This window comes from Diabrotica virgifera, chromosome 6 (assembly GCF_917563875.1).
Source record: "Diabrotica virgifera virgifera chromosome 6, PGI_DIABVI_V3a".
Lineage (NCBI taxonomy): Eukaryota > Metazoa > Arthropoda > Insecta > Coleoptera > Chrysomelidae > Diabrotica > Diabrotica virgifera.
Window position 1 is genome coordinate 70,876,786 of NC_065448.1, and position 260,778 is coordinate 71,137,563.

Below are 260,778 nucleotides of genomic sequence, written 5' to 3' on the forward strand. Positions count from 1 at the left end.
AATTAATGTTTATGCTACATATTTCTGTCTGCTTAATAATCATTTTAAACTATTCCACCTAAAATATTTTTTTTTTAATTACATAATATATTTTAAACCTTCCAATGCTGGCGTTAAATCAGAATGTATCATATTATCGCTTGCCATGTCAAATTCAACGCAATGTGGAAATATTTTAAAAAACAAAGTGATCGGGCCGATTGTTTACTGTGCACGGGAAAAAACAAGTCAATTAGTATGAAAGGATCATCAACTTCCGGTTTAATCAAACATCTCCAAGGACTTAATTAGAAAATCGAAGAGTTTCGGTTAGTGAGTACATCGTCCTCTTAACAACAAATGATGAACCTCCAACAAAAGTAAAAGTGCAACCGTGCATCCTAAGTTTTTTGAAACGATCTTCAAAGGAGGAAATTGTGGCAGAATTATTTGCGGTGGATAGATTTTCAGCACATGCAGTATCCAAAAGTAAATTTATCCGACAAACAATGAGTGATCGCGGCCACAGTTTGCCAAAAGATGCCACAAATACTATGAACCTAATGCATGCATATTTTGATGTGGCAAAAGAAAAAATAGTTATTGAAATCAACAGGGTTAAAGAAAGTAAACTCAGTATTACCCTACATGGATGGAGCAGCCTCAAAAACCGAAGATTTATGAATGTAAACATACACACATCTGAGGGCACTTTTTACAATTTGGGTTTAAAAAGAATACTTGGCATTTACCATTCAGAAAAAATTGAGGAGCTTCTAATCTCAAAATTAAATGAGTTCAAGCTGAGCCTATCAGATATCGTGGGTGTGACAACTGATGGAGCGAGTGTCTTGGTAAAATATGAACGAGAGTTGTCCAAGCTTCATCAACAGTGTTTCAATCACGCTATTCATCTTGGGGTTTTAGATGTCCAGTACACAACACAATTCTTCAAAATTACATCAAATTTGACAAAGGGAAGGAGTTATTTTTTTTTATTAGATTGCAAAACTCGATGAAACAGCACAGATGCTATGATTACACGATGAACAATTAGTTCGAGTGTCAAATAGACGTCAAATTAAAAAGCAAATATTTGGAAGTTCTCTGAAGAAAATATCAATTTTAATGGTTTTTCTTCACGTTTTCTTTATAGTTTAGTTGTCGGTGTTAACATTAATTAAGTGTACATCGAAAGCAATTAGGCAGTGTGAATTATTATTACCAGATTTTAACATTAGCTGGGTCTATTGAACTATTAATTTTGTGGTGTGTATGTAACACAAAATGGAAACAGATGACGATAGGAATATACCACCGGATCGGGGAAGGAAAGAAAGTGAGTATTAAAATATAAAACGGTAATAATAAGGTAAACGAAATATCTATTGAAAAAAATTATTATTCAATCATTATTCGCCAAAGTTGTCATATTTCACCGCTACGGGCGCTGGCATAGTTTCGTGTATCCCCACCATGGTCACGCACGGAGCGAATATGCTGACGTACGTTTCGCTTAATGTTTTGATTTAACTTGTTTGCAAAGCAATTATTATGTTTGTGTAAAGATCCGTTGGAACAACTGTAGCTTCACTTTTATACTTTATTATTCATTGATTTGTTACAAATGTTTTTATACCTTTTTTATCCTATTTTGTTTTATAGAATTTGATGTATAGATATATTATTTATGATATTGCTTTAAAGTTTTTACTATTGTTTAGTACTGACATGCTTAACTTTACTTCATTTTATGAGTATTTGCTCAATTCAAGGTAATAATTATTATAGTATTTGACTGAATGACTCCCGTTTCAAAGAAAGATTAAAGATAAAAGAAAAATAAAGATTAAAAAACTGTGTTTGGCCTAGTGAGCTCTATAGTCCAGGGTAATAAGGTTTTTCCCATGAGACTCGAGCAGCCAGGGTACTGAAGCGTTTTTTCGACAGGTAATACCTATAAGAGCAAATTGTAACTATTTCCTGCGTAGGATCTGGCGGCCATTTTTATTTATAAACAATTAAGTGTCAAAAAATGGCATTTTTCCCTTTTTTTTTCAAATCAGTAGAAAGCAGTAAAACTTATGGTTTTTTCAGTACAAATATCTTTGAGATTATGGAAAAATCTTTAGAATGACGTATTACAAAGTTTGATATACTCATTTATTGTTAATATAATTGCGAAAAAATGTCGGAATTGCAAAAAAAATTCATTTCGCAATATCTATTGTAAAAATTAGTGTACAGCTTTGAAATTTTTGTCACATAAGGATTCTTTAGTGCTTAATATGTGATAAAAATTTCAAAGCGATTCATTTAATTGTTTAAATTTTTTGAGAGCATTTTTTGCAATAACATAAGTCAGAAAAAAAATGACGTTAGAACCATTCCACAGGTGTCAAATGAAAGAGCATGAACTATATTTTCAAATTGGTTTAAAAAAAGTGAATAAAAAATGCATTTATTAGTAATAAATAATTATGCAAAAGTACCGTAAAACTTTCCTTATAAACTTTTTATTTTGTTATATAAGAAATTATATATATTTATTACAATTTTTGATCAATTATGATATAAATAACATTACTTGGTAGTTGTGCACTTAAAACAGGCTAAAAACGTTAATTTTTTTGGAAAAAGTTATCCAAAAAGTTTATAAGGAAAGATTTACGATACTTTTGCATGATTATTTATTACTAATAAATGCATTTTTTATTCAATTTTTTTAAACCAAGTTGAAAACATAGCTCATGATCTTCCCTTTGACACCTCTGGAATGGTTCTAACGTCATTATTTTCTGACTTATATTATTGCAAAAAAAATGCTCTCTGAGATAAACAATTCGAATAAAATTTAAACAATTCAATGAATCGCTTTGAAATTTTTATCACATATTAAGCACCAAAGAACCCTCATTTAACAAAAATTTCAAACCTGTACACTAATTTTTACAACAGTTATTGCGAAAATATTTTTTTTGCAATTCCGACCTTTTTCGCAATTATATTAACAATAAATGAGTATATCAAACTTTGTAATATGTCATTTTAAAGTTTTTTCCATAATCTCAAAGATATTTGTACTAAAAAATCATAAGTTTCACTGTTATCTCATTGATTAAAAAAAAAGGAGAAATGCCATCATTTGACAGTTAATTGTTTATAAATAAAAATGGCCGCCAGATCCTACGCAGGAAATAGTTACAATTTGTTCCTGTAGGTATTACTTGTCGAAAAAACGCTTCAGTGCCCTGGCTTCTCGAGTGTCACGAACAGGGTATATTATTGTCTTATTACGCTGACCTACTAATAATTTCATTCCTTTTATTTTTAAAGCATTGCTCCAGTCGTTTCTGTAATTTAATTTGAGTATTTCCTACCAACATATTTTCAGCATACTGAATAATGCCGAAAACCTCTTTAATATTGTTCTGAAACTGTTTTCTTGTGTCATCTCAGCGGTTATCAAATACGTATCTTGCTGGAAATAAACCACAAATTACAAAATAAATTCTTTATTTGACATTTATTTGAAATAAATTTCGGTCTCTAAGTTGGAAGCTGTTTTCAAATATGACGTTGAAAATAAAACAAGCTCATTAAATCTTTTGATAGTTATGATATAATTTTATCTCCATTTAATTTGTGTTATTATATTGGCAATTAGGATGGGTAATTACACGTTTGACGACTTTAAAATGTTATTGTCAATTTGAGTTTCTAAGCTGCATTTCTGATATAGTCCAGTCAGGTTAGACGAAAAAGAGGCATAAACTTGCATGGAAAGCTGCCCAAAAATTTTATTATTCTAATCTTTAGAGAGGATCAATAGTAGTTTAAATTTAAAATCGCGACTGAATTCCGTCGTTGCGTTAGCCGCCATGTTGAATTTAAAGAAAAACCAAGATGGCGGTTTTTGCTCAATATCTCCGCCATTCTCAACTTTTCGATAAAAATCGTTGGAACTAAAATTGTTGCAAATACGATTTACTACAATTTCTATTATACAATTTTTTTTGGGCTGTCAATATTTTCCGAGTTACGGGGGAAAATAATGGAAGAGGAGGTGAAGCATAATCATTGAATTATTATCTCGTTTATTAATCACTTTACGACATAATGTACAAAACAAAAATGGACAGAATTATATTTTATATAATTTTCATATGTATCAGTTTCGGGAGTGTATGTTCCTCCAATCTTTGAACATGACCATACCAACAAAGTTGTTTTTCTTGGATTTCTTATATTATGATTTTTTTTCATATTATCTCGTACTCGTCCATTCGTTATGTGTGAGATTCTAGACATGCAGGCCGATCTTCGCCAGAAGTCCATTTCCAGTGTGAACAACTTATGTTCTGTTCGCTTATTCAGTGGCCAGGTTTCACATCCTTACAGTACTACCTTTTTAAAGATGCTATTATATAGCTGTGTTTTCATTTCTTTTGATGTGGTTTTTGACCAAAGTAGTGAGTTTAAAGCTCCTATTACTTTCTTTCCTGTCACAATTCTTTCCTCCATTTCGAATTCGGTCCTTCCACTTTGTTGGATTCTCGTTCCAAGGTATTAATCAGAGCTTGGTTCGATAACCATAATATCATCCTCTAGTTGTAAAACATTTCTCGCACCTACTATACACATGGATTTTGTTTTCTCTATATTGCGTATAAGCCCCATTTTTTGTATTCTAGAAACAGCCGGTTTGTCACAAATAATAAATCATCTTTATCCTGGCCAATGACTACCTGATCGTCAGCAAAATGTAATGTGTATATAGACCAGGGCGCATCTGTAAAAATATTAGTACATTTGGACATTGAGAGGTGACTCAAATTTTTTTGCAGAAATTGCTTGAAAATAACTCAAATAATAATATTTGAGTTATCCTTTCTCTCAAAAAGGTCCGGAACATTGTTTAAATAATCAAAATGTCAAGAAATGAAGGAAAAATTCGATTTTTTTCTTGGTTTTTTGATTATAACATTCAAAGTATTCATTTCCGAGAAAAGTTGTACTAATATAAAAGTTGCGTAATTAAATTTCCTACAGTAAAGAATTAGTTAAAAATTTAAAAAATAGTCAAAAACACGTATTGGCATTTTACGTTTTTCAACCATTTATGCTAAACTTAGGACCTTCATATTTTACCCAGAAAAACTTTATGATACAGTAAAATAATACTGTAAATTTCATTAAGATCGGTTTAATAGATTTTGCAATCCAGCTTTCGCAAAAAAAATTCATTTTTTCAAAATGTTAAAGGACTGAAAATAAAGCAGAGAGCAAGTTGAATTTTTTTTGCTTATAGAAGTGTACTGTACCTTTCATTTCCAATTTGCAAAACTAAAATCGATTAAGTACCACGGCGTCAAGAATTTTTTTAAATAAAAATTTGCTCTGATTCCAATGACCTCTGATAATGATTGATACATTTTAATTTTTATTACATTTCGATATAAATAAATAAATTTGTTTATTGCAAAATAAAAACACATATTCTATCCCTTGAAATAACACTTTTTTAGCAAAAACTTTCTTCGATCATATATTTTAACTTAGAGAATAAAAGTTTATTATTTTTAAACATATTCGTTTATTATAAATTAATAAATGAAAATAGTTTCTGTCCTTGTGGGATCGGTACTCACCGGAGGGACCGCAGACGTTCGGATACAATTAGCGTCTCTTTGCAAAGACAATGACGTCGACTTTGCAAAGTAACAAGACACTTACTCAACACACACACACACTACACATTACACCTGAGTTAGTGACAAGTTATACAATTACGTGGCTAAAGGTTCTAGTTCTAAACCAAGGCCAAAATCAGAGAAGAAAAAACATATTCAATTGTTTAAACAATATTTCACAAACAATAATAAAATTAGTTTGATATTTGTGGAATTAAAATATTAAAATACAACAAAATATAGAGTAACAAAATAATATATTGGATAAAGATTGGAAGAAATTTTGGTGGAAATCAACTTGTGTGAATCGAACACCGCTGTCCTGCGCGTAGCACCAAAAATTAAAGTTTATTTAAAAAATTTCCTGACGCCGTGGTAATTAATCGATTTTAATTTTGTATATTTAGGTCTGGATCCCGCGTATGAAAAAAAAGTTTATTAATAGCAAGCTGAAAATTTGTTAATAGCTTAAGGGTGTCTAGTCCAATAAACTTTGATATATGGGAACACTGGAACAAGGGCAGTTTTAATTGTGGAACAGGTTAAAAATTTGGAACGGTCAGACCACGAAAACGGCACATTTATTTTGTCCGACAGAATAGACTTAAACTCTCCGAACAGAGATTAACCTCTCATGCAAAAATCAGACTGCTATTTATCACCTGTCATAATTCCTGTCATTTGACATATTCTACATGTTCCACTCATTAAAACGCCCATTTGGTAAAAAATAGCAGTCTGATTTTTGCATGAGAGTTTAATCTCTGTTCGGAGAGTTTAAGTTTGTTCTGTCGGACAAAATAAATGTGCCGTTTTCGTGGTCTGACCGTTCCAAATTTTTAACCTGTTCCACAACTAAAACTGCCCCTGTTCCAGTGTTCCCATATATCAAAGTTTATCCGACTAGACACCCTTAAGCTATTAACAAATTTTCAGCTTGCTATTAATCAACTTTTTTTTCATACGCGGGATCCAGACCTAATTGCAAATAAAATGTACAGTACACTTCTATAAGCAAAAAAAAATCAACTTACTGTCTGCTTTATTTTCAGTCCTGCAACATTTAAAAAAAAATGAATTTTTTTGCGAAAGCTGGATTGCAAAATTTATTTTTCAAAATCTGTTAAACCGATCTTAATAAGATTTGCAGTGTTGTTTTACTATATCATAAAGTTTTTCTGGGTAAACATGAAGGTCCTACGTGTAGCATAAATGGTTGAAAAACGTAAAATGCGAATACTTGTTTTTGTATGTTTTTTTCGCAATTATTGCTATTTTGCAGCAAGGGTGACTATTTTTTTAATTTTTAGCCAATTCTATATTGTATGAAATTTAATTACGAAACTTTTATCTCAGTCCAACTTTTCTGAGAAATGAATAGTTTTAAAGTTATAATTAAAAAACCAATAAAAAAATCGAATTTTTCCTTCATATTTTGACATTTTGATTATTTAAACAATGTTCCGGACCAATTTGAGGGGGAGGATAACTCAAATATTATTATTTGAGTTATTTTCAAGCAATTTCTGCAAAAAAATTTGAATCACCTCTCAAAGTCCATCTCAAAACAGATGCGCCCTGGACTAATAGTGTTGAGTCGTCGTTTAGCTGTATTCCCATGCCACAACATGATTTCCGCCATTAATTCAAGACCTCATTTATGTATTTATATAGATTTTAAACAGTGTTGACAATAAGCTGCAACCCGTGTCGTAGTCATTCCTCTTCTTTACATATCTTTTATCCCAGATATCGTTCTCATATTTTGTTAACATTTTTTTATATTCGGTTAATTCTTCGCCGTACTGGGTTTTGTCAAAATATGTGTCTTGTGATACCAACCATTTATGATAAGACTACTGTTGTTTTATTTGCTTATGTTGTTCAAGTTCATCGCTCCAGATTATGGTGTTATTTTTCCTTGGTATCTGTTATCTTTTCCATATCTAATGTTTCAATGGCTGCTTCCTTAATCGCATATGTAATTTTGGCGTATATTTCGTTAGTGCTACATGTCAGATCAATTTTATCAAGTTTGAGTCAAGTATATATCGTATAATTCCATGTAATAATAATTTTCTATTATTGTTAGCAACTCCTTATTTATGTGCTCTTCGCATATCTTATCATCTTAAATATATTTCTCTTCTTCCTTCCTTTTTTCCTAAATTTATTAACTCTATAAAAATAATTTAAAGCTTATACATATACAGGGTGATTGATTAGTAGTAATAGTAATAGATAGCAATAAAAGTTAAAAACAAAAATTTTAGCCACCTTTGAGCTTCACATTACAAAATTAGTTAGAATGTTACAGGGTGTTCGATAACACAGTGGCAGACCAAACTTTTGTTTTTTTAAATGGAACACCCTATATTTTATTTTAAATTCGAAATCCTGTTAACTTCTCCATCACAAAAATATAAAGGTTTGTTGTGTTATACAGGGTATTTACAAAGTTATAACCAATTTTATATGAAAATCGTAACAAGTTCAACTCCCTGTATAAATAAAAAATAAGCAAAACAACAATGGTTTATTAATGCCAAGAATGGTCGATATTTCTAATTTTCTTTATATCAAATACAGGGTGAGTCAAAACGCAAGACATTATTTTCTCAGTAATTTTAAATAGAACACCCTGTATTTTATATCACTATTGAAAAGTACCATTACCGTATTTTAATTTTTGGATAACATTTCCTATGTCTAAATTTATTAGTTTTCGAGATATTTTCATTTTTCAATGGACCAGTAGCGTGGCCACCCAAATCAACAGAATTTAATAAACTGGACTGATTTTTTTGGGGTTACGTTAATAATGAAGTTTATAAAATACCTCCAACAACAAGGGATAAGATGAAAAATAGAATACAAAGTGTATTTCGATGTGTTAATTTACAAATGCTCCGTAGAGTAAGTAGCTCATTCAATGATCGTTTTTAGGCGTATATAAATATGTTACAATATGTGTTTGAACACCTTATGTAAATTAATATTAAAAATATTTTATTAAAAGTAGCTTCTAATTTTTTCAAACATGTTTTTTTGCCAAATGTATTACTGATAGATTATGTTTCGTCCTTTATTTGTTACATTGTTACATTTACATACAAAAGTAGTGCTTAATTGTCTTCACAAAATATTGTATTTTGTGTTTGTGTGTTTTTTGTAAAATTTTTTACTAATTTTCTTTGTTTATTTGTTGCATTTACATAAAAAGATAGTTTTTAATTGTTTCAAAAATGTTGCATGTAGTGGTTGTGTTTTTGTTTGTAAAATGTATTACTAATAAATTATTTTTATTTATTTATTTGCTACAGTGTTACATTGATTACCGGATTAATAATAAATTATTTTTATTTATTTATCTGCTACAGTGTTACATTGATTACCGGATTGGTAATCTTCAATTGTCAATTCAGTCATGGCTTACTTAAAATTTAGATAAAATTAAATACCTAAAATAATTTGCTCTTAAAAATGAAAATATCTCGAAAACTAATCAATTTGGGCATAGGGAATGTTATTTAAAAATTAAAGTACGTTAATGTTACTTTTCAACAATGATATAAAATACAAGGTGTTCCATTTAACATTACTGAGAAAATAATGTACTTGCGTTTTGACTCATCCTGTATTTGATATAAAGAAAATTAGCAATGTCAATAATTCTTAAAAATTTTGACAATAAATAAAAAAATATGGGATTTATAAACCATTGCTGTTGTGCTTATTTTTATTTATACAGGGAGTTGAACTTGTTACGATTTTCATACAAAATTGGTGATAACTTTGTAAATACCCTGTATAACACTACAAACCTTTATATTTTTGTGATAGAGAAGTTAACAGGATTTCGAATATAAAATAAAATATAGGATGTTCCATTTAAAAAAAAAAACAAAAGTTAGGTCTGCCACTATGTTATCGAACACCCTGTAACATTCTAACTAATTTTGTAATGTGAAGCTCAAAGGTGGCTAAAATTTGTGTTATTAACTTTTATTGCTATCTATTACTATAGCGGAGCTATTGAGCTTTACCCTACTAATAAATCACCCTGTATACATATAAAAATGCGTTTAAAACATCCTGTAGCTCTCTAATTGAATTAAACATAACTGAGGATAACTTCACTCTTAATTCATTTCTGCAACTTATTTTTATAGCACTTTTAAAAATATACCACCGTAATACTTCAACACAAATCTTTTGAATTAGCCTTCTGCTTGAAGCTACCCCATTCAACTGTCGTAAAAGTGCTTTTTGCATAATGCCCTTCAGAAGACCGAGCTATAACTAAATAACGATTTAAAAAAACTTTTTAAAGCTCCTTCGTTCTTTGGCTTCCATCAGCTGCAGATAATAGTTTTTACCACACTCGATTTTTACCTTCGTCATTTCCTGACATCTCGGGAAGATCTGCTGTCACTGCATATTATTATCAGTTGCTCTAATCCCATTTAGCTGGCAGTGGCTACTTAAACAATGTACGTATAGAAATTAAGGAAAAAATATAATTAAACTAGTTATTTTTCGATTTTTTCGGGCGTTTGTGAGTATAATATTCCATTTTAATTTTATGTTTTACAAATTTAATATTAGGTACTGTTAAAGTAGAAATTGCGTTTTAAATTTTGTATTTGCATAATATTGTTTAATCTTTGACGTTATTTACTAAACATTAGCTTTATCAAAAAGGGTAGATAAAAGGTATATAGTCTTTTTACTACAAAAGTAAGATTAGTCAAAATTTTTGACGTCAGAGCACTGCCAAGACATTAGAATGTGACTTATCATCATGGCCACGTTTATGTCATTACTTGTCAGAGATGTTTTTCTTTGTTTCTATTAACTATAGGTACAAATAATGTCTATAATTATTTATTCTAATTAATGATATCAATTAGTTTTCATTACTTGCCGAAATATATTAATTAACAACAATATTATCATAGTGTAGGTATAATCATTAAAACAAATCATTTAATATTATTTTAAAACTGTACTGTATATAAGAACTGCAAACGCTAAAATTCAAACGGTGCCCAAGCGGGGATTTTTGCAGTTACTCGAGCGGGTCAGATTATCATATGAGGAGAAACCTGGTACCCTGCAGATGTCCCTCTACCATATATTGGCTCTTAACACAAGGGAGTTCGTTAAGGGGGGCCCGAAAAAAAATCTATCCCTAAAATTACTCGAAATTGTCAGAATAAGATAAGGTAAGTTAAGTACATGCAAACGAGTGTATATTTCAAAAATCTGACGAGTTGAGTGGAGCGTAAGGAAATGGGCGAGTCAAAAATTTCACAAAAAAAAGCGAATATTTTGCGAAATGAACGTCAGATCGAAAAACTAAAAACTAGGTTTTCGATATTTTTCAAAAATTTATCGAATAATATCAAACATGACCCCCACGGAGATGGGTGGGGATAAATTAAAAATTTTAATCAGATCGAAAAACTGCAAAATACACTTATTCAGTATTTTTGAAAAATCGATCTAATGATATCAAACACGACCCCCCAAATAGGGGTGGGGGGTTACTTTAAAATCTTAAATAGAAGCCTCAAATTTTTATTGCAGATTTGGATTCTTTACGTAAAAATAAGCAACTTTTATTCGAAACATTTTTTCGAATTATGAACAGATGGCGCTATAATCAGAAAAAATGAATTTAAAAACATTTACTTAACTTTTTTGGTTTTATAACATAGTAATCACAACCCAATAGGTCCCCACAGCGCTAGAGTGACTGCACTTTTAGCATACTTTGCTCCCCCACCATAAGAAAACTTTCTGATTTTTAAGGCTAATAATAAGCTCTAATAAACCTAATCTAAGAAATCTAAATTTTTTAACTTACTTCTCTGCAGTTAATGGTAAAAGGGAACCCCATTATTGCGTTCTTGTTCAAAATAATCTATTAAAGAAGCATTTTGATTTGGAATGTTTCTCAATACAAACACAATCACAATAGGTACACAACAATAATTACAATGGTTTTTAAATTAAGCTATATTTAATATGTAGGCATTTATAAAAACCGTACAGTTTTTTAAAACTATATTTTGAATCAAATTTTGTACGAAATGAAGTATTTAACGGCGTATTATTAATCTATTTCGGCAAGAAATGAAAACTGATTGACATCATTAATTAGGATAAATAATTATAGATATTGCTTGTACAGTAAACAAAACCAGAGAAAATATCTGATAAGTAATGACATAAACGTGGCCATGATGAAAAGTCACATTCTAATGTCTTGGCAGTGCTCTGACGTCAGAAATTTTGACCTACGTAATCTTGCTTTTGTAGTAAAAAGACTATAGTAGAAAATGAACTTATCTGAAAGTATTGGATTTTTTAGCTAAAACGACTCCTTATAATATATTCTAAAAGCGTGCTTAATATAAGTGTATCTTAACATAAGATACAGTTCTGACATGCGGGTGTGTTGCCAGTTCTGACATTGGGAACTGAAACTTGAGCTTTTAAAAACAGCGTAGTCCACAAACGTCAAGTGACCCAGAGAGCTGTGGAACGGAGAATGCTCAACATTAAGCTCAGTGATCGCAAGTACATGAAGAGATAAGAAAACGATCAAAAGTAACAGATGTGACCCAGAAAGTTTCAATGTTAAAATGGGACTGGGCAGGACACGTAGGAAGAATGGAAGACAACCGTTGGACAAATTCTCGAGTCGCGATGACATCAAGCGAATGACTCCACGAATGGATGCAAAAAACAGCAAACATATATATGAATGGACCAGTGATTCGACACTTTTGTGCTACATCCAATATGGCGACGGGCAGGTTTTTATACGTTATATATGGACTGTATTATTAATTAGTTATTAAAATTATTCATTATTTATATATTTATATAATATAATATAATTTTATAATTATATATTTTATATAGAGCAGAACATACTACCAAAGAGTTGTTCCGCCATATTGGATGGAAACTTTTTGCGAGTGAAACCGAGCCCATCTACTTCACCGTATGCCGCACCCCTCCCTCCCACATCACTGGAATGGACACACCTAAGGGAGGCTTACATCCGATGATGAATGGAATAGCTGTTGATGATGATGATGATCTTAACATAAGTATTATAAGCATTATAATTATAAGAAGTATATTAAGTACACTAATCACAAAAATATCGCATAATTTTTGGAACAAAACAAGTTTAAAAATAATTTTTAATTTTTAACGGAATGTTATAATACTCGTCTATCCTCTTCTTTAGGTGTCTACAAACCCATAACATTTTAAATTGAGGCGTGTTTTTGCCGAAAAGAAAAACAGTAAACAAAACTTTGTTAAAACAGAATACAGTAGGTCTCTTTTTATGCGGATTATTTTAATGCGATTTTGAAGTTGTGCGGTTCGTATTTCATCCAAAATTTTCTATTCTTAACAACTATTTCAATTAATATTAACTATTTCCCTCCAGAGGTCAGTAATCTGAGGGTTTGCAATTCGGATATTCCCCTTGTTACATGACGTAGCATGTAGCTATTACATGAATCTGAGTTTTACATTGAAAAGTATAGGTATAACCTGTAATTGTTTTGAAATTAAATTTAAATGTTAAAGTGTTTAAGAGTTTAAATGTCGACATTTGTAAAATAGCGAGTTGTGAAAAAAAATGTCACATTACATCTACAGATGCATATTAAATGTGATATGATGTTCATGGTCGTCGTCCACATGTTTACAATTTTTTTTAAAAACTCATTGTTTCCATAAATTATTAGCGCTAAAAGAAGTTCAGCAATTTCCCTAATCTACTTTGCAAAATACAAGATAGTGTCACAATACTTGCTTATAAATTTGACGCACTGTCCGTCAACCTGTTAAGATTTTATTTGGCCCAATTGAGAAAAAAAAACATCAAAGACAATCAATTTTTGGTGGACAAACGTCCACTATTTTAAGTGATTTTAGAAAACTACGGAACGTATCACTACTTTTTCAATGCAAGTAAAGTCTTTTTTAATGCGATTTTTTTATATGCGCTTTTCTGTAGAACATATCCACCGCATAAAACGAGACCTTACTGTATTTATTTTGGACATTTGTTTTCGAGAATTTAATATGTGCACTGTCTGCAGCTTTACACTTTCAGCTATTCTTCTTTTCTTACTGTTAATGTAAATGAGTCCAAAGTATATAGCACTATTGTTCTTATGGTCATTTTGCAGATTTTCATTGTGCTTCGGCTTATCTTCTTATCTCTAAACATTTTTATCGATGTAGAATGATTTGTTTCCCGCTTGAATTCTTCTTTTCATATCTACACTTTCGTTTCTTCTGTTGACTAATACTCCCAAATATTGAACATTTTAACCTCTTCGAAGCTGTGTGCGTCTATTGTCATTTCTGTCATTTGCGTCTTCTCTTTATTGCTTACATTCATGTATTTTGTTTTATTTTCATTTATGTTCTCTCATTTTGGCTTCGTTTTCTATTTATTGGAGGGTTTTCTTTAATGCCTTTTTATAAGTTGCTACTATGGTTATATCATCCGCATATTTTATTATTTGTACTGCATTCTTATTCATGGTTACTACGTTTGACAGCTTTTTTATTATCTTGTCTACTGATAGAATAAATTATAGTACTGTTGAGAGTGCATCTCCGTTTCTTACTCCATTTTTTATTTTTATTATTTCTCTTCTCTCTCTTCCGGTGTCTATTGTTGCTTGGGAATGTCGCATTGTCATTTCTATCATTCTTATAATTTTATTTGGTATTTTACTCTTGTAAGTCTTAAATCATTTTTTATTCTCTTTGGTTTGCCAAAGGCCTGTTTAAAATCTAGAAAAAGTATATGTGATTCGCTGTCGTACTCGTATGTTTCCTCTATCACTTGTTTTAGTGTATGGATAGCATCTATCGTAGATCTTTCTTTTCTGAAACCGTACTGGTAGTCTGTTATGCTTTGATCTATGTATACTGTTAGTCTGTCTCTAATTATACCAGTCATTAATTTATATGTTGCATTCAGTAAATTAATCGCTCGGTAGTTTTTACAAATTAGATGGTCTCCTTGTTTTGGGATTGTCACTATAATTTCCTCCTTCCATTCTTCGGGCATTGTTTGCTTACTCGATATAGTCTGTATTAGTTCATAGATCTTTCTGTATAGTGCTTCCCCTCCATATTATTATATTATAAGCTCTGTACATATTGCGTCGTCTCCCGCTGTTTTCCCGTTTTTTAGTTTGCATATTTTATCTTCATTTCTATATAGGTCAATTCTTCTTCTTTTTCACCTTGTTCCGGGTTAATCATTGTTTCTCTTTCTTCTTCTATGCCCGTCTCTCTTCCTCTTCTTTACCTGTGCTTAGCCATTTCTTGCATAATATCTTTGAAAATACAGCAAGGGTATATAAATCGGAATATTTAAATTGTAATACATAATTAAGTTCCTAAAATTATTCTTGGAAGACAGGAACAATTGTTATAGTAACAATGTAGCAATACTTTGGAATTTCATAGGTATATTATCAGAATGCTTGTATAAAATTAACTTTATATTAATTGTTGACAAACTTGACAGTTACTAAACAAAGTGTTTGACAAGTTTAATAATAAATACCAACAGTTCGACTGACAAATTTCATAAATTAGAGTTTAAACCCTGAAAATTTAAAGAGGAGCTAAAAATAGCAATAGAGAATGAATATTATGCGACAGGGGAGTTTCAACAAGTTAGTTATTTACTTCAATCCGAATGCGAAATTATACATGGTAATAATATTAATCCAGAAGCTCATGATTGTTACGTACGAGAACTGAAAACAAAATTAGAGTCTCGCAAAATTGAAAACAGATTTAAATTTCAGTTGCTATTATTACAACAAAGAAGATCAAAACTTTGCTCGCATATTCACAAGGGAGGAATTGCTTTTATTGTCTACAAGACTGAACAGAAGTTAGGTGTGCATTATAAGATTCGAATAGTAGTAAACAACAGTTACTACATACCTTATGAATATTTATTTTGTACTTAATGGATTGAAATAAAGGAAATATGAGAAGTAAAACAAACAATAATAAAAATCTACCATATACAGTATGCGGCAAAATAAACAGTACTGAAATGAATATTTAAATGTTTATGATTATTTAAATATCTAGTATACATGATATTGCCTTGCAAACAATATTCACGAAGACGCATGTTCCCGATAAAACAGATGAAATATGCCTTCTGGTCAGTGGTGGATCTACGGGTACGTAAAATGAGGAAATTTTCCCCCCTAACATGGTCCAAAATTAAAGAAAAAAAAATTGTTCAAACATAAAAGTATATTAGCTGACATGCATCCGAAACCACAGAAAGACAAAGTCAACCCAATAAACACGCTAGTTAGGAAACTTAAGGGAACTTAATGCCTATAAGTTATTATTTATGTCTTTTATGTAATCCGAGTTTATTTTTTTATGTCTTTTGGTTGGTTTTTCATTGAAAGTTCCCCCCTAAGGCAAATTTCCCCTCCCAAGGCAAATTTCCCCTCCCAAGGCAAATTTCTAGATCCGTCACTGCCTCTGGCACGAAAAAATCTTTAATTCTAGTCCGCAATTCCGAAATGGGAGACAAAATGAATTTGTCGGACTCCTTCAGCATTCTTCATATTGTACGCATCTGGTGGCGTTAATTCTGGTGAGTGGCAACTCCGAAATGATCGTGCAGTATTTGAAGAGACACCCTGGCACTGTGACAGGTTGTCCAGTCTTGCTGAAACCATTGTTGTTTTTAAGCTTGGACCGTTTTCGTGATCTTTTCCGTATGGCCGAAAATAGTACTCCAACATAATTTTTTTCTGCAAAACTGAGAACCATTCTAAAGCACCTAACATTATCACGACTTTCACATACGTTATAACGACGTTCGGAAACCACTCAGTACGTTTCGGCGTCTGACACATACAAAGAGGCATACGAATTTCATAGTACGTTCTTTAACGGTAAAATTTTGCAAAACCTCTAAATTTTAAAGAACCGCTTGGATTGTCATGAAATTTGGCATACGCATAGCTAATAAGTCAAAGAAAAAAAAAGGATATTGTGCCGATGTGTGCTTTTGCCCTGGGGTGAGTTTCGCCCCTTCTCGGGGGTGAAAAAATATATGTCCAAAATAATTTCGGAATTCGATAAACTGACTAATCGTAAGCAACTTTTATTCTACAAAGCTTTTCCACCAAGTTAATATTTTTCGAGTTGTTTGAGAGTGAATATGTTAATTTTTCAACAAAATAACCATGTTTTAGACGGTTTTTCGCAAATAATTTAAAAAGTAATTACTTTGTCGAAAAAACTGTTCTTAACAAAAATATAGCATATAAAAAGTGAAAAAAATGGTGCATATATGAAGTCCATAGATGCATCAGGAGCAAAGTTGTAGCTAATGAAAAATAGGTTCATATTCGTCAAATTCCAAATCGAATATTTCATCGAGAAATAACCAAAAAACGGAACACTTTTCGAGGAACACTCATTATAACTTTTATTCTACAAAGCTTTTCCACCAAGTTAATATTTTTCGAGTTATTTGAGAGTGAATACAGTAAAACCTCCGTTAACCGAAATAATTGGGGGAGGCCGTTTCGGATAAAAAGAATTTCGGTTAATAAAATTAACATTGTTTTTTGTATTTTTCTTGTATCAAATTACATAGTATTGGAGAGAAATAGCTGCAAAACATCGTTGTCAAAAGAAAACACAAAAGAAAATAGAAGATTTCTTTAAAAAAATACTCTAAACATGTTCATTTCCTTAATTTTATTGTTTTTTTTTAATTTACTTTTTATTAACGAAATTATTGAAACTGTCAGCCATTTCGGTTAAACGATGTTTCGGTTAAAAATGTTTCGGTTAACGGAGATTTTACTGTATGTAAATTTTTCAACAAAATACCCATGTTTCAGACGGTTTTTCGCAAATAATTCAAAAAGTAAGTACTTTGTCGAAAAAACTGTTCTTAACAAAAATATAGCGTATAAAAAGTGAAAAAAATGGTGCATATATGAAGTCTATAGACGCATCATGAGCAATGTTGTAGCTAATGAAAAATAGGTTCATATTCGCCAAATTCCAAATCGAATATTTCATCGAGAAATAGCCAAAAAAACGGAACACTTTTCGGGGAAAACTCATTATAAATTTTTAAAGGGTTTAAAAAAGATTTATTTTTGTTTTTTAAAAAAACTTCTAACATTAAAAGTAACTGAGTTACGCTAAAAATATTGTTGGTCCCTTTTATTTTTTCGTAAAAAGAATCGTGAAAAGCACCCCTAATTAATATCCCAAATAAAATTAATCGTAACCGCATCACAAGTTAGTTTTCTTATTTATTCTTTATACAACCTGTAAGTTTCATCGGTTCAAAGTGCTTATTTTTGAAAAGGCTGTAGTTAAAATGGCTTGAAGGGATCACTAACCCCGAGTGTATGCAAACTTTGAACAGCCGTAGCATAACCAATTTTGTCCAACAGGAAAACAAAAAATCCAAAATACTCAGAAAAGCAAAACGTCTATTTTATTACTCTTTGATATTTTTGGTATTACTAATAATTTTTAAGTTATTTTGAAAAAAAGCAGTTTTTTTAATTAAAAATTTTACTTTAAAGCCATTTTTTTTCAAAAATAAGCACGTTGAATTGATGAAACTTACAGATCATATAAACATAATATAAATAAAGCAACTTGTGAAGCGGTAACGATTAATTTTATTTAATTTGTTAATTAGGCGGTGATTTTCCCGATTTTTTTTTGCCAAATCAAAAGGGACCAATTGTATTTTGAGCGTAACTTGCTTACGATTGATGCTAAAATCTTTTTTACAAAAAAAAAAAGCTTTTTAAAAACCCTTTAAAAAAGTTGTAATGAGTTTTTCGCAAAAAGTGCTGTATTTTTTGGTTATTTGTAAAATACTGGCTAAAATACTTACTTTTTAAATTTTTTGCGAAAAATTGTCTAAAAATGTGTTTGTTTTGTTGAAAAATGAGCATATTCACTCGCAAATAACTCGACCAGTATTGACTTAGTTTTGTTGAAAAACGAACATATTCACTCGCAAATAACTCGAACAGTATTGGCTTAGTAAAAAAACTGTAGAATAAAAGTTGCTTAGAATTGGTCAGTTTATCGAATTACGGACTTATTTTGAACATAGATTTTTCACCCCCGAGAAGGGGTGAAACTCATCCCCAGGGCAAAAGCACACATTGGCACAATATCACTGTTTTCTTTGACATGTTGGCTATGCGTATGCCAATCTCGTGTCAATCCAAACGGTTCTTTAAAAGTTATAGCAAAAACCGTCAAATAATGTACTATCAGTACTATTTATTTTGCCGCATACCGTATAATTAAAAATAACGTTTTCTGTTTAAAGGTATCCCTTCTTCTTCTTTAGGTTACATCTCCTCGTCGGAGTTGAAAATCAGTATGGCAATTATAACCTTATTTCTCATTATCTTCAATCCTCATCCCCAGGAGAGAGTGTAATGGTCATCGTGGTGTCGTGTATTGCCCATCTTCAAAGAAGTGTATTGTCTCTGGTAATTTCTTTTAACTCATGTATAGGCCTTTAGTATATTTCTGTAATTTGGTCGATCCATTTTGTTGGAGATCTTCCTCGTGATCTTCGGCCTCCTATCTTTCCGTGAATAATAAGTGTATCCATTATTTCTGTGTTAGCTCTCATAACAATTCCAAAGTATCTTAGGTAATTGTTGGAGATTAACTTTCGCGGAAAACCGTTTCTTGTCCCTTAACTCTTTTAAAATGGAATTACTTGTCCTCTGGTTGGTCCACCAAACTTGTAACATTCTTCTCCAACAGAGTATTTCAGTAGCGTATATATTTCTTCTTTCCGCTTAGCTTAGGTTTCAATATACACATTCCTATTTTTTTATATAACACCTGTACGATGTTTGTATACTGCTATCTGGTCACAAATGACCAATTATCAGTTATTCTCTGACCTAACTTAATAACGACAAATACTTAAATCTAAGGGCATACCCTATGGCTTACTCTTATTATATCTATCAACTAATGCACTACAATTAACATGCAATAACATCACAGCACTATGCTCTGCTTTTTACACTAAACTGTTACACATTTACACTAACTCAAATGGTTTTGTCCTCATGAGTCTTCTCTTTAGTTCAGTGTTGTCAAGAAGCTGGATTGCCTCGACATTCACATGACTATGCAGCCTCTGCTGGTGACTTGCTGCTGTTCTCTTGATTACTTCGGTCACAGTTTCCATACCCAGGTCCTGGTGGAGGTTGCTGTTACGGATATACCAAGGAGCATCAACAATGTTCCTTAGTACTTTGTTTTGAAATCTCTGGATAATATGTAGGTTACTAGCTTTGGTACAGCCCCAGAGTTGGCACCCATATACCCATACTGGCCTCAGTACTTGTTTGTAAATGGATAATTTATTATGAATGGATAATGTTGAATTTTTTCCAATCATCCAATACGATTTCTTCCTCCATTACCATTTTCCTCCATCATCCAATACCTCATATCTAGCTCCCCTCTTTTCTTTTTGATATGGACTTTCCAGCGCAGCCTCGCGTCTAGGTTGATGTCCAAGTATTTTGCTGATGTTACATAAGGAACTTGGGTACATTTATTCTAACTGGGAAATTTTCTATTTTTTTATTTGTGAAGTTAATGTGTGCCGATTTAGACTCATTTAATTTTATTTGCCATTTTCTGGTCCAGGTATGTTTTGTATTTACTGAGAGTTGCAACTTATCAGTCGCTTCTTCACTAGTGTCTCCTATCGCTAGTATAGCTGTATCATCAGCGAAGGTGGCAATAGTGTTCTGTTCTAGTTCTGTAATGTCACACGTATACAATAGGTACAGGACCGGACCTAATACGCTCCCTTGTGGCACGCCAGCTTTGATCTCCCTTAAATCGGTGTACACTTCTTCTTGTTTAACTCTGAAATATCTATACGCAATGTATGATTCTAGGATTTCCGAATACTGTTTAGGCATGAACGTTCTTAGTTTGTTGTTTAAACCCTCATGCCAGATTTTATCAAATGCCTGTGCTACGTCCAAGAAGATTGTAGAGCAGACTTTCTTTTCTTTTATGTTTTTTCTATTATATTTGTTATTCGGTGAACTTGATCTATAGTGGAATGTTTATTTCTGAAACCAAATTGATGATTTGGTATAAGATTTTTTCTTTCTATTATTGGTTTTAATCGTTTTCAATAGGAGTTTTTCAAATAATTTTGAAATCACCGGAAGGAGTGATATTGGTCGATACGATATCACCTCATTAGGAGGTTTACCTGGTTTAGCGATCATAATGACTTCGGCTACTTTTCAGAGTTTTGGAACATATCTCAATCTAAAAGCAGCATTTATTAGGTTTGTCAGCTTAACCATGGCTTTTCTTGGGAGATTTTTTAATAGTTTTCCTGTTATGAGATCATATCCTGGAGCTTTCTTAGGATTTATATTCTCTTTTATCTCTGTTGATAGTTCTCTAACTGATGTCAACGTTATTCTTTCTTCCGTTTGGAATGGTTCTTCCCATCTCAGTTCTTCACCATCATTGACGTTGGATTTAAACGTGCTTTCTAAATGATCTGCAAATCTTTCTGCTTTCTGTTCGTTACTTCTAGCCCAGTTGCCGTTTTCCAACTTGATAGGAGGAGAATGAATAATTGGTCTCTTCATTCTTTTTGTTGCCTTCTATAACGAATAATCTGTGTTCTGGTCAGCTGTTAAATTACTTAAAAAAGAATCAATTGTTGAATTTTTTATATTCTTTAATTCCCTTTTCAGTTTTTGTGTAGCATTATTTAGACTAGTTTTGTCTCGTGGAGCTCTGTATTGCTGCCATTTTTTTCTTAACTTTCTTTTTTCTAATATCAGTTCTCTGATTTCTTTTGGATAATTGTTCCCTTTTGTTCTAGGAGTTATTGTGGGAGTATTTTCCCAAGCTAAATGTTGGATAGTTTTTATAAAATATTCTAATTCGTCATCAAGTCATCAAGAGGTGTTTCTCAATGGCACAGCAAGATTAATTTTGTGTTCAATGTTTATTTTGAAGCTCTTCCAGTCAGTTTTTTTATTAGTCAATATTGGATTGAACTCTTTTTTGATTACTGTATCACTCATAGTTAAAATAATCGGTGAGTGATCAGAGTTCATGTCGCAGCCATCAATGATATCCAGATAGTTAGCTGAGATATTTTTGTAAATAAAGAAATCTATCAGGTCTGGAATTTTGTTCCTATCGGTAGGCCAGTATGTTGGTCTACCAGTAGATATTACTTCATCCTTTTGTTCTCTAACAGCTGACAATAGTTCTTTTCTTTTAGTTGTAGTTAGCCTAGAGCCCCAGTGGGTATTCTTTGCATTAAAGTCGCCACCGATGATAGTATTATTAATATTAATAGAGAAGGCGAAAACGGTGGGTTCGTTGGAGAAAATATTCCCATGAGATTTTTTTGCGTAGTCACATTCGTGAGACATCCCAGAATAAAGTTCAAGAAGTCGCCCACGTGAAAAGTGGTCCAAATTTTTTTAACAATTTTTTTTTAATCAAATTTCAAAAAACTATATTTTTGGCCAGAGCAAAGTTTTTTGGATATTTTAAACCATTCTGGACAAAAAAGGTCTCTTATAATTTTTCTCCAAAGTTGATCGTTTTCGAGTTATAAGCAATTTAAAACTGAAAAAAACGAAAACTGGCGATTTTCAAGGCTTAATAACTCGATTAAAAGTTATTACTAATAAAGTCAGAAGGGACTAAATTAAAGTTTAAAGTCCCCCTACAAGATCCTGTAGAAATTTTTGTAATTATTTGATTACTAAGCTGTTATTTTTAAGTAATAATAATGAGCGCCATTCACGTATAAGGCGGCCGTCAATGTGAGTGCGAGAGAGATGCCATTCCGGCAGTCAATAGTGCATCTTACTCGCACTTACATTTAGAGCCGCGTCAATACGATTTTACCGCTCATTGTTAGTAATTAAAAATAACAGCTTAGTAATAAATTAATGACACAATTTTTTTAGGATCATGTAAAGTAGGCTGATTTTCATAATAATAATTTTTAACCGAGTAAAGTTTTCAAAATGGCCATATTCGCGTTTTTCAAATTTTAAATTGCGTATAACTCGAAAACGATCAACTTTAGGCAAAAATTACAAGAGGCGTTTTTTGTCCAAAATGGTCCAGAATGGTCCAAAAAACCTAAAAAAAAATTGCACGGACCCAAAATATTTATTTTTAAAATTTGATTAAAAAAATTTTTAAAAATTTGGACCAATTTTCGCGTGGGCGACTTCTTGAACCTTATTCTGGGGTGTCTCACGAATGTGATTATGAAAAAAAATCTCATGGGAATATTTTTTCCAACGAACCCACCGTTTTAGCCTTGTCGATCAATCATCTCAGGTTTGAGTTCGTAATATTTGAGATTCCTTCCATATTTTGCCATCTTTCCTACGGCGACTTTTGCTAAATTACATCTACGGTTTATTCCTTCTTGTAGTTACCCTGTGTTTGTAATAAATGATCTTAGATATGTTGCGATAATCTGCAAGTTATAAACTCATAGGATGCATAAGAGCCGCTTCAGTTCTAAATGTTAATACCGAAATTTGACTCCTGTTTGATGTTGATGTTTAGATGTTTAGATCACGAGCAGCGCGAGTGCTATACATGTCGTAAGTGCGCAAAAAGTACTTTACGCACAGTTTCATACAATATTTTATCTACGATAAACAAATAAAAACACTGCAACCCTTCGTTGCTGGAATACATTTCTATTTTACAATTTTTCGAACTTTTAAATTTAAAAATTCAAACTTCTTTTAAACCACAAAACTGTCAAAACTTTTGTTGTAATTTATTGCTCCCATGTCATCACCATTACGCGAAAGTTAAAGATATTTGATTATATGAAAATGTGCCAAAAAACAGTCCGAAAAAGTAACTCCCATTTAAAATACATTGTTAATTTACGCACACTTTAAACCCTTCACGTACTGATACCTATAATGACAGTTTTCACAAACTAAAAACTTACGCATAATATGAGATAAAGTAGATAAAATGTTTTACGCATTGATTTACATCAGAATATGAAAATTTAAGTCTTTAGGAGGATAATGGTTGTAGTATTAACACTCTAGACTCTGAAGTTAAAATAATTTATAATAAGTATCTAAGCAACAAAATTTTGACAAAATCTACAACATCTACAATATCTACAACACAAAATTTTGACCTGTTCTCTTATTTCTAATAAAGTTAATATGTTTTTAAATTCACTGTATTCTTTGACTGATGTCCACCGTCCCATTAATTTAAATTATTTATTAACATTAGAAAATAATGAGTTGGTATATCGACTATTGTATAAACATATTTTAGATATTAAACTTAAGTTGTAATTGTAAAATATAGTTTAAGTATTTCTTGTAAATTGTTATATATTAAAAGAATAAAGAAAAGAAAAAAATATAAAAAAAAAGAAAAAAATACAAAAGAAATATATAAAAAAAATGTAAAAAAAAATAATAAACAAAAAATGTATAATAAAAAAAATATATAACAAAAAAAATGAATGACGAACTTGGACAGTCCATAGTAAAAAGCCTTCGAATGAAGTAGAGGGCTAAAGAAGAAAAGAAGAATGTTGCAGTTTTTACTGTGGAACTCTGAGAACATCATTTAGAAAAAATAAATAAAAAAAAATATAAAATAAAAATTATTAAAAAAAATACAAAAATAATTATTTATTAGTAGAATTGTTTATTAGAGATTAATATTAGTATTAGTTTTAGGATAAGATACGAAAAAATGACTAATAAAATAAAAAATAGTAAAATTGGCGAATGGATTTAGTGTCCGCAGTGATATAAACCCAAATAAACAACCAACAAGCAACAAATTAATTGATCGGTTTTTTTATGATTGGAACTGAAGATCTTCATTTTAAAGCCTTAATGAATAAAAAATTTATGTTTACAATAAATAATGCAATTGCAAATAACGGCCATTTTTGGCCTTTCGCGAGTTGTTTTGCAATAACGAAATAACTAAATTAATTTTTCATAGCTCAAATTGTAGGTTTTTTAATTTCCTACAACTTTCTATTTGAAAATTTTTCTCTAAAATGAATATCCCAAGTTTCTTTAAGTGCCATCTCCTCGACGAAGGTTGGCAATCATCACGGCTATTCTGACCTTCGAGGCAGCTGCTCTCGACAGTTGTCTTGAGCTGCAACCAAACAATTATCTAAGGTTCTTCAACCAGGAAACGCGTCTCCTTTCTACGCTTCTCTTACCCTCTATTTTTCCTTTAATTATGAGTCTCAAGATGCGGTGGCACACAAAATCTCGACAGTCAAAATCCCGACGGCCAAAATCCCGACATGCAACAATTAAGTACTCGCATAAGTAAAAATTTTTTTTTTTTTTTTTTTGGAAAATAGGCCTGAAAATGAACTTTTCTAAAACTAAATTTATGACTAATCTGATTCCTAGCGGGCAGCTGATTATACGCGAACAAGAAGTAGAACTAGTGGAAAAGTACATTTACTTGGGTCATGAAATTAGAATTGGCAGAGATAACCAAACATGCGAAATAAAAAGAAGATTAACTCTTGCTTGGGCAGCCTACGGAGCTCTGAGAGACATATTTAGGAGCAGTATACCGATCGGTTTAAAAAGACAAGTGTTTGACCAATGTGTGCTACCGGTAATGACATATGGAGCAGAGACACTGACTCTAACCAAGGCAACAGCGTCGAAAATGCGGGTTGCTCAAAGGCGCATGGAAAGATCCATGCTGGGCGTAACTCTACGGGATAAAATAAGAAATGAAGATCTCAGACAAACAACCGGTATCGCAGATGTTGTAGAACGTATCACCAGGCTCAAATGGAACTGGGCAGGACACGTCGCCAGGCTGAAAGATTCAAGATGGGCACGAAAGCTGATGGAGTGGAGACCAAGAGAAGATAAACGAAGTAGAGGAAGGCCGCCTACACGATGGGCAGATGATATCAGGCGGATTAGTAAAAACTGGCAAAAATCAGCACAAAACCGTGAAGTGTGGAAACAATTGAGGGAGACCTATGTCCAGCAGTGGACGTGAATTGGTTGGATGATGATGATGATGATGATGATGATAAGTAAAAATTCCGACCACTACATTTTGAATATTTATTGTTTCCTTTACAAATGCAATACCAAATCATATTATATTATAGAGTATTGAAATTGAAAAATTATTACTTACTAATAGGGCTTTTCATTCACAGTCATTTGTTTCGAGCTTCTGTCATATGTGGTATAATCCGTGTATATTTTTATTATACACGAATTATACGACATTTGACAGAAGCTCGAAACAAATGACAATCGATGAAAAGCCCTATAAGTACGGGTACTAATTATTATTACGTATTTTAAAACAAAAAATTCTTATATAATAATTCTATAATATAAAAGCTATACTAACTGAAATGGAAGGTTGTAAGTGACATGATAATATCTATTATACAGGGTGTCTGCGTAACTTGGAACCATGTGGGAAACTTCTTTAATATCAATTTTACGAAAAAAAGTCATTCTTTATAAAGTGCTCAGCATAGTCTAAAACCTAAGATGCAATCATCAGATATCAAATTTTGTCAACAGTATACGAGGTATGTCAAAAAATATGAATTTCGCTCAAGAGCAAACTACCTTTATATTTCAAAATATCAAAAAATTTTATTATTAAAAGTTATTTGAAATTAAAAACCATATTGAAATATGCAATAACAGCCTTCTACTTGAAAAAAAAATTCAGAAATTTTCCTAAATTACCGATTCCGAACATCATTTTTATTTATTAGACATGTAATAACTCTTTTATTAATAATTTTAGGAAAAAAGTTATCCTTCATAAAAATCTGTGCATGGTCTAAACCTCAAGATGCAACCATCAGTTATCCAAGTTTGTTAATTTTATACGAGGTGTGTCGAATAATATGAATTTAGAAAGCATTTAGAAATTATTTCTAAATTCATATTATTTGACACACCTCGTATAAAATTAACAAACTTGGATAACTGATGGTTGCATCTTGAGGTTTAGACCATGCACAGATTTTTATGAAGAATAACTTTTTTTTCTAAAAAAATGATGTTCGGAATCGGTAATTTAGGAAAATTTCACAAATTTTTTTATTTAAGTAGAAGGCTGTTATTGCATATTTGAATATGGTTTTTAATTACAAATAACTTTTCATAATAAAATTTTTTGATATTTTGAAATATAAAGGTAGTTTGCTCTTGAGCGAAATTCATATTTTTTGACATACCTCGTATACTGTTGACAAAATTTGATATCTGATGATTGCATTTTACGTTTTAGACTATGTAGAGCACTTTATAAAGAATAACTTTTTTTCGTAAAATTGATATTAAAAAAGTTTCCCATATGGTTCCAAGTTACGCAGACACCCTGTATATGAAAGTAAACATGAATTCAGGACATATATTATTGGACTATATACATATTGGCAAAAAAGATAATTTAATTCATATACTCGTTAGAAATTTTATTTAGAAAATTACTTCATATTAAAAACAGATGGCCATAAACAAAAAACAAGAAATAAATGTAATTATATGTTAAAAAGAAACTTATCAAACCTGTCGGGATTCTGGCCTGTCGGGATTTTGGCCTGTCGGGATTCTGGCGTATCGGGATTTAGGCCGTCGGGATTGTGGCTGTCGGGATTTTGGCTGTTGGGATTTTGGGGTAGACCCCTCAAGATGTTATATCTTTCGCCTCTCATTACATATCCGAAATACTGCAATTTCCTTTCTTTTATTCTGTTTTCAATTTCCCTCTCTCTGCCTATTCTCCTTAACACTTCTATATTCGTGACTCTATGTGCCCATGAAATCCTTAACACTCTTCTAAATGTCCATATTGCAAACGCGTTAAGTCGATTGAAAGCTGCAGAATTAAAAATCTTTAAAAATTACAAATTTTGCAAATAAAAACGGTATAAATAAATAGGCGCCCAAAATTAGGTGTTGTATTTTAGTAGAAGCTATTCCTGGCATCGTCCTTTAAAACACCTGATATGTTTCAAAAATTCCTGAATTATATCCTGAAATCGACCTGTTTTTCACCCACAGCTTGGACTATAAGCACTTGTGTTCAAATAAAACTTAATGGTTGTACCACTAAACCAAGTTAATAAATTCCTCTTGTGATTAATCAAAAGAAAACTGCACTAAGCTCAACATTCAAAAAATAAAGATTATAATGAATCGATAAATAAATTTTTTTGAGTCTCTTGAGATAACCGAGACACTGAACTTGATCACGTTAAGGAATCACTTTTTATATACTAAGCTTGTTCAATTGAAACGCATTTTTGACCCAGAAAAAATTATCTGCAAATAATTACCACTATTTTTAAGGCATATAATATGTCATTGTTTCACCAACCGATGCATACCCTGTTTAAAGAGTTCTTGTGGCTGTAAGTTGAAGAATTCTTTTACGGCATTTTGTATTTTGGTCCCTCTAAAAACGATTACTTTTTAACACCATTTTCAGTGGCCCAAAAATGTGAAAATTGTAGAGCAATAAATCGTAACTATAGGATGGATGCTCTAATATACTCTATTTTTTTCGCTGTATATTTTCTTTAACTTATTTGGTGACAAAAGATCGAGCATTGTCGTGCAGAAGAATGACACCACGTGAAAACTTTTCTGGACGTTTTGGTCCTATTGCTTGATAAACCTTATTTAAAGTTTCATTATACAGTATGCAGGTTTTCGTTGCTAAGGACAATTTATATAAAAAATGGTCTAAACAATACAAACATTTCATTTTGACAAAAGGCACAAGATACACATTGCTAGAACCCGATATTCAAAAAATTACTGGTTTAAAAATTACAACTATCCGAGAAGCTCCACAACAACCATAATATCTCGGATAAAGTTTGGACATGCTTGCTATCCGGCACATTTATACAAAATATAAATAATTCATAACGATCTTTTTGATATTTGCAATAAAACGGCAGACTTAGGTCATATATTTTTTAATTCTAAGAAGTACACACATCAGTCGGACATTCTTAGAAAAAATTTAAAAGTTTAAACGTTTACGGTCCTACAATGTTATGTATCTTTTGGAACTGAGTGATAAACGTATTTTTAATTTTATTTTGTTTTTCTTATTTGACTCTAAAATTAAGTTATAAAATGACTAGATTAGGCTTGCAACCTTAAATGTTTTTTATTCCTTTTGATTGCTTTCCTTTTGATTGCCTATGTGCCCGCCTTACCATGTGGATGAGAAAAACCCTTGGATGAGAAAAGTATGACACTTGTCCTTATCTCATAATGTTTATTAAGACTAATTTAACGAAAAATCACCTGAAAAAAAATGTTTATATCTATTCTTAACAAAAACGTCGGTCGGGCTTAGAAAACCTTAACTTAGATAACTAATTAGATAACTTAGATAAGATATATTATGTTTATGTATGTACTGCTTACTTTGTTTCTGGCCGCATGGTCTAATCCTAAAGCCAATAAAAAAAGTTCTCATTGATATGCACTCTAGGTTCTGTAAATATCTCGGATAAAGTTTGGACATGCTTGCTATCCGGCACATTTATACAAAATATAAATAATGCATAACAATCTTTTTGATATTTGCAATAAAACGGCAGACTTAGGTCATATATTTTTTAATTCTAAGAAGTACACACATCAGTCGGACATTCTTAGAAAAAATTTAAAAGTTTAAACGTTTACGGTCCTACAATGTTATGTATCTTTTGGAACTGAGTGATAAACGTATTTTTAATTTTATTTTGTTTTTCTTATTTGACTCTAAAATTAAGTTATAAAATGACTAGATTAGGCTTGCAACCTTAAATGTTTTTTATTCCTTTCGATTGCTTTCCTTTTGATTGCCTATGTGCCCGCCTTACCATGTGGATGAGAAAAACCCTTGGATGAGAGAAGTATGACCCTTGTCCTTATCTCATAATGTTTATTAAGACTAATTTAACGAAAAATCACCTGAAAAAATATTTTTATATCTATTCTTAACAAAAACGTCGGTCGGACTTAGATAACCTTAACTTAGATAACTAATTAGATAACTTAGATAAGATATATTATGTTTATGTAAGTACTGCTTACTTTGTTTCTGGCCGCATGGTCTAATCCTAAAGCCAATAAAAAAAGTTCTCATTGATATGCACTCTAGGTTCTGTAAACTCTATGAGCAAGGCTCCTTCATGGTCGAAAAAAAAAATGTTAACATTACCTTGCCCGTGGAAGGTTGAAATTTTTATGACCGCACACTGATTATCTTTGATCGGATGTTTAACAACAAACGCCATTTTGAAGTCGCAATACTTAAAATCGTTGTCAAATACAAATGATAGGACGTGATCAGTGTTACGTTTACAAACATAACTAACATTTCAGAATGGCAGTTAAGTATTGTTTCCAAGGAACAAAGATGTGTTTCAGTTGAACAAGCTTATGTTTTGACTAGATTATAATCAAAATCAGTTTTTTATATCAAGCTAAAAAAAGTTGTACAAAAAAGGAATAGGCAATAAATACAGTAAACACAAAATGCTTCAACCAAAGTGTCTTCGTTTTATCATGCCACTGCTTTGTAAAATTGGATTAGTGACAATTTAAATCCGTTTATATTTTTCGTATTTCTTAAAAAGTATAAAAGTTACGATTTTTCATGAGGACGCTGTCGTCGTATCTTGTTTATATGCATTATGCAAATAAAAACGCTTTCAGTGCGGGTGAAATATTTTATTTTCGTGTTGAAACATTGTATCTACTATAGAAACAGAGTGGCATAAAGTTAGTTTTTCGTGGAATCTGCAAGTATCAGCGCCAACAGCACACTGGGGAGTATTATTTGGACATTGTTAAAAGCAGAGTAAAAAATGAGTACGCTGCCTTGATTATCTAAAACAAAGAAATATTATATCTTATTATTTATTACATCTTACAGTCTACATCAAGTTAAATTTAGATAGATACCACTCTAAAGTAGAGACTAAAAACTGGTTATTTATTGTTTGTTATGTATGTAAGTGAACTATGATAATTTTTTTAATTAACACACCCGCAGGAACGGTTATTATTACTATATTATGATCACAATACCTGATCAATGTATAGTTTTATTCTACCTTACATTACTACAAGGTGTGTATCAATTAAGAACGTACTAATTAGTGTGCCTTAGGTACTAACGAACTTTTAAATACACTAAGCCGCAAATGTTCTGCTTTTAAAACTGATTGCATCACCAACTGAAAAGACTTTCTCTTCATGAATAATCTTGTCTATACTGCTCTATTCTGGTCACCAGGCTTTGAAGATCATCAATATTTTCGACTAAGATGACTGTGTCATCTGCATATCTAATATTGTTAATGATAACCCCATTTACCTTTATTCCATGTGTTTCACCCTCAAGAGTTTTTTAGGATCTCTTGCAAGTAGCATTAAAAATCATTGGCGACAATACGCATCCCTGTCTCACCCTACATTTAATTTCAATTTTCTCTGTTACATGTCGTTTTGCACGCTGCTTATAGTATACATTCGATATGATCCTGAGATCATTGTAGTCTATCTTCTTTAACTTCAGGATTATTAGGTAATTTTTCATGGCGTACTTTATTGAAAGTTTTATTATAGTCAATATAACACGCATATATACTCGTATCGTGATTGAAGTCCGGGTACCATTGTATTAGTATATTAACCTTTAACTACCCGCGCATCAAGTTGTAACATAAGTACACACGTGGCGTACTTTATACGCCACAAGAGAATACACTTAAAAACAGTGGTTTTGTTTATTTTTTTTTTTCTTGAAAAAATACACTTAGTTGTTTTTTATAAACCTTATTCGACATCAGCGAATGCTTTGAGTTCCTTCTCAGGAAGGGGATGCCAAGTCAATTGGGATTTCTAACTGGCATGTGATCACTCGAAAAATAAATTTACTAATAAAAGATTTTTGAAGTGTGATTTTTTACATGAGAAAAAGTATTATTTATAAAGAAAAATATATTTTGTGCCATAATGACTAAAAAAACAATTGTAAGGTGTACTTACGTTACTGCAATCGTGGCATATTTTGTACGAAACCGGAAACATATTTTCGCATCCTCAGTAATATAGAGGCACAATTCAAAAAAGTAGATTTTTGGGAAATCGCGTTTAAAGATTCTGGTTTCCAAAATTATAGCTATTTTTTCAAATAACATGCTTATTATTTAAGTTATAAATGTGAAATGTGGCAGATTTATTATTTGATAATTGCACTATAAATAGCGATGAGAAAAGAAAACTAATATAAATAAATTCCATTAATTACATGTAATTGAAAAAAAAAAATACTTTTAATTAGTCCCATATAGTACTAAAAAACATAACAGAAATAAGGAACTGTTTAAGTTTGATCCCTTATATTATTAATGCCCTGTCACTGTTTATGCAAAATAACGATCTATTATGAATTAGATCCATTTATTTACTATATTGTGCAGAATATAACGGCTCAACTAAAAACTATTCTATATAATACAGAATGTTAAAACACAAACTAACCAGGATTCTCGTCATAGAAAGACATGTTACTGATTGCTCCCTTGTGTAGCAGTAAAAACCAGAGGTGGCCGGGGAGAGTGTGAGAGAGGCATAAATATATTTACCCAACCATTAATGTTCTTTTTCTCCCTCTGTCAATGCTAACCTGTAGAGAATTTCGTTTTGTGCCCATGTCATTCAAAATCACAATTAACACAAATTTTGGGTTGAGCCCTTTTATTACTGAGGGTGCGTTTTGTACAAATAATAAATTGGTAATTACAATCTTCTCAGAACGCCGATTATAACGAAACTAACACCAATTGTAAAGAACATTCCAATGATAGGATAGATAGATAAACAAGGTCAAAAAATAAATGTCTAAATATATTTGCAGTCGAATTCTTGTATCTGGCGTACAAAATACGCCAGCGCGTGTAGTTAAAGGTTAAGTGAAAAACGATTTTCATGCGTTCATAGGACTTTGCGAAACCAAAATTGCGTATCATAAATGTCTATGTCCAATTTATGATATATTCGATTATGGAAGACTTTCATTAGCAACTTCAGCACATGGGACATCAAGCTAAAATTACAGTAATCGCAGCATATGCCGATATAGCGATAGTCGATTGTAAATAATAGGCCAATATTTTGTAGGTCACGTTTAGGAGGGTAATTCCGATGTAGTTATTACAGATTATCTGATCGTTCTTTTGAATTAATACAATTATACCTACGTTTCAGTCTTCTGGTATTTTTACCTGCTTTCAAACCAGTTTTACTAACCTACTTATACAACAGGGTATTTTTTGTTCCATGTTTTAAAAGCTCAGAAAGAATGCCATCTGCTCCGGGAGCCTTGTTTTCATTTAATTTTTGTATTACTTGTTGCCTTTCTTCTCTCTTTCATCTTCCATGCCTTCGAACTGCAGTTCTGTTTCCTGCGACCTAGTCTCACTTCTTATATTTAGTCTCTCCTCGAAATTTTCTGACCATCTTTCTAGTATCTGGCCCTGAACACCAATGAATTATCTTGTTCTGTTTCTAAATATTGATATTCTAGGTTTGATTTTTTTCTGTTGTGGAATGATGTAGAATATTGGCATTTCCATTTGTGTGGTATACTTTTCTATTTCTGTGAGTTGGTTTTTTTATACTGTCACGGTACCAGACCGGAAGCTTCTAGCGGCGAACTGAGACCCTTTCTGTGGGCGAGAGAAACTTGTTTACAATCGGCGTATCTAGAAGGCCATCGATAAACCTTTTTTTATTTTTCTGTAAATAATATCAACCTTTCGATTTTTCTTTAAATCAGTAGACTAATTGTACATAACTATATAAATAGACATTTTTGGAATTAGAGTTTAGTTGTGAATTTTAATACGTCGGTGTACTTTGATATGTATCGGGCACGGTATATTTTTGAATCTGTAATTATGTAGATAAATTATTAGATTTAGTGTAATAAATAAATTAGATATCGTAGTTTGTAAAATAAAAGATATAAATTCAGTGTTTTTCATTTGTTTAAAAGTAAGTTACTAAAAATTAATAAAGTCAACTAAAACAAAACATTAGTGCCTAAAAGATCGTAGAAAAGACAGTTTTGTAACAATACTCTTCCTTTCTTTTCTGTATTCAAATCCACAAGGAAAAAGATCATCATCAGTTCTGAGCCTAAAATAAGTATAACCTAATAAGTTAAAGCAAAATTTTTAAACGTTAACTAAGGTTAAAAAAAGTTTAGGATATACTCACAGGATACTCACATGCTGTGCCACCAAAATTGAAAATATTTGGGTAAAAGCCCTTTAAAATTATACAGTCATGGAAACATTGACTAAAATTTATATAAGTAACATAAATGTTGTAAATATTACATGATTAGTTCCCGGGCACCACCTGACCCTCACTTGAGTTGAACACGTTCAGAGGTTCCTCATATCTTGAACGGTGGATGGCAACTGATGATAGTAACAGAAATCGTGAAAGGTGTCAGAAATAAACTGTTAGTGCAACCGGAAGTACCAATGTGTACGTATTGGTTATATTTTCAGTATTCGTTTTTCGTTTCGTCTCAACTGCCTATACTCTTATTAGTCCTACTCTCTACTCAGTCCTGTAAGTACTTGAATATCCACATTATTGGTTGGATGTAGCTTCGTATATCTTCTGTTTATTCTAAAAACTTAAGATTTGTCTCTCTTATTAACGTCTTTTACCCAATTAAGAATCTATTGAGATTGTAGGTATAGTCCAGGAACCGAAGCTTTTCACCCCGCAATTTTTACAGAATGGATCGATTTGCTTGAAAATTTGAGAATAAGTAGTGGATGGTCCAAGGATCAAAATCTATATGATGCCGAAAGGCGCTTTTATTATGAGGGGTGGTTGCCACCCCATCTCGGGGGTGGAAATTTTTTATTATATTTTGACAACAAAAGTTGATAAAAACATTCATTCTAAGCAAAAAATGTTGTGTACATTTTTTTGATAAAACTAATAGTTTTCGATTTATTCGCTATCGAAAGTGTTAGTTTTATATGGAAAAAATCAATGTTCTTCTATACTATACTCATTTACTATTCACTCAATTTTTGTTGTAGAAAAAAATTTTTTACACCTGGTTCTTAAGAATTAAATAACCTACAATTTCATATTTAAACATTTTTTCTTATCTTTGATGCTAATCTTTCTATTCTGAAGGAAATGGCATTTTCTACAAAACTTTAAAAATTCTTTATTCGCTTTTAACTTCAATTTTTTAAAAACTAATCATTTTAAGCCAGTTAAACTTCTAGAATCTATTAACAATACACTAATAAAGAAGAATGAATAAGGCCAATGACTAAAAACACCGCTAACTTACATTATTATGCTTACAATTGGATTTCGCCTTTTTTTTTCTCAAAAAAATATATTGATTTTTTAACCGTAACTTTTTTATTTTGTATCTTAGAAAGTTTGGTATAAAAGAATTTTGTATGTTTTTACAAGATCTATAAGCCTATTAATATTAAATCTTATTAAAATCCTTAGTCACAAAAAGAGGTGACTTTGAAAAGGTTGGTAAAGGTGGTTTTTGCATGCTATTGCAAGTTTTAATTGTCAATAACTCACTTAATTTTTGTCACAGAAAAATTTTTTTCATACCAAATTCTTGGGAATTAAATTAGCTATAATTTAATGTTTAAACATTTTTTCACATCTTTAATGCTAATCTTTCTATTCAGAAGAAAAAGCCATTTTTTCCAAACTACAAAAATTCGTTAATCGCTGTTAACTTCATTTTTTTAAAAACGAATCATTCTAAGTCGGTCAAACTTCTCGAACCTATTAATAATACATAAATAAATAAGACCAAATAAGGTCAATGACTGGTTTAAATTGGGGTGGTGATTACGGGGTTGCCTCCGACCACTTTTGAGCTGAAAAAAATAGGGACTGACATTCTTTTCATTATAAGTCACCTAATTTTTCAGCTGGAGACTTCTTTTTATTTCTAGGGATAGATATTTTTAAATTCTTTAAATTAGTTTTAACAAGTTATTTTTGAAAAATGCATATTTTTCCCGTCTTTTGACTTTGAATCTACAATATTTAGCATTTGACAAAGGAGAGCTAACATATAATAAACTATATCTTGATTACTATTGGTCTTAAAGAAAATTAAAAAACATGGTTTTGTTTATTTTTTCAAATAGTACATTTTTGTTAAGTAAGTTTGTTTTGATGAAACGAAAATTTTTGGAGTTATTAGCAGAAAACTGATTAAAAACATTGATTTTTTCGATATAATACTAACACTTTCGATAGCGAATAAATCGAAAACTATTAATTTTATCAAAAAAATGTATAGAACATTTTTTGCTTAGAATGAACGTTTTTACCAACTTTTGCGGTCAAAATATAATAAAAAATTTCCACCCCCAACAAGGGGTGGCAACCACCCCCATGGTAAAAGCGCCTTTCGGCATTATATAGATTTTGATCCTTGGACTATCCACTACTTATTCTCAAATTTTCAAGCAAATCGATCCATTCTGTAAAAATTGCGAGGTTTTGTCCTATTTCAAGCTTCATTACTTGGACTAGTAGGTGTTTTGCAGCACTTTTTGAGAAACATTACAGAGAGAGTATAACGGTTTGGAACACCGCTAAATTATGTTCTGTATAAAAATTTGTTGAAAGCATAAACTGTTGATTTAACTCTCAGACTAAGAAATTTTCATAAATCGATTAGTTTTCCACTGTTAAAACACACATACTGTTAAAACACAAAATAATAAGCCCCCAAACACAAGCATTAATGGAAGAGCGGAGAAAAACGCAAAGTAATAGAAGTAAAGAACACCATGAACTTCGAAAGATAAGTAAAATAATACAAAAATCTATTAGGACGGACAACCGAAAATATAAAAACGAACAATTTCAACAAACTATTGAAGATAATAAGAGCCTCAAAGTTCTAAGAAGACAATTAACAAATGACAAAAAAGAAATAACGAAATTAAAGGATAGAGATGGAAATATTATCATCAACAGAGATGAATTATTAAGGGCAGTAGAAGACTTCTCTACAGAACTTTACAACAGCCAACAAAACCATGATGAGCCACTAGAAGATTCAGGAAAAAGGTTAGTCAACCACGGATTGGATTTGATGCCTGATATATCAACAGAGGAAATCAGGAACGCATTGAGAGAAATGAAAAGAAATAAAGCTCCGGGAGAGGAAAATATCGTTATAGAAGCCGTAAGGATTGGAGGAGACAGACTTTTAAACAACATAAAGGAATTGTTCAACTTATGTCTGCACCAAAGTGAAACACCTACAAGATGCCACAGTGCACTTACTATCTTATTACACGAAAAGGGCGATTTAACAGATCTCGAGAATTACCGGCCGATAAGCATATTAGACCACCTCTACAAGTTATTCACAAGAATAATAACAAATAGACTGGAAACAAAATTAAATTTTTACCAACCTAGGGAACAGGCGGGTTTTAGGAAAAACTTTGGCACTAACGACCACCTACACTGCATAAAAGGAATTATAGAAAAATCTAGCGAATACAACCGACCATTGGTCCTGGCTTTCGTAAACTTTCGCAAAGCATTTGATACGATAGAAATTAACAGCATAGTGAGAGCATTGGAGGAAAGTTGTATAGATTATCGGTACTCCAAACTGATAGCATACATTAGTATGAACAACTGAACATATACAATAATGCAACCATGACCGTCCGACTACACAAAGATACGAAATCTATAAAAACCAAAAGAGGAATTAGACAGGGAGACACGTTATCTCTAAAACTCTTTACGGCAGTACTTGAACATGCTTTCAAACAATTGGAGTGAAAGGCTCTCCCACCTACGATTCGCAGACGACATAGTTCTTATAACAGACAACTTAAAAGAGATTAGAACTATGCTTACTGAGTTAGATGCCGCCTGTAAAAAAGTTGGTTTAAACATAAATTCTGGAAAGACACAATACATGACAAACCTGGTACCAAGCGAAAATCCAAAAGTCGACGTCAACGAAATAGCATAATTGGTCCATAAATATAAATACTTAGGGCATAAAATCCAAATTGCCAGGGACAATCAAACTGCTGAATTACAGAAAAGGATCACCTTAACATGGGCCGCATATCAGACATCTTCAAGAGCAACTTGCCAAATTATTTAAAAAGGAAGACGTTCAACCAATGTGTGCTTCCAGTCATGACTTACGGCGCCGAAACATTATCGTTAACCCAGGCCACAGCAACGAAACTTAGAGTGGCCCAAAGAAGAATGGAACGGTCACTACTTGGACTGACTCTCAGAGACAGGGTCAGAAACGAAGAAATCAAAAGGACAGGAGTCACAGATGTCATACAGCGAGTAGCGTGGCTGAGATGGAATTAGGCGGGTCATGTAGCCAGAATGAAGGACGAGGGGTGGACCCAAAAAATTACAGTATGGAGACCAAGAGAAGACATAAAAAGTAGAGGTAGACCACCTACACGATGGACAGACGACGTCAAAAGGATTGCTGGGAATTGGTTGCAGAAAGCAAAAGATCGACAAAACTGGAAGAAATTAGGGGAGGCCTATGTTCAGCTTTGGATGCAGAAGGCTGGATGATGTTATTTTTTTTTTTTGAAAATCGATCTGGCAGAGCCAATTAGCCAGACTTGTTTGTGATTGATTGCAGATTCATAGTCATAAGTTTCTTATTTCATAACATAAGTACATACTCTGGATGATGATGATGATGAAAATTCACACAGTAGCTTTCATCATATTCATCATCGATCAGTCCTGATTTGTCCATTGTCGGACATAGGCCTTCTCCAAGTAATTCCATCTTCTTCTGTTCTACGCCTTTGCTATCCAACTGGTCCCAATTATTTTAAGATCGTCGGTTCGTCACGTCTGGGTTCTTCCCCGGCTTCGCTTTTCTGTCCATGGTCTCCTTCTGCTTCACGTGCGATGTTAGAATTATCCGTCATTGGCGATTGCCATTGAAAAGGCGTCTCTATCTTCTGCAGTATGGAATGATTGTCCTGCTTTTGATATCTGAGTCCATTTGTATATACCATTTTTTCATTTAGGATGTTTACATCTTTTGTTGTGTTCCTGAGTAAGTTACTGTTGATATATTTTTTAAAATCAAGTTTGTTTGTTGGGCTTATACAAGGTTTAAATTTTTTACTTATTACTTCGATTTTCCTTGATTCATCTTAATTTCTACGGTTGCTCATTTTGCGGATACGGATCATTCTATAATTGCTTCTGTTTAACTATGTGTTTTTTGTCCGTAATGATAAAGTCGTTCTCGTTTTTTGTCTTACCATCGGAGCTCCTCCAAGTCCATCTTTTATAGGATTTTTTTCTCTGAATTATGTTTAGTAGGTATAAAAATTTGTTGAAAGCAGAAATCGTTGATTTAACTTCAGACCAAGAAATTTTCATAAATCGCTTAGTTTTACGGTGTTAAATATACAGTAACATTAAATATGGTTAAATGTATCTAGTTGTATTGTATTGTATCTAGTTCATCCGTTGGCTGGACCTAGTTTAATTAAACAAAACTAAATGGATGCTGAGCGAATCTCTAGGGCAATAAACTATTTTAGCCACGTTTATTGATATGTATAAATATATACAAATACATTATAGATATACAGACAAATCAGAAAGTTTGTACTTGGTTTTCCAATTTTGTACTCTTAACACTCATAAGTCATCTTCCACCTGGTCCTTAAATCGTGCTCTGGGCCTGTCTCTTCTCCTCACTACATCCGGTCTTTGGTTAGTCGAACCCGCTTATTAGAATACTGGTTATAGGAATAACCCGGTTTAAGGAATAGAAATTTTAGGTCCCGAAACGTTTCTACTAGCTAACAATGATCGGTTATTAGAATATCCCGGTTATAGGAATACATTTCGTTGGCACGAAGGCTATTCCAATTAGCGGGTTCGACTGTACATGTGTTTCGATGGCTGCTAAATTGCACAGTCGGTGTCATATTTTATATCTGAGGATATGGAATGGGAAAGAAAGAAGTAAAAATAATCTGCATAGTACATATACGATGATCGGTTATTAGAATATCCCGGTTATAGGAATACATTTCGTTGGCACGAAGGCTATTCCAATAAGCGGGTTCGACTGTACATGTGTTTCGATGGCTGCTAAATTGCACAGTCGGTGTCATATTTTATATCTGAGGATATGGAATGGGAAAGAAAGAAGTAAAAATAATCTGCATAGTACATATACGACGCAATATCGATAGCCGAAGATGAAGATAGTCTTCAAAGATTATTCCACAGAATTAAGATAACAGCAAAAGAATTCAATAATGACAATTTCATCTCAGAAAACTAAAACAATAGTAATCAGTAAAGAACCTATCAGACCTAAAATATAAATTGATGGTATCAGTATTGAACAAGTAATGTAAGTAAAATACCTTGGAATTACATTGTCAAGTTACGGACATCTGGACAAAGAAGTGAGAAATCAAGTAAAAAACAAATAGACTGGCAGAATGTCTTAATAACACTATATGGCGAAACCGACATATTAACACTGAGATGAACTCGAGAATTTATAAAGCCAGTGTAAGACCAATAATGACATATGCATCAGAAACAGGACCCGATACAGCCACAACACAATGACTACTGGAAACGGCAGAGACGAGAGTACTGAGAAGAATTATAGGAAATACGCCGAGAGATCGGAAAAGGAGCGAAGATATTAGAAGACAATGTAACGTACAGTTTATAAACGAATTGACACTAAATAGAAAAAATAAATAATGGAATAACCACATAGCCAGAATGGGGGAGACACGTGTGGTCAAAATAGCAAGAGACAAATCACCAATCGGTAGAAAACGTATCGGCCGACCGCGCAAAAAATGGAGTGACAAGCTTCTATAGAGGTATCAATCAGCCAATGAACAAGAAGAATTGCTTATAAAGAGGAAGAAGAAGAAGAAAAAAACGTTTAGGAGGCTAATTCCTCTGTGGTTATAAAAAATTATTTGAACTCCTTTCTTGTCAATAGATACAATTATACCTACGTTCCAGTCTCTTCTGAGAGTATTACCTGTTTCCAAATCAGTTCTACTAGCCTACTTATAGAACAAAACAGATTTTTGCACAATGTTTTAAAAACTCAGAGGTAATGACATCTGCTTCAGGAGTTAATTATCATTCAAGTTTTTACTGCTTTGGTGACTTCTTCCTATGTTGGGATATTGTCTTTCTGTCTTACAACCTCATCTCATTTTTTATATTTAGTCGCTCCTTGAAAATTATTCTTCCCCAACTTTCAAGTATTTGGTCGTGATTACCAACGATATCTCCTGTTCTGTTTCTAATTATTGATAATCTAGATTTGAATTCCCTTCTTTTAATATTCTTATAGATTTTCGCATTTTCACTTGTGTGTTATAGGTACTTCTATAGTTCTTTCATAGTACGTTCTTTAACGGTAAAATATTGGAAAACCTCTAAATTTTAAAGAACCGCTTGGATTGACATGAAATTTGGCATACACATAGCTAATTCGTCAGATGAAAAAAGTTATATTGTGCCGATGTGTGCTTTTACTCTGGGGGTAAGTTTCACCCCCTCTTGGGGGTGAAAAAATACATGTTTAAAATAAGTCCGGAAATGGATAAAATTACTAATTCTAAGCACTTTTGTTCCATAGAGTTTTTTCGCCAAGGCAATACTTTTCGAGTTATTTGCGAGTGAATATGTTCATTCATTCACGTTTTTAAACGGTTTATCGCAAATATCTCAAAAAGTAAGTATTTTCTGACAAAAACATTCTTAGCAAAAATATAGCCTGTAAAAAATTGAAAAAAATGGTATATATGTTAAGGCTCTATACCTGGCAGAAGCAGAGTTATAGCTAATGAAAATTAGGTTCAAATTTCAATGAGAAATATTTCAATGAGAAATAATCAAAAAATGAAATATTTTTGGGGAAAACTTATTTTAACTTTTTTTTCTTTTTCTCTGATTCTGGCTTTGGTTTAGAACTAGAACCTTTAGCCACGTAATTGTATAACTTATGACTAAGTCAGGGGAGTAATGTGTAGTGTGTGTGTTGAGTAAGTGTCTTGTTACTTTGCAAAGTCGACGTCATTTTAACTTTTTTAAAGTGTTTAAAAAAATCTTTATTTCTGCTTTATAAAAAAATTTCTAGCTTCAAAAGTAAACAAGTTACGCTCAAAATAAAGTTGGTGCCTTTTGTTTTGATAAAAAAATCGGGAAAATCACCCTTAATTAGCATATCTAATGAACTTAATCGTTACCACTTCACAAGTTTTTTTACTCGTATGTATATTGTTTATATGATCTGTAGGTCTCATCGGTTCAAAGTTTTTATTTTTGAAAGAGCTACAGTTAAAAGGATTTGAACGAGTCACTAATCACGAGTGCATGCAAATTTAGAAACACCAAATCTTAACCAGTTTTTGTCTTACAGAAAAACAAGAAAATATAAAATATTCAGAAAAGCATAGTGGAGTTTTTTGGTTCCTTAAGATTTTTGGTATCTCTGACAATTTTTAAGTTATCATGAAACAAAACATGTTTTTCAAAATTAAAATTTTTTTAAATTATAAATTAAAACTAAATTTAAAAAAAAGCACTTTGAATTAATGAAACTTACAGATCATATAAATACAACATAATTAAAGTAAATTGTGAAGCGGTAACGTTTAATTTCATTTAAGTTGCTAATTAGGGGATGATCTTCCCGATTTTTTTTTGGCACAAAAAAAAGGGACAACTTTATTTTGGGCGTAACTTATTTACTTTTGATGCTAGAAATTTTTTTTATAAAATAAAAATAAAGATTTTTTAACACGATAAAAAAGTAGTAACCCTAACATATTTATACACCATTTTTTTCAGTTTTTTACAGGCTATATTTTTGCTTAGTATGTTTTTTTTCTAGAAAATACTTACTTTTTAAGTTGTTTGCGAAAAACCATCTAAAAACGTGGTTGTTTTGTTGAATAATGAACACATTCACTCGCAAATAACTCGAAAAGTATTGACTTAATGAAAAAACTCTATAGAATAAAAGTTGCTTAGAGTTAGTCACTTTATCCATTTCCGGACTTATTTTGGACATATATTTTTCACCACCTGTAGGGGGTGACATTCACCCCGTGGCAAAAGCACACATCGGCAGAATATCACTTTTTTTCTTTGACATGTTAGCTATCCGTATGCCAAATTTAATGTCAATTTACAGCAATGTTCTTTAAAATTTACAGCAAAAACCGTGAAAGAATTTACTATCAGTTGGTTTTCTATATTATACTCCTTCTCCTTTTTTTTCAGCATTCGTTTTTCGTCTCGTGTCGGCTGCCCATAGTTTTATCAATCCTATCCCCTACTCAGGAACAACATAAGATTCGCAGACGACACCGCTATTTTTGCAGGCAGTCTAGATGCACTGCAACTATTAGTAAATAGATTACATCATCAAGTCAGTATGGACTATGGACTACAAATGAACGTTAAGAAAACCAAGTTAATGATTATTTCTAAGCAACATACAGTAGGAAGGTTGGATATCGAGGGAAAACAAGTATAAAGAGTGAATAACAACAAATATCTGGGAACATTGGTAAATGAAAACAATGACCAGGGTAGAGAAATCAGGACACGCATTGAAATTGCAAGACAAGCATTTACAAAAATAAAAAAAAAATTTGTTAATCGAGACCTTCCTCTGGAGCTGAGGATAAGAGCCTTAAGATGCTACGTGTTCTCGACTTTGTTGTATGGAGTGGAAAGCTGGACACTAAAAGTAGAAAATATAAAGAAGTTGGAAGCCTTTGAGATGTGGTGCTATAGAAGGATTTTGAAAATACCATGGATCCAACGAGTTACAAATGCAAAAGTGTTACGAAGGCAGCAAAAGGATTGCGAGGTGATAAGGAACATCAAAACAAGAAAGCTAGAATATTAGGCCACATTACCAGAGGTGCGAAACATGAGATATTAAGACTCATAATGCAAGGTAAAATAAAGGGTAAAAGATCTATAGGTAAAAGAAGAATTTCCTGGCTGAGAAACTTAAGAGAGTTGTATAGTTGTAACTCAGTAGATCTTTTCAGAGCAGCCGCCAATAAGGTACGGATAGCTGTGATGATAGCCAACCTCCGATAGGAGAAAGAACTACAAGAAGAAGAGCCCCCTACTCCTATAGGTACTGGAATATCTATATTATTTATTGGATTTAGCCTCGTCGATCTTCCGTTTATTCTAAAAACTGAAGATCTGACTTTCTCATCAAAGCTTTTTTGGCATTTAAGAAACTATTGGAACTGTAAAATGTTTTTCATCACTTCTTCTTAAGAGATACTTCAGGGAGTATAACGAGTTTGGATCACCGCTGAATTATGTTTATGAAAATTCGTTAAAGGGAGGCATTGTTGATTTAACCTCAGGCCAAGAAATTTTCATAAATCGCTTAGTTTTACGCTGTTAAACACACAGTAACATTAAATATGATTAAATGTGTGTATCTAGTTCATCCACTAGCTGGACCTAGTTTAATTAAACAAAACTAAATGGATGTTGAGCGAATCTCTAGGGCAATAAACTATTTTAGCCATGTTTAATGATATGTATAAATATATACGAATACATTTTAGATATACAGACAAATCAGAAAATTTAGGCTTACCAGTATTAATGTTTATTATCCACAATAAATACATAATGCGTTGCCACTGTAGTATATTGCGTAGACCGTTATCATTGAAGTGAAATATAGATTTAGTACAGTTTATTTAGTAAATGACGTAAATATAATTCTAGTACTAAACTAAAATATGGAAATGCACCCTACAGCAAGTTTATTGGGTTTGTTGGATATATATCTGGATACAAAGCTAAAGAAATAAAACATAAACAGAACTACAAAATACGTGCTATGGGCTGTAACTAATTGGTTAAGTTACAATAACTACGCGGCATTTGTATATTTAACATAATATATCTCTCGGATTTGAAATATTCTATGCAAAAAATGATTGTTAGTGGATTGGCTTTACAATTTTCTCCTTATATCGTCTCTGCTCTTCACGTTTCTCCATGAAATCTTGTTTCCCGTCGAATATGAGTAGTATATCCGTGGTCACTTTAATATGTTACTTTTCTCCTTTTCCCAATCTTCCCACTATAGGTACTCTTTGTACTTAGTCTCAATTTTAGGTAGGGAACTGCTACATATCGACGAAAATCTAATAGAATAAAATTTGACTTACTGCTCTTGCATATTTAAAAAGACCTGGTGCTCTCTTCAAATAATTATGCAAACGGATTTTGCAAAAGACCTAAGAGAAATCAATACAAAAAACATATCTAAAATAATTAAAAAAAAAACTAAAGTTAAAAATTGTTTAGGTGAAATACTAACAACATTGTCAACAAAAATATGTAAAGAATAAGAAACAAAGATGGAAACATTACTACAGATAGAACCGAATCCTAATCCTTTTATCGCGAAATGTATGAGAGCGCCAATGAAAGGCATGACCAGCTGTAACAAAAATAAGGAAACTTCTGTTGGAGTGAAAGTAAAAAGAAAGATATACTCCAACAGAAGTAAGGAAAAAAAAATAAATAACTAATGGGACATAGATGTAGAGAGATGGGCTGTGTAAAGAAAAGGGGTGAAGTGGCTTCTACGTTGAGAAGCCGCAGTAGGAAAACAAAAAAAAATACTACTTTGCAGTAGTACTGAAGAAAGGGGAATTATAAAAGGGATATAAGTAGAAGTATGAAGAGACAGAGGCAAACGGAATAGAGTTGGCTAGCAAGAGATGCAAGAGAACAACTTGACACTCAAGGATGGATACGGCTCGTTTGCATGCCTGTCGAAGAACGGTAGCTCTAAGTAGATAGTAATGATGACTAAAAGGTGAACTAATAAAATAAGAATAATGTACTGAAAATGAATGGAGATGAATAATGACTAAAAACGAACAAAATAAATAAAACTAACTAATCATGGGCGCCATGAAAATGATCTTCGATCATTTTCCCAGGTATCTTATACTGCTGTCAAATATTAAATATATCAAACCTGTAATAACAAACATAAAGGAATAATAAAATTCATGATATACAAAATAAATAAATATTTATTAAAATAACTACTAGATTTTTAACAATCTCTGAGTTAGACAAGCATATATCATGTAACTCTAAAATGACATAAGTTATACAAGAAGCTATATATATTTTAAAGATAACAACAATAATGTTATCTGTTACAAACTTAAATACCTCTTACATATATATAGGGTACAAAATTACATAAGTCTTCTACCAAATGGTTATAGTACGCCTGCTACGTACAACTAAAGGAAACTGACAAAGATGAAAATATTACAAATAAATAGGCCCAAGCCTCACTAAGGGAAAATACAATAATGAATAAATAAAGTTAAATATACAATTGACTAAAGTAGAAATGAAGTTGAGATAAATACCGACGATGACCTAAATTAACCGAACAAATGGAATAAAGCGAATAACAGTAAAATATTTGGGAAACAAGCTAGTAATATTAAAAAATAAATTTACCCGAATTACCTAAACCAATATCAAAGCAATAATAAAGCATTAAAAACCTAATTTTCTCTAGGCTTATTCCTGTGCACAAGAAGTTACCGTAGATACAAAGTTTGGGAACCAAATAATCTAATATACAAATATGTCAAAAAAAAAACCAGAGGTAACCTAAATCTGGAAAAAAAACATAGTGTATTTAACAGATAGTCTGAAATATAAAAAAAACCAATAGTTACTAAAACACCTCACTAAATGTTCCCAAACGAGGTTGCGGTTGCATCCTAGAAAATGATGCACCAGGATGGTGCGACCCCATGACTCCTGTAGGCCCAGGTGCCAAGACGAAAACTGAGCTGGAACGCTCCCATAGCTTGCTCCCAATTAGGCATATTCCCAAGGTGACTTGACTGTGGCTGTAGTGGTTTCCCTAGGTGTTAAAGGGCTATGAGTTCACCATGTGGTTACTCCAAAATGGCGGTGATTTCTATTCCGATTCCAAGAGGGGTTGTTCTACCCACATGCCTCCCTACTGTAGAAAACCATTTGTGGTAACTTTTTCACTTTTCACTGATGTTATAAAATAAAAACCAACCGCCATTCTAATATTCTATGGTAGCAACCAACTTCACCTACAGCCACCAGTCAAGTCATGAACATTCGTCTCTCCTTCCAAGAGTACGACGTCAAACTCACCGAACGCGAAATAATTCTCGATAGGTGGAGTATGTTCCATCACCGAGGTATGACGTCACGTCAGTGGTCCTATACGAGGAATTAGAGAATTTAAATGGGAGAGCGAAGGAAAATAATTATAAAAATAATTAAAGAGTTAAGTTAGTAACGTGATCGTTACAATCCCCTTCTACTCGGGAAAAAAAAATTTATCAAAGAAATTTTTTTTAAACCTCAAAATATTAACAACTAAATTTACAATAGTCTAACAATCCACGTTGATTCGCAAGATTACCAATAAGAATGAACTGATGATCAGGAAAAATAAATAAATTACTCAAATTCATATTAGAAGGTTACTATGTTACTCTCTGCTACCAAATATTAAAATAATATTGCTTAAAAATCAAAACAAAACTAAATATTGTACTAAAGTTCATAATAATGCTAAGTGTCGAATTGGGCACTAAAACCAAAATTGAACTATCCATGGACATCAGATTTATAAAGGGTATATCCAAGGACGGAACAACCAGGAAAAAGATGTGAGCCAATTCGAACCATTTCAAAAGTAAATATACCAAAGTGAATAAAAAAAAATCAGTAACTAAAATAAGTAAAGAATTGAACACTTAATCCAAAATTGAACTGACAATGGACACCAGATTCATAATAGTATATCCAGAGAAGAACAATCAGGAAGATTTATGGAACAACTCTCACTAATGCCAAATAATACCAATAATAAACATACCAAAGGAATCCAAAACTCAATAACCAAAATAGATGTGACATCGGACACTTAATCCAAAGTCGAACTATCAGTGGACACCAGATTCATAAAAGGCATATCCAAAGAAGAACGACCAGGCAAATTTATGGACCAATTCACACCAATACTAAACCACATAAACAGATCAGGTCTACGTACACCCACATCCGGTAATACGGACCTATCCAACCAAATACACAAAATAAATGAAGAATCGGACACTTATCCAGAATCGGACTATCAATGGACACCAGATTTATATAGGAGTATATCCAAAGAAGAACGATCAGGCAAATTTATGGACCAATTCTTACTAATACTAAATAAACTAAATTATTGGATCCAATGGTAACTAATACTGAACAAAATAAATAAATTAGGTCTACATACACCCTCATCCGGTAATATGAACCTATCCAAACTAAGTAATCAAAATAAGTCACAAAAAAAATTACTAACAGACTAAGTAACAGAGAGGTAACCAAACTAAATCAAGGGTAAAATAAATACCTAAAGTGTATTGACTAAAGTATTCTAGAAAATACATAACTTAATTCATGCTGGTATTCGCGAACTATAGCATGTTGCTACAACAGATGTATGAGAATAACCAGACACAGATAAAGTACTAATAACGTAAGAATAAGTAAGAAAGAAAAAGAATACATGATGAACTCGTAAGTTCTATGACACTATGATAAGTGATAGGCAAAAAAAATATGTGATAGGGTATAGGAAAAAAAAATAGGATAAGTGATAAGAAAAAAAAATTGACGAGAACGAGCAACAAGTTTAAATTAAAACTGCAGATTTATGCGCTCTCACATACGTGGAATTATTCAGGAAATATTCCAGAATCTGAATAGCAAAACTAATGCTTAAGGAAAGAAGTGGGAATATACTCAAATGAACAACTCATCTGTCTAAACACTCCAAATACTGACTTAACGAACCTACTATGTATAGGGATGGCCTAAGCATTGATTTATAAACAAGTGCGCAAGATATTTATCCATGTTTACTCATCAACTCAAAGTACAAACATACTATGAAGTAAAAGGCCTAATATGAACTAAATACTTCCCTATTAAATTGTAAAAAAACTGGAATACTTGGACTAATTACAGAAGAATGGTTAGGACATGCGACCGTCATTTCCTAACAAGAAATATTATAATGGTAAAACGTCTGCCTACTCTGCCATGAAAGACATAGATTACGAAGCCAGTCAAACAGCAGTGATCAGTTGCTGAGCAACAACTTCGAACCCACGCATTCACAAATCAGAGTATTGACAGACTAATCATAAGCAGAAATGTGAAAGACTCAAGAATTCATACATACTTACATCAACATTCCAAACTAATTCCAGAATCATAGTGTGTAGGATAGAAGGATATAAATTATTATTAAGTGTTTAAGATATTGGAGACAAATGTTAATAGAGTAACCCAATAACAAATTAAAAACCACATCTTTCCAATATGGCAAATTCAATAACAATATATCAAAAATAATAAAAAAAATTAGTAAGTAATCAAATATTCAACATAATATAACGCATAACCTGAGATATGGTAGTGTAACATAGTTCCATCATAATATCCATATTAAACAAGAGTACTTGTATGAGCTTTCCTATCCAACTATATAAATACATAATAAGTTAACAACCCTACTAACTTAGGGGTTAGGTGTGCAAAACTAGACAAAAATACAAGTGAAGTTCTTATTAATTGTATAATCCTACTGACAGGATCAGCAATTAATAATATTGACTCATAATAATAATTAAAATGCACCATACCTAATACCAAAAAAAAAATAAACTCATACATAAAGTACTACATAATAATTAAATTAATAAGTAATAAATAAAAGTCATCAAAACTAAGCCAAAGATGAAATCAAGCAATGTACGTAGGTACCTGCATTATCAGATGGAAAAAAAAATTAGACTAAAATTTCTAACCATACTAAAGATTGAGCTAAGCTAAAGACAAACAGAAGAAGAGATTAGCTTGAACAACACTGTTAAGGTAATCTTCTTCTGAAGATTGTTCTATAACTTAATAGCAAAATAGAATCAATGTTTCCTAACTAATAAAGAATTTATATTTAAATCTCAACCTAAAGTATCTGATTTCTATGAGCATTATATTATGGTACCCACATTGATATAATATTATTATCAACAATAATAAAACTAGAAACTGAGATGGATAATGGAACTACTTTACTATACAATAATTATAATTGTTATGTTTAACACTACCAATTAAAGAAAAATAATTTGGATGACCATCTGTAATCATCCGAACCATGCGAATTCAACGTATCATGTGTAGAAGCTAATGTTGTGGACTGATTGTGCTTTGTGGTGTGTGCCTGTCTTACCAAACAACCCAAATATCAAAAATAACAAATATAAAATATAATCTAAAGTTTGTAAGACAAAGATACATATGGAGAAAATATTAGCGACACACCAACAAATAAAAAATGCCAGCAAATATATAAAAATAATCAAATCAATAGCGTAAATAAAATACCTAAATACTGAAAATGATTTCTAGTTATGTATAAAATATAACCATACTAGAAAAAAAATGTATGCATATATTCAACGATTAATTGTACGCGCAAACGTACTACCATTGGTAGAAGGAATAAAAATTTAACTAATAGAACATAATGTCAGTTATGTATACTCAATCTAAATACATAAATAAGTTTCCAATAAAAATACAAAATCCAAACTAAGATATGAGCTGTACCACTAAAACTAAAAATGAGGTATCGAAATAAACTAATCGAAAACAAAAGCAGTATAAGTCTACCTGTTTAGTATTAATAAAAATAAAAAGACCAAAAATAAATCAGAAATAACATGTATACAAAGATATCAAAAAGTTAATAAAACAGAAAATTCCAATAAAAGAAAATTGAACTAAAAGAACTACTGTCTTAGAACCATAAAACGGTTGGCACCACGCATTGGGCAGCCAGTGTAACAAAAAGAAGAAAACTTCTGTTGGAGTGAAAGTAAAAAGAAAGATATACTCCAACAGAAGTAAAGAAAAAAAATAATGAAAAGAACTGGTATAAAAATGAAGAGAATGTGTATGTGGGGTGTGTGTAAAGAAAAGGGGTGAAGTGGCTTCTACGTTGAGAAGCCGCAGTAGGAAAACAAAAAAAAATACTACTTTGCATTAGTACTGAAGAAAGGGGAATTATAAAAGGGATATAAGTAGAAGTATGAAGAGACAGAGGCAAACGGAATAGAGTTGGCTAGCAAGAGATGCAAGAGAACAACTTGACACTCAAGGATGGATACGGCTCGTTTGCATGCCTGTCGAAGAACGGTAGCTCTAAGTAGATAGTAATGATGACTAAAAGGTGAACTAATAAAATAAGAATAATGTACTGAAAATGAATGGAGATGAATAATGACTAAAAACGAACAAAATAAATAAAACTAACTAATCATGGGCGCCATGAAAATGATCTTCGATCATTTTCCCAGGTATCTTATACTGCTGTCAAATATTAAATATATCAAACCTGTAATAACAAACATAAAGGAATAATAAAATTCATGATATACAAAATAAATAAATATTTATTAAAATAACTACTAGATTTTTAACAATCTCTGAGTTAGACAAGCATATATCATGTAACTCTAAAATGACATAAGTTATACAAGAAGCTATATATATTTTAAAGATAACAACAATAATGTTATCTGTTACAAACTTAAATACCTCTTACATATATATAGGGTACAAAATTACATAAGTCTTCTACCAAATGGTTATAGTACGCCTGCTACGTACAACTAAAGGAAACTGACAAAGATGAAAATATTACAAATAAATAGGCCCAAGCCTCACTAAGGGAAAATACAATAATGAATAAATAAAGTTAAATATACAATTGACTAAAGTAGAAATGAAGTTGAGATAAATACCGACGATGACCTAAATTAACCGAACAAATGGAATAAAGCGAATAACAGTAAAATATTTGGGAAACAAGCTAGTAATATTAAAAAATAAATTTACCCGAATTACCTAAACCAATATCAAAGCAATAATAAAGCATTAAAAACCTAATTTTCTCTAGGCTTATTCCTGTGCACAAGAAGTTACCGTGGATACAAAGTTTGGGAACCAAATAATCTAATATACAAATATGTCAAAAAAAAACCAGAGGTAACCTAAATCTGGAAAAAAAACATAGTGTATTTAACAGATAGTCTGAAATATAAAAAAAAACCAATAGTTACTAAAACACCTCACTAAATGTTCCCAAACGAGGTTGCGGTTGCATCCTAGAAAATGATGCACCAGGATGGTGCGACCCCATGACTCCTGTAGGCCCAGGTGCCAAGACGAAAACTGAGCTGGAACGCTCCCATAGCTTGCTCCCAATTAGACATATTCCCAAGGTGACTTGACTGTGGCTGTAGTGGTTTCCCTAGGTGTCAAAGGGCTATGAGTTCACCATGTGGTTACTCCAAAATGGCGGTGATTTCTATTCCGATTCCAAGAGGGGTTGTTCTACCCACATGCCTCCCTACTGTAGAAAACCATTTGTGGTAACTTTTTCACTTTTCACTGATGTTATAAAATAAAAACCAACCGCCATTCTAATATTCTATGGTAGCAACCAACTTCACCTACAGCCACCAGTCAAGTCATGAACATTCGTCTCTCCTTCCAAGACTACGACGTCAAACTCACCGAACGCGAAATAATTCTCGATAGGTGGAGTATGTTCCATCACCGAGGTATGACGTCACGTCAGTGGTCCTATACGAGGAATTAGAGAATTTAAATGGGAGAGCGAAGGAAAATAATTATAAAAATAATTAAAGAGTTAAGTTAGTAACGTGACCGTTACACAGCCCCTACCCAAAATCACAAACAGGGATCAGAATTAATGCCAGAACTACCACACCATACGAAGTCAAAACAACGACATTTTTTAAAATTAAAAATAACAGATCCCTTGGTGATAAAGGAGTCGTGATCGAGAAAATTAAAGGTGAAAATAAAATTAGTCAGACTTTTGCCAAACTTTTCACCATTACATCTACCAAGGAAAATTAGCCCGATCAAAGAACAATCTGACACCAAAAAAAAATAAAGGAAGGATGAAAATTTGGAAATAGGTAGTTGAAAATATTCTTGGCAAAAATATAACTTATAAAAAGTTGAAGAAAATGGTGTATGCACAAAGTGTGTAGACCCAGTAGAAGCAGAGTTGTAGCTAATAAAATGTAGGTTCTTCTTCGTCAAATTCCAAATCGAATATTTCCATGTGAAATAACCCAAAAACTGAGCACTTTTCCCGGAAAATTCATTTCAACTTTTTAAAGTGTTTAAAACAAGGTTTATTTTTGTTTTTTTTTTAACTTCTAACATTAAAAGTAAGTGAGTTACGCTCAAAATATTGTTGGTCTCTTTTATTTTTTGGTAAAAAATAATCGCGAAAATCACCCCCTAATTAGCATCACAAATAAATTTTTATCATTACCACTTGACAAGTTACTTTGCTTATGTATTATTTATAATATGATCTGTAAGTTTCATCGGTTCAAAGTGCTTATTTTTGAAAAAGCTGTATAGACAAGGCGAAAACGGCGGGTTCGTTGCGAAAAATATTCCCATGAGATTTTTTTACATAATTACATTCGTGAGACATCCCAGAATAAGGTTCAAGAAGTCGCCCACGTGAAAAGTGGACCAAATTTTTTTAACAATTTCTATTTAACAAATTGCAAAAATCAATATTTTTGACCCGGACACTTTTTTTGTAGGTTTGGATCCAATCTGGATAAAAAAGGGATCTTATAATTTTTCTCTAAAGTTGATCGTTTTCGAGTTATAAGCAATTTAAAATTGAAAAAAAACGAAAAATGGCGATATTCAAGGTTTAACACCTCGGTTAAAAGTTATTATTATGAAGGTCAGAAAGTGACTAAATCAAAGTTTAATGCCCCCCTACAAGATCCCGAAAAAATTTTTGTCATTATTTTATTACTAAGCTCTTATTTTTAAATAACAATATTGAGCGCCATGCACGTGGTAGGCGGCCGTAAATGTGAGTGCAAGTAAGATTCACAATTGGACTGCCGGAGTGGCATCTCTCTCGCACTCAGCATTTACGGCCGGCTACCACGTGCATGGCGCTCAATATTATTACTTAAAAATAACAGCTTAGTAATAAAATAATGACAGAAATTTCTTCGGGATCTTGTAGGGGGGCATTAAACTTTGATTTAGTCACTTTCTGACTTTCATAATAATAACTTTTAACCGAGTTATTAGGCCTTGAAAATCGCCATTTTTCGTTTTTTTTTTTCAATTTTAAATTGCTTATAACTCGAAAACGATTAACTTTAGAGAAAAATTATAAGATAAGAGACCTTTTTTATCCAGAATGGTCCAAAAAACCTACAAAAAAATTGTACGGGCCAAAATATTGATTTTTGAAATTTGATTTAAAAAATTGTTAAAAAAAATTGGCTCACTTTTCACTTGGGAGACTTCTTGAACCTTATTCTGGGATTTCTCACGAATGTAATTATGCAACAAAATCTCGTGGGAATAATTTTCCCAACGAACCCGCCATTTTCGCCTTATCTAATAGTTAAAATGGCTTGAACGAGTAATTAATCACGAGTTTAGGCAGATTTTGAACAGCCATAGCATAACCAATTTTTGTCTAACAAGAAAACAAAAAATCAAAAATATTCAGAAAAGCAAAACGAATATTTTATTACTTTTTAAGATTTTTGGTATTACTAATAGTTTTTAAGTTAATTCCATAAAAAATTCTATTTGTTTCAAAATAAAAAAAAGGTTTTATTTTAAACCCATTTTTTTTCAAAAATGAGCAATTTGAACCAATGAAACTTATAGATAATATTTATAAACAATACATAAGTAAAGTCACTTTTGAAGCGCTAACGATTAATTTTATTTAGGAAGCTAATTAGGGGTGATTTTCGCGATTTTTTTAGCAAAAAATAAAACAGACCAGTAATATTTTCAACGAAACTCGCTTACTTTTAATGTTAGAAGTTTTTTTTTAACAAAAATAAACCTTTTTTTAAACACTTTAAAAAAGTTGTAATGAATTTTCCCCGAAAAGAGCTCGGTTTTTGGGTTATTTCAAATTGAAATATTCGATTTGGAATTTGACGAAGAAGAACCTACTTTTCATTAGCCACAACTCTGCTTCTACTGGGTCAACAGACCTCATGCATACATCATTTTTTTCAGTTTTTTTTAAAAGCTACATTTTTGCTAAGAATATTTTTTTTTTCGCTAAAATACTCACTTCTTGAGTTAACTGCGAAAATCCGTCCAAAAACATGTTTTTTTTATTAAAAATGAACATATTGACTCACAAATAACTCCAAAAGTATTAACTTAGTGAAAAAACTCTCTAGAACAAAAGTTACTTAGAATTAGTAATTTTATACAATTTCGGACTTATTTTGAACGTATATTTTTCACCCCCGAGAAAACATTTTCACCCCGTATTTCCCAATTTTTGTAAAATGGAGGGGATGTAGAATTGTATACTTTTTCTTATACAGGTATAAGATAACCCTGTAAGTTGTATACATATGGAAAACTTTTTTATTATTAATTTTACGAAAAAAAGGTATTCTTTATAAAAAGCTCTGCATGGTCCAAAACCTAAGATTTAACCATCAACTATCAAATTTGTTGAATATTATACGAGCTATGACAAAAAGTTTGAATTTCACTCAAGAGTAAAGTAGCTTTATTTTTCACAATATTGAAAATTGCTATTATGAAAAGTTGTTTGGAATTAAAAACTATATTCTAGTATGCAATTACATCCTTCTAATTGAAAAAATTTTTTTTTTTGAAAAATTATGGATAACTAACATTATTTTCAGTTATTTTAATTCAGTTAACTCTTTTATTATTAGTTTTACGACAAAAAGTGATTCTTAATAAAAAGTTCTGCATGGTCTAAAATCTTAAATACAACCATCTTTTGTCAAATTTTATCAATTTTATACGAGGTGTGTCCAAAAATATGAATTTCGCTCAAGAGTAAAATACGTTTATTTTTCACAATATCGAAAATTGTTATTATGAAAAGCTATTTAGAATTAAAAACTATGTTTCAGTATGTAATTACATCCTTCTAATTGAAATATTTTGAACTATAAAGGTACTTTACTTTTGATCTAAATGTATCTTTTTTGACATACCTCGTATAAAATTGATAAAATTTGATATAAGATGTTTGTATTTTAAGTTTTAGACCATCCAGAACTTTTTACTAAGAATCACTTTTTTTTCGTAAAATTAATAATCAGAAAGAGTTATCAGAATTGAAATAACTGAAAAAATAATGATAGTTATAGAGCTCCATTTTCCCGACCCCTTTTGATTTCCCGGTAATTGGTAATTTGAATTTTCCGGGAATTCCCGGGAATCGGGAAATTTAAAAATAAAAAGAAAAAATTTTTTTGTTCTAATTTTTCAATGCAATTAGTATAAAAAATTTGATTACAAATTAAAAATGTTTAGAAAAATTCAATAATTTAAAAGAAAATTAAAAATTTTAAAGAAAATTTTAAAAATAGAAAAATTATAAATTTGTGTAATCTGAATTTTCGTTGTTTTTATTATTGAAATATGTGAACTATTTTAAATGAGAAATAAGCCACAATTTTACCAAAAAAATGAATTTATTAACGTTTCGACGCCCAAGTCGGGTGTCGTTGTCAAAATACAAAATAATACGACACCCGACTTGGGCGTCGAAACGTTAATAAATTCATTTTTTTGGTAAAATTGTGGCTTATTTCCCATTTAAAATAGTTCATTATAAAAATGCCACAAGGAAATAGCTTCAGAACAACATTGAAATATGTTTTAAAAAAACATAAATTGTTGAGTGTTTGATCTTTCAGGCTGACTCTTTTTTTGTACAGAAATTTGCTGAAGTTAAAAACGCACTTTCTGTTGATGTAGACTGATGCTTTTTAGTGAAGTGCGTAATTTTTTAAACGTCCAGTCAGCTGATTTGCACTAATCTAATAACGTATTAAATTTCCTATGTACTAATTCTTCATAAACATAATTTAAATTCAAAATAAATATTTGTGTTATAATTCTGGATGCTTCAAAATGAATCAGATCGTCGCATAAACAAAAGAATGTTTATGATGATGGATGTGATACATTCTGATTTTACCCCAAAATTGGAAGGTTTAACCCAGGAGCAGTCGCGCCAAAAAATCTAACATTTTATCCTTTTCCGTGATAACTTGAAGAAACATTTTGTAACATAACTTTTCACTCGTAAGTGCCTCGAGTAAGGTTGTAGTAATGCGTGGGAATTTAAAAAAATTAAGTTTTTTTTATTTTTTTGTGTGCAATTTACGGCTTTGGTGAGAACCAATTAGCTTTAAAATTGTTAGAAATAGATATTTTTAACGTAAGTCAATAAAAATATTATAAAATAGAAATTTCTTTTAAATTCGCATTTAAATTCGTATTGTGAGATTTTTTCTCTACGCGCGACTACTTACGTGACAGAAATGAGCGCTACTGTTCCCGGGTTAAAATATAATTGAAAAATTAACATTTTAAGTGGAATGATTTAAAATGATTATTAAGCAGAGATAATAATTGTATCATAATCATTTATTTATTATGAGTTAGTAATATCTCCGTTCATAATTTAAAATAAAATATTTTAAAATCCCGGGAAATCTGTAAAAATTCCCGGGAATCGGGATTTCCATCTTTTACTGATTTCCCGGAAAATGTGTCCCGGAAATTTCCCGGGAATGCAGCTCTAGATAGTTATCCATAATTTCTCAAAAAAAAAAATTTTCAATTAGAAGGATGTAATTGCATATTAGAATATAGTTTTTAATTCCAAACAACTTTTCATAATAGCAATTTCCAATATTACGAAAAATAAAGCTACTTTACTTCTGAGTGAAATTCAAACTTTTTGACATACGTTTTCCATATGGATACAACTTACAGGGACATACTGTATAATAATAGACAATTTCAACTACCTATTCCCAAATTTTCATCTTTCCTTTATTTTTTTGGAGGTTTTCGTAAAATTTTGTGTTCCTTGATCGGGCTAAATTCCCTTCTCAGTGGAATAATGTAGTCATTGTTTTATTACACAAGAAAGGAGACATAACAGATCTAAAAAAAATCCACAAGGAAAGAAAAGTTTTCCTGTAGTTGGCTGTATACCATCAATCACAAAAATTGGAATAAATCCTTTGTAAAAGGTATAAAATTTATTAAAATCCCTAAAGGGCTACATCAGAACAAAACGTTTTCGATTTTATAACAAAATCATCATCAGTGTAAGACCTAAAATTAAGTATAACCTATTTTATTAATGTAAAATTGATATTTAAATTCTGACTAAGGTTTAAAACAAGTGGTTATACTCACAGTCTGGATGCTAGCTGAGCCACCAAAGAAATATAGGGGTAATAACCCTTCAAATATAAAATGTATGCTTTACAGATGCATATTTACTTAAAATGCCTTGTGATGGGCAAAAGGCAACAGGAATAATGCCCTAAGGTAAGGTATTTAAATTCCCAACATGTGGGATGCAAAAAAATTTGAGTTTACATTTCGATGACTTTATGGCAACTGAACGAGAGTTGAGTGATGTTTCTGAAAGGTGTCAAAGATCAAACCGAACAAAGTGACATAATGGTTACCATGTATTACCTCAGCCAACTGATTGTGATATGATATTTTTTAAAAAAATTTTCCAACAGTAATAACTAACATCAACAAAGATGTGGCTATAATAAAGTTTACCCCAATTTTGTAGGTTGTATTAAATGAATTTTATAATGTGGATGGAGCAGTAGCTAGATTGTATGCAACCAACTATACATAATAATAATGAAAATAAATAAATTAGCGGAAATGGATCCATTTATGTATAGGAACATCTGGGACCCAGTAATTAAGTGGGAAAATCTTTTTGCTAAAATGTTTTATTTATGTGTAAAGGTTGATGATTGTGGTTCGAATTTAAAATGGAATCGAGTCCAAATGTGTTGATGAAAGTTGAGTTTACTATGAATGAAAAATGGTTTAAATGTACTAATTGTAAGAGTAAATTGGGTAGTCTATTGTGTGTGGAGGTCTAATATCACAGTAGTGTTGAAATCATGATAAGTAGTATAATTTACAAGATCATTTATAATTTACATATCAGCCTCCTCTTGTAAATTATACTACTTATCATAATTTCAACACTACTGTGATATCAGACCTCCACACATAATAGACTACCCAATTTACTCTTACAATTAGTACATTTAAACCATTTTTCATTCATAGTAAACTCAACTTTCATCAACACATTTGGACTCGATTCCATTTTAAATTCGAACCACAATCATCAACCTTTACACATAAATAAAACATTTTAGCAAAAAGATTTTCCCACTTAATTACTGGGTCCCAGATGTTCCTATACACAAATGGATCCATTACCGCTAATTTGTTTATTTTCATTATTATTATGTATAGTTGGTTGCATACAATCTGGCTACTGCTCTATCCACATTATAAAATTCATTTAATACAACCTACAAAATTGGGGTAAACTTTATTATAGCCACATCTTTGTTGATGTTAGTTATTACTGTTGGAAAAATTTTTTAAAAAATATCATATCACAATCAGTTGGCTGAGGTAATACATGGTAACCATTATGTCACTTTGTTCGGTTTGATCTTTGACACCTTTCAGAAACATCACTCAACTTTCGTTCAGTTGCCATAAAATCATCGAAATGTAAACTCAAATTTTTTTGCATCCCACATGTTGGGAATTTAAATACCTTACCTTAGGGCATTATTCCTGTTGCCTTTCGCCCATCACAAGGCATTTTAAGTAAATATGCATCTGTAAAGCATACATTTTATATTTGAAGGGTTATTACCCCTATATTTCTTTGGTGGCTCAGCTAGCATCCAGACTGTGAGTATAACCATTTGTTTTAAACCTTAGTCAGAATTTAAATATCAATTTTACATTAATAAAATAGGTTATACTTACTTTTAGATCTTACACTGATGATGATTTTGTTATAAAATCGAAAACGTTTTGTTCTGATGTAGCCCTTTAGGGATTTTAATAAATTTTATACCTTTTACAAAGGATTTATTCCAATTTTTGAGATCTAAAAAACTACCATCCTATTAGTTGACTATGACACATACATATTAAACTTTTCACAAAAATTATCAAAAAGGACGAGTCTATGTAAGACTACTCTTAGCCCAGAGAACAAGCCGGAGTTTATTAATAACGAACTTGATAGAGGAGTCTATAGAGTAAAACAAATTATTGGCACTGATATTCGTGGACTATTAGGGCTTACAATACCGGGATTCCGGGATCCCGAATACCGGAAGCCCGTACGATTTTTGTCCGGTATTGAAAACCGGTATTTATCTAAAAATACCGGTATTTTGGTATTACATTAGTTGATAAAAATTGAATTTATGCACAATGTAAATCTAATTTAAAATAATATTAATCAATTAAAATAATTTTTTTTTGAAGATAAACACACAATTTCGTTGTATTAAATCTTTATCAGGCATATTTGAGGCCATGAGAGCCAGAGTGGCCTAACTGATTTTAACATTACTTTACATAATCAATAGGTCTGGATCCCGCGTATGAAAAAAAAGTTGATTAATAGCAAGCTGAAAATTTGTTAATAGTTTAAGAGTGTCTAGTCGGACAAACTTTGATATATGGGAACACTGGAACAGGGGCAGTTTTAATTGTGGAACAGGTTAAAAATTTGGAACGGTCAGACCACGAAAACGGCACATGTATTTTGTCCGACAGAACAGACTTAAACTCTCCGAACAGAGATTAAACTCTCATGCAAAAATCAGACTGCTATTTATCACCAAATGGGCGTTTTAATGAGTGGAACATGTAGAATATGTCAAATGACAGGAATTATGACAGGTGATAAATAGCAGTCTGGCTTTTGAGTGAGAGTTTAATCTCTGTTCGGAGAGTTTAAGTCTGTTCTGTCGGACAAAATAAATGTGCAGTTTTCGTGGTCTGACCGTTCCAAATTTTTAACCTGTTCCACAATTAAAACTGCCCCTATTACAGTGTTCCCATATATCAAAGTTTATCCGACTAGACACCCTTAAGCTATTAACAAATTTCCAGCTTGCTATTAATCAACTTTTTTTTCATACCCGGGATCCAGACCTAAAAGAAAATGATCAGAAGCTATCAATGTCCGATTGTTTTAGTTACTGTATGTTGACCAATAATGATTCTTGGTCAACATAAAACTAATAAAACAATCGGACATTGTTAGCCTCTGATCATTTCCTTTGATTATGTAAAGTAATGTTAAAATCAGTTAGGCCATTTTGGCTCTCATGGCCTTATTTCTTACATATACCGAGCGAAGTATGGCACCATCGAGAAGCGGCGGTGTCGGCATTATAATGCGATTGCTTATGTTGTACGTCTACTACCCAATGCCACATTTTCTTTCGAAATGCCACATTTTGCAAGAAAAATTAACCCGATGGAATTTTGGAAAAAATACAAATCCACTTTCCCTGAGCTTTATTATTTGGCTATAAAATATTATTTGTCAATACCTACCACATCAGTACCTTCCGAAAGAGTATTTTCAAAGTATGAGCAGTTAACAAACCTAAGTATTTTTTAGAAATTAGACTAGACATTAGAATACCGGTTTTAATACCGGTATCCCGATATTTCAAATTTCAAATATCAAATACCGGTATTCAGATTTTAGTTCGGTATTGTAAGCCCTATGGACTATGCCTTGCCAGAATTCCTAATTAGATATCGCTACACTAACATAATCAAATATAGTGAGTGTAGAAATATAGTGCGGTGCGATACCCTACTATGTTCACTGTTATTTAAATGCATTGATTTGTTTCTTCGCTGATGTGCGTGGCGATGTGCCTGGCGAGGTGCGATGCACTTTATTTTTACACTTAGACCCGGTACTTTATGTCTCGATTAACAGCCGGTTAGTTAACCGGGGTTTAATCGGGACCTATTTAGGGTCTCTTACGTTGTAATAATAGTCGAGGAAATGAAGCTGAAAAAATGGCAAAACCTCGCAATTTTTTCGTCCAGCATCGATTTGTACAAAAATTTGGGATTAGGCTCATTACACCCTCTAGTTCATTTTCTATATTCAGCCGTTGTACGCTTTTGGTTTTGTAAGGGTGAAAACTACCCCTAATTGTAAAAAATTATAAAATAACATTTTAAACTTTAATATTGTCAACATTTGGTTCTTATTAGTTTCATAATGATTGTTTTATGCTTTAAGATATACTATCATAATATTTCAACCCTTAAACCACCCGTGTTGGAGCTATATACAGGGTGTCCCGGAAAATAGTGCGTTCCTTAAAGGTGTGGGTAGAATACACCATTTAAAAGAAAACTTTCTTATAAATTTTTTTTCTAAAGTCATCTGTTGCCCCAAAAAATTAAAATAATGTATTTTACTAAAATTTACATTTGGCAACACGGCAGTTTTATTTATTTTGGCACAGCTTAGATAAAAATATACAAATTGTAAACACAAACAGTCATATCATAATCACCTGTAACCCCAGAATAGGTACATCCTATTGTTGTGATATTGTCATGATTTCGATAGCGAGTATCATAATATTATGTTAATTACGTTTAGTGCAAGATTTACAGCAAGGCTATTTACCTCCAAGTAAAATAAGATCTTCAGAGAACCCGAATTTCTGTGTAAAGTGTTATGTGCAGATAAAGTTTATTTTTACGAATGGTGTGTTTAACTTTCGTGGTTGACAAAAGTATGAATCTGTGGGCTGGGAATATTTTTTATAATCATCTAATTGAACCATTCGAACTTCCCAGAAGATTGAATGGAGAAATGCAGGTACTCAAATGTTTGCAACATGTTCTATCGATGCTTCTTGAAGACGTAGCTTTGTTGTAATAAAAAATTTTTATGTAAGTTAAAACACTATACAAACCTTATTTATTAGATATTTAATAAACACAAATATTATGCTGTTTTTCTATTACTGTTATCAGTATTTTATCAATGTATATTATGCCTATGATCGATGATTCATGATAGTTGAGTTACAGTAAAATTATTTTAGCACAGAAGGAACGCAGCGCTGCCGGCTGTATTTGCTTTTCTGTGGACATTAATCAAATGCATTAAAATTAATAAATTATTTTTTTGAAAACGGTTGACTTAACCCTCCGTTACTCGCGCACGGTGTATGAGACCGGCCCTCTATATAACTTCCTATAACTCTGATTGTAGTGGAGATTTTGAATTGCTGCTGCATATACCTCTTCAGTCATCAGTCAACTGTGTGTGAAATCCACGTGCAGTGTAAAAAAGAGTATTGTACTTTTATTATTAGGCAACACCTATTAATTAGTAAGGTAATTCAAAGTAGTAAATTTTAATTAGTAAGGTAATTTAAGATCTGTTTCTTATTTTTAATGTTTATATGTATATTTGTTTATTTGTATTTAGATATGGATTACGAGAAGGAGAAGCAAAGATTATTAAAATTATTGGAAGAAGTATCGACTGACGAGGAAACGTATGAAGATGATGATGAACAAAGTTACTTTTTATTAAAGTAATATAATGTTGAGACAAACGCATATCTACAAAATTATATGATCATATATTCATTAAATAATATAATTGTACACAATTTTGCAAAAAAAAATTTTTATAAATATTGCTGACCCATATTTTTGGACCCGGTCTTCTGCACCGTGCGCGAGTATTCGATCACAAAAAATTGGCACGAGTAACGGAAGGTTAATAAAAAAAATTTATTAGACTTTTTTGCTCTACTTAGCCCATACCTTGAAGGAACGCACTATTTTCCGGGACACCCTGTATAAAAAATTTACTTATCCTAAAAGAATAATTTCGGCTTGCATCGATTTACATAAAAATTTGGGATTAGGATCATCTCACCCTGTACTTCATATTCTATATTATACTTAAGGGCGTTGATTATTTTTAGGGGTATAAACTACCCCTTATTGTCAAAAATTATATAAAAACATTGTAACTTTAATATGGGTAAAATTTGGTTTTGATTGGTTAAATAATGATTGTTTTATACTTTAGGATATTATATCATAATATTTCAACCCTTAAAAACCACCCTGAATAACATTACAGTCTTTACAAGTAGATATTTTAATATATTATACAGAAAAAACGTAGAATTAAAGAATTACAAAAACATTTATTTACACAAAAATACGAATTTATAAATATGTACAAATACAAATACAAATAGTTTTTAAGTCATCTTCCAGTATACGAACCTTTTCTGTGGTATTATACATACACTGAAAATTATCCATAAGCGGACTATCCGAAATTTTTCGAAAAAAAAAATTCGTTTTATAAACATAGCTCCTTTATTTTTGGCGATATAAAGTTTTTTCAAAAATGACTCTGTAGAAGTTTTGAAGAGTTATAAGACTGTGTAAACTAAATTCCGTAAGATCCCTTAGTTTTTAATTAGGGTGGGTTTAAAAGGCTCGAATAAGGGGGTGTTGGCTCGTAAATAGAGGTTTTAAATAGCTATGTCTCGCTAACTGTTCACTGTAATGAAAATCTATGCACAAAAGGATTTTAGCTATTAAAAAAGCTACGATTTAGGAATTCATCATTTTTTTCGTATCTCCAGTATTTTCGGAGATATTTTGAAGAAAAAAGTAAAAAATGGGAAATTCCAAAAACTTAATTTTTCTTTAAACCCCAATTTTCCTAAAATTAGCACTTTTAAATAGGTCAAACTTCTTGGGTGTATTGATAATACAAACATAAAATGAATTACAGAAAAGTGAAGACCAATTTTTAATTTGAAGGGAAGTTAGGTAGTTGTTTTCACTAATTATTTCATAGAGAAAAGCAGCTACCGACCTTTTTTTGACCATAAGTCGCTTAATTTTCAAGCTAGAAACTTTTAATTGTTATTTTTTTAAATAACTAACTGTATGCTTGAAAAAATGTTATTTAAGTTTTCCTCGAAAAATGGAAACTTTTTCCGTTATTTTACTTTGAATATTTCAAATTATTCATTTGACGAAAAAAGCTAACTTTTAACATGCCGTATCTCGGTTTGTATTGGTTTTAAAGATATTACAGAAAAATAATTTAGTTTGTGTTACTAAAAGACACAATTTTGATATCTACGGTTTTTTTGATTAAATGCATATTTTTCGAGGTATTCTCAAAAACTCTCTAAAAAAGTCGATTTTTTCATCGAAAAACTGTTACCTTTAAGCGCGAATAACTCGAAAAATATTAGTTTTACGAAGAAAATGTAAAAAACATTTTTTTCTTGGAATTACTTTTTACATCGATTTACATGGTTAAAAAGTAATAAAAAATTCTCGCCCCCGAGATGGGGTGGCAACCACCCCCCAAAGTTTTAGCGTACAGCGGCATGATATAGAAAATGATCCTTGGACTATTCCCTACCTTCTGTGAAAATTTCAAGTAAATCCATGCTGGACGAAAAAATTGCGAGCCAAAATGCTTCATATCCTCGACTATAAATGCAATTACAAGTATTATTATAATTATAAATAAGTATGATAATAATTATAATTGCTTCAGACAACGACTGCAGACGGCAACTGCAGACGTCAGTTTCAATTGTCGCCGTGACAGACGTCATTACTGTGCACTATTAATTTGTATAATTATTATCAACTGACGTTCTGCCGGACAGCAGTTGCAGTTAGATGTCGGAATCAGTCTCACTTAAATTAATAGTGCAAAGTAGTGACGTCTGTTACGGCGACAACTGCAACTGACGTCTGCAGTTGCCTTCTGCCATTTGCAGTCGTTGGTGAAATTGTACCTTAAGAGATTTAAACTATTCATAAATTAATCTATAAACTTTAAAAATCTGGCTAATGGCACTTATATATCAAGTAAAAAGGAACATTTTTGGCTTTGGTAAATATTTCTATGTTCATTTTTTGCCAAGATATTAAATATTGATTTATGCACTCGGTTTACGAGCGCCCTCATTCACTGCGAGCTGACCGTGTGCCTCAGAGTATGTTATTAAAAGTTCCTTATCTTGGGCGAAAATAAACATAAAAATATATACCCAAGCTGGTAATTTTCGTTTTGAAATATTCTGTAACTTCCACTAAAAAGATTTTCAAAGTCTATAGCTTAATTTTGTTTTTCTACAATCACTTGATAAAGAATATTTTTCGCTTGTCAATGGCAACGAAAAGTTGACGTTTACTGAGTACCGTCACTTTATCGCTCTAGCGCAGCGTTTCTCAACGTTTTACCATTTGCGCCCCAATTTTCCATAATTATTTTCACCGCGCCCCCCTCGTTCAATAACAATATATCTATGAAATAATAATATACCTTGAGCAGCATGAAACCTAATAAACTAAAAAGACATTGGAAAACGCTTCGTAGTGAGTACATTAACAAACCCCGAGAATTCTTCGAGTTAAAATTAAACCGGCGTGAAAAGCAAAAATTAGTTTTAATAAAAACTTTGACTGTGAATGAAATAGCTTTACTTGCCTCTTATAAAATCTGATATTAAATAGCCAGATCTAAAAAGCCTAACACTATTGGTGAAGATCTTATATTACCAACTGCAATCAAAATTGTAGAAACTGTGTTTGGAGATAATTTTGCTAAAAAATTGGAGTTTATACCTCTATCAAATGATACCGTTGCCCGCCGAATTGGTGATATAGCTGAATATGTACAGGATCAGCTAATCAGGAAGTTGCGTGAAAAGCGGTTTTCGATTCAGCCTGATGAGGCAACAGTAGCAATAAATATGCTCATTTTATTGCCTACGTTCGATTTTGTGATGGCAGATCAGTAGCAGAACTACTTTTATGCAAACCAATAGAATTGATAGCAAAGTCGCTTGCATTATTTGCTATGTTAAATGATTATATAAATGAAGCAAATATAAAGCCAGAGAAGCTCTGGCTTGAATATTGTGCTAACTACGGTTGTAACAATAGTTAATTATCTACATAAAAATGAGACCTTTGAAAACTAGAATCTTTTCTTTACTTTGCAAAGTCATGGATGCGGTACATTCAACATTATTATTTTATTGTGAGGCAAGCTGGTTATTACGTGGGAAATTTTTACAACGTGTTTTGAATTAAGACATGGAATCGCCATTTTTCTAGAAGAAGAAAAGAGGCCGCAAGCCAAGATGTTCAACGATGGTTTATTTTTGATGAAATTGAGTTACTTGGTTGATATATTCGAGAAACTAAATATTTTGAACTTACAACTTCAAGGGGCCAATACACATATATTTGATACGAATGATAAAATTAAGGCTTTCTGTAGAAAATTGAAATTGTGGAGCAGAAATTTAAAGCAAAAAACCTAGAAATATTTGAAAATGTGGATGAATGTTTTAAAACTTACCAGGTAGAAGAACAACACGTGAAAGTTGTTTTTGTAACCATTGAAAATCATTTAGCAATGCTGACAAAAAATTTTAAAAGATACTTTTTTGCCGACGACCAATTAATACTTACCTAATAGTTATGAGTGGGTCGGGAATCCGTTTCAAATTACACCCGAAGAGCTCTCTACTGCAGAAGAAGAAAACTTCATAGACTTCACAGCAAATGCCGAAATCAAGAAACAGTTTAACATTATATCCCTCTTTGAATTTTGGGCAGGGGTAAATGATGAGTTTTCTGCACTGAAAACTAGAGCGTTTCGTATACTATTACCGTTTTCACCATCCTAGACCAAATATAGATCGCAGCTAAATATAGAGAAAGAACTGAGAGCGTCTATTTCTAATATTACACCCTGTTTTGATAAGCTTTGCTCTGCAAAACAGACCCAACGAAGTCACTAATTTACATTAAATTAGTTGATTTAATATTCAGTGCTCATAACTATGTATAGCTCCTTGTTCATGGGTATTTTATTTTTTTGATTGTCAGAATTTTGTTTTTCTTTGATTTTAGTAAATTAGTCAATGTTTTAGGTGTTTTTTTTTTGATATTTTCACGCCCCCTTATTGCTAAAAGCGCGCCCCCCTAGGGGGGCGCGCACCACAGGTTGAGAATCACTGCTCTAGCGGGTAAAGTATGATTATACGCTCGTCGTCCGTAGCAACCGTACAACCATACAATACGAACACATTGAACATTCAAACTTAAAGAATTTAAAGTTAATGTTATGACATTATAATGGCAGATATAAAATAGTTACAATAAAGTTAATGCTTTAAAAATAGTTTCATTTCATTAAGTGATTGTAGAAAAACTGTTGTATGTATTACAAGCGCAAAGTGACATTATTACTTTCGAGTAATTACCGCTCTCCGCTGCGCGTCGAGCTGTAACTCTTACTCTCAAGCAATAATGTATCACTTTTCGCTCTTAATACATAAATAACTATTAAATATCTTACAAACAAATTAATTCGCAACTTTTTAGTAAAATTTATAATGTTTAATTGATAACCTTTTTATTATTATTATTAAATATAAAGTAATTTTGCAAACTATTTTTAAAGCTGAAACAATAATCTTTAAAATGAGGGGGTTTTTAATTTTAATCGCCAGTATGAAAGCTGAGTTAAATTTGGATACGCCACATCGAATGGCTATTTTACATTTTTGTTTTTCGAAATTTGTTATATCTCCTGTCCTTACAAAAAAAAAATCAAAGTTTACCAAACGCCATTTTACTCATTTTTTTAAAAAGAACCAATTTCATTTTGGTGAAATGAAACATCTCTAATAATTTAAGAGATACAGTTATTTAAACAATTGAATTATTAATAACAAATTATCTGATAGTTTTCAGCCTGGTACCCTGAAAAAACTCGAATCTACGCACCAAAAGAACCTAAAAAACGTCAAAGTAACGAGGGGACATAAAAGTGCATACTCAAACCCCTCACCTTACTCCTAGACTTCTTCTTCTTTATGTGCTATCTCCTCTAAGAAGGTTGGCAACCATCACAGCAATTCGCACTTTCGATGCCGCTGCTCTAAAAAGATCAGCAGAAGTGCAATTAAACCAAACTCTCAAATTGTTTAACCAGGAGATGCGTCTTCTTCCGCGACTCCTTCTACCCTGTATTCTTCCTTGTATTATTAATTGTAACAAGTTATAACGCTCGCCCCTCATAACATGTCCCAGATATTGCAGTATTCTGACTTTAATTGTATTTAAAACCTCTTTTTCTTTTCCCATTCTTCTCAACACCTCGATATTCGTTACCCTATCCACCCAACTTATTCTTACTATTCTTCTGTAGGCTCATAACTCGAAGGCTTCTAATCTGTCCGAAACATCCTTCTTTAATGTACAAGCCTCCAACAGATATTGCAGTATTCTGACTTTAATTGTATTTAAAACCTTTTTCTTTTCCCATTCTTCTCAACGCCTCGATATTCGTTACTCTATCCACCCAACTTATTCTTACTACTCTTCTGTAGGCTCATAACTCGAAGGCATCTAATCTGTCCGAAACATCCTTCTTTAATGTCCAAGCCTCCAACCCATAGAATAATACGGAGAACACGTAGCATCTCAGAAGTCTTATCTTTAAAGAAATTGTAATGTCGCTGCTACAGAGTACTTTTTCAGTTTGTTGAAAGCATTTCTTTCCTGTCCTATTCTTGCTTTAATCTCTTCTGTGTGCTCATTAGTTTTAATAATTGTTGTACTCAAACATTTATATTTTTCAACCTTTTTAATTTGCTCTCCATGTATTGTTATGCTTTCTTGGCGCTGTTGAGCTTTTGTGATTACCATAAATTGTGCCTTTTTTGTTTTTAGGGACAGTCCGTTTTCTTGGATGACTTCTACCACTCTGTCAACCATTTGTTGTAAATCCTCAAGACATTCGGCTAATAAAATAGTCTCGTCGGCAAACCGTATATTATTGATTGGTCGGCCATTTACTTTTATTCCTGTGGTTAGGTCTTCTAGTGCTTCCTGGATAATTTCCTCTGAATACAAATTAAACAAAATAGGAGACAAGACAAAGCCCTGTCTGACGCCTCTCTCAATCCGTATTTCATTTGAAAAGGCGTTATTCTCTTATACCACAGCGATCTGATTATAATAATAGCACTAATGATCCTGATGTCCCTCATATCTAAGTTTTTCTTTTCAAGTAATTCGATAAGGCGGTTATGTCTGACCTTATCGAAGGCTTTGTTGTAATCCAAGAAACACATATATACTGGCTGATTAACATCCATGCACCTTTGCACAAGTACATTTACAGCGAACAAGGCTTCCCTCGTTCACATTGCATTTCTAAATCCAAATTGCGTGTCGCTTATGTCCTGCTCAAGTTTTTTATGTATTCTCGGGTGTATAATTTTTAAAAATATTTTGAGTGTATGACTCATTAAACTTAATATCCGGTGGTCTTGGCATTATTTTGAATTTGGTTTTCTTGGCAGTGTTATGAACGTTGACAGCAGCCAATCTCTGGGAATGATTCCTGTACTGTATATTGTATTAAATAAGTCGACCAATATTCCAATTTGCTGTTCTTCTATTAACCGTATTATGTCTACAGGTATTTGGTCAGGACCTGTTCCCTTGTTGTTCTTTGTTCGCTTTATCGCCTCTAATACCTCATCTTCTGTTATGTCTGGGCCGTTGTCGAACTTTTCCTGCTCTAGTACTATCTCAGTCCGTTCGTCTTTAAATAGCTCTTGAATATATTCCTGCCATCTTTTAAGCCTTTCACCGAGGTCTATAATTAATTTGCCGTTTTTATCCAGCAGTATGTTTGATTCTTTCTTAATATTAGTGCCTGTTATTTCTCTAATTTTCTTACAAAGGTTTAAGTTATCATGTTTCTCTACCAACTGTTCAATCTCTGCGAATCTGTCACTATACCATATTTCCTTTGTCTCTCTGATATTTGTCCTTATTTCTAGGTGTATAATATTATACATGTTTTTGTCTTTGCTTTTATAAGATCGCCTTGCTTCCATGAGATCTAGAATCTCCTCGGTCATCCGTTCATTTTTATTCTTAATTAGTTTAGGTGTTAGTGTTGTCTCACATGTGCGGATAAGAGCATCTTTTAACATATGCCATTTCGTGTTCGCATCTTCAGTAGGAATAATTTCTATTTTGGTGAGCTCTTCTTTAATTTTTAGTGTGACTTGCTCTTTTGTTGATGGATCTCTCAAACGAGATACTTGTATCGTCTCTACTTTAGATTTAACCACAGGCTTCTTTAGATTAATTCTAAACCTTCCTACAACTGAGTTGTGATCTGATCTCACATCAGCTCCAGGGTATGATTTTACTGATTTTATGGAATTTCGGTATCGTTTGCAGATGAGAAGTTAGTCAATTTGGTTTCTGATGACGTTATGTTGGTTGTCTGCTGGTGATTTCCATGTATAGAGTCTCCTGGTTGGCAGATCATAAAAAGTATTCGTGACTCCTAGACTACAATGAATTAATTATTTATATTTATACAGATATCGGTTATATTATTAACAGATAAACACTTTTGGAGTCACATTTGTTAATTTCTCTGCCAAAATAGCCAATGTCTTTTTGCTTAACCCTTAAACGCCCAAGCTTTTTTAGGTTCCATGTACGCCCAAGGGTGGGTAAAAAATGTCCACCTCTAAAATAGCTAATATATTTATTGAGAGTTGTTGAAAATGGATTAAACTTGAGATTCTTATGATTAATAAACACAGCATCTTCTAAAATAATAATATAAACAATTTACAAACCTTACAACAAAATTACAATGTACATCAAAATCAACATACCAGTAAAAGCCAGTAATTCAGACTTGTCGATTTTCTCCACATTCTTCCTTTCAACCTCCTCATTGGCGGATAATTATCTAGATTATGTAATTATACGTCAATAATTATATGGAGTATCTTCCTACCAACGAGAGATTATATAGAAACCTTTAGTAACAAGTTTTACTAAGGGTGTACTTTTTATGCCCACCCATATGGGTGGGCATATATTATATTAACCCAAGATGCTACTTTTATGTAGGGATGGCGGTTTTTGACAAAACACCGGTTTTCGGTTATACCGGTTTTTTTTGCTTACGGTTTAACCTGGCGGTTATAACCCGCCAAAAAAAAACGGTTTTTCCAAAAACCGGTTTTCGGTTTTTTTAATCCAATAAGTTAGAATGTTACATTTACAATGCACTTTAGTTTGCGATACTCCACTCGACTCGATACTCGATATAAATATGATCAAAATTAGTACTATCGAAAGAACATCAATATCAATATAAATAAAACACAATTTTTAATAAAACCATTTTATTCTACTAATTATTATGTTTATTCAGATTTAGCCATACAGCTCACACTCCCTCTGAGGGGAAAATTGACTCATCCCAGATACCTACGGTATCAAAAGGATTGAGCTCTGGTGGGACTCTTTCCGTGTTATCGAGCCCTAGGTGACTTGGAATGCAAGTGGATCTCCCAAAAATTTTCTTACACTTCTGGCCGTCGCAAGTAGTACAGCTTTCTGCATGGTCTTATAAATATGTTCATTGAGACCCAGCTTTTTTATGCTTTCGAGGAGGGTCTTCGGAATGACTCCAGTAGTAGACATAACAATAGGTATCGTCTGGGTACTTTGCATTCTCCATTGTCTCCGTATTTGAATTTCCAGATCTCTATACTTGGCGATCTTCTCAGTAAATTTACTACGTAGATTATTGTTGTTAGGTATCGCCACATCAATTAGTGTTGTTTGTCTTGTTAATTTATTAACTAGTACGAGATCTGGTCTATTATATGCCACTGTTTGGTCTGTGAGCACAATACGGTCCCAGTATAGCTTGTAGTTGCCATCCTCAAGCATACTCTCCGGAACGTATTGATAATATGGGAGATGGTCCGTTTGGAGAAGTCCCAGCTTGTTATCTATCTCTTGATGAAGGATTTTTCCCACTGCGTCATGCCGTTCCTTGTATTCAGTTGCAGCAAATGCCTGGCAGCCCCCTGTAATATTTTGGATGGTTTCTTGGGCTTGACATCCATATCAGCATCTGTCGTTTTGAACATGAGGGTCTTTGACGATATATTTCAGGTAATTTCTGGTTGGTATAACCTGATCCTGAATGGCCAGTAATGAACCCTCCGTTTCAGGGAACATCTTTCCTGATGTCAACCAATAGTTCGACGCTGTATTGTCGACATAGTCTTGGCTAACCTCATTGGGATGTCGCCCGTGCAGAGGTTTACCCATCCAGGTGCGCAGTTTTTCGTCCTTAGTAAGGTGGTTTATGCGCATTTCTGGTTCCCTCAGTTTGATCGGTGTTGTGTCATCTACTGCGCAAATTGCGCGGTGTAAAGTAGATGTCTCAGCCTGCATCTGAAAATAAGTTCTTAAATTAGCAATCTGTTTATCTAATTGCTCACCTATATCCATAAGTCCTCTTCCTCCTAAATACCGGGGTAATGTCGTTCGTTCTACTGCACTTTTAGGGTGGTGTTTTTGTGCCTTTGTGAGGTGTGGTCGTACTTTTCGCTGAAGATTTTCTATATCCGTTTTTGTCCACTTAACAATACCAAATGAATAGCTAAGCGCGGAACAAGCGTAGGTGTTCAGTGCCTTAAACAAATTTTTACTGTTAAGCTGTGAACGAAGCAGTTGTTTTACCCTTCTTATAAACTCAGTTGTTATCTCAGTTTTCATTTGCTTATGGTCAATTTTCCGCACCTGCTTTACTCCAAGATATTTGTACATATCGTTATCGCCCATGGCCTCGATGTTCTGGCCATTTTGCATATCGAATCCACCGGGCTGTACCTTTCCTCTGACTATATTCAAAACACGGCACTTGTCTAGACCGAACTGCATACTAATATCGTTAGAGAATGTTTCTACAGTTTTTAGGATCTCTTTTAGGTGTTCTCAAGTGGAAGCCATTAATTTCAAATCATCCATATACAACAGATTATTGAGCTTCGCTACTACAGTATTATTGCTTTTAATACTAAAACCTGAGTCAGTGGAGTTTAATAGTTGGGAAAGGGGGTTCAAAGCTAAACAGAACCACAGTGGACTCAACGAGTCTCCTTGAAACAGGCCCCGGTTGATTGCGATATTTTCGGTTTCGATATTGTTTTCACCAAGTATTTGGAGGTGAATTTTAGTCTTCCAATCTCTCATTATATGCCTTAAAAAGGTCACTATGTTATCATCGACTTTGTGTATTTTCAATATATCTATTAGCCATTCATGCGGTACTGAATCAAAGGCCTTCTTATAGTCAATAAAAGCAGTAAAAAGGTTCCTTTTTTTAGTGAATGCCTGGTTAGAAATGACTGAGTCGATGATAAGCTGTTCTTTGCAACCCATGGAACCCTTAGCGCATCCTTTCTGTTGAGGCTCTATGATATTGTTTAGAGCACAGTGTTGGTAGATACGCCGGGTTACACAGGATGTGACCAATTTATACAAAGTTGGAAGACAAGTAATTGGGCGGTACTTGGATGGATCTTGGGTGTTATTTTGATCCTTGGGTATTAAATAAGTAGTTCCCTGAGTTGGAAATGATGGTAATTCCTGCGGATTAGAAATAACATGATTAATCAATGTTGATAAGCACTCATGAATACTCCAAAACTTTTTAAGCCAAAAGTTCTGAACTCCGTCTGGTCCAGGAGATTTCCAGTTATGAAGCTCTTTGATGACATTTGAGACTTCTTCAGTCGTGAATGGTTCGTAGTTAGCAGTGACGTAGTGGTGACAGTTGTGCGTCGTATCTTCTATCCAGCCAGCATTGTTGTTAAGAGCAGCTGGTGTGGAAAGTTGATTTCCCCAAAACTCATGAATTTCTTCTTGGCTTGGGTAAGACTTGTCGACACTTTCTACGGTGGAATTGAGTTTTCGGTAAAACGCCTTCTCAGAGTTCTCAAAAAGTGCATTGTCACATTTTCGGTTGTTACTAACTTTATACCTTCTTAATCGTCCTGAATAGACGGAGAGTTTTTGTTTTAATGTATCCAGACACTGTTGAGCTGTGTTATTTTCTGGATCGTATCTCGAGTGTCTTGCAGTGCTCCGCATTATTTCTTCAGCTCTCTTAATAACTTTTCTACTTGTTACACCTCTTATATATTCTGTGACTTGACCAATATCCCTACGCAGTAATTCAATTTTTCCGAGAAGTCTTTTTTCCCAGGGTGCAATTCTATTACCAGTCCTTCCGTTATTAGTACCCCGTCGTGTTCTGATCTTAACGCCCATTACATTGGCAATTGCTGTTGCTGCACAGTAGATTAGTATATGCAGATATTCCAATGTGTGGGCTTCTACGACATAATTGGGTAGAACTTCAGTATTCACAATTTGTAACAGCGCACCTAGTTTCTTACAAGAGTTTATTCGTGGTGGCGGTGGTCTGCTAAGTGGATTTGTTCCATTAAACTCTTGTACGGCACGAGCCATTTCGCTTTCTAGACTATCGCGCAACTCGTTGTTTTCCTCCTGTGTATTGTCAGGTTGAGTTTCTGGTATGGGAATCTCAGGAATCTGCTCATCAAGGATTTCATTAGGGACTTGATCTAAAACTAGCTCTTGGTTATTAATCTCCCGTTCGACTTCGCTTTTGATCGTATTGCGTCTAGTCTCTGGGATAAGGTTGTTTCTTATGAATACCCGGTATTGATCTGATACTCTTTGCTCCGATACTTGAATATCTGGGTACTCCCTGCAAAATTCGGCATACAGCTGTTGTCTGTAGCCGATCGTTTCTTGACCGAGGTTGGTTACCTTATAATAGAAGCGCAAAATGCTTTCGTTGATGGACACAGTCCATTTCATGCGCTGCCTCGGTCGTCCCGCTTGAGTAAGCGCCGACTGATGTTCCAGCGCAGCACCTTCAGCGAGTGGAGCTCTTGCTGTTGTTTGGCTCGCTTGTGGTTGTTGTTCTTGTTGTTGGGCTGTAGCTGTTTGTGTGACAGGGGCCCGCCTCCTCAACACCCTGCCACCGACGTCCCGCATGCTGTCACGTCCAGCGCCGGCTCCAGACGTGCCCTGGCGATCCCCAGGCAGCGATCCTAAACATAAACCATAATTCTCCATATCAATGGGTGTGCATTTTATACCTACTGCCAGGTGTCAGTTTTTGTTCCACGGCAAGTATCCCTGCTACTCTCTGGGTACTGGCGCTACGAATACCCAGAAAGTATCCCCCATTCGCAGGGGGCCGCGCCTGATAGAAGAACTGACAAAAAACTCCCACAGGTTATGTTTATTTATTATTTTATTATTATTATATATTTATTGATTATTATTAAATATAATTAAAATGTTCTATATGGTCCACATATTGTTCAGTAAAAATTACACCATTTTGAGCGTCCGGTTTGGGGGGGAGATGGGGGAGAAGTCGATAAATTAGTAGTTTTTTTAAGTTTTTCGTCAATAGTTCCAAAACTATGCTTTAGCGTAAACAATGTTCTATACAAAAATGTTCTACATAAAATTCAAAATAAAAAATGTTCTATACATAATTGTTATAAAATCAACGGTTCCAGAGTTACGGAGGGTGAAAGTTGAGATTTTCGATACTTTTTATATTTTTTGTGCAATATTTATAATATAACTATACCAAAAACCCAGACATCCAAAGTGAAAGTTATCCTCCACCACCAAATTGTTCTATATGGTCCACATAATGGTCAAAAAAAAAGTCACACCATTTTGAGCGTCGGGTTTTGGGGAGGAGAGGGGGGAGAAATCGGTAAGTATAAAAAGTATCGAAAACCTCCACTTTTCACCCTCCGTAACTTTGAAACCGTTGATTTTATAACAATTATGTATTGAACATTTTATATTTTAAATTTTATGTAGAATATTTTTGTATAGAACATTGTTTACTCTAAAGCATAGTTTTCGAACAATTGACGAAAAACGTAAAAAAACTACTAATTTATCGACTTCTCCCCCATCACCCCCCCAAACCAGACGCTCAAAATGATGTAACTTTTTACTGAACAATATGTGGACCATATAGAACAATTTGGTGTTGAAGGAAAACTTTTACTTTGGATGTCTGGGTTAGGCCTTTTTTGGACCAATTATACTATACTACCTCCGTAACTTCGGAACCGTTCATTTTAGAAGGGTTATGCATAGGGCTTTTTTTATTTCAAATTTAATGTAGAACAGTTTTGTGTAGAGGGTTGTTCATGCTAAACCGTTTAGTTTTAGAAATATTTACGAAAAACCTAAAAAACTACGAATTTGCAGACTTCTCCCCCCTCTCCGCCCCAAACCCGACGCTCAAAATGGTGTGACTTTTTTGTGAACATTATGTGGACCATATAGAACAATTTGGTGTTTGAGGATAACTTTCACTTTGGATGTCTGGGTTTGGGTCAAACTATACCATACTAAATATAACGTAAGATTATTATATACATATTGCAATAATATACAATTTAACCCAACCATTTCAACTTATAAAAAGTTTCCCAGACTCTTTCAAATGGGATTAAAAAAAAATAATATCAACATAAATATTTTACTAATAAACTGGATAATGCAATTTATGTTTTTATGATTACAAATACCTTTTCAACGAAATATTATAATAAAACTTAATTGTTTCTGGTTGATGTGAGGTTGCTTCTGTATTTTTAAAATAAAATTTGAATTATGGTTTTGTTTGGAATAATTACTTGAGATTAATAATTATGATTGAAATCCAAAATAATACCTAACCTAATCCTAATCACCGTAAAAACCTAATAACCGGTTTTTACTTTAAAAAGAAAAAACCGGTTATAACCGGGACAAAAAAACAACCGGTAAAACCGGTTATTGCGAAGTATAAAAACCGGTTTTAGGTTTAAACCGGTAGATTTTTCCCATCCCTTTTATGTTCAAAAATATCGGTAGAACCAAATTAACATTTGATAAAGGGCTGTCTTTTTAACAATAAATAATTTTTTAAAAAATTTTAAACACGTAATAAATATGTTACAAGGGAATATGCATTAGGTGGACATTTTTACCCACCCTTGGGCGTTTAAGGGTTAAGCCGTTCTATCCTTTTCATGTTTTTTTTTGTCAAACCCCTTATGCCAAAAAATTTATTTTTATGGGTTTGTGTTCGTTTTAGTTACTGGCTTCGGAATAACTGATTTTTTAATGTCTTCACTATTATTCGGTTTATTCTGGTGTGGTACAACTGTGTACAACGAACATTTCACAGTATGCCATTTTTTTTTATTTTAAAACAACGTTCAAAAATACGTATTTTGTTTATAAATTAAATAAAAAATATATACGTTACCGATAGGAACGTCTGTAAAGAAAGTGTACTGATAGAAGCAGCTGTTAATTGCAATGGTCTTTGAGAACGAAGTATCATAAGCAAAACTGACTTCTGCAAGGCTGGAGGGCAGTTATACCATTTAGAATTGTATACTGCATTTCCGATCAATCCGCTCTGGAAAATATACGCTGTTAATAATGTTTATTCAAAGATTAACTATGAAAAAAGTATAATAATAAAGTAATGTTAGGGATAAAAGGATAATAGAAATGAATGTCGACTCGATTCAAGTTCTCTGTTTAACCCAGATATGACAATACCAAAAGGCAGCGCTAGGAAAATATTCCAATTTGCGGTTCAGAGAACCTGTATGAAACGAGTCTTTGTACTCTAATAAGAGTAAGGCATTAGTAAAATAAGAAAATCTACGATTTCGTTTTGATTTAAATCTATCTCCTGCCATCCCCCGATAGTATTATTATTTCTAGGTCTACCTGTTGTCAAGGAGGCTCTGCAGAAGGCAAATTTACACCAACACGTCTGTAGTTCCTCGGTACAAAATAAAACTATTTATACTGTAGTATGGTTAGAACGCCCTCTAACGGGGAATAAGTGAAATGAATGTCGACTCGATTCAAGTTCTCTGTTTATCCCAGGTATGACAATACCAAAAGGCACCGCTAGAAAAATATTCCAATTTGCGGTTTAGAGATGAAACGAGTCTTTGTACTCTAATAAGAGTAAGGCATTAGTAAAATAAGAAAATCTACGGATTCGTTTTGATTTAAATCTGTCTCCTGCCATCCCCGATAGTACTACTTCTAGGTCTATCTGTTGTCAAGGAGGCTCTACAGAAGACAAATTTACACCAACACGTCTGTAGTTTCTCGGTACAAAATAAAACTATTTATACTGTAGTATGGTTAGAACGCCCTCTAACGGGGAATAAGTGAAAAGGATAATAATCAGCATCATCAATCAGCCAATCGCGTCCACTGCTGGACATAGGCCTCCCTCAGTTCGTTCCAGTGTTGAGTACCCTTTTTATGTCTTCGGTGGTCGTCCTCGGCTTCTTTTATAGATTCTGCGCCTCCATTCCATGATTCGTCTTGTCCACCGCTTATCTCAATGTTTTTTTTTGTCTAATGCCCGTATTTATGTCGAGTCTCAAGACCTCGCCGAGTCTCAAGACCGACCTTGAATAAAATTTGTGTGTAGACTAATCCCAAATTTTATTCAAGGTCGGTCTTGAGACTCGACGAGGTCTTGCTACTCAACTATAAATACGGGCATCAGTCTCCACACTTACAAGACCTATATTCGACCCCTCATTGAGTACAAAACAGGTCTCTATAGCCTTTTAAGCAAAGCACAAATAGTTGTGGAGGTGGAACGCAGAATCCTGCGTAGAGCAAACTACGAGCACTGGAGATACCCGTCTAATGATATCCATAACCTTTCTAATATCCCCACAATTATCAGTAGTAATTGCACAAGAGCTCTGAAATTATTGAATTTTTCACGAGTGACACTTTGACAGTTTTAATTTCACGAGCCGAAGGCGAGTGAAATTATGTCAAAGTGTCACGAGAGCAAAAATTCTATATTAATTTCAGAGGTCGAGTGCAATTTGTTGCGATTATTTCATGAATAAAACTGTTCAAAACCAAAATTTTATTGTAATTTATTTATGTAAGTACCATTAAACACACAGTTTTTATAAATATTTGACGATTGAAAGTCATCACTTTTATAATTTTTAAAACATTAATTATCATTAATGTCACTGAGTGTATTTTCGTAGCAACGAAGGGTAATATACTTAACGACGGGAGATTATCAAAAATTATCGATTTAATTCAGATTTCTGCAGCTTTCTATTGGTCAGAATCTCCTATGAATGAAATAATCGAGAGAATAAACTCTCTGAACAGAAACTTCACATCTAAAATAATCAACGGTCCCCTCTCTGATACACAACAATCTCTCAAATGTTCTTGTTCTTCTCTAGGCCAAGTATTTTGCCACCGAAAGCCCAAACGGAAAAAGATTCACCCACCGTCCGCTCTAATGCAAACCTGCATTGACGAACTCCCGGCAAAACACGACGAAATCCTTGAGGCTACTTCACTAGCCTACCGTACCCTCCTCGTCTAACTCCTCTTCCCTACCCCGAACAGAGAGAAGTTGGTTTTTTGCGGTTTCCCAACTTCATTGCACAGTTATACCTGTTCGATCTAAGAAAATAGCCGCAACTATTTTCTACCACTTGAACGCTCACTGTCCACGCTGCGCCCAAAAACCACATCCTGACCGCCGACGAGGGACGCAGGCTTGCCTGTCGTTGTACAATGGTTTCTAGGGAGCTTGGTCAAGGGCAAAGCACGGACAGTACACACACTGGTCTATGGAACCAACATCAATTCCACCAAACCTTCTTTCTTCTCTGATCTCTGATAGTCAGCTGAACCACCACCGTCTGGCAACACTCACTCAGGCCAATACCAACTTGCCACATAGTTTTTTAGGACTGTTTGCTTTTTCTGCCTAACTAACAATATTCAACGCATACCCTGAAGAGGACAAAATCCTAAACAGGGACCACTCAATGAATCCTTCCCAAATAAAGAAATCCCTTATCCCTACTTCCACGTAACCCACATTGAGGCTCACCCCGAGCATTCATCTTTCCATCGATCTTCGCTGTGAGGGAGGGAGGCTGAGGGAGAGTGGATGTGTAAGGCATTGGTGCCAGATTTCTTATAGTACGTAGCACTCTTTCTCAGCGCCATAGGGAACATTTTTTAGTAATTAGGTTCCCCCGTATAATATTTTTATTAAATTTTTTTAAAAAAATCATGCAAATGTATTAATTATGTTTCCAAAACATTTTTTGAAACTAGCAACATTTTTGGTTATTAAACCCTTTAAATATAATCGATTGTTAATTCAATGCCATCTTATCAATATTATTCAATATTATTCATTAAAAATATATATATTCATTACTACTGCTTTTATTTGTATAATTATGATATTTTGTTTTAATTACAGTGTTCGGTAATTTACCGATTTTTTTACGATGATGATAAGCAAAAGAATATATATTTTGTTTTTCAGTAGATACAATAATTGTTTTTTTACATAACATTTGATCATGTCTACATTAACTAGTTTATTAGCCTTTTCGTTTTGTCTTGTGTGCGTTAACTCAGTCGAGTTAGATGAACTTTACACGTTGGTTTCTAGTAAGCTAGAAGAGACTGAACATTACCAGGTACCAACAAATAATGAAAAACTATTTAAGGTCAATGATTCGAAGGTGTACGGTAAGTTTGATTTTTATCTTCTGAAACTTTTTTCTTATTTAGTCTTGTCTGTTGTCGAATACATACCCAATAAATGATTGACCTCAACGTTTATTTGTCTCCCAAAAAAGAAAAATGCTAGAGAATGCACCGACCACCCCAACATAAGCCAGATTTCTTACACACTTAAAATGTTTTTAAAGATCATTCATAAACGCATTTACCAAACACTTGATATGGATATTGAAGAATCCCAATTTGGATTCCGTAGAGGCGTAGGAACCCGTGAAGCTCTCTTTACATTCAAGGTACTAATCCAGAGATGGTTGAATGTGAATCAAGCTATGTACGTCTGTTTTATAGATTACAACAAAGCTTTCGAAAAATTCCGCCACCAAGAGCAAATGGACGTCCTCAAAGTAAAAAAATTACAATACAATGACCTTCGAATTATAACATATCTGTATTATAAACAGCAGGCTCACATACACATTAATGAACACACATGTGTTCATTAATCCGACAGAGGTGTGCATTGTCACCACTACTATTTAATGCATACTCTAAAGAAATTATATATACAGCAACAGCTCTTGAGGAAGAAACAGCAGGAGTAAAGGCCAAGTAATAACATTAGGTATGCGGACGATACTATCCTAATAGTGGATAACCTCTAAGACCTCCAAAAGGTAATGAACAAGACAGTTGTGACAGTTGTGTATGGAGAAGAATATGGATTATCAATAAACATCAATAAAACTAAATTTATGAGGATATCAAAAACCCAAAATAATGATGAAAGCCTGACAATTAACGGTAAAATTTTAGAACAAGTTGAAAACTACAACTATCTTGGTAGAATAATTACTTAATCACACAAACGATTACTACAAAGAAATAAAAGTTTGTATAGAGAAATCACGAACAAAGTTCAATAATATTAGAAAGGTACCTTGTACAAGAGAACAAAAATTCGACTTAAGAGTTAGGCTAGCGATATTTTCTCGACTCTGCTTTACGAGATAGAAGCATGGACACTTAGCGCGTCGACTGCTGAAACGTTGGAAATATTTGAACTGTGAGTGTATAGAAGAATCCTGAAGACACCATGTACCGAGCATGTAACAAACAACGAAGTCCTGAGAAGAGCCAACAAAAGAATGGAAATATTGGAAACCCTCAAGACACGAAAGCTACAATACCTAGGGCATATTATGCGTAATGAGAGATACAACATACTTTAATTAACATAATTAACTCTGCATCAAATTAAAACAAAACTGCCGTTATCTCTTTTTCATCTTTACTCAGCATTGAGTATTATAAACTGTCTTTCGGTCCTTTTCCTTGACGAAGGGAAGGTAAATGCGTGGCCAAAGTGTCCTTTATTTGCTTTCTCCTGGTCTCTTTCTCGATGGTTCGCCTTAAATAGGCAGGGTTGTTAATGTTTGTTTCAGAGTTGTGACTGCATAGCTCCCCCGAGGACGCATGAGATGCAGAAATAGCTATCTGGAGATGGTGGTCCAACTCTGAATCAAATTAAAACAAAACTGCCGTTGTCTCTTTTTCATACTTTAATTAATTTTACAATGGAAATGAGTACCTATATTCGTTTTTATTATTTCCCAGTAGGTACTTATGTATGTCGACTACGTATGATGTATGTTTTTTAAATTTTCACTGTTTGAAAAGTTCTCGTTCCTGGCCTATTCTATGTAGCCCTTCTTCGTTTGAGATATACGATGTCCATAAATTCTTGAGGATTCTCCGATAGGTATACATTTCAAAGGCCTCCAATTTATTTGCTGTTTAAGGGTCCACGTTTTCAACTTCTTAGAGAAAAATCGACCAGACCTACCATTTAGATAAACGTATGTTTATGTACAAACCTACGTTTGTGCTTTTGGTCATGTCTTCATTAACTAGATTATTATTAGCCTTTTCGTTTTGTCTTGCATGCGTTAACTCAGTCGAGTTAGATGAACTTTACGCGTTTGTTTTTAATAAACTAGAAGAGGCTGAAAATTATCAGATACCAACAAATAATGAAGAATTATTTAAGGTCAATGATTCGAAAGTATACGGTAAGTTTGATTTTTATCTTCTGGAACTTTTTTCTTATTTGGTAATGTCTATTAATGGCCGTCATAAAGATAGATTTTTCAAGTAAGAACAAGCCTGAAACTCAACAAGAGATAGCAGATACAAGCAGAAATAAGCAATAAAATAAACACACAAATTCAAATATTAAATTCAAACTTTGCAGAAGATCGAACACCAACATGGAATACGATTACTAGTGCTGTAACAGACATCATGAAAAACAACTTCGGGTACAAACCAAAGAACAAGAAGCAAAAATGGACGACAGAAGAAATACTACTAGTAAGGGTTGAACGACGAAGAGCAAGAATGACCGCGATGGCAGCAATATTTATAAAAACAACAATAGGCAAATAAAAGTAAAAATAAGAATAGCAGAAAATAAATGGCTTAATTAAGCAACAATGTATCGGTCTAGAACATTTAAAACAACAGCACGACGACCGTAATTTACATAAAAAGCTTAAGAAGACTGCTGGAATATACAGAAGTAGAAGACCAACTACCATAGTAAATCGGATAACCAGAAAGTGCTCGGTAAAAAGGAGAAATTGATATATGGGGAAACTACATCCAGGAGCTCTTCCATGACGAAGGACCCATGAGTGAAATTTATACAGACGACCAGCTGACTGGCCCTTCAATCCCTATAGAAGAGATAGAAAATGCAATATTAAATTCAAAAAACAATAAGGCACCTGGACCAGATGAAATCCCTTCAGATATACTCATACTACTGGATAAAAGGGGAATTTCAGCAATACATAAATTATTTAATTTTATTTATGAAACTGGTTGCTATCCTCAACAGTCGTTAGGCTCTACCTTTATTCCCTTACCCAAGAAAGCCAATAAAAAAAGATGTGAGGATCGCAGACCCGTTAGTTCTTAAAATTACTACATCAAAGATTATACAAAAAATGTGAATGGGACATCATTGATTCTCAGTTCGGGTTTCGGCAAGGTTTAGCGATAAGAGAAGCAATAGTAGCAACACAATTGTTACGATCAGAGAATAGACATGTTCTTATGCTTTTTAGTTTACGAAAAAGCGTTTAATCTTGTCCAATACCACAAGTTAATGCAGATCCCCAAGGAACTTAATATATACCAAAAATACATAAGACGCATTAAAACCTGTACTGGTATCAAAGGGAACAATTAAAAATTCATATCCAATTCTATACGCTGTGAGCTCGTACGTAGAGGGGATATTTAAAAATTCGCTAGAGCCAGTAGTGACAAGTCTATAAACGTTTACTGGAAATTTGACATAAATGTCAAAGTGATTAATTTAAAATTAACAATAAAAACATTAATTATAAAAAATATTAGTTTGGATCGGTACTCACCGGAGGGACCGCAGACGTTCGGATACAATTAGCGTCTCTTTGCAAAGACAATGACGTCGCCTTTGCAAAGTAACAAGACACTTACTCAACACACACACTTCACATTACACCTGAGTTAGTCATAAGTTATATAATTACGTGGCTAAAGGTTCTAGTTCTAAACCAAGGCCAGAATCAGAGAAAAAAAAGCAAAAATTATATGTGGGTCAAAGCTGTGGTATATATTTTTACCTATATACTTACGTTTTAAATACTGAATTTAAGTTTTTTTTTAATGTTCCATAATATGTAATTATAAATTAATATATTAATCTTAGCGCCATCTACACGATAATTGCGAAAGTATCCGAAGTAAGAAATTAATATTTCATCAATAGAACGTCAAAATGATTAGCAAAATCTTAAAAAAATCGATTAAAATTTAATTACTTTTTTGCGTTGTAAATATTAAGCGATAACAATTGAATAATAAATTAGAATATCCAAACAGAGAGCAAAGAAAGCAAAAGATTTTAATCAGATTAGATGTATCCGAGATGAAAATAATAAAATACTAGTTCACGAAAGGGATGTCAAAAAGAGATGGAGAAAGTACTTTGACAGCTTATTAAATGAAGAATTTGACAGACAGCCTGTAGAGTCAACAGAGACAGTAGCAGCAATGGTCACCAAAATAACAAACGAGGAAATGGCTCAAGCGCTTCAAAAAATAAAGAAAGGAAAAGCGGTAGGAACAGATGATATTCCTGGGGAAGTATGGAGAGCATTGGGAGAGACAGGAACAAGGTGGCTAGCAGGTCTATTTAATAGAATTATGAAAGTTGGACAATTGCCAGACGAATGGAGAAGCAGTATACTGGTACCTGTTTACAAAAACAAGGGAGATATACAACAATGTACAAACTACAGGGCTATAAAACTGCTTAGCCACACCATGAAAATATGGGAAAGAGTAAGTGATAGACGGATACGTGAAGAGACCGCAATATCCGATAATCAATTTGGCTTTATGCAGGGTAGATCAACAACAGATGCAATTTTCATTATAAGGCAGTTGATGGAAAAATACAGGAGTAAAGAAACAAACGCTCATATGATATTCATTGATCTTGAGAAAGCATATGATAGAGTTCCTCGAGAGATTCTGTGGTGGGCACTCAATAAGAAAGGAGTCCCTGGTGAATATGTAAAGATTGTGAGGGATATGTATGAGGGAATAACGACTAGTGTTAGGACAGGTGAGGGAGAGACTGATATATTTCATGTGAAAGTTGGATTGCACCCAGGCTCTGTGCTTAGTCCGTATTTATTCTCATTAGTTTTGGACCAGATAACAGCGAAACTACAGGGTAACATTCCATGGTGGAGACAAGCCCTCGAGGAAAATGGTTTAAAATTTAGTAGGAAAAAAACAGAGTATTTGGAATGTTCATTTAAAGATGGAGCTACTACAAATAAAATGGTATCTTTGGATGGTAAAATGATTGTGAAAAGCAATAGTTTTAAGTAAGTAGGATCGGTATTACAGAGTAATGAAGAAATAGATGGAGATGCATGCAGTAGAATTAGGGCTGGATGGATGAAGTGGAAAGAAGCGAGTGGTGTGTTGTGTGACAGAAAAATTCCAATGAAGCTGAAGGGAAAATTCTATAAAACAGCCATAAGAACGGCTATGATGTACGGAACTGAATGTTGGGCAGTGAAAAAGAAAGAGGAACAACGAATGCATGTGGCGGAAATGAGAATGCTTAGATGGATGAGTGGAGTGACAAAGAATGATAAAATTAGAAATTAGTATATTAGGGGAAGTCTAAGTGTGGCACCAATTGATGCCAAAATGAGAGAGCATAGGTTAAGATGGTTTGGTCATGTTCAACGTCGAGACGTTAATTACCCAATACGAAGAATAGCTGAAGTGTAGATTCCTAGAAGGTGTAGGAGAGGAAGACCAAAGAAGACCTGGGGGGAGACGATAAGGCAGGACATGTTGGTAAAGGGGATTAACATTGATATGACCCAAGATAGAATTGTGTGGAGAAATGCAATTAGGGAAGCCGACCCCGCATATAGATATGGCAAAGAGAATGATGATGAATTAAATAATAAATTTAAAACTTACCGGTGAAAGTTGCATTACTAATCCGCTAGGAGCGACACCAGCGAAGCTCAGAGCGTATAGTATCCTCCTCTATTTATATTAGTTGTTATGTAATGTTATATATAGTTATGTCAGTTCATATTTTATTAGTTGTCAAAATATATTTATCGAAATGTCCTACTCATTCAATCTGAAGATATAATAAATTGGCAACTGATAACCAGACTTTTAAAATATATATTAAACATGGATCCAGATCAATTCAAATAATTTATGATGGTAAACCAGAAAATTTTAGATCAACCGCAGAAAAGTTTAGCAAGTACTTCAAATTAGATTATTAATCATTTTATATCTTTATTCGAAAATGTTAATAAACAAAAAGAAAAATTCACAATGTACATACAACGTTTCGAAAACTACCTTAAAATCAAAAACTTTTTGGATGACAAGAAATTTGCTTTAGACTTACTGTTGAATTCTATTGGCTCCGCAACTTTTTCATAGTTGCACCTCACAAAATTAGAGATTTTGATTACAACACCATTGTAAAGAAACTTGATAATCACCTGAATCCAAAGATAAATATTCTTGTGTTGCAGCGTAAATTTCTTTCCTTATATCAACAAGAAAATCAGTCAATTTCCGAGTATACTACTGCTCTAAAGCAAGCTACTCTTGAATGTGAGTTTATCTCAGGCAAACATTTCTGAACATTTTTTACAAGCTCATTTTATTCGAGGCGTCAAAGATAACTTAATTAGAGAACGTCTGCTGGAAGTCAATGAAAAATCATTTGAAAAATTAAAAGAAAAGGCTTTAATCTTAGAATCTTCAATTGTCGACAGTAAAGAATTTTCATCAAGTAAAAATTCTTTAAATATCAACCAAATCAATCAATCTAGACAGAGACCAAATTTAGCGTTTTATATAAGGAAGCGTTCCCAGTCTAGATCAAGAATAAATTTTCAAGAATTGGGGATAGACAATCGATGTTTACGATATGGTCAGCACCATCTTGTTAAAAATTGTAAAATCAATCATAAACGACTTCAGTGCAAAGGTTGTAAAACATATGGTCACGTCATTTCAGTCTGCATTTCAACGCTTTTAGCAAACAAAGATAAAACTAACTCGACTCATCATCTAATTAATGAATATCAACCAGCGAAACAGAACCAGAGGATACTTTTGGCATTTGATGATATTTATGAAAATCAATCTTACACGGATGCTCAAAAGTTTTATGTGGCAGTCCTTATTTAAAACAAACCGGCAACATTTGAAGTTGATTCTGGAGCAGGATCAAAATTTAAAGAACTAGATTTGATTTTCCACTTCAAAAATCCGATATTGCCTTTAGATCATATACAAAAAACGTATTTTATCCCCTGGGGAAAGCAAAAACATCAATACAATATCAAAATAAAATTTCAACAGAAGAATTTTACGTAGTTCCTGATAAATTAGACTCCTTATTAGGGAGTGTATGGATAAGACATTTAAACATTAACCTTCAAGATATCGATAGCTCAACAGGAATCAGACAAATCAAAAATATACCGGCTAATGAAGAAGAATTTGTTCAAAAATATTCAGACATATTTGAAGAATCAATTGGACTTGTATCAAATTTTAAAGTAAATTTGCAACTGCGTAAAAATGCCAAGCCAGTCTATTTTAAAGAACGAGATGTACCGTATGCACATAGGGAGAAAGTTGAGAAAGGACTAGACAACTTAGAAGCTCAAGGAATTATATCGAAAGTCAACCATAGTGGTTGGGGTTCACCACTGGTTGTTATTACAAAAGCTGATGGAGGTGTGAGACTTTGTGTAGATTACAAAATTGGTGTTAATAAGAGAATTGTGTCCGCAAACTATCCTATCATGAAAATCGAAGAAAAATTAAACAGCATAAAAGATTCACGATATTTTTGTCGATTGGATCTGTTCAAAGCATATCTTCATATAGCAGTAAACGAAGAGATCAGTATTATCCAAACTATATCAACTCATCGAAGAACATATCGAATGCGTCGACTGTCCTTTGGAATTAAAACTGCCCCTTCAGAGTTCAATCGAATTATTGATCAAATTATATCCGGTCTATCAAAAACTCACTCATACTTTGATGACATAATTGTTTATGGATCCAGTAAACAAGAATGTAGACAAAATCTTGACGCATGCCTTCAACGACTAAAAATGTTCAATCTACACCTTAATCGCAAAAAGTGTGCTTTTTTCGAAACCAGTACAGAATATCATCTTATCAAGCTTAACTAAATTTTAAAGTCTCCAAAAAATATTCAAGCTATTCTCGACATGCCACGACCCACAGTTGTGGATGGAGTTCGAAGGTTTCTTAGTATGGTAATGTATTATACCCGATTCATTCCTAATGCTTTAACTAAAACGTGCCCTTTACGGAAACTTTTAAAGAAAAGAGAAAAATGTATTTGGAATAGTTCATGTGAAACAGCTTTCAACAAACTAAAAGAGGAAATTGCGAGTGATCAAGTTTTAATTCCATATGATCCAAGTTTGCCCGTAGTACTAGCTTGTGATGCAAGTCCAACCGGTGTTGCAGGGGTACTATCTCATGTTATTGATGGAATCGAAAGGCTATCGGATTTGCTTTAAGATCTCTTACCAAATGTGAACAGAATTATAGTCAGTTAGACAGAAAAACACTTGCAATTATGTTTTTAGTAAATCACTTCATGTATCTTTTTGGGCGTAAGTTTAAACTTATCACTGATAACAGCCCTCTGACGAGAATTTTTCATCAAAATGCAAAATTACCTTCAATGACTTCTGCTAGACTACTTCGATATGCATCATTTTTATCAGGATTTGATTACGAAGTCGAATACAGAAAATCTTATGATCACGTTAACATCGACTGTTTTTCTAGAGCTTCTATCAATCAATTTTCATCTTCTTCAGAAGATCTAATTTCAACATACGATCTAACCTATCAAAATATCAAAGATGCCACAGACAAAGATCCCATTTTATCAAGAATTAAATCTGATTTAAAATCACAAAACCAAAATGAACAGGATTTCACTTTAGAAGACGAGATCCTTTTTAAAGTTCAGAGAATTGTTATTCCAACTCAACTCCAACGAGTGGTCCTATCAGAACTCCACAGAACTCACATAGGCATTACAAAGATGAAACAACTTGCAAGAAAGTATTGCTATTGGAAACCATTGAAATTATGAAATTATGGTCAAGTCATGTCAACCTTGCGCTGAAATTCGAAAATCACCTTCAAAAGCTCCGCTACACCACTGGAATACTCCAACAGAAAATTGGGACCGCATCCTTATTGATTATGCGGGTCCATTCAAAGGTTATTATTTTATTTTTTTTTTTGTGGTTGAAGCTAAATCACGATGGGCTGAAATCAAAGTTCGTAGGGATGCGCCAACATCAGAAAAAACCATCGATCTTCTGTTAGAGATATGTTCTACTCACGGATATCCTCAAGTTATGGTGTCAGACAACGCTACAATTTTTGTAAGTGATCAATTTAAAAAATTTTCAAAAACTCACGGTATTTTTCAAAAGTTTATTGCTCCTGGCCATCCTGCTACAAACGGCTTAGCTGAACGAAACGTTCAAACCCTAAAAATGAGACTAAAAGCTATGTCTACTGATCGTTTACTCATGAGTAAGAAAGTACAAGAAATTCTTTTAAAATATAGAGCGACACCACTTTCCTGTGAAAAATCACCAGCTGAAATGTACATGAACAGATGTTTAAGAATTAAACTCGACGCACTACGTCCACCAAAACTTAGCAGATCAGAAAATCAACCCAATGGTGCAAGACAATTAAATGTGGGGGAGAGAGTACAAGTACGGTATTACCAAGGTTACCAGGAACTTTGGAAATTTGGCACAATTGTTAAAAAGTATGGATTGTTACATTACCAAGTCCAACTTGATGATGGCTATTGTTTAAAACGTCACATTGACCAAATTCGTAAAACCATGGTACCTAAAAAGAATGTTACATTTGTAAACGAACCAGAAGTAATTAATATCAGCCACAGTATCAAGAGCACCCCCTGCATCTTCTGCCATCTATCCAACCTCCAGTCCATTTACATCCAAATCCTGTCAACGAAAATGTAGATCCAATGATAGAACCTGATCATCCTGATAATGAACTGGTACCCATTAGTGAACCTGCTGCGGTACCCATTAATGAACCTGCTGTTGAAGAACGTAATGATCTTCCACAGTTAAGAAGATCTGAACGGATTTGACTTTTCAAGTCAAGATTTTAGATTTAGGTTTTTAATTCTTTTCTATTTTTTAAGTTTAAAATAACGTGGGAGAATATAGTATCCTCCTCTATTTATAGTAGTTGTTATGTAATGTTATATATAGTTATGTCAGTTCATATTTTATTAGTTGTCAAAATATATTTATCGAAATGTCCTACTCGTTCAATCTGAAGATATAATAAATTCTATATCCAAACTTATACCTATAAGAAAGGGTGTCTGACAAGGATGTGTGCTTTCCCCTCATTTATTTAAAATTTATTCGAAAGGCATATTTTCAAAGAGTTTTTGGAAGATATTTGGAAGACATGACTATTGATCAACAACATGCGATATGCTGATAATGGTGTCTTAATTTGTGACAACATAGTCGACCTTGAACAACTTGTCGCTGTAACCGGAAAATACAGTAAGCGAATGGGATTAGAGATTAATACCAAAAGAGACCAAATTCATGACCATCTCCAGAAACTTTCCAAATACAAAGTCCATTGAAAGAGTGAGCAAATTTAAATACCTGGGAACGTGGCTATTTGAAGACTGGGCATCGGACAGGGAAGTCAAATGCCGCATTGAGCAAGCTCGAAAAGCTTTCGTAAAATTCAGGAAAGTACTGACCTGTTCAGAGTTCGATATTACACTGAGACTAAGGTTTACTAAATGCTACGTGTGGTCGGTGCTGCTATATGGCATAGAGGGCTGGACACTCAAAACGAGGGACATAAACAGATTAGAAGCCTTCCAGATGTGGCTTTATATCCGTATCCTAAAAATACCATGGATGACGAAAGTCACAAATGTAGATGTCCTTAAAAGAATCAACCAAGAACGACAACTTTTCGAAACCATCAAGTAAAGAAAAACGGCGTATCTAGTTCACATCATGCGAAATGAAACATATCAGTTCCTCCAACTTATAATCGAGGGTAAAATTGAAGGCAAAAGAGGAATGGAACGCAAGAAAATGTCTTGGCTCTGAAACATAATGCAATGGACAGGGATTAACGACATATAATCTCTCGAGTTAATGGAAAATGTGATCGCTAACATTCGTTGGTGGATTTGCATCTGAAGAAGAAGAAGTCCTGTCTATTGTCGGATGTTTCTTATCCATGATAGTCTTTTCCTTACTGGACCTCTCTTTTTCTCGATATTTCCTTTTACGATTAGTTGCGTATATTGGTGCTTATTATTTCTCAGTGTGTAAGGTAGTTATGATGTTTTTCTAATTATAACTGTTCGAAAAGTTCTCGTTCCTTGCCTATTCTATGTAGCCCTTCTTCGTTTAAGATATACGATGTCCACAAAATCTTGAGGATTCTCCAGTAAGTCCCCATTTCAAAGGCCTCCAATTTATTTGCTGTTTATGTTTTAAGGGTCCATGTTTCAACTGCTTGGAGAAAAATCGACCAGACCTACCATTTAGATAAAAGTAGTCGAAATTCGAGTTTAATTGGAGAATCATTTATTTTAATTTTTTTCAAAAGATTTTCTGACCTGTTCTAGTCTCGATCTTATTTCTAGATCAAGATTTAGGCTGCTATCTTTACAACATCCAAGGTAGTATAATTTGTTGACCTCTTCTAAATTGTGCCCGTCTATTGTGCAAGGTTGAGGTACATTTTTTTCGGATTGACATGAACCCATCGTTAGAATCCTCAATTAGCTATCTAAATAATAACTCGGAATAAAGATTAAATAGCAGGGGTAAGAAAATAATTCCTCGTTCTCTTCTAGTAGGCCTGGATTCCGAGTACCAAAACAAAGTTTATGAATAACAAGCTGAAAATTTGTTAGTTGGACAAACTTTGATGTATGGGAACATTGGAAGAGAGGAAGTTTTAATTACGGAACGTGGATTTTAATTGTGAAACGTGTCATCCTGACAAGTTTATGATTGTGAAAACTAGCAGGTTATTTTTAAGTTTATTCAATGGCAAATTAATATAATATATAAAAACATGTTTGTCCGACAGATATGTTGAGCATTTTAATAAATCTGACATGTAGAACATGTCAAATGACAGGAATTATGTTGGTGATAAATAGCAGTCTGATTTTTACATGAGGGTTTAAGGAAAGGGTAACAAATCAAGTTTAATTTTACTTGAATTGATTATTTATCACAGTGGAGTGCTGGTTGTTACTGTTTTTAATTTTAACAAGCTTTGTTTTTACGACGAATCAAGTTTAAAGGGTTTTTAACCGAATATTTTTGTCTTTTGGTGGTTAGCATGTCAGCATCTTGTCAGCACTGATGATATTCGATTATCCGATCGAGAACTAGTTATTTTTTATTTATTTATTTATTGTTCATACATATGACCTGGCCTCTAGTGACTAATCCAGGTCGTTTTTTCCTGATGGGATTACAGATATTTTTTTTTATATTTTTACATTTTTTATTAAACTACTAAATCTATTTTTACAATTAATAATTTGCCATAATCTATTAATAACATTTAACAAATTTAAAGAAACAATATACAGGGTGAGTCACCTCTAACGGGACGGAAGATTAGAGCGAAATGGTTAAAGATCTGAAAAAAATTTTAAATTAGTAGTTTGTAAGTTGATAAAATCTACATTTTAAAATTATCTTGAAATATACAGGGTGTCCGAATAAATGGCGGCGTATCAAAGTTATATTTTTTCTTATGGAACACCCTGCATTTTATTGCATTTTTTAATTGTCCGCAAAAAATAAGGTATAGTTTCATAAGACTTCCCTATACCTATGTACAGAGTGTTCTGAGTTATGGTGACTTTTCTTAAAATGTAAAGTTTTAAAAGAAGGCTTATTCTCAAGGTATTTAAGAAATTATGAAAAAAATACTTTTACACCTAAATAGTTGGATATTGGTTGAATGTATTCCATGATTAATTATTATACAATTATTTACAAGCTGTTTAAATTTACAGTTTCATTATTGGATTATTTAATGTGTCATATGATGCTTATTTTAAATAGAACACCATGTATATTAATACACCATTATACTAAACGAAGTCACCTCTTTCGAATGGTATATGGATGTCCTATACCTAGGTCTAATAGTTTTTGCGTAATTTACAATTATTTAAATTCTTAATCTGTAAATTGAGTGTAAAACAAAAGATGTATCTCATTGTATGACATCGTCATTTTATGACAGTACGGTCTGGTAATTATCAAAAATATAAACATCTGTGTATGATATTCAAATTTAATTGTTCCTAAAAATGAATAATCACGTTATCTACGAAAGAGTAGACATGGTACTTTGCATTGGGGAGTGTTTGCAAAATTGTATCTTACCTTCTTAAGTTTACGCTCAAAAGTATCCTGATAGAAGACATCCAAAAAAGGACGTTTTTGAGAGATTTCAATAGATTCCGTGCTACTGGTAATGTTGCATACGGAAAGTTAAATAAAAATAAACCAGTTATTTGTGATGACGTCAAGGAGCTTGATGTCCTGTTTTCTGTTACGGAAAACCCAAATACTAGTAAAGAAAAAATTTCGAGTAAATTGTAAATCAGTCAAACGACTGTTAGAATACTTAAGAGAAACCACTATTATCATTATAATACTCAACTACACCAATATTAGACCAAACAGGATTATGATAGAAATAGAAATAGAAATAGAAATATTTATTCATCCTTTTAAGACATTTTTACAAATGTATAGGACAGGTCATATACAGTAATATAACTGTTACAAGCTAACATTGTTTAGCTAAACAATTTTTTTATAGGTACCTAACACCTAACACATATTATAAAATAACATATTTAGACTAACATTTTTAGACATTTTAGACTTTGTATACACAAAACAATTTATACATAAAAAATAAAATAGTGTAAAATAGTTTATAGGCTATCGTCAAGGAATTCTTTGACGGAATAGTAGCATTTGGCTAATAATAAATTTTTGATTTTATTTTTGTAACTGTTAAAACTAGCAATCTCCTGCATTTCATCGGGAAGTTTATTGTACAATTTCATTCCCATAAATTTAAAACTATTTTCTTATCTTGATGTTTTAAACTGGGGTATTCGGAGCTTATTACAATTTCTTGTATGGTAATCATGTCGATGAGCACTAGTTTCAAATTGATTGAAATTTTCTTTGACAAACAGAAGAGTGTGGTAAATGTACAGACTATAGAATGACATGATTTTGTATTTTATAAACGTTGGTTTACAAGTTTCCCGAAATTTTAGCCCGAATATTTTTCGAATAATTTTTTTCTGAGTTACAAAAATTTTAGGGCTGTCAATAGAATTTCCCCATAGTAGTATGTTGTAACTCATATGACTGTAAACAAGGCCGTAATAGATATTGATCAGTGCTGATATCGGCATAGTATCTTTTATTCTAGAAATAGCATAAAACGATTTATTTAATTTTGTATTTATTGTATTGACTTGTTCAGTCCATCTCAAACGGCAATCTATATTTAAACCTAAAAATTTTGTTGTTGTAACTGACGAAATAAGTATATTGTCAAATTTAAATGATAATGAGTATACATTGCTAAGAACATTTTGGGAATGAAAATATAAAAATTGAGTTTTATCAACGTTTACTATTAATCCATTTGCTTTGGACCAATCTACAAATGACCCAAAAACACCGTTGGATAATAATATAAGTTCCTCTTTACTAGGCGCAGAGATCGCTAGTGCAGTATCATCTGCGTAAATAGTAATAACTCGAGATTTAATGTAATCAGGAAGATCATTCATAAAAAGAATAAATATAAGCGGTCCTAAAACAGATCCTTGAGGGACTCCTTTATCAATATTGAAAACTGTCGAAGCAGAATTCTGATATGAAACTAACATTTTTCTATTGCTCAAATAGTCTACTATCCAGTCCAAGAAATCTCCTCTGAAACCTAGGTTGTAAAATTTATTTTTAATAAAGTTAAAATCCAGACAATCAAAGGCACGGGACAAATCCAAAAAGAGACCTGCCACATGCCTTCCCTGTCAAGATCTGTATATATATAATTAAAAAAATGACATGCAGCAGTCAACGTTGACTTCTTTGACCTAAACCCATGTTGATGCGGGGATATAATATCGAATTTGTCGAGAAAACAAACCATTTTATTATATACAACCTTTTCAAAAATTTTTGATAAAACGCTCAGCACTGCTACCGGTCTATAATTCGAAATCAATCCTGGATCATTTTTTTTTGTGTATAGGAATAACTCTTGCGCTTTTAAGTGCGTCAGGAAATTTGTCATTAGCAACCGATAAATTAATTAAGTAGCTCAAAGGAGCAGATAGAGAAAATATTCCCGATTTTACGACTTTTGTGGATATGTTGTCCAAACCAGTACTGGACTTGTTTTTAAGATTTATAATTGCGTCTTCAACGTCTTGATATGTAACGGGTGTAAAGAAAAAAGTTTTGTCCGAAATTTTAGAACAAGTACATTTTGTAGATCTAGACAAGCCAAAATATGATTCAAGATTATTTTCAGTTACAGTTGCATAAATATTATTTATGCATGGATAAATATTATATGGATAAATATTTAACTTATCGTTTATGGACTTTCGACTTTATAGAAGATCCTGATTTTTTTTAATGTATTGTATACAGACCAGTATACCTACTTTTCATAATAATGGTCTTGTAAATAGACATAATTTTCATTTCATTATGATACAGTAAACAAACATTTATTTCGTACTGTTTAAAAATCGAGAGTGACTATAAATATTATTTTTAAAATCAATTTACCCTTTAAGAAAATTGTAAATTACGCAAAAATTATGACTCCTAGTTATAGAACATCCCTATACCATTCGAAAGAGGAACCTGTGTTAAGTATAATAATTTATTAATATACAGTCGAACTCAAGTCGAACTCGCTTATTGAAATAGCCTTCGTGCCAAGCAAAAGTATTCCTATATCAGGGATATTCTAATAACCGATCATATGTGCATAGTAAAAACGTTTTGGGACCTCAAATTTTTATTCCTTAAACCGGGATATTCCTTTAACCGGTATTCTAATAAGCGCGTTCGACTGTACATGGTATTCTATTTAAAATAAGTATCATATGACACATTAAATAATCCAATAATGAAACTGTAAATTTTGATTATAAATTAATAATAAAATAAATTAATTATAAAATAATTACCAGACCGTACTGTCATAACGTGACAATGTCATACAATGCCATTAATTAACTACATCTTTTGTTTTAAATCGATTTACAGGTTAAGAATTTAAATAATTGTAAATTACGCAAAAACTATGAAACCTAGGTATAGGACATCCATATACCATTCGAAAGAGGTAAAATGGTTTAGTATAATTATTTATTAATATACATGGTGTTCTATTTAAAATAAGCATCATATGACACATTGAATTATCCAATAATTAAACTGTAAATGTTGAACACCCTGTAAAAAATTGTGTAATAAATAATCATAGAATACATTCAACCAATATTCAACTATTTAGATGTAAAAGTATTTTTTTCATAACTTCTTAAATAACTTGAAAATAAGCCTTCTTTTAAAACTTTACATTTTAAGAAAAGTCACCATAACTCAGAACACTCTGTACATAGGTATAGGGAAATCTTATGAAACTATACCTTATTTTTTGCGGACAATTAAAAAATGCAATAAAATACAGAGTGTTACATAAGAAAAAATATAACTTTGATACGCCGCCATTTATTGGGAGACCCTGTATATTTCAAAATAATTTTAAAATGTAGATTTTATCAACTTACAAACTACTAATTTAAATCTTTTTTCAAATCTTTTACCATTTCGCTGTAATCTTCCGTCCCGTTAGTGGTGACTCACCCTGTATATTTGTTAAAATATTTTTGGTACTATCAACTCCCTTCTAAGTTATAAAGACAGTCCCTCTATTTTCAGAAGAAAGTTGGTAGTTTTTTTTTTATTTAATGAATTATTAATTGAATTATTGTTTTTATTTATTTATTTTATATTGAATTATTATTATTATAATTGTGAATATCTATTTTTGAATTTATATTTTATTTTATTTATTTTAACTTTATCTTACTCAACTTCATCAGGGTTGGATTATTTGTTGTTAGATGTTGATTATTTCTATTATTATAAATTTCTTGTTGTTTTTTAGATATTATTTCTGTTAGATTGTTTAATATTCCAAAATATTCTTCATTTTGTAATAAATCTCTTATTTCAATTCTTTCTAATCTTATTCTCATTTCTCTATGTTCTTCATTTTCTAGTATTTTCACAATGTAACACTATATGTTCTGGTGTACCTAGTTCTCCACATTCACAATATGCATCATCTTTTAAGTTACATCTTTCTAAATATGTTGGGTACGGTCCATGTCCTGTTAAAAAGTGTACTAAACCTTGTTTTGGATTAAAATAATTTGGATTGTTTTCTAATATTGGTATAAAATTGTATAAACGTCTAGATTTTGTTGACTTTTCCCATTCATTTTGTCTTTTTCTATTTATTATTTCTTTTAATTCTCTTTTATTTCTTATATCTAATCCTATTATTTGTATTATTTTTTCATATTTTTCTTTTTTTAGCCAATAATTACATGCTCTTTTTTGTGTTTCTAAATGCATTGGCATTACTCCAGTTAAAACTGTGAGTGCCTGTGTTGCAGTTGTTCCAAATGCTCCCGTCATTCTTACAAGAAATCCTCTCTGAGCTCTATTTAATTTTTCTGCATTTTTTTTATTTATTAATCTATGTGCCCATACACTTGAACCGTACCCTACAATTGATGCAAGTATTGTACTTAGGTATATTCTCATCTGTCGGAACGAAATTCTATATTCCTTCTGCGCTAGACTAGCAATGCTATGCATGATCTTTGTTGCCTTTTCACAGACACAACTCATGTGTTTTGTAAATAATTTTTGTTCGTCTATTATAATACCTAAATATCTTGTTTCCTTTTTTCTTTTTATTGTTTTCCCTCTAATTTTTATAATTGGATCTCTTTCTAAATTTCCTTTTATTAAACTATATGTTGTTTTTGAATCTGATATTGTTAATTTTACTTTATTCATCCAATCATTTACTCTTATTAATACTTCATTTGATTTATTTTCTAATTCTCTTCTTGAGTTTGCATCTATGATCAACAACAAATCATCTGCATATGCTATGTTTCCAAGCACTTCAGGATCTATAGTCAATTGTTCCAACAGCTTCTCTAGCATTACATCCCAGAACATAGGTCCACATACTGATCCTTGTGGATATCCTTTTGTGATATGTTTTGTCTTTTTTCCTGTTGGACAGCTTAGGCTTGTATATCGGTCTTGATAGTAGTTTCTGAGACTTCCGTACAGATTCTTTGGACATCTCATTCTTCGAAGTCTTTCAAAGAATGACGACCACCAAAGATTGTCAAAAGCCCCAGACACGTCTATAAAGATCATTAAAACATACTTTTTTATGCTTTCATTTACTATTTCAAATACTTTATTTATTGCATCTTCTGTTGATCTACCTTTCCTAAAACCATACTGACCAGGATGTAATCCAATTTCTGTTCTTATTTGATTTAATTTTTTACATAGTAATTTTTCTTGTAATTTTCCCATTGTATTCAATAAACATACCGGTCTATATGATTTCGGTAAGGCAGGATCTTTATCTTCCCCTTTATGTATTATTATAACTTCTGCTTGTTTAAAATTATTGGGAAACCTTCTTTGTCTAAGACATTCATTATATTATAATGATGTTAGTACTGGAATTATTTGTTCCGACAATGCTTGAAGTATTTCAACATGAATATTATCCGGTCCAGGTGCCTTCTTTCGTTTCATTTCTCTCATACTTTCATATACTTCTTCTTCTGTGAATTCCTCTATTTCTCTTTCTTCTTCTATTTGGTATTCTTGTATCATTTCTTCTCTTATATTTCTTTGTTCTAATGTTTCTCCTTCTAATTTATCTGGAGGTAATAATACATTAAGTAATGTTTCGGCCGATTCTTCCCAATTTTCTGTAAATGTTCCATCTTCTTTTTTTAAAGTAGAAAGCATTGTCGGACATCTAATTTTTTTATAAACTATTTTATATGGTATTCCCCACATATCTAATTCTAAGTGTCTTGATACGAAAATTTCCCAACTTTTAGCTTTTGTTATTTTTATTTCTTGTTTATATTCTTGTTTTAGTCTTCTATACTCACCTAGAAGGATTTGCCTTTCAAGATAGATACCACATCGTTGATATCGCTTTCGCGCATATCTAACTCTGCTTCTCTTTCTTGTGAGGTTTTCCTTCCAGGCTGAGTTTTTTACTTTACTATTTTCTTTTATTTTTGGTATTGCTATATCCATTGCTTTTTTAATTTGTTTGGTTAATTCTTTTGTTGCAATATTTATATTAGATCCCCTTTGTACCAGACAAGGTGGTCGAAACTCAGACTTTAATAGTTCATAATTTGCTTTACCTATATTGTATCTCACCGAAGATATTTCCGTATTACGTGGATTCAGGTTATTAAGATTGAAAGTTATAAGGTTATGATCACTTATTGTTGCATGCTCTATCACTTTCCAATCCTTAATTAGGTGTGCTATTGCAACATTTGATATTGTTATATCTATATTGCTAGCCGCACGAGCTCTGTTCTGAAAAGTTGGTGGGTTTCCTGGTTTATTGTGTACTATCAACTCTAGTCCATTAATCATATCTTCTACTAATAATCCTCTTTGATCTGTTTGAGTTGAATTCCACAATATTGATTTTGCATTTACGTCTGCTACAACTATAACTTTTTCCTCTCTATACGCTATAAATATAGCTCTTATCTTTTCCACGTATTCATCAATATCTTCACAGAACTGACAATATAGGTTAGCTATGATAAATTTACCTGCTTTTGTTAGCAACTCTACACAGATACAGTGTCGATCACTAAATTGTTTTAGAATTAGAAGTCTCATATTTTTATTGAATAATACGGTTACCGCCATTGGATTTTCTCCTATGCTTGCACATTGTGCAGTAATTGGCATGTGTTGAATTTTTCCTAGTCTTGTATATGGTTCTTGAATGCAAACCATATCAAGACTATTTTCTTCTGCTGTTTTTCTTATTTCATGTAGTACTGTGATACTTCTCATACCATTTATTTGTCCTATTTTTATATTGAATGTTTTATTTGTCATTAATTAATTTTGTTTTTTTTTTATTAATTTCATTTTGGTTTCCGTGTTTATTAGAATTGAATAAATTTTCATTTTTAGTATTTCATCACCATATCTGTGTATTTTATTATTTTTAATTATTTTATCTGAGTTTATTCCCTCTTCCCTGATACAATAATTTTTATTATTTTTAAAGTATTTTTGTTTTATATTATGATTTATATTTTTTTTATTTTTAGCATTTAAAGTATGATTTTTTGTTCTCATGACTCTGTTTTTAAACATTGCATCACATTGGTTTTTATGTTTTTGAAATTTTTGATTTTTTATCATATTAATTTTTAATGTTATAAAATTTAATTTTAATTTAATTTTAATTTCAAATTTAATTTTAATTTTCATTTTAATTTTAATTTTAATTAAATTTTAAATATTATGTACCATAGTCTGTTTTTTTAATTAGACGATTTAAAAGCAGAGCATAAGTTGTACAATTTTTATTTTCTTTATTACATTGTTTTCCTCTGTGTTTGCAAGGTATGCATACCTTTGGCTGTTCTGTTTTATTACAATTTTTTCTTTCGTGATTTTCACCACAATGGTTACATGTTGTTTCTTTATTACAGTGTTTGCTTACGTGTCCTAGATCATCACATTTATTACATTTTGCTACCACTATGTAATCTTTTGTGTTTACACTTGTAAAACCAACATATGTTTTATTTATTATTAATTGTTTTCTTATATTAGGTGATACTTCTAATACATAATGGACCGTAGATTTCTCTCTTGGTCCTGTCTTAAATTTTAATTTACAATTGTTTGTAAAGTCTTCTTTTGTTATATTTTCAAAATTTTGAGTATATATTTTATTTAATATAATTTCTTCTTTTTCGTTGCTTGGTAAATCATACATTATTACTAGTGGTTTTCTTTTTTTTTGGAAGTTCACATTTAAATTTTTCTTTTATTTTTTCATTATTTTTTATTTTTTCAATGTCTTCTAGTGTTGGAGTTTCAATTATTAATACTCTTCCTGATGTTCTCATTTTGTTTATTTTTAATTTATTTTTTTCTGGATCTAGAACTTTCGTAAGTTCTTCTTGTACTTTTCTTCCAGTTTGTGCTGTTTCACTTGTTATAAAAAGAGTGTTTATTTGTTTTTGTGTCTCTATTAGTTTTTGATTTTCAGTTTTATTATTTATTGGTTTTGATGTTATTGCAGCATATGTTTGTTTCATTTCTTGTGTTTGTGTTATTTTTCTTAATTTTTCATATTCTATTCTTTGTCTATTATTTTCTTCTTTTAATATTTTTATTTGTCCTTCCATATTTCCATATTCCATTGCTAATAACATTATTCTATTTTTTAAATCATCTTTTCCGATTTTACTTAATCTTTTACCTATTTCCATGTCACCTTCAATGAAGTCAAGTAAGTCTTTAATTTTTGTTTTAGTATTATCAATATTTTCATTTAAATTTATATTTAATTCAGTATTATTTATATTATTATCTCCAATACTATTATCTAATATTTCATTATTATTATTTTGAGATAAGGTATTAATACTAATTCTAAAACTATTTTCAATTATGTCATCTATTTGAGATGAATTACCTCCAAAAGAAGTAATTTTCTTTTTATCTCCCATTTTTTCCACTGTTTTACCTACAATTTCTTCAGTGTGCTCTTAGCCCTACCACTGAGCTTATTGTGGGAGGACCCCGACTTATGGCAGTGGAGTGGTTGCCCGCCCCTAACCACGTAGAGGTGGCAGGAGTACTAACTACTAACACTAAAGAAATACAGGATACATACACAGATGTTCTTATCAAAATAAATAGAAATGTTCTAACCTATTTGAATTTGGATGCCTGTTACAAAATCCTACTCCATGGGGTTAACGTATATATATATATATATATATATATATATATATATATATATATATATATATATATATATATATATATATATATATATATATATATATATATATATATTATGCACAGATATCAAAGTGAGGTCCTGACATTACGCGCACTTAGTGAGGACCGGTAGAAAACGTAGACATAATCGTTTCAACTCTTCATAGTGACTTTGACAAGTAAATAGCAATTAAAAAATGACGAGTATACACAAAAAACATTACGTATATGTGCCCCGTATTATTCAAGTATATTGCCACCCAAGTGAGGCCATTATACGCAGCTATTAAAGTGAGACTGTATATACTTTTTCGTTATGCGCACAAAGTGAGGACAACTTTACGTGTATATTTCCTTACAGCTCATCAAGTGAGGACCATACAGTGTTGTCGATAAATATGAGATTAATCGTTTCTACTGCCTTTTTCTGTATAACACAGTAAGAATTATTATTGTTTCGATGTTTCAGTCACTTGTAGTTATAAGAAGAATGTGGACTCTTTGTTCTTGCTCGTACTGTTTGTTAATTTTATAACATTTTAGTACCTCAGCATTAAATCACGGTAGCCTTATCGGAGACTAGCGTTAATAAAGAAATAGTTTTATATTTTTTAATAATTTACGTTAAAGATGGATAGGAAAGCAAGAATTTTGAAAATAGCGTTAGTTGAGAACAATAATAATCAAAATGGAGGATACAGTGATAGTTCAGTTATGTGAAATTTATATTGAACTTAACATATAAACATAAAAGCCCGACTTTTGATCTAAGGGGAACACAGTTTTTACGGTACATACATATCTGTCATTTGTCAACCCCCTCCCTTCCATTTCCCCCACCCCTTATTTTTTAATAGGGAATAGGGGCGTGTGCTAGCTCATTTGAAAGGATATTCAATTCTCTATCCAGTATTATTAACATTGACATAATTATCTATACAGAGTGTATTTTAGTATAGGTACTGTTGCCCCTGTCGATTTTCATTTTGAAACGACAATTTTCCAACCTTAATTTTAGTATACAAGATGATTTACTTAATTTAATTAAACTTAATGTACCTTTTTTACTGACTTAATTTTACAGTTATTCCACTAGATGGCAAATACTGTGAATATATGCATATGTTTTATTTCGAATAATCATTTTAAAATAGTTTTAGTTTTCTATTTTCTCTGAAAATTGTTGCAAGCTTCTTGTTCTTATACTTAAAATCATGTCACTACAAATTTATACGAGACTACATATTAAGAGTATAGAAAGTATTATAATATATGACATACATGCTTTTTTCCATTTATTGAAGATATTTCACCTTATCCTGAAACAATGCAATGTGACCAAGTGTCCTCAACTAAAAAAATATATCCCACTATTTTGATATTAAATGTATAGTTTGTACCAGCGGTTCTCAATCTTTTTGAGTCAAGTACCACCAAATACTTTTTATTATTTTTGGTACCACCTAACTAAAATACCTATCTAGCTAGATGATCTAATTAACTATAATTGTGCCAATAGTGGTGCTGATTTTGGCTGTTTTGAGTTTTGTGTACCACCTCAAATAATGAAATGTACCACCAGTGGTACATGCACCACAGATTGAGAACCGCTGGTTTGTACTATAAACCGTATTGAAATAGATTGCAACATGTGTGTGTGGTTGGGATATTGACTGCGAAACCTAAGGCTTCATTCGCCTAATCATATTTACCTTTGATTCTTATAACAATAAATAAAATTGATTAACATTTTATATCAATATTATTAGTGTTTTTAAACAATATCAGTATGATATATCAGTATGATAAAGTCAAGATAAACAATACTATAACAGAAAGCTTTGAGGTCAAACAAGGACTGCGACAGGGTGATCCATTATCTATCGTCTATATTGTTTAGCATATTACTAGAAAAGGTTATACAGGAAGCAAACATTAATAGAACAGGTCTGATCTACCACAAAAAACATCAGTGCTTGGCATTCGCAGACGATTTGGTAATCTTGGCTAGGAGCAAAATAGAACTTATAGAAACACTCATGAAACTCGAGGAGAGGGCAGCAACCAAAGGATTGTATATAAATGAAGCAAAAACAAAGTATATGGAATGGACAAATAAGCAATTCGTTCGGGGGCAATACATAACAATGACAACAGCGAAGGGAACACAGTATAAATTCGAAGAAGTTGAGAGATTTGAGTACTTAGGAACTGTCTTCACAAGAGATCCTAACTGTGAAGAAAAAATACAAAAGAGAATTATGTCGGGCAACCGCGCTATATTTGCTTTTAATGGGTTGTTAAGAAGTAAACATATATCACGAAGAGCAAAACTAAGAACTTACAAGACCGTAATAAGGCCGATAGTAACGTATGCTTCTGAAACATGCGTCACAACAAAAAAACATCAAGAGTTGTTATTAGTTTGGGAGAGGAAAATACTGCGCAAAATCTTTGGTGGGAAAAACTTAAATGGACAATGGGTAAGAAGAACAAATAAGGAACTAACTGAGCTCTATCAAGATCCTAACATACTAGCAGTAATTAAGGCGCAAAGACTTAAATGGTTGGGCCATGTGCAGAGGATGATTCCATCTAGAATTCCCAGAATGGTACTATCTAGTGCATTGGCAGGAAAAAGACGAAGAGGAAGACCGAGGTCACGATGGAGTAATGGAGTTAGAGAAGATATGAGAAGAATTAACTTAAGGAACTGGGAAACAAAAGCGACTGAAAAAAGGGAGTGGAAAAGAATAGTACATCAAGCCATGGGTCTACTAGGCTCGTAGTGCTTACATATTATAATATCAGTTTTCTAATATTATCCAGTTCCATATCCAGTTCCGAATCCAGTGGTTATATTTCTTCCGTATTGTTTAGTTTCGCTTCCAGTGATTGTATTTTTTTTCTTGTTTTTTTTTGAAATATTTATTTATCATTTTATTACTATATTTTTTTATTGTGCTCATAATAGATTGCAACATTGTCTACAGACATGAATGCAGTAACAATAAATAAAAAAATCGGAGATCCACACCCCGGATTTGAAATCGAAACCTTTGCTTTACGAATCCGAGATCCGAGGTCTACCCACTAGGTCACTAGGCTATCGCTCTTAGACAATATTTTTTCCTGAAACGGGGAACTTTTAAAGCCGGGTCTAGACTATGTAACAAGACATGCTAATAACAAAGTTGTACAACAAATTTGTTGTACAACTTTGTTATGTAACTTGTTATAATATAGCATGAGTATCCAGACTATATAACAAAAAACAAAACAACAACATGCGCATAAATTTTGCAGCATTTTAGATGGATAGCTGGTAGGTTAGGTAGTGTATAAAATTGCGTCATATAAGTATGGAGGATCTCTTCATAGCAACAGCAGCTTGTGTAATATTGTGGAGGCGACACCGGCGTGTTAAATTAATATTTTGGATGTGTCCTTCATTAGCAGCTCGAGCAAAATATAGGTAGTGGTACAGCTCTTTTAGCTGATCTGGAAAGAGATAACATAGACCCATCGACAGGAGACATTAAATGTGATGGCTTTTTTAAAAACTTCTTAAGAATAGAAAGTTCTGATTTTGAATTTCTTATAAATGAAATCGGCCATAAAATAGGCAGGAAAGACATTTCGAAATGCAATTCCAGTAAGAGAAAGATTAACAGTTATATTATTAGCAAAGTATATTTTTTAAACTTTTTACTCATTGTTTCAGACAGGAAGTATAACATTTCTGTAAAATTTAATTCCTCAGTATTATAGTCTTCACCTGTTCATGATTGATTGTCACTGTCTGTTTGAATTGGTGTAGCTGGAGAAGTAGCGGATGTAGGTGTAGTGGACGGAATAGAAAGGCTCAGATATATTGTATGATTGAGTGCCTGTTTGAGTAGCTGATGAAGCAGTCTGCATCTGTGTAGCGAATGAAGTGAATGTTACAGGTTTTATGTCTGAACATTCTGCTCTGTAGAGAATAGTATTTATGTCAAATTTAGAGTTGATTTGCACCGATTTGCTGTTAAGGTTCCGCGTCCTGCTTTTCTTTTGTTGGCTTGAGTTATAGGCGTACGTGCATTAGTTTTAACTACAGTTTCTGTATCTATTTTCACTTCTATTTCAGTCTATTCATCGTGTTTTTTTACTTGTTTTTTAAATCAATAAATGTAGCTCATCCCATAGCAATCCCATAATACTCGTTACTTACGAAATAGCTCAATTAAATGAGTAGTCAGTTCTTTCGACAATTTCATCGCGTAAATAACCCTACGTGAACAGAGCAAAGAAAAATCTAGCACAATCACTCCAGAATGAACAAGGCGATATGACTCCAACGGTTGCTGCTCGCGTAGGTACTATGCCAGAGAAATGTTTCAATAACATGTTTTTAGGTGTAGATCAGTCGCGGTGCGGTTTTATAACTTTCTTTGATGTTTACCGACATCTGTTGGATAACATAAAACATGCTATATAACCAGAAAAATGTTATACAACACTGTGTTTTAAAACTTGTTTATTTAAAATTTTGTAACAAAATTTTAAAAACAAAATCATGAAAAAGAACAATATAGGGTACTATGTAAACTTGAATTGGAAAAGTCTAATCAAATTGAACAGAACATCAGCAAAGAGGAAATGAAAGCTTTAAAAACTTTAAGAAATGATGACTCCATAACAATCCTACCAGCGGATAAAGGCAATGCAACTGTAATAATGAATAAAATACAATATGAGGACAAAATTACAGATCTAATTACAAATGGACCTTATAGCAAATTAACGAAGGATCCAACGAAGACACTGGAAAACAAAATATATAGAACTTTATTCAAATTTAAAAATGATCTAACATACTATCAAAGAAAATTAATGACACCTCACTATAATAAGACACCACATTTTTATGGAGTGCCGAAAATTCATAAAGCGAACATACCACTTAGACCCATTTGTAGTACCATCAATTCTCCTTGTAGTGAACTATCAAAATTCTTATTAAACATTCTAAAACCATTTGCTAATAATGATGACACTTTTATAAAAAATACAAAACATTTTTTAAACAAATTATCAACTATTGAATTTAATCCAAATAATATTTTAGTAAGTTTTGACATAAACAGTTTATTTACAAATGTACCATTAGATAAAACTTTAAACATAATCAAATCGAAATTAGAGAATGATAATACATTGGCAACTAGGACAAGACTAAATGTATCAGCTATAATGGAGTTATTGACATTATGTACCCATAATACCTATTTTCAACTAAACAATGAATTCTATAAACAAAATTTTGGTCTAGCAATGGGCTCTTCTTTATCTCCATTATTGGCTAATATATTTATGGAGGATTTCGAAACTAATATTATTTCTAAACAAAATTTAAAACCCACAGTATGGTGGAGATATGTAGATGATGTGTTTTCAATATGGCCTCATAGATCAGAATTGTTGGATACGTTCCTGAATATTATAAACGATCAAGAAGAGACAATAAAATTTACAATGGAAAAGGAATACAATAACAGCCTACCTTTCCTCGATGTTTTGATCTCAAAGAAGGATATTGGATACGAGACTCAAGTGTATAGAAAACCAACACACACCAACAGATATCTCAATTACAAGTCAAATCACAACATCAACGTTAAAAAGGGAATCATTAAATCCTTATATGATAGAGCCAAAATTACTTGTTCTAACGAAAATTCCTTTTTAGCAGAAAAACAATTGTTAACATCTGTTTTATTAAAAAATGATTATCCTTTATCGTTTATAAATAAGGAATTGTCAAGATTGGATCGAATGGAACAGAACAACTTAGAACGGGATCCTACAACATTCACCAGAAATAATACGAGGAAAATATCAATACCATATATAAAAGGACTATCCGAGAAACTTAAAACAATAGGAAATAAATTCAACATTTCAACAACATTCAAAACAACAAACACATTGAGATCTATTCTATCTAAAACTAAACCTAACAATGATCAAGAAAGAACAAAGAATTGCATTTATAAAATACCTTGTGAATGCGAACAATTTTATTTAGGTGAGACATCAAGACCATTAGACGTTAGAATAAGTGAACATCAATCTTATATTAAAAATAGAGAATTTGAGAGATCTCAAATATGTCAACACGCATGGGATAATGAACATAGAGTTCAGTGGAGAGATTCAAGTATAGTCCTGAAAGAATCAGATAGTAAAAAGAGAAAAATCAAAGAAGCGGCTCTAATTATGCTAAATGAAACCAATTGTGTCGCAAATTCCTCGGTAGAATGCAGTAGGATGTGGTTACCCATACTGAAAGAGGAAGTCAATAGAAAGAAAATACCAAGATTAGTAAGTCAATAATATCGAGCTAGTACATATTTTATATTTTAGTATTACTTATATATCTAGTATTATTAATATTATTTATAATTTAAACATGTTACAAGTCAGAATTTGGTATTATTTTTTGAGAGTAAATTAATGTAAGACCAAATACTTACGATGTCGGGATAGTATCACAGGGTTTTTCCTGGTTTTCCCTTGTGATTTACTATGAAGTCTCTAACGCGAGAATTTTACTGTCGTTGCATTTGGTTGTCTTTTTAAAGACATATCACATGCTATAATTTTTTATGACGGATATTCTTGAGTTGGGGTTAATTTCATGTAATCGAATGAACTATCTTTCAGTAAGTCGTCCCAGGAACGCAACTCATAAATATTGGCAATATCATTTTAAAGTCTTCTACTTTAAAATGTATAATATATGTCTGAATTGCCAATATAAATGAGTGAGATTAAATAAATTATTAGAAGAATTTTTTTGCTTAGCAACAACACTTTAGTTTATTTTAGTAATATTTTGTATTTTGACAACGGCACCCGATTTGGGCGTCGAAACGTTAATAAAATTATTTTTTTTCATTTTAATTGTGGCTTATTTCCCATATAAATATTTAATTTTGTAACAAGTTACAAAACTTTGTTATTTAACATGTTTTGTTACATAGTCTGGACCCGGCTTAACGGTAACTTCTTATAGGTAATACACTACAATTTCTGAATATTTTTTCTGAAATCTATCGAATGGTACCAAACACGACCCCCACGGAGGTGGGGGGTCACTTTAAAATCTTAAATAGGAACTCCTTTTTTTTATTTCAGATTTGGATTCTTTGCGTAAAAATAAGCAACTTTTATTCGAAACGTTTTTTCTAATTACGGATAGGTGGCGCTATAATCGGAGAAAACGGGTGTTGGAAATGGAAAATTAAATTAAAATATGGAAAGTCCCCACTAAAATGGAAAATTTTACTTAACTTTTTTGGTTTTAGAACCTAATAATCACAACCCAATAGGTCCCCAAAGCTCTCGAGTGACTGCACATTTAGCATACTTTGCTCCCCTACTATATGTATTATAAATAATATGCGAAGTAATTATTAACCCAAATAACCATAATTCAACTTTTATTTACTAATAAAGAACTGGACGAAAGTGTCACATCAGCTTTTATGAAACACATGAATATTTACATAAAAAGGTAAGTGATCTGCTTGAAATCGATATTTCCACAATCATCTAAAAATTGTTTATACTTGAGTACTTTGAGACTCTTGTATGAAATGTGAATACCGAAATACGATTAGGAATCTCCATTATGTAATTTTTAAATAATACATAATTCTTAGGAAATGAAAGGTATTATACAAACGTGTTAAAAAATACTACCTACTGAAATTTTTTGATGGCAATAAATGATGAATTGGTTTATCGAATTTATTTTTAAGGTGATACAGTAGCGATCAACAGGTAGCCAAAACGCGTTCCAAGATTGAGGCTGTAATTTTGAATAAATAAATACAATCTTAAAAAAACAAGTCTGTACCGCCATTAAGAAGAACAAAAAAATACACTTTCTTCAAATAAACTTTTTTATCAGATGCCTAGATTTTGTGTCATTTTGGAACTAATAATGAAATAAAAAATTTTAGTAGTTCCAAAATGACACAAAATCTAGGCATCGGATAAAAAAGTTTATTTGAAGTGTATTTTTTTGTTCTTAGTGGCGGTACAGGCTCGTTTTTTTAATATTGTATTTAATTACAGAGTAATTTCCACATATTAATATATTTTTTAAATTGGGCTCTGTACCGCCATTCTTTATTATATTACGAATACGTGTGCCACATATCTCGAAAAAATATTCAAAATTCCAGCTGCAATCTTGGAACGCGTTTTCGCTACCTGTTGATCGCTACTGTTTCCTTTTAAGTAAAATATGTCATTTGGATATTTTTTTAAACTTGATAGATCCTAGGGACATGTCGGTAGATCGGTAGGATCATCACTTTTGGGAGTTTTGGGAATATCCCAATTGACAACGCAATATACACCGACGCCGTCTACAACGAGCGACGAATCAGAGATGCCAGATTGGGGTACTTTCGCCCATTTTTAGGGTAATTTGAAAGCACATGGGAAAATTTTTATAGGTTGAATTGGTTGGAGAATTTTTCGGGAGGAAAATTGAGCAAACTGAATTGCAATATAAATGTATGTAACATATAACATTATATTAACGAGTATTTGCTTCTGATTAAAAAAACCGAAAAATGGTTTTTGGAACAACCGCTTTTTTTGACCAGTTATAACCGCCAGGTTAAACCGTAAGTAAAAAACCGGTATAACCGAAAACCGGTTTTTTGTTCAACAACCGCCATCCCTACCTTGGTTGTTACAAATACAGTTCGCTGGAATAAGTGTTAACCCCCTTATTAACTTATTTATTTTTAGCACATAAGAAAAACGCTCGGATAGGTCGATTTTTAAAATAATCATAGTATGGGCCATTCCACGAACATACGCCTGTTTTGGATTACTTCGACAACGAATATTTTACTGTGCAACATAAGAAGTACGAAATTAAATGGCGCTAATAATTATTAGAATAAACAACAATGTAATTTGCAATTTACTTTCGTTCTTCTTATTTTGCACAGTAAAATATTCGTTGTCGAAGTAATCCAAAACAGGCGTATGTTCGTGGAATAGGGTATATATTATAGCGTCAATGTTTCGAACTTTACGCGATCCCTCTTCTTGAGGTGACAGGCACAACTTTGATTTTTTTAAATAGGAAAGTAAGTACATCATGTGACACCTCATTTAAAGGCTTTTTTCTACAACCGTGTTAAAAATGCAATTTTTAGAACTCCATACGTGCGTTAAAAATGCTACTTTAAGGCAGGGCCGGTTTTAGGGTTCTGAGCGCCCCTGGCAAAATAAAATTTGGCGCCCCTTCATATAAGAATATACAAATTTACTGCAAATATAAAAAAATAGGAAAAAATCTAAATTTTACCATAAAGAACTATGTTTTTTTTTTTTTATTAACCCCACATTTATTACAATCTATCTATACAATCTAAACCTAAATGTTTAGGTAGATAACAGACAATAAGTAATAGGACTGACAATAATTAGGAATGACATGTAGGGAGGCATCCAGTGATGCACCCCTTTTTTAAAACTTAGCCTACAACACTGACTATTTCTGACATAAACTTATACACATTAATTTAGTACCTATTGTTCACTTAACTCTAACGGAACTTTTCGTTTTAACCTACGAACAGTACGCGGTTTATTCACTAAATTTTTTGCTAACACGTTTGGATGCACTTTAAGTTTTTCTGTATGTTTTTTCGCGCACTTTTTGATGTCATCTTTGACGTATGGTAGTCCGGCGTCCCGATGGATGGCTTCATTGGTTATGAACCATGGAACTCCTAGTATTGATCTCAATATTTTGGACTGAAATCTTTGTATGATTTCAATGTTGGAATGTGCGGCGGTTCCCCATAATTCTATCCCATAAGTCCACACTGGTTTTAGGATAGATTTGTAGATTAATATTTTATTTTCAGTTGATAGTTTTGATTTTTTACCCAACAGCCAATATATGGTTCTTAACTTATGACCCAGTTGTTTTCGCTTAGTAAATATATGCTTCCTCCAGTTTAATCTTCTGTCCAAGTACATACCTAGATATTTGACTTCATCCCCTTGTGGGATTCCTTTACCGTTTAAGTATACAGCCGGACATGTTTCCCTACGCGTGGTAAATGTTAGGTGTAGCGATTTGTTTTCATTAATTTTGACTCTCCATTTTGTCATCCATTGTTGAATTTTATTTAGATTATTTTGTAAGATTTCTGAGGCTATTTTGGGATTTTTGTTCGATGATAGTATTGCCGTATCATCCGCAAATGTGGCTGTAGTGATATGTGTATCTGTCGGTAAGTCAGCAGTGAATATAAGGTATAATATAGGTCATAGTACACTTCCTTGGGGCACCCCAGCGAGAATTTGTTGTATGTTTGTGTATTCATTCTCATACTTTACCTGGAAGTTTCTGTTGGTGATATATGACTTTAAGAGTATATAGTAATTTGTAGGTAAATTCTGTTTTAGTTTACATAATAGGCCTTTATGCCAGACTTTATCAAATGCCTGACTTACGTCCAGAAATACCGCCGAGCAGTACCTATTATTTTCAAAGTCCTCGTTGATTCTCTCTACAATTCTATGTACCTGTTGTATTGTTGAATGTTGTTTTATAAACCCAAATTGGTGTGGTGGTATTAGTTTTTTGTTTTCTAGTATAGGCATTAGCTTAGTAAGTGTCAGCTTTTCAAAAACTTTGGATACCACTGGAAGAAGACTAATAGGACGGTAGGACTGTACATTTTCTGGTTCTTTTCCTGGCTTTAGTATCATTGTTATTTGTGCTAGTTTCCACTGTGTTAAAGAACTATGTAAAAATATATTTATTTAAAAAATAGTAGGATAGTTATTACTTATAACTTATCCAACATAGGGCATAGCATAGCGAGCACATTTTAAGTTCAAGCGACGAAGAAGCGAGGTAAAAGATAAATGCACATTATCAACAACCAGTAAAAAATGTGTATAAATAACTATTTAGATGCAAAATAAGCCACAATTAAATTGAAAAAAAATATTTTATTATCGTTTCGACGCCCAAATCGGGTGTCGTTGTCAAAATACAAAATACTACTAAATTAAACAAAAATGTTGTTGCTTAGTAAAAAATTCGTCTAATAATTTATTTATTCTGACTCATTTATATCATTTAATGTGTATAAATCTTCTACAAGACCAAAAAACATGTTGATTGTGCGCAAGATATAGCTGCATCCCCAATAACTAAATTGAGGGAGTGGCATCCACTTAGCATAAAATAGCATGCGGATATTCTTTGCAAACGCGCGCTTGTATATCTTTATTTTTTCTCTTCCTTTTAGACCCGTTGTGATATCCTTGGCCTTACAATGATCTATGCAAATTCAAATAAAATCATTCATTATTTTTTTTATTATCTCATGAGCTTTTTATTATCTCTATGACTCGATACCTATAGAACCAAGCTATGGTTTTAGGTATCGAGTTACTAGGACAAACAATATGCTGCATACTAAAATTAAACCCGGTACTGTGGGATAAGAACATCAGTATAAAAACAAAAATAAGAATATAATATAACACCATGACAAAAATATTCTGAATAATGGGTGTGAAAATTGAATAAAAAATACGAAAACCAAATGCAAAATAAGAGCAACAGAGATCGAATACCTAAGTAGAAGCTGTAGAAGGGATAGAATAAATAACATAGAGATTAAGAAAATAATGGTAATGAATTCAAGGGATAATAGACAACATAGAAAAAAAGAGATTAACCTGGTACAGACATGGCAGAAGAGCAGACCAAAATCGTTGATAAACAGAATAACAGATTGGAGCCCGATAGGAAGAAGGAAGAGAGACAGACCCCGAAAATCTTTTAGAGATAAAATGGACGAAGCAATATTAGAAAAGAAACCTGCAGGACTGGAAAAACAGAAAGAACTGAAAATAACGGTCAAGTGAAATAATACAGGAAAAACTATGGAAATCCAGGGTGGTGAAGAAAAACAGGATGTTTCTAAATAAATGCGACAAACTTTAAAGGGTAATTCTACATGAAAAAATAATGACAGTTTGCTCTATAAGCGTATGTCAGCAAATACTTCGTTTCCGAGATATGGGGTCAGGGCCGCGTTTAGGTCAGTTGACGCCCTAGGCAATTCTCTAGTAGCCGCCCTTCAAGCATGTACATACCATTTTTGCTAAAAAAAATCGCAAGCAGTTTTTTTTTATTTAAATAAGAATACATAAAAATTGTCATTACAGTTCGATCACATCAGATTTCTTTCTTGATTTTTCTTTGGAAAAATCATCTCTAATGTCGTCATAATTTATCGCCTTTGTTACGTCACTTTCTATGGACAAAATCGACAAATTGTTAAGACGTTCTTGCATCATACTTGATTGGAGATTATTTTCATGAATATTTTAAATTCTTAAACACAAATAAATGCGCAAAGCAATATCAAAATTAGGGAAAATATCTTTGAATCCACTCTTCTTTAAATATTTAGATATGTCAATTATTGGTGATTGGTGATTCTATTGTGGTATCCAAATGAACCTTTAAGTGAATGCATTCATGTATGAATGATGTAGGTATCTATTAGTGAAGTCAGTGAGGGTATTTAGCTCCGAATTCCATCCTACTGCATCAATTTACTTGATATTTTCATTGTAAGTAGGGAATAGCTCAAGAAACAAAGTCTACGCTATATCCTATGACGCTTTTAACTTAGGGGTGGTTCCCACCCGTTCTCGGGGGTGGAAATTTTTTTTATCAAACTAACACCGGAGGTGGCCAGAGAACCTAATTCTAAGCAATAACTGTTTTATACATTTTTTTGAAAACTCAATATTTTTTGAGTTATTCGTGATTAAAAATTTGCCATTTTCATTGAAAAATGACACTTTTCGGAGACTGTTTTTTGGGAATACCATAAAAATTGTGCATCTAGCGAATTTTTGTAGTTTATGAAAAATCAGAGAGATTCATTTTTTCATAAATCTTCTAGTTTAAATAAAAAAAGAGATGGTAGGTGAAAAAAGATTTTTTTTTGTGCATGCTCAAATTTTCGATTTTAGGGGTATAATGCTACGAATACCTTCTGTAGTGCTTGAAAAGACCTTTAAAACGAGAACTGTTAAATGTCGGTTATATTCAAACTAAGCGAGATATGGTGCAAAAAAAACTTATGACTAATGTATTTTAAGTAAGGAAAAAATGAGAAGTATATTTAACCCCTCATCCACCAGAATTTAAATGCATCTTTTTTTTCTAGAATACCTTCTACTATAGTGTTATTTCTATATTTAAAAAGTTGGAGGGGTTTAAAATGAATGGTTTTGAAAAGAATAAGTTCAAATTAATTTTTTTTTAATCTTCCTTTTTCTCCATGTAATTCGAAAGTGATAAGAGATACGTAAAAAAATACCTTACAAAAAGGAAGTACAAAACTCTACTCCTTACAAAAAGGAAGAGGTACCACAAAAAATGTATATTAATAAATCATAAAAGGACGCGTTTCGGCTATTCACGAGCCATCATCAGCTTTAAAAGACGGGAGCAAAGACGAAAACTGCCCTACAATATAAAATGGAAATTTTAAGCATGTGGTGATAACGCCCACCTCAGCAAAAGAACTTACCAGACCAGGAAGGAGGAAGAATCTACTAGATTACATTATTTAAGTTTCTATATGCTTCATTATTTAAAGTTTTAAGTATTGTATTAGACATTAAGTTATATATGAATATAAAAATTCATTAGAAAGATTTTTATGACTTGCACGTTGGGAGGAACCATCTTGCGAACAGATCAGGTGCAAGGAACTTTTCGATGAACTGATCTGTTCGCAAGATGGTTCCTCCCAACGTGGAAGTCATAAAAATCTTTCTAATGAATTTTTATATTCATATATAACTTAATGTCTAATACAGTACTTAAAACTTTAAATAATGAAGCCTATAGAACCTTAAATAATGTAATCTAGTAGATTCTTCCTCCTTCCTGGTCTGGTAAGTTCTTTTGCTGAGGTGGGCGTTATCACCACATGCTTAAAATTTCCATTTTATATTGTAGGGCAGTTTTCGTCTCTGCTCCTGTATTTTAAAGCTGATCATGGCTCGTGAAGAGCCGAAACGCGTCCTTTTATGACCTTTTATTAATATACATTTTTTGTGGTACCTCTTTGAGTTTTGTACTTCCTTACCTCGAGACCACATTTGAGAATGGATACTTCTCTTCATGTACCTTACAAAAATGTAGGTTTTCTTTTAGATAACAATGTTATTTTTCTTTCATTACTGTATCTCATTATCATTTTCAAGTTACATGGAGAAAAAGGAAGATTTAAAAAAAATTAAAAATGCTCTCTATAATTTGATCTTATTTTTTTTTTTCAAAAACCATACCTTTTAAACCCGTCCAACTTGTTAAACATAGAAATAACACTTTAGTACAGTCGGAAAAATTAAAGAATACCCATGAACGAACATATAAAATACGCTGTATTTTCCTGTCACGGTGTCACAAAGAAAATTGCCAAGCGCAAGTACATGTAATAATAATTATTACATGTACTTGGGCTGGCCAATTTTTTGTGTGGCACGTTGACAGGAAAATACAGCGTGTTTTATATGTTCGTTCATGGGTTATCTTTCATTTTTCCGACTGTAGAAGGTATTGTAGAAGCCAAACGATGCATTTAAATCTGGTGGATGAGGGGTTAAAATATACATACTTCGCATTTTATCCTAAACCATTTCTCTGCTATTAAGTTGAATACCCCCATTTGAGCATGCACAAAAAAATTTCTTTTCAGCTACCATATCTCTTTTTATGTTATCACTAGAAGACTTATGAAGGAACGAATCTCTTTGATTTTTCATAAGCTACAAAAATATTTTATATAGTTTTTTTTCGTTAGATGCATAATTTTTAAGGTATTCGCAAAAAACCGTCCGAAAAGGCGACATTTTTCAATGAAAATGACAAATTTTCAAACACGAATAACCCAAAAGGATTCAGTTAAAAAAAAAATTATAGAACAGTGCGCCTTTGCGGTGCTGCCGACGACCCAGTAGTGTTAAGAAAATGCAATTTATGTTCTAGAAATGAATGCCCACTTATATTCCATTGATGGATGTACTATGTACTTAAATACATAGTACATAACATACTACTTTAATTTTTATATACAAATATTTGTTGTACAGTATTTTTGCCGCCCTCTCATAATTTGCCGCCCTAGGCAACTGCCTATATTGCCTAATGGATAAAGCAGCCCTGTATGGGGTGTTGACATTTTTCTTACAAACTGACGATTTCTTTATTGTTCTAAAACCGGTTCAGATATGCAAATGAAATTTGATGTGTTTTAAGAGGTAATTATTGCGCATTTTTTGACATAAAATTAATAATTTTATATCTACTGTTGAAATGGTGTGAATTTTTTTAAAGAAAAACATAGTACGCCACTGAGATATTTCAAATAACAAATCATTTTGGAATTACTCGTTAAATTTATGATATATACAAAAATCTATTATTCCTTTTTTTCATACGTCGTTCGTGCCGTTTTTATGCAAAAAGTGAAACATCTTAACGCGTACAAAGTATTCGAAATAAATTTCTATATATTCATATTATGAAAAAGAACTTGTCAATTCTAATTCATATACAGTCGGAAAAATGAAAGAATACCCATGAACGAACATATAAAACACGCTGTATTTTCCTGTCACCGTGTCACAAAGAAAATTGTCCAGTGCAAGTACATGTAACAATAATTATTACATGTATTTGCGCTGGCCAATTTTTTGTGTGACATGGTGACAGGAAAATACAGCGTGTTTTATATGTTCGTTCATGGGTACTCTTTCATTTTTCCTACTGTAGATATACCTGGTTTGTTTTTTTTTTTTTATTTCAAATTACACACCCACGGACACACGACAATGTTGATAAAGCAAAGTTTACAGAACAGGAAGACAAAACTATTTAACCATTGAGGCTATAATGACAAGCAGCAGTATAATAATATCACTGACTATTCATAAATTTGTTGATACTTCGTAAATCTGATCTTGGTGTATTTTAAGTATGTATGTATAACATTGTAATACCATAAAAGTGATAAGTATTACCTGACAAATGACCTTTAAAAGCCATAACAATTTTTAGGTTGCATTATTTTTATTAGAGAATTTTTGTGAGCTAGAAATAGTTTTCTTATTGTTACAATTATTTAATATTAATTGTCTTAGGAGTAATCTTAGCCCAAAGATATTCTATAAAGTCCAAAAAAATAATGAATGTAAAAAATATTATATTTTTTTTTTGTTTAGCTAATGCCTCCACAACTAATGGCCATTGGCATGGTAGGTACGGTAATTTTGAACAGTTAGGTACCTAGTGTCATGTGTAAGTAGTGTGTGTGTTAAGTAAGTGCCTTGTTACTTTGCAATGTCGACGTCATTGTCTTTGCAAAGAGACGCTAATTGTATCCGAACGTCTGCGGTCCCTCCGGTGAGAACCGATCCCACGAGGACAGAAACTATATTCATTTATTAATTTATAATAAATGAAAAATTTCCGACCCTGGTGAGATTCGAACCCACAACCTTTCGGATTTTTTCGATCCAAAGGCAGACGCTCTTACCACTGAGCCACGGAGGGGGGTAAATATTATATTTATATATCAGCGTCTCTCAAAATTTGGCGCCCCCAAATTCTGGCGCCCCGGGCGGTCGCCCGGCTCGCCCGCCACTTTATCCGGCGCTGCTTTAAGGCACTAGTGCTTTAAAAATTTTATGGCACTGCAATTCGTATTGATCGTATAGGCAATTTTGATGTAATGTCAAAAAAATATAAAAATGGAATGTCAGTCAAGTTCAAGTAAAAGTTTTTGTAGATATTGTCCTGTAATTACGTTTGTAGAAAAAATATTGCATGATATGCGTGTTAAAAAGTGCATTTTTAAGGCACTCATGTGAATTGCAGAACTCGCTGTCGCTCATTCTGCAAACTTTCACATGCGTGCTTTAAACGTGTACTTTTAACAGTTATATCATAAATAACTATTGAAATACTGATTACAAAAATTTATAGTATTTTAAGCCTTTCTGAGAGCATATGCGCAAAAATTTCGCTCGAATTATTTTTAAATGCGTTCATTTTTTCGAATACTGAGAAAACCTTAAGTATTTTTAAAAAATTTAAACGCAGAAAGAAATATTACTGTATTATCCATGGTCGAAAGTCCTTGAGAACTTCTATAATATTTATTTTAATAAGTCACAGGGGTGAAAAAAATAGTCTGATTTTTAATTTTAAATATATATTACAAAAGAAACTTTTTGTTCATTATAAGGGGACTTTCTGCCCTCGGGAATAATGTAGTCTTCTATTTTGCGTTTAAATTTTTTAAAAATACCTATTAGTTATCTCAGGATTCGAAAAAAATAAATGCGTTTAAAAAGAACTCGACCGAAATTTTGCGCCTACGCTCTCAAAAAGGATTAAAGTATTAAACATTTTTGTACTGCTTGAATTTATGCGACGATTGACGATCCACTGTTTTAAAGATTGGTTGAACAGATGTTGCCAGTTGTATGGTCCTCACTATGTGTATCGTAAGTTATTCAACAGGGCATAGAATATACATGGTTAGAAAATATACGCCAGGGTCAGCGCCTCTATGCGGAAAATCTCTGAACTAAAAATTGATGTGGACCATACAAAGTGAGGTCCCACTTTTTTTTGTAAAAAAACAGTGTTTGCTATCAGTACATGTCTACGAAAAAGTCTTACATTGATTGACTAAGTGAGGTCCGTATACTGGACCTCACTTTGTACAGGACCTCACTTCAACCGCAGTTTCTTTTGATATGTGGCTCACTTCATACGCTGGGAGTATATATATATATATATATATATATATATATATATATATATATATATATATATATATATATATATATATATATATATATATATATATATATATATATATATATTACAACTAGTTGATGGGATTATCAAGGAGAGTTCGTTTCACGCTTTCGTATGATTTGAGACCATTAACGAGATTCTCTAAAAAGGAATATATCAACAGATTTTATTAAAGTTTTGACGTCTATTTGTGTCACTTCTTCAGTAAGAGCTTCACTGATTTCTTGAACACTAACAATGTTTACATTTATCTGGATATAAATGTAATCCTCTACATTATGGTCAATTAAATCACTAAAAAAGGATACTAAAGGAGACCAAATAAAAATTTTGATATCTATGTTTATCACCATGTACTATTATATTTTTCTTTCAGTGAGGAATTCACTATTTCTTTGCGTAATAATAATTACTATATATATTTTGATATAAATATATTCTCTTGCACCTTTACAGCTTCCAAAATAACTAAAAAATCAATTTTCTTCTAAAAACTTTGATAAGTACTTCGACATTGACGTTTTTATTATTTTTATTATTTTTAGAATTAGTAAGTGGACTGCTAAATTCTGCAGTTTCAAGGAAACCGTTTTTTAGAAAACTAGTTCTGCGATGTAGCCCTTTTTATGGGATTTTAATAAATATACCTTTTATAAAGGATTTTACTTGTTTTTTGTAATATATGGTATACAGCCAACTACAGGAAAACTTTTCCTCGTCCCTCGTGGATTTTTAAATCAATTGGAAGTCCGATTGGAAATCAATCTGTCCGACAAAATACATGGGACGTTTTCATAGTCTGACGTTTGAAACCTGTACCCTGTTCCACAATTAAAACTTCCCCTGTTCCAGTGGAGACATCAAAGTTTGTCTGGACCGTTACCCTATTAACAAATTTTCATCTTGCTGTTAATAAAATTCTTTTTGGTACGCCTACAATTTCTACTTCTGCGGACGCGAAACCTTCGATCTTAACTTGTACTCCAGTACAAGTTTTTTAGTAGTTCCTTACCATATATACCAACTTATTGCATACTTTCTAATAGTAGGTCATGTCTTACTCTATCAAATGCTTTTTCGAAGTCTATACAGTCTCTTGAAGTAAAAATGTAAAATTTATTTGTAAAAGATATATTTAAAAATATCCCAAAAAAGGGCTACATCCAGACAACAAACGTTTTCGGAATAAGAATTTTATCATAAGATTTTAAATTCTTAAAATAAGTATAACCTTAATTAAGATAAACATAGTTTTTAAATTTTGACTTCAGATGGCAACTGAATTGATAGGCATTTCTTGAATGATGTCAAACACAGCCTGGCAATTTACCATAGAAGATTTAGTTGTGTATAATGTTACTTCAGCAAAAAGATTTAGAATTTATAGTGATATTTAAAATAATATTAGATATCCGGTATTAGTATTAGACAAACAGTATTAGATATCCAGGTGTTGGGGTTAATATTGTTAAAAGTATTCTATCCTGAATATACTTGATGTAAAATACCAAATAATTATAAAATACAAATTGGGTAAAAATATGGTCATCTTATGTTAGGCAGAAAACATTATTTTTGTACGAATTGTTTGGTACAATATAATCAACAACTTAGGGAAAACTAAGGGATAACTAAGGGAAAAATTGATATGTATGTTTATCACATCTAGGACAAAAGAAAATATTAAAGTGTACATGTTTGTACGATTCTAAGATATTAATTATAGAATAAGTTGTTATTGTCTGCTATAATTGATAGAATTTGTTAGAAAAGAAGTGGGCCCAACAAAATTGACTATTGATTAAAAAACTTTTTGACTAAAGAAATTATATTAATGGTTGAGGATCTTGAACAGACTTGAAGTAGCTTAAGGAGACTAAGTGACTCAGAGACTTGACATCGGAAAATATTAGATAAATATTTAAAAAGTGGAGAAAGAGGAATGTAGAGTTATCAATAACTTATACAATGTAATGGTCCCTTGTGCTAAAAGCACCTGGCACCCGAAACAAAATATTTGTACGTTTAAGTTAAGTTGGAAAGGGGTTATATAACCTTGTGTATGTGTGTGTCTTTTAAAGTGTTTGATTATATTTTTTATTTATGTTATTCTGTACTAATGTTTAGATTTTAAAACTAAAACTATTAATATCACACTAAACTTTAGGTAATTTTTTTATAAAACTTATTTTTAGATGCTGGATCATACGATTTTATAATTGTTGGCGCTGGAGCCTCAGGTTCTGTTCTGGCAAACAGACTATCTGAAATTTCTACCTGGAAGATTTTGTTGTTAGAAGCTGGTGGCAAAACTAATAAATTCAGCGATATTCCTATGTTTGGCGATGATTTAAGATATTCTGATATGAACTGGGGATATTATACATCTCCACAAACAAGATCCTGTCAAGGTATTTAGCAACTTTTTTTATACAAATAATTTTTAAATGGATACATTATAACTATTTTTACGATCCAATAGCCCGCTTGTTCCCAATTGTTCTTCTTTTTATATTGTTAAGCCCGCTATTTTTACTTTATCGTACTACATACGTAGTATATGTAGTATAATAGATAAAGTTATAGCATCGTGCAAAAAAATTTTTTTAGATTTCACTTTTTTTCGGCGTTTTGAGTCCTCCTAATTCTAAAAGCCAAATAAAAAAAACATGTCGGAAATATGTACGTACGTATACAGGGTGTAACAAAAATACAGGTCATAAATTTAATCACATATTCTGGGACCAAAAATAGTTCGATTGAACCTAACTTACCTTAGTACAAATGTGCACATAAAAAAAGTTACAGCCCTTTGAAGTTACAAAATGAAAATCGATTTTTTCCAATATATCGAAAACTGTTAGAGATCTTTTATTGAAAATAGATATGTGGCATTTTTATGGTAGTAGTATCTTAAAAAAATTATAGTGAAATTTGGACACCCCATAAAAATTTTATGTGGGTTTTGTTCCTTTAACCCCCCCAAACTTTTGTGTACGTTCCAATTTAATTATTATTGTAGTGCCATTAATTAAACACAATATTTCAAAAACTTTTTTGCCTCTCAGTACTTTTTCGAAAAGTCAGTTTTTATCGAGATATTTTGAATATTTGTCAAATCCACTACATATTTGTATATGGCTAAGTACGATTATGGAGACTTGGTAATAATATGAAAATTTATTTATGATTTATATTTTTAGGTATATTTTGAACCATATTAAAAAAGAAGTAATATCTCGATAAAAAGTGCCTTCTCGAAAAAATACAAAGAGACAAAAAAGTTTTAAAAACACTGTGTTTAACTAATGGTATCGCACTAAAAGTTTAATTGGAACATACACAAACATTTGGGGGGTTTAAAAGAACAAAACCCCCATAAAATTTTTATGTAAACATATTAAAAAAGAAGACGCAACTCGATAAAAACTGCCTTATCGAAAAAATACTAGGAGGTAAAAAAGTTTTAGAAATATTGAATTTAACTAATGGTACCACAATAATAATTTAATTGGAACGTACACAAAAGTTTGGGGGGGTTTAAAGGAACAAAACCCCATAAAATTTTTATGGGGTGCACAAATTTCACTATAATCCTTTTTTAAGATGTTCCTGCCATAAGAATGCCACATGTCCATTTTCAACAAAAAATCTTTAATAGTTTTCGATATATTCGAAAAAATCGATTTTTATTTTGTAACTTCAAAGGGCTGTAACTTTTTTTATGTGCATATTTGTACCAAGGTAAATTAGGTTCATTCGAACTATTTTTGGTCTCAGAATATGTGATTTAATTTATGACCTGTATTTTCGTTACACCCTGAATACGCATGTACGTATGTCGCCACCGCCCAGCAATAACTACCTGACCGATTTCGATTAAATTTGGTATGAGTAACTTTAAGAGAATTTTGTCGAGAAACTAAGCTTTTAAAAAAACCTCTCAAAGGGGGGCCGAAATAGGGGGGTTATTTAGGTCCAATTTTTGCAAATTTTGACCGAAACGAATGAAAATAACTCAAAGTTAGCTCATCGATAGGTAAATAGAAATACGGATTTGACATTTCCAAATTCAAAATGGCGGCCAACATGGCCGACCGCCCACCCGACACATTTCCCTACCTATCTAAAAACTTGTTTGAGATAAGTTTAATTTAAAAAAGAGCCTAAAGATGGGGCTATAAGAAGAATATTATCGTTTTTCAGAAAAAGTTATGCGTTGCCTATATTTAAGAGGACAAAATTTGACATAACCTTGAACTAGATTTTCTCAAAAAAGGCTCCAAGGAATTTGTTTATTTTTTGATATATTTTTTACATCCTATCGGTAAATTGAATGACATTATTCAGATTTCTTAACTCCCCATATGAGGGGAGTTATGAATTTTCTATAAAAAATATTCGAGTGCCCGTAACTTCCTTTCTAATAGAAACTAAAATTTGAAATTTTGTAAACATATATGGTACTTTATTATATCTATTATCACAATAAATTTTACCCAAAATGTGGCTTCCGGTTGAACCGGAAATGAAAAAAATCTTAATTTTCTATGACATAATTTTATAATGACATAAAACACGTTGCTATAGCTCAAAAACTCGAAAAGTTACAGTAAATAGAAATGTTGCTAAAATCTTGTGTGTCCTGTCTAACGCGATCATAGCAGAGCATTATTATAGGGCAGTCAATGAGGGTATTTGGCTCCGAATTCCATCCTACCACATCGATGTACTTGATATTTTCACAGTAAGTAGGAAATAGCTCAAGAAACAAAAACTACCCTATATACTATGGCGCTTTTATCTTGGGGCGGTTCCCACCCCTTCAAGCGGGTGGAAAATTTGTTGGTCAAAATAAGCACGGAAGTGGCTAGAGAATCTATTTCTAAGCAAAAACTGGTCTATACATTTTCATTGAAAAATGACACCTTTCGGACGGTTTTTTGTGAATACCTTAAAAACTATGCATCGAACTAAACACACTATATAAAACATTTTTTAGATTATAAATAATAAAGAGATTCGTTCCTTCGTAAATGTTCTATTTATAATACAAAAAGAGATATGGTTGGTGAAAAGAGTTTGTTTTTTTGGTGCATGCTCAAATTTGTGTATTCAACTTGAAATAACAGAGGAACGGTAGGTTTTAGGTGTATACTGCTACCAACGCCTTTTGTAGTGTTTGAAAAGGCCTTTAAAACGGGCACCATTAAATGCCGCTTACAGTCATACTAAGCGAGATATGGCGCAAAAAATATATGACTAATGTACTTTAAGTAAAAATGAAACGTACATACATTTAACCCCTCATCCACCAGAATTTAAATGCATGGTTTTTCTTCTGCAATACCTTTTAATATAGTGATTTTTTTTACTTTCATTTCTACTTTCAAAAAGTTGAACGGGTTTAAAATGAATGGTTTTTGTAAAAAATGTGATCAAATTATAGAATGCATTTTTAAATTTTCTTAAATATCTTTCTTTTTCTCCATTTAATTCGAAAATAAAAATGTTCCACCCCCGAAAAGTGGTGGGAACCGCCCCCTTGATAAAAGCGCCATAGTATATAGGATAGACTTTGAATCAGGAGATTGGGCTACTCCCAAAATTTCATTAAAATCCATGCAGTAGGATAGAATTCGGAGGTAATATCGTGTTCTTAATCTCGCGCATTGACTGGCGTAATAGAAATAGAACGAAATGCAAATATTTTAAACTATTAATTTATTTTTTATTAATTAATTAAATAAAAAGTAAATAAAATTAAATAATAAAACAAAGTTTAATAAAACAATGCAAAAATATTGACAGTCGAGATATGAAATTTATATCTAGTATATATTGGAATCAAACTGCCAAGGTAAGAGTTGACAACCAGGACACCCAAGATATCAAAATACAGAGAGGAGTCCGTCAAGGTTGCGTGCTGTCTCCACTACTTTTCAATGTCTACAGTGAAGCGGTATTTCAAAAAGCGCTCTCAGATTCAATAGAAGGTATATCTATCAATGGAGAAGTTTTGAACAACTTACGTTTTGCAGACGATGCAGTAATAATAACGGATAACAACAATGATTTACAGAACTTAATGCAGCGCCTTAATGAACGCTGTCATGAGTAGGGACTGAAGATGAATTTAAAGAAAATTAAATGCATGATAATAACTAAATCAGCACAGGCAAACATCCAATTATTTATTAAAGATACTGTGATTGACAGTGTGGATAACTACAGATACTTAGGAACATGGATAACATCAAATGTAGACCAAACTAAAGAAATTAGGACACGTATTGAAACAGCACGTGCATCATTCATTAAACTTAAAAAGTTTCTTTGTTGTCGGGATATAAGGTTAAAACTACGCCTAAGGATGCTTTGGTGTTACGTGTTCTTTACTCTTCTTTATGGCTTGGAAGCGTGGACATTGAAACAAGTCAATTTGAATAAGTTGGCCGCCTCTGAATTTTGGTGTTACAGAAGAATCCTACGAATATCATGGATTCAAAGAATGTCGAACGTGGAAGTAACTAGAAGGATAGAAAATCAACCGGAAATAATACTAACTATCAAAAGACGAAAACTTGAGTACTTGGGATATGTGAGGGCAAAAATACTCATTATTACAACTTATTATGCAAGGTAAAATCCGAGGAAAGCGAAATGTGGGAAGACGAAGAACATCTTGGCTTAAGAACTTACGAGAATGGTTCGAATGCAGTAGTGCAGAGCTATTTATAGCGGTAGTCAACAGGGTCCGCATTGCCATGATGATTTCCAACCTTCGATAAAAGATGGAACTTAAAGAAGAAGAACAGATAGCTGGAGTATTTCGGACATGTAATGAGAGGTACCAAATATAGGTTGATACAAAATATCATGCAAGGAAAAATAGCAGGCAAACGCAGTCCAGGACGAAGAAGAACCTCATGATTGAAGAACTTGCGAGATTGGTATGGTGTTGATGCAAGCATGCTATTTAGGGTGGCAGTGAATAAAATTAAGATAGCTATGATGTTAACTAACGTTCTGAAAGGACATGGTACATAAAGAAGAAGAAGTGGTTGAACCTTATTCTCCATATACCATTGTCGCAATTGGTCCCAATATCCTCCTTAATATCTTTCTTTCAAAAGTATGAATAAGGTTTATTTTCTTTTAAGTCACGATCCACGTTTCTACACCATATGTTGCTATTGGCCGTATTATATGATGGTTTTACATATTTTAAACTTTACTTTCCTATGGATGTCTTTGGATCCAATCACTGCTACAGAGAGAAGTATGCTTTATTAGCAAATTATCCGTTTTCGTATTTCTACTTCCTCGCTGCCATTTTCAGTTGTCTGTACACCCAAGTATGTGAGCTGTTCTACTACTTCTATTTTAGCGTCATCTATTGTAAAATTCTGCAAGTTTCGTTAGTTCCTTGCTTATATTAGGGCTTTAGTGGTATCTACGTTGACGACCATTTCTTTCGCATTTTCTTCAAGCTCCACATATAGTTTTTTGACGTCTCTTGCAGTTCTTCCCATCAAATTTACCTCATCTGCGTAAGTACATTGCAATCTGCATAGACTAATTTAAACAGTAAATTTTTTGGGTTTACGGGCATTTTTCTGATGACATATTCCATACATACAGAGTGAGTTTTATGTATGGAAACACTCAATTATCTCGAAAACGGATTGCACGATTTTTATAGATTTTGGTAGGTAGGGGTTTTCTAATGCGTTCGATATTATAGTGCTAATTACATTGTTGTCAGATCTTCTGTTTTTCTGCAAATCTAATGAACTTTCTTATTTCAAATAGAACATCCTATATATTTTTTGCGTTTTGAAGTCCTTAAGAAATGCTAATTATTTTTCATATTATATTTCCTATATCTAAAAGCCATAATTTCGGAGGTATTGCTACATTTATTTAAAAAAAAAATTTTTTAATTTAAACAAATTATAAAAATCAATTTTCTCGGCCCAGATGGATAGTATTTTAGGTTCTCTGGATCATTGGGAACAAAAAAAGTTTTTTGTAATTTTCCTCTAAAGTTAATCGTTTTCGAGTAATCAACAATTTAAAACTGAAAAAAATCGAATAATGATTTTTAAGATTTTTTACGATTTTTAAGGTTCTAAAACAAAAGTAAAAAATATAATTTTTGAAATTATAAAGTACCTAAATTCAAGCGCAACTCTTCTGATAGCTTGCCACAAGATTTTTTGTCTCTTTTTATTCTAAAACATTGATTTTTAATTTTTAATGAAGTGCATACGAGAGGACGGGCGATCGGGCTGCATTAACATTTAAAATTACAATGTTTTAAAATGAAACAATCTTAAATTACTTATCGGTATCTGATAAAATAAGGCTTGAGGTTGAATTTGGGTACTTCGCAGTTTCAAAAATAAAAGTGTTTATTTGTGTTCTTGAACCTTGAAAATCGTCATTATTCGATTTTTTTCAGTTTTAAATTGTTTATAACTCGGAAAAGATTAATTTTAGAGAAAAATTATAAAAGATCTTTTTTGTTCCCCATGATCCAAACTTCCTAAAATAGTGTTTACCCGGGTCAAAAAAATGTATTTTTATAATTTGTTTAATTTTTTTTTTAAATAAATGTAGCAATAACTCCGAAATTATGGTATTTAGGTATAGGGAATATAACATCAAAAATTATCAGTATTTTTTAGGGACTTCAAAACACAAAAAATATACAGGGTGTTCCATTTGAAATAAGAAATTTCATTAGATTTCCAGAAAAACGGAAAATATGACAACAATGTAATTAGCACTATAATGTCGGCCGCATTAGAAAATCCATACCTACCAAAATCTATAAAAATCGTGTAAGACGTTTTTGAGATAATTGAGTGTTTCCATACATAAAACTCACTCTGTATATTAGACAGAGTTGGTGCCAGCCCATCTCCCAGTTTTAGCCCTTTAGTTATCTGGAAGGGATCTGTCAATTCATTTTGAACTTATACTTGCGCTTCTGTGTGAGTCATGGTGGCTTGAAATAACTTTACCTGCATAATTACATATATGTATATATTTTATGAGTCTAAGAGCTGGGAGCGGATTTTGTGCGTAATAATATGAAAAAACTATACGGGGATATATTGAATTAGTTGTGTACATGACTTTCCCCAACGCCCGGAAACCAGAGTGGGGGACAAGGGTAGTTATAAGGGGTCAAAGTCGCGGTTTTTATTATTTTTTTGTTACGTACATGATCCAGATAGTGCACCAAAATTTGGGAATAAGTAGGTCATGACGCAACTTCTTCTTCTGCTTATGCAATCCACTAATGGATGTTCGCGATCACGTTTGACCATTTTTCTCTATCCCTTGCAGTATGTATTAGGTCTCCTATGTTTTTTAGTCCTGTCCATTGTTTGACATTACGGAGCCATGACATTTTCTTCCTGCCCACTCCTCTTCTTCCTTCGATCTTTCCTTCAATTAAGGTTTGCAGAAACTGATATCTTTCATTTCTAATTATGTGTCCCAGGTATGCCGCTTTTCTCTGTTTAATTGTGCACATCAGTTGTCGTTCTGTACCAATTCTTCTCAGGATTTCTTCATTTGTTATTCTTGCGGTCCAGGGAACTTTAAGGATTCGTCGATAGATCCACATCTCAAATGCCTCTTGCTTATTCATTGTGTTTATTTTTAAAGTCCATCCTTCCATGCCATATAGGAGCACCGACCATATATAGCATTTTGTGAAGCTTAATCTTAGGTTTAGGTCAAAGTCAGAGTTCGTAAAGACGTTTCTGAATTTCATGAATGCACTTCTGGCTCTTTCTATCCGACATTTAATTTCCATATCCGACATCCAGTCTTCACATAGCCAGGTTCCCAGGTACTTAAACTTTCTTACGCGCTCTACATCTTGGTTGTTATATGCTAGTCTTGCATTTTGATGTTGACATAATTGACGGCTGATTATAAGGAACTTTGTCTTTTTTATGTTGATGCTAAGTCCCATCTTCTCGCTATGCTCTCCAATTTTATTAAGAAGGTTTTGGAGGTCTTCTATATTGTCTGCTATTAAGACCGACTCATCCGCATATCGTATATTATTGACCCAGGTACCATTCACTTTGATGCCGCTTTCGCATTCCTCAAGAGCTTCCTGGAAGATACTTTCTGAATATAGATTGAACAGTAGTGGGGAGAGAATGCATCCCTGTCTTACACCTCTGAGAATTTTTTGAGCTTGCGTTGTTTCATTGTCTACCTTGACGACAGCTGTTTGATTCCAGTAAAGAGCCTCTATGCAACGAATGTCTTTTTGATCTATGTCGAGTTGTTTCAGTATATGTACGAGTTTATGATGTTGTACTCGATCGAAGGCTTTTTCATAATGTATAAAGCACATCATTACATCTTTCCTTTGATCGTAGCAGTTCTGAGCTAGCACTTGGGTTGCAACTAGTGCTTCCCTGGTACCCAGGCCTTTTCGAAATCCAAATTGTGAGCAACCAATAACCTTATCGCATTTTGTGGAGATTCTGTAGTGAAGAACTTTGAGGAATATTTTTAAAGAATGGCTCATCAGACTTATCAGTCGGTGCTCTTGACACTTTGTTGCGTTGTTCTTTTTTGGCAAAGGGATAAAGGTAGATACAAGCCATTGGACAGGGAATTTTCCTTTTTTATAGATTTGGTTGAAAAATCTTTGGAGTATCGTAATTCCCTCTTCATCTAACAATCTGAGTAACTCAACAGGAATTTTATCAGGTCCAACTGCTTTCCCGTCTTTCGAGGTATTTATTGTTCTAGTAATTTCTTCAATTGTGATCTCGGGACCAGATAGGTTGTTAATATCTATCACTTGTTCCTGAACGACTTCTATCTCAGGCCTCTCGTCTGCAAAGAGATTTTTGATGTATTTTTCCCATATGAGTTTCCTCTCTCTATCACCTTGTGCCATTTTTCCTTGTTCATTTTCTAAGTTAGAAAATTTCTTTTTTCTGTATATTCCAGCTACCTCCTTTAGTTTCTTATGTAGGTTGTGGTCATCATGTAGTTTTTGTAACTGTTCCATTTCCTCACACTGTTTCTTTAGCCACTTATTTTTTGCCGTTCTTATCTCTCTTCTTATGCGTTGTTGTTGTTCTCGATATTTGTCTCGGTTCCCTTGGTTTTTATGTTTTCTTCTTTCTTCGAACATTGCCAGGATTTCGTCAGTCATCCAACTTTTCTTTTGTAGTTTTTGTTTATAACCTAATTCTTTTTTAACTGTATCCGTCATTGTTTCCTCTATGGCTCTCCATGTGTTATCCAAATTAACTTCTCTTTCTAGTTCTACTTTTGTATTCTTTGTTAGTTCTTTGTTTAATTTCATACTAATTCTCTTCTGGTATTCTCATCTTTAAGTTTAGCATAGTCTATTGTTGGTTCTGGTTTAGGTCTCCTCATATTAGTGATTTTTATTTTTATTTCTGCTAAGAGAAGGACATGGTCTGATGGAACATCGGCGCCAGGGTATGTACAAGTTCTAGTTATTGATGATCCAAATCTTTTGTTAACCATTATGTAATCGATCTGGTTTCGAACTATACTCTCAGGGCGGTCCGCTGGGGCTTTCCATGTATATAATCGTCTAGGTGGTAGCTTGAACCCGGTATTAGATATTTTCATATCTTCCTCTTGGCAAAATTGATATAGTCGTTCGCCTCGGTCATTTCTCTCTCCCAGGCCGTACGGGCCTATTAAATCGTCGTCTCTGCCTCTCACTATCTTGGCATTAAAGTCGCCCATTATGAGGTTTACTTCATGTCTCTTCACGTTACTAAGCAGTTGTTTAAGTTCTGCGTAGAACATTTCTATATCTTCTTCTGTTGAGTCCGATGTTGGGGCATAAACCTGAATTATGTTGATATTGACTGGACTGGCTTTCAGTTTGAGTAAGGCCATACGGTCTGAGAGTGGGAAGAACTGTATTACCGATGCAGATAATTTGCTCGTGATTATTATACCTACTCCCTTTCTGTGGTTTTTATCCTGGTTTCCAGAATAGTACATGACTGCCCCTTCGACAGCATACCTTCCTACATCTGGCCACCATGTTTTTGCTATCCCCAAGACATCTATCTTCAATCTCTTTACTTCTTGGATTACGTTAGTCAGCTTCCCAGCTTCATACAAACTTTGCACGTTCCATGTTCCGATCTTCATTTTACTTCGTAAGTTCAATTGGGTTAGGCTTTTATCATTTAACTGCGTTCCCCCCGGAGATCCGATTGGGGAACTGTTTATAACTCCGGAAATTTTATAATTAAATGACGTCATTGTGATTCTCTTGGGATAATAAGTAATGAAGGTGGTATCCCGTTGCCTTCCTTCATGCCATTTCTTGGCTTGAGTTTCGGCCGCCCACTCTGGGTCAGACGCCGTTTGTAACCGCCCACTCTGGGTACAGACGTTACAGTTTCACCATATCTGGTTACCCTCACTTAGTTTAGCCTGCAGACCAATGCAGTTGCCCGGGGTGTGGCACGTGGAACCATAAGTGAGAGTTAGGTGTCTTGCGAGGACCAGTTATCAAGAACCATCTCCTGTCTATGACACTCGATGTGGTCGTTCCGATAAAAGGTACTACCTCTGCAACACAATCCTACACCCCACTTATGACGCAACTACATAAGTAAAATCTCTATAGGGGCGAAACGCTGCGTGGCCGACAAAGCGGTGGGGGTATGGGTGAATATAAAACATATAAGGGGTTTTTTGCGACATTCGTGATTGATATAGTGCACCAAGATTCGGAAATAAGTAGACCATGACATAACTAAGTAAAATCTCTAGAGACGAAAACCGGAGTAGCGACACGGGGGTAGTTATAAGGGGTCAAAGTCGCGGTTTTTATTTTTTTTGTGTCGCTCATGATCGAGATATTGCACCAAAATTTGGGAATAAGTAGGCCATGACGTAACTAAGTAAAATCTCCAGGGGTGGAACGCTGCGTGGCCGACAAAGGGGTAGGGTAGGGGTAAGTATAAAAAATATAAGGGGTTTTTTTGCGACGTTCGTGATTGATATAGTGCACCAAAATTTGGGAATAAGTAGAGGGTAGTTATGTAGCGTGAAAGTCAAGGTTTTTATTATTTTTTTTTTGTGACGCTCATGATGGAGATTGCACCAAAATTTTAGATTAAGTAGGTCATGACGTAACTAAGTAAAATCTCCAGGGGCGGAATGCTGCTTGGGGTACAAAGGAGTGGTAGGCAGGGGTGAATATAAAAATATAAGGGGTTTATTGTGACGTTCGTGATCGAGATAGTGCACCAAAATTTGGGAATAAGTAGATCATGACATTACTAAGTACAAACTCCAGAGGCGGAACGCTGCCTGGGGGACAAATGTTGTGCTGCGTCACAAAAAAAATAATGCAAACTACGACTTTGACCCCTTAAAACTACCCTCATCCCCCACTCTGGTTTCCACTCCTGGAGAATTTGCTTAGTTACATCATGATATATTTACTCCCAAATTTTGGTTCACTACCTCGATCACGAACGTCACAACAAAACCCTTAAAATGTTTATATTCACCCCTGCCCCCGGCCCTTTGTCGGCCACGCAGCGTTCCGCCCCTGGAGATTTTACTTATTTACGTCATGGCCTACTTATTCCCAAATGTTGGTGCACTATCTCGATCATGAGCGTCACAAAAAATAATAATAGAAACCGCGACTTTGACCCCCTTATAACTATCCTCGTCCCCCACTCTGGTTTCCGGCTCTGGGGATTTTACTTAGTTATGTCATGGTATACTTATTCCCAAATTTTGGTGTACTATCTCAATCACGAACGTCGTAAAAAATCCCTCATATTTTTTATATATACACCCCTGCCCACCCCTTTGTCGGCCACGCAGCGTACCACCCCTGTAGATTTATTTAGTTATGTCATGACCTACTTATTGCCAAATTTTGGTGAACTCGATCATGAGCGTCACAAAAAAATCAGATCAAAAAAGATCAGAGCGTCCACTCTGGTTTCCGGTTCTGGGGATTTTACTTAGTAATAATAATAATAATAATAATATGTTTAGACAAACAACACTAATTGATGTGGCGATACCTAACAACAATAATCTACGTAGTAAATTTACTGAAAAGATCGCCAAGTACAGAGATCTGGAAATTCAAATACGAAGGCAATGGAGAATGCAAAGTACCCAGACGATACCGATTATTATGTCTACTACTGGAGTCATTCCGAAGACCCTCCTCGAAAGCATAAAAAAGCTAGGTCTAAATGAACACCTTTATAAGACCATGCAGAAAGCTGTACTACTCGCAACGGCCAGATGCGTACGAAAATATCTGGGAGAAACTCCAGCATACCAAGTCACCTAGGGCTCGATAACACGGAAAGAGTCCCACCAGAGCTCAATCCTTTTGATACCGTAGGTATCTGGGATGAGTCAATTTTCCCCTTAGAGGGAGTGTGAGCCGTATGGCTAAATCTGGATAATATGTTTTATTTGCAGAATGATATGTAACAATACATTATAATACTTACATATTAAATTCAATATATTTCTGCAAAAAAGAGATGACAAACAGCTAGGCTGATACAATGAAGTGTCATCCCTTTATTACTATAAACAAAAACAAATGATATATGACATTAAAAAAAATACAAAGAAAAAGAATTGCTATTTACTTTCTTGTAAAATACTTTTGTACTTAGTCTTAAACGTACTTATTGGTAGATATTTTAGATGTTGGGGTACTTGGTTATATATTTTAAAAATCATATATGTGAATGATCCTTGAAATTTAGTAGTTCGGTGAGCAGGTGGTGATATTTGGCCTCTGAAACGAGTATGTATGTTGTGCACATCACTGCGAAACGTAATTTTATTGTATAAATATGGTGGAGACTTATATAATATTATTTTATGATACAATGTGGTCAAATGTAACTCTCTTCTACTCTTCATATTTAACCATTTCGCTTCAATCAGTTTATGGCTAATTCTTTCGAATTTTCTGATACCGTAGATGTACCGGAGACAAGAGTTTTGAGCCCTTTGAATACGTGTTGTTTCTATATTGTCAAGGCACGGACCATATACTGTATCACAATAATTAAAGTGACTGAGAACCATTGTATCACACAATAAAATTTTTGTCTTTTGATCTAAAATGTGACGATGCGGAAAAAGCATTTTTAGATTGGTATAAGCCCGTTTAATGCACTTATTCACATGACTGCCAAATTTGAGATCTGTATCTAATTCTAAACCTAAATTTCGTGCCACATTAACAGATAATACTTCAACACCATCAATTGAGACTGATAGTTGCTCTGAAATGACGTCTTTGTTTTTTCCGAACACTAACATTTGAGTTTTAGTGGGATTTATGATTAACTGATGTCTTTTTGAAAAGTTTACGAGTTTTGACAATTCTGTATTAATACGTTCATTTGTGATAATACTCCTCGAACTCGGTTACACTAATTTTTATCTGAGTATCATCTGCATAAATATAAGCTTTACAATTTTCTAAAACAGTAGATACGTTACTTGCATATAGACAAAATAAAACCGATCCCAAAACTGAACCTTGGGGCACACCACAAAATATATTTTTTTTTATTAGATATTCCCGAACTTGTTTCCACAAACTGAGATCTGTTAGTAAGATAATGTTTAATAAATTTAATAGCATTTGGAGAGAACCCTACATAATGCAAAATATTGAATAATAACTGATGATTTATTGTATCAAAAGCTTTTGTATAATCCACAAGTATTAGTATACTAGAATTTCCCTTATCTATGTCTCGAAGTATGTCATCGGTAACTTCCAATAGCGCTGTTGCACAGCTGTAGCCCCGCCTAAAGCCTGACTGACTAGTTGGTAAAATATCATATTGACTTGTATGTTGTTCAATTTGATTTTTTATTATTTTTTCTAAAACTTTCGACAACACAGATAAAATGGAAATAGGTCTGAGTTCACTCATACTAGTTATGTTGGATTTCTTAGGCAAAGGAAAAACTTTTGATATTTTCCATTCATCGGGAAAAACTGATAATTCAATACAGATATAGACAATATTAGTTATGAATGGTAAAATGTATGGGCAACATAGCAAAAGCATGTCAATTTGTAATTCGTCGACTCCCACTGCTTTAGTTTTAATTTCTAGTAAATATTTATATACAGTATTTGTATTAACTGTGATGAAATTCAATAATTCATTGAAATTTGTCTTTAAATTATTATTATAGAAAAGTAATAAGTTCTGATCTGGCTCAGTCATATTACCAGTTACTAAAAGAAAATGATTATTTATATTATTAGGATTATCTAAATTTTGCGGTATTTCTCTATTTGCCGCAACTTTCTGATTTGTTGCCACATTTGTTTACGATTTTTACCATAAGTATTCAAACAAAAATTAAAATACCCCCTTTTTTCGTTTCTTATTGCAACAGTAGCGAAATTTTTCAAATCTTTGTAATACTGGTAATGAGCTGGACGTTTTGTTGTTCGGTATTTAGAAAGAGCTTTATCTCTCAGCTTTATCAATAGTTTTATGTTATCTGTAAGCCATGGAGGATTTATTTTTTTGTTTTTTCTTTTTCTAATAGGAGCTAATGTATCAAAAATATTTACCATTAACTGATTAAAAAGTGAAACTTTATCATTAATATTTTCTAACCGAAATATTTCTTCGAAAGGAGACGAATATAAAAAATCTTCCAATAAATTTTTATCTATGTTAGTTAAATTTCTTGTATATATAACATTTTCTTTATTACTGATATCAAAATTTAATGCACAAAATACTAACTGATGATCAGAAGTAATAAATAGTTCTTTATTACCATGAATGTAAGAATCGTTTTGATTTGAAATTAAAATGACATCAATAAGTGATTCACCAGTAGCTGTGATTCGAGTAGGTTCATTAATTATTTGTTGTAGATTAAATATTTCTGTAATGTTAATAAACTTTGTTACGTTATTGCAGGACGGCCCCTTTAACATGTCAATATTTATGTCCCCTCCACAAATTATTTCATCAAACTGTGTGAAAATTTCAGCTAAATTTTCTTCAAAGTCGCTTAAAAAAATCATTTATATTTTTATCCGGGGGTCTATATATATTTCCAAATGCGTATTTTGTATTATGTAATTTGAAACTAATCCACATTTGTTCAACAGAATCTGTATTAGTAAAATCACAAAGAATATTATAATTAAGTGAAGATCGAATGTATATTGCAGTTCCTCCCCCTCTTGTAATTCGGTCATTTCTTATAAGATTGAATCCGTCAATGTGCACAAAATGATCAGTAATATTCTGATTAAACCAAGTTTCCCCAATACCTATTACATCATATTCCTCTCTTAAAACATAAGATTTAAATTCGTTAAATTTATTACATAATGAATTAGCGTTAAAGAAAGCAAAAGAAAATTTTTTCATAAAAGTACCTGATATCTAAAATAACAACACAAAAAAAAACTGTATGAAATCTATTAAATATAACAAATAAAATGAACGCTGCTCCTGACAAAATACCCATCATAGTTCCTAAATAAATAAATAACTAGTATTGAAAAAGAAATATAATAAATACAATGATAATACGCAGAACTTTCGTTCCAGTTAAAATAACGAGCATAAAATAAACCCATATATTTTTTATCACTAATAAAACACAAAACCCATTAAGAATAATTGATTCATGTTTAAAACAAATTTATATTGAAACTAAAACTAGTAGTAGTACCTGTTCGATAAAGGAATTATTAACATTTAAAATTAGTTGAATGAATGATCAGAAAGACACTTTTTTATATTATTAATTAACGCATAAACTCTTCCATCCAATGTCCAAACTCGATGTTTCCCGTATTTCTCCATAGCCGCCCTCAAAATCTTACTAGCAGTAGTGGTTAAATCTTCTTTAATACTTATTCCGGAACTTTTCAACATTTTTTTCCTATCAAAAACACTTCTTCTAAATTTATATGACAAAAACCGTAGGAGAATTGGTCGAGGATTGGTACTGTTTTTATCAGAAAATTTACCTATTCTAAAACAGATATCTACGTCACTTTGGGTTAGGTTTACTGATAATTTATCATTTAAAAATTTTACCACTGTGTCTTCTAAAGATTTTCCCACTTGGTTTTTTTCTTCCATACCAAAAAGTAGTAAATTATTAAGTTTATAGCGCTGTTCGATCAAATTTTGATTCATGGATATGGTATTTATTTTCTCCCTATTCTCAATAACTTGCCCAATTAATGAGTCCAGACTGACTTTGAATTGTGTAAACTTAACATCTATTTCGTTCATAATAAAATTAGACTGTTGTTTACAAATTTTCGTTAACAGTTCTTCACTCAACATTCCAGCTTGAGTCGTCTGTGGAGTTTGTTTCGTTTGCCTTGTATCCGGCATCTTTGACAACGACTTGATCGAAAAGGAAGAACTAGTCGATTTAGTTTATAATAAAAGATATCAAATTTTACCTTGTTGTTGGAGTTTTCCAAAATTTGGGTACACTTTTAACAAGTACTACCATCAAGTTGTCATGGCCTACTTATTCCCAAATTTTGGTGCACTATCTCAATCACGAACGTCGCGAAAAACCCCTTATATTTTTTATATTCACCCCTACCCCCACCCCTTTGTAGGCCAGGCAGCGTTCCACCCCTGGAGATTTTACTTAACTACGTCATGAGCTACTTATTCCCAAATTTTGGTGCACTATCTCGATCGTGAGCATTACAAAAAAAAATAATAAAAATCGCAACTTTGACCCCTCACAACTACGCTCGTCCCTCCTGGTTTCCGGCCATTGGGGAAAGTCATGTACACAACTAATTCAACATATCCCCGTATAGTTTTTCCATATTACTTATGACGCACAAAGTCCGCTTCTATCTCTCCGACTATATCTCTATGGTATATAGAGATTTGGTAGATATGTCGTTCTCTCAGGCTTTAGCTAATATTTGTTTCACGTTTAATAGCTGGTAAATAGTAGACGGTCCTTGTCTGAATCCTGCCTGGTCTTCTCCTATGATTTATTCAGTGAAGTGGCTTAATCTCCGGTTTCTGATCCACGTAAACACCTTATACCTTACACAGAGTAAGGATATACCTCTATGTATATTTAACTAGTATAAAAATATTTTTAATTTTTAGGCATGCGAAATAATCAGTGTGTTTACCCTCGTGGAAAAGTCATAGGGGGCACAACCACCATGAATTCAGCAGTATATGCTAGAGGCGCTCATACAGATTACAAGAACTGGGAAGCAATGGGTAACCAAGGATGGGCATTTAAACATGTATTTCCGTATTTCAAAAAATCGGAAAGTTGTTCTTTTAAATCGTGTGATCCACATTATCATGGAACGACTGGACCCTTATCTGTTAACCAAACAAGTCCTCCTTCAATTATAGCAAACGCGTTTGTCAATGCTAATCGAGAAAAAGGTTTGAATTTGGTGGATTATAATGGAAAGCAGCAAATAGGGGTATCTAGAATACAATCTACTATTAAATATAATATACACCACAATTCCGAACACGCTTTTTTAGACTACGTCAAATCCAGAAAAAATCTGAAAATAATGTTAAATGCAGCAGTTAATAAAATATTACTAAAAAGTCATATAGCAACTGGTGTAACTTTTGTTAAAGATGGAGCAGTATATACAGCTAAGGCCAGAAAAGAAGTTATTTTGTCTGCTGGTGCAATAAATAGTCCACAACTCTTACTCTTATCTGGTCTAGGTCCGAAAGAGGAATTAAAAAAATTATCTATTCCAGTAGTGGCTCATTTACCTGCTGTTGGAAAAAATCTACAAGACCATCCTCTTTTGTTTAATATATATTTTAGGACAAATCTTACTGCGCAGAATCGTACGTTAAAAGAAAACTTGGCGCGTTATCTGAAAGATGAAACCCCTTATACCAATGCTGCTAATTTGGAACATATTGCCTTTATTAACGTTGGTAATATCTCTAGCGGATCCGCTGATATACAATATCTAACTTCTCCTCCACCATTTGGTGTACCATCCAATCCTGTTAGATCATTAAACTTTAAATATACCTATGCACATGCTTATAAAAGTTATAATCCATTAACTGACCTTTCGGTTTTTATGTCATTATTGAAACCAAAATCAAGAGGCCAAGTAACCTTGAAAAGCAACAATATTGTCGACTTTCCCATTATCGATTTAAACTTTTTTTCCGATGTTAACGGGACAGATATCGAAACAATGTATAAAGGTATTCAGTACATTTTAAGTCTTACAAAAACAGAAGCATTCAAAAGAATTAATGCTACTCTTATAAGTGAACATCCAAGCTGCAATCAATTTAAGGGACAGGAAAGAAAATATTGGTACTGCGCTTTAAAATATATGACTGCAACTGAGTACCATCCCTCATGTACTACAAGAATGGGGACTTCTAGAAGAGACTCTGTGGTCAATAAGGACTGCATGGTTCATAGTTTTACAAATCTGAGGGTGGTTGATGCGGGTGTTATGCCAGAGATAACAAGAAGCAGTATTGCGGCTGCTATTTATATGATTGCAGAGAAAATATCCGACGAAATTAAACGTAACCATGGCAAACTACATTAGTTTTAAATTATACTTTTATTGTGTTTATAAATAAAATCTAAATATATAAAAAATATTTTTATTTGTACAAATTTAATATTTTATAATCCACTTAACATCTAACATCCTAATACCCACATATTTAGCTCTTCCTAAAAAACAAAAAGCAAGAAATTATAAAGACCATCGGACTGTATCCATAATGAGTCATGCAGCTAAGATTTTTATGCGAATAATTTATAACCGAATTCAAAATAAGCGAGAAGAATATCTGAGTCGTTCTGAATATGGTTTTAGAAAAGGTACAGGCACCATAGAAGCAATTATGGGATTAACACTGATGGCAGAAAGGTATCTTGAGATACAAAATGGCTATATATATGCTTTGTCGATTAAAGGAAGGCCTTCTACCGCATCCGACACGAAAAATTGATGGAGGTGCTCAAGTAAGTAGGGTTCTAAGGACACGATATAGCTATCATAAGCAATACAAACTCGAACCACACGGAACGAACAGACAACAGAAACACCAATTACATAAACATAGAACGAGGAGTGCGTCAAGCGTGCGTTTTCTACCCTCTATTATTAAATATATATGCCGAACATAGAGCTTCTCTTAAAGATCGCCCTGAAGGTGCCAGGGTCAATAGAATTAGTAATAATAATATAAGAAATGCCGATAATACCGTATTATTAGCGGAAACAGAAGACTCACTTAAAATATTGATGAACATATTATCATAAGAAAATCACAGGCTGCTCTTGGACATTAACTTTTCCAAAATCAAAATCATGGTATTCCACAAGAACTCCCACGAACAAATTACACCCAATATACAAATAAATGGTATCATCCTTCAGAGTTACCAAAGCTTTATAAACCTGGGCAGAGACCTAAATAGTCAGCTAGATCACTCAAAATAAATTAGAAGACGCATTGAAATAGTAAGGTCTGGTTTGGTGAACATGTATAAAATGCTCTGTAACCCCAAGCTATCAGTCACAATAAGATTGAGAACACTAAAGTGTTACCTATGTGTGGTCTCTATTACTATATGGCTGTGAGACCTGGACATTAAAACAGTATGACGTCTACAAACTGAATTCATTTGAAATGTGGATGTACAGCCGAATGCTAAGAATAAGCTGGACCAGCAGAACTATGAATAAAGAAGTACTGAAAATAATGAACACACGTCCTCTTCTAATCAATGCAATCAAAATTTGAATAACGTCATATCCAGGACACATAATGCGCCATAGAGAATTTGAGCATCTCCAGGTAATACTAGAAGTCAAAATCGAAGGTAAAAGGGGTATAGGAAGAAAGAAAAAATCCTGACTCCGAAACACCAGAGATTAGACCCACACAACAGGGAATTACTTAATTACTCAAGCCCAGAACAGAGAGAAATTTGCTATATTGATGGTCAACCTCCATAGAGAATAAAATTTTCTCCAAATCCTTCTATTATACTCTGGTCATCTAGTTTTATTTATTTTCTTAAAGTCCATCAGTGCATCGTGCTGGTGACTGCCTTTGTTTATCCTCTAGTGTTTGTCCTTCATTATACATAATACACTCTTACAATACAATCTGTCAATAGACTGTCAATTCGTTCAACAATGTCAGTTATCCTAGTTCTTTTTCCTCTATCAAAGAGACAAAGTGAATTTTGTGCATCGATTTATCGCTATGGGTGAGATTAAAGAATGGTGTGAACCTGGTTCCTCGGCTCCAAAACAAGTGCGTTTCCATAAATCGACCAAGGAGGTGTTTGATGGGCATGTTTTTTGTGATGCGAAATGAATTTTGTTTATGAATTAATTAAAAGCTAATTATATATCTAATAAAAAGAATGAGAGTAGAAAAAATTATTTATACAATTAATAATAGTTACCTGTGTTAGAATAAGCTGTCCATAATAACAAGTTAAAAACAATACTGCTACCCATCCAGCTAAATGCAGAAAATATCTTAATTTATCTGATGCGTTTTCTTCAAAGACCATTTGAAAGCACAAAACTCCCATTATGAGAGAGGTAAGCGACACATGAACTATAAGTAAAAGATCGAAGTGTCCAAATACTTCTTTGGTGTATCTTAAAAATATAGATTACTATTAGTCGGTTATTCGGTTGCTAAAAAATTACAAAGGTGAAAAGAAAGGTGAAATACTAATTCACCCCTTTGATAAAATACTTTTAGAGGAGATTTCCTGCATAGCAGCTCGTCAGTTCTCTATAGGCTATTGATTATGTATTTTAGAAAGGAACTACTACGTGAACGGGGTTTTATTGTTTTTATTGTTTCATATAGTCAATGGACCTCTCAGTATGAAAAAACCGCGGAGTGCTACCATTTAAAGGGATGCGTTTTTAAGAAAGGGGTGAAACAGTCCCAAGGCACAGGGCGAATTAGGGTGAGATCTATGCACATTTGGTGCAAACAGGTCTGCATGAAAATTGTTCCAGGTTAAATTTTTTTATCAAATTATCATATTTTAAAGTCAAAAATATTTTTTTTACAAAAATATATTCAAAAGAAAAGCAAGAAAAACACGAAAGATAGCAATTTGGTTTTTGCCCCATAACTTTTTTCGATAGGGATATAAGTATAGGTATTGCTTCAGAAAAAAATACTTCCATCCTTTTTCTTTATAATGACGTTAGGTATAAGTTCCTATAATTTATAGTTTCCACATTATGATTTTTGAAATTTCGCCACTCACAGCGATTTTGGAACTTTTTCCTTGTTACTTCTCAAACATTGTTCTGTAACTTTTTTCAACACTGCTTTAGGTTTATGCAGTATTCATTTAATAGGAATAAAAGTCAATTATCTTTAAAATAGTCTATCGTAAAAGGCTGTATGCCTATTGTTAAGCAAGGTATGGTTTTTCAAAGTTGTATACTTTTAATGATTTTTGATATATTTTACGATTATTTTTAAATTTCTAATTTTTTTATTGTACAGGGTGTTTGGTAAAGAATGGGCCATAGCTTAACCTTAGATTCCTGAGCTTAAAATAGGTCGATTAAAGCTAACTTACCTTAGTACAAAAGTTGATAATAACCGAAATACAGGGTGTCAAAGTAAAACTTTTTATTTATTTTTGAGTATTTCCTGACAGGCATGGGACAACATTGGTAAGTGGTGCTAGTATTCTACAATCTACTAAATTATGTTAAGCAAACGTTTCTAGCTACTACCATAGGCGTACGACGGGGGAATATGAATAGATGACCCTTCCCAAATTCCCAAAGTAATGTTAAATTCGTCAAAAATACCCAAAACACTGTGAGCAATTTCCTGGTAGCACTAAGAGGTAAACTAGAGAAAGCCCAACTACTATACACGTACCAAAGGTACAAGGACTATTATTGAGTAGACATAAGGCTATAGATAAGACAAAAGGTATAAAGCCCTTTATCGAGGATACAATATACCACTATACAGGGTGTAACAAAAATACGGGTCATAAATTAAATCACATATTCTGGGACCAAAAATAGTTCGACTCAACCTAACTTACCTTAGTACAAATGTGCACATAAAAAAAGTTACAGCCCTTTGAAGTTACAAAATGAAAATCGATTTTTTCCCAAAAATGTGACACCCGATAAAAATTTTATTGGGGTTTTGTTCCTTTAAACCACCCCCCCCCAAACTTTTGTGTACGTTCCAATTTAATTATTATTGTAGTACCAGTAGTTAAACACAATGTTTTAAAAACTTTTTTGCCTCTCAGTACTTTTTCGAAAAATCAGTTTATATCGAGATATTTTGAATATTTGTCAAATCCACCACATATTTGTATGGTTTCACCCCTATTTAGCGGTCCCCATAAGCGCGGTCCCCGATTGAGCGGTCTCAATACAGCGGTCCCCGTTTCAGCGGTACCCCGATTCAGCGGTGCCCGATTCAGCGGTCCCCATAAACGCGGTCCCCAATAGAGCGGTCTCAATAAGAAAATAATAATGTGACAATGATAAGTAATTAGTTTTATTGTAGGATATTATTTTAACCTATTCTTGTTTGAAAATATACAGGTAATATCTAAGTATCTGGTATATACCCCAGTTAATAGGGAAAAAAATCATCGATTTCACGTAAAAATGTTCTACAGGGTTTTCAAAGTTTTAAACGGTAGATGAGGGATAACTGATGATAATTCCGTGAAGACGTACAGCTGATTTTGCTTTTTTTTTAACAATTGTAAAGAATGAAAAAAGCAGTTTTTTGACTATAAAACGTTTCTTGTACATTTGAGAGAAAAATGTTTCAAATAAATTTAGATCTTAAAAAGTTCTTTAATTTGATGGTAAGCATATTCTAATATATAAATAATTGACCGAGATAATTGCAAAAAACCCTCATTTTTGCAGTAAATTATAAATATTAATAACTTTACTTTTTTGCACAATGACGTAAAATTTAATGGCTTTAAATTATGTCAATTAAGGAGTTATTTAAGTGTGCTAAATTTCAACCAGATCGACCAAATAGTTTATAAGTTATTCAATTTGTTTATCCCAGAGAGCAATTGTTTATACAACTGTTCTTGCCCTACAGTGACTCTGTGAGATATTTAGCAGATCGCAGTCGATTATTTGAGACTTTAATTTTAAGACGTATTAAAAAATTTTAACATTTTATTGAAATTGATATTAAAAAAACTGTTTGAAAAAGACCTGACTTTTTAGCTTATAAACAACTAGAATAACTTAGATATTTTTTGTGTTCCGTACTTGCATGTAGGCTCAATGAAAAGCTGATGAAAAAATGCATATAAAAAAAGAAAAAATAATTTTATATGACAAACAGAAGTGAAGTTAGCATTTATTTTTTAATAAATCATATTTCCGTTGTTCATAGAAACTAAGAGCTGAAAATTGAAGAGATTGTATATGAGAATCTACATTTTATGATCCAGTTTATGAACTGCCTATGCAGTGAAATAATAAAAAGTTGTGACCCTTTAAAATGATGGAAAATCATGGAAAAATCAATTGATTCCTTTTTTTTTAATTATTGAATTTTACAATTATTTCGTAAGAATTCTGTAAATTTTATTAAATAAAGTATATTATTAAGATAAATATATAATAAAAAATACACATTAAAAAAGAAAAAAATAGTTTTACATGACCAGTAGAAATCAAGTTAACATTTGTTTTTTAATAAATCATATTTCAATTGTTTACAAATATTAATAGGTGAAAATTGAACAGATTTTATATAAGGATCTACATTTTATAATCTAATTTATGGATTGTATATGCAGTGAAATAATAAAAAGTAAGGACCCTTTAAAATAATAGAAAATCCCTGAAAAGTAAATTGATTACATTTATTATAAAAGTTATTGAATTTTACAATTATTATTATTTTGTAGGTCACTTACACACGTAAAAACATGTGTAGTTTATATGCTGTCAAAGTCAAAGGTGACTTGACAATTTATTTTCGGTATGGTATGGACTAACTGGACTAATCAATAATTGTGTTCGCATATGGAAACCGTGAAATAAAGTTAACGCTGTGGCATTTTTTTTAATGCCTTTTTACATTTTGTCACTCTAACTATAAACAGCCGTTTTAAGTGCAACAAACCGGTGTAATATTAGGAACTGTAAAAATGGGGCGTAGAAAAAGCTCCTTTTGAGTAGTGGTTGTAAAAAAAATGGATTTTACTCACTGTTTTTTTGGTGCGGAAAATGTGACTTTCCGCATGCTAGTAGAAAAAATATTTTTTTTACTTCTAACAAATTGATTTGATAAACCCGCTCTCCCTCTTTCGATAGGTTCCAGCAGAATCATCCTAAGTAAATTGGTTTATGTAGAATAATGTTATAAATATTTAGCCTCTAGGATAAACTATTTTACAAAAACTATTGCATGAATTAATTTAAAAAAATTTTTGAAAATTATTTACTATATTACCCTACTTTTTATGCAATTGCAAAGCAATAGGGTGATTTTGGGACAATTTATTGTTTATTTTATAAAATTCATTTTTTATTGTTAAAACTACTGTCCTGTTTTTACTCATTTTCCTGAACGATGCCTCTCAAACGGCATGCTGCAGAACCAAACGCCGCTGAAACGGGTCGGTGGAATCGAGAACCGCCGAAACGGGGACTGCTGAAATGGGTACCGCTGAACTGGAGACTGCTGAAAAGGGTCAGTGTAATCGAGAACCGCTGAAACGGGAACTGTTAAAATGGGGTCTTACCATTTGTATACCTATGGTCAAGTACGATTATGGAGACTTTGTAATAATATGAACATTCATTTATGATTTACATTTTCTGGTTCATTTTGAACCATATTAAAAAAGAAGCCATATCTCGATAAAAGATGCCTTATCGAAAAAATACAAAGAGGCAAAAAAGTTTTAAAAACTGTGTTTATCTAATGGTATCGCAGTAATAGTTTAATTGGAACGTACACAAACATTTGGGGGGTTTAAAGGAACAAAACCCCCATAAAATTTTTATGTAAACATATTAAAAAATAAGCTGGAACTCGATAAAAACTACCTTATCGAAAAAATACTAGGAGGCAAAAAAGTTTTAAAAATATTTAGTTCAACTAATGGTACCGCAAAAATAATTTAATTGGAACGTACACAAAAGTTTGGGGGGGATTAAGGGAACAAAACACTCATAAAATTTTTATGGGGTGCACAAATTTCACTATAATTTTTATTTAAGATGTTCCTCTCATAAGAATACCACATGTCTATTTTCAATAAAACACCTCTAATAGTTTTCGATATATTCGAAAAAATCGGTTTTCATTTTGTAACTTCAAAGAGCTGTAACTTTTTTTATGTGCAAATTTGTACTAAGGTAAGTTAGGTTCATTCGAACTATTCATGGTCCCAGAATATGTGATTTAATTTATGACCTGTATTTTTGTTACACCCTGTATATGCTCGCCAAACTGCATCTTTATGGGAACCGAAAGGAAAATGCTGAGAAGAATTATGAGCAAACGTCAGGACTATCATTCAGTGTATACTCACAAATTAGCTAACATTCCAACAATCCAAAGTCGAATTATCTATACTTTTTTCCATACTACTAGAGACATCTTCAAGAAATATGTGGACGCTCAACGGCTTCTGGCGACAAAAATCATGCATTTTGTTCTTGACGTTCGTGGTAAAAAAAGTCACTTGCTATCAATTCACAATTGTTTGGTGGATGACCAATTAATTCAATTTGTTTAGTGCTCAAGTGAGATTTTAGAGGAAATATTGATCTTATTCACTTCGAGACTTAGAGTAAACAAATAATAGTGTTTTATGCAATTATAATTGCTAAATTTTTCTCTTAAAGCAGTGTTCTCACATGACAGTCTTCAATTCACTATATATATATATATATATATATATATATATATATATATATATATATATATATATATATATATATATATATATATATATACAGTATGTCCCTGTAAGTTGTATCCATATGGAAAACTTTTTTATTATTAATTTTACGAAAAAAAGTCATTCTTCATAAAAAGCTCTGCATGGTCCAAAACCTAAGATTCAACCATCAGATATAAAATTCTATGAATATTATACGAGGTATGTCAAAAAGTTTGAATTTCACTCAAGAGTAAAGTAGCTTTATTTTTCACAATATTGAAAATTGCTATTATGAAAAGTTGTTTGGAATTAAAAACTACATTCTAATATTCAATTACATCCTTCTAATTGAAAAATGTTTTTTTTGAAAAATTATGGATAACTAACATTATTTTCAGTTATTTCAATTCTGATAACTCTTTTATTATTAATTTTACGAAAAAAAGTGATTCTTAATAAAAAGTTCTGCATGGTCTGAAACCTAAAATACAACCATCTTATGTCAAATTTTATCAATTTTATACAAGGTATTTCAAAAAATATGAATTTGGCTCAAGAGTAAAATACCTTTATTTTTCACTATATTGAAAATTGTTATTATGAAAAGTTATTAAGAATTAAAAACTGTGTTTCAGTATGTAATTACATCCTTCTTATTGAAATATTTTGAACTATATAGGTACTTTACTTTTGATCTAAATTTATCTTTTTTGACACACCTCGTATAAAATTGACAAAAGATGGTTGTATTTTAGGTTTTAGAGTATTTCAGACCATGCAGAACTTTTTATTACGAATAACTTTTTTCGTAAAATTAATAATAAAAGAGTTATTAGAATTAAAATTACTGAAAATAATGTTAGTTATCCCTTTTTCAAAAAAAAAAAAATTTTTCAATTAGAAGGATGTAATTGCATATTAGAATATAGTTTTTAATTCCAAACAACTATTCATAATAGCAATTTTCAATATTGTGAAAAATAAAGCTACTTTACTCTTGAGTGAAATTCAAACTTTTTGACATACCCCGTATAATATTCATAAAATTTGATATCTGATGGTTGAATCTTAGGTTTTGGACCATGCAGAGATTTTTATAAAGAATAACTTTTTTTCGTAAAATTAATATTAAAAAAGTTTTCCATATGGATACAACTTACAGGGACATACTGTATATATCAATACATTAATACATTTTGAAGTAGTTTCTATCATAAAGGTAGGAAAGGTCAGATCATACCTGACAATGAATATCAATATCAAAAGATAGAGAGAACTTGTAGAGTAAATTGTGGTGGAGTGACAAAAAGGGAACGATGTAGTCTAGACCTAGACAATCAGCCACCTTTGGTTAATGGTTAAGAAACGCAAAAATGTGCTGACTAAAATTCATAAGGTAGGACCCCTTTATTCGTTAATATAAATAAAAGCTTCCATTGATTATTGCACTTTTTATCAGAAATTGACCATACTATTCCAAACTAACTCAGATGCATATTTTTTGTTATAATCTATGAAAATCGGTTGGTGTGCTATTTTTATTATTTGTGTTAATAAGAAATTGACAAACAAATCTAAACAATTTTATTTTGCTTTTTGCTATAACTATTATGTTTTGTGTTTTGTTCTAGAATAATGTAAAATCAATTTCAGAGGCTTCTTAATATTTTGAGAACTGGTATTTTGAGATTCGACTCGTTAAATTATAAAAGATGCTTTTTTAATTACGATTAGTATATCAATTGAAAATAATTTCTATTCTTATGGGGTCGTTACTCACCGAAGGGACCGCAGACTTTCGGATACAACTAGCATCTCTTTGTAAAAACAATGAAGTCGACTTTTCAAATTAACAAGACATTTATTCAGCACTTACACTACAAACTACAATATAATCTAATTGCAAAATCAAGTATACCATGCCAATGGCCTTAGTTTTCGAATCATTTAAGCTGAATTAAAAAAAATAAATTTACCTAATTATTGCTATATGGTATTCGGTACACATTCGTACTCTGCTTTCCCTAATTTTCAGATGGTCTTTAGCTTCGTCAAACATGTGAAGAATATTTGATTGTAAGTATTGAAGTTGAGCATTTATATGGATGAGAAATCCTAAAAAGAAAAAAATTTAAGAGATTGTAATGCTTAGACTTAATGCAAATTGCATATTTGGCATATAATGCATAAAAAATGCAAAAATGTGAAATTTTGCATATTTTTATAAAAGTGAGCATAAAGTGCATATAATTTGAAAATTTGGTGTTAACTACATATTGTTATATTCAAACTTACAGATAGCATGAAAATGCCAATATTTAATTTTGTTTTATAATCACATGGTATTCAAATTCTTGGTATAGTAACTAATAAAATAGAGTGTCTTGTAGTTTTGTTATGTTTTGTCCTGGAATTAAGGGTTTGTGTTTGCCAGTTTGTGTCTCTCGGTAAAAATTTTTATTTTGACTGTCAGTTTCACTTGGTTTCACTTTTGTTGTAAAATTGGAGGCGTAAACAATGTGTATTTCTAATTGTGAATAATTATTGTGCTTTAAAAATGCCGAAAATAAGCAATGTTTCAACTTGGATAAAACCTTACAAAGAGCTATCTATGGATATGCATAAAGTTTATTGCTCATGTTGTGGCAAATCCGTAAGTACATACGTATTATTTTTAATTTTATTTTAAAAATTTACACGGTGGTACAAACAAAGATTTTAAAATTGGAGATTATGTTTAAGAAAAGTACCGACACAAGGCTAGTTCGCAATAAATCGATGTATTTTTGTTCAAGCATTTTTTAAACTTCTTGCGATAAAAAAAGGATACCTATTTAAAATTCGAATCATTCAATAGTCTACTGAAAGATCGCTAACATTTTTTTTCTAACAATATCATAGCTTGCTTTAATTTTGCTGTAAACAAAAACATATCATATATTGGACTTAATTAATTAAGTGCTTTTAATTTATGCTCAGAGTATTTTTTCTTTAAATGTAAACAGAAAAGACCAAGAGCCTCTTGTAAATATTTGGGGGTTCTTCCTTCTTGCACAGTCATTTCTTGACATTTTCAAGATTACTACACCGATTTTTATTTGATTTAATTTAAATATTTTAATTGTTATGCAAAAACGGTTCAGTTTTAGTTTATTTCTACAATCTTAGATTTCAAAAATGGGTACAACTATAGAATATTTATAGTCTTTTTTAGATTTCATCTGAAAAAAAATTTCAAATAGATCAGCATGTCAGAACCGCTAAACATTTAGCTAAAAATGTAAAAACCACATCCGGTGAAAAATATCAACCTTCAGTGTCCAAGTGCTTTCAGTCAAGTTTCAAAAAATAAACCGAACAAGAAACTTTTAACGAAGACTTGTGTCGTGCATTAGTATCATCTAATATACCGCTTTTAAAATTATCTAATGAAAACTTTAGTCCTTTTTTAAAAAAATATTGCAAACAAAACATTCCCAGTGAACGAACTCTAAAGATAAATAATGTAAATTTGTTATACTCTTCAGTTATCCACAACATAAAAGCCGAACTAGGTAATAATTACATTTACATATCTGTGGACGAGACCACTGACTCGTCAGGAATATTCATTGTGCACTTATTGATTGGTGTACTTAGCAATGAAACTTTTCCAAAATCGTATTTAATTTCCTGTAAGCAAGTGGAAAAAACCAACGCTCTAACGATATCACGGTTTCCACAAGAAGCATTAGTAAACTTTTTTTCTTCCTGCTGCTGTGCCTAATGATAAATTATTGCTTATTTTATCTGATGCCGCACCATATATGGTGAAAGCAGGACAACATTTAAAAATATTTTATCCAAACTTAATACATGTCACTTGTTTAGCGCATGGAATAAACAGAGTTGCGGAGGAAGTAGGAAAAAATTTCCACCAGTTAACATTTTAATAGCGAGCGTCAAAAAGGTGTTCCTGAAATCACCTGTCAGAATACAATGTTACAGAAATATGCTCCCTGCTGTTATACTGCCACCGCAAACCATTTTAACATGTTGGGGAACATGGTTGGAAGCAGCTAATTTATATGCTGATCATTTTGTTGATTTAAAAAAAAATAATTAACCTTTTAACGGATGATAGTTGCCAATCTTTATTGGAAGCTAAGCAAGCCTTCCAAAATAACATCCTCCAACAGTAACTGTCGTTCATAAAATCAAATTATAGTTTTGTCCAGAAAACTATAACTCAATTAGAATCCTCCGAATTATCATTGTTAGAGAGTACAGTTTTAATAAAAGAATTTAAGTCATTGTGTCAAAACGTTAAAGGTGCTATTGGAAAGGAAATTTTTTAAAAATTTAAAGTAACCATGGAAAAAAATAGTGGTTACCAGGTTCTTTCTGAAGTGGTTCAAGTACTAGCTGGGACATTTTCCGAACCACTTCATTTAGAACCATCTATTATAGTAAATTTGAAAAATGCTCCAGTTACATCAGTTGATGTCGAAAGAAGTTTTTCTATTTACAAATATATGTATTCAGATAGAAGCCATAAGTTTTTATTAGAAAATTTTGAACATCATTTGATAATAATCTATCGTTACCACAATTCAAAATAATATTTATAATTTAAAATAATTGTATATGTAACAATAAAACACGAAAACGTTTGTTTTCTATACTTCCACAAAATTTATTATATCTAAGTGACTACAGCTGTTTCGGCGGAGTGCCTTTCTCAAGTAATATAGTTTACAATGTGTTTGCCTTTTTAATCTTCAACTGAAGAGGTTGAGGAGTGGGGAGCTGTTTGTCTCGAGTTGGTCATTCAGAATTATATCTGTATTTTTCAGTTTATTAATTTCCATAGATTCTAAAAAAGATAGCTTAAGGCCTTTATTTTGAATATGTAGAATTTGAAACTCTTCATTGAAAGAATGATTATGATCTAGAAGGTGAAGTGCGTATGTAGAAGTGTCTGTTTTTCTATTGTTGAATGCCCTTTTGTGTTCTGCTATCCGTTTGTCAAAAGTTCTGCCAGTTTGACCGATGTACGTTTTCGGACAGTCACCACAAGTTAGTTTGTACACACCACTCTGTAGTTGCTTTCTCTTTCGGCTTTTATTGTTCTTAATATATTTGCTTAAGTTGTTGTTAGTTCTGAAAGCTGGTGTTATTCCTTTCTTTTTTATGTATCTGGCTATTGTTGTTGTTATCTTGCCAGTATATGTGAGAGAGCAGAAGGTACTGGGTTCTTTCTGTGGTGGTGGATACACTAATTTCAGGGCTTTCTTATGGAGTTTTTGGTTTAAAATTTTGTTAACTGTTTGTTCGTTATAGCCGTTGTTTACTGCTATTTGTTTAATGATGTTTAGTTCTATTTCGAAGTTATTTTTTGTCATGGGAATTTCTGTCAGTCTATGTATCATGCTATGGTAGGCTGCTAATTTGTGTTGTGTAGGATGGGATGATGAATTGTGTATAGTTGTGTCAGTATGGGTAGGTTTATGATATATGGAGAACTCATGTTTGTTGTGTAGTCTGGAAATCGTTACATCTAGAAAGTTTATAGAGTTATTCTGTTCTGTTTCTACTGTAAACTCAATATTATTATGAAGTGAATTAATATATGATAGAAATTGGTCAAGTTGTCTGTTAGTTCCTGTAAAGCATACTAGTATATCATCCACGTATCTCCACCAATATAAGAACTGTTTAAATACGGGATGTTTAGAAATTGTTGTTTCAAGTTGGTTCATAAATATATCTGATAGCAATGGGCTTAGAGGATTACCCATAATAAGTCCTGCACTGTTGTTTGTGTATATTTGATTATTGAATTCAAAATAGTCTTGATTTATGCAAATTTCAAGAAGGTGTAAAATTTCAGATGCAATGATCGGATTTGTACTATTATGGTCTAAAAGATTCTTAACTAAAACAAAAGTTTCTGTAGGAGGAACACTAGGAAAAAGATTTTTTACGTCAAATGAAATTAGTCTGGAGTTTTTGGGCAATTGAAAATGTTGTATTTTATTAACTAGTTCTAGTGTATTTTTTACGGTGAATTTAGGTGAAAATTTAGTGTATTCTGTAATAATATCTGACAGTTTTTTTGAAATTTTATATGACGGAGCTGTATAAAAAGAAACTACAGGTCTTATTGGGTGGTCAGTTTTGTGTAGTTTAATAAAAGAGTATAATTTAGGAGGTTGTGGGTTCATAATATTAAGGTATTTCTGTTCTGTTGGATTTAGAATTGATTTTGAATTTTCAATGGCTAGTTTAATTTGTTTTCGGTATTTTTCTGTGGGGTCTTTGTTTAGTTTTATACTGTTTTGGTTAGTTAAAAATTCTATTGTTTTGTTATTATAGTCTCGTTTGTCGATAGCAATAGTAGTGTTACCTTTGTCTGCTTTTGTAAATATTATGTCATGTTTTATTGATTTATTTTTAATTGAAACGGCTATTTGGTTTTCTTTGAAACAGGAATTATTAGTTTCACTACATACATCAGTAATAGATTTTGCAATGATGCTTTTTTCTATGTTTTTGGCAGTTTTGTTTAACGCTACTTCACATTCTACACCTAAATACTCTAAATTTTTTTGATTATTATGTTGAGGCAAGTTGTGTTTGAATCCTTTCTCTAAAAGTTCTATTTCACTATTATTGAATTTAGTATCTGTTAAGTTTATAAATCTATTGAAAAAACTATGATTTGAAAAATTTGTTGTATGACTATTGAGTTGTTTACTATTGCAAATTAGATTATTTAGTTTTTTACATTGTGTATTAAATTTTTTGTCTATTATATTATCTACTTCAGTTCTTACTTTAGAATCTAGGATGTCAAATTCTATATTATCTAATCTATAATGTAATTCTGAATGACATACCTTAAGATAAACAGCTATAATATCTCGTTTTCTGTATTGGGTGCTCCTATCCCGTTTCAGTCATCTGGTTTGACCCTGGTGGATACCTGCTATGGCAGCGGCACTGCGGTTGTTGGTTTTTAACTTTATGTATTTCGGGAACACCTTGTTTTTCACGCACATGTTTAGAAACCAGATATTTTGTGTTGTTACTCTACGCTTTAAAAGCAATCTTGAAAACAATATGGTCAATAGCCCTGTATTGGCTTCCTGTAAATAATTGATGGATTCGACCGTTACTTGATGGAAGTTCATTTTATCTAACAATAAAACACGAAAACGTTTGTTTTCTATACTTCCACAAAATTTATTATATCTAAGTGACTACAGCTGTTTCGGCGGAGTGCCTTTCTCAAGTAATATAGTTTACAATGTGTTTGCCTTTTTAATCTTCAACTGAAGAGGTTGAGGAGTGGGGAGCTGTTTGTCTCGAGTTGGTCATTCAGAATTATATCTGTATTTTTCAGTTTATTAATTTCCATAGATTCTAAAAAAGATAGCTTAAGGCCTTTATTTTGAATATGTAGAATTTGAAACTCTTCATTGAAAGAATGATTATGATCTAGAAGGTGAAGTGCGTATGTAGAAGTGTCTGTTTTTCTATTGTTGAATGCCCTTTTGTGTTCTGCTATCCGTTTGTCAAAAGTTCTGCCAGTTTGACCGATGTACGTTTTCGGACAGTCACCACAAGTTAGTTTGTACACACCACTCTGTAGTTGCTTTCTCTTTCGGCTTTTATTGTTCTTAATATATTTGCTTAAGTTGTTGTTAGTTCTGAAAGCTGGTGTTATTCCTTTCTTTTTTATGTATCTGGCTATTGTTGTTGTTATCTTGCCAGTATATGTGAGAGAGCAGAAGGTACTGGGTTCTTTCTGTGGTGGTGGATACACTAATTTCAGGGCTTTCTTATGGAGTTTTTGGTTTAAAATTTTGTTAACTGTTTGTTCGTTATAGCCGTTGTTTACTGCTATTTGTTTAATGATGTTTAGTTCTATTTCGAAGTTATTTTTTGTCATGGGAATTTCTGTCAGTCTATGTATCATGCTATGGTAGGCTGCTAATTTGTGTTGTGTAGGATGGGATGATGAATTGTGTATAGTTGTGTCAGTATGGGTAGGTCACAATTCATCATCCCATCCTACACAACACAAATTAGCAGCCTACCATAGCATGATACATAGACTGACAGAAATTCCCATGACAAAAAATAACTTCGAAATAGAACTAAACATCATTAAACAAATAGCAGTAAACAACGGCTATAACGAACAAACAGTTAACAAAATTTTAAACCAAAAACTCCATAAGAAAGCCCTGAAATTAGTGTATCCACCACCACAGAAAGAACCCAGTACCTTCTGCTCTCTCACATATACTGGCAAGATAACAACAACAATAGCCAGATACATAAAAAAGAAAGGAATAACACCAGCTTTCAGAACTAACAACAACTTAAGCAAATATATTAAGAACAATAAAAGCCGAAAGAGAAAGCAACTACAGAGTGGTGTGTACAAACTAACTTGTGGTGACTGTCCGAAAACGTACATCGGTCAAACTGGCAGAACTTTTGACAAACGGATAGCAGAACACAAAAGGGCATTCAACAATAGAAAAACAGACACTTCTACATACGCACTTCACCTTCTAGATCATAATCATTCTTTCAATGAAGAGTTTCAAATTCTACATATTCAAAATAAAGGCCTTAAGCTATCTTTTTTAGAATCTATGGAAATTAATAAACTGAAAAATACAGATATAATTCTGAATGACCAACTCGAGACAAACAGCTCCCCACTCCTCAACCTCTTCAGTTGAAGATTAAAAAGGCAAACACATTGTAAACTATATTACTTGAGAAAGGCACTCCGCCGAAACAGCTGTAGTCACTTAGATATAATAAATTTTGTGGAAGTATAGAAAACAAACGTTTTCGTGTTTTATTGTTAGATAAAATGAACTTCCATCAAGTAACGGTCGAATCCATCAATTATTTACAGGAAGCCAATACAGGGCTATTGACCATATTGTTTTCAAGATTGCTTTTAAAGCGTAGAGTAACAACACAAAATATCTGGTTTCTAAACATGTGCGTGAAAAACAAGGTGTTCCCGAAATACATAAAGTTAAAAACCAACAACCGCAGTGCCGCTGCCATAGCAGGTATCCACCAGGGTCAAACCAGATGGCTGAAACGGGATAGGAGCACCCAATACAGAAAACGAGATATTATAGCTGTTTATCTTAAGGTATGTCATTCAGAATTACATTATAGATTAGATAATATAGAATTTGACATCCTAGATTCTAAAGTAAGAACTGAAGTAGATAATATAATAGACAAAAAATTTAATACACAATGTAAAAAACTAAATAATCTAATTTGCAATAGTAAACAACTCAATACTCATACAACAAATTTTTCAAATCATAGTTTTTTCAATAGATTTATAAACTTAACAGATACTAAATTCAATAATAGTGAAATAGAACTTTTAGAGAAAGGATTCAAACACAACTTGCCTCAACATAATAATCAAAAAAATTTAGAGTATTTAGGTGTAGAATGTGAAGTAGCGTTAAACAAAACTGCCAAAAACATAGAAAAAAGCATCATTGCAAAATCTATTACTGATGTATGTAGTGAAACTAATAATTCCTGTTTCAAAGAAAACCAAATAGCCGTTTCAATTAAAAATAAATCAATAAAACATGACATAATATTTACAAAAGCAGACAAAGGTAACACTACTATTGCTATCGACAAACGAGACTATAATAACAAAACAATAGAATTTTTAACTAACCAAAACAGTATAAAACTAAACAAAGACCCCACAGAAAAATACCGAAAACAAATTAAACTAGCCATTGAAAATTCAAAATCATTTCTAAATCCAACAGAACAGAAATACCTTAATATTATGAACCCACAACCTCCTAAATTATACTCTTTTATTAAACTACACAAACCTGACCACCCAATAAGACCTGTAGTTTCTTTTTATACAGCTCCGTCATATAAAATTTCAAAAAAACTGTCAGATATTATTACAGAATACACTAAATTTTCACCTAAATTCACCGTAAAAAATACACTAGAACTAGTTAATAAAATACAACATTTTCAATTGCCCAAAAACTCCAGACTAATTTCATTTGACGTAAAAAATCTTTTTCCTAGTGTTCCTCCTACAGAAACTTTTGTTTTAGTTAAGAATCTTTTAGACCATAATAGTACAAATCCGATCATTGCATCTGAAATTTTACACCTTCTTGAAATTTGCATAAATCAAGACTATTTTGAATTCAATAATCAAATATACACAAACAACAGTGCAGGACTTATTATGGGTAATCCTCTAAGCCCATTGCTATCAGATATATTTATGAACCAACTTGAAACAACAATTTCTAAACATCCCGTATTTAAACAGTTCTTATATTGGTGGAGATACGTGGATGATATACTAGTATGCTTTACAGGAACTAACAGACAACTTGACCAATTTCTATCATATATTAATTCACTTCATAATAATATTGAGTTTACAGTAGAAACAGAACAGAATAACTCTATAAACTTTCTAGATGTAACGATTTCCAGACTACACAACAAACATGAGTTCTCCATATATCATAAACCTACCCATACTGACACAACTATACACAATTCATCATCCCATCCTACACAACACAAATTAGCAGCCTACCATAGCATGATACATAGACTGACAGAAATTCCCATGACAAAAAATAACTTCGAAATAGAACTAAACATCATTAAACAAATAGCAGTAAACAACGGCTATAACGAACAAACAGTTAACAAAATTTTAAACCAAAAACTCCATAAGAAAGCCCTGAAATTAGTGTATCCACCACCACAGAAAGAACCCAGTACCTTCTGCTCTCTCACATATACTGGCAAGATAACAACAACAATAGCCAGATACATAAAAAAGAAAGGAATAACACCAGCTTTCAGAACTAACAACAACTTAAGCAAATATATTAAGAACAATAAAAGCCGAAAGAGAAAGCAACTACAGAGTGGTGTGTACAAACTAACTTGTGGTGACTGTCCGAAAACGTACATCGGTCAAACTGGCAGAACTTTTGACAAACGGATAGCAGAACACAAAAGGGCATTCAACAATAGAAAAACAGACACTTCTACATACGCACTTCACCTTCTAGATCATAATCATTCTTTCAATGAAGAGTTTCAAATTCTACATATTCAAAATAAAGGCCTTAAGCTATCTTTTTTAGAATCTATGGAAATTAATAAACTGAAAAATACAGATATAATTCTGAATGACCAACTCGAGACAAACAGCTCCCCACTCCTCAACCTCTTCAGTTGAAGATTAAAAAGGCAAACACATTGTAAACTATATTACTTGAGAAAGGCACTCCGCCGAAACAGCTGTAGTCACTTAGATATAATAAATTTTGTGGAAGTATAGAAAACAAACGTTTTCGTGTTTTATTGTTAGATAAAATGAACTTCCATCAAGTAACGGTCGAATCCATCAATTGTATATATTATGTATTTATAATATTGTAAGTATTTTTGTAAATAAAAAAATATTGTAAATATTACATGCATATTTTCTAGATAAATATGAATATTTTGCATAAAATACTGCATATTTTTGCATAAAATACTGCATATTTATGCGCATATTTCATACTTTTTTATTTGCATTTTGCCTAGTCTACGAGTAATGCTTAAATATTGTATTGTGATTTAACTTTAAAATCTCATAACATGTCTTGCATTAAAACAATAAATAGTGTATCAACTTCATCAAACTTAATAAAAGTTGTCATCCTCTTTTTTAGGCTTCGATTGTTCTTTTTCTGAACAATGGTCTCTCCCAACTTCTATGAATGTCTGTCCTGAAGTTTTTACTTTTAACCCGGGAACAGTCGCGCTCTATTCTGTCACGTAATCGGTCGCGCGTTAGATTTTGTCAAACAATACGAATTTAGATGCGAATTTACAACAAATCCTTATGTTATATTATTTTTATTTACTTGTAATGTTAGAAATAATATTTCTAACAATTATTAAATCTATTAAAGCTAAGAAGAAGAAGAAAAAAAAGAAAAAAAAACCTACGCATTACTACACCCTTCCTCAAGGCACTTACGAGGGGAAAGTTACGTTGCAAAGATTTTCATCAAGTTATTACGAAAAAGCATAAAATGTTAAGATTTTATTCATTTTGACTATTATTTTGATATCATCTGCCCATCTGAGCTGTGGTCTTCCTCGTGGTCGTCTACGTTTGTAGTGTTTCCAATGTTATATTATGGCGTTCCAATGTTTTTTTTGTCTAGCAGTGTGGCCTGCGAAGTCCATTTGATTTTGGCAATGTTTGTTGTGATATCATCGACTTCTGTTTTTCATCTTCCACGTTGTTCTTACTTCTTACATTTATATTTCAGTCAAACATTCATATTTCATGATAGGAAAGGTGTACTGATTTATCACTTTACTCTCCAAGTATTGAGATATTTTGGGGGTTCTTAAGTATTCAACTGAGTTTTACAAGTTCTGCCTATGCCAGCCTTGCTCTTCTAGTATTTCCGCCCTTTGGTTATCTTTGTCGAGTTTCAAAAATTGGCCTGTATTCATTTTTTCTTGGACTTAGACTCATTACCATTTATGTGTGTGGAACTGTTTTTTTTTGTCCGTCCACCATTTTTTTTCGGCTCCTTCACCATAGTTTGTAATTCGTTTATGTTCGTTAATATCGTCCCTGCCATGTCCAACTATCGAATGTGAAAAGTGCTACTTTTCAGGAGAGCAAAATAACTTTTTTTAAAGACTCCTAAATCAGCGCATTGACAAATGGGAAAATGTTTATATTTTTTGTATGTAATGTTTAATTCTTGTTAGATTGATAACAAATTTGAACTGTTATCATTTTTTTCTTTCCAAAAAATCACATTCGTTACTTTGCTTTTTGTATTAATCAAAGATTTGTTTCGGTCCAATGATTTAAAGAAGCGAATGTATAATAGCGAACAACTGTATAATCAAATAATGAAAATCGTTAAAATGAAATCATAAACTGCCTCACAAGAATTTCTTGGAAATGATACTGAAACAAAATTCGCAGAAATTGTAAACACGTGCATTTTATTCTTCTCAGCAGTATAGCATTTTTGACAGTTTGTGTGTGTGTGTGTGTTTGGTATCAGACAAAGTCTATTTGCCACAGACTATAACGTAAGAAAGATTAAATATCTACTTTAGTCCTAATCACAAAATTAACTAATATGTCATAAACTCTTTGATCAAATGAAGCAAGGAGTGCTGAAATATTTACTGGAAGAGGAAATTTTATATGATTTAATTCCGTCATTAGTTCCAATGTTTCAAGTGTATATTTAGTGCAGTCGAAAAATATATGGTTTAAGTCGCATATCGACATATTATTGCAAGAACATAAAGGCGAATCTATTATATTTATTTTATGTAAGTGTGCCGGGAAACGACCATGATGTAATTTCAACCTAGTAATGATTAAGGAATATCGTCTGGATACAGGGAAGGTGAGATGAGTAATGTTCTTTGGCAAATCTTTATGTATCCTATAATAGGGACTTTGCCATTTTTCACTAATACTTGTATACAGGGTGTCCCGAAAAGATTGGTCATAAATTATACCACACATTCTGCGGTCAAAAATAGTTCGATTTAACCTAACTTACCTTAGTACAAATGTGCTCATAAAAAAAGTTACAGCCCTTTGAAGTTACAAAATGAAAATCGATTTTTTTCAATATATCGAAAACTATTAGAGATTTTTTATTGAAAATTAACATGTATCATTATTATGGCAGTAACATCTTAAAACAAAATTATAGTGAAGTTTGTCCACCCCATAAAAATTTTATGGGGGTTTTGTGCCCTTAAACCCCCCCATACTTTTGTGTACGTTCCAATTAATTGATTATTGTGATATCATTAGTTAAACACAACGTTTTTAAAACTTTTTTGACTCTTAATATTTTTTCAATAAGCCAGTTTTTATCGAGATGCGGCTTCTTTTTTAATATATTTACATAAAATTTTTATGGGGGTTTTGTTCCTTTAAACCCCCCAAATGTTTGTGTACGTTCCAATTACACTATTATTGTGGTACCATTAGTTAAACACAGTGTTTTTAAAACTTTTTTGCCTCTTAGTCTTTTTTTGACAAATCACCTTTTATCGAGATATGGCTTCTTTTTCAAAATATACCTAAAAATGTAAATTATAAATACATTTTCAGATTATTAACAGGTCTCTATAATCGTACTTGACCATATACAAATATGTGGTGGATTCGACAAATATTCAAAATAGGTCGATAAACACTGGCTTATCAAAAAATACTAAGAGGCAAAAAAGTTTTAAAAATCTTTTGTTTAACTAATGGTGTCACAATAATAATTTAATTGGAACGTACACAAAAGTTTGGGGGGGTTTAAAGGAACAAAACCCCCTTAAAATTTTTATGGGGTGCACAAATTTTACTTTAATTTTTGTTTAAGATGTTGCTGCCATAATAATGCCACATGTCAATTTTCAATGAAAAATCTCGAAGGGTTTTCGATATATGAAAAAAAATCGATTTTCATTTTGTAACTTCAAAGGGCTGTAACTTTTTTTGTGTGCACTATTGTATATAGGTAAGTGAGATTCAATCAACATATTTTTGACCCCAGAATCTGTGGTATAATTTATGACCATTCTTTTCGGGACACCCTGTATAATGATTCCCAATCGCTTCTGATTTTATTTCTGAAAATCGCTAAAAGATCGTTTGCGTCTGTTTCATAGATTATTTATATATTATTTATATTATAATATTCTCTAAATGGTATGCGTCTTTAGCTGCTATATCTACATGCTCATTACCAATAATACCAGTAGGCCAGTCGAGATACCATTTGACCTTGCATTAGGAGCTGCCCCAAATTTTATTTTTCTAATCTTTAGGGGGGATCAATAGTAGTATAAATTTAAAATCTCGACTGAATTTGACCGTTGCGTTAGCCGCCATCTTGATTTTAAACGAGAACCGTTTTTGCTCAATATCTCCGCCATTTTCAACTTTTCGACAAAAAATATAGAAACTGAAATTGTTGAAAATACGATTTTCTATAATTTCTTTTATTATAATTTTTTTCGTGCGGTCCATATTTTCCGAGTTATGGGGAAAAAACAGTGACAGTTAAAGCATAATTATTGATTTATTAAATTATCTCGTTTATTATTACTTTTACAGCAAATTTTAACCCATACAAAAATGAAGAGAATTAAATTTTGTACAATTTTGATTTGTTTTATTTTTTTTTTATAAAATCAATATTTAATGTAGTACGTATGTGGTAGAGGCGCGAGCGTAAGACCCGATTGATTTTAAAGCAATGGTTTTTGTTCAATATCTTGCCCATTTTCAACTTTTCGACAAAAAGTGTAAGGACTGAAATTGTTGCAATTACGATTTACTACAATTTTTCGAGAGAACCAGTGGCGGGTCTAAGAGGGGGAATGGGAAAATTCACCAACGGGGTCCAAAATTAAAAAAAAAATTGTTGAAATATTAAAATATGTTAGCTGACATGAAACTTAATTATCGACAGACAAATTCAACAAATAAAACCAGCTAGTTAATAAAATTAAGTGAACTTAATGCATATAAGATATTATTTATGTGTTTTATGTACTTAGTTTGGTTGGTGTTTCATTGCAAGTTTCAAAAATTGTATAAAATATAATTCTCTTTATTTTTGTTTATGTACAATTATGTCGTAAAGTTGATAATAAATGAGACAATTCATTCAATAATTATGCTTCCCCTCCGCTTCCACTATTTTCCTCCTTAACTCGGAGAATATTGATCGCAAAAAAATTGTGGAAAAGAAATTGTAGGAAATTGCGTTTCCAACAATTTTAGTTCCTGCCGTTTTTGTCGAAGAGTTGAAAATGGCGGAGATATTAAGCAACAACGGTTCTCCTTTAAAATCAATATGGCGGCTAATGTAACCGCGGAATTCAGTCGAGATTTTAAATTTACACTACTATTGATCTCCCCTAAAGGATGGAATTATAAAATTTGGGGCAGCTCGGAAAAAAGATTCAATTCAGTAATTATACTCCCCCACCACTTTTTACTATTTTCCCACTTAACTCGGAAAATATCAACCGCATGAAAAAAATTGTTAAAAATAAATTGTAGGAAATCATATTTGGAACAATTTAAGTTGAAAATGGCGTAGATATTGAACAAAAATAATTGCTACAAAATCAATCAGGTTTTACTCTCGCGCCAGTATCACATACTTCTTTTTCTTATGGTGCCTATCCGTTACGGATGTTGGACACTAACATGGCTATTCTGACTTTGTTGACTGCAGCCCTGAAAAGTCCGGTAGTGGTTAAGTTAAACCATTTTCGCAGGTTATGCAGCCAGGATATTCTTCTTCGTCCTGAACCTCTTTTCCCATGCACTTTCATATCCCATACATACTACCTTAAATATTAACTTAATCAAAAAATTAAAGAAACTAAAATTGTGTAGAATTCAATTCTCTCTATTTTTGTATAGGAACATTTTTGTCGTAAAACTAACAATAAACGAGATAATTCAATAATTATGCTCTATTTATATATAACTGTCATTATTTTCCGCTATAACTCGGAAAATATCGATGGCACGAAAAAATTGTAAAAATAGAAATTATAGAAAATTACATTTTCAACAATTTTGGTTATTATACTTTTTGTCAAAAAGTTGAAAATGGCGGAGATATTGAGCAAAAACTGTTCCCGTTTAAAATCAAGATGGCGGCTAACGCAATGGCGTAATTCAGTCGAGATTTTAAATTTACACTACTATTGACCCCCCCTAAAGACTAAAGAAATAAAATTTGGAGCAGCTCCTAATGCAAGGTTAGGGCTGTTATTCGTCTAACCCGACTGGACTACAGCGTGTCCTTTCACCCAAATAAAACGAACTTTTCTGTCAAGAAAAAAAAAAAAAAAAAAAAAAAAATGAATAACCATTTTCAATTTCGCTGCAAAACGAAAATACAGCCGAACCATATTTCAGTCCAATCAGAGAGTGCTGCTAGCACCTCTACCGGTTTCGAAACTTATTAGTCTCTCATCAGGAGGCACATATGCTGCTCTCCCTGATCCAACCAAAACAAACCCCAGCGTGCAGTCCCGAATTGCAACGAACGAAATGGCATAGATGCCCTAGCGGCAACTGCTAGCAAAAGACTAAGTTTTCACTCTAATGGCACATAACATATCCCACCAGAATGAAAACAATGGGAACCTTCTCTGGTTACACCTCCGAGGCTTCTACAATTTGCAAGCCATACGGATGCTGAGACTAAGGAAGATGAGGGAATTCTACAATTTACAATTCACGTCACATCTGCTCAGCGCGGTAAAGTTCCAACGAGACTGGTTCCCTTCATACTCCACACAGACTAAATCTAAAACAAAAATGAATAACCATTTTCAATTTCGCTGCAAAACGAAAATACAGCCGAACCATATTTCAGTCCAATCAGAGAGTGCTGCAAGCACCTCTACCGGTTTCGAAACTTATTAGTCTCTCATCAGGAGGCACATATGCTGCTCTCCCTGATCCAACCAAAACAAACCCCAGCGTGCAGTCCCGAATTGCAACGAACGAAATGGCATAGATACCCTAGCGGCAACTGCTAGCAAAAGACTAAGTTTTCACTCTAATGGCACATAACATATCCCACCAGAATGAAAACAATGGGAACCTTCTCTGGTTACACCTCCGAGGCTTCTACAATTTGCAAGCCATACGGATGCTGAGACTAAGGAAGATGAGGGAATTCTACAATTTACAATTCACGTCACATCTGCTCAGCGCGGTAAAGTTCCAACGAGACTGGTTCCCTTCATACTCCACACAGAGTAAATCTAAAACACAAATGAATAACCATTTTCAATTTCGCTGCAAAACGAAAATACAGCCGAACCATATTTCAGTCCAATCAGAGAGTGCTGCAAGCACCTCTACCGGTTTCGAAACTTATTAGTCTCTCATCAGGAGGCACATATGCTGCTCTCCCTGATCCAACCAAAACAAACCCCAGCGTGCAGTCCCGAATTGCAACGAACGAAATGGCATAGATGCCCTAGCGGCAAAAGACTAAGTTTTCACTCTAATGGCACATAACATATCCCACCAGAATGAAAACAATGGGAACCTTCTCTGGTTACACCTCCGAGGCTTCTACAATTTGCAAGCCATACGGATGCTGAGACTAAGGAAGATGAGGGAATTCTACAATTTACAATTCACGTCACATCTGCTCAGCGCGGTAAAGTTCCAACGAGACTGGTTCCCTTCATACTCCACACAGAGTAAATCTAAAACAAAAATGAATAACCATTTTCAATTTCGCTGCAAAACGAAAATACAGCCGAACCATATTTCAGTCCAATCAGAGAGTGCTGCAAGCACCTCTACCGGTTTCGAAACTTATTAGTCTCTCATCAGGAGGCACATATGCTGCTCTCCCTGATCCAACCAAAACAAACCCCAGCGTGCAGTCCCGAATTGCAACGAACGAAATGGCATAGATGCCCTAGCGGCAACTGCTAGCAAAAGACTAAGTTTTCACTCTAATGGCACATAACATATCCCACCAGAATGAAAACAATGGGAACCTTCTCTGGTTACACCTCCGAGGCTTCTACAATTTGCAAGCCATACGGATGCTGAGACTAAGTAAGATGAGGGAATTATACAATTTACAATTCACGTCACATCTGCTCAGCGCGGTAAAGTTCCAACGAGACTGGTTCCCTTCATACTCCACACAGAGTAAATCTAAAACAAAAATGAATAACCATTTTCAATTTCGCTGCAAAACGAAAATACAGCCGAACCATATTTCAGTCCAATCAGAGAGTGCTGCAAGCACCTCTACCGGTTTCGAAACTTATTAGTCTCTCATCAGGAGGCACATATGCTGCTCTCCCTGATCCAACCAAAACAAACCCCAGCGTGCAGTCCCGAATTGCAACGAACGAAATGGCATAGATGCCCTAGCGGCAACTGCTAGCAAAAGACTAAGTTTTCACTCTAATGGCACATAACATATCCCACCAGAATGAAAACAATGGGAACCTTCTCTGGTTACACCTCCGAGGCTTCTACAATTTGCAAGCCTCGGAGGTGTAACTGTAGAAGCCTCGGAGGTGTAACCAGAGAACGTTCCCATTGTTTTCATTCTGGTGGGATATGTTATGTGCCATTAGAGTGAAAACTTAGTCTTTTGCTAGCAGTTGCCGCTAGGGCATCTATGCCATTTCGTTCGTTGCAATTCGGGACTGCACGCTGGGGTTTGTTTTGGTTGGATCAGGGAGAGCAGCATATGTGCCTCCTGATGAGTGACTAATAAGTTTCGAAACCGGTAGAGGTGCTTGCAGCACTCTCTGATTGGACTGAAATATGGTTCGGCTGTATTTTCGTTTTGCAGCGAAATTGAAAATGGTTATTCATTTTTGTTTTAGATTTACTCTGTGTGGAGTATGAAGGGAACCAGTCTCGTTGGAACTTTACCGCGCTGAGCAGATGTGACGTGAATTGTAAATTGTAGAATTCCCTCATCTTCCTTAGTCTCAGCATCCGTATGGCTTGCAAATTGTAGAAGCCTCGGAGGTGTAACCAGAGAAGGTTCCCATTGTTTTCATTCTGGTGGGATATGTTATGTGCCATTAGAGTGAAAACTTAGTCTTTTGCTAGCAGTTGCCGCTAGGGCATCTATGCCATTTCGTTCGTTGCAATTCGGGACTGCACGCTGGGGTTTGTTTTGGTTGGATCAGGGAGAGCAGCATATGTGCCTCCTGATGAGAGACTAATAAGTTTCGAAACCGGTAGAGGTGCTTGCAGCACTCTCTGATTGGACTGAAATATGGTTCGGCTGTATTTTCGTTTTGCAGCGAAATTGAAAATGGTTATTCATTTTTGTTTTAGATTTACTCTGTGTGGAGTATGAAGGGAACCAGTCTGGTTGGAACTTTACCGCGCTGAGCAGATGTGACGTGAATTGTAAATTGTAAAATTCCCTCATCTTCCTTAGTCTCAGCATCCGTATGGCTTGCAAATTGTAGAAGCCTCGGAGGTGTAACCAGAGAAGGTTCCCATTGTTTTCATTCTGGTGGGATATGTTATGTGCCATTAGAGTGAAAACTTAGTCTTTTGCTAGCAGTTGCCGCTAGGGCATCTATGCCATTTCGTTCGTTGCAATTCGGGCCTGCACGCTGGGGTTTGTTTTGGTTGGATCAGGGAGAGCAGCATATGTGCCTCCTGATGAGAGACTAATAAGTTTCGAAACCGGTAGAGGTGCTTGCAGCACTCTCTGATTGGACTGAAATATGGTTCGGCTGTATTTTCGTTTTGCAGCGAAATTGAAAATGGTTATTCATTTTTGTTTTAAATTTACTCTGTGTGGAGTATGAAGGGAACCAGTCTCGTTGGAACTTTACCGCGCTGAGCAGATGTGACGTGAATTGTAAATTGTAGAATTCCCTCATCTTCCTTAGTCTCAGCATCCGTATGGCTTGCAAATTGTAGAAGCCTCGGAGGTGTAACCAGAGAAGGTTCCCATTGTTTTCATTCTGGTGGGATATGTTATGTGCCATTAGAGTGAAAACTTAGTCTTTTGCTAGCAGTTGCCGCTAGGGCATCTATGCCATTTCGTTGGTTGCAATTCGGGACTGCACGCTGGGGTTTGTTTTGGTTGGATCAGGGAGAGCAGCATATGTGCCTCCTGATGAGAGACTAATAAGTTTCGAAACCGGTAGAGGTGCTTGCAGCACTCTCTGATTGGACTGAAATATGGTTCGGCTGTATTTTCGTTTTGCAGCGAAATTGAAAATGGTTATTCATTTTTGTTTTAGATTTACTCTGTGTGGAGTATGAAGGGAACCAGTCTCGTTGGAACTTTACCGCGCTGAGCAGATGTGACGTGAATTGTAAATTGTAGAATTCCCTCATCTTCCTTAGTCTCAGCATCCGTATGGCTTGCAAATTGTAGAAGCCTCGGAGGTGTAACCAGAGAAGGTTCCCATTGTTTTCATTCTGGTGGGATATGTTATGTGCCATTAGAGTGAAAACTTAGTCTTTTGCTAGCAGTTGCCGCTAGGGCATCTATGCCATTTCGTTCGTTGCAATTCGGGACTGCACGCTGGGGTTTGTTTTGGTTGGATCAGGGAGAGCAGCATATGTGCCTCCTGATGAGAGACTAATAAGTTTCGAAACCGGTAGAGGTGCTTGCAGCACTCTCTGATTGGACTGAAATATGGTTCGGCTGTATTTTCGTTTTGCAGCGAAATTGAAAATGGTTATTCATTTTTGTTTTAGATTTACTCTGTGTGAAGTATGAAGGGAACCAGTCTCGTTGGAACTTTACCGCGCTGAGCAGATGTGACGTGAATTGTAAATTGTAGAATTCCCTCATCTTCCTTAGTCTCAGCATCCGTATGGCTTGCAAATTGTGGAAGCCTCGGAGGTGTAACCAGAGAAGGTTCCCATTGTTTTCATTCTGGTGGGATATGTTATGTGCCATTAGAGTGAAAACTTAGTCTTTTGCTAGCAGTTGCCGCTAGGGCATCTATGCCATTTCGTTCGTTGCAATTCGGGACTGCACGCTGGGGTTTGTTTTGGTTGGATCAGGGAGAGCAGCATATGTGCCTCCTGATGAGAGACTAATAAGTTTCGAAACCGGTAGAGGTGCTTGCAGCACTCTCTGATTGGACTGAAATATGGTTCGGCTGTATTTTCGTTTTGCAGCGAAATTGAAAATGGTTATTCATTTTTGTTTTAGATTTACTCTGTGTGGAGTATGAAGGGAACCAGTCTCGTTGGAACTTTACCGCGCTGAGCAGATGTGACGTGAATTGTAAATTGTAGAATTCCCTCATCTTCCTTAGTCTCAGCATCCGTATGGCTTGCAAATTGTAGAAGCCTCGGAGGTGTAACCAGAGAAGGTTCCCATTGTTTTCATTCTGGTGGGATATGTTATGTGCCATTAGAGTGAAAACTTAGTCTTTTGCTAGCAGTTGCCGCTAGGGCATCTATGCCATTTCGTTCGTTGCAATTCGGGACTGCACGCTGGGGTTTGTTTTGGTTGGATCAGGGAGAGCAGCATATGTGCCTCCTGATGAGAGACTAATAAGTTTCGAAACCGGTAGAGGTGCTCGCAGCACTCTCTGATTGGACTGAAATATGGTTCGGCTGTATTTTCGTTTTGCAGCGAAATTGAAAATGGTTATTCATTTTTGTTTTAGATTTACTCTGTGTGGAGTATGAAGGGAACCAGTCTCGTTGGAACTTTACCGCGCTGAGCAGATGTGACGTGAATTGTAAATTGTAGAATTCCCTCATCTTCCTTAGTCTCAGCATCCGTATGGCTTGCAAATTGTAGAAGCCTCGGAGGTGTAACCAGAGAAGGTTCCCATTGTTTTCATTCTGGTGGGATATGTTATGTGCCATTAGAGTGAAAACTTAGTCTTTTGCTAGCAGTTGCCGCTAGGGCATCTATGCCATTTCGTTCGTTGCAATTCGGGACTGCACGCTGGGGTTTGTTTTGGTTGGATCAGGGAGAGCAGCATATGTGCCTCCTGATGAGAGACTAATAAGTTTCGAAACCGGTAGAGGTGCTTGCAGCACTCTCTGATTGGACTGAAATATGGTTCGGCTGTATTTTCGTTTTGCAGCGAAATTGAAAATGGTTATTCATTTTTGTTTTAGATTTACTCTGTGTGGAGTATGAAGGGAACCAGTCTCGTTGGAACTTTACCGCGCTGAGCAGATGTGACGTGAATTGTAAATTGTAGAATTCCCTCATCTTCCTTAGTCTCAGCATCCGTATGGCTTGCAAATTGTAGAAGCCTCGGAGGTGTAACCAGAGAAGGTTCCCATTGTTTTCATTCTGGTGGGATATGTTATGTGCCATTAGAGTGAAAACTTAGTCTTTTGCTAGCAGTTGCCGCTAGGGCATCTATGCCATTTCGTTCGTTGCAATTCGGGACTGCACGCTGGGGTTTGTTTTGGTTGGATCAGGGAGAGCAGCATATGTGCCTCCTGATGAGAGACTAATAAGTTTCGAAACCGGTAGAGGTGCTTGCAGCACTCTCTGATTGGACTGAAATATGGTTCGGCTGTATTTTCGTTTTGCAGCGAAATTGAAAATGGTTATTCATTTTTGTTTTAGATTTACTCTGTGTGGAGTATGAAGGGAACCAGTCTCGTTGGAACTTTACCGCGCTGAGCAGATGTGACGTGAATTGTAAATTGTAGAATTCCCTCATCTTCCTTAGTCTCAGCATCCGTATGGCTTGCAAATTGTAGAAGCCTCGGAGGTGTAACCAGAGAAGGTTCCCATTGTTTTCATTCTGGTGGGATATGTTATGTGCCATTAGAGTGAAAACTTAGTCTTTTGCTAGCAGTTGCCGCTAGGGCATCTATGCCATTTCGTTCGTTGCAATTCGGGACTGCACGCTGGGGTTTGTTTTGGTTGGATCAGGGAGAGCAGCATATGTGCCTCCTGATGAGAGACTAATAAGTTTCGAAACCAGTAGAGGTGCTTGCAGCACTCTCTGATTGGACTGAAATATGGTTCGGCTGTATTTTCGTTTTGCAGCGAAATTGAAAATGGTTATTCATTTTTGTTTTAGATTTACTCTGTGTGGAGTATGAAGGGAACCAGTCTCGTTGGAACTTTACCGCGCTGAGCAGATGTGACGTGAATTGTAAATTGTAGAATTCCCTCATTTTCCTTAGTCTCAGCATCCGTATGGCTTGCAAATTGTAGAAGCCTCGGAGGTGTAACCAGAGAAGGTTCCCATTGTTTTCATTCTGGTGGGATATGTTATGTGCCATTAGAGTGAAAACTTAGTCTTTTTCTGTCAAGCTTTCCCAGGTATTTTCTGACAGTTTACAGATTATAATTGAATAACTGTTGAATAAATTACAACACAAACTAACCTTTAGTTATATTTATACCAAACAAAGTATCGAATATAAACATTTTCGTCAGTTTACAGTCAACCAAATGAAAAAATGTTCATATTCGATGGTTTAAACAGCATATTTCCCGCGCTCCTAATCAAGCTACAATAACGAGAATTTGTCACAAAATGTATCACGTATAATGCGATGTCAAGGTATCGAATCTGAAAAACCCGATTTTTCACATTCGATAGTTGGAAATGGTAGGGACGATATGTTCGCAAATATTCGCTATACTCACGATGACAGCGAATCTGAGGTAGATTAATTTGTTGGCATTAACCTGATCTACATTAAACAGATTTTGCGATATCACGTAATTTTATCGTACTCATCTTTTAATGGGGATGGGATTAGCATTTTTGTCTAGTATCATACTTGCATTTTCATATAAATGATACTACGTATTAGTTGTCTATATCTATACTCTATTCTGCAATTATTAATAACTTGTTCTATGTTCTATGGTCTCCGTCTCGATACTGTCAAATGCGTTTTCATAGTTAACGAAGGCAAGAGATACGGGTAGTTGATATTCATTTGCCATCTCTATCAATGTTCTCATTGTCAGCATATCGACGGGTTTTTGACAAAACATCGTAAGCATCAATTTTCCGAAAATGGGATTTTTATCTTAAATAGTTCCTTACGATAGTATACAGCTAATTCAAAATTATTTTTTTCCTAATAACATCCGAAGTGTCTAAAATTGAATTTAATGTTTATCGTAACCACCGCATTTCAAACTCATTTTGTGCCTATGGTATCGTAAACGCCAAGGTAGTACCGACAGTTGATGGTAAACGCCATAAATCTTGTCGTTTACGTTTGCATATTTTGCCACTTACGATAAGATTCAATGACCAAAATGACGGTTAGGATTACTCAGTGTTATCTTAAATGTGTTAGAATTCAGTGGAAATTTTATTTCGCTCCAACAATTTAAAACGAAAATAGTGGTAGTTTTTATAAATCCTATTATTCAATAGATGCGGTAAGTTTTTAATACTTGTTTTTATGGTTTATTGTCTTTTTCATAAAATTTGAAGTCTAATTTACTAGTTTGGTAATGACGTAACCTATGGTTTTTAGTTGTTCTTGTGCAAATATCATAAATATTATATTTGCAACAGAAATATATCAACTTAGTAGTAAACATATCAACGTAGTAAGTTCATTGAAACCTGAAACAAATGTAGGGGAGTCAATATAGAACGAACATTGAAACATAGTTTTTAATACCAAACAACCTTTTTTATTAACAATTTTCGATATTGTGAAATATAAAGCAACTTTACTCTTGAACAAGATTCATATTTTTTGATATACCTCGTATGAAATTAATGAAATTTAATGTCTGATCAGTAGTTTTTTTAAACTAATAATAAAAAGTAATCAATAGGTTCCAGGTTATGCAGAGATACTGCGCAAGAGCTCAAAAACAATTACATTTATACATTTTTAAGGTTGTTACTATTTAGGTAAGTTGTAGGTACAGGAAAAAGTTTTAATGACTTTGTATAAACATTTTTTTAACTGATATTTTTCGGTTATTGTATTACATTTAAGTTGTTTATTTCATGTCTAAAGCAAAATAATTTAGTGCAGTTTAAAGATTACATCTTAAGCTTTAACAAACACATAAACCTACGTCTGAAACATGTCATACCACAGCAGGAGTTTGTGCAAGAATATGAACAGTTAAGTTACAAAAGTGAAATTCCTGACACATTGGCAAAAACTGATGAAGAAGATCAGAGTGTCACAGATTAATATATGTATTAAATTTTATTTTTCTTTGTCGATTTTTGTCATGAATAATATTTTTACTGTTAAGATACTTACGTTATTTATGAATATTCATTTATAAATTGATACCTTAAAACTATCGATGTTTATCTTAAGCGACAAGCTTCAACTAAAATTTACACAGACAAGGTCTCACAAAGTATCGTATGCTACATAATTTAATTAAAGAATGTTATATTACAGTTTTTTTCTTTAATTATTATCTTTTTTGTGTACTAATTCATCACAGTTTCTAAAATTTTAAGTATATTAACCGAAAAGTCGATAGAAGAAAAATTCGCCTCCTGTAAAATTTGCGTTTTGTCGGTTACGATGTTTTGTCAAAAACCCATCGATATGGTCTGATGCTGATGAACTATATCCTTTTTTAGAAGCCAACCTGTCCGACCGGTTGCAAGGGAAAATGGCAGGCAAATGAAAGAGAAATCTAAGACGATGAAGAACTTCATGGTTGAAGAACTTGCGAGATGGGTATGGTGACGACACAATTATGCTATTTAGGGTGGCACTGAATAACATTAAGATAGCTATGATAGTTCTTATTCAAACACCAAGAATATTACAACACTTTTAGACCTGGATCCCGCGTACCAAAAAAAATTTGATTAACAGCAAGCTGAAAATTTGTTAATAGCTTAACGGTGTCTAGTCGGACAAACTTTGATGTATGGGAACACTGGAACAGGAAAAGTTTTAATTGTGGAACAGGTTAAATATTTGGAAAGTCAGACTACGAAAACGTTCCATGTATTTTGTCGGACAGAACTTCCAATTGATTTGTTACCATTTCTTTAAACTCTCATGCAAAAATCAGACTGCTGTTTATCACCAACTGGGCATTTTAATGAGTGGAACACGAAGAATATGTCAAATGACAGGAATCATGTTGGTTAGTAATAACAGTCTGATTTTTGCATGAGAGTTTAATGAAAGGGTATCAAATCAATTTAATGTTCTGTCCGAAAAAATACATGGGACGTTTTGGTAATCTGACGTTCCAAATTTTTATATTGTTCAACAATTAAAACTTCCCCTGTTCCAGTGTTCCGTTACATCAAAGTTTGTCCTACTAGACACCGTTAAGCTATTAACAAATTTTCAGCTTGCTATTAATCAACTTTTTTTTGGTACGCGGGATCCAGGCCTATTTAAATCTTTTACAACTTTAACAAAATGACAACTATAAACGTCAAAATTAGATCAGCTGTATTTAATACAGCTGTATTTAATACAGCTGATCTATTATTTGTCAACTTTCTATGTTAATATTGAGTTTCTATACATTTTCTGACGATCTAAACGTCACGAGACATAAAAATAAACATTGCAACAAGTGAAGGGTCCAGGACTGTAATAGCTCAATGTTCCTAAGTATCTGGTACGGTGGCGGAAACTTAATATATTATAACTTATTATAACGTCATTAGAAATATAATAGAAAGAAGTATTGACTCGGGGGAAAAGCTCATTCTAGCGTTCATAGATCTAAGGGCAGCATTCGACTCTATAGAAAGGAAAATTATATGGAAATGCTTGCAGAACATGAAAGTACCAATTACACTGATAAAAATAATTGAAAGTATATACAGAGTAGTAAAAGGGCGTGTACAGATAGCAGGAGAAAGATCTGAAGAATTCAATTGGGAAAGAGGTATCAAACAAGGAGACAGTCTTCGTCCGCTACTATTCATAATAGTCATGAATGAATTGACTATAAATACTGGAGAAAGAACGAACCAAATACAGACAACAATAGGATACCAAAGACTACAGCCAATAAAAATAGAAGCCTTATTGTATGCGGATGATATAGTCCTTATAGCAGATACCGTGACAAAAATCCAAAAACTTATAAACATATGGACAGAAGAAATAGAGAAATTAAAAATGGAAATAAACATCGAGAAAAGTAAAATAATGGTCATTGGCGAAAAGGAAGAAAATGAAGTAAATATAAAATGCAAAAATACTCAAATGGAAATAGTTACCGCATATGATTATCTTGGAAGTACAGTCGAACCCGCTTAATGGAATAGCCTTCGTGTCAAGCAAAATTATTCTTATAACCGAGATATTCTAATAACCGATCATTTGTGGCTAGCAGAAACGTTTCGGGACCTCAAATTGCTATGCTTTAAACCGGGATATTCCTATAACCGGTATTCTAATAAGCGGGTTCGACTGTATAATTACCAATGATGGGAAAATAGACCTCGAAATAACAAACAGAACCAAAAAATCAAACAAACTGTACTACGCACTAGCGCCAGTTCTGAGGAAAAAAGAATTGTCCCAGGAAACAAAAATTAAAATATGTAATACGATTGTGATACCGACGATACACTTTGAGAGATTAGTATTGCATCGTCCGCATAGCAGATTATTTTAAGTTGTTTTTCTCCCATTTGGTATCCTCTTTTAGTTCTTATTTTTTTATTATTTCGTCCATGATCAGGTTGAACAATAAAGGAATCCCCCTGTCTTATCCCATTGCCGGCTTCAATTGGGTCAGTTAGTTCATCTTCCACTTTTACTTTTATAACTTTTACTTTAATACGAGCGAAAATTAGACTTTACAGAAAAAGCATAATAGTAGGATAAATGCAATTGAGGTGAGACATCTACGAGCTATATCCGGAAAGACCAAATGGGATAGAATAAGAAATAAGGCAATAAGAGGGATAACTAAACAGGAACCGATAGTGAATAAAATAATAAAGAGACAATTAAACTGGTATGGACATCTAATGAGAATGAAACCTAGTATACTAACAAGGAAAGTTCACGAAACAAGGAATCTTATAGAAAAGAAAAAAGGCAGACCGAGGAAAAAATGGATACAGCAAATAGTAGAATCAGGAAAAATTAAACAGAAAACGCTAGAATAAATGAAACTAATAGCACAAGACAGAAAAGAATGGAAGATATGGGTGAGTATGTAGCTAAACTTAACCCAAATCCGACACCTGAAAGGGTATAAGGAAGGGGAGAAAGAAAGAAAGAAAGGTTATTTATATATTTAGTATACATGATATATGGGATGTAAGGGATAGTGATGCGCAATACATAGCCTCTCCTATTCAAATGTCAACCTCACCTGCCCGTGAGATGATCTCGATCATGATCATCCGGTACATCCTGCTAGATAACAAACGAGGCGCTGACGTCCGAGTGATTGCCGGTATAAGCAATCCCCCACTTACTGACAAACAGCTTCGGGTGGAAGAGTCGGTAAGTGGAAGGGCACCTCAGGGTTGCCGATTTGTACATAATTATCAGATTTTAACATAATTTTTATGGCATTCTGATAATAAATATTTTTTTAACATAATTGATAATTTTAACATAATTTTATACGGATAGATTTGGCAATAGAGTTTAGTAAATTTTCAAGAATTCTTCAATTTGTTTGCATTTGCATTTACTAGCTTGCGACTTGCGACACATGTTCAGCAGATACAGATATCAATTTTATGACCACCTTTGTCCTTTTATATTTGATTTTGGGACTAATGTACCTACCTGAATAGTGAATACTATTGAGGATTGTGGTTTTCATATAAAAAATATCATTAATATCAAACTAAATAACTTATGGATTAAAAAAAATGAAGACAATTGCTTTATAAAAAGCCGAGAAAATACATTTTTAACGTAAACCGATGAGTGATTTTTATGATGAATGATGATTATTGATCATCATATTATGACGAAGGTAGTTTATTTTTGAATACTTGTACCTATAGAAGTATAATAAACTATCATTTTTTTGCAATGTGATAGCAAAAGAAGTAAAAAATAAAATCAACCGAAATTTGACGATTTCTACCGAAAAATTAGGAGCAATTCTACTGAAATTTTCTCCAAGTTCTGTCCAAAAAAATTTTAACATAATTTTTGGCAAAATCTGATAATTTTAGCAACCGCTTAACATAATTTCATATCGTGACATCGGCAACACTGGGGCACCTTCTTGTCATAGAAATCAGAAATCATTTCTAAAGGCGGACGAACCAGGCATGGTCAACGGCGTGGAGATGCATAAGGCAACGGGAAACCAATGCATTAAAGGCTCATAGAGCATCCCTAGTTAATCATCATGACTAACAACATAACCAAACACTCTACTCATCATGAAACTCGGAAAACAAGATCCGGCAGAGGAGGAAACTCACAATACTGCAAGGCCTCCCCTCGTCAACATGCGAAAACCTTGCAAAGTAGCGACTTGGAATGTTAGAAATCTACATCAAGCTGGAAAAGTACATAATGTTGTTAAAGAAATGGAAAGGCTGAATATAGACATTTTAGAAATCATCGATGTCCAATGGCCCGACTCAGGAAAGATGAAAATCAACAATAAAACAATATACTATTCAGGAAGTCAAGACGGTTCACATAGATATGGTGTCGGGATAATACTAAACAAACGCATTGATAAAGCTGTAGTAAATTTCATTCCATACTCCAACAGAATTATCCTCTTACAATTAAATCAGAATAATCTCAAATTAAACATAATACAAGTTTATGCTCCGACTGCGGACAAACCAGAGAGCGATATTGAAACTTTCTACGAAGACCTAGACAATATTTTAAAATCCATTAAAACGCAGGATGTTACAATTATAATGGGAGATTTTAACGCAAAGGTTGGAGACGAAAAAGTAGAAGAATGTACAGGACGATATGGTCTGGTCAACAGAAAAGAAAGAGGTGGGAGGCTTATCGAATTTTGCCAAATTTTAAAATGCCAAAGCGAAGACTATATACCTGGAAGTCACCAGCAGATCAAGAAGGGAGAATTGTAAGAAACCAAATAGACAGGGACATATGGGCAAGGTCGTGCGGCGCACGACGGCGCCAAGGCGTTAAAGGCGCCCTTTGACTCGGCAATGTTAAATAAATATCCAATTGAAAACTAAATATTTTTTAATGAAAACAAAATATTGCAAAAAATATCTTAGTCCACGCATTCCCAAACATTACTATTGCGTTACGTGTATTGTTAATTATACCGATTTCTGTACCTTTAGCCGAGAGATAATTTTCTAAACTAAAACTAATTAAGAATTAAGTACTAAGATCTAGAATGGGTCAGGAGCGGCTAGAAAATCTTGCTCTTATTTCTACAGAATATCCGTTGGTTTTCATCACAAGTGTTTTTAAATTTGTTTAAAAAAAAAATCGCAATATAAATGTTTTATTTTTTTATCTTCAGTTTTTTTAATTTTAAGTAATGTTTTCTAACTTTAACATAATGTTTATTATGTTCTGTTTTATTGTGCAATATAGTGTTTTATATATTATTTCTAATAACTACTGATGAAAATACTTTAACGAATATCAGGGAAAAGTCTGTTGGATAGGGAGAGAAGTGAAAACATAAGAAGAACATGCAATGTAGAAGATATAAATGGATACGGACAAAACGGAAACAGGAGTTGAACGTACACATTAGTAGAATGGCAGAGGATAGGACAGTACGAATAGCACGTGATAAGTCACCAAATGGACGAAGTATTGGCAGACCACAAAAAGATGGTGCGATAATAATCTAAACAATTTAGGAGGCTAATATTGAAGAATGAACAGGATTTAAAGCCTACAAACAAGAAGGAAGAAGAAGAATATATTATTTTTTATAAGTGTACTGTGTACCTATTGTTTCTTTCAAAAAAAAATCTTGGTAGAAGTATGGTAGGGGAGCCCAAGCGGGGATTTTTGCAGTTACTCGAGCGAGTCAGATTATTACATGGGGAGAAACCTTGTACCCTGAAAATGTACCTCTACCATATATTGGCTCTTAATGCAGGGGAGTTCGTTAAGGGGGGGCCGAAAAAAAAATCTATCCTTAGAAAAACTCGAAATCGTCAGAATAAGATAATATAAGGTAAGGTAAGTACCTGCAAAACAGTGTATATTTCAAAAATCTGACGATTTGAGCGGTGCGTAAGGAAATGAGTGAGTCCCAAAATTTCACAAGAAAAAAGCGAATATTTCGCGAAATAAATGACAGATCGAAAAACTAAAAAATACGTACTCAATATTTTTCAAAAATCTATCGAATGATACCAAATACGACTTCCACGGAGATTGGTGGGGGCAAATTTAATATTTTAAATACGAATCGCGCGATATTTCGCGAAATGAACAATGGATCGAAAAACTGAAAAATACACTTATACAATATTTTTTAAAAATCTATCTTATGGCACCAAACACGACCCCCCACGGAGGTGGGGTGGGGGTTACTTTAAAATCTTAAGTGGGAGCCCCATTTTTTATTGCAGATTTGGATTCCTTACGTAAAAATAAGCAACTTTTATTCGAGACATTTTTCGATTTATGGATAGATTGCGCTATTTTCTAAAAAAACGATTGTTGGAAATGGAAAATTAAATTAAAAATGGAAAGTCCCCACTAAAATGGAAAACTTTACTTAACTTTTTTTGGTTTTAAGACCTACTCTTCACAACCCAATAGGTCGCCAAAAGCGCTCGAGTGACTGCACATTTAGCATACTTTGCTCCCCTACCATAGAAACAATTTCAGTTTTCCACGTTAAAATGTGAAGGAGTGATTGATTATTATAATATTTTCTACTACCCTGGTAATTTTGATACAGACGCTTATCAATATTTTGCACGACGGCGCCGAAGTTACTTGGCGCGTCCCTGCAAATAGATTATGTATTGACTAGACAAAGATACATGAACGCAATTATATCTTCAAAAACCTATCCAGGTGCCGACATAGGATCAGATCACAACCCAGTAGTGGCTAAAGTTAGGCTCAAAATGAAAATAATAAAACGCAGAACAACAGATGTAAAAATCGATACAAGTAAACTAAGAAACCCACTCATAAAACAACGCCTGACAGATGAAATTAATAACCGTTTAATGAATGTTAAAGAACAAATCCAGCAAAATACTGAAACAGAGACAAAATGGTTATTAGTTAAGACAGAAATAGAAAAATGTCAAAAAGAAATTCTTACACCAACCAGATACAAAAAGAAACAATGGATGACGGAGGAAATCTTAGATTTAATGAAAGAAAGACGTCAGCATAAAAACAAAGATAATCAGATATACAAAAATGTGGATAAACAAATAAAATCCAAAATTAAGCAGGTTAAAGAACAATGGTTTAAAGAACAATGCGCAGAAATAGAAGAACACCAGAAAAGACATGATAATTTTAACACACATAAAAAAATTAAGGAATTAACTCAGAAAAACAGAAAAACAAAAAAGGGGAATACTAAAAGATACAGATGGGAAACTTGTGTTGAGTACTAACGAAAAATTAAAGAGATGGACAGAATACATAAATGAATTGTTCAAAGACAATAGAACAGATCAGATGGAAGTCAAAGTAGAAGATGACACGGTTTTGAAGATATTAAAAGAAGAAATAAATTAACCCGGCACCTGCTACGTGGCTTTGCAAGGCGCCAACTGCTACGTGGGGTGCTCACAGCACCCCTTAAAAATTTTCTGTGATTTACTTGTTTAAAAAACAAAATAATGTGTTCAGTAACACAAGAATATAAATAATCATGTTTTATTAACTTATTAGCCACTAATATGTTATAAAAGTTAAAAAATAAAATGAAAAAGGTGTTATAAGCAAATTAGCAAGTACCAAGCAATAATAAATGAAGTCAAGTAAAATATCTAAAAAAATTAAGATTTCGTGAGTATAGAGTCTATATTAATAATTCAAATCAGTTATTTCAATAAAAAAATGCAAATTTGACCTATTTATCAAAAATACAAAAAAAATTTAAAACTTAAAGTGCCAGATGATGACACTTCAATTCGACTTTAGAGCTATAAATTCAGAATGACACTAAATAACCACTTCAAACAAAAACACATATATGCTATATAATATTATAGAAAGCTACTATCACGCACAGCTCGGTTACCAAACTTGAAATACCAAATATTTTATAAAAATGTGTTATGAGGTGCTGGTAGCACCCCACGTGGCAGGTGCCGGGTTAAATCAGCATTAAAAAACAGCAAAAATGGTAAAGCAGTAGGTCTAGACCAGATCCCAGTAGAAAGCTTAAAATGTATTAAATGATGAAACATTAGACATTATCGTAGACTTTTTTAACAGTGTACAAAACAGGAAACATACCAAAACAATGGTTACTCTCAACCTTTTGTGTTATCCCTAAAAATACAAACGCTAAAGATTGCAGTGAATACAGGACAATATCATTAATAAGTCACATTCTCAAATTATTATTGAAAATAATACATGGTCGTATAAATAAAAAACTAGAAGAAGGAATAGATGATAGTCAGTTTGGGTTCAGAAACGGACTAGGAACCAGATTTTGAGAAAGCTTTTGACAAAGTGAGACATGAAAAATTAGTCCAAATTCTAAAGACAAAAAACATAGACAAAAGGGAATTCCTACAAATAATAACAAACCTTTACTGGAATCACAGAGCACAAATTGTAATAGATAGCGAACCCAGTCCAGAAATTGAAATCAGGAGAGGAGTTCGGCAGGGATGTATTATGTCTCCATTACTCTTCAATGCATATAGTGAAGCCATTTTTGAAGAAGCATTGCTATCTCAAAGTGAAGGAATAATCATTAACGGAAGATCCATTAACAACATAAGATTTGCAGATGACACTGTGATTATGGCAAGCTCTGCTGAACAACTCCAACTACTACTAAGTAAAACAAACAATTTCTGTGAAGAATATGGACTAAAAATGAATATAAAAAAGACCAAATACATGATAATAACTACGAAAAAAAACATACAAACAAGCATACATTTGGGAAATGTACCGATAGAAAGGGTTGATAAATACAAATAGCTAGGAACCTGGATTTCATAGAAAAATGATCAAACAACAGAAATAAGGACCAGGATAGAAATAGCAAGAAATGCGTTTGTAAAAATGAAACCAGTTCTCTGCAACAAAGACCTTAGCTTAGAACTGAGAGTAAGAGCTTTGAGATGCTGCGTGCTCTCTATACTACAATATGGACTTGAAAGCTGGACATTAAAGCAAGAACACATAAATAAGCTACAGTCATTTGAAATGTGGTGTTACAGAGGGATGCTTAGAATAGCATGGACACAGAGGAAAACGAACATGGAAGTATTGCGAGAAATGGGTAAAGAATGCGAAATAATAAACACAATAAAAATAAGAAAGTTACAATATCTAGGACACGTAATGAGGGGACCGCGATATGAAATGCTAAGACTAATAATACAGAGAAAGGTAAGAGGCGGAAGGAGTATAGGAAGAAGGATAGTGTCATGGTTAAAGAATTTAAGGGACTGGTTTAGATGCAGTTCTATAGAACTCTTTAGAGCAGCGGTGGATAGAGTAAAGATAGTGATGATGATATCGAACCTCCGATTAGGAGGCACTTGAAGAAGAATATTACATGATATAGCCTTGCAAACATTATTCACGACGACGTTCCCGATAAGACAGATATTAAAGATGCCCTGTAGCATGAAAAGATCTTTAATTCTAGTCCGAATTTCCGGAATGTCAGACGGTGGTCCATCTGCCTCCTTCAGCATTCCCCATATGTACACATCAGGTGGTGTTAGGTCTGGTGAGTGGTGATGTCCCAACATAATCACGCAGCATTCGAAGAGAGTTCCTGGCCGTGTGACAGGTTGACCCGTCCTGCTGAAACCATTGTAAGCTTAAATAGCACTCCGGGTTAAACAAAATTTCTGACAGAACCATCCTAACATTAACAAGACATTCACATGCCTTATAACGACTTTGGAATATCACTCAGTACGTTTCGGAGCATGACGCATACAAATTTGTAGCATACGTATTTCAGTATTGTTTATTTTACAGCATACCGTAGTAAAGTACAATATAATTTAAGTGTTTTTATTTACAATAAGTGTTAAAATACTAATAAATATAAAGTAAATCTAGTACCAGTTCTTACACTTGATTTATTAAAAGTAATAAAATTGTTCTTACCAACTAGCGTTAAAGTGATCGCCATTATAACAGCAACAATCATAAGCCAAGAAGGTGTATGGATAGCCATTAAAACGAAAAACTCAATTGGATCTGTGGCATCCAGAGGACTCCACGTTCTCAAAGGTATGCCGCAAGGGTCATGCCTTCGATATTCTTCTGATATCCGTCGTTCGTTGCAAGCTTTCAATTCTAATATGGGAACTGCTCCGTATATAACAGTTCCAACGCAGAAATACACAAAGAATACTAAAAATTCCATTTAGTATTAAAGCACAAATACAGTGCCCAACAATTGATATGGATCATAATTATTATTTTAAATATTTTAAAAGTTTATTGACGTCATAGTTAGAAAAGATATGTATTTTTTGGAATGTAAATAATACAAAGCAAAAATAAAATATTTTAACAAGACACACAATTATTTTTTTAAATAAATTAACATAAAATTTGTGTTCTACAAAATCCAAAATAACGAGATAATTGACCTACAAAACTTAAATAAAAACTTCTAATATTTTGTTGGATCCCCTCGTGAACTAATTAAACTTCTTACTTATTAGGCACACTCTTAATTAATGAGAGTGTGCCTAATATTTTTGGCACTAAGCCAAACATAACAATTTGTCAGAACCACTAAGTCGGTGCGGCCATCAAAATAAAATACCACCCCAAACGCAAATAGATCCTCTCCCAAAAGCAGATGTAGACACACTATAATGTTCATTATACTGCCCCTCGTTCCCCCCAAACCAAAATACGATAATCGGAATTATTTATATGGAATCTAGACTCATCTGTAAATAAACAGTTTCTCCATTCGTTGATTGCCAAGTTGCGGTATTCTTCATCCCATACTCCTCTCAATCTGCGATATTCCCTGGTTAGTACTGGATTAGATGAACGTCTTCTTGCTCTTAAGCTAGTCATATGCAACCTTCTTCTAACGGTTTGGTTTGAAATTATCCTTTCAGTAGCGTTACGCAATGTTCGGTTAATGCGAGAAGCAGTATAATATATTATGTTGATTTCGGTCTAGAAATAATTCGCATATATCGGTCATCAACAGGGTTGGTACCCAGTTATGGCCCTCCACCAAGAATTTATGAGGCTACCTTCTTTGTTACATAACAATTCCAAGCTCTATTTACAACACTTCTGAAAACCAAAAACGCTGAGCCACGTTACGTTGCGTTAACCCCTCATTGATCCACCTCACAATCTATTGAATTTGAAAACGTTTTCGAGGTATATTTTACCTATAACTAATTAATAAAAATACTCTACTATTTAAAACATCATCAACAACCCGTACGCGTCCACTGCTGGACATAGGTCTCCCTCGGCTCTGTCCATCTGTCTCTATTTTGTGTGGCTTGCATCCAGTTACTGATAACATGCTTCAGATCGTCGCTCCTTCTGGTTGATGGGCGTCCTCTGCTCAAACTCAAACTGTTTTAATATCAAATGGAATTATACGACTTTAATATTCAACTTTTTGCTTTCATTGGTAAAAAAAGAAAAAAAAAAGGGGCCACAATAACAAAATTTATTTTATTTCGTATAAAATTGATAACTAAGTCGTGGTATTAATATTATTATATTGAATTTTACAAACTTAGACTATTTTTGGCGAAAAATATTACTTTGATACTTATCAATTGTTGAGCATTGTAGTTTGCAAATAAAGCTACATATTCATTTCTAAACTTTTTCAAAAATTGATTGAAATGGAATTCCATGAATTCAGTGTAGCCAGCAGTTATGTAGGGTTTGTTGAAATAAAAGGCAAAGGTTTTTGTTTCAACTTCAGTGTTTAGTATCATTTCCTGGAAATATTTTCCAATAAAATGTAAAACTGGAATTATTCTTTAGATAACGTTTATTGTTAATAATCAAAGTACTTTAATTATATACAAATTCGAAATAGGCATTTTTTCAATTGTTTATAATTATTAATGTGAATTTAAATTCAAAAAGAAGACCCCAACAATTATAGAGGTATAAATCTACTGAACACCGCACTTAAGCTAACCACAAAAGTCCTAACCAAAAAATCAATAAACTAAGAACTTTATCAGATGAACAACAAGGATTGAGATCCGGAAGATCCTGCGTAGACGCCGTATCTGTACTGAGACAAATCACAGAAAAGGCCATTGCGTACAATAAACTAGCATGTATATGTTTTATAGACCTGACAAAGGCTTTCGATCGCATCCAAGTCGAAGACGTCTTACATTTACTGTATAGAAGAAACATACCAATCAATATTATACAAACCATCGAAAACATCTATTTTCATAATCGAATACAGGCAAAGATAAATGGAAAACTAACGCAGTTTATACCAGTACAAAGCGGAGTCAGACAAGGTGACTCATTAAGCCCACTGTTCTTTAATATTATAATGGAGGAAATAATAGAAGCAGTACGTAAAGGTCATGGTTACAGAATGGGGAATAAAGAAATCCAAATATTATGTTACGCAGACGTCGCTGCAATAATCGCCGAGACAGAAGACGATCTCCAAAGATTAACACACATCTTCAATACAACAGCCAAGAAATACAACATAATATAAGCAGAAAAAACCAAATGTATAACAACATCTAAATACCCACTACGATGTAAAATCGAAATTGATGGGAAAATAATAAAGCGGGAAGCAAGATTTAGATATCTGGGAATAGATATAACCAGTTACGGAGATGTTAAAGAGGAAGTACGACAACAAAGCTTAAAAGCAAGTAAAGCGGCGGGATCTCTTAATGACACAATCTGGAAGAACAAACATCTAAGACAAGACACAAAAGCAAGAATCTATAAAGCAGCAATTAGACCTATATTGACATACATGGCGGAGACAAGACCTGACACATCTAAAAGAGACGACTACTTGAAACAACAGTGATGAAAATACTCCGACGAATATCAGGGAAAAGTCTGTTGGATAGGGAGAGAAGCGAAAAACATAAGAAGATCATGCAATGTAGAAGGCATAAATGGATGGGTGGCAAAACGGAAACAGGAGTGGAACGAACACATTAGTAGAATGGCAGAGGATAGGATAGTACGAATAGCACGAGATAAGTCACCAAATGGACGAAGAAGTATTGGCAGACCAAGAAAAAGATGGTGCGATAAATTAAACAATTTAGGAGGCTAATATTGAAGAAGAAACAGGCTTCAAAGCCTACAACAAAAAGGAAGAAGAAGAATTTAAATAGTATATTTTGCAACGAGCATTTAATAGTCATTATGAAGCGAGTATGAGGGATACGAAACGAGCCGCCTAGCGGCGAGTTTCGTATAGAGTACGAGCTTCATAATGATAATTAAATGCAAGTTGTATATGCTTCTTTTCATTAGAATTTTTCAGTGCGTCACAAATGATAGAAAAAAAGGTAAGTCCGTGATAATATACATTTATAACATTTATTCAACATGACACTTTAGTTAAGTCTGACAGTTGTCACATTTTATTTGCAATTTGGCATGAAAACAAATCATTTGTATTTATTGCATTTATAAAATGGTATTTTCTTTGACTTGTATAGTCTTATAAATTGTACAGATTATATCCGTAGATATATTATATAATTCGTAAATATTTTTTTTTCGATTATAGCGCCATCTATCTACAACTAGAATAAATGTTATAAATGTTTGCCTTTTTTCTGTCACATACAATTTAATGCGTTACAAAGAAATAGAAAAACTGTGATGCACTGAAAGATGTATATGAGAAAAAGAATACACGAATTTTTCTATGATCATTCACAACAAAAAATATATTCAAATTTATAAAGTTTTTAACGCAAACAAATTAAGTGGTTTGTCAGTTTGTTTACATATTGCGAACTGTCAAAGCGTATGTATTTGACTCGCCATTGGTCACTGCGCGTGTGCCACTTTAATCGCGAATGCCATATCGCGATTCTATTGGTTAAAAATCTGTATCGTAATGAAAATCTGTATCATAATGAAGTTTATTATGATACAGGTAGTGAAATCATAATTGATATATTATAGTATGAGAATAGAAAAAAAATATTTAAAACACATTTATCTACGACTAATACATAATATATGTATTATACTTGTGGTGCTTGCAATATAATGCCATATAATAATCCCTTAGGGATTAATAATGCGGGATTAATAGCTATTAATCCCTCTGGCATAACAATCACAAAATTCACCACGGAAACAAAATAATCAACCTCAAAAAGTGTCACTGTCAAACGAATAGTATATTTGACAGTTTGTGTTGAGATGGACGAAAATGAAGAATCTTTTAATTGTACACCACCATAGAGGTATATATTAACATAGAGGGAGCCTACCTTCCGCGCTTCCTGACGACAAGATCTCATGGACTGGTTTGCTGCATCTCTTTCTAACGCATTGTATCGAAAATCTATGATGACATTCAGTGTGAATATAGGCACGGAAGAGGAGGACAACTGTAGCAGCTTTACTATGCGTAAGAGCGAAACAGCACTAATCCAAATAAAAAAGATGGTGTCGTCACTTCGCTCTGAATGACACTCTCTCTATGCTAATATATAACTCTATGTACACCACCAGAAATTGTAGAACTAGCTACAGCAACAGCATCTACCTTAATACCTTATGTAAATATTTGTATTAAAAACTCTACTAAAGTTAATGATGATTCTCAACCAATTCAGTTTATTAATTGTACTATTACTAATTTTAATGTTTTTAACAAATAAAGGTTTTCATTAAAAATCTTAAATTAATTAATTTGTCGTAGATAAAGTAGAGTATACTACTCGCAATAATGGCTCTCATTCCTTCGGAATGTTACTCCCTCGAAAATATTCCTCGGGAATAATAGCCATCATTATTGACTCGTGGTATAATCTACTATTCATAACGTGAATCTTTATGTAGATATTGTATTTATCATATTATGCAAAAGTTGGCTCGATCGATCGAGTAGTTTTTAAACAATTCTATTTGTTTATCCCATATGAGAAAAAATATTCATTTTCCAATAGCTGTATACGTGTTTTGTAAATATTAGAAAGCCTTTTTTGATCTAATTCTCTTCGTGATGTCACAATTTTTTATGATATTAAAAATGTATGTTTATTTATTCGTAGAACCAGAGATAATTTTTTTAATTCACTGCGCAACTGTTTTAGATTCTCCACGCATTATTTTGAAAATGATTTCTGGACTAGACATCGAAACAAAAATATAGAAATATGCAAATATATAAATTTACTTACTTTTTGAAAACAATTCAACATCTTGTTCGGCTTTAATTATTATCTCCTTTGGGCAAAATTCTAAAAAACTTAAAAACTCTTCTGCACTTCTGTGTATGCTTTTAGCCCTTATTTTAAAGTTAATATATAAAAAGGCAAAGCCAAAAAAATTTAAAAGTGCAATACCTCCTTCTTCAAGCACGGTATAATCTTCGAAATGTACTAGGACCTATACACCAAAGAAATTAATTACTGATAAATAATTATTGCATTATGAGTACCTACATATCTGGTTTTGAAAATGGATGCTTTGTGTATTAGCTATATGTGTAACAAAAATACAGGTCATAAATTTAATCACATATTCTGCGACCAAAAATAGTTCGATTGAACTAAACTTACCTTAGTACAAATGTGCACATAAAAAAAGTTACAGCCTTTAACCTTTGAAATTAGAAAATCAAAATCGATTTTTTTCAATATATCGAAAACTATTAGAGATATTTTATTGAAAATAGACATGTGGCATTCTAATAGTAGTAGTATCTTAAGAAAAAATTATAGTGAAATTTGGACACCCCATAAAAATTTTATGGGGGTTTTGTTCTTTTAAACCCCCCCAAACTTTTGTGTACGTTCCAATTTAATTATTATTGTAGTACCATTAGTTAAACAAAATATTTTAAAAACTTTTTTGCCCCTTAGTACTTTTTCGAAAAGTCAGTTTTTATCGAGATATTTTGAATATTTGTCAAATCCACCACATATTTGTATATGGCTAAGTACGATTATGGAGACTTGGTAATAATATGAAAATTTATTTATGATTTACATTTTTAGGTATATTTTGAACCATATTAAAAAAGAAGTAGTATCTCGATAAAAAGTGCCTTCTCGAAAAAATACAAAGAGACAAAAAAGTTTTAAAAACACTGTGTTTAACTAATGGTACCGCAGTAAAATTTTAGTTGGAACATACACAAACATTTGGGGGGTTTAAAGGAACAAAACCCCCATAAAATTTTTATGTAAACATTTTAAAAAAGAAGCCACAACTCGATAAAAACTGTCTTATCAAAAAAATACTACGAGGCAAAAAAGTTTTAGAAATATTGAATTTAACTAAAGTTACCACAATAATAATTTAATTGGAACGTACACAAAAGTTTGGGGGGGTTTAAGGGGACAAAACCCCCATAAAATTTTTATGGCATGCACAAATTTCACTATAATTCTTTTTTAAGATGTTCCTGCCATAAGCATGCCACACGTCCATTTTCATTAAAAAATCTCTAATAATTTTCGATATATTCGAAAAAATCGATTTTCATTTTGTAACTTCAAAGGGCTGTAACTTTTTTTATGTGCATATTTGTACTAAGGTACATTAGATTCATTCGAACTATTTTTGGTCTCAGAATATGTGATTTAATTTATGACCTGTATTTTCGTTACACCTTGTATATGGCAGTATAAATATGCATTTTGTTAATTTAATTTTTACTCCAAGATAGGTTACTTCTTTTTTATCTACCTGGGCATACATAAGTAGTAGTTCAGAAAAATAAGGAAAAAAAATATTCTGTTGGTGACACATCCCCCTCCACACCGAAACCAAATTTTTTGAGTAGTATGGACATCTATATTAATAAGCTATATGTTTCCTGCAGCCGATTTTAATGATATACATAGTTATAAACAAATAAAAATAAAAAACGGTATATTTTCGCTTTTTTTGTCTATAACCAAAAAGTTAAGTATTTTAAACAAATTTAAGAGTGAGAAACTCATAAATCGTATAAAAAACTTCAATATGGTGTTCGCTGAATATGTCTATCCTTATTGGTTGCTTATAAAATTGCAAAATATTTAAAAAATAAATTTTGAGTTTTTATAAATATCCATAACTTATGTAAAAATTAACTTCTTCTTCTTCTACGGCACTACAGCCCAAATTGAGCCTTGGCCTCCTTTATTTTTTGCCTCTACCCTTGCCTGTCTGTGGCTGCTCTTCTCCATACACGGACTCCTAAAAGGGCTTGTGCGTCGCTGTTTACTGTGTCTTCCCAGCGCTTTCGTGGCTTCCCAACCGGTCTCTTTCCTTGCATTCTAGCATTCAGTGCTCGTTTTGGTAGCCTATCCTCTCCCATTCTTATCACATGTCCGGCCCATTGCAATCTTTGTAATCTAATGAAGTCTGACAGGGGCGTTTCCTTATAAAGTTGATAAAGCTCGTTGTTGTATCGACTTCTGAAGATTCCGTTTTCCCTCACAGGTCCTAGTATTCTCCTAAGTACTTTCCTTTCGAATGTGTCGAGTTTGTTTTTGGATGTTTCTTTCAGCACCCAGACTTCACTGCCATAGCATGTTATTGGTCGAATTAAGGTTTTATAGATTCTCATCTTTGTATTTCGGTGGACACTTTTTGACCGAAATATATGGGAGAGGGCAAAATAAGCTGTGTTTGCCTGCGTTATTCTCTTCCTTATTTCTCCATGTTCTGATCCGTCGGCATATATTTCTACTCCCAGGTATGTAAACTTTTCAACCGTTTCAATGTCATCTTCATGTATAATGTTTTCTGGGACTATATTTCTTCTCGTCTGAGTCATTATTTTTGTTTTTTCTGTGTTAATTTCCAGACCTAGCATTTTTGTTTGTGTTTTTAACTCTGCATATGTTTCCTGTGCTCCTGTTGATGTTCTACTCATAATATTAATATCATCAGCATAAGCGGCCAGTTGAACCGTTCGGTTGGTCAGTAGATTTCCTCGTCCAGTTTGCATTTGCCTAACCGCATACTCCAGTGCCAGGTTAAACAATGTTGGGGCCAGCCCATCTCCCTGTTTTAGTCCCTGCGAAATGTTAAAAAAGTCTGTCCGGTGGTTTTGTATTCGTACACATGCCTGAGTTTCATCCATTGTGGCTTTAATGAGTCTTATTAACTTGTGTGGTATTGCCAATTCAGCCAATATATAGTATAGTTTGTTCCTTTTGACTGAGTCGTATGCCTGTTTGAAGTCTACAAACACGTTGTGAACATCAATATCGTGTTCCCATGCTTTGCTCAAGATCTGTTTTACTGTGAATATTTGATCCAGTGTCGATCTTCCCCGTCGGAAGCCCGTCTGATACTCTCCAATAATATTTTCTGCTAGTGGTTGGAGCCGCTGGTTTATAATATACGTGAGGACTTTATATGCTGTACATAGTAGAGAGATTCCACGGTAGTTTTTGCACTGGAGTTTGTCTCCTTTTTTATAGATCGGGCATACTATACTTTTCTTCCAGTCGTCGGGTATTTTCTCTTCTTGCCATACGTCTCTGATGAGCGCGTGGATGTGACTTGCTAGGTGGTCGCCACCTACCTTATATAGTTCTGCTGGTATTTCATCAACTCCCGGAGCTTTATTGTTTTTCTGGGCCTTAATGGCTTCGAAAACTTCCTCTATGGTTGGAGCTTCTACTCCATTCTCTTCATTTTCGTTACACCCTGTATATGGCAGTATAAATATGCATTTTGTTAATTTAATTTTTACTCCAAGATAGGTTATTTCTTTTTTATCTACCTGGGCATACATAAGTAGTAGTTCAGAAAAATAAGGAAAAAAAATATCCTGTTGGTGACACATCCCCCTCCACACCGAAACCAAATTTTTTGAGTAGTATGGACATCTATATTAATAAGCTATATGTTTCCTGCAGCCGATTTTAATGATATACATAGTTATAAACAAATAAAAATAAAAAACGGTATATTTTCGCTTTTTTTGTCTATAACCAAAAAGTTAAGTATTTTAAACAAATTTAAGAGTGAGAAACTCATATATCGTATAAAACACTTCAATATGGTGTTCGCTGAATATGTCTATCCTTATTGGTTGCTTATAAAATTACAAAATATATAAAAAATAAATTTTGAGTTTTTATAAATATCCATAACTTATGTAAAAATTAACTTAGAACGTTCTTATTACACAGAATGCTGAGACTTCTGGTGCTTAAATCATACCCTAACTTTTAAAGCAGTTGGTCAAATAGTTTAAAAGGTAAGATTTAAGCTAAGGTAAGTTAAGTACATGCAAAAGAGTGTATATTTGAAAAATCTGACGATTTGAGCGGGGCGTAAGGAAATGGGTGAGTCCCAAAGTTTCACAAGAAAAAAGCAAATATTTCGCGAAATGAATGATAGATCAAAAATCAAAAAAATACGTACTCAATATTTTTCAAAAATATATCGAATGATACCAAACAGGACCTCCCACGGAGAGGGGAAATATTTTAAATACGAATCCCGCGATATTTCGCGAAATGAACATTAGATCGAAAAACTGAAAAATACACTTATTCAATGTTTTTGAAAAATCTATCGAAGTGCACGAAACACGACCCCTCACGGAGGTGGGGTGAGGGGGTACTACTTTAAAATCTTAAATAGGAGTCCCCATTTTTTATTGCATATTTGGATTTCTTACGTAAAAATAAGTAACTTTTATTGGAGACATTTTTTCGAATTATGGATAGGTGGCGCTAAAAACGATTGTTGGAAATGGAAAATTAAATTAAAAATGGAAAGTCCCCACTAAAATGGAAAACTTTACTTAACTTTTTTTGGTTTTAGGACCTACTTTTCACAACCCAATAGATCCTCAAAGCGCTCGTGTGACTTCACATTTAGCATACTTTGCTTTCCTACAGTATTTTTTAAAGGTGACGGTATAATCTTTTATAATAGGAAACATAAATGCTGATTTCAAAAACCTAATTTTCTTCATTCATTGTGTTTGCGACAAGAAAGACGTTTATTGAATTTTTAGAAAGACACAAGAAAAGTTGCAGTCACTTATTTTCTGTAAAAAAATATCTAGATCTAAAAAAGACTTACACTAGAAAGTCCCTAGAAAGTCTAGAAAGTCATACAGTAGAAATAATGATAATAATAATAGATAATAATAGAACTTATTTTCAGATGCAGGCTGATACATCTACTCTACACCGCGCAATTTGCGCAGTAGATGACACAACACCGATCAAACTGAGGGAACCAGAAATGCGCATAAACCACCTTACTAACGACGAAAAACTGCGCACCTGGATGGGTAAACCTCTGCACGGGCGACATCCCAATGAGGTCAGCCAAGACTATGTCGACAATACAGCGTCGAGCTATTGGTTGACATCAGGAAAAATGTTCCCTGAAACGGAGAGCTCATTACTAGCCATTCAGGATCAGGTTATACCAACCAGAAATTAACGAGACAAACAACCCTCATTGATGTGGCGATTCCTAACAACAATAACCTACGTACTAAATTTACTAAAAAGATCGCCAAGTACAGAGATCTGGAAATTCAAATACGGAGACAATGGAGAATGCAAAGTACCCAGACGATACAAGAAACTGCCAGAATATTTATTTTAGTATAAAAAACTCGTCAGACATGCTCGCTAAGAGCGGTTCCAGACTCGTCAGCTGGAGAAAGAGGGGGTGGTTTTAGTCGGCAGGCAGCCCGTCAAGATGAAGTAGGACGGACTGAATCCGACACACCTGGGATACCTTCCCAGACGGTCTTGCGAAGGTTCCCACCTCCCAAAAAAAAAGTATAAAAAACTCGGTGTCACCCCCATTCCCGACAGCCAATATCCCGACTGCCAAAATACCGACACGCCAGAATCCCGATACGCCAAAATCTCGACATACCAAAATCATAAGTAAAAATCCCGACCACCACATTTTGAATATTTATTTTTTCTTTTTCAAATGCAGTACCAAATCATATTATATCGAGTATTGAAATTGAAAAATTAATTACTCACTTACTAAGGGCCAATTTCTCATATCGAGTTCAACTCCAGTTTAACCTGAACTTCTAGTAAACGTCAGTTTAAAGTCAAAATCGTCTTTCTCAATTCGCACGTTCAACCGATGGCAGTTTAAACTTGAACGATGCTTGAACTGTGGAATTCGGCCGTTCAAAGATTTCAGAACTCAGTTCAGATGATTTCATGGACTACGCATGCGTTGTATTAACACGAAACGCTGTCATAATATAAATATATCCTATTTTATTATATTAAGCCTAACGATAAACGATAACATTATTTTTGTTTTTATAATAATTATTTATAATTATTAAAATGACTATTTGACTATAACTACTTAAATTTAACTTTATTCAAAAACAGCATAAAAATGGTAGTTCAAAATGGCGACAGTTTTTTACCTTTTGCCATCTATTGGCATTTCTCGAAAGCTGTAGAACGAGCGCTGACATGAACGCGCAATGAGAAATGCATTTCAAACAAAACCACAGATCACGGGTGAACCTGGTTCAACTGAACCATAGATTAACGCAGGTATGAGAAATCGACCCTAATAAGTACGGGTACTAATTATTATGTATTTCTATTAAATCAAACACGAGAACCATAGACGCTAGAAGATGTTATTCCTAGTGAGCTGCGCAATTCATTCCAGTGGCGCACCCAGTGGGGGTTTTGGGGATTAAAACCCCTCCCAGGGCATATAACAAAGATATATAAAGAATAGTAATAAACCACTAAAACCGCCTAAACCTCTAACGTTTTTAAAGTAAGACGGATTATGAAACCTTTTGCATTCGATTCGGGAGAGCTTTAGGGAAATTCTTGAATACTTGGCATGAATAATTACAAATGAGAATTGCATTCTTGTAGGCGGAAAATCCATTTTTCAAAGTGCATCTCAAAGTGCTTACACAATAAAAATTCACAACTTGGAAAATAATCATGAGAATGAGTTTAATTTTCATATTCGGAGGATTTTGAGGTCGTTTGAGGAATGTAGGGTCGGCGAAGCTGTAAGAGGTATCTGGTGCCAGGAATCTACGCCATCTCTAGGAGTTTTATAGAAATTCGTTATTGAAAATAATTTATTATCTCGGAGTTTTAAGATCGCTGAACAAGAATATTGCAATGAAGATGTACGAGATACCTGGTGCCCTGTATCTACGTGGTCTCTGGGAATTGTATGAAAATTCGTAATAAAATTTGTTGCAACATGGTATTCCGGGGTTTTTAAGGTAACTAAGAGTTTTAATCATATACTCGAGGTTCTGGCATCTTTATATCTAAAAAAATTATTATTAATAGTGAAAAAAAATTTCGAATTATTTTTTTTTCATAATTTTCGCTCTGAACTAAAATAACTTACTGTTATTGTTATTCACCGTTGAATTTTATAACGAATTTCTATAAAACTCCAGAAGACGAAGTAGAGTTCGGGCACCAGGTAACTCATACTCATACAGCATCTTCCATGCAATATTTATTGCAAAACTCCAGGAGATAATATAGATACCGGGCACCAGGTACCTCGTACAGCATCGTCTAAGCAATATTCGGGTTCAGCGACCTCAAATACCTCGGAATAAGTTTCAATGATGTTCATAATGTATTTCCATAAAACTCCAGGAGACGACGTGCCTATTGGGATACCGGGCACCAGGTACCTCTTACAGGTTCGCCGAACTCATATTCCTGTTTAGGAACATCAAAACCTCCGAGTATGAAAATATAACTCATTTCCATGATTATTTCATTCATAGGAGATTCTGACCAATAGAAAGCTACAGAAATAAAAATGAAAGTGATAATTTTTCAGTCGTCAGTGATCCCGTCGTCAAGTATATTACGTTGCTATGAAAAAATACATTCAGTGACATTAATGACTATTACTGTTTTAAAAGTTATACAAGTGATGACTTTCAACCGTCAAATATTTATAACAACTGTGTGTTTAACTGTAGTAATTTGTACTTACATAAATAAATTACAATAAAATTTTGGTTTTGAACAGTTTTATTCATGAAATAATCGCAGCAAATTGCACTCGATCTCTAAAATTATTATCGAATTGTTTCCCTCGTGCCACTTTGACATAATTTCACTCCCCTTCGGGTCGTGAAATTAAAACTGTCAAAGTGTCACTCGAAAAAAATTCGATAATTTTAGAGCTCTTGTCCAATTACTACTAATTATTTTCTGAGTTGTAAATTTTTATTTTTTGACACTTTAAGAAGCACTTTGGAAATAGTTATTTGTGAAACAGTTCGTGAAGTATGCTTTTTGCGAACGCACGCGATGTTTAGAGCACGAGCGACAACAGAGCGAGTACTATACATTGTGTAAGTTCGCAAAAAGTACTTCACGCACTGCTATCTATAATAACAGCTTTCACTATACAATGTATTTATCTACTCTATGTCATATTATGTATAAGTTTTTAGTTTGTGAAAACTGTCATTATAGATAGCAGTGCGTGAAGTAACAATGTATTTTAAATGGGATTTACTTTTTCGCACTGGTTTTTGACACACTTTTATATAACAAAATACCCTTAACTTTCGCGTTGTCATGGTGATGACATAATGAGCAATAAATTACAACAAAAGTTTTGACAGTTTTGTGGTTTGACAGAAGTTAGAATTTTTAAATGTCAAAGTTCTAAAAATTTTAGAATAGAAATGAATTCCAGTGACGAAGAGTTACAGTTGTTTTATTTGTTTATCGTAGATAAAATATTGTATGAAACTGTGCGTGAAATACTTTTTGCGAACTTACATGATGTTACTCTAAACATCACGTGCATTCGCAAAAAGCATACTTCACGAACTGTTTCATAAATAACTATTCTGTTTACAACAATGCAATTTTTATTTGTACCTCATGCCGAGCATTCAAGAATTTTCCTAATGCTCTCTCGAATCGAACGCAAAAGGTTTCATAACGTAATGCTTTATATCCTCGCCTACAGGAAAATGTAACTTGTTTTTCACAAACAATACAAAAAAAATTCGGTTTCCAAGCCAACCCCTCCCAGAGGAAAATTCTCGGTGCGCCACTGATTCATTCAACAATGAACCATTTCTGGTTAAGGATTCGTTATTGGGTAACGAAAGAATTCTTTTATTTGCCACCCAAAGTACATAATGTGCAACGCTTGTCATCAGCGCGATATTGGATAATGGACGGTACGTTTAAAACGGTTCCGATGTTTTTTATCAATTATACAGTGTGTCCAGAAACTCTCCCGACAAACGAAGACCGGAGATTCTCCAGATAATTTTAAGACAATTTAACCCAATTCACCTAGTCCGAAAATGCTTCCTATGGGAGCTAGAGCTCTTTAAAGATGGCGTCTTAGAATTAGTTTTTCTTAAATATCTCCAAAACGCTTCTATTTAGACAAAAGAAAATAGGTACGCTTATTTATCTTACAGAGATAAATCGATTACATCAATTACGAATTTCTAGTACCGGTCATAGGCGCTCGTTGTTGCTAGGGCAACGGTTATTTTATCGCATAACTTCTTTGCTTTTAACTCCTAAGAATTTTTTATACTGGATTATTAAATTGTGAGGTCTTCCAGTACCAAAAGGTACGCTTGCTTTAAGTCGGTAGGATGCATCGTTTTCTAGAAAAATCGATTTGAAAATTTTTCGTTTGTTGAATTTGAAAAAAAAAATTCAAAAAAATCTATTTAGAAAAACGAAAACTAGTATGTTTATTTATCTTTCAGAGATAAATCGATTTCCACAGTTCAGAAATTCTAGTACCGCTCATATGCGGCCGTTTTGGGTAGGTCAACAGTTATTTTATCGCATATCTTTTTTGTCTTTAATTTTTAAGCATTTTTGACACTTCATGATTAAATTTTATGAGGTATTCTAGTATTAAAAGTTACTTTTGCTTTAAGTCGGTAAAATACACAGTATTTTATTGAAAAATGTTTTCAATTTTTTTTTCAAATTCAATAAACGAAAAATTTTCAAATCGATTTTTCTAGAAAACGGTGCATCCTACCGACTTACAGTAAGAGTACCTTATAGTACTAGAATACCGCACAGTATCAAAACCAGTATAAAAAATGCTTAGAGCTTAAAGACAAAAAGTTATGCGATAAAATACCCGTTGACCTAACCAAAACGGGCGCCTATAACCGGTACTAGAAATTCGTAGCTGATGTAGTCGATTTATTTTTGGAAGATAAATAAGCATACCAGTTTTCGTTTTTTTTTAATAGAAGCGTTCTGGAGATATTAAGGAAAAACTAATTCCAAGACGCCATCTTCAGAGAGCTCTAGCTCCCGTAGGAAGAATTTTCGGACTAGGTGAATTTGGTTAAATTATCATAAAATTATCAGTAGTAATTGCACAAGAGCTCTGAAATTATTGAATTTTTCCCGAGTGACACTTTGACAGTTTTAGTTTCACGAGCCGAAGGCGAGTGAAATTATGTCAAAGTGTCACGAGAGCAAAAATTCTATATTAATTTCAGAGCTCGAGTGCAATTTGTTGCGATTATTTCATGAATAAAACTGTTCAAAACCAAAATTTTATTCTAAATTATTTATATATGTTACAGTTCAAGTTGATTATCCAGTTGGAGTTGACTCCAACTAGTTGGAGTCAACTCTAACGGCTCGTTTCAGTAAAAGTTGATTATAAATATAAAATGAAGATTTATATTCAACATGTACTAGTGAAAGTAGACTACAACTAGGAAAAGTATACTCTTCCCAATGCCATTTAGTAAAAGTTGATTCTGATTCACACAAACAGCCGATTCTAGAAATTAAATGTTACTGAATATGTTCAAATTAGTCTAGGCTGTATCGTCGCCCCCGTTAGGTAAATTATTCCAGTTCGATTTTTTTGCACAAACTTACTCAAAAAGAGGTCCTTATAACGACTCCACATGGTGTCAGATGGTACTGTGGTCGAAAAATTGTTTAAACAATTTTTTTAAACAAACTTACAAAAAAAATTCATTTTGGACAATTTTATTTACATGATTTGGGTCATTCGGAGCAAAAGAGGTCTTTTGTGATTTTTCTGTAAAATTTGTTGTTCTCGAGTTATACGCGATTTAAAATTTGCAAAATACGAAAATGACCATTTTCAAGGCTTAATAACTCAGTTAAAAAATATTATTATGAAAGTCCGAAAGTCTGGCAAATCTGTCTCTGTCCAATGCGGCTCTAAACAAAGATGTTGAATCAAGGCCGGTCCAGTCTCTGATATTTCTAAGCCATGAAATCTGGCGCCTACCAGGACCCGTTTTCCTTCAATCTGACCCTGGATGATCAGGTATTTTCAAGTCTCTTCTATAAAGCCAGCGTTCAAAGGCGTCCAACTTGTTCATCAGTGTTGTGTTGTGTTCAGGCCTCCGTTCCATACAAAAGTATTGACCACACATAGCAATGCAGAAAACGACATCTAAGGCTGATATTAATGCTACTGTTACAAAATAAGCTTTTCATTTTGATAAACCCCTGTCGGGCTACCTCTATTCTTGCTCTTGACTTCTTGTTTATAATCAAGTTGATTGTTGAACCAACAACCAAGATATTTGTACTGGCTTACGTATTCAAGCTGTTGGTGTTTCACATATTTATTGGAAGAGGTAAATCTTTGTTCCTTGATATTCTTATAACTTGCGTTTTCGCAGTATTGATCTTCATCCCCATTTTTTCACAACTCTCAGTAACCCTATCCAACAGTATCTGCAGACTATGGTCCAAATCAGTCAATAATACTGTGTCATCTGCATAGCGGATGTTATTTACTCTCTGAACGTTTATCCTCATTCCTTCTGAAGGGTGCGATAAAGAGTTCGCAAATATTACCTCAGAGTAGACGTAAAAAGTATGGGTGATAGCACACAACCATGTCTAACACCTCGTTGTATTTCAATTGGCCTTGACGTATTACCATTGGTCTTTATGATTGCTGTCTGATTCCAATAAATAGCCTCTATAATTTTAGAATCTCTTTTATCGACTCCGATGTCGTTCAATCTTTCTATCAGGGTCTTGTGCTTCACCCTATCGAACGCTTTCTCAAAATCTATGAAACATAAAAATGTCTGCTTGCTGATCTTTGTATCTTTGTGCCAGAGTTTGAAGACATAATATTGCTTCTCGTGTCCCCATACCTTTCCTGAAGCCAAATTGTTCTTGACCGGTGACCTCATCACATTTTTTATAATATATCCTGTTCTGTATGATACGCAAGAAAAGCTTCAGGATGTTATTTAATAGACTTATAAGGCGGAAGTCCTGGCATAATTTGGCGTTCTTTTTTTTTGGGCATTGGTATGAAGACTGATTCAAGCCATATTTTAGGGATAGTCCCTGTATTGTAAACATTATTAAATAGTCCAAGAAGAAGGTCTAAGTTTTCCTCGTTGATTAACTTCAATAGCTCAGCTGGTATTTCATCTTTTCCTACAGATTTGTTGTTTTTTAGTTGAAGTAGAGCATATTCCAGTTCGGACTTCAGTATTAGAAGACCTTCATCGTTTTCGGTATTTAATGTAGGAGGTTCTCTGATGTCATAGAAGAGTTTCTTTATATAGTCTTCCCACATGTTTATTTGTTCTTTAGGACTTGAAATCAGTTTGCCTTCTGCGTTGATTAAATTATTTGGTTCTTGTGAGTATGTCGTGCCCGTGAATTCCTTGAGTTTCTTATACAGATGGAAGTCATCATGTTTTTTATTAAAGTTTTCGATTTCTTCACATTGTTCTGTTATCCATTTTTCTTTTGCAATTTTTATTTTTTGTTTAATGGTTCTATTTAATGCTTTGTACATTGCTTTGTGCTGTTTGCATTTTCTTCTTTCATCGATAAAATCTAATATTTCCTCTGTCATCCATCTTTGCTTCCGTGGTCGCTGTTTTGTGAGCATTTCAGTTGCCGTTGCAAGGGCGTGTCTGATTTTCTCCCGAAGGCGAAAGTTAAGGATGTTTAATTATATGAAAGTGTGCTAAAAAACGGTGCGAAAAAGTAAAACCCATTTAAAATACATTGTTACTTCAGACACACTTTAAAGTCTTCATGTACTGCTATCTATATTTACAATTTTCACACAATAAAACCTTTACAACTTTACATAATATGAGATAGAGTAGATAAAAATTATTTTTGTGAATTTGGTTAACAAAAATTGGTTAAACAATTTTTCGACCGCGGTACCGCGTGACACCCTGTGTATTTGTTATAAGGATTGTTATACGGATGTATTTCTTTGAGTAAGTTTGTGCAAAAAATCGAATCAGAATAATTTACCTAACGGGGGCGACGTTACAGACTATATTAATAAGTACAGTGGAACCTCGTTAACTCGGATTAATCGGGACCGCGGCCGATTCGGGTTATCGAAAATCCGGGTTAGCCGGAGAAAATGGTAAAAATTAATAAAATGCGGTAGAGGTACTTACATATAAACTCCGTTATAATTGAAATAACATTAAATAATATATGCACAGTACACATTTAAATTACGTATCAATTACGTGTTTATCAACTCTACCTAATGCTTCTAGTTTCTTTTCCATTGTCACTACAACATTTTTACGTTTTGTTGCTATTATGTAGACAAAAAACAGGCAAACACAAAATCTGAATAGATTTACGAACGATTACAGAACGGAAGCGAACAATACTACTGTACTACACACAATCAATGATGTTATGTTATTTAATAACAGTGAAGACTAAGACCATTCTTTAAAAAATAATTTTTTACATAGGTACTCTTTTAGTCTTTTTAAATCAATGCTAAGACAGTTTGAAATAAATAAAGGTTACTACAAATGCCTGTTGTTTCAGATAACATGACAATGAACGTCGTGTGCCATGAGTCATTTTTACTATCGTATATGTAGTTCAAATTACACAAATACCCATTATTTCTCAAATATTAGGTATATTACATACATTTTTATTGTTGAAATGTTTGTCTGATAAAAAGCGGTCCGGGTTAGCCGGACTTCCGGGTTATCGGGGGCCGACTTATCGGGGTTCCACTGTAGTTGAAACGGTCAAAACAAAGAAACGCACACTCATCAAAAATGCACTTGAGATTCTCGTATAATCAACATTTACTGAATCGATCCAGGAAGAGTCAACTCCAACTAGTAAAAGTTGATTTAAATTTTTAAAATCAACTTTTACTGCTCGTTTCAGTTGGAGTTGACTCCAACTAGTTGGAGTCAACTCTAACTGAGAATCAACTTGAACTGTAACATATACATGTATCGGTTTTAGAACGTCTTTCGACGTTGTCCGATGCCTAACTTCCACGTCCTTCTATCATCCCATTGGCCATCTCTAAGATCCCTTGCACTCATTGCTTTGGTTACCCCTTCTTTCCATGTCTTTTTGGGTCTTCCTCGTTTTTTGAGGTTTGGTGGTACCCACTGCATGATCTTTTTGGGCAATCTTGTGTCTTCCATTCTTTGAACATGACCATACCAAATCAACTGTTTCCTCTCAATGTCTGTTGTTAAGTAGCCATCTATTCCAATTCGTCGTCTTACTTCCTCATTTCGAACTCTTTCCCTACGGGATATACCTAACGATCTTCTAAACACATCCATTTCTACAGCTTCTAATTTTTTTCTGTTGTTCTCGGTTATTCTCCAAGTTTCTGCTCCGTAAACTAGGCTGCTTTTAATAAGTGTTTCGTAGATATTGTATTTTCGCTGTATTCCTATTTCGGAGCTCCAAAGTATTCCATTTAGGTAAATTATTTATGTAAGTACAAATTAGTACCATTAAACACACAGTTTTTATAAATATTTGACGATTGAAAGTCATCACTTTTATAATTTTTAAAACATTAATTGTCATTAATGTCACTGAATATATTTTTTCGTAGCAACGAAGGGCATCTGACGTAATATACTTAACGACGGGAGATTATCAAAAATTATCGATTAAATTCAGATATCTGTAGCTTTCTATTGGTCAGAATCTCCTATGAATGAAATAATCTGAAGAATCTCCGGTCTTCATTTGTAGGGAAAGTTTCTGGACACCCTGTATAGTTATAATTATAATTAGGGTGCTCGGTAAAAAGAGTAAGTCGAAAAGGGTCGAAAATATTATTTGTGCCGAAAAAGTCTATAAAGGATTATTATTATATATATATTATATCAGATCTTTACCTTGATATCAATAGAACAAGTCAATATTGTAAAGTAAAATAAATAAAATTATTTGGCCGTAGATAAAATTGGTATGTAGTAGATATGGCAATTAATTATCGGTTTGTGCTTCTCCTGAAAAGTTTACTAAATTGAATATTACTTTTTTCACCGAGCACCCTAGGACAATACATGCATCCATTGGCAATGGAGAAAATTCACGTATTGTTCCGCTAATGACAAATAAACAAGAAGAAACCTATAAACGCTTATTTCAAGATTTATTTGATTTTCCTGAAGAATGTGACATTGAATTAAGGTCTCAAGTTATAAAAACCGATTTGGAAGTGAATTTAATTCTGCGACAAATAAAGTGTGTTTTTTTTTCATTGTCGGAATTTTGGTGTGTCGGGATTCTGGCGTGTCGAGATTTTGGCGTGTCGAGATTCTGGCGTGTCGGTATTTTGACTGTCGGAATTTTGGCAGTCGGGATTTTGGCTGTCGGGATTTTGGTGTAGACCCCAAAAAACTCTAGTTTTTTTTCTCCTATTAAAAACTGTCAAATATTCGTTATTACTTTTGCCGTTTTGTCATACTCACAAAAACTACAGGATGTTTAAAATTCAATTGAAATTAAACGACGACATGAATTTATTTTTATTAATTTTATTGTTTTATAGAAATACCCATAGACTTTTCCGATGTGTGTATTATACTAATTACTTACTTGGTGAACAACTGATGCAAGTACCGTTGAGACACTTGTAATTATGAAAATATTGATTAGACCTGTGAAAACTTTCCTTAAGAATGGTTCGTTAGGTTTGCTTAAAAGAAACAAAAAATGCAAGCTTTTAATATTTAGCCGTAAAATCTTCATGATGTTGCAGAAACAAAGTTGCATGAAATGAATAGTTTTTATTCAGAAGAATACTTAACTTTTCAATAATTTCTCTTAGTATTAAATTATAAAGCAACTGACATTGACATGTTAATAAAGAGAATAATTGATGGAGGGGATATTCGTAAAACCGTTGGGATCTTATACCGTGAAACCTTAAAGATAGTAAAGTGGGGAAAAAATATGTTTTCTACGACCGTGCTAAAAGAGCCACTTTCACGCACGCATTTCGTTTCCAAAAGGTGCACTTTCCCGCACGGCGTGCGTGAAAGTAAAATACCTTGTAAACTAATATTCAGATATTATTTACTAATTTATTTCAAATTTATCTTATTGTGTTTATGTTCTAATGAAATTATGGTTCTTTTCATGAGGATTTTTCAGTGCGTCACAAATGATGGAAAAAAAGGTAAGTCCGTGATAATATACATTTATAACATTTATTCTAACATGACATTTTAGTTAAATCTGACAGTTGTCAAATTTTATTAGCAATTGGGCATAAAAACCAATCAATTGTCTTTATTGAATTTACAAAATGGTATTTTCTTTGATTTGAATAGTCTTATAAATTGTACAGATTATATTCGTAGATATATTATATAATTAGTAAATAATTTTTTTTCTATTATAGCGCCATCTATCGACAACTAGAATAATAACCGAACTAGAATAATTACCAAAGTAATCACCGACGTGCCTTTTTTTCTGTCATATAAAATTTAATGCGTTAGAAAGAAATCGAAAAACTGTGAAGCACTGAAAAATGCTCAAGAGAAAAAGCATAGCGCGATTATTTCATTCATAGGAGATTCTGACCAATAGAAAGCTACATAAATCTAAATTAAGTCGATAATTTTTGATTATTTCATTCATAGGAGATTCTGACCAATAGAAAGCTACATAAATCTAAATTAAATCGATAATTTTTGATAATTTCCCGTCGTCAAGTATATTACGTCAGATGCCCTTCGTTGCTACGAAAAAATACATTCAGTGACATTAATGACAATTAATGTTTTAAAAGTTATGAGAGTGATGACTTTCAACCGTAAAATATTTATAACAACTGTGTGTTTAATTGTACTAATTTGTACTTACATAAATAAATTACAATAAAATTTTGGTTTTGAACAGTTTTATTCATGAAATAATCGCAACAATTTGCACTCGATCTCTAAAATTAATATAGAATTTTTGCCCTCGTGACACTTTTGACATAATTTCACTCGCCTTTGGCTTGTGAAATTAAAACTGTCAAAGTGTCACTCGGGAAAAATTCAATAATATTAGAGCTCTTGTGCAATTACTACTGATTATTTCATTCATAGGAGATTCTGACCAATAGAAAGCTACATAAATCTGAATTAAATTGATAATTTTTGATAATTGCCCGTCGTTAAGTATATTACGTCAGATGCCCATCGTTGCTACAAAAAAATACATTCAGTGACATTAATGACAATTAATGTTTTAAAAATTATAAAAGTAATGACTTTCAATCGTCAAATATGTATAAAAACGTTGTGTTTAATTGTACTAATTTGTACTTCATAAATAAATTACAGTAAAATTTTGGTTTTGAACAGTTTTATTCATGAAATAATCGCAACAAATTGCACTCGAACTCTAAAATTAATATAGAATTTTTGCCCTCGTGACACTCCCCTTCGGGTCGTGAAATTAAAACTGTCAAAGTGTCACTCGGGAAAATTCAATAATTTTAGAGCTCTTGTGCAATTACTACTGATAATTTCCCGTCGTCAAGTATATTACGTCAGATGCCCTTCGTTGCTACGAAAAAATACATTCAGTGACATTAATGACAATTAATGTTTTAAAAATTATATAAGTGATGACTTTCAACCGTCAAATTAATATTTATAACCAGTGTGTGTTTAATTGTACTGATTAGTACTTACATAAATAAATTACAATAAAATTTTGGTGTTGAACAGTTTTATTCATGAAATAATCGCAACAAATTGCACTCGATCTCTAAAATTAATATAGAATTTTGCCCTCATGACACTTTGACATAATTTCACTCGCCTTAATTAAAACTGTCAAAGTGTCACTCGGGAAAAATTCAATAATTTTGTAGCTCTTGTGCAATTACTACTGGTAATTCGATGAAATAAAATTATTTTGACCTAATATTTAAAAGTCAGATCAGTAGACAATAATGGTTCGGAATCGTCGTCATGGAAACCAATATCGTCGTCGTAGTAACCCATTATATTGAAAGTTTTGACAACCTTGTCAGAGAATTAATTTGTGTATTTTCACTCCTAAATAAAAATTGATATAACTCTATTTGTTGTGGCTTTTTTCCAAACGTACGGCCCTAGAAAAATATTGTTCCTAACTCATGCGGAAAGTGTGATCCCCGCACTCTACTGCTTGCCCGAACTCCGCTATCGCGTCGTTCGGATCAACGGCAGTCTCCTGCGTGAAAGTATCACTTTCCGCACTAGTTGGGAAATAACTATACTTTTTTCCATTTAAGACTACATATTATACTAAGCATCAAAATTAACGCACAACCTTAAAAATGGGACATTTTTGATGTCTAGAATTTTCTAAACCTCTTGTCCGATTTGAGTGATTTTTTTTTGTATTTTATAGCTTTGTTTTTCAAGAATATCGATATAATAATATTGTTGCTAAACAGGTAAGTGTCATTGTATACCGGGTGTAAGAACTATAGTATGTTTTCTCCTTAAAGTTTGGAACACCCTGTGGAATATTCTAGCGTATATAAAATATTGAAATTAAAACTCAACTGTAACCTTAGGCTTTGTTAATATTTGTCTTTTTGATTCATTTGCTTATGTTGGATAATAAAAAAGTTAGATACTTTAACATCTAGCAAAGTTCTTCATCAATACAGGGTGTTTCTAAATAAGTGCGACAAGCTTTAAGGGGTAATTCTGCATGAAAAAATAATGACCGTTTGCTTTATAAACATATGTCCGTAAATATTTCGTTTTTGAGATACGGGATATTGAGTTTTTTCTTACAAGTTGATGATTTATTTATTGCTCTAAAACCGGTTAAGATATGCAAATTAAATTTAGAAGGTTTTAAGAGGTAGTTATTGTGCATTTTTTGACATACAATTAAGAATTTTATATTCACCATTGGCGTGCATACGGGTCATATTACCCGATCATTTTACCCGTATGCACGCCAATGGTGAATATAAAGTTCTTATTTGTATATCAAAAAATGCGCAATAACTACCTCTTAAAGCTTACCAAATTTCACTTGCATATCTCAACCGTTGAGTTTGTAAGAAAAAATTCAACATCCCGTATCTCGCAAATGAAGCATTTACGGACATATTTTTATAAAGCAACTGGTCAATATTTTTCATGCAGAATTATCCTCTAAAGTTTGTCGCACTTATTTAGAAATACCCTGTATTGATGAAGAACGTTGCTAGTTGTTAAAGTACGTAACTTTTTTATTGTCCAACATAAGCGAATGAATCAAAAAGCAAAATGTTAAGAAAGCCTAATACTACAATTCAGTTTTAATTTCAATGTTTTATATGTGCTGAAATATTACACAGGGTGTTCCGAACTTTGAGGACAAAACACCGTATGATTGTTACACCCGGTGTACAATGACATTTACATGTCCAGCAACAATATTACTACTTTGATACCCCTAAAGAATAATGCTATAACATACTAAAAAATCACTAAAATCGGACAACACGTTTAGGAAATACGAGACATCAAAAATGTCCCATTTTTAAGGTGGTGCGTTAATGTTGATGCTTAGTGTATATTTAATGTTGGATCTTCTTGTTTTGCTTAAAATCTCCATCGGAAATTATTTTCAGAATACAAGCAATTTGTATTTTGGAAACTACACTCACCAGCACAAAATTCCGCCACTAAAAATATTTGATTAAGTTTGACAATTTATAACTTTATTATATGTACTCCGATTTTCAAGATTCTTGCTGTTGTAGGTACACGTATTGATATCGTTTGTTATTATTCCAGTAATAATTTTTTTTGCTTAGATGGCATTATACGGGGGTGACTGGGAACGTTCTATTTTCTCCTAATTTTAAAAAATTATGTGGAAAAATGGAAGGGCTGATTTTGTTTCATACTCCTTTCATATTTTCTCGGAGGCATCCCTAAGATTTTGTTTTTTTAATTATCCGAATATCTCTTTTCTTGTAAAAGCTGTAAATAAAAACACTGCTTTGAAGGTTTATTTAATTAAAAATATCAAACACACTAAAATTAACAACACAAAATAAAATTAACAACAAAACAAAACCAATTTTCCGATAAAGTCTGACAACTGGCCCCCTGGATCATTGCAGAACCGAAAATTAATATATCATTAAGCTTAAATATTAAAGACCAAACAAATCCATCAATCTTTAAAGCAAAGCTTAACTTTATCTTGAACCAGCAGTATAAAGACTGGTATAAAATATTTACCGACGGATCTAAAACCGAACAGGGAGTTGGTGCAGCTATTATCACATCAGACGGTCCCTTAAAATTTGATCTTCCCACTTATTCCACCATATACTCATCAGAACTTTTTGCCTTATTCAAAGCACTACAATATATTAACAGCAAAAACATCTCATACAGTGTCATTCTTTCCGATTGCCTCTCCGCCATTAAAGCTATGCAAAATCTCTACCCGAAACAACCCATAGAGAAGATGATAAAATTGGAACTTCAGAAAGCTCAAGAAAATCTCAGAACAGTAAACTTCGTGTGGATACCTTCGCACATTGGTATCGAAGGTAATGAATTGGCAGATGTAAGTGCTCGCGATGCTATAGGTAGTGACGAATCGGAGGTCGAATATCGGAGTGCGGCAAGTGATCTAAAAGCTTTTTTCAAAAATAAAGTGTTAAGTGCGTGGAACCGGGAGTGGCAAAATTCTGTGTCGAAACTAAAACTGATTAAAAGTGACATTTCTCCGTGGCAACCGACAGCAACAAGCAGAAAATCCCAAATAATCTTAACACGTCTGAGGCTGGGCCATAGTAGCAGATAGTATTTATCGTTTCTAAGTATGTGGCCCAGGCACGATGTTTTTCTTATTTGAATTGTGTTCATAAGCTTTCTGCCATATCCAATTCGTCTTAACACGTCTTGGTTTGAAACTTTTGCATTCGAAGGAATTTTCAGAATACGCCTATACAGAGTGATTGATTAGTGGGCTCAATAGATCCGCTATAGTAATAGATAGCAATAAAAGTTAATAACACAATTGTAGCCAACTTTGATCTTCACATTACAAAATTAGTTAGAATGTTACAGGGTGTTCGATAACACATAGGAATATAAACAGGGAATAACCAAAACAGGGATAGGATCAGACAGAACATCAACATCGATGATTTTAACTTTGAGCGCGTCAGAGAATTTAAGTATCTTGGAACAAGAATAAGTGAAGACAATAACGGATCACAAGAAATAAACAATCGGATACAAGCCGGTAACAGATGTGTTTATTCCCTTCAGAACGTTGAAAGAAACGAAACAAGTCACACACAAATACAACAATTATAATATATATAAAGCGATCATACTACCCTTAGTGATGTATGGTAGCGAAACGTGGACGGTAACAAAGGCAAACGAAGAGAAACTACGTGTTTTGGAAGAAAAATCGTAAGGAAGATCTTGGGACTGCGCTTGTTGAAGCAGCAGGTCAGCATAGGATAAAAACTAATAAAGAGCTCGAAGAACTATATCCAGACGCTAATATAATGAAAGAAATAATGTCCAGAAGACTCCAATGTACAGGTCACCTCAGAATATATTCTGAGCAAAGAATAGTAATGCTGGTATGGGAAGAAGTCCCAAGTAGAAGAAGACCACGTGGACGTCCTCCGGTAGGGAGATAATATAGCAGGAGACCTTAAAGCTGTAAGCGTGGAGAATTGCATGGAGATTGCTCAAGATATAAAGAAATAGAGACATGTTGCCGAGTCGGCTAAAACCCACGAAGGGTGATAATGTCACGCAGGGCCGCGTTTAGGTCAATTCACGCCCTAGGCAATTCTCTATTAGTCGCCCTTCAAACATGTACCATTTTTGCCAAAAAAAATGCAGAAATTTTTATTTAAATAAGAATACACTAAAAATGGATTTAAACTACGATGTCTGTATACCTATAACAGAAAAAAGTGTCATTCCAGTTCGATTATATCATAGACTTCTTTTCAAAAAAAGACTTCAAAAACACTTTTTTTCTTGACAAAATCGACAAATTATTAACACGTTCTTACGTCATATTTGATGGGAAATTATTTTTAATTCTTGGCATTTTCGAAAACGACCTTTAAGCGGACACGTTGGCAACTGGTATGCACAAATAAATGTGCAAAGCAATGTCAAAATTAAGGAAAATATCTTTCAGTCCATTTAGTGCAGTCACTGAAGGTTTTCACCTCCGATTTCCTTGAACCTCCATCGATTTTTATGAAAATTGGTAAGTAGTTAGAGGATGCCTCAGGGGACAAAAGTGACATGATGTCAACTTGCGCTTTTACTGAGGTGGTGGATGCTCGGGGGTGAAAATTATTATTTTTTAAATAATACCATAAATCGATAGAGAGACAAATTCTAGGCAAAATTTGTTATATAAAGTTATTAATATAAATCAATACTTTTTGAGTTATTAAAGATCAAAGATTTTATTTTTTTCGTAAAAAAATGCATGTTTTAAAGCTGTTCACGTATAACTCAAAAAATATAAGCTTTTACAAAAAAGTTATTATTACCAAAATTGAAGATAATAAAAATCTGAATACACTCCTCAGTTAAAGAACTAAACTAATGGTAATTTAAAGTGAGTTATGGGTAATTGAATGTATATTTTTTTCGACGAGTACTCATATCTAAGTATTCAAGCTTAAATAACGGGAAAACGATGCGTTTTAAAAAAACATACCTGTTAAACACTTGTCAAATTACTTCGGAGTACCTATCAAATGAGCTCCAGTAGAAGTTAATAGCATCACAATTAAGCAAGTTATGATAAAATAAGACAACCCTTTTTAGGAAAAAGTGAAAAATTTCCATTTCCACAAAAATTAAAATTTATAGTAATCCTTAGAAGACTTTTTATATTAGCATATGTAATAATTTCAACAATTTTGACCGGTTTATAATGCATATTTTTGAAAAAAAAAATTTAAAAATCGGAATTTCTAAAATTATCGTAATTTTTATTTTCTTTTGATAATAACTCGAAAAATACTCAATATATTTGATATATTGAGTATTGAGATTTTTTTTAACTGATATTTGTATAACCAAATTTTAGTTTTTTCTGTATCAAATTTTTTACCTTTTTATTATTTCTGTAGAGTAAAAAATAACCGAGATAGAAACATTTAAAGCTTAAATTTTGCTGCGAAGACCATGTAACCGGGGCCATTTAACCTGTTATTTTTCAAAAAAGATAAGGGGTTTAAAAGATTAAATTCAACGTGGTGAAGTAGCCATTAAAATTAACTTTCAAATGGTTTTTAGGCAAACCTGACATCGTAAAAATTAAGAGATATTAAAAAAAACAATAACTTTTTTGGAAAAATTTTTAAGAGAAAATTTTGAAAAATATTTGGTGCATAAATTTTAATGCTATTAACTTGTTCGGGGGCTCATTTGATAGATATTTCTAAGTACTTTGACAAACGTTTAATAAGGTTATGTCTTATAAAATGCATCATTTTCTCGTTATTCAAGCTTGAAGACTTAGATTTGGGTACTCGCCGAAAAAAAAATACATTCAATTACCTATAATACTAAGGAGTTTATTTAATTATTTATTAGCTTCAATTTTGGTAATAATAACTTTTTTGTAAAATCTTATAGTTTGTGAGTTATTTATGAAAAATCGGTTAAAAACATGCATTTTTCTCACGAAAAATTAAAATCTTTGATCTTTAATAATTCAAAAAGTTTTGATTTATTTTAATAACTTTATGTAACAAATGTTGCTTATAATTTGTCCCTCTATCGAATTCTGGAGATATTTTTAATAAAATAATTTTCACCCCCGAGAAGGGTGGAATCCACCCCCAGGGTAAAAACGCAAGTTAACACCATATCACCTTTGTTCCTTGAGATATCCTCTAACCACTCACCAATTTTCATGCAAATCGATGGAGGTTTAACGAAATCGGAGGTAATAGCTTATATCCACCTTCAGTGACTGCACTTACTCGCTTCTTTAAATAATAAGATAAAAGTATGTCAATTGGTGATTTTATTGTGATATCCAAATGACCCTTTAAGAGAATGCATTCATGTATGAATGATGTATCTTGGTCGTCCTTATTTTGTATCAGATTTTCAGCTTCTTTAATAATTTCTTCATTGCTTAATTTTGGCAAATCTGTTAATAACATGGAAACGTTGATAAATAAGTCGATAAGATTCCAGACGTCTATACTCGGGTCTCTTATCATAGTGTTGAATATAATCGGTGTGTCAGAATAACAAGGTTCTAACTGCCTCAGGTGCCATTTTTAGTTACGACTGTTTAAAGTTTCTATGTTATATATTTATTTTACTATTGTCGCCACTTTTATGTGTTAACAATGTAAATTTTTAAAAAAATTCATATATTTTTATTAACAGTAAAAGGTTACTTCAATAGTTAATACAAAGGAGTTCTGATTTGAGAAATGAATTAAACTTATTTAATCAAGTTCTATTTTCCACACATACCTTTGTTTAACAATTAGTATACAATAAAACAACTTCTAGTTGTTTAATAAAGTCTTATTATTAACTTATAAACACTTTTAGTTCTTGCAGATAGGACCTTGTGTACTTGGTTGACTGTTTTTTATGTCAGTTAGAAGCTTGTTAACTTATCAACATTTAAAATTCTCTGAGATAGAACCTTGTAACTTACGTATTTCAGCCACCTGTTAATAGATGTCGGTGCTAGGATCATATTAAGGTAAAGAACATAAAATAGAACCAAGTTACATAAAAATCTCAATTTTAAAAGATTTGCAGATAGAACCTTGTTATTCTAACACAACGTAATATAGAATGTGTGGATTTTCATCTCATCACTAGCTGAAAACTTTAGTTCATCATCAGCCCCCTCGTCAAATTGAATTTTTCTTTTTCTCTTTCTTATTTCTTTATATGTTTTATTTGGGCATAATTTTTTGGCTTCCTTGCGGTAAAGTAATTTGAAAGAGCTTCATACTCTTTAATGGCAGAACCCAGATCCATAATTTTTATATACAAATATTTTTTGTACAGTATTTTTGCCGCCCTCTCCTAATGTGCCGCCCTAGGCAACTGATGCCACGTAAGTAAGTGAGTATCAGTATAGAATTAGTGTTTCATATGTGTGGTATATTCTACAATCAACTAAATTCCCGTGTAAAAATTGATAATGATAAATATTATGGTAATATATTTGTAATAACAAAGAGTATAACAATTTTTTCTTTTTGTAAAAACAAAAATGGATATTTATCCTTGTATAAGTAAACTCACAATGTACGCCGCAAATTAGACTTTAATATCTTTTTCTCGACGTTACTGAACCGTGTAAATTTCAAACATATACCGTACTTCTACACGTCACACCCTGTGTTTTATGTCTTTCATGTTAGAAAATGAAATTATAATTTCATACAAACCCTCCATACTTCTAGGGTATTACGACGTTTTCACACTCGCTAACCTCATTTATGCTGTGCTCCTGGTGCCAGGGAATCACTCAAGCTCACAGTCTATGGAAATCTAATTAAAATTATAACGGTCTTGCGAGATCTGTTATAGAGAAAAATTTACAAGGGTTATTGCCCTTTGTGATGCTGAAAGTTACGTAACTAAGGCCCCAGACATCATTGGAAAAGTTAATTATATAGGCAGGTATTGGCTGTGGATCGTATTACTTAAACAGATACAAGAAAATAAGAAACAAACGAGAGCCACGTGGAGTAATTTAAGATAGATTTATTTCGGAAATTCAGTTAAATAATTCTTTTTTTTTATTTAACTTCCCAATTTATTTACAATCTGTTATGTTATAACTACTAGTGTAGGTGTCTTGGAGACAATGATTCTTTAACCATGGTGTTAGTGTTTACATAATATATTTGTAACTATAAAATCGTTTGACTCTGGAACAGTGGAGGCTGTTCAGGGTTGGCAGGGTCGGCAGTGCCCACCCACACATTTATGGACACATTATAGATTTTTTTAAATATTTAATTTAATCAGAGTTGACGTTATTCGTTTCTGTGAAATAAAAAAAATATCTGTGAGATAATACAGACTAAATTTTATTCATTGATTTTAAAATAATTCGATCGATCCCATACGTTAAGTGATCCCTGTGCGCTATGCGTAAGAGACTTTTCAAAAATGATCCTATAGCCATGCACCCGATTGCGATTGTGTGTTTTCGGCAAGCCGTCGCCAGATTGAAGATTTGCTTGTAATAAGAAGCTATGGAATATTAGCTGATAGGCAACCAATTATACATTTCCCGTATTTATTTGAATGGCAAGTACGGCAAAAACCAATCTGCCGAGCGGTGATCTGCAAACGGTGGCAAGGCACGTAATACTTACCTAGCGCGCCCGGGATAAAATTATGAAATAGGTAAGTAGGTAGTTTTACGTCGTTTAATGATTGATATTGTAATTTTTTTAAGTTGTTAGGAATTACCATTTAGGGGAAAGAAGAATCGGAGGATCCGTTACATCAAGTTAATTACCTATAGAGAACAAATAAAATTGTTAACAAATTTTTTAATTTACTTTCTAACTAGAAGACATTTAGCGGCATACCTAAAACAGCACAGAATGAAAGAATCAATTATTAGTAGTTATATTTTGATGCTTTTCGGTAGAAGTAGACGAAACTACTGATAGAGGTAACATGTCATACACAAGTATCAATTGTTCTTTGAACGCGTTACGTCTAATATTTATGAGAGGTTTTTAGGTTTTCAGACGTGAGTAGAAGCCATAAGACAGAATATATTTTCGGTGTTTTAAAGTACATATTAAAATTTTTTGATATCAAAAATAAATTGGTAAGGCAAATTTATGACGGCGCTGCCTTGATGTCCGGTGAATTGTATGTACCATTTAGGTGACAGGATGAATCGGAGAATTCGTTACATCAAGTTAATTATAGAGAACAAATAAAATTGTTTAACAAATTTTCTAATTTATAAAAAAGGGTTCAAGGCAGGTTTTGTTTATATTCGATTCAGAGTCGGACCACCATCTCCATATAGTAACTATTTCAGCATCCTTATGCATCATCAGTGAAGATTATGCAGTCACAACTCTGAAGGGAATACAAACATTCTGCCTCTTTTAAAGCAAACCATCGCGATGCGATGAACCCGCCTTTTGAGACGCAAAACAGCGACATCTCTCGTATTACGAGGAAAACGAAAAGCCCTAGATACAAAGTTTACTACTTTTTAAACAATTAGAATAATTGAAACAAAAATATAATAAACAATATTTTAAATCCAAGACTTTTCGTTAATAAACTGCTTTCTGGCTGCATCCCATATCTCCGGATTTTACAATATATAATCACATAGAGACGACGAAATAGGAGAAAGCAAATAGAGGACACTTAGGCCACGCATTTACCTTCTCTTCGTCTAGGAAAAGGACCGAAAGACAGTTTCTAAATACTCACAAATTGAGTAAAAATGAAAAAGATAAAAAAGGGTTCAAGGCAGGTTTTGTTTATATTTTGTTTATTTTCTAATTTACTTTCTGACTCGAAGACATTTAGCGGCATACCTAAAACAGCACAGAATGAAAGAATCAATTAGTAGTTACATTTTGATGCTTTTCGGTAGAAGTAGACGAAACTACTGATAGAGGTAACATGTCATTCACAAGTATCAATTGTTCTTTGAACGCGTTACGTCTAATATTTATGAGAGGTTTTTAGGTTTTCAGACGTGAGTAGAAGCCATAAGACAGAATATATTTTCGGTGTTTTAAAGTACATATTAAAATTTTTTGATATCAAAAATAAATTGGTAAGGCAAATTTATGACGGCGCTGCCTTGATGTCCGGTGAATTGTATGTACCATTTAGGTGACAGGATGAATCGGAGAATTCGTTACATCAAGTTAATTATAGAGAACAAATAAAATTGTTTAACAAATTTTCTAATTTACTTTCTGACTCGAAGACATTTAGCGGCATACCTAAAACAGCACAGAATGAAAGAATCAATTAGTAGTTACATTTTGATGCTTTTCGGTAGAAGTAGACAAAACTACTGATAGAGGTAACATATTATTCACAAGTATCAATTGTTCTTTAATACGCGTTACGTCTAATATTTATGAGAGGTTTTTAGGTTTTTAGACGTGAGTAGAAGCCATAGGACAGAATATATTTTAGGTGTTTTAAAGTACATATTAAAATTTTTTGATATCAAAAATAAATTGGTAAGGCCAATTTATGACGGCGCTGCCTTGATGTCCGGTGAATTGTATGGTTTCCAGGCAAAAGTTAAAACTATTGCACCAGGCAAAACTATTATTTACTCACTGTTATAAGTCATTGACCTTTTTGGCGATTCAAAATTTAAAAGTTACGCCAAAAAATTTTTAAAATATCTATTAGACCTGTTTATTAAAAATTATCCATCATTTTTTAATCAAATCAAATAAGAAAATGGATTACCAGGTTTATATGCTGATCCAAATATTTTCGGAAGGTGGGATAAGTTACAAAATATGTTATGTAAAATAATTGATAAATTATTGTGCTCAAATGTGAGCAAATTCTGCCTCAAATGAACGGGATTTGTCTTGTCTTAAAAGAGTCAAAACGTATTGTCGAAACACCATGAAACAAGAGAGAATGTCAAACTTGTCTCAAATTTCAAATGTCAATAGCAAATACTTTTAAAATCTCTCCAAAGCAATATTAAATTTTACAATGACGTTATATTTATAAACAGGTTTAGGTTCTAAATTTATAGGAAAAAAACAAAAAAAATAAAAAAACAAAAACCAAAAATATCATGAAATTGAAGCCTTTTAATTAGATGGCATACTTATCTGAGGAGACAAAACCTTGCCGACCCTGTCTCTAAAGCCACGAGCCGTCATTGCTCTGGGAATTAGAGCACATAATTAAAATCGTGATGGTAAATCACTGGATGTATTTCGTCTAAGTCTTCATCTAACTGGTTGTCTCATCAGATTTCTCTCTAATACGTTGGGATGTTGTGTCAATATATCTGCGTATTTCTGAGTAAAGGTACTAATTTCTTCTTTTATCATTTTCTAGGTCGTGTCTATATTATTTGTAACATACCATGAAATAAATTTGTGATAATTCGAAGAACCTTTAGAAGCCTTTCCAGTTATGGGCCTACAGAAGGATATTAAGAATAAGTTGGGTGGATAGAGTCACGAATGTCGAGGTGTGGAGAAGAATGGGAAAGGAAAGAGAGGCTTTAAATACAATTAAAGTTAGAAAATTGCAATATCTGGGACAAACCATGAGGGGCGAGCGTTATAACTTGTTGCAGTTAATATTAAAAGGAAGAATACAGTGTAGAAGAAGTTGTGGAAGAAGACGAGTTTTCTGTTTAACATGCGCGCATCTCCTGGTTAAACAATTTGAGAGCTTGGTTTAACTACATTTCTGCTTATCTCTAGTGCGAATTGCCATGATGCTTGCCGACCATCTTATAGAAGATGACACATTAAGAAGAAGAACAACCATTGACTGGAACCTCTACAAGATTTCAATGTTGGCGTTTCATGCAGTACCCCACAGTTGGATTCCGTAACTCCATATTGGCTTCAGGATTACTTTGTAGACAAGTACTTTTATTTGAGACCAAGTTGTTTATGTTTAATAAAAATGTGTGTTTTCCAGTTTAATTTTTGGGTAAGGTACATTCCAAGGTATTGTAACGAGACTATTGTAATTACTTATAATTACAATAAAACTAGCGGTTCGTGTATTTATATACGACTTTATTATTTATTTATACAAGTTTACTTTACAAACTTTAGCTTAAGACTCCTCTATTCACAAAAATTATGCCTTATATATCCTAGTCGTTATTCTCGATCATTCCGGGCTAAGCCAGCTCTCCGACTATCGTGTGACCTTCCAACAACCGCGTATCGGTTCCACGTATAGCGTGCTTCGATCTATACTTTTCTCGGCTTACGCCTTGCGGCTGGTGACTCATTGTTTTGCTACATTGCTCCCCTCTTAAGATCTGAGCGTCCCGATCAGCAACTCTAGATGAAGGCCCAGGATGGCGGAATCTACACGACTCTCCAGCTTTGCATACACCCTTCAAGAAGAAATAACAGTCTACTGTCTTTGAAGGATCCGACATCTTCGGGTTCATGCAACACACAGTAATTCGTACGCCAGTTTCTCTGAAGACCACTTCAAGCATGCTTCTCACAATCTTCCAATCCAGATTTTCTACTGCATGGCCTATTTTTGGTAAAGCCAAATCTTTGATGTCATAATTACACACGATTTTCTTCAAATTACTTAGAGCACGCCATATGTTCTCATAGCTTGGCGTGTCCGTATAAGACTTCCTGGTCACCATATACAGCAAAGATCGAGGACCATCTTCCAATCGCAGTACTCTTCCAATTTTAGGCTGCTGATTTCTTAACTCGTCCAGGCGGCCGAACTTTCTATTGAATACGGACGAGATTCCTTTAGTCATCTCGAGGTCTTGGGCAACACAGTGGGCTAGAGAGACGTTTTCTGGAACACCAAACAGATCTTGCTGAACTTCTGTGGTCACGCCGAATCTAGCACTCTTTCTTTCTGCGTAATTTGACATAAATTCCTTAAAACTTGGCTGTGGTGCATCTTTCATCTCCTGTTGGAGGACTCGGGCTTCCTCTGTTTCATTTGAGCCAGCATATGGTGCGAGACGATTTATGTGAATAACTTTTGGTTTACCGTTTGGCAACTTCTTAATTCTGTATATTACGTCATTTATTTTCTTCTTAACTTCATACGGACCTTCCCATTGTCTTTGCAGTTTAGGACACAGGCCTCGACGACGTTGTGGATTATGAAGCCAGACAAGATCACCTACTTCGAAGCTTTCATTCTTACAGCGAGAATCATATTGATCTTTCATTCTGTCACTGGCTATCTGGATGTGTTGTCGGGCAAGTTCATGAATGTTGTTCATTCGTAACTTCAGGCGGTCTACGTATTCTTCGCCTGCAACATATTCCTCGGAAGGTCTGCAGCCAAACTCTAGGTCGCAGGGCAAACGAACTTCACGACCCAACATCAGGCAGGTTGGTGTTTGACCTGTAGTTTCATTCCCGGCCGAGCGGTAGGCCATCAGGAATAAATGAATGTATTGGTCCCAATCTCGCTGATGTTCAGATACAACTTTGGACAAGTGTTTACCCATCGTTCGGTTCATCCTGTCGACCATTCCATCTGATTGAGGATGCAGGGGTGTTGTTCTGGACTTATTGGCACCAATCAATTTACAAACGTTTTGGAAAAGAGCTGACTCAAAGTTTCGCCCTTGGTCGGAGTGGATCTCCAAGGGAACACCAAATCGGCTGAAGAATTCTTTAACAAGTACCTCTGCAACGGTAGCAGCTTCTTGATTCGGTAATGCATAGGCCTCGGTCCATTTCGTAAAATAGTCCATGGCTACCAGAATGTATTTATTTCCAGCATCGGTTTCTGGAAATGGACCTGCAATGTCGATTGCTACTCTTTCCATAGGACTTCCAACATTGTACTGTCTCATGGGTGCTCTCTTTTTACCAACTGGACCATTACCGGATGCACACAGTTCACATTTCCGGCACCATCTTCTTACATCATCTTTACAGTTCACCCAATAGAACCGTTCTCGAACCTTTTGCAGAGTCTTCGTAATACCAAAGTGTCCACCTGATGTACCGTCATGCAACTGACGCAATACTTCTGACACTTTACTTTTAGGTACAATCAACTGCAGCTTAGATTCTGTACCATCATCGTTCTCAAAGGTTCTGTACAGAAGATCATCTTTTAGTACCAGGCAATTCCATTGGCTCCAGTAGGCCTTGACTTCTGGACTATATGCACTAATGTTCTGCCAACTAGGTCTTTCACCTTGCCGCATCCAATCCAATACTCTTTTTATACATGGATCATCTTCTTGGGCGTTTTGTAACTGTTGGGGCTGCCATTGCTCATTAACTACGGTGGTTCGTCTCACGGGGCAAAATCGTTCCTCTAATTTGGCACAGTGATTACAATTTGCACTGCATGGTCGTCTCGAAAGGGCATCAGCATTTGAATGAACTCTTCCGGCCCTGTGTTCTATCTCATAATCATATTCTTGCAGTCGTTCTAACCATCTTGCCATCTGGCCCTCTGGATTACGGAATTGTATGAGCCATTTTAGAGCAGCGTGATCTGTTCGAAGAAGGAACTTTCTGCCGTACAAGTATTTATGGAAATGTTCGCAAGCCTTCACTACACCCAGCAGTTCTCTTCTGGTAACGCAATAGTTTCTTTCTGGTTTCGACAGGACTTTGCTGAAATAAGCGATGACTTTTTCCTGTCCATTCTGGATTTGTGAGAGAACAGCTCCTATGGCACTGTTGCTAGCATCGGTATCCAAAACAAATTTTCCTGCCTGTCCCGGGTAGCTTAATATCGGTGCACTGATCAGAGCCCTTTGTAGTTGTTCGAAAGCTTTTTGACACTCCTCACTCCATGTATATTCTTTGCCCTCCTCCGTCAACTTTGTTAGGGGCTTGGAGATATTGGCAAAACCTTTGACAAATCGTCGGTAATATGTACATAGGCCAAGGAAACTTCTAATTTCATGTTTATCTTTTGGTACTGGCCAATCTTTAATTGCTTCAATCTTTTCAGGATCAGCTGTTACACCATTACTCGATACAATATGTCCCAAATACTTAACTTCTCGTCGAAACATGTGACATTTCTTCGGACTTAACTTCAAGTTCGCTGCCCTCAATCGTTGAAAGACTTCTATTAGATTCTTGGCATGTTCATCAAAGGACCTTCCAACCACAATTACATCATCCAAGTAAACCAGGCATGTTTTCCATGTTAGACCTCTTAAAACTGCCTCCATTAATCTTTCAAATGTGGCAGGGGCATTACATAAACCAAACGGCATAGCCGTAAACTGCCAAAGCCCTGATCCTATCGAAAATGCGGTTTTCTCCCGATCGGCTGGCTCCATGTCTACTTGCCAATATCCACTTTTTAAATCGAGTGTGGAAAACCAACGAGAACCGGAGAGAGTATCCAGTGTATCGTCTATTCTGGGCAAAGGATAACTATCTTTTTTTGTTACCGCATTGAGCTGGCGGTAGTCGATACAAAAACGCGTTGAACCATCTTTCTTTTTTACCAGAACTACTGGTGATGTCCATGGACTGTTCGATGGTTCAATTACCCCTTGTTTGTCCATATCCTTGATAATCTCTTCGGCTTCATCTCTTTTCGCAAATGGAAGTCGTCTAGGCCGTTGTCTGATTGGCTGAGCGTCTCCGGTATTTATTTTATGCGTCACTATGCTTGTTTTTCCCTTATCCTTCGTGTCAATAGCAAAAACATCTTGATACTCTATCAGCATAGACGTCACTTTTTCCGTTCGTTCATGATCAAGATCTTGGCATCTTTCAATGATCATCTCAACAAGCTCCTTTGGATACTTCGCCTTCGATGATTTCTCATTGGTATTCACAGAGCAAATTGAAGCCACGGGAACACACTGCCCGATCAAAGCTCCTCTACTTAACTTGATAGCAGTTTCTTTTAAATTCATAACTCTTACAGGGATCACATCTCGAACTTTTACCAAAGTTTTCGCCGTTAGGAACTCGACATTATCCACATCTTCGACCATCCTTAAACTTCCCTCTCGGCAGTGTCCATCAAGCATGGTCATCAGAATTTTCTCACTATTACCGGGTATGGTTACGTCGCATGTAGTAAGTAAGCGGATGACATCTTCTTTGTCGTCGTGAAAGGGCAACTCTTCACCATTGATCTTGAGAACTCCATTTTGAACATCCAATATTGCCCCCACTTTCCTTAGTACGTCCATCCCCAATATGAATTCGTCGGAGATCTCGGCAATTAATACTTGATGTTCAACTGTGGTCTGGCCAATGGATACTGACATATTAGCCTCGCCATATGTATTAATTAGCTCACCAGTCGCTGTTCTAAGCTTTACTGTTGCAGGTGATAATTTATTATGGTCTCGTACTACATCTGGACGTGCGATAGTTCTCGTTGCACCTGTATCCACCAAAAATGATCTACATCTATTACTGATACGACCTTCGATGTATAAGTTGTGGATTCCACCGGAGGACGTAAGGTTGACAGTTACTATGGGGGCTCTAGTTCTCGAGGTCGGCAGTTGCCCCTTGGTGTCGACCCGCTCTAGTTTTCCGACGGCTGTACGATCTTCTTACAATTACGACGAATGTGGCCTACGTCTCCACAATTCCAACATCTAGGCTCGCGTCTCTTTGGCATCTGATTACTTAATACTCTCCGTATCATTTCTTCCAGACGTTCATCGTTGTGTTCGTCACTTTCTTCAATGGTTCTTATTCTATGGCCTCGTGAAGTTTGACTAGCCGTTTCGTGTTCCAATGCAATAGCAAGTGCTTCATCTAAAACTTTCGGCCTTGCTAGTCGTAAAGCTTTCTGTAGTTCATTATCTTTCAGCCCATTGACGAAGGTATCTACTGCAATTTCTTCTAAAACGCTGTCTGGCACCTCTGGATAAGCCAACCGCACCACACGAGCCACATCTGCTTCAAATTCTTGCAGATTCTCACTTGCTCGTTGACTTCTACTTCGCAGTTGTGCTTTGTATACTTGTTGTAGATGGGCATCTCCATAGCGTTTTTCTAGACGAGTGAACAAGGTCTGGTAACAATTTTCTTGACCCTTAGGAATTGATCTTAATATATCTGCAGCATCACCTCGCAAAGCAGCAGTCAAGGAAACAGCCTTTTCCTGTTCGGTCCAATGATTGGCGGTCGCAATAGCTTCAAATGTTCTAAGATATATATACCAAGAGGACTTTCCATCGAATGGTGGTAATTTGAATCTCATATTATGCGACGTTTCGTCTCTCGGTAGTTCATCTTTCACTACCGGATCTAACGCTGCTGCATTAACTGATGGTTGTACTTTTGTATCGGTTATCATGCTCTCTAGTTGTTTGATCTTTTCTTCTACGGTCTCTACACTTTTCTGCATCTTATCGAATGTTCTAGAAACTTCTTCAAATTTCTCGTCATTCTGTCTACAAACGTCTTTAATTACTTGAGAAACACTTTCAAATTTCTCGTCGCTTTTTCTAGAAGTTTCATCGATCTTTTGAGAAACACTTTCAAATTTCTCGTTGTTCTGTCTACTAACTTCTTCAAGTTTCTCGTCGCTTCTTCTAGAAGTTTCATCGATCTTTTGAGAAACACTTTCAAATTTCTCGTTGTTCTGTCTACTAACTTCTTCAAGTTTCTCGTCGCTTCTTCTAGAAGTTTCATCGATCTTTTGAGAAACACTTTCAAATTTCTCGTTGTTCTGTCTACTAACTTCTTCAAGTTTCTCGTCGCTTCTTCTAGAAGTTTCATCGATCGTTTCAGAAACAGTTTTTAATTTCGATAAGATTACTTGTTCTGCTGACTGGAAGTGGAACGTCTTTGGGTCTTCTCCGTTCTTCGTGAGGACATCCTCGAGTCGTGCTTGTAGGACTATCTTGAGCCCACTGCTGTCCAGATCCCGTTCCTCTAGCTGTTCACGGAGCTGTTTTACTGTAAGTTCTTGTAGCAACATCTTTGGTCGGCACACACGTACTTTCCAAAATGTCTTTTAACAGTCTTTCCGAATACCGAACAATCAACGCACTTTAACTATTCCCGACGAATAAAGTCCAAAAGTCTTTTAAAGTCTTTCCGAATACCGAACAATTAACGCACTCCGGTTATTCCCGACGAATAAAGTTCAAAAGTCTTTAAAAGTCTCTCTGTAATTCACTTATTTATATCGCACTAAGTTAACCCTACACCTGACACCAACTGTAACGAGACTATTGTAATTACTTATAATTACAATAAAACTAGCGGTTCGTGTATTTATATACGACTTTATTATTTATTTATACAAGTTTACTTTACAAACTTTAGCTTAAGACTCCTCTATTCACAAAAATTATGCCTTATATATCCTAGTCGTTATTCTCGATCATTCCGGGCTAAGCCAGCTCTCCGACTATCGTGTGACCTTCCAACAACCGCGCATCGGTTCCACGTATAGCGTGCTTCGATCTAGACTTTTCTCGGCTTACGCCTTGCGGCTGGTGACTCATTGTTTTGCTACAGTATTTTATTGTTGCTTACTGTTTTAGTTTGTGCTTGTTAATATGTGGGTGAATCAAATATGAACCGACCATTCCGTCCCCGCTTAGTATAAACTGGCTATATTGTCTAAATTTGTCCTATGGTGGAAGATTATAGTCTAATGTATGAGTGAAGACTACCGGCTGTTCTCTAATGACGTGCAGTCAGTTAATATTGCGATAGACGAGAGAGTAGTGCCATGTTCGTTTGCACAACGCGTTGTTATCAAATTCCTTGCAAAAGAAAATATTGGTCCCGCTAAAATTTGGCGAAGATTAAAAAATCAATATGGGGAATCAACACTGTCCAGTACACAAGTGAAATTTTAGCATTGTCAAGTTCGTGAAGGACGAGATGCCGTGCAAAACAAAAGTCATCAAGGACGTCTCAGGAAAATATTGACGCCATTCATGACCTTATTGCGACTAACCATAACACAAATTCAGTGGCCTTTTGTTGCTGGATTTTCTTCATGAGAGACAAACAATTAATGCCGCTTATTACTGTAGGTAGTCTTTTGGAGCATGTTCAAACTTCCTATAGGTCCAAAAACCGGAATGTCCTATACGAAATATGTTGCTCTTGCAGGACAACGCCCGACCGCATACAGCTGCCGTAAAAAAAATAGCGGAAATGCATTGGATTCTTGTTGCATAAACATCCTGCTTACAGTCCTGATCTTTGACCATGGGATTACCACATGTTCGGTCCATTAAAAGATGCACTAGGCGGAGCGCGTTTTGATGATGATAATCAACTGGAGCAATTCGTGAACAATTGGTAAGATACTCACCCTGATTCTTTTTATGAAAATAGAATACAGAAACTTCCTAGCCGCTGGAAAAAATGCGTACAGAAGGAAGGAATGCAGATATATAGAAAAATTGAGTATTGTTTAATTATTGTAATTATAATTCAATTCATATTTGTTCATATTTGATTCACGTCTCGTATATACAGGCGGGCAGAGACCTTTGCGGTTTGTAAAGGTAATAATATGAACCGACTTTGTTTCATTTCTTTGAAAATGTCACCGTTTTAGCCAAGTTTGCATTTTGTTGAGGCTAGTTTGCAGAAGTTGAGAAGCTGTCCGTGGGTTCTGATATAATGACATCACTGCTCCACTGCTGTGTCTGTGCTGGAGCTGCTTATGTAGCTGTCGTGGTTTGAAAGTTTGTTGGTATGTCCGCTGTGTACAATAGGTATAACACTGGCCCCAAGGCACTGCCCTGTGGGAGTCTGGATCCTTCTGGAAATAGTGACGTGCGCTCATCTCTATATTGTACAAAAAAGTAATGGTCATGTAGGTAGGATTTTAGAGTTTCGAGTTCGATAAAATCTGTGTGCCAGACTTTATCGAATGCTGTCGAAATGTCTAAAAAGGCGACAGTAAAATACATTTTGCCTTCAAATGCTCGATTTACAGTTCTACATTTCCGATGGGCCAGTTCTATGGTTCCAAGTTAAGATCTGAATCCAAACTATTCGATCAGGGATTAGTTATCGATCTGATAGGAGTGGTTGAATTCTTGAGTGCTCATATGCCAGAGAATCACTCAAGCTCACACTCTATGGAAGAAGAGCTTCCAAATGCAAACTTTATCAATGTTGCTCTTTTGTGGTGCGTTTTACTTCAAATTTGGCAAATAGATCTGACAAAATCTTTCACAATAAAACTATAATTTTATTTTCCATCAAAATGAAAATATATTTTTGCGCCACACAATATTCATATCAGTTCTTTTGTAGCTGGAATATTATGTACTCCACTCATTTTTACGGTATTTAGCGGTTTTCTATCCTTGTATCCGTGGATATTGGATATGCGTGCAAACCCTGGCCCGGTGAAGAGAAAAATGTAATGGCTAACGCAGTAGTTTAAAATTCAGAATTTTTAATATGAATTTACGGCTTAGACGAAAATACGCTAATCTATGGGCAATGTACCAGCTAATACGAGAGATATGGATAGAAGAAGAAATCCCCCAACAATGGAAGAAAAGTATAATCTGCCCTATTCATAAAAAAGGAGACAAACTGTTGTGTCAGAATTATAGGGGCATCTCTTTACTTTGTTCGGGATACAAAATATTCACAAACATCTTTAATCGAAGACTTTAACCTCTCACGGAAAAAATCATTGGGGAATAGCAAGCAGGGTTTAGGCAAAATAGATCTACCATTGACCAACTATTTACAGTTAAACAAATACTAGCCAAAGCATGGTAATATGACATGGACGTTTACAATCTCTTTGTAGATTTTAAACAAGCCTATGATTCAATAGATAGAACAATTCTACCTAATATATTGGAGGAGTTTGGCATACCATCAAAATTAATACGACTAGTGCAAATGACAATGACAGAAACAGAAGCACAGGTATGTATTCAAGGACAGATCACTGGTGCGTTTACGATAACGCAAGGACTGAAACAAGGCGACGGACTGGCTCCAACGCTTTTTAATCTTGTTCTTGAATATGTAATTGGACGGTTGACGGTGAGCGGAAATAACATACTTACAAACAAATGTACCCAATTAGCAGCATACGCAGATGATATAAACATAATGAGCACAACAATGAATGCAGCGGAAGAAACCTACGTTGAGTTGAAACATAGTGCAGGAGCAGTAGGGCTAGCAATAAATACAAATAAAACAAAACTACTCATACAAACCAGAGCAAATAGACCGGCGCAACAACACTTTATTGACGATATAAAACATGTGAATTGATTCACGTACCTAGGAATGGATCTGGTCGCAAGCAATAAAGAAGAACCGGAAATAAATAGCAGGCTTGTGCTGGCAAATAAAGCCTATTTCGCGATGGGCCACATATTCAAATCGCGAGACGTACACCGGAAAACAAAACTCCGGGTCTATAAAACAATAATCAGGCCCATAGTAAGTTATGGCTGTGAAACATGGGTGGTGACATAGAAATCTGCCAATGCATTAGATGTGTTTGAAAGAAAAATATTACCTAGGATACTGGGCCCAATAAGTGAAAATAACAACTGGCGAATTAGGTATAATAGAGAAATATACGAGCAATATAGCGAACCAACTGTAGCACAATACACTAAACTGCAGAGATTACGGTGGGCAGGGCACGTGGTCCGCATGCATAAGAATAGAATCCCCAGAAAATTGCTAAATGCAAGAATGCAAGGAAAAAGACCTGTTGGAAGACCTAAAAAGAGATGGGAAGGTGAAGTCGATGAGGATGCCAGGAACTTCCTGGGAACGCGTTCATGGAAACGAACAGCGGTAAATCGAAATGATTGGAGAAGCTTGTTGAAGGAGGCCAACGCTCGATTTGGGCTGTAGTGCCATTGGATGGATGGATGGGCAATTAATACAGCAAGGGATACGGGCTTGCAGCTCGGTGATACTCCTTCGTAGATCTCTACGTATATATGACATAGGCTGCACTGGAAAGCTATTTCTAATACCGGCGTACTAGTTTTATGCAGTTGAATGAATCTACGTAGGCTGGGGGCAAGAATAAACCTATTCAATCGAATCAAGTAAAATAATTTACTGTTGAAAATAAAATAATACCATTTATGTTATTAAATTCCCTGTATGTAGTAAAAATATTTTAAAAATTATTAAAAAGCTTTTGTTGACAGATCTACTACTAATGGCCATTTAATGCATTATGTATGTTTTACCTCGCTTCAGTAAGATGTCAAATTAATTATCTATAAAAGTATTATAGACCCCATCATATCAAGTGAACATTGTCAATATTAAGTACGTTTTTACTACCCTGCTTTATAATTTACTTGTTACCTAATAATTATGTTGTCACGTATAATACTGTATGTAATTTATTTTTTCTACTCTTATAATATTACAAGATGAAATTGCCTACCCTATTATGGTAGGGGAGCCCAAGCGAGAATTTTTGCAGTTACTCGAGCGCGTCAGAAAATCAAAAATCATGGTGGGGAGAAACCTTGTAACCTGTACCTGTACATGTACCCCTACCATATATTGGCTCTTATTACAGTGGAGTTCGCTAAGGAGGATTCGAAAAAAATCAGAGAAAAACTCGAAATCGACAGATTAAAGTAAGTTAAGTACTTGCAGAAAGTGTACATATGTCAAAAATATGACGATTTGAGCGGTTTGTAAGGAAATGGTTGAGTCACAAAGTTCCAGAAATAAAAACGAATATTTCGCGAAATGAGCGTCAGATCGAGAAACTGAAAGATACGTTTTCAGTATTTTTCAAAAATCCATCGAATGATACCAAACACGACACACTCCACGGAGAGGGGTGGGGCTAACTTTAAAATTATAAATAGCAACCCCTCGATATTTTGGGATATGAAGATCAGATAAAAAAACTGAAAAGTACGTGTTCAATATTATTTTAAATCTATTGAATGACATCAAACACCACCACCCACGGAGGTGGGGTGGGGAGTTACTTTAAAATCTTAAATAGAAGCTTCCATTTTTTATTGCAGATTTGGATTCCTTAAAAACAAGTAACTTTTATTCGAGAAATTTTTTCGAGTTATGGATAGATGGAGCTATAATCGGAAAAACAATTGTTGAAAACGGAAAACTAAATTAAAAAATGGAAAGTCCTCACTAAAATCGAAAACTTAACTTTTTTGGTTTAGGACCTAATATTCACAACCCAGTTGATCCCCATAATAGTCCAGGAACCGAATCATTTCACCTCGCCATTTTTACAGAATGGATCGATTTGCTTGAAAATTCCTTGATAAGTAGTGGAAATTCCAAGGATGGGGTGGTTGCCACCCCATCCTGGGGGTGGAAATTTTTTATTACATTTGGATGCAAAAGTTGATAAAAACATTCATTCTAAGCAAAAAATGTTCTATACATTTTTTTGATAAAATTAATAGTTTTCGATTTATTCGTTATCGAAAGTGTTAGTTTTATATCGAAAAAAATCAATGTTTTTCAATAATACTCATTTACGATTCATTCAATTTTTACCGTAGAAAAAATTTTTTCAAACCATGTTCTTGGAAATTAAATAACCTACAATTTCATATTGAAACATTTTTTCGTATCTCTGATGCTAATCCTTCTATTCTGAAGAAAATGTAATTTTTTAACAAACTACAAAAATTCGTTATTCGCTTTTAACTCCAGTTTTTTTTTTTAAATAATCATTCTAAGCCAGTCAAACTTCTAGAATCTAATAATAATACATAAATAAAGAAGAATGAATAAGGACAATGACTAAAAACTACGCTAACTTACATTATTTTGTTTCCAATTGTATTTCTCCTTTTTTTTTTCAAAAAAAAATATATTAATTTAACCGTAACTTTTTTATTTTTTAGCTTAGAAAAATTGGTAAAAAAGAAATTTGTAGGTTTTTACAAGATATATAAGCCTATTAATATTAAATCTTTTTTAAATACTTAGTCGCAAAAAGAGGTGACTTTGAATGGGTTGGTAAAGGTGGTTTTTGAATGTTATTACCAGTTTTAATTGTCAATAGCTTACTCAATTTTTGACGTAGAAAAATGTTTTGCAAACCAGATTCTTGGGAATTAAATAAACTACAATTTAATATTTAAACATTTTTTTTGTCTCTGATGCTAATCTTTCTATTCTGAAGAAAAAGCCATTTTGTTTCCAAACTACAAATATTCGTTATTCGCTTTTGACTCCATTTTTCTTTTAAAACTAATCAATCGAAGCCGGTCAAACTTCTAGAACCTATTAATAATACATAAATAAAAAAGACCCAAAAAGGTCAATGACTAATTTTAATTAGGGTGGTGATTAGAAGGTTGCTTCCGATAACTTTTTCGCAGAAAAAAAATAGGGACTGGCATTCTTTTCATTATAAGTCACTTAATTTTTGAGCTAGAGACTTTTTTTTATTTCTCGAGATAGATATTTTTAAATACTTTAAATTCGTTGGAACAAAGTTTGAACAAGTTATCCTGAAAATTGTATAGTTTTCTCGTCTGTTGACTTTGAAACTACAATATTTAGCATTTGACGAAGAAGAACTAACATATAATAAAGTATAGCTCGATTACTATTGGTCTTAACGAAAATTTAAAAAAAATTGTTTTGTTTATTTTTTAATAGGTACATTTTTGTTAAGTAAAGTTGTTTTGATGAAACGAAAACTTTTGGAGTTATTAGCAGAAAACTTATTAAAAACATTGATTTTTTCGATATAAAATACTACAAAACACTTTCGATAGCGAATAAATCGAAAACCACTAATTTTATCAAAAAAATGTATGGAGCGTCTTTGCTTAGAATAAACGTTTTTACCAACTTTTACGGTCAAAATATAATCAAAGATTTCCACCCCCGAGATGGGGTGGCAGTGGCAACCACCCCGAAGGTAAAAGCGTCTTTTGGCATCATATAGATTTTGATCCTTGGACTATCCACTACTTATTCTCAAATTTTCAAGCAAATCGATCCATTCTGTAAAAATTGCGAGGTTTGTCTTATTTTAAGCTTCATTACTTAAACTATAACGCTCGATAACTGCAAATTTAGCACACTTGCCTCCCCTACTACTGGTTAGTTTTTTACACTAACATTTATGTAACATATCACCAAAACTATTATTGCACAACATTTTTTTAATTTTTTTTATTATAGCCCCCGCCCTGAAAAACCCATTTTTCAGCCAAATATGTATGCAATTTGTGCCGAAAACACAATAAAAAAAACTAGTGCCAAATAAATACTCAAAGGACCAGGCATAAATTAATATACCAAAATTTTCAGAGTTAATTACAGTAACTCAAAAAAAAATAATCGAAAAAAAAATAAATAAATTCTAATGAAAATACCTATAACTATATACAAAGATATTACTGTAAATTTATTGATTCGGAAGAGGGCATAACTTCAAAACTGGTCGTGTAAATGTCCCTTTCGAAGTTTTTACAGTAACATTTCTAACAACTCCGTCTTTACCCGGATGAACCTCAGTAACAATGGCCAACGGCCAACAAAGTGTAGGTACATTGTCTACCTTTAAAATAACAACCGTTCCGATTTTAACATTAGGCAAATCTATATTCCATTTTTCTCTAGTTTGTAAGGTAGTCAAATATTCCAAACGCCACCTTTTCCAGAAATCTTGCACCATTCGATCGATTAACTGGAACCTATCTAACCGGTTTATATTTAAATCTGTTAAATCGTCGGCCGGCAAACTTCCTAACGGTGTTAAATTTAAAAAATGTGATGGAGTTAATACCGATATTTGAGATGAATCAGTTGGTCGACGACAAAGAGGTCTCGAATTTAAGATTGCCTCTATTTGAATTAATAGAGTATTTAACTCTTCATATGTTAACAACTGATCCCCTATGACCTTATAGAGATGCGACTTAGCGCTCTTTACATTACTTTCCCAAAGACCCCCGTGACTCGGACTTTGTGGACTTATAAATTTCCATTCCACACCGTTCAAATTTAATTCACATAACAGTGCATTTTGATATTCTTCCGAACTAGCAAACCGATTAATTTCACTTAAAACCGTTTTCGCACAAACAAAAGATGATCCCTGATCAGAATACAAAACCTTGCATGGGCCCCTTCTTGCTAAAAGTCTTTTAAATGCTTGCATAAAATGTGGTGTGCTTAAAGAACTCACCAATTCTAAATGAACCGCTTTTGTGCTTAAACAAACCGCTAATAAACAATACGATTTATGAACCGCCGCATTACGTTTTTTACCTAATGTAATATTTATTGGCCCAAAATAGTCAACCCCTACGTGTAAAAAGGGTTTAGTAGCAGTAACCCTCGATACCGGTAAATCAGCCATGAGCGGTGTCAAAATTTTCGGTTTATTTCTAAAACAACGATTGCATTTAAAAACCCGATTTCTTATAAGATTTCTTGCCCCAAGAATCCAATACCTTTGACGCAATAAAGCTTCAAGCAAATATGCCCCCGTATGCATATAAATTACATGATAAAAATCAACAATCCGTTCAACTAACGTTTCTTTTCCCGGTAAAATTAGTGGATGTTTTCCCGAAAAACTAAGGGATGAATTATTAAGTCGTCCCCCCACCATAAGTAAACCGTCTTGTAAAAATGGCCGTAATTTCTTAAGCTGTGTTTTACATTGTTTGTTTTCTTTTATCATTTTTATTTCAGTTTCAAAATGTTTTAACTGAATTAACTGAATTAAATAACGTTCTGCTGTTCTTAGCGCAATAGCCGTAATTAATTTTTGCACAGGAATTAATTTTAACAACATTAAAACCCGAACCGTAATCCGTAAAATTTTATGCCAGCTAGAATGACGTTCAACCAATTCAAGTAAGGGATGAATTTTTTCACCCTGCTTCTCCTCCTCAATAACCAAAACCTTAACCTCCGAAATATCCGATTCTAATATTGAAGAAGGCCAGTCCGATTCCCGTAATTTTATCCAACTAGGACCTTGTAACCAAAGTTCATGATTTATTAATTGTGAGGGTGTCAACCCTCTTGACAAGCAGTCCGCGGGATTATTTTTACCTTCAATATGTTGCCATGAAATATTAGGAAGGTTTTCTTTAATTTGCTGCACTCGATTAGCTACAAAAATATCTTTGGTATTTGCCGAAGTTAACCAACTCACCACCGTGGTCGAATCAGAATACGCAACTAGTTGTGAAATATGAGTAAGTTTGCTATAATTTTCAAATACTAATTTCAGCAAAGATGATAACAACAAAGCCGCGCATAATTCTAGCTTCGGAATGGTCATGGTCTTTTTTAAAGGTGCACATCTCGATTTTGCAGCAACCAGTCTCACACTCACTTCACCGCTAGAATTTACAACCCTTAAATAAACTACCCCACCGTAACCGTCTCGACTTGCATCCGCAAACCCCAAAATCATAATCGGAACATCCCTCATGGCTCCTACATGTCTAGGGACCTCAAATTTTGAAAAATCTTGCCATTCATTGCATACCTTTTCCCATGATTTTTTAATCGTATCCGGGGGTGAGTCATCCCATCCCAATTTTAGTTGCCATAACTCCCTGATCATTAACTTTAAATGCAAAATAAATGGAGCAATCAGACCAATAGGATCATAACATTTTGCAGTAAGAGATAAAATCTTACGTTTTGTACAATCTTTATCGGGGGTGGTTAACCTATAGTTCAAAACATCCCTCTGCGGATCCCATTGCATCCCTAAAACTTTAGTCTCCGATTTAAATGTAACCGAATTTTGTAAACGTTTTTCCAGCGGAATTTCTGATAACAAATTGTCCAAATTAGTCGACCATTTAACTAAGTCAAAACAACCACCTTTGAAGAGATTTACCGATTGATTATATAATTCTTTAGCTTCAATTTCGTCCGGAACACTCGTTAAAAAATCATCCATATATAGCCCCGAAGAAATATATTTTTTAGCTAAAGGATAATCTTTGCCATCTTCATTTATCAATTGCTGAACCGTCCGTAGCGCTAAAAAAGGTGACGACCTTAAACCGAACGCAACCACCGTAAATTCATACGTTTTTATTTCCTCGTTTGGATCAAATCTCCATAATATTCTTTGAAACCGCCAGTGATCTTGTACTAATTTTATTTGTAAAAACATCTTTTTTAAATCCGAACTCAATGCTACTGGAAAAAGCCGAAAATTTATTAATAAAGTGCATATGTCCGCCTGCAGTTTAGGCCCGCTATGCAATAAATCATTCAAAGAGACATCACTGTCTGAAGGGCAAGATGCATCCAATACGATACGTATAGGTGTACTTAAACTCTCTAATTTTATTACAGGGTGATGACTAATATAATAGGATAAGTCACAATCTTCTTTTTCCAATAAATTTAAGTATCCTTGATCCAAAAAATCCTGCATAATTTTATTGTAATCCGCACGCAAGCTGTCCGATTTTGTTAACCGTTTTTCCAAGGTTTTTAACCGATTTTCCGCCGAAACCCTTGAATTTCCCAAATTTTTTGGTGAACTTTTAAAAGGTAATGCAACAGTAAACCGGCCCGATATATCCCTGGAAACCGTGGTTTTATAAATATTTTCACATTCTATAGCGTCTAAATCCGGAATTTCCCGTTTTGGAACCTGCTCTAATTCCCAAAATTTTGTCAAAATTTGTTCAATCGATGTTTCTTCCCTTAAAGTGAGCAAATTTATGGGAGTGGAATATTCCGTATCCACCTGACCCATAATAACATACCCGAACGTTGTTTCTAAAGCCGCCCCTAAACCTGAAGAACTCAAAATCCGATTACCGCCGAAAAGAATAGGAAAAAACTGCGTACCGATTATGCCATCGATTGATTTAGGTTCAAAAAACTTATCGTCCGCTAATTGTAAATTTTTAAATTCCGATAAAGTTTGCAAATTTAATTTCGTTTTTGGCAATTTATCTGTAATATGATCAATAACTAAAGCTTGAACATCGTATTTTTTAGTCTGATCAAAACGCGAAGCGATAATAATGTCCGTTACTCCCCTTACCGACTGAGAGTTTTGTCCCAAACCTTGTACCGAAGAATTAATTTTTGTATATCTAAGACCTAGTTTTTTACAACATTCCGTGGTCAAAAGATTACACTGACTACCGTTGTCCAAAATAAACCGCGCCGTTGCATTTTGTAAAGGACTATTTAACACACATACCGTTACCGTTGCTAATAGAACAGTTTTTTCCTGATTTCTACTCAAAAAACTAGAATTTTGAAACGCACAATTAACTGAACCCGAATTGTGGTTATTGGAACCCGTTTCTGGAATACCGACACCAGAATTTGGTTGATTATTTTGATTATTTTCCTTCGCACCCCTTATTTCCGGTTTTCCTGCGCATAAAAGAAAATGATGATTCTTGGCACACTGGGTACACGGTCTTTTTAAGCACTGTCTTACACCATGTGACTGGGAAAAACACAGAAAGCATAAATTATTATTTTTTACCAAATCGTACCTTTGTGTAGGATTCATAGCCTTAAATTTATCACACCTACCCAAAAAATGTGACGATTTTTTACATAAAACACAAAAAGGCATTCTGTTATTGTTTTTATTCTCATGCTGGCTTACAAAAAATGATTTCGAATTTTTATTTTTATGATAGCCACCGGAGCTAGCCTCTTGTGAGTCACTATTATGCAAAATTTTTGTTTGATCCTTAACAAATTTAATTAAATCCGTGTAAGTAGGAATAACCGTTCCGCGCATGTGATTTTCAAAAGATTTTACCGTTTCCCTGTCCAGTTTTGAGGGTGCATGATAAAGTAAAATAAAATCCGTTAAATCCGGGACATCCAACTTTTTTAAGGCATTAACCGAGGCGTCAAAGATTTCTAAAAAACTGTTTAGATTTTTTTCAGATTCCGATTGCAAGGATTTAAAATTAAAAATTTGTTGTAAATAAGTGTTTGCTAACAACCTTTTATTATGATATTTTTCTAAAAGTGCTTTCCATAACGTGTCATAATTATCCCCAGAAGTAGCTATTCCCGCACAAATACTAAGGGCCGATCCCTTTAAATGTGAAACCAAAAGCCGAGCCTTATCTGCATCCGTCAGCTGGAAATTATCGTGTACCAATGGTTTGTAAATCGAATAAAAAGTTTCCCATTCCTTTGTTTCTCCGTGGAAATCTGGAATAGTGATTTTTGGCAAAAGACTGTGTACATTACACTGTTGTTGTGTACTTTGCTGTAAAGTTGGATTTACAATATTGGTGCTTGGTTTTAATTTTGTATAAGCCGCCCTTGCTTCACAACACATTTCGTTAATAACAGACATCACCTGAAAATCTGGTTTATAGTTTTCATCAACGTCAAACCCGACTGCGTTGATTTCATCCAAAATTTTGAGAATTTCTGTCCTTGTCGAATCCATCGACTGATACAAGTTTGTGAATTTTTTAATGGTGTTATCCGTAGTTAAGTTTTTCGATAAGTCATATAAAGTCTGAATGATTGTATAAAGCGTTTCTTTTTTAGCCGTTAATATTTTAAATTGCCTTTCGTAAGTAGTCATTGTTACTGAAATCAATCCGCAAAATCAGAAAAAAAACAAAGTCTACTTTAAGAAAACTGTAGCATATAACAAACCAGGTCTGAGTATAAATTTTGAATAAAATTAATTAATTATAGAGATTTGTTAAAAAACAAGCCTTCCGGGCAGTTATTATGCAAACTCTTTATTTTGTTTAGAACCGTGAATCAAATTTAGTATTTGTTTACAAAATAATTTTTATTCATACATCCGAATTTTTCCGTAACCGATTGAGTCGAAAAATATTCACGTTTGACAACACCGCAAATATTTAAAAACCTAACTTCTTTCACGCCCGAAGCCCAAGTTGTTCCGAGAAACAAAAACGATACAAATACAAAAATCAGCAAAAAGTTATCACAGAGTTTTTTTTTCGATACGTGCCGACATTAAATTTGACCGAACAATTTGTTTTTAAATAAGAATATTATTATTTAATAATACAAAACTAAGCAAAGCAAACTGTAAACCTACGCTGAATATCCGGCTCGAAGGACCAAATTATGTTTTGGCTTTTAGCAAACCAAATGGAAAAAATTTAATAATAATAACTTACCGAGATTTTCTTAGATTTTCTTCGTGTTGTTAAATGTTGAAGCACTATTTTCGGTGGCATTAAGGAAAATGAAGGATGGGATAAAAGAAGGGAACTTACCGAAAATATGTTGTCTGGTATCGTCAATTTGTCTCACGGAAAACACACACAAAATCAAATTAAAATTGTCAAAGTGTACTATATGTTCCGACCGTATGTCTGTTAACGACTGACTGACTTAACATAAAGGACAGAAGATTATGCTTACTTAGAACTGTGTTTCCAAGACGTTCCCGAATTAAAATAAATGAAATATATATTCATATTGGCGCAAACAGTAACCTTGTTAAGACATTCTTTCCTAAATAATGTTGGTTACACCTTTAGTAACAAATCAAGTTCACATGAACTTTAACTTCAATTTAAAATTTAAAAGATATGTATTTTGAATGTGTTTTTTACCTTTTGGGGGAATCATTCATTATACTATACATCGTTTCATTAATAATTGTCCATAATATAATAACTGTAATAGTACAAAAGACGAAGATTTAACCTAAAACACTTAAATCAAATGTGGCTCCTTACTGAGTTACCGGGTGTTTTATTTAGAAATTTAAAAATTATTTGTACCCAGTACTTTAAAACCATTTAAATCCTTGTCATACTTAGTAGAAAGTGTAAGTATTGCACACCCAAATTATGAAACTTAAACATTTCTGACTACTACCAGAGGTGTACGACGGGGAAAAGTGAATGGTTGACCTTTCCCAAATTTTACGTCACTGGCGGAATTGCTATTTTAGTGCAATTTTTCCATTCTCCAATACTTTCTATGTTAATAATATACTTCCCCATTTGTAACGATAAAGTCATTATTTTTCGAGATATTTGAAGTTAAAAATGAAGCAATAGAAACAACCTTGGAACCAGAGAAGCATTATTCAGTTGCCGGTGATAGTTCAAAGATGTAGGGATATAGAACAACCGTTTACATGTGTTTTGTCGATTTCGAGTTTAAGAACAATCATTCAAGCTTAAAATGGATCCAAACCTCGCAATTCTAATTGCCTTCATAGATCTTCTTGAAAATTTGGAATTAAGTTCATTTTACCCTCCTCTTCAAACCTGATTTGGTCGCAAAGTATGCATTTTATTTTTAAGGGGTGAAAACTACCCCTTACTCCAATAAATTGAAAACTAATGGATTAAAGCGGAAATGGGCTATAATTATGTTCAGATATGTTAGATGTTGATTGTTTTGAATAATGACTTTACTATAATGACACTTTACAGCTCACAATCCTTAAAAACGACCCCTCATACAAAGATTATTTAAAAAAATGTTCAAGAAACATGAAATTTTTTTATTTTGGATCGTAATAGGAGAAGTTCTTTCCTTCTAGTACAAGAAATCTGACACTTAATTTTTTTAATAATGCAACCAACCCTAACCATGAATCTTAGGAAAAAATTGAAAATTAATAAATAATGGAAGCATTTATAGACATAAATATGTTTAAACATGTTAATTTTTGTTGCGTTTTTACAATGTAACTAAGTGTTCGATATTTTTATATGTAACTACCCTTAAAAACTACCTTTCATACAGTTATTAAAAAAATGGCTGAGATTATGAAATCATTTTATTTTCGATCTTAAATAGAAAAAATATGTGTATATTATTTTAATAAAAAAACCTGATTCAAGTTTTTAATTTGAATCAACCCCTAAAAACTACCCCTTCTTATAAAAATTGGGAAAAAATCTTTTTGAAAGCTTGAAGTAATGGGATTCGTTAAGAAAATGAAAATTAATAATTGTTGCTTATGATATAATGATATATTTAAAAAAAATTTATCCCATACAAATATACATTTGAGGGAAATTAAACTTGTTAAACTTCACATTTTGACGATAAAGAAAAATATTTATTTTACAACAATAAATTAAGTATAAAATTAATATGATTTTTAAAGTAAGTATATATCAATAATTTAACTTCAACTTACAATTTCGTCTACTTATTTATTCTGCATCTACTTTTTCTTTTCTTCTTGGTCGACAGGAGGACAATTTTGGCAGCTATCACCAGAGCAAGAACCGCAAGATTGATTGCAATATAATTCAAGTTTGCGACACCCACAAGTTGAGCCACATCGTTTTTTGCAATTGCAAAATATCATTTAAAGTAGTTCTTCTGGTGCAGGAATATCCGTCATTTTGTTTGGTACCAAGGTGTCATTCACTTTTGACCATCCCCAATCAGCAAAATTGAGAGTTGTCTTGCCCTATATGTAAATAAGTACAAAGCAGACACTGCATGTATAAAAGAATAAATACTCCAAAAACACCAAAATTTAGACTCCCCGTAATTTTCAAACATTATCTCTAGAAAAATGTATTTGGTTTTTAACAATAACTCGGCTTCCCGTTAAACTTTTTGCACTCACTCTCACATAATTTTATAGGTAATTTCGTAAGCTATAAGATCATGAGAGCTACAATCTTTCTAGACCCTTTTGATCAGAGAATTTTAATGTTAAAAAGCTAAAAAGACACTCCCTTTGCATTGAAATCAATAATTTAAACGCTTATATCTCGCTTAATTTATGAGCTACGTGAGTCATAAAGACAGCAAAATTTTCAGAATAAAAAAAGTTAAATTTTTGATCAGAACACTTTTTTTCATAAATCCAATAGTTTTTGAGACATTTTGAGAAAATAACGTATTTTTTGAAAAATCGAAAAAAAAAGAAATTTACTTAAAACAAGTTTTTTCAAAATGTAATTGTTCTAAATAATTCAAACTTTTGGAACGTATTGTCGGGACATAAATAAAGTTAATTTTACATGGGCTACGATTAATATTAATTTTGACGCTAGAGGCTTTTATCAAAGCTTATTTTGAAGGTATAAAAAAGTACTTTAAAAATGTTTATTAACATTTTCTATGAAAAATTAAACATGTATCCGTTATTTGAGCTCAAATCTTTGCATAAATTTACGAAAAACAAAAAATTCGTTTTCAATGACTCATGAGTTGTTTAACATTAGGTATCTAAAAAATTTAATTAAAACTTGACTAGTTTCTTTGTTTTTTATGTTTTAATTTTAATATGGATGATTTTTCCTGAAAATGGGTAATTTTCGAGTTATTCGCGAAAAACTATTAAAAAACATGTTTTTTTTTAATCTTCAATCGCGAATAACTCAGAAATTCTTTAGTTACCTAAGTAAAAAATTGTATTCCATATTTTCTTCATAATTCAATTCTCTATCGCTTCCCAGTGTGGAAGCATACGCCACCCCTAGAAAGGGTGGCGTTCACCCCCGGGGTGGCACCAAGTCAGGTTTGTTATTTGCATCATGTTTGAGCTACTGTCAAAATTTCAAACAAATCCATGAAGGCCTTAAATTTGCGAGGTGAATTGCTTAAATGAATGTACTGTTAATTTGTTGTTTACATCGAGTCACCCATGACAAACTGATATCTTGCAACAGATAGGTGTGTTGCAACAGGGAATTGTTGACCAAGACCTCCGTATTGACAAAAATTTGTATTGGCATCAATGTGCAAACATACGAATTGGTTAGAACGGAAGCAGTCGAAATACGACGCAGAATGAGGCAATGTTGTATTTTATCGCCTCTAATTTAATATCTACTCCAAATTTCTTTTAAAAGAAGCCGTAGATGAAGATGCAGGTATTAAAATCAACGAAATTAATGTCAAGAATCTCAGATACGCAGATGACACAGTAGATTGCCTCCAATGAAGAAGACTTGCAACGTATAATAAACAGAGCGTATGGCATAATTAGGGGTCGATAAGACAAGAATTCTTGTCTTGACAACAACTTCTTGTCTTGTCTTCAGAAAAAATCAAGAAATTTAAAAAAATCTTGTCTTGACGTTTTCTTGACGTCTTATATCTTGTCTTCAGTCAAGCAATTTCAAGAACTTGAAATTAATTTCTTGGTTATACCGTCGAGTGATTCCCCGGCGACCTTTTTATTGCGTTGCGTGCTAACATGGCCTCCACTTCCACTGGGGGGAGTCCCCGATCTGCATTTGTTTCCTGACGAACCCAAAAGTGATTTGTAGTTGCATGCTTAAAATAAGCATTTTGTATGTTTCGTACATATTCTAAACTTAGCTGTCCAGGATTTCATAAAAATTGTTGAGCCAAATCGAAACAGTTTAGACATCGAAAAGGATTTTGATTATTTGGAGGATGAGATCAAAGTAGAAAATGGAGGATAGACCAAACCATCTATCGACTTATTATTTAATAAGGAAATTTGGCCACCTGGCTTTATTTTTAATTTAAATGATCTATAGAATCACCACACTCTGAACCAAAGACTTCATCTGAAGAAAATATGAATCCGAAGTACATCAGAAGCCAGGTTAGCTTGGAAAACCCAATTACCATTCCAAGCAACAACAAAAATGAAGTTGAAGACACCAATATATTTACAGACAAGCAGGCCATCACAATTTGCAAATCTCAAGAGCCTTTCCGTTCCCATATCAATTTTGTTAAGAAAGATACTTTGGAACCATCCATAAATTTGGATCCTTTAACACCACCAAGAGTTAGACTAACTAATAACTCGAACAGTTGATATCTTCTTGCAAGATTAAGGGAACCGGACATCTTAAAGGCAATTAAACTACATCTTGCTTTTCTTCACGATCAGCCTGCTTCTGTATTTTACGACGGATATACCAACACCAGCGTGAAACTCTTTTTGGCTTCCGAAGGACTACCTACTAAGACCGAAGAACTACGAAAAGTTCTTCTAGAATTTAACCATGCCTATGGAATTGGTCCAGCTGAAGTGGAAGCTGATCTTGCCGCTTATAGGTCCTATCTCACTTCGGAAAGAATTATACACCTACAAAAGTCAAGGGAATGTCACGGAAGTTATTATTCCACTGGCTCTCCAAAGCAAAATTTTTAAACAACACGACGTGTTCTGAGTGACTAGAAACCTCAAATTATTTTAGTGATGACAACTTTGGCATGGTTCTGATTAATATTCGTTCTATAAGAAATAAAACTGATGAATTATTTTTGTTTCTGGAGGAATTAGGATTTCCTCCGATAGTTGCGGTTACAGAGCACTGGCTTGAAGTTAACGAGCCTTTTTTGTAGAAAAATATACCACAATTGCCAGGTATGATCGTCCAAGTTCGGCTCATGGAGGCACCCTGATTCTGTCTAGAAATAATGATTTTTCTCTGGTAACAAATTATGACTTTTTGTTAAGTGAATCCTTCTTTGAGTTTTCCTTAGTTTATAATAAAAATCTTAATCTTTACATTATTTGCATTTATAGATCACCTGATTCTACCGTGGAACTATTTTTTCAGAACCTGCTAAATTTGTTAGATGACCTGCCTCATAAAAGCAGAAAAATTCTATGCGGCGATTTTAACATTAATTATGCTGCTGCTAGTGCTACCCAAGTGTCCCTGGCAAACATATTTGAATCGTATGGTCTCTCAATGCACGTTAATTCTCCTACAAGGATTACAAAAACTACATCTACCATAATCGATTATATTGTCTCAGATTTCTCACCCCTTGATGTCTGCTCTACAGTTATTAATGCGGGACTATCTGATCATGAAGCAGTGTATACGAAGTTTAATATATTCAGCAAACCCTCCTCAAAAACCCGACGTTTAGGTAGGATTTTTTCCGCCCAGAATTTTCGTAAATTCCAAAATTTATGCTTAACTTCTGAGTGGCAATGTCCTTCTATAGACGTGTACTATAATTTCAGTGTTTTTCTAGATAAGCTTCTCCACATCTTCAATAAGGCATTTCCTTTAATTCCTATTAAGCCAAAACATCGGAAACCTTGGGTTACGAAAGGTATTCGCATATCAGCTAAGAATATGCCTTCACTACTATAAATCAAGAAATTTACTACCAATGTTGCTGTCACTGAATATATCATGAAGTACAGGACAACATATCTAAAACTTGTCAGGTCAGCTAAAAAAGCCTATTATCAAAATCGTCTGGGAAGCTCTAAAAGTGTTGCAAAAGAAACTTGGTCTATAGTAAACGATCTTCGAAATAAAACTCACACAGCTCAATCATTTTCCCTTCCAAATCCTGAAAGTCTAAACGACTACTTCGTTAATGTGGGTAAAAATATAACATCAACAATTTTGCCGCAACAAGATCCCATTTCCTATCTTCCTAATTCAAGACAGGTCTCGAATTCATTCTTTTTACGACCAGTCGATAACTCTGAACTGATCCAAACAATCAATAGTATCAAAAGCAAATCATCCTGTAGTACTGATGGACTATCTATAAAAATTTTCTCTAATCTCACAGAAAATGTCTTGGAAATCCTCCTCTCACTAATTAATGATTCCTTCGTAAAATGTAAATTTCCAGAGTGCCTAAAGACAGCCATTATTATTCCTCTTCATAAGGGTGGCGAAAAATCTGATGCCTGCAACTATAGACCTATTGCCTTACTACCGGTACTCTCCAAAATTATTGAGAGACTCATTAAAACTCGACTTATGTCCTTTATCGTTGATAACAACATTTTATCACAAAATCAGTTCGGCTTTTTAACAAATAAATGTACCACTGATGCCATGTTTTCTGTACTACATGAGGTTTACCAAGCACTAAACAATAATCTTTATACTGCCACTGTTTTCTGCGACTATGCCAAAGCTTTTGATTGTGTAAATCACGACATCTTGATTACAAAACTAAATTTCTATGGAATTCGAGGTATTTCTTTGAATTGGTTCCAATCCTACTTGAATAATCGGAAACAACTAGTTAGAGCAAATCATACTGTCTCTAGTCTCAAAAACATCGTATGTGGAGTACCACAAGGTTCAGTATTGGGTCCTATACTGTTCCTTATCTTTATAAATGACATCACTAATTTAAAAATCAATGGGAACATTTTTCTTTTTGCTGATAATACCAGTATCACTTGGAGCAACTCAACTATTGCATCTCTTCATGAAACTATAACTTCGGATCTACTGACGATAAAGACCTGGTCTGACTCTAATTTACTCTCTTTTAACGTAAATAAAACAGTAGCATTATCCTATAAAGGAGCTCTTCAACTTTTGCCTCTTAATAACAGCCAGATCAGTACCGTTGATTCTGTAAAATTTCTTGGTATTTTTTTAGACAGCAACCTCAAATGGTCCCTTCATATCGATTCGTTAAGTAAGAAACTCGCCTCAGCTTACTATGCAATACGATCTGTCTCAAGGGAACTCAATTTAGCATCTTCTAAAATAACATATTTTTCGTTGTTCGAGTCTCATCTCCGATATGGTCTTCCTTTTTGGGGTTCTAGTACAGCTGCTCAATTTGATGTCATTTTTAGATTGCAAAAAAGAGCAATAAGGTATTTGTTTGGCCTCAGAAGATCTACACATTACAGAAGTTACTTCAGAGATCACGAAATTTTAACACTTCCATCTTTATATATTCTAGAAACGGTTGGTTTAATTCGTAAACACCTTCATGTCTTTCCATCAAGGCCCAATCATCTTTACTCCACCAGAAATTCAATCTTTGATATTTATTTACCGATTCCATCCACTGAGTTAGTAAAGAAATCTATATTATATTCCGCAAAGAAACTGTACAATCATCTTCCGTTACAACTTAAATCTGCAACATCTTTCCCTAAGTTCCGTAAAATGACAAAAGCCTATCTATCCAAAAGACCATATTATTCAATAGAAGAATTTCTTAATGAATAACTAAGAAAATTGGGTTCCATACGCAGTAGCATAAACTTGTCAGTTCCTTATGTCGTACCTATTTTTTTTTTTTTTTTTTTGTATGTTCAATTTGCAATTTATATATATTTTGGAATAAATTGTTTTTGTCTTGGCTTTTATATCTTATACTGTACATTATTGACGATTTATCTAATTTTAGTAAATTGTAGTTGTTATTTGTTATTTATATTGTGTTTTTCTTTTGACTGTATGTAAGCTTTGTCCATAAAATTGTAAAAATTTTCAGTGACAATAAAGCATATTTCTATTCTATTCTATTCTAATGATATAAATGATACTGCTTTAGATTTCAATTCTCCTCTAAGTAAAATTAAATACCTTGTTAAAAAAATCAAAAATTCAGGGCAAATGCAACTTAAACTTCAGTGCTTGCAAGGCCATAAACTGACTATGCCAAAATACGCATAATAATAACGCAATTAATTATTGGGCATGTTAATATTTCAATCAACGGTGTTATCAATTTAGGCCAAAATGTCACCTTCGATCACAATTACAGTGTAATCCGGGCAAATGTGCTTCATAAAAACGCTTTATAATCCACGTGTACAAATTAAATGAAACAAGTTATGATATATTTCTTTAAGTTTACATTAATATAAATTTACAAATATTATTATACACAAATTTTCTAGGCATACTTAATAAAATATGTCTATACTAAATTTACAATCAAGATGCAGTAGAAATAAACAAAACCAAGATACGTTAAATACTACTAGGAGCATTTCCGAATCATAATTTACAATGTACCTATAAACTTTGGAAATCATGATTTGAGATTTAAAATGTATATACATTGTAAATTATGATTCGGGAGGGCTCCTAGTAGCATTTTACGTGTCTTGGTTTGTTTATTAATTTCTACTGCATCTTGTTTGTAAATTTAGTATAGTGGCTGTAATTCCAATGTACTCTTTTTCCAAAGTCAGTTTGCCAAGTGTCGGCTTTTGAGTTTCTTTGATGCCAGTGCCGACCATTGGCGTGGAAATTAAGAAAAAGGATCAGTTCATCAAACGCATATTTCAAGAAAAATCATATAATTTTTATTAATTTTTGCATAATTATATTCAGGAAAATCTCTCAATTTTTGGGCAGAAATTGTTTAAACAATTTTTTAAACAAATTCAAAATATCACCTTTTGTGCTCCAAAAAATATTTTTTTAGGTTTTTGGGTAACTCTAAATAAGAAAGGTACTTTGTCATTTTTCTCAAAAGTTAATAGTTTTCGAGATATAGGCGATTTAAAATCCGAAAAATGCGATACCTAATATGCATTTTCCAGGCTTGAAATAGTTATTTTCCTAACAAGTGCATAAAGTCATTCTTTTCCGCACGCGACTGCAGTTTGCCGAACGACGCGAAGTGGGAGTTCGGCAAGCAGTCGAGTGCGGAAAAGAGACTTTCTGCAAGCGTTAGGAACAATATTTTTTCTACGAGTCTTTAAAAAATGACCAAATCTTAATCAATTAATTTAATTAATATGAAAATACATATGTACACAAATTAATTCTTTGACAAGGTTGTCAAAACCAAACTTTCAGCATAATTGGTTAGCATGACGACGATCTTGGTTTCCATGACGACGATTCAAAACCACTGTTATTGTCCACTGATATGACTTTCGAATATTATGTCAAAATTATTTTATTTCATCGAATTCTCGCGTTAATTTCATTAAAACATGAACACAATAAGATATATTTGAAATAAATTAGTAAATAACATCTAAATATTAGTTTATTGCATGTATTATAATTACTTTAAGGCCATATTAACATACCTAAATTAACACGTGTGATGAAAGTAAAACGCGTGTGGAAAAGTAAAACGCGTGCGGAAAAGTAACACGCGTGCGGAAAAGTAACACGCGTGCGGAAAAGTAAAACTTTTTAAACTAAAACGCGTGCGCGAAAGTAGACATTTTTGCACGTTCGTAGAAAAAATATGTAAATAATAATATGTAAAAAATATGAAAAAATATGTAAAAAATATTATTTGCGATTTAAATAAGCACTATAAAATATTTTGTTTTATAGGAGAAGTTGCGCTATTTTACCAGTATTAAGCAAAAAAAAGGTCGAAAAATATTTAATAATTTATGAGATATTGAATTTGTTTATTAAATGTTGCCATATTTTCAATTTCAAAAACGCGGTTGTTGCCAAAAGAATATACACCTGTATAAGGTTTCATTATTTTTATTTTGTATATTTTCAATAAATGTGTTGATAAATTCAAATTTTAATTAAACTTCCCTCTAAAATGGCATTTAAAAATTGTTCTAATTTGTTTATTATTTCTGTTTTGAATATCGTCGCCGGGATTAAACATTTCTAAATACCGTTTTGATAATCGGGTTTCTGGGAATTTTTCACTAATTATCAAATTTTTTTGTCGTTTTTCTTCTTTCTTTTCTTCGAGTTATATTACTACGGGTCCTTTAAGGCTCATTCGTTGTTACACAATCCGTAAATAAATTAAGTAAGACAAGTACGATAGGGAATATTAAGTATAGGAAAATATATTGTAAAAAGGGGTATCGGCGAATGAGCCTTAAAGGGCCTGTGATAATATAACTCCAAGGAAAAAAAGAAGAAGAGGAAACGACAAAAAAATTTTTAAGTAGTGAAATATTCCCAGGAACATATTATCGAAACGGCATTTCAAAATATTTAATCCCGGCGACGTTATTAAAAAAACAAGTTATAAACAAAATAGAATAATTTTCAAATGCCATTTTAGAGGGGAGTTTCGTTGAAATTTGAATTTATCAATAGGTACATTTATGGGAAATACACATACATAAACTTAAAAAAAAAGAGATCTTACACAGGTGTATATTGTTTTGGCACCAACCGCATTTTTGCAATTGAAAATATAGTAACATTTAATAAATAAATTAAATATCTCATAAATTGTTAAATACTTTTCGACCATTTTTTTTTGCTTTATACTGGTAACATGGTGCAACTTGTCCTATAAAACAAAGTATTTTTTCTACAACCGTGTTAAAAATGCAATTTTTAGCAATCCATGCGTGCGTTAAAAATGCTACTTTAAGGCACTAGTGCTTTAAAATATTTTTAAGGCACTAGTGCTTTAAAATATTTTTAAGGCACTGCAATTCGTATTGACCGTATAGACAATTTTGATGTACTGTCAAAAAAATATAAAAATGGAATATCAGTCAAGTTCAAGTAAAAGTTTTTGTAGATATTGTCCTGTAATTACGTTTGTAGAAAAAATATTGTATGATATGCGTGTTAAAAAGTACATTTTTAAGGCACTCATGTGAATTGCAGAATTCGCTATCGCTTATTCTGCAAACTTTCACATGCGTGCCTTAAACGTGTACTTTTAACACTTATATCATAAATAACTATTATAGTGCTTATTTAAAACGCAAATAATAATTTTTTGTAAATTTGTTTTTAAGTTTTGAATATAGTTATAAATAAAAATAGGTCAAATTTACTTTAGTAAATCTTAAGTGAAAACAGAATGTTAAGAAAACCTGAGGCTATAGTTGGGTTTTAATTTCAGTATTATATAAATGCTAGAATATTCCACAGGGTGTTGCGAACTTTGAGAAAAAAACACAGTTTGATTCGTACACCCGGTATACAATGAAAATTTACCTGTCTGGCAACAATATTATTACAGCGATATTGTTAAAGAATAAGGCTATAACATACTGAAAAAATGGCTTAAATTGGAAAAGAGGTTTAGGAGATACGAGATATCAAAAATGACCAATTGTTTGGGGTGCCCGTTTTCTCTGACGCGCAGTGTATAAATTGGATACTTTCTTGAAAATACCTTTTGTATTCACCTAAATTTGATAAAAATTCAGTTTCAACCTGTAGAGAATTACATTTTGATTTTTTTTTATTTTATTAGACTACTAGAGTATCATGTTATATTAACATTATGTTTTTTATTCATTCGCTTTTGGTTCATTCTCTTTTATGTTGGATAATAAAAAAGAGGTACTTTAACAACTAGCATTGGTTTTCGTCAATACAGGGTGTTTTAAAATACTTATTTAAAAACACCCTGTATTGATGAAAAATAAGGCTAGTTGTTAAAGTATTACCTAACTTTTATATTACCCAACATAAGCGAATGGATCGAAAAAAAACGAATGTTAAGAAAACATGAGGCTGTAGTTGGGTTTTAACTTCAGTATTTTATAAATTCTATAATATTCCACAGGGTGACGCGACCTTTGAGAAAAAATCACAGTTTCTGGGAGAAGTGTACATATACATAACTACAATTATAAATAAAGAACAGATTATACGAAAATATACCCAAACAATACATACTGTTTCAAATATTCAAATATAAAGCGATTACAAAAATTGCAATTTGGCGTTTACATTATACAATAATAACTCACACACAGCCAGCAGAATGAGAGGTAGCTTGAAAACAAAAAAGCTCTGTTCTTATGGGGCAGGATAATAGATAATTATGATTTATATAGGTAGATATAGATAAAGAATCCACTACACCAAAATGTTGATATCCAAACAATATACACTGTTTCAAGGCGTTTTAATAGTGAAATAATTGTAGAATACTTTGTTTAGTTTTTGTAAATAGAATTTTGTTTCTACAGGCCGCGTTCGGGCCCTTGAATGTCGGGGGCCCCGTATAATTGATACGGCTGATACGGCGGTAGCTACGCCCCTGGCCACTGCGCTTAATGTTGGTGACTGATTTTATTTTCGCAATCGTTTTTTTACGGTTCCCCAAACCATTTCAATTGGATTAAAAATGCAATAGTATGGGGGTAATCGCAAAAGAGTATGGCCGTGCCTGCTGCAAATGGTGTCAATGACGTATTCGTTTTTAAAATTCCGACTTTTGATCATTCTAATTAATTCCTTCTTTACTGGAATCTTTTGAGGAACAGTGATGTTTTTAAGTTGCATAAATTTTAAAATTTCATCCTTTTTCGTGTTATTATTAGGTATCTTATTTAATATGCGGGAATGATACGGCGCATTATCCATAACAATAACTGAATTCGGCGGAATATTGGGCAAGAGCTGTTCGACAAACCACTTTTCAAATAAATCGGCTGTCATATCTTCGTGATAATCGGCAGAAGATTTTGTTTATATTTTTGGCCGACAATAGCAATGCATTAGATACAAAACCATCTTTGCTTCCGGCATGAAGAATAATAACACGCTTTCCTCTTGAACACGGTGTATTTAAGGCACAATTGTTTGTGTTGTCAACCCAGCCGTACTTGACAACATCATGCGTATCAAACCAGGTTTCGTCTAAATAGATTATGTTTCTGTTTGAATTACGATATTCTTTTATTTTACTAAACTACTCTCGTCGAAGTTCAACGATACGCCGAGATTCCATTATTACCATTCGATTATCTAATTGCTTATATTTAAATCCACAACTTATCAAAATCTCGCGCAGTGTTTCCAAAGATGTATAATTATATTCAGGGAAATTTCTCAATTTGTCACGAATCAGTTCTAAAGTAGGCACTCTATTTTCTTTGTAAAAATTGTAAACTGTTCGTTGAATAACGTCTTTTGCAGCAATGTCAATCCTACCTAATTTTTTATTTGGTCGCTTTCGTTTTAAGGAATGATCTGTAACAGTGCCTAATTTAATAATTGTGTATATCGTCTTATACCCGATTTTTGTTAATACATGAATTCGCGAAACAATTGCATTATCAGTCATCCCAATATTTTCTTTTTTTAAACAATCGTACATATTTAGAACGATCCTTTGGGATTGTACGTGCAAATCTTTATTTTTTAATTCGGGGCTGTCATTAACATAATTATCATTATTTATTGATACCACAGAAGATGATGCATCTTGATCATTCGTATCAAATGGTCGCCAATATGCCATCGTAGCAAAAATATAATATTACTTACCTTAAAATAATCCTCCGCCTCTGATAGCTGGTGCTTAAATGAAAGATTTTAGGTGAGCATAACCAGACAAACACGTTGTTCATTTTGATTTATGGCTTTTTAGTTCGGTGTTGCCATAATGCACGATGTAATATAATTATTATTTGCTTAGGACTAGGTCATTTATTAAAAACTACTCAAACTGTGTATTAGGCGGTAATATATTTTTTCTACGAGCGAGCAAAAATGTCTACTTTCGCGCACGCATTTTAGTTTAGAAAGTTTTACTTTTCCGCACGCGTGTTACTTTTCCTCACGCGTTTTACTTTTCCGCACGCGTTTTGCTTTTCCGCACGCGTGTTAATTTAGATATGTTAATATGGCCTTGAAGTAATTATAATACATACAATAAACTAATATTTAGATATTATTTACTAATTTATTTCAAATATATCTTATTGTGTTCATGTTTTAATGAAATTAACGCGAGAATTCGATGAAATAAAATAATTTTGACCTGATATTCGAAAGTCAAATCAGTAGACAATAACAGTGGTTTTGAATCGTCGTTATAGAAACCAAGATCGTCGTCATGCTAACCAATTATGCTGAAACTTTGGTTTTGACAACCTTGTCAAAGAATTAATTTGTGTACATATGTAGTTTCATATTAATTAAATTAATCGATTAAGATTTGGTCATTTTTTAAATACTCGCAGAAAAAATATTGTTCCTAACGCTTGCAGAAAGTCTCTTTTCCCCACTCGACTGCTTACCGAACTCCCGCTTCGCGTCGTTCGGCAAACTGCAGTCGCGTGCGGAAAAGTATGACTTTCTGCACTTGTTAGGAAATAGTATATTGTGCAACAAGTGCAGAAAGGTACTAATTTCTCACGAGTTTGAAAAGTTGCGGTACGAGCGCAAGCGAGTGCCGCAATTCAAACGAGTGAGAAATTACCTTTCTGCACGTGTTTCACACTATACTTTTTCTACAAGCACAGTTTTTCCTAAAAATAAAAATCACAATTTCCAAACGACGATTAATTATAATAGGTACCTATGTGATAAATTTTAAACTGTATTTAATTAATACCTACTAATCAATTTAAATTCCTTATACCTAAATAAATTGCACAGAAATCAGTTAAAAAATTAATGCACTGCCTTAATTTGTTTAAATTTAAACAATTATTACACATTATTGACATTATATTTATGCAGTCACGGATTTACACAAAACCTACTTCATTCGACGTCTCTTACACAGGTTGCTAAATCCTTATTGGTTATTTGATAATTATAAAATGTTTAATAAGAATAAAATTGTAAAATAAAACAGTTGTAACATCCATAATTTAGTTTCTATGCTATAGTTAAATATAATAATTTTCTTATAGGTTATATATTTGTCTAAAGTTTAACCACGGATGTAAACAGAATATAACGTTACTCAGAATGCGGTAGTCCACGGATGTAAACAGAATATAACGTTACTCAGAATGAGGTAGTCAACTGTGCAGAAAAGAGGTTTGCGGCACAGAAACGTCACTTTGCGACACAGAAACGTCACTTTTCTGCACACTAATGTCAAATATCTTATACTGTGAGAAAATATCAAGTTTGCTAACATAAAACCGTGCAGAAAAGTGCACTTTGAATAGTGGTTGTAGAACAATAACTATTTCTATTTACACGTTATACAATGTATGTCCATACTTTAAAAAAAAGGTCTTCTTTAATTTTTTTGTTAGGAAAGGTATTAATTTTTATTACTCATTTCAATGACGTACTTATCATAAAAAGAATTATGTGGAGTTTAAAATTGAATGTAACGCTGTGCTATACATGGTGTCCAGAAACTCTCCCGACAAACGAAGACTGGAGATGCTTCAGATAATTTGAAGCCAATTTAACCCAATTCACCTAGTTCGAAAAACTAAAACTGCTACACTTATTTATCTTGCAGAGATAAATCAATTACATCAATTACGAATTTCTAGTACCAATCATAGGCGCCCGTTCTGGGTAGGGTAACGGTTATTTTATCATATAACTTTTTTATCTTTAACTTCTAAGCATTTTTTATGCTGGATTAGTAAATTGTAAGGTATTCTAGTACTAAAAGGTACTCTTTCTTTAAGTCGGTATGATGCACCGTTTTCGATAAAAATAAATTTGAAAATTTTTCGTTTGTTGAATTTGAAAAAAAAATTAAAAAAAAAAACTATTTAGAAAAACGAAAAGTGGTAGGTACGTTCATTTATCTTCCAGAGATAAATCGATTTCCTTAGTTGCGAAATTCTAGTACCGGTCATATGCGTCCGTTTTGGGTAGGTCATTCGTTATTTTATTGCATAACTTTTTTGTCTCTAATTTTTAAGCATTTTTGACACTTGATGATTAAATTATGAGGTATTCTATTACTAAAAGTTACTATTACTTTAAATCAGTAATTTACACCATCTTTTTGACAAAAATTTTCAAATTTTCTTCAAATTTAATCAACGAAAAATTTTCAAACCGATTTTTCTACAGAACGGTGCATCCTGTCGCATTAAATCAAGAGTACTTTTTAGTACTGGAATACCTCACAATTTAATAATCCATTGTCAAGAATGTTTAGAAGTTAAAGACAAGAGTTATGCGATAAAATACCAGTTGCCCTACCCAAAACAGGCGCCTATGACCGGTACTAGAAATTCGCAATTGATCGAATCGATTTATCTCTGGAAGGTAAATAAGCGTACCAGTTTTCGTTTTTCTGAATAACAGTGTTCTGGAGATATTTAAGAAAAACTAATTCCCAGACGCCATCTTCAAAGAGCTCTAGCTCCCTCAGAAAGCATTTTCGGACTAGGTGAATTGGATTAAATTGTCTTAAAATTACCTGAAGAATCTCCTGTCTTCGTTTGTCGGGAGAGTTTCTGGACACCCTGTATAAAAGAGCTTGAACATTCAAAATCGATTTTCTCCAAAAGTACATGCACGGACATACAATAAGTGTTATGCCATCACATAATGTGAAAAAAGTTTTAAAACAATATAATAATAGTGGTGTTCTTCTTTTATTCTTGAAATGAAACGAAATATACTGCATCTGACCATCACATCTAGTGATGATCTTTGGATCTATTTGGTTTTTTATAAGTTAAAATTTGATATCTACTTTCAATCTTTAAAGTTCATTAAAGCTAATTCTTATCATATTTTCATAATGAAAAAGAATTAATTATCTGAACTGCCTTATTATGTAGATATTACAGTATGTAGCCACTTTAATACCATATCAATACTTATATCTTAAATTTTTCATGTTTCCAGGTAAGGTAATATCAGTGAAATTTGGAAACAAATAATAAAATTCTTGAAACCGTTTTTGAGAACTTGGATTCTTAAAAGTTGTTTATGTTTGATTTCTTAAAAGTAGATCATTATCTATAACTCTATAAAGTATTACCGCTAAAATCATCAACATGGCAACGTCGATATAGACCGAACGACCAAATTGTCTCCAGACTACAATGTTGCCGATATTCGAAAATTTCTTGAGAGTATACGTAATATATACAAAGTTCACAGTTGCTTTAATTCATTAGTGAAGAGTTCATTGAAATATTAAGTACACTTCGCGTCAAAAAAAACTGGTACAAGTCTTATAAACGAAAATCGTGTTTTTCTAGTTGTGTAAATTGGTCTTGTCACAAATGTCATTCTTATTTCTGGGCAACGTTGCCAGTTCAACTAAAATATTATATCAAACCAGGTAAAAGCAGGGCTGTGCGGCAGACCGCAATTTTTTAGTAGGTTTACTAAAAATTAAAACAACATCGAGCATTCTCGATTAGTCAGTCACATTTATTTAAACATGCATCCTAAAAAATAATCTTATTAATTTTGTAATGTTCCATCATCTCAATTAAGTTCCCATAAATTAATTCGTGTTCTATTATAATTTATGACAGATATGACATGAATGACAGATAATAACTCTAGACATGACATTAAATTATTCTGTTTAATTTAAAATCGAGAAGTGTGATGGGTTTCTCGTAAAGTGTAGCACAAAACTCTTTTACGAGTTGTGGGATACTAATAAATAAAACACACTGGAAAAATTAAAATTTTAAATTAATACAAAATGAATAACTTTTACAGTGAATAGGTGTGAAACTTAAATATTATATATTACAATAAAATTCGAAACTGCTGAAATATTAAGGACATAGGTGGAAAATGATGTATTCGCGAGTTCAAGCGAGGGTGCTGCCGCTTATTTGGAACTAGAGGAATTGGGATGAAAATATAAACCAATCATCCGTTAACCTATGTATGAACGTCGTTTGAAAGTTTGTCGGATGTGTTTATTTAATAAATAATTTATTTATATTAATTAATTACATCAATAACAATATTAATTATAGAAAAATACGATATCCCAATTACACCGGCCATTTTCATGCAACTGCACTGCCACCTATAGTCGATTGAGTTCGCGAATATTAAAAAATTTATACTTGATGGTGAATTGGAAAACGGGCCATATTCAATGGAAAATTTTAAACTGTAGAATTCTTGTTCCCTAATTATTTTATATCAAAACACATAAACAACTATTTCTAGAGGATTGAAATCTGTATTGAAAACAACTGTTAAAATTGTTCTACGAATTAAACATTCCAAAATTTTGTAAAAATATAATAATTTTTCACAGAAATACGCCAAAGTTATGCCACACACATTACCATAATGTGTATCGGTTGCGTTCGGTCGGTTCGGTCACAGTGAAGTTATTATAAATATTGACAATTTGAACTGTCAAAATTTTTATTTTATCATTTCTTGTTTAAAAATTAATAAAATTGATAAGATAGCCTCAGTTGAGGAGATAGTATTAATAATAAAGATGTTTTATTCAGTCAATAGTGTACGAACAATCAGGTAAATAATAACGTGGGCCTAACTTTTACACACATACCTACTGTGGCAAATGTAGGTATTTTTCAAAATGTTGGAATGTGTTTAAATCCTAGAACAATTTTAGCTTTTGTTTTTAATACAGATTTTAATCCTCTGCAAATAGCTTCTCATGACTTTTGTTGTTAAATGATTAGGGAAGCAGGAATTTAACAGTTTAGAATTTTACATTGAGTTACCTAAGGCCCGTTTTACGATTCACCACCATGATTTTTGAACGTTATTTTTTGTATTTAGATTTAGTGCAATTCAATTATCTGTGCTGGCAACAACGCCGTGATTCACGAGCCATTGTGTCCAGTCTGAACACAGGTTTACATAGGGAAAAAAAAGTGTACCAGTTTTTTTTGACGCGAAGTGTACCTAGTTAATTAATTTATAGATATATTTTTTGAGAATATTTTCATATTATTTTTTTAAGAGTGTCGTTGACTAGCAATTGAATAATAACGAATAGAGAATAGAGAATATTTTTTTAATATAAACTTAGGAATTTTAGGAAATATATCTGACAACCTTGATTCGAAAGCGGGTCTCTTTGATACCAAAATGAGGCATGTTTATGTTGGAAAATTATTAGTGGATGTACCTTTGTACAGTACTTGGCTAAACGATTTTAAGAAGGAACTGAACTACGACTTAAATATTTTGTGTTGGTATCATGTAACATCACTTGCTATCACTGGCGAAGCGTCCATGCATTGATATAAAAACACCCGTCCATGTAACAACTGTTACTATTGGTAACAGTTAAAAATCTTGCAAATAAATGACTACTAAATTATGACTACTATGAAATAATTCCATTTATATTTTTTACCAACAGAAATATTTGTTAATAGTACCTAATTCAGTAAATAGCCAACTAGACGCACGAAAATATTGGCGAAATAATATGAATCCGTTGCACGTTATTATACGTTGTTACCACTTTTGGTTGTGGTAACGCAGAATGATCGCGCTATCGCTTGGGACTGGCCTCGTTTCTGAAAATTTTGAAGGAACGACGGACGGCTCTAGCGACTGCTTGAGCACGCTGTGTATATCAGTATTGTTACCATTTTTTGGTTTGGTAACGTTAGTTTAGTACCTATTACAGATTACAGTGTGCGTGCATTTAAAACATGGAATAGTGTTGCTGCGTAATCGATCAACTTGAAAAGTCATTCTCCTTGTATATTTTTTTATATACAGTGTGTCCACGGATGGGGTGCCCAAGAGGAAAAACTTTTTTATTTTCAATTTTAGCGAAAAATGTCATTCTTGATAAAAAGTTTTGCTTTTTTAGCTTGTTCTAAAACCCCATAAAATGAAATAAAATTCAAGTTTTTCAAATCGTGCTTAATTTTACAGCCAATTTTATGTAAATCCCTATAAATTTTTGAACTAAGTTCGAAATTGTAACAATAATAACTTGGGAGAACAACCCTTTCGCTTGTGTGGATTATGAAACCAGACTTTGTCGTTCTCCTTGAATCATCAAATTATTTATTAATTAAATAATTATTAATACAATAATTTTAATAATGAAATTTAACACAAGATAATTCTCTATTGAACGCTTAACAATGTCGAAAAAAATGACAATTCGCAAATTATTTATCGGAGTTGACAGTTACTAAGCTACATTGTGGCTTGGCAACACTATGTTTATTTTTTAACCAGGAGGAGTAAACTAAAAAGACAGGATCACACCCAATAAAGTCATTAGAATAATAATCAAATACATCTTCTTTTTTGGTTGATTTAGTCGGCCCTTAACGGTAATCCATAATAATACGTCGCTAAAGAATTCCAAAAACAACTGCTTTTTATATAAAAGCAGACTAACATTCTAAAAATTAAAGGAATAACATAGAAAACACAAAAATCGCCGATATAACTTAATTAACCTATGAAATGTCACTAGTGTCAAAATTTGATAAATGTCATTAGAGTCAAAATTTTATAACAGTGGAGTAAACTTGCCTGCGGTTGGACCAATTACAAACCAGCAATACAGCGCGGTAAATTTGAATCACTCCTCTTGGTTAAAAAACAAACCATAGCTTGTTACGATTTCGAACTTAGTGCAAAAATTTATAGGGATTTACATAAAATTGGCTACAAAATTAAGCAGGATTTGAAAAACTTGAATTTTATTTCGTTATATGGCGTTTTAGAACAAGCAAAACTTTTTATCAAGAATGACATTTTTCGATAAAATTGAAAATAAAAAAGTTTTTCCTCTTGGGCAGCCCAACCGTGGACACACTGTATATAATTTTGATGAAAAAAATGAGATTATTGAAAATGGAAGACTTAAAATGTAAACAATAGTTTATAGTTTTCAAAATATTTCCTTTTTCCTACTTGTTCATTTTTTTATGTTAATTTTATAGTAGAATAATGTGTTTAGTTTGTTTATTATTTATTGTTATACCTATTACATATATACA

The 260,778-nt window shown here is 33.1% G+C and overlaps 2 protein-coding genes across 2 annotated transcripts; one reads left to right on the forward strand and one right to left on the reverse strand.

Annotated features, from left to right (window-relative positions):
- Nucleotides 1-30,579: 30,579 nt before the first annotated feature.
- Nucleotides 30,580-186,419, reverse strand: LOC126886089 (odorant receptor 67c-like). Its single transcript, XM_050652932.1, has 6 exons — nt 186,251-186,419; nt 185,487-185,735; nt 151,642-151,786; nt 144,179-144,380; nt 78,423-78,578; nt 30,580-30,742 (listed from the first exon to the last, which is right to left on the reverse strand). The coding sequence occupies exons 1-6, from the start codon at nt 186,417-186,419 to the stop codon at nt 30,689-30,691; spliced, it is 975 nt and encodes a 324-aa protein (XP_050508889.1). The 3' UTR covers nt 30,580-30,688.
- LOC126887518 (glucose dehydrogenase [FAD, quinone]-like) lies at nt 81,532-142,348 on the forward strand. Its single transcript, XM_050655146.1, has 3 exons — nt 81,532-81,733; nt 123,829-124,044; nt 140,839-142,348. Exons 1-3 carry the CDS (start codon nt 81,562-81,564, stop codon nt 142,293-142,295), a joined length of 1,845 nt encoding a protein of 614 aa, XP_050511103.1. The 5' UTR covers nt 81,532-81,561; the 3' UTR covers nt 142,296-142,348.
- Nucleotides 186,420-260,778: the final 74,359 nt, after the last annotated feature.

What these genes read in the sequence shown, in the direction of transcription:
- LOC126886089 (XM_050652932.1), bottom strand. Translation starts at nt 186,419, where the DNA reads ATGACTAGCTTAAGAGCAAGAAGACGTTCATCTAATCCAGTACTAACC. An exon ending in TACCATATAGCAATAATTAG is followed by an intron (nt 144,381 to 151,641) that starts GTAAATTTATTT and finishes TATATTTTTAAG; the next exon opens with ATACACCAAAGAAGTATTTG. An exon ending in CTTTACAGACGTTCCTATCG is followed by an intron (nt 30,743 to 78,422) that starts GTAACGTATATA and finishes TCTTTGTTTTAG; the next exon opens with ATAATCAAGGCAGCGTACTC.
- LOC126887518 (XM_050655146.1), top strand. Translation starts at nt 81,562, where the DNA reads ATGTCTACATTAACTAGTTTATTAGCCTTTTCGTTTTGTCTTGTGTGC. An exon ending in CAATGATTCGAAGGTGTACG is followed by an intron (nt 81,734 to 123,828) that starts GTAAGTTTGATT and finishes ACTTATTTTTAG; the next exon opens with ATGCTGGATCATACGATTTT. An exon ending in ACAAACAAGATCCTGTCAAG is followed by an intron (nt 124,045 to 140,838) that starts GTATTTAGCAAC and finishes TTTAATTTTTAG; the next exon opens with GCATGCGAAATAATCAGTGT.